The 243,793-nt window shown below is 50.6% G+C and overlaps 3 protein-coding genes and 1 long non-coding RNA gene across 7 annotated transcripts in view; 2 read left to right on the top strand and 2 right to left on the bottom strand.

Moving 5' to 3' along the window:
• LOC140404374 (cholesterol side-chain cleavage enzyme, mitochondrial-like) overlaps positions 1-27,484 on the bottom strand; it is a 45,337-nt gene extending 17,853 nt beyond the window's left edge. For both annotated transcript variants that reach the window (XM_072492812.1, XM_072492810.1), the window contains exons 1-5: positions 27,217-27,484; positions 14,046-14,201; positions 11,289-11,488; positions 7,359-7,562; positions 1,760-1,920 (exon numbers count right to left, since the gene is read on the bottom strand). In XM_072492812.1, coding sequence (XP_072348913.1) covers positions 1,760-1,920; positions 7,359-7,562; positions 11,289-11,488; positions 14,046-14,201; positions 27,217-27,476 — 981 coding nt within the window. In that variant the 5' untranslated portion in view covers positions 27,477-27,484. The remainder of the gene's footprint in view (positions 1-1,759; positions 1,921-7,358; positions 7,563-11,288; positions 11,489-14,045; positions 14,202-27,216) is intronic.
• A 12,242-nt stretch (positions 27,485-39,726) lies between these two features.
• terb2 (telomere repeat binding bouquet formation protein 2) lies at positions 39,727-68,354 on the top strand. Of its 2 annotated transcripts, none has more exons than XM_072492815.1 (8): positions 39,727-39,774; positions 43,410-43,499; positions 53,115-53,196; positions 60,804-60,943; positions 62,052-62,113; positions 63,076-63,176; positions 66,833-66,924; positions 68,061-68,354. In XM_072492815.1, the coding sequence occupies exons 2-8, from the start codon at positions 43,436-43,438 to the stop codon at positions 68,216-68,218; spliced, it is 699 nt and encodes a 232-aa protein (XP_072348916.1). In that variant the 5' UTR covers positions 39,727-39,774; positions 43,410-43,435; the 3' UTR covers positions 68,219-68,354. The 2 variants fall into 2 exon arrangements, with proteins under 2 accessions (XP_072348916.1, XP_072348917.1); XM_072492816.1 differs by having other exon boundaries at positions 66,836-66,924.
• Positions 61,659-93,987, bottom strand: LOC140404377 (uncharacterized). Its single transcript, XR_011938496.1, has 3 exons — positions 93,845-93,987; positions 89,318-89,545; positions 61,659-63,036 (listed from the first exon to the last, which is right to left on the bottom strand). It is a non-coding gene; the product is annotated as an uncharacterized lncRNA (long non-coding RNA).
• Positions 91,449-243,220, top strand: LOC140404375 (sorbitol dehydrogenase-like). 2 transcript variants are annotated; one of them, XM_072492814.1, is made up of 9 exons: positions 91,449-91,602; positions 195,461-195,494; positions 198,982-199,146; positions 203,984-204,143; positions 207,173-207,291; positions 207,435-207,500; positions 214,677-214,852; positions 215,450-215,571; positions 242,913-243,220. In XM_072492814.1, the coding sequence occupies exons 3-9, from the start codon at positions 198,996-198,998 to the stop codon at positions 243,058-243,060; spliced, it is 942 nt and encodes a 313-aa protein (XP_072348915.1). In that variant the 5' UTR covers positions 91,449-91,602; positions 195,461-195,494; positions 198,982-198,995; the 3' UTR covers positions 243,061-243,220. The 2 variants fall into 2 exon arrangements, with proteins under 2 accessions (XP_072348915.1, XP_072348914.1); XM_072492813.1 differs by lacking the exon at positions 91,449-91,602 and adding an exon at positions 184,094-184,169.
• The last annotated feature ends 573 nt before the right edge of the window (positions 243,221-243,793 follow it).

Genomic DNA, 243,793 nt, shown 5'->3' on the forward strand with positions numbered 1-243,793 from the left:
ATTGTGGTATGGGGAGCACACGGCCCACTCTACAGGTGTGGGACAGCAGAAATGGAAAAGTATTTTTTAAAGCAAAACAATGTTTATTCTATGAACTCAAGTTAAGCTTTTTAAAACATACAGTGAACATCTTAGCACCCATCAATTCAAATACAACCCCCAAAGAATACAACACTAAGTAATCCTTTAAGCTTTCCTTTTTAACATGCATACAACTTAAAAACAAAACCTTTAACAGAAGCACATCAGGTTAAAGTCACTGCTGAAAACATTTATAATTCTGAATTCACCAAATGATCAAGAGATAGTCTTTTCATGGCAGAGAGAACAGCAGTACACCTGCTCTGTCTGGCTTCAGCTCCAACACTGAAAACGAAACTAAAACACACCCTGCAGCAAACAGCCAAAAACGAAAGTAAAATGTTGACAGACAGCCCAGCTCCACCCACACTCTGACATCGCTGATGAACACCCATTTCTTAAAGGTACGTTTCTTAAACACCCATTTCTTAAAGGTACTCTCACATGACAAATGTTATACCAGATAAATAAACGCAGGTTGCATTATTGACAAGAAAAAAGAAAATGACAAAATTACTCTGAAGGTCTGGCAACATATGTTGCGCAAGAAAGTTAATATTTCAGGTCAATGACCTTTCACCCTGATGTGACGCTCGGTGTTTTCCATTTTTAATGTCACATGTCCGCCATCCACCATATTCTGCCTTTATGGAACTGATACTTTTTAACAGTTTAAGTGTATTCCCTTCTTTTCTTTTCCAGCTATGTTGGGCAGGTTTCTCCCAGAGAGGGATTTGCAGGCAGGAACAGGAGGAAAATGAGAGAATCTTACAACTGGGCGACTGCCCGAAATGCTCCCACCGATCTTGCCGGAGCCAGGGTCTCATTGGCACTGGCCACCCACCTGGCAGTGGTAAGTAATTAATCAAAATTAATTAAGTGCCCAGTTTGGGGGGGGGGGGCTATTTGGTGACGCAGAGCGGGGTCTTTCCGGTGGCACGTGGACCTCCTTGCTGAGGTCGAAGCCCTGCCTTTGCCTGGAAGTGCCCCCCACCCCCGCCCCTCACCTTGTAATGCGGAGCGGGTGGTGGGGGCTAAAGGTCACAGGCCACAGGTGACCCTGCAGAGGGTCAACAGTAGCCACACCTCCCAGAGAACCTCAACCTCCAGGCTGGTGCAGCTTCTGGGCAATCAAAGCATAGAGAAATCTGATTTGCCCTTCGGCCTGCTCAACCCCATCCCCATCCCTAATTAGACGGGTCTGCTGGATGCATCTTGTTAATTGGTTGCCTCCAGGAAGACCGTGCAAGTGGGTGGGACATAGACACATGGGTGGCGCGGTGTCGCAGTGGTTAGCGCTGCTGTCCCACGGCGCTGAGGACCCGGATTTGATCCCGGCTCTGGGTCACTGTCCGTGTGCAGTTTGCACATTCTCCCCGTGTCTGCGTGGGTTTCCCAAAGGTGTGCAGGGTAGGTGGATTGGCCACGCTGAATTGCCCCTTAATTAGGAAAGAAATGTATATTTAGGACCTCGACACCATTACAGTTCGGCTCCGCTCACTGTTCCTGATGTCAGAACCCCAACACCCACTGGAACATTGAGTCCACAGAGCCTACAGCAAAGATCAGGCCATTCGACCCATCTGGTCTATGTTGGCATTAGTACCCCTCCCATCCCTCCTCACCTCAGCCAATCAGCATTATGCTTCTACCAGGGAATAAAAGACCTTTTTCTTACTGTGTCAACTCCACCTGCCATAAGCTCTGTAATGCTCGCTTTGATGTCATCGAGGGGTAGCATGCCTTGCAACAATAGATCAGCCAGAACTCCGGAATATTCTTTGTCATTTTTGTATCCCAGGTGGAACTGCTTGTATGCTTTTTGTATATAGGTATTTGCTAAAAATGAAGACAGGAAGGATTTATTAAGGCACGACCATTTCACTGCCGCACAGGAATTTTAAAACTAGCGGACTAGCCATCACTCATCATATTTAATACACTTTTCGGTGAATAATTATGCCGCACATTCCATGTGCAGCAGTCTGTACAATCTCCTCTGTGTTTAATTAGCTGCATTGAACGCAATTAAAAAATAAAGCCTTGTATCCTAAAATAAGTGGTTTCAGCATTTATTCGAAGCCCTTCAGTCCCACAGAGACTGATGCCACATAGTCCACTTGGTAAGTTGTTGGGAGTACTGTAGTGATGATAAGATCGGCATTTTTCAAAGGGAGAAACAATCCCCCAGAGCAATTCACCGTAGGCGGCAGGATGGTACGACATCTTGGAGAAAAGGTCCTAAAAAAAAAATCTCATTTTGGCTGAGGTATAGTGTGTAACACATGGAGTCCTCTTGTGTGGTCCCCATCTTAACCCCCTCAAACCCAAGGTTTGCAGATTTGAGAAAACCTGATGCACATTGGTCTAGCTTCCCAACACCACATCCTTGAACGCTTCAAGTTAGAACATAGAACATAGAACAATACAGCGCAGTACAGGCCCTTCGGCCCACGATGTTGCACCGAAACAAAAGCCATCTAACCTACACTATGCCATTATCATCCATATGTTTATCCAATAAACTTTTAAATGCCCTCAATGTTGGCGAGTTCACTACTGTAGCAGGTAGGGCATTCCACGGCCTCACTACTCTTTGCGTAAAGAACCTACCTCTGACCTCTGTCCTATATCTATTACCCCTCAGTTTAAAGATATGTCCCCTCGTGCCAGCCATATCCATCCGCGGGAGAAGGCTCTCACTGTCCACCCTATCCAACCCCCTGATCATTTTGTATGCCTCTATTAAGTCTCCTCTTAACCTTCTTCTCTCCAACGAAAACAACCTCAAGTCCATCAGCCTTTCCTCATAAGATTTTCCCTCCATACCAGGCAATATCCTGGTAAATCTCCTCTGCACCCGCTCCAAAGCCTCCACGTCCTTCCTATAATGCGGTGACCAGAACTGTACGCAATACTCTAAATGCGGCCGTACCAGAGTTCTGTACAGCTGCAACATGACCTCCCGACTCTGGAACTCAATCCCTCTACCAATAAAGGCCAACACTCCATAGGCCTTCTTCACAACCCTATCAACCTGGGTGGCAACTTTCAGGGATCTATGTACATGGACACCTAGATCCCTCTGCTCATCCACACTTTCAAGAACTTTACCATTAGCCAAATATTCCGCATTCCTGTTATTCCTTCCAAAGTGAATCACCTCACACTTCTCTACATTAAACTCCATTTGCCACCTCTCAGCCCAGCTCTGCAGCTTATCTATATCCCTCTGTAACCTGCTACATCCTTCCACACTATCGACAACACCACCGACTTTAGTATCGTCTGCAAATTTACTCACCCACCCTTCTGCGCCTTCCTCTAGGTCATTGATAAAAATGACAAACAGCAACGGCCCCAGAACAGATCCTTGTGGTACTCCACTTGTGACTGTACTCCATTCTGAACATATCCCATCAACCACCACCCTCTGTCTTCTTTCAGCTAGCCAATTTCTGATCCACATCTCTAAATCACCCTCAATCCCCAGCCTCCGTATTTTTTGCAATAGCCTACCGTGGGGAACCTTATCAAATGCTTTGCTGAAATCCATATACACCACATCAACTGCTCTACCCTCGTCTACCTGTTCAGTCACCTTCTCAAAGAACTCAATAAGGTTTGTGAGGCATGACCTACCCTTCACAAAGCCATGCTGACTATCCCTGATCATATTATTCCTATCTAGATGATTATAAATCTTGTCTCTTATAATCCCCTCCAAGACTTTACCCACTACAGACGTGAGGCTCACCGGTCTATAGTTGCCGGGGTTGTCTCTGCTCCCCTTTTTGAACAAAGGGACCACATTTGCTGTCCTCTGGCACTATTCCTGTAGCCAATGATGACATAAAAATCAAAGCCAAAGGTCCAGCAATCTCTTCCCTGGCCTCCCAGAGAATCCTAGGATAAATCCCATCAGGTCCCGGGGACTTATCTATTTTCAGCCTGTCCAGAATTGCCAACACCTCTTCCCTACGTACCTCAATGCCATCTATTCTATTAGCCTGGGGCTCAGCATTCTCCTCCACAACATTATCTTTTTCCTGAGTGAATACTGACGAAAAATATTCATTTAGTATCTCGCCTATCTCTTCAGACTCCACACACAATTTCCCATCCCTGTCCTTGACTGGTCCTACTCTTTCCCTAGTCATTCGCTTATTCCTGACATACCTATAGAAAGCTTTTTGGGTTTTCCTTGATCCTTCCTGCCAAATACTTCTCATGTCCCCTCCTTGCTCGTCTTAGCTCTCTTTTTAGATCCTTCCTCGCTACCTTGTAACTATCCATCGCCCCAACCGAAACTTCACACTTCATCTTCAAATAGGCCTCCTTCTTCCTCTTAACAAGAGATTCCACTTCCTTGGTAAACCACGGTTCCCTCGCTCGACGCCTTCCTCCCTGTCTGACCGGTACATACTTATCAAGAACACGCAGTAGCTGATCCTTGAACAAGCCCCACTTATCCAGTGTGCCCAACACTTGCAGCCTACTTCTCCACCTTATCCCCCCCCAAGTCACGTCTAATGGCATCATAATTGCCCTTCCCCCAGCTATAACTCTTGCCCTGCGGTGTATATTTATCCCTTTCCATCATTAACGTAAACGTCACCGAATTGTGGTCACTGTCCCCAAAGTGCTCTCCTACCTCCAAATCCAACACCTGGCCTGGTTCATTACCCAAAACCAAATCCAACGTGGCCTCGCCTCTTGTTGGCCTGTCAACATATTGTTTCAGGAAACCCTCCTGCACACACTGTACAAAAAACGACCCATCTATTGTACTCGAACTATATCTTTTCCAGTCAATATTTGGAAAGTTAAAGTCTCCCAGAATAACTACCCTGTTACTTTCACTCATATCCAGAATCATCTAAGCCATCCTTTCCTCTACATCCCTAGAACTATTAGGAGGCCTATAAAAAACTCCCAACAGGGTGACCTCTCCTTTCCTGTTTCTAACTTCAGCCCATACTACCTCGGAAGAAGAGTCCCCATCTAGCATCCTCTCCGCCACCGTAATACTGCTCTTGACTAGCAGCGCCACACCTCCCCCTCTTTTGCCTCCTTCTCTGAGCTTACTAAAACACCCAAACCCCGGAACCTGCAACATCCATTCCTGTCCCTGCTCTATCCATGTCTCCGAAATGGCCACAACATCGAAGTCCCAGGTACCAACCCATGCTGCCAGTTCCCCTACCTTGTTTCGTATACTCCTGGCATTGAAGTAGACACACTTCAAACCACCTACCTGAACACTGGCCCCCTCCTGCGACGTCAAATCTGTTGGACCTAATTCCCCTCTATGAATACCACCCACCCACTGCTTCAACATCGTGCTTGAGAGCAAATTTAACCCCAGCATCTTTTCCCCATTACCAACCATCTCCGTAAGCCTTTCTCCACCACCTTCTCCAACCTTAGCTCCGAGAGTGAGGAGCACATGGGCTTATTTGTCGCTACAATTGAGACTATTCTGATAAGCGTCTGTAACTCCCACCCTTGCCCCCGGACCCCCGAGCCAACCTTCTCCATCTGACCAAGTTAACCCCAATGCTGGTCTTCCCCTGAATCTGTATTTCTCTCCCGTTTCTCTGCCTTATGTTGTTCATGAAACCTGCTCCACTGACCCCCATTCTCATCAAATCTTTGGCCATTCGATACGTCTTCGTGGCTCCAACGGATCTATTTTGTCACAATACATGTCCTCTTTTCTTTTGAACCCATCATCATGCCTCCTCTTGCTTCTTCTATCCTTCCAAATGCCTATCCCAACTTCAACCTCCCCATCGTCTCAACTCCATGAACATACTGTCGCCTCTCGTATCCAATTCCTCTGGGACTTCCGGTTTGAATCTTTTCAATTATCTTCTTCGCCCCTGTCCAAAGTGAAAAATGGCAACTTCCTTGACTATAATGTGGGGTCGATATTACATGAGGCGGTACGTTACCGCCCCCCCTCCCCTCCCCCCCCTCCCCCCACAAGCTAAGGGTCAGTTGGCACCACATGAATTCTGGCCCCCAGCAGCGATAACTTATTGGGGTGGCCTTAATTGAATCAGAGTTGGACTTCCACCCCTCAGGGGCAGGAAGTTTCGTCCCAGAGAGTTTTCGGAGCTAATCTAAAAGTTCAACAGCTCTGTAGTCCCTGCAGTGCCAGAAGAGAGGCGTGGCCACTGCTGGGACTACAAGCTATTTTGGCACCTCAACCATTCTGTGAAGGAAGAATGCATTTTCAATGATTTTACATGGGGCGCAGAGTTCAAAGACATGCTGTTGCCCACTTTCATTGAAAGTTGATTTTCCCTCAATGGCCAAGCTTTTTAAAAAAATTATTTCATGGGATGTGGGTGTGACTGGCTAGGCCAGCGCGATTGATGCCCATTCAAGAGTTGCCCTTGAACTGAGTGGCGTTCGGGGCCATTTCAGAGGGCAGTGAAGAGCCAACCACATTGCTGCAGGTCTGGAGTCACATGTAGGCCAGGCCGGGTAAGGACGGCAGATTCCCTTCCCTAAAGGACATTAGTGAACCAGATGGGTTTTCAACGACAATCGACAACGATTTCATGGTCATCTTTGGACTTTTAATTCCAGATTTTTGTTGAAGTCAAAATGCACGATCTGCCCTGGTGGGGATCGAATCGGGGCCCCTCCGGAGCATAACCCGGTCTCTGGATTACTAGTCTTTGAGATCAGTGGGAAAGATAAATGGGGCTGGTTTAGCACACTGGGATAAATAGCTGGCTTTTAAAGCAGACCAAAGTAGGCCAGCAGCACGGTTCAATTCCCGCACCAGCCTCCCCGAACAGGCGCCGGAATGTGGCGACTAGGGGCTTTTCACAGTAACTTCATTTGAAGCCGACTTGTGACAATAAGCGATTTTCATTTTGTCATTTCATACATCATTCAATTGTTAAAATGCGGAGGAGCAGCTCAAGGCCCAATTCTTGGCATTGTCAAACAGGCAAAAACAACGCGCGGAGGACAAACCGGTGGGCCGGAATCTTCCGGCCGGGATTGTCCGGCCCCACCGACGGCCAATCGAGCTGCCGCCGCTGCCGCGGGCGGGGGGGGGGACATCGCACCCACGGCCTGGAGTGGCCCGCTCTCCTTACTGAAAGGGTCGCGCGAACATACCGGAAGGAATAAAACAAAACGAAAAATAGAAATGGCCAGTTTAACCAAGCACAATGGGGAATAGGAATGAATTGAGTCCGCATGTCCCAATCGCTCATTTCCAGATCAATAACAATTCGTCCTGCTTCCCTCACCGTGTGCAAAAATGATATCCCAAGCAGCAACGTGATCCTGCCACACCTTTGCTTTGATTGATTTCAGTAATCCGGGTGGAATGTAAAGCATTGGTGACGTGGATTGGAACATCACTGTGACTGAATCGATGAACTTTTGCGATGCGGGGGTGTGGTGACCCTTCAGCAAGCCCAGGCGCTCTCCATACAGTACATGGCAAACAGCTGTAAACACAAAGGTGGAGACAATGGGGTTTGCTGCATTCTTTCTTGATGAAGCCGCGTAGAAAGCGCTGGCGTTGGATATGTTGGGAGATAAAAGGGGGCTGATCATCTGCCATTACCGACGTAAGGGAAAACGCAATGGGCTCGATTCGGGATGGGCAAGAATGGCTCCCTCTAAAATGTGCAGGTAAAGTGCAAAGAACGGGTGGTCACATCCACGCATTCGGTGCGTACGTGCATCGGAACGCGAGACTCATTAAAATCGAAAATGCTAGAAAAACTCAGCAGGTGCTGCAGCCTCTGGGGAGAGAGAACCACAGGTAGCGATTTGGGTCCAAATGGTTTGCCGAAGGGCCTGTTCCTGTGCTGTATTGTTCTTTAGGGTTTTGGCCAAGGGTGGTATCATGACCGGTACAGGCTTGGAGGGCCAAAGGGCCTGCTCCTGTGCGTATTGTTATTTGACTCTCCTTCACAGTTAACGATAGGTAGAGATGTGATGAGAGGGGGCGGAGCGGGTGCACTGAGCACTGCCATTTACACATTCTGGTCTCATGCCTTAATGCTGCTATCAGCACCTTCTTTAGTCCTTAACACTGCCATTAACACTTCCTTTGTCTTATGCATTAAACATCTTAGTGAAATCTCTCCTAGCTCCCACCAATACTGGCGTACTATTTTGCTCCACCTGGCCTGCCTGCTCTTACTCAGTATCAAATCCATCACATTTCCCCCCCTCTTTGACTTTGGAGAAGAGTCATGGGGACTCGAAACGCAAACTGTTTTCCTCTCCACAGATGCTGCCAGAACTGCTGGGTTTCCCCCCCAGCATTTTCTGTTTTTATTTCAGGTTTCCCGTGCCTGCGGTATTTTGCTTTTATTTCATTTAAATAGAACTGGTGTTCTCCAAATGGGCATTCTTGACAGAGCTCGACAGAGTCACACCAGCGCAACAACGAGTGTTGGCTGTCCGGCAGCACGGTCCTTTGGAGGTTTAGAGAGTGCTGATGTGGTCTCGATTGTGGAGGTTGGGTGAGGCTGCTGGGGGTATGTTTATGTATGGTCTTCGTACCGACAAAAATAGGTTAAGATGTACTTTTCTGTGGCTTCTTCAGCTAGAGGACATATGCAATCCTGTCCCAAAGCAGCCAATGTCATTCTATGCATGTTATAGGAGCTTACTTTGTTTGTTAAACAGGGCCACTGCCTTAAAGAGGCAGCCATTCTGACCAGTCAATAACTGTAAAAAAGGAGGCCGCTCAATAGAATCCCTACAGTGCAGAAAGAGGCCATTTGGCCCGTCGACTCTGCACCGACCCTCTGAAAGAATGCCCACTCTCCCGCCCTAGCCCCATTACCCCACTGAACCAGCCATCTTTGTACACCAAGGGGCAATTTTTGCACGGCCAATCCACCTAACCTGCACATCTTTGGACTGTGGGAGGAAACCGGAGCACCCGGGAGGAAACCCACGCAGACACGGGGAGGACGTGCCGACTCCGCACAGACAGTGACCCAAGGTCGGAATTGAACCCGGGCCCCTGGTGCGGTCAGGCAGCAGTGCTAACCACTGTGCCACCGTGCCGCAATGGGGCTGAATTTGGACATTATGAGGGCACAAATCAGATGGAATCATATTGGCGAATTTTATTACACGCATCCAAAACTAAAGTTGCCATAGTCCCAGATGACCCTAGGCTGCTTTCCCCTTTTGAGGGGAGAGGTGACTGGTGGTGATTTAACCTGGGGGTCACCACATCTCAGGATTCCATCCCTAAACTTCACCTCACTTCCTGTCCCTCCTCGTCTCAGGCGTTCCTTTAAAATCTAGCTCTTTGGCCAGACTTTTAATATCTCCTTTTGTGGCTCAGTATCAAGGTTTGTTCTATAAGTCTGTTCTGCACCGTGGGATTTTTAATTACATTTAACGCTGCTATTATAAAGAAAGTCTTACAACACCAGGTTAAAGTCCAACAGGTTTGTTTCGATGTCACTAGCTTTCGGAGCGCTGCTCCTTCCTCACCTGAGGAAAGAGCAGTGCTCCGAAAGCTAGTGACATCGAAACAAACCTGTTGGACTTTAACCTGGTGTTGTAAGACTTTGTACTGTGCTCACCCCAGTCCAACGCCGGCATCTCCACATCATTAGAAAAAAAAGTGCTGTTGTGGATATTGGGAGCTTGAACAATAGACCTGCATGATAACACTCTGCTATATATAATTTGCACGTGCGAACATTCAGCGGCACTGAACAATGTAGCATTGAGGATTAGATCACAGCAGCAAAGTAGTCAGGATTGTTAATGGGATCCACTTGGTTGGTGAAACGGAAAGGAAGAAATGGAGCTTCTCTTTATTGAGAGAGTTTACTGACTTGTTTTGTCTCCTCCAACATGCCCAGTGGCCCGGCTGTCCCCTATTTATATTCTCTTTTGAATAATACAAATGATCAATGAAACAAACAAATTAATGAGGTGTGACAGTCCTTGGTGGGAAACGAACTAAAACAAAACATCAAAGGAAACTTTTTAAAAATAAATTTAGATGGCCCAATTATTTTTTCCAATTAAGGGGTAATTTAGCGTGGCCAATCCACCTGCTCTGCACATTTTTGGGTTGTGGGGGCGAAACCCACGCAAACACGGGGAGAATGTGCAAACTCCACACGGACAGTGACCCGGGGCCGGGATCGAACCTGGGACCTCAGCGCCGCGAGGCAGCTGTGCTAACCACTGGGCCACCATGCTGCCCACATCAAAGGAAGCTTAACTAACTAAACCAAAGTACCATTCCCTTGGGGTAATGATGCACCGCAGCCCCCCATAGCTCCCACTGGTGACGGAAAGCCAGAATCCCATATTTCTACTCTTTTAAATAAATAAACGATCACTAAGTTAAACACAAATGACAGAGGATGACAGCCCGTGGTGGGGCAAATTCTATTTATGTGTGCTCAATGACGAATAATACCCATCACCTGTTTCTCTTAACTGTAACAATGTAATTCACATGAAATTAACACCAACCAGGGTTGGAACGGGTGCGGAGGCAGATGTTGTAGCCTTCGTCTCGTTGATCGCCCGAAGGCGGATCCTGTTGGGATGGAGAGCAACACCTCCACCCTGTGCCCCTGGCGTGGCGGGGGCACCTGTTGGAATTCTTGACTCTTGAGAAGGTTAAGTTTGAACTGAGGGGAAGGATGGAGGGGTTCTACAATTCATGGGCGTTATTCATTGTGCACTTTCAAGAACTGGATAACATCGAACATTAGTTGGGGGGTGGAGGTGGAGGGGGGGGGGGGGCGATGGGTGTTAATGGCGGCTATGGGTGATTCCTGATTTCTTTTTGTCATTTGTTTATGTGAACATGCGGGCTAATGTTTGAGGGTTTGGCGGGAGGATGGGATCGTTGTTATTGATATGGGGATTGACATTTGTTACTGATTATTGATTATTGTTGGTGGGTGTAAATTTGGGAGAAAATGTAAAAAAGGAGAATAAAACATATTTTTAAAAACCATGAAATTCACAAACCTTTACAATGCCATTGACAAGAGATTAACAAAGGCATCCATTTATCTCTTAGAATTGCTGTTGCCAGGGAAAGCTACGGTTCAGCAATTTAGATCTACATGACTAAAAATTGTTTTAAATTGTTCTGAAGGCTACAACACGCAGATAAGGTGAGGTAATGGCATAACCAAAGTAACGAAGCAATATTGGATCCTTACATTCCAGTGCGAATTTGAAGAGATCGTTTGAGAGATCAACTGTCCAACTCCCTTTCCCAGTCTTCTCAATCTGTTTGTAAACCGTGGACACAAAATCCAGCACCACATCATTGAGAAGCGGCACAAAGTTTTGGATAATTTGAGGTGACATCAGTGCTTTATTTAAAACTAGTCGATCTCTCCTCCATTCTTCCCCACTTCTGTAAGACAGTCACAATACAGGAAAGGTCAATAACAGGGTGTTATGTGGGTGTTACCTAACCTGCACATCTTTGGACTGTGGGAGGAAACCGGAGCACCCGGAGGAAACCCACGCACACACGGGGGAGAACGTGCAGACTCCGCACAGACAGTGACCCAAGCCGGGAATCGAACCTGGGACCCTGGAGCTGTGAAGCACCTGTGCTAACCACTGTGGTACCGTGTTGCCCCGGTATTTTCCCGAAGTGGCACTGTTGGGAGCCTTCGATCTGGTTTGTGCTCTCATAGAACGTGGGTGACGCTAGCAAGGCCAACATTTGTTGCCCTTCAAACTGAGTAGCTTGTTAGTTTCAGAGAACAATTAAGAGTCAACCTCCTTGCTGTGGGTCTGGAGTCACACGGCAGCACAGTGGTTAGCACTGTTGCTTCACAGCACCAGGGTCCCAGGCTCGATTCCCGGCTTGGGTCACTGTCTGTGTGGAGTCTGCACGTTCTCCCCATGTCTGCGTGGGTTTCCTCCGGGTGCTCCGGTTTCCTCCAACAAGTCCCGAAAGACGTGCAGTTAGGTAATTTGGACATTCTGAATTCTCCGTCTGTGCACCCGAACAGGCGCCGGTGTATGGCGACTAGGGGCTTTTCACAGTAACTTCATTGCAGTGTTAATGTGAGCCTACTTGTGACAATAATAAAGATTAATATGATTACACATAGACCAGGTAAGGACCAAATGGGTTTCTTTGATAATCATTTCATGGTCTGATGCAGATTCAGGGTTACTAGCCCAGTAACAATAATAGTCCACCACCACCTCCCCGTGACTAATCCTGTGCAACTGAATCAGAAGGTGACTCTCTCTTCATCTTCCTTGATCTATCTGATGCTTTCAACATCCTTTCCCAATGCCTCTCTCATTGAGCTTCCGAGGTACATGCAATCTCATGGTATCGGCCTAATATTGTGTGAAGACCTTACCATGACAGCAATTTAAGATGGCGGACCGATACTTTCTCAAGACACTTAGGGAAGGGTAATAACAGCAAACTCGGGAAGATTGGATACATTCAGAGACCAATTTAGAAAATAAAATACTCCACCAGTTTCTCATCCCATGCTTACGAGGTTATCACCTATTTGTTTCCCACTCTTCTTCGTCTTCATGCTGCCTTTTGGGTATCATCAGTAAGCAAGGTGCTGACTTTCACTTGTACGCCAAAGACAGCTCGCTATAATTCCCCCCTCTTCTTTTATGATATGAGATGAGGTGTTAAACGGGAGCCCTGACTCTGTTTTCATAAAAGGTTACATTGCGCTATTCGAAGAAGAGCAGGGGAGTTAGAGGCCAATGCCGATTCCTCAACCAACACCTAAAGTAGATTATCTGGTCATTACCTCATTGATGTCTGTTGGAGCTTGCTGTGCATAAATTGGCTGCCCTCATTTCACACGTTGCAACAGTAGCGACGGTTCAAAGATACTTGACTGGCTGCAAAGTTCAATGGGGTGTCCTGAGGTTGTGAAAGGCATTGTATAAATTCCACCTTTTCTTTGACTCTACTGCTTCCCTTGCAGATTCCTCAGTTGTACTCTCTACAAATTGTAACTCTTTGGAAATTCCATTGCCCATGCCTGGGTCTCCCTGGTTGCTGGCTTCCAATCTGTCTGTACATCCAAGTTCAAAATCCTTTTCTTCTTTTGCAGATTGCTTCCTGGACTTGACCAGAAGAACGTGACATAGGAGCAGATGGAGGCCATTCAGCCCACCGAGTCTGCCCCACCATTCAATCAGATCATGACCTATCTGATCATTCTCAACACATTCCCACCTTTTCCCCATACGCTTGAGTCCCTTACTGATTAAAAATCTGTCCATCTCAGCCTTTAAGGAGCCAGCCTTTTCAGCCCTCTGTAGTAAGGGGTTGCACAGATTCACTATACGCTGAAAGAAATTCCTCCACACCTCTGACCTAAATGGGTGACCCTTTACTCTGAGATGATGCCCTCGCATCCTAGACTCTCCCACAAATGGAAACAACTTCTCAGCATCTCCCCTGTCAAGCCCCGAGAATCTTATACGTCTCAATAAAGTTGCCTCTTATTCTCCTTGACGTTTCTACTTCTGCAAACGTATTCAGCCCAGTGTTGCTTGCGATGACTGTGAGAAATTGGTATTGTATTATATGTATCTGTTGCAGTATTGCTTTTAAAAGTCTGGGTCAAGGTGTGTATATATCTGCTGCAGTAAAAAAAATCCTGGTTTAAAAGACAGACAGACATTATGGCTGCAAAAGCTGAAATTAAGGTGTGGTAAACGCGAGATCATAATTCTTCCCAACCATGTATACGTTTACAACAAGAGGCCTAACCCAGGTACCCCCATGCTGGGTTCATGCTGGGTATAAAGCCATGTGTGAGCCACCTGGCGCGATCTGGATCATGCCCTCTCGTGGACTCTAGCTTTTAAAGATGGGACTTAAGAGCAAATTACTGCATTTTAAATTTACAAGATCTCTGCTTTCAAAAACGGACGTGATTAGTTATCCATAAATTCAAACTTACTTCAACAGGATTCCATATTTTTCTTTTCTATGGTCCCTGTAAGCCATCCATGGCTTCACCTTCATCCTCTCTGGAAACAGGCCCTCAGATCTAAACAAGATTGCAGCATCCTCAGGGTTGATGATGTTGACGCTATTGTGGTAACCGATCTTTTCCCTACAAATGAATGGAAAGGGCTTAATGGTTTCTCTTAACTGATTCAAGAAACTGGGTTGAATATAACAAAGTTCTAAACAAATATTCATAATTTGAACTCATTCCAGATGGACAATAACTTTATTTTTGTTATGCAGCACCATTTGTCTCTGTGATCCAACAGGAGTTGGCAACTCATTTTCAATACTCACTTCTCCAGTTCGCGAATGTTCAGTTCAATGTTTGATATGTCATATATTCCACAAACTAGCAATAGGGCTGGTCTGAATGAATCATTCAATGATAGTATCATTGTAGTTATTATGACTAAGTGAATAAATATGTTTTAAATGCTATTGATTCTAAGACTTGGTTGATTAGGAAATCTTAAAGATCCAATTTTCCAAAATTAAAAATATACACTGGAGAAAGAAAGGAAAAACTGAAAATGTTGGATTCTGTACTGTGGGCTTGTTTCCCAGTGATGAGATCTTGAGACCTCTATGTTCAGACATGAAGAGTTTATTGTCTTGAACTATTTGCAGATCCCAGCTTACTGGCATGCAGGGTGGCACTGTCAATTGCTACCAGCTGCCATCAACTGGCACCAGCTGCTTCGAGAATGGTCTCTCTGAGTCTAATACCATGTGACTCTATACACCATACAGTGGGCGGTGCTGTTCTCAGCCTCTCCCCTGTCAAGCGCTGAGAATCTTATACGTCACATGTTAACCCTTGCTTTGCTGAGCACCGTTACATCACAAAGGTATGCAGGCACGCACAGCATCGGAAATGGAATAAAAACAGAAAATTCCGAAAATGTAATTTCTGCCAGTTAGCATCTCAAGTGAGGAATTTAGGCAGTCTGGGTATGAATCCTTTTGCAGGTGAAGTTGCTCTACCTAAAGCGTTAATTTGCCTTTTTAAAATGTTGCTACTGCTGCGCATATCCACCATTTTCTGCTGTCGTTTTGGAAACTAGTGTTTAAAGTAAGTCATCCAATTGTATTTGGCCTTTGGAACCGCACCTACACATAATCCCAGAGATTGTCACTGGAGTTAGATTCTGTGCCTATTCGAATCTGGAATGTAATGAAAGCACATTGGAACACTTTTCAAATTGCAATCGTAAGAGCAGTTCATTATTAATTGCACAACTTCCTTTGCCGTTGGGCTCGGAGTTAATTTTTTGTTTGCAACGTTTCCCGCAGAATTTCCTGTTCCTTTTACTGTAGGTAAAATTTTTTTAAAATAATCTTTATTGTCACAAGTAGGCTTACATTAACACTGCAATGAAGTTGCTGTGAAAAGCCCCAAGTCGCCACATTACGGAACCTGTTCGGGTACACAGAAGGAGATTTCGGGATTATCAGTCGGTACGGGGAATTGACCCTGCGCTGCTGGCCTTGTTCTGCATCACAGACCAGCTGTCTAGCCCACTGAACTAAACCATCCCTGTATAGCACTTTCTCCAATTATGGTATCAAATTATGGCTATTTTCCATTCATGACTTGTTGCTCACTGCAATTTCAGCCACAATGCCTCAGATGTGCGTCCCATTGGGGATATTCGCTATTTGTGGATAATGGAGAAGGAAGGAGAGGATTTTGCGAGGCATGTGTATGAGGTGCATTTGCACATATGGAATCCTGGATGTATTCCCACATTATCCAATTGTCAATGTAGACAGATTGAAGTGCGTAGAACCACGTGTGGCTGAGGAACTACTTTGCCTCCTCCAAGGGCGTAGTGAGGAAGTCACAAAGATGTCATCTCATTAAACAGGCAGGTTCCCAGTAAGGGATGGCACTGTGACTGTCAAGGTGACCAGTGGCCTTATACTTATGCGCAACTGGTTTTCAGAAGCTTGAATCAGGAAACAGGCCATTTCAGAGTGTTTTTGTCTGCACTGGAGTGCTGTTTTGGGCTTCATTAGAGTGTTAAAGTTGGAGTTTGGTGACTGAAGGAGCTCAGTAAAGAGGAAAGGAGGTGATACTTTCATTTTCAACCTTTCCTCAGTCTCCAGTAGCTGGCTCTTACTTTGCTACAGGGGAGAAGCTGATTCATGAGTAACTGGCAAGTTTTTAAAAAAAAAAATATTTTATTGAAAATTTTTGGTCAACCATCACAGTACATTGTGTACCCTTTACACAATAATATAACAGTATAGATAACAATGACCAGATTTATAAACAAAGAATAAATGATATATAACGAAAACGAAAACTAAAACTAAATGGCAACTGCCTTGTCTCAGATAAACACTCTCCAAAAATATGATTTAACAGTCCAATATACAATTATTTATAGCAACGATCTATACATATTATACATATATATTAATAACCCTGAGGCTCCTTCTGGTTCCTCCTCCCCCCCCCCCCCCCCCCCCCGCCCCCGAACTGCTGCTGCTGCCTTCTTCTTTTCCATTCCTTCTATCTTTCTGTGAGGTATTCGACGAACGGTTGCCACCGCCTGGTGAACCCTTGAGCCGATCCCCTTAGGACAAACTTAATCCGTTCCAGCTTTATAAACCCTGCCATGTCATTTATCCAGGTCTCCACCCCCGGGGGCTTGGCTTCCTTGGCTCCAGATTTTGGAAAGGTGCAGAAGTCACAGGGTAGTAGTCATGGGCGACTTTAACTTCCCAAATATTGAGTGGAAACTCTTTCGATCAAATAGTTTGGATGGGGTGGTGTTTGTGCAGTGTGTCCAGGAAGCTTTTCTAACACAGTATGTAGATTGTCCGACCAGAGGAGGGGCAATATTGGATTTAGTACTGGGTAATGAGCCAGGGCAAGTGATAGATTTGTTAGTGGGGGAGCATTTTGGAGATAGTGACCACAATTCTGTGACTTTCACTTTAGTAATGGAGAGGGATAGGTACGTGCAACAGGGCAAGGTTTACAATTGGGGGAAGGGTAAATACGATGTTGTCAGACAAGAATTGAAGTGCATAAGTTGGGAACATAGGCTGGCAGGGAAGGACACAAGTGAAATGTGGAACTTGTTCAAGGAACAGGTGCTACGTGCCCTTGATATGTATGTCCCTGTCAGGCAGGGAAGAGATGGTCGAGTGAGGGAACCATGGTTGACAAGAGAGGTTGAATGTCTTGTTAAGAGGAAAAAGGTGACTTATGTAAGGCTGAGGAAACAAGGTTCAGACAGGGCATTGGAGGGATACAAGATAGCCAGGAGGGAACTGAAGAAAGGGATTAGGAGAGCTAAGAGAGGGCATGAACAATCTTTGGCGGGTAGGATCAAGGAAAACCCCAAGGCCTTTTACACATATGTGAGAAATATGAGAATGACTAGAGCGAGGGTAGGTCCGATCAAGGACAGTAGCGGGAGATTGTGTATTGAGTCTGAAGAGATAGGAGAGGTCTTGAACGAGTACTTTTCTTCTGTATTTACAAATGAGAGGGGCGATATTGTTGGTGAGAACAGTGTGAAACAGATAGGTAAGCTCGAGGAAATACTTGTTAGGAAGATGTGTTGGGCATTTTGAAAAACTTGAGGATAGACAAGTCCCCCGGGCCTGACGGGATATATCCAAGGATTCTATGGGAAGCAAGAGATGAAATTGCAGAGCCGTTGGCAATGATCTTTTCGTCCTCACTGTCAACAGGGGTGGTACCAGGGGATTGGAGAGTGGCGAATGTCGTGCCCCTGTTCAAAAAAGGGACTAGGGATAACCCTGGGAATTACAGGCCAGTTAGCCTTACTTCGGTGGTAGGCAAAGTAATGGAAAGGGTACTGAAGGATAGGATTTCTGAGCATCTGGAAAGACACTGCTTGATTAGGGATAGTCAGCACGGATTTGTGAGGGGTAGGTCTTGCCTTACAAATCTTATTGAATTCTTTGAGGAGGTGACCAAGCATGTGGATGAAGGTAAAGCAGTGGATGTAGTGTACATGGATTTTAGTAAGGCATTTGATAAAGTTCCCCATGGTAGGCTTATGCAGAAAGTAAGGAGGCATGGGACAGCGGGAAATTTGGCCAGTTGGATAACGAACTGGCTAACCGATAGAAGTCAGAGAGTGGTGGTGGATGGCAAATATTCAGCCTGGATCCCAGTTACCAGTGGCGTACCGCAGGGATCAGTTCTGGGTCCTCTGCTGTTTGTGATTTTCATTAATGACTTGGATGAGGGAGTTGAAGGGTGGGTCAGTAAATTTGCAGATGATACGAAGATTGGTGGAGTTGTGGATAGTAAGGAGGGCTGTTGTCGGCTGCAAAGAGACATAGATAGGATGCAGAGCTGGGCTGAGCAGTGGCAGATGGAGTTTAACCCTGAAAAGTGTGAGGTTGTCCATTTTGGAAGGACAAATATGAATGTGGAATACAGGGTTAACGGTAGAGTTCTTGGCAATGTGGAGGAGCAGAGAGATCTTGGGGTCTATGTTCATACATCTTTGAAAGTTGCCACTCAAGTGGATAGAGCTGTGAAGAAGGCCTATGGTGTGCTCGCGTTCATTAACAGAGGGATTGAATTTAAGAGCCGTGAGGTGATGATGCAGCTGTACAAAACTTTGGTAAGGCCACATTTGGAGTACTGTGTACAGTTCTGGTCGCCTCATTTTAGGAAGGATGTGGAAGCTTTGGAAAAGGTGCAAAGAAGATTTACCAGGATGTTGCCTGGAATGGAGAGTAGGTCTTACGAGGAAAGGTTGAGGGTGCTAGGCCTTTTCTCATTAGAACGGAGAAGGATGAGGGGCGACTTGATAGAGGTTTATAAGATGATCAGGGGAATAGATAGAGTAGACAGTCAGAGACTTTTTCCCCGGGTGGAACAAACCATTACAAGGGGACATAAATTTAAGGTGAAAGGTGGAAGATATAGGAGGGATATCAGAGGTAGGTTCTTTACCCAGAGAGTAGTGGGGGCATGGAATGCACTGCCTGTGGAAGTAGTTGAGTCGGAAACATTCGGGACCTTTAAGCAGCTATTGGATAGGTACATGGATTACTGTAAAATGATAGTGTAGATTTATTTGTTCTCAAGGGCAGCACGGTAGCATTGTGGATAGCACAATTGCTTCACAGCTCCAGGGTCCCAGGTTCGATTCCGGCTTGGGTCACTGTCTGTGCGGAGTCTGCACGTCCTCCCCGTGTCTGCGTGGGTTTCCTCCGGGTGCTCCGGTTTCCTCCCACAATCCAAAGATGTGCGGGTTAGGTGAATTGGCCAATGATAAATTGCCCTTAATGTCCAAATTGCCCTTGGTGTTGGGTGGAGGTGTTGAGTTTGGGTAGGGTGCTCTTTCCAAGAGCTGGTGCAGACTCAAAGGGCCGAATGGCCTCTTTCTGCACTGTAAATTCAATGATAATCTATGATTAATCTAGGACAAAGGTTCGGCACAACATCGTGGGCCGAAGGGCCTGTTCTGTGCTGTATTTTCTATGTTCTATGTTCTATGTTCCTTCCACATCAACAGTATCCTGCGCCGGGCTACTAGGGACGCAAAGGCCAAAACATCGGCCTCTCTTGCCTCCTGCACTCCCGGCTCTTGTGCAACCCCAAATATAGCCAACCCCCAGCTTGGTTCGACCTGGACCCCCACTACTTTTGAAAGCACCTTTGTCACCCCCACCCAGAACCCCTGTAGTGCCGGACATGACCAAAACATATGGGTATGATTCGCTGGGCTTCTCGGGCATCTCGCACACCTATCCTCTACCCCAAAAAATTTACTGAGCCGTGCTCCAGTCATATGCGCCCTGTGTAACACCTTAAATTGAATCAGGCTTAGCCTGGCACACGAGGACGGTGAGTTTACCCTACTTAGGGCATCCGCCCACAGCCCCTCCTCAATCTCCTCCCCCAGCTCTTCTTCCCATTTCCCTTTCAGCTCATCTGCCATAAGCTCCCCCTCGTCCCTCATTTCCCTATATATATCTGACACCTTACCGTCCCCCACCCATGTCTTTGAGATTACTCTGTCCTGCACCTCATGCGTCGGGAGCTGCGGGAATTCCCTCACCTGCTGCCTCGCAAAAGCCCTCAGTTGCATATACCGGAATGCATTCCCTTGGGGCAACTCATATTTCTCGGTCAGCGCTCCCAGACTTGCGAACTTCCCATCCACAAACAGATCTTTCAGTTGCGTTACTCCTGCTCTTTGCCATATTCCAAATCCCCCATCCATTCTCCCCGGGGCAAACCTATGGTTATTTCTTATCGGGGACCCCACCAAGGCTCCCGTCTTTCCCCTATGCCGTCTCCACTGTCCCCAATTCTTGGCTATCTGGATCCCCAAGTAACGAAAGTCCCTTGTTACCTTCCTCAACGGTAGGTCCTCTATTTCTCTACTCTGCTCCCCTGGATGCACCACATACAACTCACTTTTCCCCATGTTCAATTTATACCCTGAAAAATCCCCAAACTCCCCAAGTATCCGCATTATTTCTGGCATCCCCTCCGCCGGGTCTGCCACGTATAGTAGCAAATCGTCCGCATCCAAAGATACCCGGTGTTCTTCTCCTCCTCTAAGTACTCCCCTCCACTTCTTGGAACCCCTCAACGCTATCGCCAGGGGCTCAATCGCCAGTGCAAACAATAATGGGGACAGAGGTCATCCCTGCCTTGTCCCTCTATGGAGCCGAAAATATGCAGATCCCCGTCCATTCGTGACCACGCTCGACATCGGGGCCCTATACAACAGCTGCACCCATCTAACATACCCCTCTCCAAAACCAAATCTCCTCAACACCTCCCACAAATAATCCCACTCCACTCTATCAAATGCTTTCTCGGCATCCATCGCCACTACTATCTCCGTTTCCCCCTCTGGTGGGGCCATCATCATTACCCCTAACAGCCTCCGTATATTCGTGTTCAGCTGTCTCCCCTTCACAAACCCAGTTTGGTCCTCGTGGACCACCCCCGGGACACATTCCTCTATTCTCTTTGCCATTACCTTGGCCAGGATCTTGGCATCTACATTTAGGAGGGAAATAGGTCTATAGGACCCGCATTGTAGCGGGTCCTTTTCCTTCTTTAAGAGAAGCGATATCGTTGCTTCAGACAAAGTCGGGGGCAGTTGTTCCCTTTCCTTTCCCTCATGAAAGGTCCTCGTCAATACCGGGGCGAGCAAGTCCACATATTTTCTATAGAATTCGACTGGGAATCCATCTGGTCCCGGGGCCTTTCCCGCCTGCATGCTCCTAATTCCTTTCACCACTTCTTCTACCTCGATCTGTGCTCCCAGTCCCACCCTTTCCTGCTCTTCCACCTTGGGAAATTCCAGCCGATCCAAGAAGCCCATCATTCTCTCCCTCCCATCATATAATTTAGCTTCATATAATTTTTTATAAAATGTCTTGAACACTCCATTCACTCTCTCCGCTCCCCGCTCCATCTCTCCTTCCTCATCCCTCACTCCCCCTATTTCCCTCGCTGCTCCCCTTTTCCTCAATTGGTGTGCCAGCAACCTGCTCGCCTTCTCCCCATATTCGTACTGTACACCCTGTGCCTTCCTCCATTGTGCCTCTGCAGTGCCCGTAGTCAGCAAGTCAAATTCTACATGTAGCCTTTGCCTTTCCCTGTACAGTCCCTCCTCCGGTGCTTCCGCATATTGTCTGTCCACCCTCAAAAGTTCTTGCAGCAACCGCTCCCGTTCCTTACTCTCCTGCTTCCCTTTATGTGCCCTTATTGATATCAGCTCCCCTCTAACCACCGCCTTCAACGCCTCCCAGACCACTCCCACCTGGACCTCCCCATTATCATTGAGTTCCAAGTACTTTTCAATGCACCCCCTCACCCTTAGACACACCCCCTCATCTGCCATTAGTCCCATGTCCATTCTCCAGGGTGGGCGCCCTCCTGTTTCCTCCCCTATCTCCAAGTCTACCCAGTGTGGAGCGTGATCCGAAATGGCTATAGCCGTATACTCCGTTCCCCTCACCTTCGGGATCAACGCCCTTCCCAGCACAAAAAAGTCTATTCGCGAGTAGACTTTATGGACATAGGAGAAAAACGAGAACTCCTTACTCCTAGGTCTGCTAAATCTCCACGGGTCTACACCTCCCATCTGCTCCATAAAATCTTTAAGTACCTTGGCTGCTGCCGGCCTCCTTCCAGTCCTGGACTTCGACCTATCCAGCCCTGGTTCCAACACCGTATTAAAATCTCCCCCCATTATCAGCTTTCCCATCTCTAGGTCATGAATGCGTCCTAGCATCCGCCTCATAAAATTGGCATCATCCCAGTTCGGGGCATATACGTTTACCAAAACCACCGTCTCCCCCTGTAGTTTGCCACTCACCATCACGTATCTGCCCCCGTTATCCGCCACTATAGTCTTTGCCTCGAACATTACTCGCTTCCCCACTAATATAGCCACCCCCCTGTTTTTCGCATCTAGCCCCGAATGGAACACCTGCCCCACCCATCCTTTGCGTAGCCTAACCTGGTCTATCAGTTTCAGGTGCGTTTCCTGTAACATAACCACATCTGCCTTAAGTTTCGTAAGGTGTGCGAGTACCCGTGCCCTCTTTAATCGGCCCGTTCAGCCCTCTCACGTTCCACGTGATCAGCCGGGTTGGGGGGTGTAGCGCACAAAGACTCCGTGAGACGAATAGAGTGAAGTCGATGAGGCTTTATTAAGCGTGTCTGTTCCCCCGCAGCTCGATAGTAGAATGGCCTGCGGGGGAGGACTCCGGCTTCTTATACTCCGCCTTCAGGGCGGAGCTAGAGGTCAACGGCCAACCAGGATCCGGGATCTGTCAGCCAATGACATTAGGGCTTCCAGTCCCACATGACCCCTAATACATACTACCACAGGGGGCTTCCTACCCCCCCCCTTGTCGATTATCCATCCCCTTTTTCCAGCTCCTCACCCGGTTCCCACGCAGCTGTATCTCACCCAGGCGGTGCCCCCCCCGCCCATCCCCTCCCATACCAGCTCCCCCCTCTCCCCAGCAGCAGCAACCCAGTAATTCCCCCCTCCCACCCCCCCCCCCCCCGCTAGATCCCCCGCTAGCGTAATTACTCCCCCCATGTTGCTCCCAGAAGTCAGCAAACTCTGGCCGACCTCGGCTTCCCCCCGTGACCTCGGCTCGCACCGTGCGACGCCCCCTCCTTCCCGCTTCTCTATTCCCGCCATGATTATCATAGCGCGGGAACCAAGCCCGCGCTTCTCCCTTGGCTCCGCCCCCAATGGCCAACGCCCCATCTCCTCCACCTTCCCTCCTCCCCCCATCACCACCTGTGGAAGAGAGAAAAGTTACCACATCGCAGGATTAGTACATAAAACTCCTCTTTCCCCCCTTTTTAACCCCCCTCTTCGCCCCCCACATTCGCCCCACCACTTTGTTCAAACGTTCTTTTTAATAACCCGCTCATTCCAGTTTTTCTTCCACAATAAAAGTCCACGCTTCATCCGCCGTCTCAAAGTAGTGGTGCCTCCCTCGATATGTGACCCACAGTCTTGCCGGTTGCAGCATTCCAAATTTTATCTTCTTTTTATGAAGCACCGCCTTGGCCCGATTAAAGCTCGCCCTCCTTCTCGCCACCTCCGCACTCCAGTCTTGATAAATGCGGATCACCGCGTTCTCCCATTTACTGCTCCGAGTTTTCTTTGCCCATCTAAGGACCATTTCTCTATCCTTAAAACGGAGGAATCTCACCACTATGGCTCTGGGAATTTCTCCTGCTCTCGGTCCTCGCGCCATCACTCAGTATGCTCCCTCCACCTCCAACGGACCCGCCGGGGCCTCCGCTCCCATTAACGAGTGCAGCATCGTGCTCACATATGCCCCGACGTCCGCTCCCTCCGCACCTTCAGGAAGACCAAGAATCCTCAGGTTGTTCCTCCTTGCGTTGTTCTCCAGTGCCTCCAACCTTTCCACACATCGTTTCTGATGTGCCTCGTGCGTCTCCGTCTTCACCACCAGGCCCTGTAAGTCGTCCTCATTCTCGGCTGCCTTTGCCTTCACGACCCGAAGCTCCCGCTCCTGGGTCTTTTGTTCCTCCTTTAGCCCTTCGATCGCCTGTCGTATCGGGGCCAACAGCTCTTTCTTCATTTCCTTTTTGAGCTCTTCCACACAGCATTTCAAGAACTCTTGTTGTTCAGGGCCCCATGTGAAACTGCCACCTTCCGACGCCATCTTGGTTTTTGCTTGCCTTCCTTGCCGCTGTTCTAAAGGATCCACTGCAATCCGGCCACTTTCTCCTCCTTTTTTCATCCGTATCCAGGGGGGATTCCCTTCTGGTTTACCGCACAGTGTTTTTAGCCGTCAAAATTGCTGTTGGGGCTCCTATCAAGAGCCCAAAAGTCCGTTTCATCGGGAGCTGCCGAAACGTGCGACTCAGCAGGTCATCGCCGCACCCGGAAGTCAGGACGCTAGTCTGTTGGCAGAGGGCTTATAGCTTGAGGGGCGCCACTCCACATCAAGCGTGGCTGATCAGGAGTCTCTCCCGCTCTTACCGCCAGCCATTGGCGTGTTTGGAGGGATTTTGCAGGTTGACACATTCAACCTGTTTGGCCGTCAAGTCCTGGGGTGGGACTCGAACCCGGAGCTTCTGGCTCAGAGGCAGGGACTCTACCCACTGCGTCATAAGACGTCCATCTTCAATCATTATAGAGTAGTTAAAATGGGGAGATTAAATTTCCAGAATCAAGACAGGGGTGGGTTTGCAAACATTCCTAAGTTGTGTTCAGGAGAGTTTTCTGCAGCAGCATGTGTCCAGCCCAACAAGAAATGAGGCAATGCTGGACCTGGTTCTTGGAAATGTGGTGAGCCAAGTAGTTCAGGTGTCACGTGGGAACATTTAGGAAACAGTGATCATTGTAATGTAAGCTTTATGATGACAGTAGACAATGGGTAATCCAGAGTGAGAATAATTAATTGGGATGGAGCCGACTTCAATGACTGAACAGACTGGACCAGATAGGTGGGAACCAAAGGGTGGCAGGAAAAACTGTAGCTAAACAATGGGCTACCTTCAAAGAAGAAATGGTTCAAGCCCAGCCAAGGTATATTTCCTCAAAGGGGAAAGGTGGGGCAAACAAATTCAGAGCCGCCTGGATGTAAAAGGAGATATAAATTAAGATAAAGAAGAAAATGTATGCTCGAGAGAGAGGACAGGTGGAAAATACAATTTGAGGACCAGGCTGAGTACAGAAGGTTCAGAAAGGAGGTAAAAACATGTCAGAGGAGGAAAGAGGACTATGAGAAAAGATTGGCAGTCGACATAAAGGGGAATCCCAAAGTCTTTGACAGGCACATAAATAATAAGGCGGTAAAAGAAAGAGGACGGCTGATTAGGGACCAGAAAGAGGATTTGTACATGGAGGCAGGAGGTGTTAAATAAATACTTTACATCTGTCTTCACCAAGGAAGCAGATGCTATCCAGGCCATGCGACAAACTCTGTCACTCATCGATCAACTTTGCTAAGGAGGTGGTATTGGATAAACTATCAGTACTTAAAAGTTGACCAAGCCACCGGAACCAGATGCGATGCATCCAAGGATATTGGAGGAAGTGAGAGTGGAAATTGCAGGAGCACTGGCCATGATCTTTCAGTCTTCCCTAGACTCAGGGGAGGTGCCACAGAACTGGGGAATTGCAAACCTTACACCCTTGTTCAAAAAAGGTCAGGATATGCACTGAAATTACAGACCCATCAGTTTAACTTGGGTGGTAGGGAAGTTTCCAGAGACAGTTGTATCGAGGCAGTCCAGAGAAGGTTGATCCTGGGAATGGAGGGACTATCGTATGGGGAGAGGTTGAGTATGTTGGTCTGTACTCATTGGAGTTTAAAAACATGAGGGGCGACCTTACTGAGACATATCGGATTCTCAGGGGGTTTGACAGGGGAGATGCTGAGAGGTTGTTTCCCCTTGTGGACCAGAGGGCATAATCTCAGAGTAAGGGGGTCACCCATTTAATTTTTAAAAACATTTAGAGTCCCCAATTATTTTTTTTCCAATTATGAGGCAATTTAGCGTGGCAAGTCCACCTACCCTGCACATCTTTGGGTTGGAGGGGTGTGACCCACGCAAACATAGGGCGAATGTGCAACCTCCACATGGAAGGGGTGGACCATTTAAAACAGAGATTAGGAGGAATTTCTTCTCTCAGAGGGTAGCGAATCTGTGGAATTCTTTACCGCAGAGAGCTGTGGGGCCTGTTAAATATGTTCAAGGCTGAGAGAGGCAGATTTGTAACCAGTAAGGGAACCAGTAATTGTTGATTGAATAGCGGAGGGTATTCAATCCAAGGGTTCTGCATACATTGCATACAGTCACCACTCCTGGCAATTTTCAGATCATTGGAAAATTGCACCAAAGGCAAAGATTTGTTGGAAAAAACTTTTGTGCAAAAAAGCTAACCTGAAATAATTATGTATCAACGTTGTACAATCCCCATTCGTACAGTGCAAATATGAGATATTTAACGGTATAATCATACAATCATAGAATTTACAGTGCAGAAGAAGACCATTTGGCCCATCGAGCCTGCACCGGCCCTTGGAAATAGCACCCTACTTAATCCCACACCTCCACCCTATCCCCCTAACCCAGTAGCCCCACCTAGCCTTTTGGACATTAAGGGGCAATTTAGCACGGCCAATCCACCTAACCTGCACATCTTTGAATTGTGGGAGGAAACTGGAGCATCCGGAGGAAACCCACGCAGGCACGGGGAAAATGTGCAGACTCCGCACAGTCACCCGAGGCTGGAATTGAACCCGGGACCCTGAAGCTGTGAGGCAGCAGTGCTAACCGCTATGCCACCGTGCCGCCCCGAGTATAACTTTATGCATAACTTTGCATTTTTTTGTTAATGTTTTTAAAAAAAAATCATTTTTGCTTTAGTTGGCAGGGAGGGTGCGAGAGAGATTGGGGCACTGCAGAAATTAAGGCTCCTTCAGCAAAGCAAGCACTGCTCGAAGTTTTTAGAGATTTTATCCTGTGTGGATTTAGTGCTGGAACAGGCTGGTGCTGAGTTCTGACATTACAGAAACCAACTCAAACCGTTGTACCTGTCCGATTGAATGTCCAGGTGTGTCACTGCAATGCCCCTTACCTGTAAATCGCTCCATACTTGTTGAAGTTCCTCAGCATTTGTTTGTGCATGTTCCTGATGCCACCATTCTTCCAGAAGGTGTACACACTGACCCAGTTGTTCCTCCAATCTCCCGGCAGAGTGTCGTAGGATTTCAGAGTTGGGTCCGGAGGCTTGCCCGGTTCCCCGGCCCCCGGGTGACTCTTGCGAATTTGGGATGGACTCCCGCCCCCCATGGGGGGCAGGGGGATCCTCTGGCCGCAGATGCTGAGCCTGATCATTCTGACACTGGCTTGCAGGGGGGGGGGGGGGGGGGGTCTCTCCAAGTGAGTGCTCCCTCCCTGCCCGACTCCAAAATCCCAAATGTTCACCTCACTGCCCTTTTTATATCCCCGCCCCTGCTTTAACCTCGCTCAACAACCGCGCCAGCCAATGTGTGCATCTTCCCTGTGTTAGGGGGGGGGGGAGACATCATCTCACTGGGTGATAGGTTGCAAGGCTCTCGTTCACATTGCTAACGCTTCGCACTCACAAGTTATTATGAAGGCTGAGCAACAATCATTTTGCATTCTCTGGCCACAGCCAGAGGCAGCGTTTAATTAAGCATCCTCCTCAAGCATCACTTCCACAGAAACAGCTCTCCAGATTCTTTCACGTTCAAATCACCCCCAAAATAGGTTATTCCCAATGCTGAACCTCACAGTGTGATGAAGAGAGGCGCAACGTCTGATCACACAACTTTTGGAGTTAAGAACTTTTGATGCAGTTCCACACCATAAAATCAAAAAACATTATTTGCAACTTTTAAAAAATTCCTTCACAGGATGTGACTAAGACTATAAGAAATATGAACAGGAGTAGGTCGTTCGGCCCCTCTAGCCCTGCTCTGCCATTCAACAAGATCATGGCGGATCTGACGTTCCTCACGTCTACTTTCCTGTCCTTTCCCTCTCACACTTGATTGTCTTACTGATCAACATTCTATCTATCCCAGCCTTAAATATACACAAGCTCTCTGTGGCAAAGTCAGCATTCACTACCCACCCCTAATTGCCCTTGAGAAGGTGGTGGTGAGCCCCCTTCCTGAACCGCTGCAGTCCGCATGGTGTAGGAATGTCCACCGTGCTGTTGGGGAGGGAGTTCCGGGATTTTAACCCAGCGACAGTGCAGGAACGACGATATATTTCCAAGTCAGGGTGGTGTGTGGCTTAGGGGAGAACATGGAAGTGGTGGTGTTCCCCATGCATCTGCTGCTCTTGTCCTTCTAGGTGGCAGAGGCCATGGGTTTGGACAGTGCTGTTGTAGGAGCCTTGGTGAGTTGCTGCCGTGCATCTTGTAGATGGTACACATCCTGGCACTTGATTACTATTATCCCAAACCAATTCTGTCAAATCCCACAGTCATCTTTTATTGCTGTCAGACCAACCTGGACTATCACCGTGCTACAAAATGACTTACAGCTTTTAAATACGAGCCTGCCCACTCCCCTGTTCCATTCTTCCTGTTGTGGGGCATCATTCTCCGACCCCCCCAGCGGGTCGGAGAATGGCCGTTGGCCGCCGTGAATTCCGCCCCCCGCCGCCCGCCGAAGTCTCCGAAGGGAGAAAGGTCGGCGGGGGGTCAACGGCGCCGCACACCCCGGAGAATGGCACGGGTGGGCGCAAGGCAACCGATTTTGGGCCTGCCGATATTCTCCCATCCGGATGGGCCGAAGTCCCGTCGACGTGATGACGGGTCACGTCGGCGTAAATCAAACCTCCTTTTAATCGGCGTCAACCTGTGCTCAAGGTTTACGCCGACCTGCGCGGAGGTGGGTGACGGCCTGGGGGGTTGGCCGCTGGGCAGGCGATGGCGTGGCCGCAGTCTGAATGTGTGGGGAGAGGTGTGTCTAGGGTTTTGTGTGTGTGTGTGCGGTGGGGGGTGGTTAGAGTGGGCTGGGCTCCGGGGGAGTGCCGGGAGGGGGGTTGCGTGCTGGGGAGGGAGGATGGGGGGGTCCGTGCCGGGGAGGAGGATGGGGGGGTCCGTGCCGGGGAGGGAGGATGGGGGTGTCCATGCCGGGGAGGGCCGGGGAGGAGGATGGGGGGGTCCGTGCCGGGGAGGGGGATGGGGGGGTCCGTGCCGGGGAGGAGGATGGGGGGTTCCGTGCCGGGGAGGTGGATGGGGGGACGGGGTCCGTGCCGGGGAGGAGGATGGGGGGGTCCGTGCCGGGGAGGGGGGGTTGCGAGGGCAAGTGAGTTGGTCCACCTGGCCAGGTGCCAGCCTCCAACAATTGGGCCCATGCGGTCCATGCCACCTGGCTGGGGGAGGGGGTATGGGCAATGATGACATGTCGTTGTGTTCCCCCCCCCCCAGGCTGTCATGGATGAGGAGGAGGAGCATGCCAGAGAGGCGGCGCAGGCTGCCGCAGAGGGGCAGGCGGCAGCCGCCCAGGCTGGAGGGACACCTGACCGACAGGACGAGGAGGGGGAGGAGGACGTCGCGGCCCCACGGCAACGGTGGCACCCGAGGGCGCCCCGTGTGTACCGGCCCCGGCAGTCATACCAGGACCTCACGGACCGGGAATGCAGGAGGAGACTCCGGATGAGGCGGGAAACCGTGGCACACATCTGCCACCTGCTGGCACACCTGTCACCGCGTGGCACTGGCGGGGGACACCCTCTCCCCGTGTCCATCAAGGTTACGGTGGCCCTGAACTTTTATGCAACGGGGTCATTCCAGGCACCGAGTGGGGACCTGTCCGGCATATCGCAGACATCGGTGCACCGGTGCATCCGGGCAGTGACAGACGCCCTATATGCCATGGCGCACCGCTACATCCACTTCCCTGTGGACCGGGCCAGCCAAGATGCCCGGGCCGTGGGCTTCTCTGCCGTAGCCGGGTTCCCCATGGTCCAGGGTGCGATTGATGGGATGCACGTCGCCGTGCGGCCACCTGCAGATAACAGGGCCGTGTTCACCAATAGGAATGGGACCTATTCGATGAACATACAGGTGGTCTGCGACCACCGCATGATGATCCTGCACGTCTGCGCCCGTTACCCGGGCAGTGTACACGACTCACACGTGTTGTCGCGATCATCCATCACCGGCATGTACGAGGGACGCCATCCCTGGCTGAGGAGCTGGTTGCTGGGCGACAGGGGCTACCCATTGCGATCGTGGCTGATGACGCCTGTACGGAGGCCACGCAATGAGGCGGAGAACCGCTACAATGATGCCCATGTAGCGACAAGGGGAGTGATAGAGAGGTGCTTTGGCGTGCTGAAGATGCGTTTCAGGTGCCTGGACCTCTCTGGGGGCGCCCTCCAGTATCGGTCAGATAGGGTCGGCCGCATCATTGTGATGTGCTGCGTCCTGCACAACATAGCCCAGCAGAGGGGCGATGTGCCGCAGGCAGAGGAGGGCGGAGTGGAGGAGCAGCAGGAAGAGGCGCAGTCCTCCCCAGATGAGGGGGATGGGGGCAATGGTCAGGGCAGACGGGCTAGACACGGGCGGGTGGCTGTCCACTGTTACCGGCTGGCCCAGCGGGCACGGGACAGGCCGATAGCCGCCCGCATCACTGACTAGATGGGCGTGGGAATCGGGTAGTATGGCCACAGACCGCACACCATGGCAACAGCCGACCACCCACAACCCCCACCCATCCACCCCCCCAGCACCCTCACCCCCCTCCCCAACCCCACCCACCCCACCCGCATGCACACCACCCCCATTGCCTATCCACCTGCGGCACAACGGCCGGGCTCACACAGTTGCGGGTGGACGCGTGTCTATTGCAGGCCATGGAGGATGATGACAACCCACCCTGCGATGAGCTCCTGGCTCCACATTGTTGGACTATGTCTGACCCATGGCCACAGTATCACCATCCACCCGGACCATCCCTGCATGCGGCTATGACACTGCAGCGCACGGTCCCGTCCTCTGCCCGGGGGGATGTTGATGGCGGCCCAGGGGGAAGGGGGCAGACTCACCTGGGGCTGAGGTAAGACCACCCCTCACACACATACTTGCGCTCGACGTACATGACACCCCTGCACGCTTTGGACAGAGCACAAAGGCAGCTTCTGTAGGTGTAACATTGACTTTAATAACGAACGGAGTTCATGCACGTGCCCTAGCCCCTAAAGCTCATCTGTGCCCTGCACCCGTGCCAACTTACTCAGTGTCTAATTGTTTGGCCTTACGGGCCCTTTGACTACGCCTAGGTGGTTCCCCAGACTGTGCAGCAGAACTGGAGGTGGACTCCTGTGATTCCTGCCCTCTGACACGGGATCCCTTTGGCGGCCGTTTACTGGGGCGTCCTGGCCTAGATGGGCCAGGCTGCGGCCCGGGCGACTGGGATGGCGAGCTGCCAGCCTGTCCTGCCCGTTGCCCACCCGATGCACCTGGGACGGAAGGGGGGGGAGTCCGAGATGTCGCGGTGTTCCAGGACCTCCCCTACAGGGGGATCCGGGACGGACCACAGCACCTCCTCCTCCCTCGGGGTGCCCGATGGCCCCCAGGCCTCTACATGGGTGGGGGATGCGAACGGACTGGCCATCCGACGCCCCCCCGACATCTGGCACTGCCAGTCCTGGAGGCCCGTGCTGGTATCGACAGGGGTCTGCAGGTTTGCAGCCATGGAGCTCAGGGGATTGGCAAACCCTGTCTGTGACTGTGCGACGCCGGCTCGCACATGGCCAATGGTGCCGATGCCCTCAGCGATGGCCTGCAGAGACTGGGCCATGGCCTGCTGAGACTGGGCCATGGACTGCAGAGACTGGGCCATGGCCTGCTGAGACTGGGCTATGGCCTGCTGAGACTGGGCCATGGCCTGCTGAGACTGGGCCATGGCCTGCTGAGACTGGGCCATGGACTGCAGAGACTGGGCTATGGCCTGCTGAGACTGGGCCATGGCCTGCTGAGACTGGGCCATGGCGTTGAGCGCCTCTGCCATTTGCCGCTGGCGTAGGCTCATGGCCTCCTGTGAGAGGGCAGCCATGTCCTGGGCCACAGACGCCGCCTGCACGGAAAGCCCCAGGCCTCGCAAACCGTCCCCCATGTCTGACACCGTCGTACCCATTGCCTCCACCGCGGACGCCACCCGTGCAGTGTCGGCCTGGGTGGCACGTATGACCGGCACCACTCCCAGCTCCTGGATGCGGGTGGACTCCTCCACCTGCGACTGCAGCCGCCGCAAGCCGGCCGTCACCCTCTTCGCTCGTCTCCGGGTCGGTGGTTGCATCGGATCTATGTGTGGGTGTGGTAACTGCAGGAACCCGGGATCCATCTGGGCGGCAGATGTTCGCTTGGGCTGGGCTGCCCTCCGACCGCCCGGCCCCTCTGCTGCTCCTACCTCCACCTGCTGTACCGGGACGGCTGTGTTGTACGCACCAGTGAGTGTACCAGACGCCTCATCACTAAAGTGCCCAACCGAGGTGAGTGTTTCTGCGATGGTGGAGGGTGTTGGTGACAGCAGTGGCGTTGTGTCGTGCTCTTCGTCCCACTCTGAGTCCATGGCACTTTGGGGTGGCGGTTCGTCTCCACCCATCCAATCTGTGTCACTGTCCGGTATTTCGTTTTCCTGGGTAGTGCTGTCCCGGGTAGGGGTGTCCTGGGTAGTGGTGTCCTGGGTAGGGGTGTCCTGGGTAGTGGTGTCCTGGCTCGGCTGTGACGGGGGCCTGTGGCTGTCCCTCTCGTCGCTGGGTGGCACACGCCTGCGTCGTCGCACCCGCACGAGACGGGGGCGTCGTCTCCCTGTTCCTCCAGGTCTCTCCGTCTCCAGTGGTCTCCAAGGGACATCCTGCGGGCGTCGCATGCCGGAGGGTCCGGGTCTCTCCGTCCCCAGTGGTCTCCGAGGGGCATCCTGCGGGCGTCGCATGCTGGAGGGTCCGGGTCTCTCTGTCTCCCGTGGCCTCCGAGGGGCATCCTGCGGGCGGTCTGCATCTGCGGGGATGGGTGCCTCGATGTTTGCTCCTGCGATACACAATGAAGCATGCATGGTTAGACACGCAGGCAGTGATCAGGTGATATGGGGGAGGGGGGATATGGAGACGGGCTGTCGGTGGCTCACTTGCTAGTACGCCCCTGACCTCTGCATCAGGAACATCCCGGTCCTCAGGTCCGCCAGCCAGTTCCAGGGCCCTTTCCTCGTGTTCGGTCAGTGGCCTCTCATCAGCGGGGCCTCCTCCAGTCCTCATTGCTCCCTGGTGTTGTGTGCGCGTTTCTCCTGTGAGGGTGGGGTGGGGTGGGGTGGTGGCAGGGGTAAAAGGCAACAGTGTTAGACAGGTATCTGAATGCACTCCATCGGTTGCGCGTGTATTGCAGAGGTTAAGGTTAGGGCTGGATTCACTTGGGGAAATGGGGGAAGGCGGATATGGGGAATATGGGGGTGGGGGGATATGGGGGATATGGGGAGGGGGATATGGGGAGGGGGATATGGGGGAGGGGGGATATGGGGGAGGGGGGATATGGGGGAGGGGGGATATGGGGGAGGGGGGATATGGGGGATATGGGGGAGTGGGGATATGGGGAATATGGGGGAGGGGGGATATGGGGGATATGGGGAGGGGGATATGGGGATGGGGGGATATGGGGATGGGGGATATGGGGAGGGGGGATATGGGGGAGGGGGATATGGGGGAGGGGGATATGGGGGAGGGGGGATATGGGGGAGGGGGATATGGGGGAGGGGGGATATGGGGAGGGGGGATATGGGGGATATGGGGAGGGGGGATATGGGGAGGGGGGATATGGGAGATATGGGGGAGGGGGATATGGGGGAGAGGGGATATGGGGGAGGGGCGATATGGGGGAGGGGGATATGGGGGAGGGGGGATATGGGGAGGGGGGATATGGGGGATATGGGGAGGGGGGATATGGGGGATATGGGGAGGGGGGATATGGGGAGGGGGGATATGGGAGATATGGGGGAGGGGGATATGGGGGAGAGGGGATATGGGGGAGGGGGGGATATGGGGGAGGGGGGGATATGGGGGATATGGATATCGGGCAGGGGGGGAGGCTCACCCTGGCTGCTCTGACGAGGTTGTTCACCTTCTTGTGGCACTGGGTGCCTGTCCGTCGTGTCAGGGCCACAGCGGTGACGGCCTCTGCCACTTCCCTCCACAGACGCCGGCTGTGGCATGGGGCAACTCTGCGGCCGTGTCCGGGATACAGGGCCTCCCTCCTCTGCTCCACTGCGTCCAGGAGCACCTCCACATCCCGTGACTGGAACCTCGGGGCTGAGCGACGGGCGGCCATCCGGTCGGGTGTTCCGGTCGGGTGGGGGGGAGCAGCGCGTCCTGATGAGCCGTCACGCCGTGCGGCGTCATACACGTGAACCACGTGAGCAAGCGCGGATCCCATCACGTCGCTGCTAGCCCATTCCGGGCCGGAGACTTTGCGACGTTTGGAGCGGCGTGATGAAGGTCGGATTTGCGCCGTTTTTGGCGCCGATCGGAGGACTTTGCGGCAATAACGGAGAATTTCGCCCCAGATGTCTCATGCACTCCGAGCTGCGATCCCCAAGCGCCATCCTGACTTCAAGTTATCTACCTTTTTTTATAATATAATCTTTATTGTGACAAGTCGTCTTACATTAACACTGCAATGAAGTTACCGTGAAAAGCCCCTCGTCGCCACACTCCTGCGCCTGTTCGGGTACACAGAGGGAGAATTCAGAATGTCCAAATTACCTAACAGCATGTCTTTCGGGACTTGTGGGAGGAAACCGGAGCACCCGGAGGAAACCCACGCACACACGGGGAGAACGTGCAGACTCCACACAGACAGTGACCCAGGGTGTCGTGACACTTGCAGCTCAATCAGAGATAGGTAAAATGAGTGGCTAACCTCAACTGTGCCAATGAAACATAACAGAAAAGCATTGCAGATACGGGTGATTTCCAAAATAAAGAGCTATATTGGGAGGAAGCAACCCTAAAGCAACTTCTGGAATAGCAAGAGGAAACCATAAATGGGAAAGTGCAAGGTCTTGAGTATCTCAGTTGCATTGAGTGTAAGGTTACATGACACTAAAATGCAACAATTACAAATTATGAAGGTTACTTCAGTTAACAATCTGGCATCTAAAACAAGCTGGTTCAGCAGCAATCTTTCTGTAACAACACTGACGTTAACAGAAGTTACTCAAGAAGGAGATTTATATTTAGTTTGCTTGTTGCACTCTGCAATCATTCAACATCAATGTTCGAAGGCCCTCTGCCTTCACGATACAAATGTCCACATTTTTGTCAGGAGGATAATAAACTTTTTATCAGCAATAATAAACAGTTTCACTGCAGCTCCCCCAGACATCTTGTCTGCACCCTCTGCTGTTCGCACTCAAAGTCCCCTCTTCCTTCTCTTCACAAGGACAACCAATGAAATGAGGCAAGAACTGGTCACCACTTTCATGGTTGACAAAGGTAGCAAAAGGATCAATGAGGAAATTAGTGTGTGTAGCGCACAAAGACTCCGTGAGACGAATAGAGTGAAGTCGATGAGGCTTTATTAAGCGTGTCTGTTCCCCCGCAGCTCGATAGTAGAATGGCCTGCGGGGGAGGACTCCGGCTTCTTATACTCCGCCTTCAGGGCGGAGCTAGAGGTCAACGGCCAACCAGGACCCGGGATCTGTCAGCCAATGACATTAGGGCTTCCAGTCCCACATGACCCCTAATACATACTACCACATTCACCCCTTGTCAAAAATGAACCCGGCGGGGTGATGCTTCGTATGGTGGTAAGGGTTTACAGGGCTGGTCCTGGGAGGAAAACATTCACATGGCAATACAGTATTGTACAATTTTGTCCTGTTTCAATTATTTACAGAAGGTATCGGGAGAAAAGCAAAATGTTCTTGTGAAAAGTCCATATATTGATTTAGATCGACGCCACGAGTCGGTCGGGCGGTCTGGTCGTCCGTGTCGATTGCCTCGGCCCCGGTGGTGGTGGTGGTGCTTGTTCCGGTGTTGTCGTCTCCGGGAGCCTTACGGTTTCAGCTTGGGCTTTATTCTTGGTGGGGCCTGAGGGGAGGGGAACCGATCCTCCTGGGAAGGGGGCGGTCGCCGGGGTGCGGCGGTGGCAGGAAGGGGGGGGGGGGTTGGGTGAATGGTGTCGGGGGGGGGGGGTGTGTTGCCGGCGGGCGCCAGATCCCGCAGGGAGACCGTGTCCTGTCGGCCGTCGGGGTACTCCACGTAAGCGTACTGCGGGTTCGCATGGAGGAGGTGAACCCTTTCGACCAACGGGTCCGCCTTGTGTGCCCGCACATGCTTTCGGAGCAAGATGGGTCCTGGGGCCGCCAGCCAGGTCGGCAGCGACGTTCCAGAGGAGGACCTCCGTGTCAGGGTGGATAAAGCTCTCCGTGCTCCCGGAGTCGACTAGGCATGGTGTCTCGTGGCCGTTTATTAGCACCGTTGTCGTCGTCGTCTGGAGTGTCCGGGGCCGAGCTTGATCGAGCGTAATTGAAGCGAGACGTGGTTGTAGTAGTGGAGTGGGGTCCGTTGTTGCCGTCCAAGATGGCGTCGGGGATGAACAAAATGGCTGCCCCCATACATCGCACATGGCTGGGGGGTCACAAGATGGCGGCGGGGTGGACAAAATGGCCACCCCCACGCGTCGTACAGGTCTGGGGTGGTCCAAGATGGCGGCGCCCTTCCTCCCCTCGTGGTGGCCGGGACCCAAAATGGCGGCGTCTGCGGGTTGCACATGGGGCGCTGGGGGGGGTTGGGGAGCGTTAGGACCGGGCGGGGCTCCCTCATCTCTGGGGACAGCGGTGGTCGGGACCCAAGTTGGTAGCGCCGGCGGGTCAGACGTGGGGCACGGGGGGGGTTTGGGGGCGTTAGAGACGCGCAGAACTCCCTCTTCTCCGGCGAGAGCGGTGGTCGGGACCCAAAGTGGAAGCGCCGGCGGGTCATACGTGGGGACGGGGGGGGGGGGGGGGGGGTTGGGGAGCGTAAGCGGCGTGCAGGGCTCCCTGTTCTCCCGGGACCGCGGTGGTCGGGACCCAGAGCGGCTGCGCCTGCGGGTCGTACATGGGGCGCTGGGGGGGTTGGGGAGCGTAAACGGCTTGCAGGGCTCCCTGTTCTCCCGGGACAGTGGCGACCTCGCGGGACCGGCACACAACCGTGAAATGGCCCTTTTTCCCGCAGCTCTTGCAGATTGCTGCACGGGCCGGGCAGCGCTGCCGGGGGTGTTTCGCCTGGCCGCAGAAATAACAGCGGACGCCCCCGGTGCGACTTGGCGTTTGGACCGCGCAAGCGTGTGGGGTGTCCGGGGGGGGGGTGGGTTTGTCGCGACGGGTACGTACGGGGCCCAATGGCCTGCCGCGCGGTCGGGGCCGTAGGCGCGGGTATTACGCGCGGCCACGTCTAGGGAGGCTGCTAGGGCCCGGGCCTCTGAGAGTCCTAGCGACTCTCTTTCTAGAAGTCTTTGGCGGATTTGGGAGGAATTCATACCTGCCACAAAAGCATCGCGCATTAACATGTCCGTGTATTCATTTGCGTTCACCGAAGGGCAGCTGCAGGCTCGTCCCAAAATCAGCAGCGTGGCGTAGAATTCGTCCATCGATTCTCTGGGACCTTGCCGTCTCGTCGCGAGCTGGTAGCGAGCGTAGATTTGGTTAACTGGGCGAACATAGAGACTTTTCAGTGCTGCGAACGCCTTCTGGAAATCCTCCGCGTCTTCGATGAGGGAGAAAATCTCCATGCTCACCCTCGAGCGCAGGACCTGTAGTTTTTGGTCTTCTGTGACCCGGCTGGTGGCCGTTCTGAGGTAGGCCTCGAAACAAGTCTGCCAGTGCTTGAAGGCTGCTGCCGCGTTCACTGCGTGGGGGCTGATCCTCAGGCATTCCGGGATGATCCTGAGCTCCATAGTCCTTTTTAGGCACGCTTAATAAATTGTAGCGCACAAAGACTCCGTGAGACGAATAGAGTGAAGTCGATGAGGCTTTATTAAGCGTGTCTGTTCCCCCGCAGCTCGATAGTAGAATGGCCTGCGGGGGAGGACTCCGGCTTCTTATACTCCGCCTTCAGGGCGGAGCTAGAGGTCAACGGCCAACCAGGACCCGGGATCTGTCAGCCAATGACATTAGGGCTTCCAGTCCCACATGACCCCTAATACATACTACCACAGTGTGAATATTTTACCCGTAAAATTTTGCTATTTACTTAGTGTCCATTTCTAAATATTGATAAATAAATCATCCTTGGTCAAGCATCTATCTTAAAACTACTGAACCAGACAATATGAGGTACACTCCACCAACTCAGGGGCAAATAATCAAATTTCTGTGGTGTTTGATATTGACCCTCCCACCATTCACCTATCTGTGCTGAATCCCATATACTTCGAACATCCGAATTCAAATCTTAAATCTACACAAGTAAACATTTACTCATTAATACAAGAGGCTTCAACAACTATATAATTTCCACCACAGCTGGATTGTTTCACTTTCTCACGCTGCCCTACTATTCCAACAGCGGAGGTATCTGACTAGAATTCCTTTCCTAAACGCCTCATCCTTGTAACATGAATCCAATTTCAAAAGCTTTCTTGTAAAACACTTACTCACATTTTTGGCTATCTCTATGACCTCTCTGAATTGCTTCTTGTTCGAGTCCTTCCTTTTGATTTCCCTTTGTTCCCATTTTTTATTATTTTTGGTGCCTGGACCCAAAATGAGAATGTGCCTTTAAGCAATGGACCCAGGCTGAAGCAGCCTGCTTGTCAGGACAGCGTGTTCCAGGTTTTGGAGAGGAGAAATCAGACTCGTCAGCTCGGGGCAAATCTTAAGAACAAGCTTTGGAGGAAGTCGGTTCGATTGACTGGCTGGCAACCTGTGGGTTGGCCAGGGACAGTGTTCTGCCTGACAACAGTCAGTGATTGGTTCCTGCATGATGCTTTTGAGAGAGCTGAGCAGAAGTGATTAGACCTTGAAAGGAGAGGCAATTCTCTCTCTCTCTCGCTGCGAAAGTAAAGAATTGCTTTCTTGTGCCAAAGGTGCCTGGCACATCTTCACTATATACTCGAAATGATTTTGAATCTACAAAGAAAGTAGATAGCCTTGCCAGAGAAAACCAGCCCAAGCATAGAAGGAAGAAGTGAAAGCTTGAACTCCTGAGAGACTTTAACAGGAAACCATCCCTACTGAATCAGAGATCCTTTATCCTTTTATTTTATCATTATTTTCTTCCCTCTCCAGGACCATTTCCCTCCATGTTGTCTGTGCATGTGTTTGTCGAGTGGGCGAGTTGGAAGAGGGGGGAGAGGCATTGAAAAGGGGTATTAGGTGGTCAGGCATAGTTTTGTCAAGGAACTGGATGATGAATATAGGCAATGGTCAAGGTGGGGGGGGGGCGGGCCTTGAATTCGCGCGTGCGCGGGCTTTCCGGACCAATTGCTGCTGCACGTGGCGTGGGAATTCGCTTGCGCGCGGGGAATCACGTGGCTCTCGGGAAAGCCAGGGCCATCTGCGCCTGCGCGCGCGGGATCACGTGCGTCTCGAGGCAGCCTGGGGCTCCTGCGCGGGGCCGGGGATAGGCGGGAAGAAGAAAGCTCGCCGTCCGCCATTTTGTTGCAGCAGCGGCAGCGCCGGTAGTCAAAATCCGGTTTGGTTTAAGGCGACGGCGGGGCGGGGGCGGGGGCGGGGGGTTGGTGTGGAAGAAAAACATTGCGAACGTGTAAGGGACGGTTCAGAAGAAAAATAAAGGGGCTGCGCAATTTAAGGCGAGCCTTCTGAGTGTTGAGTGGACAACCTCTGTCTGGCGCGGCCTGTCTCTGCACAGATAGATGATCATCCATCTGATGAATGTTTACAGCATCTTTTTTAAATGTTCCACGTCCAATTAGCAGTTTTTTTTTTTGGGGGGGGGGGAGCGAAGAGGTTGCTGCTCCTGTTATTTATTTATTGATTGCCGCTGTGGTTAGCCACATTATTGCAATCCATAATTTATTTCCATCCATACTTTTGCTTTCTTCCCAAGTGCATTCGTCTTTCGTTTTCTTCTGCAAATCATTCGATTACTTGAAAAAAATATAGATGAGGGTCTTGTGGTGTCTAAAGCATAAATTGGGGGGGGGGGGGGGGGGGGGAGCACATACATTTCTACTGTACCTTTCACAACTGCAGCATATCCCACAGTGGTTACAGCATCGGTTTTGCCAATTGCCTTTCCCGGGACCCACTTTTGCCAACCGGCTGACGGTCGCGGAATACGCAACCTTCGCTTAACTTTTGGGGAGGTATTGGCGTAGTGGTATTGCCACTGGACTAGTAATCCAGGCATTCACAGTACTGCTCTGGGGTCCCAGGTACAAATCCCGCCACTGCAGATGGTGAAATTTGGATTCAATAAAAAAAAACTGGCGATGACCATGAAATCATCGTCGATTTTTGAAAAAACCCATCTTCTTCACTAATGTCCTTTAGGGAAGGAAATCTGCCGTCCTTACCCGGTCTGACCTACATGTGACCGCAGACCCACAGCAATGTGGTTGACTCTTAACTGCCCCCAAGGGCAATTAGGGATGGGCAATAAATGATGGCACAGCCAGCAATGCCCACGTCCCATGAACGAATAAAAACAAATGTGAAAGCAGCCTTCTTGCTCCCCACGATCTCACCTGAATCGGGTTCACGGGAGGAGAGGACAATGCGTATGTCAGGTGCAGACTTCAGCCAGTTCCATCGTGCCGCCTCCACCTTTGTGAAAACAGAAAATCCAACCTCACACATGTAGGCCTTCGTGAAGGGCAATAGCAACAAAATGAGTGTTTTTCTAAGCACTGCGGGATGTTACACCAGAATGCTGACAACCTCATGGGCTTTTGGCATGTTTTTAATGTATCAAAGGTCACTTACAGCACCAGAGTCTTTTAATTTGGAGTCAGCTCTAAGTTAATAACTGACTCTGGGGGCCTCGACCTCAAAAGGACCTTTTCACCCACCACTTCTTTTTTCAAATCTGAAACAGTTCATTTGCCAGTACATCCCTGCATATAACACATGTGGGCTTTGCATCCTTACTTGCACTGGCACAATTCACAAAACCACACCTCAAGAAATCATCTTTATATTGCTTTGTTCTCGAATTAAGCTTCTTCTCTGTAGGCTGTTAACCAGAGGCCCTGGAGCTCTACTGAGCTAGCACTGCTCTGTCCCTCCCTGGACTCTCCTGCGCTGTTCTCTCTGGCAGTTTATGTTGTGAGATCCTGTCATGTAGGTATACTGTCTATTTGAGTCTCTGGCCCTCTCTTAATTTTAAGAAAACCATTCATCTTCATAGTTAATTTGCCTTACTTGCCAGCAGCTGGGAAAATGGAAGCAACACTGCTCCGTGATTTGGTGCAAAAAGCACATACTTGGAGGGTGCTTGAAGTTGTCTGCGTGCAGGGCAGGTGACCTGTTCTCTGCTGCCACCTCTGGCTGGAGGACCACACAACCTCAATTATTTGCATTTAAAAGGCAGCAGTGACTGCCATTCTTAATATAAAAACAGGTAGCAGCTGTTGGGCGCTTTAATGACTCAGGAGGCTGGTGGTAAATGAACATAGATTTATTTACACTATTTGCAAAGCACTGCAAAAGTACAATCTTCGCTGGGATTACCACACAAGATCCTATTTTGGGCCAGTTTTTTATGTAAGTTCAGGTGGTTGGCCCCTACTTGGGAAACTCGTACTCCACGAGTCCCACCGGGAGATCAATGATGGTTTCTCTGTGGTCCTCATGGAGGTTATGACAGGCGCTTCTGCGATCGGGACACCGCGAGAACAGCGTGACCTATCGCCCTGTGACCCTCCCGATACCTTCCTGCAACCCACCCGTAGGTCGCAATCCGCACTTTGAAAAACCCTGTTTTACCACCAATAAAGTACATTTTTGAAGTGTATTTACTGTTGTAATACAGGAAACACAGTAGCCAGTTTGCACACAGCAAGATCCCACAGGCAACAATGTGATAATGACCAGAGATAATTTGTGTTTATCATATTGAATGAGGGATAAATACTGAACAAGACATGGGTTAAGTTCTTTCCTCTTTGAAATTGTGCCATGGGATCATTTACATCCATCTAAGACACCAGCATAGATTGGATTTAACAACAAAAGATTTATCAAAAGATGGCCCCATCAGCGGTGCAGCATTCCCTCAGTACTGCAAGAGACAGCTAAGGCATGAAGGATAAGTCCAGTAGAAATATATGGTGATGCATAGCAACTGGGGCCTTTTAAGGTGAAGAAGCTTTTAAGTTCTAGTTTAGCTAGTTTGATGGCAATTGGGGAGTGAACATCTCTCAACTCTGCCAGAAGAATGACTGGACAGGGCGGGAGCTGCAAAGGGGCAGACTTTCTAAAGTAAATGTTACAGTCCAGATAACTAGGGAGTGCTCTGAGTTAAAGGGACAATTGCAGTAACCAGATTTAAAGTGGGACAGCAGTCTTCAAAGAGAAATCAAATGTCTGATGCCGTTTTAATAATCTGGGGATCGAGAATTAAAGCGACTAAGGAGTTTGCACAGCAGTCAAGACAAAGAAATCCTAAAATGGTTGATGCAAAATCGTGGACTGGATTCACAGTTAAAAGTGAGGCGGAAGCTTTATTTTTTTTAAAGAGTAATTTGTAAAATCTGGACTGGAGTTCAGACTACAACCCACTAAGGGAAAGCATTATTATTAGAGGAGATTTTAAAGCATGTTTTTTGGGAATGGAGTTTGGAAACTCGTGATGATCATCTGGAGGGATTCTGAGGAGAAATCCACAGACATGAGCTTGGGTTCTGAGCAAAGTGCGTGTATTTGACCACATTCATTTTGTGTGTTTAAAAGGGATTACATTTTCCAGTCATATCTGGTTTATCCTTCATTACCTGCAGCTTTGAGGAAGTTCAGTTAATCTGATCGATGGATAAATTCTAAATTAGAATTTATCAAGACCTATTAGTATTGTTGGCTTCATTTGTATACATACTGAATATGAAGATTCATTTATGCCTGGCCCAGAGGGTTTAATAGTATGTACTTAAGTGACATAAGAGAGTAAAGCCTTGAGATCCAATGTGACAATTATTCCACTATACATTACACCAGTTTATGAATTATCTCTGTTTTGTGAATTGGATTGAAGGAGTGAAGAGATTTTAGCTTTTCATCATTGTGCATAATTTTGCAACACTTATGGTTTTTTGCTTTGTAAAATATTGAAAGCTTCCTTTTTCCTTTGTTTCAGTGACAAGTTAGAGCCTTCAAATTAAAATGCACAAGAACAAAAAAGCCTGGTTTTCTAAAAGTGTAAGCAGGGACATCTGTGATTTTTGGGGTATGTATGTAGTGTACTTTTTCTTTGAGATTTATTTTTATTTGATTAGCTTCTGGTATATCTAGATTTGGAACTTTTCTTTCACGTTGGATGATCAGCTTACTACGATCTACTTACCTGAGGATAATTTACCATTTTTGGCTGTAATGCAATTTGGAAAAATTCAAATAAAAGTACGCTTTACAGGTAAATATGTGAGTACCTGTATCACAACAGTAATGAACATAAGTCTCTCATAATGGGCAAATGGTGGGGCAGATTTTGGGATGAACTGTCAGCCGTATTTGGAATATTGTTCACAAACATCATGATTTCGGTAACATGAAATGTAGGATAACAGCAATATGCAAGAATTGATTACATATTTATAATGCATGTAAATACATGTTGAAATATATATTTTTGGGGCAGCACGGTGGCGCACTGGTTAGCACGGCTGCCTCATGGCACCGAGGACCCGGGTTCGATCCCGGCCCCGGGTCACTATCCGTGTGGAGTCTGCACATCCTCCCCGTGTGTGCGTGGGTTTCCTCCCGGTGCTCCGGTTTCCTCCCACAGTCCAAAGATGTGCAGGTTAGGTGGATTGGCCATGATAAATTGCCCTTAGTGTCCAAAATTGCCCTTAGTATTGGGTGGGGTTACTGGGTTATGGGGATAGGGTGGAGGTGTTGACCTTGGGTAGGGTGCTCTTTCCAAGAGCCGGTGCAGACTCGATGGGCCGAATGGCCTCCTTCTGCACTGTAAATTCTATGATAATCTATGATAATTACCCCTTAATATATATATATTTGGCATAAGCTCTCATAAGTTGAGCATAAGCTTTCATTTCTGGCACACTAAGTATGCAGTTACAATGGATATGTCTCTGAACTACAAATTACAAAAACCAGCGACTTCCATGCTGATAGCATTAATATCCACATCTGAGCAAAGAAAGGTTCATTTTATTTTGGATTCAGTATGTAAGTTGCAATATATGTTTATTGTCAGCTGTCAAAAGTGGAAGACTGATCAAATCCATGATGTTAGCAATTCTCTTCCAATTGTAGAAGATCAATAGCTTGGAGTTTTATAACCATTAGTGAGGACAATCTTTTAATGGATGCTTGCCTCTAATTGCTTAGTAGCTTTGGTGAAATACTGGCGAATTGTCCAGTTTCCTCAATTGAAATATTCATCGTATGCTGCATTAGTCGTGATTTTGTTTGTGAAAAGAAACTGGAAAAGCTGTGCTATTTTGCAAGTTACTCTTTTATATTGTTTAAAAGTTATGACAGAATTTTGTTTTGGGAAAGAAGGCACAATACCAAAAAAATAGCTATCACTTCTAATAAACTGCTGGAATTGATGACGTCAACAAATGTAGTCTGAAGGTTGTTTTTTCTTAGTTAATTTAAGTGTACGATGAAGAGGGTGGACATGCTATGTGCACAATTTTTATAAAATCTTAATTACTTTCTTATGTCATATCAGAATTTATTAAACATAATGGAAAATAGCATATCATCTTAGAGCACACCAGAAATCTGTGCAGCTTATCATGCCTGTGCCAGCTCTTTGAAATAAAACCAATGGTTTGGCCCCGACTGGAGTATTGTGCCCAATTCTGGATATCGCCCTTCAGGAAGGATGTGATGGCACGGGAGAGGGTGCGGAAAATATTTACGAGAATGGTTCCAGGGATGAGGGAATTCAGTTACATGGATAGGCTGGAGAAGTGGGCCTGCTCCTGAAGTGATTTGAAAGAAGTGTTTGAAATCCTAAAGGGATTTAGACATAGCCAAGAGAGCCTTCTCTCTAGCTGGACAATGGGTTATGCCAGTGTTGAGCATTGCCTGGTGTGGCTCAGGACATCCACTCTGGCACGGTAATCTCTGCTACTTTTGCAGCAGAGGGAGACAGTGGGCTGAGAAGTTGCATAATTCATTCGTCTCTATTTTCTGTGGCTCTAGCTTCTCAGCCAGCTGCACCTCTTGTTTCTGCTCACCTCTTCCGATGCTCTTCCACACAGTCAGCCTCCAGAGATCACAGCTGTTAGCGAGTGTCTCCCAGGTGTCAGTATCAAATGTATGCCATCTTCATCTTCATAATCTTACTTACATGTGTCCTTGTCATGGAAGCACGGACGTCCAGGAGATTGTGACCCAGTGGCCAATTCACTATACATAAGGGGTGAAATTTTCCCGTAAATCGGCAAAGGCTTATAGCGGGCGGGAAAGATGGCGTTGAAGCCGCTGACAGCAATGGCGTCTTTCCCTGCCATATAGTCCCACATTTGGGAAAAAATAATCGCAAGGGAGCATATATCGTTGGCGGGCCAGCCTCTGATTCGTCCGCCCTACCAGCAGCTTAGTCTCTCGAGGATTGGGCACCCTTTTTTTTTATTTTAAGAAATTTAGAGTACCCAATTTTTTTACAATTAAGGGGCAATTTAGTGGGACCAATCCACCTACCCAGCACATCTTAGGGTTGTGGGGGCGAAACCCACGCAAACACGGGGAGAATGTGTAAACTCCACACGGACAGTGACCCAGAGCCAGGATAGAATCTGGGACCTCGGTGCCGTGAGGCAGCAATGCTAACCATTGTGCCACCGTGCTGCCCCATGGGCACCCTTTTCTAAGGCCGCTCCAACACAAAGGAGTTCACCCTGGAACCCCCACAACCCCCTGAACATTGCCACTGGCGTTGCCCGGGAATGACTCCCTCCCCCCTGAGTGAAGCGCCTACCTGAGTTCCCCTGGCAGGTCTGCTCGCCAAGTGCATGTCTTGGGAGACCATTTGGGTGTCACTGCCGTCACGCCGACATGAATGGATTTTCTGACATGGAGGGATGATTCAGGCGTAGGAGCCTGATAATGATGTGTTAATGAATTCAGATGAAGTTCCTAATGTTCAACGTCGAGAAATGTGGCATTGACGTGGGAGGAGAATCGCATCTCACGTTTACGTTGACACAAAATACGATTTGGCTGTTCTTGCAATATTTTCCGCTCTGTCGCCAGACCTGCCCGATGTGATCGGGAGCGGAAAATACCGGCCATGGTCTTTGGGTATGTGGCCATCGTCCTTCCGATGAAAGTGGCTGAGCCAGTGCAGATGTTGTTGGCTTTAGGCAGAGTACACGGGGAGAAACTGTACCCATAAACTGAAGGGTGGAGAACCAGGAGACACAGAGTTAAGGTAAATGACAAAGGGGAAACATTATCCTACGCAGCGAGTGATTAGGATATGGAAAGTTGGACTCACTGCCTGAAAGTGGCAGGTTCAATTAGAATTGGATAATAAATTGAAAAGGAAAATTGACTTCCGGGTGCGGCGATGACCAGCTAGGTCGCACGTTTCGGCACCTCCCGTTTGAACGGACTTTTGGGCTCTTATTGGGAGCCCCAACGGCAATTTTTGACGGCTAAACCCATTGTGCGGTGAAACAGAAGGGAATCCCCCCGGATGTACATGGAGAAAGGAGATAATAGTGGCCGGATTGCAGAGGATCCTCTGGAGCAGCGGCAAGGAAGGGAAGCACGAAGCAAGATGGCGGCGGAGGGAGGCCGTTTGGTATGGGGCCCAGAACAGCAAGAGTTCCTTCGGAGATGTGTTGAGGAGCTAAAGAAGGAGGTGCTGGCCCCGATGCTGCAAGCGATTGAGGGGCTAAAGGAGGCACAGAAGACCCAAGAATTGGAGCTTTGTGGCGTGAAAGCAAAGGCTGCCGAAAATGAGGACGAAATACAGGGCCTGGTGGTGAAGACAGAGACACACGAGGCACTGCATAAGAGGTGTATGGAGAGGCTGGAAGCCCTGGAAAATAGCTCGAGGAGGAAGAACCTAAGAGTTTTGGGTCTTCCCGAAGGTGCAGAGGGAGAGGACGTCGGGGCATATGTGAGCACGATGCTTCATTCCTTAATGGGACCGGAGGCCCCGACGGGCCCCTTGGAAGTGGAGGGAGCATATCGAGTCCTTGCGAGAAGGCCAAAGGCGGGAGAAATACCTCGAGCTATAGTGGTGAGGTTTCACCGCTATAAAGACAGGGAGATGGTCCTGAGATGGGCGAAAAAGACAGGGAGCTGCAGGTGGGAGAACGCGGTGATCCGCGTGTACCAGGATTGGAGTGCGGAGGTGGCGAGAAGGAGGGCGAGTTTCAATCGGGCCAAGGCGGTGCTCCATAGAAAGAAAGTTAAATTTGGTATGCTGCAGCCGGCGAGACTGTGGGTTACACATCAAGGGAAACACCACTACTTCGAGACGGCAGAAGAGGCGTGGACATTCATTGAAGAGGAGAAGCTGGACTAGACTGGAGAGAGAAAGAACTTTTGTAATAAAGTAGTGGTGTGATTGCGTGGGACTGGGAATTGGAAGGGGGGGGAAAATTTTCTCTTTCCCCTCGATGGGGGGGGGGGGGGGTATGGTGAACTGTGGGCGCCGGTGGGGAAGGAGAGGGGGAAGGAGAGAGGGAGCTGCGCCATTAGGAGCGGGGCCGAGTGGGAAGCGCGGGCTTTGCTCCCGCGCTATGGTAATTGTGGTGGGAAAAGGGGGCGCAGGAAGGAGGGAGCCTTACACAATGGGAGGCTGAGGATAAACGGGGGAAGCCGAGGTCAGCCAGATTTTGCTGACTTCTGGAAGCAACATGGGGGGAGCAATCACGCTAGAGGGAGATCTAGCCGGGGGGGGGGGAGGGGGGGGGTGGTAACTGGGTTGCTGCTGTTAAGGGGAAGGGGGAGCTGCTACGGGATGGGATGGTCGGGACGGGAGGACACCGTTGGGGGGACAAGTGGGTGCGTGGGAACCGGGTGAGGAGCTGGTCTAAAAAAGGGGATGGCTAGTCGACAAGGGGGGGGGGGGGGTAAAGAGCCCCCCAACCCGGTTGATCACGTGGAACGTGAGAGGGCTGAATGGGCCGATTAAGAGGGCAAGGGTACTTGCGCACCTAAAGAAATTAAAGGCAGATGTGGTCATGCTGCAGGAGACGTATCTGAAACTGGCGGATCAGGTCAGATTACGAAAAGGATGGGTGGGACAGGTATTTCACTCGGGCTTGGATGCGAAAAATAGAGGGGTGGCAATATTAGTGGGGAAACGGGTATTGTTTGAGGCGTGGACCATAGTGGCGGACAGTGGGGGTAGATACGTGATGGTGAGTGGCAGATTGGAAGGTGAGGCGGTGGTTCTGGTGAACGTATATGCCCCGAACTGGGATGATGCCAACTTCATGAAGCGTATGCTGGGGCGTATCCCGGACCTGGAGGCGGGAAAGTTGGTAATGGGGGGAGACTTCAACACGGTGCTGGATCCGGGGCTGGACCGGTCCAGGTCTAGGACCGGGAGGAGGCCGGCAGCGGCCAAGGTGCTCAAGGACTACATGGAGCAGATGGGAGGAGTGGATCCCTGGAGATTTACTAGGCCTAAGAGTAAAGAGTTCTCCTTCTTCTCCCATTTCCACAAGGTGTATTCTCGGATAGACTTCTTTGTCCTGGGAAGGGCGCTGATCCCGAAGGTGGCCGGGACGGAGTACTCGGCTATAGCCATTTCGGACCATGCCCCACATTGGGTAGATCTGGAAGTAGGAGAGGAAAAGGAACAGCACCCACTGTGGAGATTAGATATGGGATTGTTGGCGGACGAGGGTGTGTGTGTAAGGGTAAGGAGATGTATCGAAAGGTATCTGGAGATTAATGACGATGGAGAGGTTCAGGTGGGAGTGGTCTGGGAAGCACTGAAGGCGGTGGTCAGAGGGGAACTGATTTCCATAAGGGCCCATAAGGGGAAACAAGAGAGCAAAGAGAGGGAGAGATTGTTGAGAGAAATTTTGAGGGTGGATAGGCAGTATGCGGTGGCCCCGGATGAAGGACTATACAGGGAAAGACGAAGGTTGCACACGGAATTTGATTTGTTGACCACGGGCAAGGCGGAGGCACAATGGAGGAAGGCACAGGGAGTGCAGTATGAGTACGGAGAGAAGGCGAGCCGGTTACTGGCCCAACAACTGAGGAAGAGGGGGGCGGCGAGGGAGATTGGAGGGGTTAGGGACGAGGAGGGTGAGATGGAACGGGGAGCGGAGAGGGTGAACGGGGTGTTTAAGGCATTTTTTGAGAGGCTGTATAAGGCTCAGTCCCCGGAAGGGAAGGAGGGAATGATGCACTTCCTAGACCAGTTGGAATTCCCGAAGGTTGAGGAGCAGGAGAGGACAGGACTGGGAGTACAGATTGAGGTGGAGGAGGTGGTAAAAGGGATTGGGAGCATGCAGGCAGGGAAGGCCCCGGGACCGGATGGGTTCCCGGTGGAATTTTATAGGAAATACGTGGACCTGCTGGCCCCGCTTCTGACAAGAACCTTTAATGAGGCCAAGGAAAGGAGGACGTTGCCCCCGACAATATCGCTGCTCTTGAAAAGGGACAAAGACCCGCTGCAGTGCGGGTCTTACAGGCCTATCTCCCTCCTGAATGTAGATGCCAAGCTTCTGGCCAAGGTGATGGCGACGAGGATGGAGGATTGTGTCCCGGGGGTGGTTCACGAGAATCAAACGGGGTTTGTTAAGGGGAGACAATTGAACACTAACATACGGAGTCTGTTGGGTGTGATGATGATGCCCCCGCCGGAGGGGGAGGCGGAGATAGTGGTGGCGATGGATGCAGAGAAAGCATTTGATAGAGTGGAGTGGGATTACCTGTGGGAAGTGTTGAGGAGATTTGGATTTGGAGAGGGGTTTATTCGATGGGTTCAGCTTCTATACAGGGCTCCGGTGGCAAGTGTGATTACAAATAGGCAGAGATCTGACCACTTCCGTCTATACAGAGGGACAAGACAGGGATGTCCTCTGTCCCCGTTACTGTTTGCGTTGGCAATTGAGCCACTGGCCATAGCGCTGAGGGGCTCTAGGAAGTGGAGGGGAGTACTTAGGGGAGGAGAAGAGCACCGGGTGTCACTATACGCGGATGATTTGTTGTTGTATGTCGCGGACCCAGTGGAGGGGATGCCCGAGATAATGCAGACACTCAGGGAGTTTGGGGAATTTTCAGGATATAAATTGAATATGGGGAAGAGTGAGCTGTTTGTGATGCACCCTGGGGAACAGGGCAGTGGAATAGATGATTTGCCGTTGAGGAGAGTAACAAGGGATTTTCGGTACCTAGGGATCCAGATGGCCAGGAACTGGGGAACCTTGCATAAGCTTAATTTAGTAAGATTGGTGGAGCAGATGGAAGAGGACTTTAGGAGATGGGACATGGTGCCCCTGTCACTGGCGGGTAGGGTGCAGGCGGTTAAAATGGTGGTCCTTCCGCGGTTTCTTTTTGTGTTCCAGTGCCTCCCTGTGATGATTACAAAGGCCTTTTTCAAGAAAGTGGATAAGAGCATTATGAGTTTTGTGTGGGCTGGGAAGACCCCAAGAGTGAAGAGGGGGTTCCTGCAGTGTAGTAGGGATAGGGGGGGGACTGGCACTGCCGAGTTTAACTGACTATTATTGGGCCACCAACATATCAATGGTATGCAAGTGGATGGGGGAAGGGGAGGGAGCGGCGTGGAAAAGACTAGAGATGGTGTCCTGTAGGGGAACCAGCCTAAAAGCATTAGCGACGGCGCCTTTACCGTTCTCCCCGAAGAAATACACCACAAGTCCAGTGGTGGTGGCAACGCTGAAAATTTGGGGGCAGTGGAGACGGCATAAGGGAGTGACGGGTGCCTCGGTGAGGTCCCCGATAAGGAACAACCACAGGTTCGTCCCGGGGAAGATAGATGGGGGATTTAAAGCTTGGCAGAGAGCAGGGATTGTGAAATTGAAGGATTTGTTCCTAGGCGGGACGTTTGCGAGTCTGGGAGCACGGACAGAAAAATATGGGTTGCCACCGGGGAATGCATTTCGATATATACAACTGAGGGCTTTTGTGAGGCAACAGGTGAGGGAATTTCCGCGGCTCCCGGCGCAAGAGATTCAGGACAGAGTGATTTCGGGGGCATGGGTGGGGGATGGTAGGGTGTCAGATATATACAGAGAAATGAGAGACGAGGGGGAGATGATGGTGGAGGAGCTGAAGGGAAAATGGGAAGAGGAGCTAGGGGAAGAGATTGAGGAGGGGCTGTGGGCAGATGCCTTAAGTAGGGTAAACTCTTCATCCTCATGCGCCAGGCTCAGCCTGATACAATTCAAGGTTCTACATAGGGCGCACATGACTGGAGCAAGGTTAAGTAGATTTTTTGGAGTGGAGGATAGGTGCGGGAGATGCGCGGGAAGCCCAGCGAACCACACCCACATGTTTTGGTCATGCCCGGTACTGCATGGGTTCTGGGTGGGGGTGGCGAATGTGCTTTCAAGGGTGGTGGGGGTCCGGGTCGAGCCAGGCTGGGGGTTGGCGATATTTGGGGTTGCGGACGAGCCGGGAGTGCAGGAGGCGAGAGGGGCTGATATTTTAGCCTTTGCGTCCCTAGTAGCCCGGCGAAGGATATTACTTATGTGGAAAGAAGCTAAACCCCCAGGCGTGGAGGCCTGGATAAATGACATGGCGGAGTTTATAAAACTGGAGCGGATAAAATACGCACTAAGAGGTTCGGCTCAAGGGTTCACCAGGCGGTGGCAACCGCTCCTCGACTATCTCGCAGAACGATAAGGGAAATGGGAAAGGTAGCAGCAGCAACCCAGGGGGAGGGGGGGAGGGGGGAGGGGGGGCCCATCCGGGCCCTCAGGGGTTTTGTACAGGTGTTTGTATATGAGTTATTTATATTGGTTTTTGTGACTTTATTATTTTGGATATTGGCTAGTTTTTATTTTTTGTTGCTGGCAGTTGCCGTCTAGTTAATATATTATTTATTCTTTTAAAAAATGGTCATCATTATTATTTATATTGTTTTAAAGTTGCAAAAGGGAAAATTTTGTACTGTCTTTGTTTGACCGAAAAATTTGAATAAAGTATATTTAAAAAAAAAAAAGAAAAGGAAAATTTTGTGCGGGTATGTGGAGCGGGAAGTGGTAATTGGATGAGTTGCTCTTGTAGAAAGTCGATGTGGGCTGAATGGTCTCTTGTGCTGCAGTAGTGGTATAATAAGGAGTCCATCATTTAGAGCTTAGGCGAGGAGAAATGTCTTCACTCGAAGGACTGAATCTTTGAAATTCTCTACTCCAGATGCTCAATCATTGATTATATTCAGGTTTTCTGGGCACTAGGGGAATCAAAGGGTATGGAAATAGAGAAGGAAATTGGAGTTGATGTAGAAGTTCAGCCATGATATTGAAGGTTGGAGCAGGCTCGAGGGCCTGAATGACCTAGTTTTGCTCCGATTTCTTATATTCCTGGACCAGTACAAAGTTTGCTCCGTGGTTTCATGTTTTACTAGTGCAAAATACTGTAATCAGAAATTAGAAATTTACTGTGCAAATTGGGCTATAGTCTTTAAATGGTCAGACTGTTGCTTAAAAAAAACACAAAACTGTAATTTAGTTAATTGGAAAGCCTGTAGTGGTTGAGGCATTTACCTTAATAGCTGTGAGTTTGTATTACACAAATAAGCTTTGAGCACATTTCAAGTGTTGTTGGATGAAGAGTTTGCATTTGCTGCAGTGACTGGAGTAAAATATATTCACATACATTTGTTGTTTTTAATACATGGCTTCTGTATTTGTTCCTGCAGTCACTGAAGGTGGGATGATTACAAACTGGTCTTCAGCTGATTTCTTATTTAGCAATGATGCTGCTCATCCTGATACACAGAGGTACGATACCATAAAAATTGCATATTTTGCATTTTTTTAAATGTTAAATATTGCAGATTATTAGTTACACTGTTAAAAAAAATAATGAAGTATTAGTGAAGGCCTCTAGAAAATAACTAAACAGTAGCAATTCAAGCTGAATTTAGCACAGTAGGCTGGTTTAGCACAATGGGCTAAACAGCCCGTTTGTAATGCAGAACAACGCCAGCAGCGCCGGTTCAATTCCCGTACAGGCCTTCCTGAACTGGCACCGGAATGTGGCGATTAGGGGCTTTTCACAGTAACTTCATTGAAGCCTACTTGTGGCAATAAGCGATTATTATTATTGAAGATGTTGCCACTGAGATCTATTGCAGGAAGGTGCAGCAAGCCCAAGGCTCACACTGGTGGGAGTGGAAACTCGAGAGAGAGAAGGCCAAAAATTGGTTTTATGGTGAAGTAATCAATGGCCAGGCCGCCTTTCCTGCTACGACACATTGGAACATCATTTTTGCATATCATTGTAATGTCTCCTCACCCCCCGCGGTGATCATCCGGGCACGTCAACGTGCAATTAGAAGAACATGTTTCACAATGGTGTGCACCTGGCGACCTGCACTCTGCTCCAAATTTCAATATTGGTTGACCTACCTTGCATCGTGCAGCACTCACAGGAATCAACACCAAGCTTCACAGGCTTTGAGAGAGTTGTCACAGGAAGGTCTGTACATACTAGACCAGCGATAAGGCAGGGCAGGCTTTTCATGTCCAGTACTGCAGGTTATGAGTGGGGAAAGCTGCACTCAAGCACATGACTGGAGAGGCGGGTTGGGTGAGGGGGTGCAGTACATGCGAACAGTGTAAGTGGTCTGAAAATGGGGATGAGTGAGGTCCCCAAGGGGCATGGGCACATCCATTTCAAAATGTTCGGGGCGAGCAGGCGGATATTATGCACCAGAAACATGACGGGACCAAGGAATACAGCGGGTGGATTGAAGAATTCTGTGAGGGTGGGAAACCTAAGCTCCAGAACAATGGGAGGGGCAGTGATAGTTCAGCACCACCATCCTCTAACCTTCTGTGATGGTACGGTACACAAGTTTAAAATGTTAAGAGCTGAACGGGTGGAGTGGAGTGCAGCTGCGTGCACTGGGGTTTGGGTGGGGGTGGGGTGGGGAGGAGGCGGTGGTAGATAAAGTGGAACCCAACTGAACTGAATTCCCAAATGAGAAGCACAATTGAAGCATTTTAGGGACCTTTCAATCACAGTGCAAGGAATGAGGAAAGCGAAGCAATGATGCCCATTCATGCGAGAATAATCCTTCAGAGTGGCTCTAATCAATCTTTTTCTTTTAACCCCTTATTCGCAGAATCGAAATTCCCACGAGTCATAACGAACTACAGAGCAACTAGATGGATGAGTTCCAGAAGCCTGTTAGAAAGCTGGTGCTGGATGGTTCATTGAAGAGAAGTCGCGCCCTCTCCCCCTCCTCAAATAATATCATCTCCTGAATAAACATTTATCCTCATGCTTATTCCCAAACCTATACTGTTAGGATACATTGAATGAGGCTCCCAGTGCCTGTGCTGAATCCAAGTGCCTCTCCAAAGCAATCTCACAGCATTTGGTCATGTTCAGGATAGTGGGGAGGGTGGTGGTGGGGTTGGTAGGGGGCAGGCTTTTAAACACACTCCTCACTGGCCATCATTTCAGGGGTGAGTGCTCTCCCACATGGGTACAAAGTTCTTCAACCTACATTCACTGACGAGTCATTGAGAGAAAGAGACCCTTCAGGGCTAAGACTGACATTTGAATGATTCTCATTGATACTGCAGAGAAGAGACCATCAGGAAGATGGAGCCTGGATTTATCGCTGCCTGTATTGTTGCCTACAGGCAAGAGAGAAAATGATGAAGGTTGCGACGGTGGCGCCTGGATCATCAAAGAGAGGACCAATAGCCTCAAGTCCATGGGCTAGCAGGGCCTCCTCCAGACATGGGATGAGGCTCAAGAGACATGCATAGGTGGCTCCCAAAACCCAGAGTCTACAGAACTCGCATGTCTTCCGCATGTCCAAGAATGTGCTGACTGACATTTGGCACATTCTCCAGGAATTGGTGCCACGGGGACTGGGTGGGCTTTGAAAGCCATCGGTTCTGAAAGTAATGGTCACTCTGAATCTCTGTCAGTGGCGCCTTTCAGAGCTCCACTGGAGATCTCTGCAGGGCGTCCATGCCCAAATGCATTCATGAGGATATAGGTGCCACTTTTGGCAAGGCCCACAATTACTTCAGTTTTGATAGGTCAGTCAAACCAGGGCGCCAGAGCCCAAGGCTTTAATGAGATTACCGGATTCCCACAAGCACAAGGTGCTATCAACGCGTGCCTGTAAAAGCTCACTGGCACCAGGCTCTCCCAATATATAAACTGGAACGGTAACTGCTCACTCAATTTTCACATGGTCTGCAACCAAACGAAATTGATCATGCAGGTTTACGCCAGATAGCCAGAAAAATCAATGACGCATACATCTTTGAGTAGATCATAGATTCCGCATATCATCAAGGGACCACACAGGATCAGGTCTGGGTTCTCGGTGACAAAAGGTACCCGCAAAGGAGTTTGCTGATGACACCCATGCGACGGCCTCAGACCCCTGCAGGGAGAATGTCCAACGAGGCTCATGCTGTTAGCCAAGCATTGGCCAGCAGACCACAGGCATTCCAAAGATTCAATTCTGATGCCCAGGCAGATCTGACTGAGCACTCCAGTACATTCCCCAGAGGATCCCTCAGATCATTGTGGCTTACTGCACGCTGCATAACCTGGAGCTGCAAAGGGGCGAGGACTTGTGATAGATGACGAGATGGCGAAGCCGCATGTCTCCTCCGATGAGAAGGGATACGAGTGATGGGTTCGAGGAAATCATGGGCTGCAGGGGAAGAGGCCATGACATGAATGTTGTCCTGATCCTTTGAAAGATGATGAACCCTCAGCAGCATTTGCCCTTACTGAGGTGAAGTTCCAACTAGAGAATGGCGTCCCGGCATCGGAAACCAGAAGGTGCTGACTCTTCAAAGTGTACCTACAGCATATCAGTCACAAGGGCACCCTACAAAAACTAGGAGCTGTCGATCTATCCTCACTGGTCTCGTAGCTGTGTGCCTTCAATGTGACAAAGCTCCTCAAGGAGATCCATCTCAAGCAAGAGAACTATGTACTCTATGTGACATCAATGGTGAATCAGATAAGCCACGCTTGGGACAAGACAACCAATGACGTTCTGCTCCTCTGATCCATTTAGACATAACTCAGCCGTCTGTGGTCCATTCTTCCAAACCACACTGACATCCGGTATTCTCAGTTAGGGATCCTGGGGCGCATTTATCTTCAGGTTAATGTGACTGAGAATTATCTGCACATGATGATGTAAAACACTTGCCTGCCACATATTAAAATGTCTCTTTAACAGGAACATCGTACCCTCATGGCGAACAGGCAATATTGCTAATAAAGAGCACATTTCAGTTTCAGTACATCCTTGCTCCTATCCCGTTGCTCCCCTCCGCATTGTCTAAAGCAACCATGTGCAATTCCAGAGCATGCTCAAAGCCTCTATTTGCCACCAGAAATTACTATTTCTAACTAGCATCATTGACCTCGGCAGGTCTCAGGTGAGGGGAGGCACAGTGCCTCACCTTGAGTTTGCGACGAGAGCCTTGCATCCACAAGATACATAGCTGCAGTGTGAGAGAGGCTGAAGTTGGATGTGCGCCAGTTCAATAACCTGGCTGAGAGGAGCCGAGCTTCGGCAACTCAAGGTGGCAAGGTGCCCCCACTTATTGGTGAGCTTAACAGATATGCACTCAAAGTGGAAAATGCGATAGGCTGACAGCAGCACACATGAACTCGGAGTATGGGCTCATGGCATGAAAATCCTGCTGAGGGACAGAGAGCATGTGATGTAGCACAATATATCAGACTCCTTCATGCGTGAACACATATCTCCTTGACCACTAAACCTTCACCTTTCAAGAATGCAGACAAGATAAGAGAACACCTCTGCCTCAACCTTACACAGTCAAGAATAAACATGATACGACCCTTCCAAGCATGTGAACGAGGTTCGTTGCACAAGAAGATGTAACGGTAAGGTGGAGGCATCAGTGATATGGAGAATGATCTGGCAAAGGGCCACACACTGGTGATATGTAAGCACACTGTAAACCCATCTGCGGTGAGTGAGGGTAGGGACCAAGGTCTCATAGCAACACAGCTCATAAGAAGGAGGCATACACAACAGGTACAATTCCATTGTACACATGTTATGCCACTGTAATGCTCCTAAATCTTGGATTGGATTTGTTTATTTGTGTACCGAGGTACAGTGAGAAGTATTTTTCTGCGAGCAGCTCAAAGTACATGAAAAGAAAAGGAAATAAAAGAAAATACATAATAGGCAAAACAAGGTACTTGTACCAAGGTACTTGGTAAATCTTTTCAACTTTTCTAATCCTACTTCTACATATTGACATCCAAAGCGGAGGTGGAGGCAGCCTGCTGAATGCTATTCCCTTTGGTTTGCGATAGATTTAGTGCACATCCTCCGGAGGGCCCTGGCCTGCTTTGGGTGTCCTGCTGTGGGGCAGGTGCACTCTCCTTGGCCTGTGGAGTTGGAGGTAATGGGGTCACAGGAAAAGGGATTTTGGATCGGCCAAAGAGTCCTGGAATCACCAAGCTGGATATCCCCGGGGTGACCAGCTGCTGATTCTACCCCTCCTGATGGGTCCCTGAGGACCTTGGCTGATCTGATTCCTCGGAATGAAATGGCAGCTGGAGTGAGATCGACAACTTCCGCCCAATGTGTCCACTGATGGATGCTGCAGCATTGGAGTTCTGATCCTGCAGCAGTGCAAGGCTGATGGCCTGGACCAAAATCTCCATGGTGGCTGCCAACCTGCCAATGTTGACCTTGTTTCCTTGACATGAACATCAGCTCAGGCTGAAGACGGACCAACTCCCCCATCATCTGTTGCAACCTGAGGAATGCAGCTGAAAACTCTTCCAGATGTTCCCTTGATTGTCGCTGCATCTCCAGCAACTGGAGAAGAGTCCCGAGGCTCATCATCTAACTCTGACTTTGGCAGAATCGTGGCCACCAGCAGTCCTCCGACTGCTGGCAACCTCGGATGGCCCACTCTGACTGCTGAGGAACAGATTGTGTACTGTGCACACCATATTGTAAACCCGAGGCTGCTCTAGAACTAGGTCCCACCGAGGTGTGTCTCTCTGTGCTGGTGGATGTTGTGGTTGAGCTCTGTGACATGCCTGTTGTGGTGTCCCCTGGTCCCTCATCTGAGGTGTCATTGGGGCTGGAGCTGAGGGCCTGGCTTATGGATGCCCTCGGGAGCTTTCCAGGGAAAAGAAAGAAAGGGGAGATCATTAGTGCATGGCTGGCCACTCTAAAACAGGATATTACACTCATGCTATGGTTCTCTGATGGATGAGTTGATGTAGGCACTCACCCACCACAGAGTTGGTGCAGGCACAGACAATGTTCCTCTTTGGCATGCTCTACGGCACGGTTTTCAAACTCGATGAGGACCTTGATGTCAGGCACTCCGACCCTAATCTGGCATGTCTCCCTCCTATTGTGAGTTTAAGCAAGATGTGAGTCAGGGCCGATGATAAGGATACCCCACAAATGTGGGTGGTAAGTGGAGTCATAGATGGGATGACGATACAAGCTCCACAGGAGATGGCGGCAGATGGGGATCATAGAATAATTCAGCCCATCCAATATGCATTGACCCTCTGAAAGAACACTCTACCTAGCCCCACTTCCCCCTAAATCCGTAACCCCATCTAACCTTTGAGCACCAAGGGACAATTTACCATGGCCAATCAACCTAACCTGCATATCTTTGAACTGTGGGAGGAAAGCGGAGCACCCGGAGGAAACCCACACAGAAACAGGGAGAAAGTGCAACCTCCACACAAACAGTCAACCAAGGCCGGAATTGAACCCGGGTCCCTGGCGCTGTGAGGCAGCAGTGCTAACCACTGTGCCACCAAGAATTGACCTGAGGAAGGAGCAGCGCTCCGAAAGCTAGTGATTCGAAACAAACCTGTTGGACTTTAACCTGGTGTTGTAAGACTTCTTACTGTGCCCACCAAGAATTGTGAGGGTGTGTGAGTGAGTGGTGACGTCCCTTGAACTGGCAGTGAGTGAGATGCCGGTGAATGTGTGATTTGAGAGCAATGAGATGGTTGACTTACCCCGGCGGAACAGACACTGACCTTGGCACTGACCATCACTTCCACCACTTCCCAAGCCAGATTTGTGAGCTTGCTGGACTGCCTGAAAGCAAAGTAAGGGTACAAGACATCGGCAGCCCTCAACTGTCAACAGGCACTCCAGTGAGGTGCTTCCCTTTGAGAGCCATATCTTCCGTGGAGCAGTCCTGGGCTGCAGACATTGACAAAACTGTGCAGGGGGGGGGGGGGGGTGCTGTTTATGGTACCCGGAGTGAGGAAGCGGTGAGCTGAGTGGGCGATTCAGAGACCAGACACCAGTGACTTGGCATGTTTCGTGTATGCACATAATTTTTTAATAATAACTTTAGAGTACCCAATAATTTTTTTCCAATTAAGGGGCAATTTTGCGTGGCCAATCCACCTATCCTGTACATCTTTGGGTTGTGGGGGTGAAACCCACACAGACATGGGGAGAAGGTGCAAACTCCACACGGACAGTGACCCAGGGTCAGGATTCGAACCCGGGTCCTCAGCACCGCAGTCCCAGTGCTAATCACTGTGCCACATGCCGCCCCTTGTCTGCACATAATTAATGAGGCAGGGAGCAGATGTGACTGCGCGAAAACCAGTCATTGCGGCCAACAGGAAAAAGGTGGATTTTACACTCATTCTTGTACTATGTGCAATGGAGGAGGGAGGGGAGATTTTTTGGATGGGGGGGGGGGGGTAGGATATTTTGGATGGTGGGTTTCTCATCCTGCAAGGGTGGGCGGCCTATCCGAGGCCCCGCCCACCCCAGTATAAAATTGTAGAGAGATCGGGGTGAGCAAGAATCTAGCGGGACGCCCATCCACCTTACTTGACAATCGAGCGCCCCCCCCCCCCTAACCTCCCCCAGTGCGGCCTACCAACCTGACAGCAGGTTGGAGAATAAAATTCAGGCCCATTGTTGGAGACTTACCCAGGCATTTGTACCTCTAATGTAAGGCAATCACAAATGATGTCAAGGTGCAAGAAACTGTCTCCGATTGCTGTGTCTTTAAATTTTGGAGTACGTTCCCCATACTGGCCAGCAATCAAACCTGTCTCGAAATTTCGGAGTACAGAGCCAGGAAATCGTATGCTGGTATCTGGCCAGCTAACGATAATATTATTTATGTTTTGTAGACAATTCTATTAATTTCATTTTTTGAGAGAGAAACTTGCTGGTACCTTATGGATCTTAAAAATTCCGTGAAGCAGTAATAAGAAGTGGATAATGGAATAAGAATATTTAAACAAAATTAGTTACTTCTTTGGGCTAGCTTTAAGTTTCAATGTAATTCGGCTTCAGGGGCTGATTCATATAGTCATTGTTTTATCATTTTAGAATCTTTGAGAGTTTGGACTTTGTGGAGGACAAGGCTACAGTTTTTCATGCTAGCTACCTATCAGCATGTGAGGAGTCTGGGCTCAAGGACAGTGTAGCTATGGGTCACTTTCTGCTTCCTCCATCTTGTCTTCATGAAGGTTAGTGCTCAGCTGATAAGTGAGATCATTAATATTGTAAACATTGATCTCATCTTTAGCGATTGCGAGGAGGCATCAGGGATTTTGAGTTCGGGTTAAACTGGAAGAATCCTTGGGAAATAAACAATAAAACCGTGGTTGGGGCTAAAAGAAGATAATGTGAGACTTGACTGGTTTAGGCAAACGTAATGGACGGGGCACATCTTTAGAATGATGGATTTTTTTCCCTTAGCCCAAATGCAAAGATCAATGGGCTTCAGAAGGCCTGCATTTGTTAAATTCACTGTAACATGGTGAGATGACAGTAGGTAAGTGAAAGTAGAATGTGAACAAAATAACATTGCTGTTGCTGATTAGTGTGTTAAAACGTTAAGAAACAGAGTTAACGGGTGGGATTATCTGCATGCACCCGCAGCGTGTTTCACGGAGGCGAGGGTGACCGCCATTGGCTGCCATTAGGATGTTCCGATCCTGCCGATGCCAACGGGATGTCCCGTTTTATGAACCCCGGGGGTTCGCCGTCGGTGGTACCAGAAGATTCCGCCAACGTTTCAAGCCCACATGTCCCTTCTACAGAACCGAAGAGGGATAGAACTGTAATTTCAGATTTCCGGCCTCTTGCTTTTGTTCAATTAGCAAAGTTCTATGGAAAGTGAAAAAAAACCAATACCATTAAAAATGACAGCGGGGAACAAACAGAGTTATTTTGGGGCTTTTAATTATAAAATATGATTTGTTATATGCTTTTTAAAGTTTTCACTTTCCTATTCGGCAGTATGTATCTGCGACCCTCCAGCACCTCTGCCATTTTGCCTGTGCACAGCAATATTAGAGTAGTTCAGAAAGTTGGACCATGTAGGCATAGCATAGGGAATGGGAGTCATTGCGGCTTGAATAGAGGATGTCTGGTAAATTCAGCATATTTTGTTAATTGCATTCAGGACCGAAGAGTGTTGGTATAGAACTTCCAGGGAATTGGATGGATGATGGAGTCAATTGTAATTGGTCTGTGAAAGAAATGGACTTCTACTTCTCCATCCTTTTGTATATTCATAGCGGAGTTTACATTTGGAATATTTGACATTTATTTCCTTTTAACTATCGTAAGAAATCAGAGCAGCGGTTGGAAATTTCATTTGGGAGCAAGAAAATCCTTTGCAGTCTCAGCAGGTGAGGTGATTTACATCCATTTTGTGCTTCATTCCTCAGCTACTTTGAAAACAAATTGACGTACTGAAGTAGTCTCGCACAGTATTCAAAATGAAATACAATAAAGAGCCTCAGTGTAACCTCTAGAGACTTGTAAGAATACATTCAGTGATTGTAGACCAGTGTGACCTTTGCTTGACAGGAGTGTGGAGTCAAAGATTGATCTACGATACTTTGACAGTAATTTTCTGAATCATATGCTCATTGAATGAGGCTGCATGCTAGATTACTGAATTTAGTCACTGCTGTTCCAGCAGGCCCCATCATTCTGCTTGCTTTCCACATTGCCTTCATATTGAAAACTAAGGTGTACGAGATCCCTTTCAAATTCTCCATGTGCTTGTCCTCTTCCCTTAATTGCTGAACTGTTTCTCAATCTTCCTGCTGACATGCTGGCACCCCCAGCGACTCCACAACCAAAAAACAGGCTATAATTAGCTTCAAACAAATGTATATGTATTGACATACACACATGCTCCATATATATCTGCAGACAGGTAGGCAGCACTTACAGGCAATGAAAATGTTACACATTATGTAGGTCGTTTATGTACAGTTGCTGTAGGACCGTGACAGTTGCTGTAAGATCGTGACTGTTGCTTTCAATTCTAACACAAGAGGGCAGCACTGTAGCACAGTGGGTAGCACTGTTGCTTCACAGCTCCAGGGTCCCAGGTTCGATTCCTGGCTTGGGTCACTGCCTGTGCGGAGTCTGCATGTTCTCCCTGTGTTTGCGTGGGTTTCCTCCGGGTGCTCCGGTTTCCTCCCACAGGTCCTGAAAGACGTGCTTGTTAGGCAGTTTGGATAATCTGAATCCTCCCTCTGTCGGAATGTGGCGACTAGGAGCTTTTCACAGTAACCTCATTTGCAGTGTTAATGTAAGCCTAGTATGACAATAAAAGATTATTATTATTATTATTAAGCCACATAAGAGAGGAGGTATTTCAAAAATGAGGACACCTGGAATCTGCCACAGCCCAGAACTGCGAAGAATGGACCACGGTGCTGCTAACAATGGATACAGGTTTGCCATTTCAATTTCCCACTATCTTCATTAAAGGCACTCTTTCTGTTTAAGACACAAATTTCCTACGTTATTATTCTGTGATATCTCCTTGGCTGTAATGCACTCTAAAATATCCAGTGGTTGTGAAAGGTGCAATTATGGGGAAATCTTCTTTTCCTTTATAATCCAATATTAAAACTCTCCCGATAACTTATCTTCAACAAAATAAAACGTACAAACATGCATGATATATCAATGCCCGCTTTAACTCGATGTTGCCTGCGTTAACAGTTAATAAATATACAGACTCTAAATTTCTGTAATACAGAAGAATATCGCTTCTGTCAAACACATTTTTCCTTAATTTTGAATTCTCCTTTCAGTGTATGCAAGTGATGATTGCTGGAAATTTTGGTTATGCCTAACCTATACGCTTAAGTGCCTAATTACTAGATATCCTCATTTATATTTTCCAATTACATATCTAGGACTTTGAGTTCATCTCTTAATTAAAATTAAGTTATGGATTATAAGGAGTCCATTCTGACTGTTGCTGTGGAAAAATGCCAAAAAGCTATCTTTTAAATCCAGTTTTCTTAAAATAAATTAATTCTCCCTAGCCACACTTGCTTTCAGCACTTAATGGAATCATTGTACAATATCAGAACCCTCTGATTATGCATTTAATTGATAAAATATACATTGTTAGGCTTAAATTTCACACAAATAATTTATTATGACCTAGTACTGGATACATTAGAGTGTTGGTCCATGTTATTTGTTTCAAATGTCATTAAAACCTTGCTGATTCAAAGTAGCATTGTGGGGGTCGGTTAGCTCAATTGGCTGGATGGCTGGTTCGTGACGTGGAGTGATACCAACATTGTGGGTTCAATTCCCATACTGGCTGAGTTTATTCACGATGGCCCCGCCTTCTCAACTTTGCCCCTCGCCTGAGGTGTGGTGGTCCTCAGCTTAAATCACCACTCATCAGCCGTCAAAGGGGAGAGCACCCTGTGGGACTGTGGTGACTTTTACAGTTTTTACATTTGCTGATGGGTAGTCTAGTTCATACATAGAACATACAGTACAGAAGGAGGCCAACTTAAGCCCTCACTTCCACCCTATTCCCATAACCCAATAATCCCTCCCAACCTTTTTGGACACTTGAGGGCAATTTAGCGCGGCCAATCCACCTAACCTGCATGTCTTTGGACTGTGGGAGGAAACCGGAGCACCCAGAGGAAACCCACACAGACACGGGAGAATGTGCAAACTCTGCACTGACAATGACCCAGCGGGGAATTGAACCTGGGACCCTGGTGCTGTGAAGACACTGTGCTACTGTGCTGCCATTTGTTTAGCTGCCAGAATGTTTAGTTGGCCTGCCCCTTAAAGTCAGTGTTAAAGCACTGGCTGCGGGACAGTGATTGGAATAGGTGTTCTCTGAGGTAATTATTGGCTAATTGGTGTGGAATTTCTCCTCGATTGGGAGCTGTGTACTTCTCCTTCAGGAGAGACCAGGTCACCTCAGGATTATGAGGGGTGACATGGTAGCACAGTGGTTAGAACTGTTGCTTCACAGTTCCAGGGTCCCAGGTTCGATTCCCTGCTTGGGTCACTGTCTGTGCGGAGTCTGCACGTTCTCCCCGTGTCTGCGTGGGTTTCCTCCGGGCGCTCCGGTTTCCTCCCATAAGTTCCAAAAGACGTGCTGTTGGGTGAATTGGACATTCTGAATTCTCCCTCCGTGTACCCGAACAGGCGCCGGAATGTGGCAACAAGGGGATTTTCAGTTACTTCATTGCAGTGTCAATGTAAGCCTACTGGTGACACTAATAAAGATTATTATTATTTTTATTTATGTGTAAGTTGTCTTCACATGACAACAACAAAAAACTTCACCTTTACCATAATAGAGTCCAAAAATATGAATACAGTGACACACAAGGTGACATTAGGTCAAATGACCAAATGTTTGTTCAAAGATGTAGGTTTTAAGGATTGTCTTAAAGGAGGGAAGTGAAAGAGAGAGAAGGACGGAGAGGGTTTAGGGAGAGAATTCCAGAGCTTGAGGCTGACGCAACTAAAGGCACCGCTACCGGTGGTGGAGAGATTAAAGTTGTGGATGCTCGTGAGACCAGAATTAGATGAAAATAGAGATCCTGGAGGGTTAAGCGGCTGGAGGAGCTAGGAAGATGTGAGGCACAGGCGGGCAAATGATTGGGGCTTGATGAGGGGGACTGAAAGCAATGACTTCAGTCTTCCCGGTATTGAATCAGAGGAAATTTCTGTTCATCCAGTATTGGAAGTCGGATGGGCAATCTTACAATGTAGCAACATTGGATTAGTCGAGAGAGACGGTTTAAATCTTTTCATGGTATTCATGGCACGTAGTACGTGATATTCTGAAAGTTGCAAAGTGTTAAGGACGATCGCATCAGGGCTGTCAAGGCTTCGAGAGCTGTGGATCACTTACTTTTTGCTAGTTGTCATGATATTCAGGTAAACATCATAGCACAAACATACATACATACTGATGGACAGATCATCGGCCCAATCAACACACACACAACACCACAGCCAATCACAGGCAAGAGCATACACAGTACAAAACAGGGAACACAACACTTCCTGGACATTCCAGTAGGAGACAGCTCAGGGCACAGAGCTCATAGCAAGCCACTCAGACATCCACCATGTGCTGAGTGCCACTACAAGATAGTATTAGGAATAGGTCCACAGATTCTAGGGTTATGATCGAACCTCAGTAACCAGTTTACCACTGTAAATAAATGTTAGTAATAAAACTGAGTTGTACCATTCGCAACCGTGTTGGTTCGTCTGTGTAGCAGAGCACCCAACACATCACTAGTGAGGCACTAAGTTCCCATTAAAGAATAGGTCAGTAGGGGGAAAGGTTCTGTGGAATGCTGGAGAAGAGGAGAGGATGACATTTTCTACAGGGGGGAACACCCAGAATTAAAATTTGCCCCACCCTAAGGAGACTGTTGGTCTGCTTTCCAAATGAACGTTTAGCTAAATCCATAGAATTCTTACAGTGCAGAAGGAGGCTATTCAGCCCATTGAGTCTGCACTGACCCTCTGAAAGAGCACCTTACCTAGGCCTACTTCCCCGCCTATCTCCATAACCCTATCTAACACGCACATCTTTGGACACAAAGTGGCAATATAGCATGGCCAATCCACCTAACCTACACATCTTTGGACTGTGGGAGGAAATCGGAGCCCCCGGAGGAAACCCACACAGACACGGGGAGAACGCCACACAGTCACCCAAGGCTGGAATTGGCCCTGGTCCCTGGCGCTGTGAGGCAGCAGTGCTAACCAATGCACCATCGTCACTAAAGCATCCTGCAAGTATTCATAATGTATTATGGAAAATCCCTTAATTTAAACATTTTCTATGATTTTGTTTAACATCATGTATGGGCTCCCCGTGCTCTCGTTGATGTCTTGCCACATTGGGATTTGCTAAACACATCAGGTGCAATATAGGCAACCAACAACATGGGAAGCTGGCATTAATTCTGTGGGGTGCATCAGCTTCCGTCACTTTATCAATCCTAAATGTCATAACGTATGTTTTTAGTATTTCATGGATGCACAAACATTTGATGATTGTTCTAAAATGTTGCTGCATAACATTTTCAAAGCAGAACTCAGAATTTAGTCATTGAAACACCATCATTTGAAGCTGCAACATGCCATGTTCAACAGATGTACCCTGTGAACAACATGGTTACTGGTAAGAATTAGATTGGATTTATAATTCATCAATGCTGGGAAAGTATATTGATTTTAGTTAGTTTTGTAGTGTAAGTTTGATGATACTTTTTTCCTATGAGTTAGATGGTGTTGGGTTCAAACTGCATTATACTTCTTAATCCATGGTAAAAGTTCAGCATGTTTGGATGTGTCATTCAATTGAAGTCCCATCTCCGTGTTGAGTGGATGCAACAAATCTCATTGCACTGTTCCAAGAAGAGCAGAACAGTTCCTCTTATGTCCCAGTATCCCCCCCCCCCCCACCATCCCCACACACACACACACACCACTCTCGCCATCCATATGGCTGGTCCTCTGATTCTTTTACTCCTTTCAGCTATTAATTCTTCCTCTTATGTTTCACACTATCAAAATGTCTGTTTCTCACCACGGCTTATCTTTGCAGTACCCCCTTTTATTACCATGGTTGGTGAATGGTGCTGTAGGGAAAACTTTGAGAAAGTCTTTGGCTGGGATTTTCCATTCCCAATCAGGGCCAGCACAATGCTGGGCACGAGAGCTAAATCTCATGAGAGGTCCCAAAGCAGGATTTCCGACTACGTAAACAAGGAAGCAATTGCACATTTCACCCATCAATGACGGGCCACACCTCTTGATTTCCTGTTGCCGATTGTCATTAGCACATCACAACACTAAATTACCTGAATCATCCGTCCACGTTGCGCTAAGAGCCCACCATCCTTACCTTTGACTTGCTCAAAACCAGTGCTGATGAAAGAGCTGAAGCATTCGCTCTGTTTCTCACTTCACTGATGCTGCCTGACCTGCTGAGTATTTCCAATAGTTTCTGTTTTTATTACAAAGCTTACTTAATATGGTGTAAAGAAATAGAAATTGGTTTCTTAGATGTTCTAGGATTGTAAATCTTCCAATACTTAAAATGGCTAAAATAAATGTTATATATCGGATGTATCTGAAATTTCATTTTGCATTTAAATCTATCTAAAATTAGGCAATTAAACGTTAATACAATTGCCAGCATCGTTTGCCCAAGGCATACAAGTGTGTAGTGGATTAATGCTATGTCTACAAGGAAAGTGGTGAAGGGGAACAATTTTGTTTCAACTAGTAATTTGTTTTGTTACTTCTGGCCAGGTTTTATCTCCATTGACGAGCTGAAGAAGTACTCAGGAAATTTATACGACTTCATTCCGGGCTGTGCAGGTTATTCAGTGTGTTGCGTTCAGAGAGAAAACATTTTCTCAGTTTTGAAAAGCAAAAACAGGAACCACAGTTTCATTCATACAAATTAAATAGGACTGAAATAATTTCCAGCTGCAAGAATTTACTTAATTATCAGTGAGGGTAATAAACCTTGGTGTAGCCTGTTGTGTTTCACTCACTGCCAGAAGAACAGAGATTAAAGAAAACCTTTGTTTATTACATAAACTGTTTCGCTTCGATTCTGCTATGTTTTCATTAATATATCTAATGTTGCTAAAATACAATACCACATCAGATCAGAAGAATAACCTTCAAATTTTTACATAGAATTACATAAAAATACAGAATTGGAATCCTCTCTGTTAGTGTCTAACCTCTAACTCATAACAGGATCGTACTTGGCGCAGCGGCCTGCTTATCCCTGAGTCACAAGGTTGTGGGTTCAAATCTCACTCCAGAGATTAGGCTGATATTTCAGCGCAGTACTGAATTAACCATTTGGAGAGCAGGGCTGTTCTTTCCTGTAACCTGTCTCAACAGTTACCTCTCAACCAATGTCACTAAAACTGATTATTTGGCTGTTTTGCTGTTGCTGTTTGTGGGACCTTGGAGTGCACAAATTGGCTACTAAAAGTGACGACCTCTAAATACTTGATTGTGGTTGTTTTCGGACATTGTGCAAAGTGCAGGTAAACATATACATAAATATTTCTTTATTCTCTGAGGCGCTATTGATGGTTTGTCAATCTGAGCCCCCAAGTTCAATTTGCCCATTAAAGGCCTGGTAATTTGGTTACCAAAAAATGCCACCTATCATTTACTGACATTGAATTCCACCTGCCACTTTTTGTTTGTTCCACTACCTTATGATATCCCCTGCAGCTAGCATCGATCATTCAAATTATTTGTTATGCCTCTTATTTTACCATTGTCAGCAAAGTTGGACAGAATGCCATCTAGTCCTATGTCAGAATCGTAAAGAAGTACACTGACCAGACGGAGGGCGTGATTCACCCACCGCATTGCGCCCGGTGCAAATCCGGGTGCGCCGGGTGAATAGCGGGAAAGGCCAAAATTGAGATTCACCCGGCCTGCTCCCAATGACGAAATCCGGATTGCACCCAAAAATGTTATTAAGCCTAATTTCATTCATTTCAATCTCTTTATTTAAAAACAGATTATTAAGAAAAGTTTTTCCAATATAACACCTTCACAACCATATTCATACAACAATTGAAATATTTCAACCCACCGCCCCCCCCCAAAAAAATCTGATGGTGACCCTGAAGTAGGACATGAACGGCTGCTACCTTAGGTAGAACCCTTCCGTCGACCCCCTCAAGATATGCTTGACTATTTCTAAATGTAAGAGACCTCCATCCAAACAGAACTCATCTTCGGACCATAAGCGAGGCGATGGCAAGGGCTTCTGCCTTCACCTCCATCTGCAGCTCTGGTAAATCTGAAACCCCAAAGATAGCCACCAAAGGGCAAAATTCCACCTCAACCCCAAATATTCCTGTCGTGGCGCCGAAGAAGGTCATGGTGCTGAAGAAGGTCATGGTGCTGAAGAAGGCCATGGTGCTGGAGAAGGTCATGGTGCTGAAGAAGGTCATGGTGCTGAAGAAGGTCATGGTGCTGGAGAAGGTCATGGTGCTGAAGAAGGTCATGGTGCTGAAGAAGGCCATGGTGCTGAAGAAGGTCATGGTGCTGAAGAAGGCCATGGTGCTGAAGAAGGTCATGGCGCCGAAGAAGGTCATGGTGCTGAAGAAGGCCATGGTGCTGAAGAAGGTCATGGTGCTGAAGAAGGCCATGGTGCTGAAGAAGGCCATGGTGCTGAAGAAGGTCATGGTGCTGAAGACCGAGACCCAAAAGCTCATTAGCTTCGAACAAGACCAGAACATGTGCATCTTATGCGTGGACCCCTAGAACACCGCTCACACCTATCATCTACTTCCGAGAAGAACCCGCTCATCCGTGCTCTGGTCAGATGTCCCTATGAACCACCTTAAACTGAATCAGGCTGCGCCTAGTGCACGAGGAGGTGTAGTTGACTCTGTATGGAGCCTTGCTCCACAACCTCCTCTCAACCACCTGGCCTAGCTCCCCCTCCCACTTCCTCTTGACCTCATCTAGTGGAACCTGCTCCATCGGCACAAGCCGACTATAAATATCCGACATCTTCCCTTCCTCTACATCAACCACCAAACAAATCCTTTCCATGAACGAGGGCACGGGGATGGCAAAGGGAAGGGAAAAAAGGGAAGGGATACAATCACGTACCTGATAATACTGAAAGAGGTCAACTCTCGGAAGCCGGTATTTGCCCAACCACACCTCAAAAATCAGCGAACTTTCCATCAATAAACAACCTCTCTAGCCCTTCTCCCTCCATGTTCCAAATGATGAGTCCAAAGCCGCTGGTAGAAAACGATGATTTTCACAGATTGGGACCAACAATGACATAGCACCCAGCTTAAAATGGTGCTTAAACGGTCTCTATATTCTCAAGGTGGCCACCACCACCGGACTGGAAGGTCATTTTGCCGGGGAGAACGGAAGGTGCTCTCAAACTGGAACTGGAACCTCTACAGGCACTCCTCTCCATCTTTCTCCACACGGACTCCACCCCCCAGTACCACCCTGTCTCCAGCCTCCAGGGGGGGCACTGAGCGGGGCCCGACCCCACATCCAAATCACCAATGTGACCAGAGATCACTATCGCCGAATATCCTGCCCCAACCACCCCCGATAGCAGGGACCTACTTACCACAAAGATATCGATCCTAACTATACCTAATGTACCTGAGGAAAGAAAAAAATCCTTCTTATCCAGGTGTAAAAATCTCCACAATTCTGTTTCCCCCCCTCCCCATCAGCTCCATAAAGGCCAAACGTACCTTTGCCACCCCCGAAAGTCTCACCACCTTAGGCCTCGACTTATCCAATCGAGGATCCAATAAACAGTTAAAGTCCCCTCCCAGAATTAGCTGGTGCCAGTCCAAATCAGGGATCAAAGACAGCAACTTTTTGACAAATGCTGTGTCATCCCAGTTTGGGACATATACACTGACCAGCATTCTCCAAGAACCCACTGACCATTACATACCTCCCATTTGGATCCGATCAAATCTTAGCCGCTGCAAAAGCTACCTTCTTATTAATCAAGGTCACTGCCCCCAGGCCCTACTATCAAATCCTGAATGAAATACATGCTCCGCCCAACCCTTTCGTAACCTTAACTGATCTTTAACTCGCAAATAATAATAATAATAATTTTTATTGTCACAAGTAGGCTTACATTAACACTGCAATGAAGTTACTGTGAAAATCCCCTCGTCGCCACATTCCGGCGCCTGTTCAGGTACACTGAGGGAGAATTCAGAATGTCCAATTCACCTAACAGCACGTCTTTTGAAACTTATGGGAGGAAACCGGAGCACCCGGAGGAAACCCACACAGACACGGGGAGAACATGCAAATTCCACACAGACAGTGACCCAAGCCGGGAATCGAACCTGGGACCCTGGAGCTGTGAAGCAACAGTGCTAACCACTATGCTACCGGCAAGAGCAACACATAGGCCTTCAAACCCCTAAGGTGTGCAAACACCTAATATCTCTTTACCGGACCGATCAACCCACCTCTCGTTCCATGTGACCAGCTGGATGGGGGGGGGGGGGGAGGGGGGTGACTATCCCCTCCCCACCTGTACCAGAGTCAGCCATTCCCACCCTGTTGGACAGTCAAGGAGAGCCGACTCCAGGCCCACCCAAGATGGCCGGCAAATCCCCCAACTCACCTAACAAAGAAAAGTTCCCAGCCGCTGTCAGGAAATGAACCCACCTCCCCCCAACCCTTCCTCCCCATCGACACCACATCCATCCATCCCAGCAAGCAACGACCAGGCAATCAAAAATGCCTCCCCCATCCCCCGGTGAATCCCACCCAACGCAAAAACAAAACCCCTGAGCTCACACTTAAACACCCCCCCCTCACTGTATGAGTTGAAGATATCCCCATCCCTTCACTCCCGTTAACTAACTATTTTTGCTCGTGGTGGCCCCACACAGTATTATATATGGCACCAAAAATTGCGCAACACCAACCAACCCCCCCACCGCAATTCCAACTTTAATAACCCGAGAAGGGAGTTGGAAAAAAACAAAGGAAGAGGCATGAACAACAGATAACCCCAATCCCTCCACCCCCACAATAAAATTCCACATAAAAAACTACAACATTGCCCAATAAACCCATCAAATACCAGAAATCACCCACCCACCTCCATAGAAACGTCACCCAACCAATACAAAACACATTTATCTCACCCCCAGTCCTTTTATTTGCACGAACCCTTCAGCCTCCTCTGCAAGTAATGGTCACTATTTTCTTTTTTTAAAATATATTTTATTCAAGTTTTTTGGCCAAACTTAACAATACGTAGTGTTTCTTTTACACAACAATAAAGCAATATAAATAACCGTGGCCAGTTTTAAACAAATAAATAAGTAATATATAAACAAAAACAAAAAAACAAAACTAAATGGCAACTGCCTTGTCCAAAATAAATACTCTCCAAAAATACAATCCAACAATCCAATATACAATTACATATACCAAATACCTATACATATACAATAACATCCCTGAGAGTCCGTCCGATTCCTCTCCCCCGCCCTTCCCCCCCCTCCCCCCTGGGTTGCTGCTGTTGTCTACTTCTTTTCCATTCCCTCTACCTTTCTGTGAGGTAGTCGACGAACGGTTGCCACCGCCTTGTGAACCCCTGAGCCGAACCCCTTAACACGAACTTAATCCGTTCTAACTTTATAAACCCTGCCATATCGTTTATCCAGGTCTCCACACCCGGGGGTTTGGCTTCCTTCCACATTAACAATATCCTGCGCCGGGCTACAAGGGACGCAAAGGCCAACACGTCAGCCTCTCTCGCCTCCTGCACTCCCGGCTCTTCTGCAACCCCAAATATAGCCAACCCCCAGCTTGGTTCGACCCGGACCCCCACCACCTTCGAAAGCACCTTTGCCACCTCCACCCAGAACCCCTGTAGTGCCGGACATGACCAAAACATGTAGGTGTGATTCGCTGGGCCTCTCGAGCATCTCGCACACCTATCCTCTACCCCAAAAAATTTACTAAGCCGTGCTCCAGTCATATGCGCCCTGTGTAGCACCTTAAATTGTATCAGGCTTAGCCTGGCACACGAGGACGATGAGTTTACCCTACGTAGGGCATCAGCCCACAGCCCCTCCTCAATCTCCTCCCCCAGTTCTTCTTCCCATTTCCCCTTCAGCTCATCTACCATGATCTCCCCCTCGTCCCTCATCTCCCTGTATATGTCCGCCACCTTACCGTCCCCCACCCATGTCTCTGAGATCACTCTATCCTGCACTTCCTGCGTCGGGAGCTGCGGGAATTCCCTCACCTGTTGCCTCGCAAAAGCCCTCAATTGCATATACCGAAATGCATTCCCTTGGGGCAACCCATATTTCTCCGTCAGCGCTCCCAGACTCGCAAACGTCCCATCTACAAATAGATCTCTTAATTGTACTACCCCAGCTCTTTGCCATGCTTCAAATCCCCCATCCATTCTCCCCGGAACGAACCTATGATTGTTTCTTATCGGGGACCGCACCGAAGCTCCCGTCCCTCCCCTATGCCGTCTCCACTGCCCCCAAATTTTCAATGTAGCCACCACCACCGGACTTGTGGTGTATTTCTTTGGTGAGAACGGCAACGGCGCCGTCACCATTGCTTGCAGGCTAGTCCCCCTGCAGGACGCCCTCTCCAATCTCTTCCACGCCGCTCCCTCCCCTTCTCCCATCCACTTACACACCATTGAAACATTGGCGGCCCAGTAGTACTCACTTAGGCTCGGTAGTGCCAGACCCCCCTGTCCCTACTACGCTGCAAGAATCCCCGCCTCACTCTCGGGGTCTTCCCAGCCCACACAAAACTCATAATGCTCTTCTCAATTCTTTTGAAAAAAGCCTTCGTGATCACCACCGGGAGGCACTGGAACACAAAAAGGAATCTCGGGAGGACCACCATTTTAACCGCCTGCACCCTACCTGCCAATGACAGGGACACCATGTCCCATCTCTTGAAATCCTCCTCCATCTGTTCCACCAACTGTGTTAAATTGAGCCTATGTAATGTACCCCAATTCTTGGCTATCTGGATCCCCAGGTACCGGAAGTCCCTTGTTACCTTCCTCAACGGTAAATCCTCTATCTCTCTGCTCTGCTCCCCCGGATGCACCACAAATAACTCACTTTTCCCCGTTCAGTTTATACCCTGAAAAATCCCCAAACTCCCCAAGTATCCGCATTATCTCTGGCATCCCTTCCGCCGGGTCCGCCACATATAGCAACAAATCATCCGTATACAGAGATACCCGGTGTTCTTCTCCCCCCTTAAGTACTCCCCTCCACTTCCTGGAACCCCTCAGTGCTATGGCCAGGGGTTCAATCGCCAATGCAAACAATAACGGGGACAGAGGACATCCCTGCCTCATCCCTCTATGGAGCCGAAAATAGTCAGACCCCCGTCCATTCGTGACCACGCTCGCCATCGGGGCCCTATACAGCAACTGTACCCACCTGATATACCCGTCCCCAAAGCCAAATCTCCTCAACACCTCCCACAAATAATCCCACTCCACTCTATCAAATGCTTTCTCGGCATCCATCGCCACCACTATCTCCGCTTCCCCCTCTGGTGGGGGCATCATCATTACCCCTAGCAGCCTCCGTATATTTGTATTCAGCTGTCTCCCCTTCACAAACCCAGTTTGGTCCTCATGGACCACCCCCGGGACACAATCCTCTATCCTCATTGCCATTACCTTGGCCAGAATCTTAGCATCCACATTCAGGAGGGAAATGGGCCTGTATGACCCGCAGTGCAGCGAGTCTTTTTCCTTCTTTAGGAGGAGCGGTATCGTTGCCTCTGACATAGTCGGGGGCAGCTGCCCCCTTTCCCTCGCCTCATTAAAGGTTCTCATCAGTAGCGGGGCCAGCAAGTCAATATATTTCAACTGGGAATCCGTCTGGTCCCGGGGCCTTCCCCGCCTGTATGCTCCCAATCCCTTTCACTACTTCCTCCGTCTCAATCTGTGCTCCCATCCCCACTCTCTCCTGCTCCTCCACCTTAGGAAATTCCAGCTGATCCAGAAAGCACATCATTCTCTCCTTCCCGTCCGGGGGCTGCGCTTCATATAATCTTTCATAAAATGCCTTGAACACTCCATTCACTCTCTCCGCTCCCCGCTCCATCTCTCCCTCCTCATCTCTCACCCCCCCCTATCTCCCTCGCTGCTCCCCTTTTCCTCAGTTGGTGGGCCAACAACCTACTCGCCTTCTCCCCATATTCGTACTGTACACCCTGTGCCTTCCTCCATTGTGCCTCTGCATTACCCGTAGTCAACAAGTCAAATTCTACATGTAGCCTTTGCCTTTCCCTGTACAGTCCCTCCTCCGGTGCCTCCGCGTATTGTCTGTCCACCCTCAGAAGTTCTTTCAACAACCGCTCCCTTTCCCTACCCTCCTGCTTTCCTTTATGTGCCCTAATAGATATCAGCTCCCCTCTAACCACTGCCTTCAGTGCCTCCCAGACCACTCCCACCTGTACCTCCCCATTATCATTAAGTTCCAAGTACCTTTCAATACACCCCCTCACCCTTAAACACACACCCTCATCTGCCAATAATCCCATGTCCATTCTCCAGGGTGGAAGCTGTTGTTTTTCTTCCCCTATCTCCAGGTCCACCCAGTGTGGAGCATGATCCGAGATGGCTATAGCCGCGTACTCCATCCCCGTCACCTTTGGGATCAGTGCCCTTCCCAAAACAAAAAAATCTATTTGTGAAAATACTTTGTGTACATAGGAGAAAAACGAAAACTCCTTACTCCTAGGTCTACTAAATCTCCAGGGATCTACTCCTCCCATCTGCTCCATAAAATCCTTAAGCACCCTAGCTGCAGCCGGCCTCCTTCCGGTCCTGGACCTCGATCTGTCCAGCCCTGGGTCCAGCACCGTATTAAAGTCTCCACCCATTACCAACTTTCCCACTTCTAGGTCCGGGATTCGTCCTAACATATGCCTCATAAAATTGGCATCATCCCAGTTCGGGGCATACACGTTCACTAATACCACCGCCTCCCCTTGCAGTTTGCCACTCACCATCACGTATCTGCCCCCACTATCTGCCACTATAGTCTTTACCTCAAACATTACCCGCTTCCCCACTAGTATGGCCACCCCCCTGTTTTTTGCATCTAGCCCCGAATGAAACACCTGCCCCACCCATCCTTTGCGAAGTCTAACCTGGTCTGTCAGCTTCAGATGCGTCTCCTGAAGCATAACCACATCTGCCTTAAGTTTTTTTAGGTGTGCGAGTACCCGTGCCCTCTTCATCGGCCCGTTCAGCCCTCTCACATTCCACGTGATCAACCGGGTTGGGGAGCTCTTTACCCACCACCCCCCCCCCCCCCCCCCCCCCCTTGACGACTAGCCATTTCCTTTTTCAATCCAGCTCCTCACCCGGTTCCCACGTAGCTGTATCCCCCCCAGGCGGCGCCCCCCCCGCCCCGACCCCCCCTTCCATACCAGCTCCCCCTTCTCCCCAGCAGCAGCAACCCAGTTAACCCCCCCCGCCCCGCTAGATCCCAAGCTAACGTAATTGCACCCCCCATGTTATACCCAGAAGTCAGCAAACTCTGGCCGACCTCGGCTTCCCCCCATGACCTCGGCTCACACTGTGCGAGGCCCCCTCCTTCCTGCTTCCCTGTTCCCGCCATGATTACCATAGCGCGGGAACAAAGCCCGCGCTTCCCTTTTGGCCCCGCCACCAATGGCCGGCACCCTCAGCTCCTCATCCTCCCTCACCCCCTCCCCCACGACATGGGGAAGAGAGAGAAGTTACAGGGTCGCAGGTTTAACAACTTGGGAAGTCCTCTCTTCCCCCTTTTCCCCCCTTCATCCCACAAATTCAACCCCCCACTTTTGTCCCAAACGTTCTTTTTCTGGCCCGCTCACTCCAGTTTCTCCTCGACAGTAAATGTCCACGGCTCATCTGCCGTTTCGAAGTAGTGGTGTTTCCCTTGATGTGTGACCCACAGTCTTGCCGGTTGCAGCATTCCGAATTTGACCTTCCTTTTATGCAACACCGCCTTGGCCCGATTAAAGCTTGCCCTCCTTCTCGCCACCTCCGCACTCCAATCTTGATATACGCGGATCACCGCATTCTCCCACCTACTGCTCCGAGTTTTCTTTGCCCATCTGAGGACCATCTCTCTGTCCTTATATCGGAGAAATCTCACCACTATTGCTCGAGGAATTTCTCCAGCCCTCGGTCTTCGCTCCATAACCCGATAGGCTCCCTCCACCTCCAGCGGACCCGTCGGGGCCTCCGATCCCATTAACGAGTGCAGCATCGTGCTCACATATGCCCCGACGTCCGCCCCTTCTGCACCTTCAGGAAGACCAAGAATCCTTAGGTTCTTCCTCCTCGCATTATTCTCCAGCACCTCCAGCCTTTCCACACATCTTTTGTGTTGTGCCTCGTGGATCTCCGTTTTCACCACCAGGCCCTGTGTGTCGTCCTCATTCTCAGCAGCCTTTGCCTTCACGACCCGAAGCTCCTGTTCCTGGGTCTTTTGCTCCTCCTTTAGCCCCTCAATCGCTTGTAATATCGGGGCCAACAGCTCCTTCTTCATCTCCTTTTTGAGTTCATCTACGCAACGCCGCAGGAACTCTTGTTGGTCAAGGCCCCATATTAAACTGCCTCCTTCCGACGCCATCTTGTTTTGTGCCTGCCTTCCTGGCCGCTGCTCTAGAGGATCCACCGCAATCCGGCTACTTTCCTCTCTTTTTTCCATCCGTGTCCAGGGGGCTTCCCTTCTGGATTACCGCACAGTGTTATTTGCCGTTAAAATTGCCGATGGGGCTCCTATTAAGAGCCCAAAAGTCCGTTCCACCGGGAGCTGCCGAAACGTACGACTCAGCTGGTCATCGCTGCACCCGGAAGTCCTCGGTCACTATTTTCTTAAGTTACATGGAGGCGCGCGGGGCAAACCATGCCAAATTGTACCTTATTGCGACACAATGCAGCCTCGGCCTTGTAAAATGCTGCACGCCTTTTGGCCAACACCCTGATAGATTCTCACCGCATGGTCCTCCCATCTGCAATCAAGATGATTCTTTACCCACCGTAAAACTCTTTGCCCTGGATACTGGGGAAACGCACGATGATCGCATGTGGCTTCTGCCCCAACCACCTGTGGGCTCGACCCAACCGAGGATGGGAATGCCATTTCCCCCTCCCCCACCATTTTCACAAACAACTGCGACAGGAAACTTGTCGGACTTGGGCCCTCCAGCACCCCAACCGCCCTCAAGTTCTGTATTCTGAACTGATTTTCCAAGTTGCCCACCCCTGGCCCTTAGGATTTTGTTATCAGCCGCCACCCTTGCCATCTCCACCATCAGGGAGGCGATCTGATCATTCTGCTGAGACAGAACTAGCTCCACCTCTTTCAGCTCCCCACTCTGCACCTTCACCACCTCTTCCGCCTTATCCAAGGCCGCTCAAATCGAGGATGTCGCAGCCCCAGTCGCTTTCTCATGGTCCTCTGAGACCTCTCGGGGTAATTTCTGCAGCTCCACCGCTAAGATGCCTGTAAACACCTCAGCAGTTAGCGGAGTGAGCCCTGGTACCACCGAAGCCTCTGCCATTTCTTTTCCACAGAAAACTCTCGAAGCTTCCACAGGGTGGAGAGGTTGATCTCCACCCTAACAGGATCCGCCTTCGGGCGATCAACGAGGCGAAGGCTACAACCTCTGCCTCTGCCCCCATTTCCAACCCCGGCTGCTCCAACACCACGAATATGGCCTCCCGGGGGCCCGGGTCCAAACGCTGTTGGTTTGTTGAACACAATCCTCCTGTCTGAAATTTGGCTGGCTATTCCTAATTATGCTCCCTTCATTTTTATTGATTGATTCCATTTATCAATTTAATCATGTACATTTCTCAATTCAATTTTTATTTAAAGTTTCCAGCATTATTCCTCGGGAAACAGACTAACTGGATTGTAACTCACTGGTTCAAGCACTGTGGCGCATTTTTGGAAAATGGAATAAACAGTGACTGATCTCCAAATCTTTGTCATGGATATACTCTCAACAGAACCTTGCAACGTAAACTCCGATTGGAAACAAGTCCACCCTGTGAGGAGGACCGATTTATACCCTGCCGGAGTTTACAGTCCCTTGCTCTCCAAACTGAGGGATTGTTTATGTTTATCTGAGAGGGCAAGCAGAGCCTTCATTTAGCATCTCATTCAAAAACAGAACATAAGACCATACGACATAGGAGCAGAATTTGGCCACTCGGCTGATATTTTTCACATCCCCATCCTCCTGCCTTCTCCCCATATTGATCAAGAACCTATCTATCTCTGTCTTAAAGACACTCAGTGATTTGTCCTCCACAGCCTTCTGCGGCAAAGAGTTCCACAGATTCACCACCCTCTGGCTGAAGAAATTCCTCCTCATCTCTGTTTTAAAGGATCGTCCCTTTAGTCTGTGGCTGTGCCCTAGGGTTCTAGTTTTTCCTACAAGTGGAAACATCCTCTCCACGCCCACTCTATCCAGGCCTCGCAGTATCCTGTAAGTTTCAATAAGACCCCCCCTCATCAGGACAGCCCCACAGTGTTGCACTGAGGTCTCAGTCCAGGTTTTGTGGGCCCAACAGCATAAAGAAATGAGTGGAACTGCCACACGAGGGCAGTGCGAGAATGGTTTTCTCCGTTAAAAAGCCAAGAGGGAGCTTGCAGTTGGCCAACTCGATGCACTTTATTCCAGTAATTATAGGTGAGCGTAGAAACCTGCCAAGAAAACCATTGTAAGAGATGCAGATAGTGACGGGTATCACACTTAGACACATGCGGTAAAATCTAAAAGCTTATACATACGGAGGTGCACAAAGGCACAACCAGTGACTCAAATGTCGAACCATTGTTGTTCAGTAACTGATAAAATGTGAATATCTAGGAGTCCTTCCAGATTTCGTGCTCAATTTTCAGCAGCAAAGTAACCAAAAGCAGAAAGAAAGAATGTGAAAAATATTGTGCAGAGTTACTGCTGACAATATCAGTAGGTGAGCATTTAACATGTTTGTTTCTTATAGCCCCTACTGGATCTTCTCCACGGTACCTTACCGGCCGATTCAATTTATACATGGCCAGACATTGTTAGATGTCCCCCGCTCCCTTATCGGGGGAGCGCGTATTCTGCAAGGTCCACAGACTACTTCATTATTCCCACCCGGTAAGATTTGTGCGGATTATAACACTGCCATAATCTACAAGACCATTAAGCAGACAAACAGCAATCTGATATTGATCAGATAAGTCTTTGATGTTAGCCGCGACGCCGAGAGGAACTCCCCTGCTCTTCTTCAGATTGTGCCATGGGGCCTCTTCCTTCCGGACACGGCCTCGGCACAACACCTCATCCAAAAGTCACCACTTCAACAATGCAGCACTCCCTCAGTGTTACAATGCCAGCCTGGAGTTTGTGCTCTTACCTTTGGGGGCAGCACTTGAACCAGAAGCCTTCTTTCTCCGAGGCGAAACTGGTGCCTGCAAAGCCATGGCGGATACTACTAACAGGACTGGTTAGTCCCCTGAGGAATCAGGGGCGAAATTCTCCCCCAACGGCGGGATGCCCGCCGACTGGCGCCAAAGCCGGCGCAAATCAGACGGGCATCGCGCCGGCAAAAAGGTGCGGAAGTCTCCGCATCTTTGGCGGCCTAGCCCCAACATTGAGGGGCTAGGCCGACGCCGGAGGGATTTCCGCCCCGCCAGCTGGCGGAAATGGCGTTTGTTGCCCCGCCAGCTGGCGCGGAAATGCGGCGCATGCGCGGGAGCGTCAGCGGCCGCCGAAGGTTTCCCGCGCATGCGCAGTGGGGAGAGTCTCTTCCGCCTCCGCCATGGTGGAGGCCGTAGCGGAGGCGGAAGGGGAAGAGTGCCCCCGCGGCACAGGCCCGCCCGCGGATCGGTGGGCCCCGATCGCGGGCCAGGCCACCGTGGGGGCACCCCCCGGGGTCAGATCGCCCCGCGCCCCCCCCCAGGACCCCGGAGCCCGCCCACGCTGCCTGGTCCCGCCGGTAAATACCAGGTTTGATTTACGCCGGCGGGACAGGCAATTCCTGGGCGGGACTTCGGCCCATCCGGGCCGGAGAATCCAGCGGGGGGTCCCGCCAACCGGCGCGGCTGGATTCCCGCCCCCGCCCAATCTCCGGGAGCGGAGACTTCGGCGGGGGCGGGGGCGGGATTCACGGCGGCCAACGGCCATTCTCCGACCCGGCGGGGGGTCGGAGAATGACGCCCCAGTTTTGAAATTGTCTCTTACTAAATTGAACTGAACTATAGAGGAAGCCTATTCAACCCATCATGTCAATGCTGGCCCTTTACTAGAGCAATCTAAGACAAATTACACTTCCCCTTTCTCCCTCCATAGCCCTGCATCGTTTTTGACTTTAAATATATATTCAATTTTCCCTTAAAAGGTTTGGTGTACTCCATCCAATACCCCATTTGGAGTATTGTTTTTTTTATTAAAAAAAAAATGTTTTAATGAGAAAAAAAAAGGAACCCAACAGTGTTAAGTACAAAACACGGGCGAAATTCTCCCCCAACGGCGGGATGCCCGCCGACTGGCGCCAAAGCCGGCGCCAATCAGACGGGCATCGCGCCGGCCCAAAGGTGCGGAATGCTCCGCATCTTTGGCGGCCTAGCCCCAACATTGAGGGGCTAGGCCGACGCCGGAGGGATTTCCGCCCCGCCAGCTGGCGCGGAAATGCGGCGCATGCGCGGGAGCGTCAGCGGCCGCTGTCAGTTTCCCAGCGCATGCGCGGGAGCGTCAGCAGCCGCTGTCAGTTTCCCGCGCATGCACAGTGGGGAGAGTCTCTTCCGCCTCCGCCATGGTGGAGGCCGTGGCGGAGGCGGAAGGGAAAGAGTGCCCCCACGGCACAGGCCCGCCCGCGAATCGGTGGGCCCCGATCGCGGGCCAGGCCACCGTGGGGGCACCCCCCGGGGTCAGATCGCCCCGCGCCCCCCCCAGGACCCCGGAGCCCGCCCACGCCGCCTGGTCCCGCCGGTAAATACCAGGTTTAATTTACACCGGCGGGACAGGCAATTCCTGGGCGGGACTTCGGCCCATCCGGGCTGGAGAATCCAATGGGGGGTCCCGCCAACCGGCGCGGCCGGATTCCCGCCCCCGCCCAATCTCCGGGAGTGGAGACTTCGGCGGGGGCGGGGGCGGGATTCACGGCGGCCAACGGCCATTCTCCGACCCGGCGGGGGGTCGGAGAATGACGCCCCACAATCTAGAAAAGCAACCCTCCCTACCCCCCTCCCCCCTGTACATAAATAATAAATTAACATTAACACCCCGGCTTAACACAACTGGTATATACATTCCCCTGGACCCTCCAGTGTAAATTACAGAAACAGAAATAAAGTAAAGTAACCCCCACCCCCGAGTTGCTGCTGCCATTGATCAATGTCTACCGTTCTGCCAGGAAGTCTAAGAACGGTTGCCACCGCCTAAAGAACCCTTGTACTGACCCTCTCAAGGCGAATTTCACCCTCTCCAATTTAATGAACCCTGCCATATCGCTGATCCAGGATTCCACGCTTGGGGGCCTCGCATCCTTCCACTGAAGAAGAATCCTTCGCCGGGCTACCAGGGTCGCAAAGGCCAGAACACCGGCCTCTTTCGCCTCCTGCACTCCCGGCTCCTCTGCCACCCCAAATATTGCGAGCCCTCAGCCCGGTTTGACCCTGGATCCTACCACCCTCGACACCATCCTCGCTACGCCCTTCCAAAATTCCTCCAGCGCTGGGCATGCCCAGAACATATGGGTGTGATTTGCTGGGCTCCCTGAGCACCTAACACACCTGTCCTCACCCCCAAAGAACCGGCTCATCCTTGTCCCGGTTATGTGTGCCCTGTGCAGCACCTTAAATTGTATGAGGCTGAACCTCGCGCACGATGAGGAAGAGTTCACCCTCCCCAGGGCATCTGCCCACGTCCCTTCCTCAATTTCCTCTCCCAACTCCTCCTCCCACTTACCTTTACCTCCACCACCGAGGCCTCCTCCTCCTCCTGCATCACCTGGTAAGTTTCCGAGATCTTCCCCACTCCCACCCACCCCCCCGAGCGCACCCTGTCCTGTACTGTGTGTGGCAGTAGCCGCAGGAATTCCACTACCTGCCGTCTGGCAAATGCCCTTACCTGTAAGTACCTGAAGGTGTTCCCCGGGGGGGAGCCCGTACTTCTCATCCAGCTCACCCAGGCTCGCGAACTTCCCGTCCACAAACAGGTCCCCCAACTTTCGTATCCCTGCCCATTGCCACCCCGAAAACCCTCCACCCGTTCTTCCTGGGGCGAACCGGTGGTTCCCCCGTAATAGGGTCCACGCCGAGGCCCCAACTTACCCCCTGTGCCTCCTCCAAATATTGAGGGAAGCCAACACCACCGGGCTCGTGGTATATCTCCTTGGAGGGAGCAGCAGCGGCGCCGTTGCCAGCGCCCCCAGACTCGTACCCACACAATGCGCCGTCTCCAGCCTCTGCCATGCAGCCCCCTCCCCCTCCATCACCCACTTGCGCACCATCGTCGCATTGGCGGCCCAGTAGTACCCACAGAGGTTGGGCAGCGCCAGTCCCCCCCCTATCTCTACTCCGCTCCAGGAACACCCTTCTCACCCTCGGAGTCCCTCGCGCCCACACAAACCCCATTATACTCCTGTTAACCCGCCTGAAAAAAGCCTTCGGGATAAACACGGGGAGGCACTGGAACAGGAACAAAAACCTTGGGAGCACCGTCATTTTGATTGACTGCACCCTACCCGCCAAGGACAGCGGCAACGCGTCCCACCTCTTGAACTCCTCCTCCATTTTCTCCACCAGCCTTGTAAAATTAAGCATATGCAGGAACCCCCAGCTCCTGGCCACCTGGACCCCCAAATACCTGAAGCTCCTCGCCGCCTTTTTAAGTGGGAGCTCGCCAATCCCCCTCTCTTGGTCCCCTGAATTAACTACGAACAGCTCGCTCTTCCCCATGTTGAGCTTGTACCCCGAAAAGTCCCCGAATTCCCTAAGAATCCTCATTACCTCTGGCATTCCTCCCACCGGGTCCGCCACATATAGCAGCAAGTCGTCCGCATAAAGCGACACCCTATGGTCCTCCCCACCCCGCACCAACCCCCTCCAGTTCCTTGACTCCCTCAGTGCCATAGCCAGGCGTTCATCGCCAGTGCGAAGAGCAGGGGGGACAAGGGACACCCCTGTCTCGTCCCTCGGTGCAACCGAAAGTACTCGGACCTCCTCCTGTTTGTGGCCACACTCGCCATCGGGACCTCATACAACAGCCTAACCCACCTGACAAACCCCTCCCCAAACCCGAACCTCTTCAGCACCTCCCACAGGTACCCCCACTCTACCCTATCGAAGGCTTTCTCAGCGTCCATCGCCACCACTATCTCCGCCTCCCCCTCCCTCGCCGGCATCATGATAACGTTCAAAAGCCTCCGCAAATTCGCGTTCAACTGTCTCCCCTTCACAAACCCCGTCTGGTCTTCATGGATGATCTGCGGCACACAATCCTCAACCCTCGTGGCTAAGACCTTCGCCAGCACCTTGGCATCTACATTTAGCAAGGAAATCGGTCTGTAAGACCCACATTGCAGGGGATCCTTGTCCCACTTCAGGATGAAGGAGATCAGTGCCCGGTACATCGTCGGGGACAAGGGAGGGGGTCCCTTGCCTCATTAATGGTCCTGACTTACAGCGGGCCCAACAGGTCCATATATTTTTTATAGAATACGACCGGGAAACCGTCCGGCCCCGGTGCCTTCCCCGCCTGCATGCTTCCTATCCCTTTGATCAGCTCCTCCAGCCCAATCGGGGCCCCCAATCCCGCCACCAGTCCCTCTTCCACCTTTGGAAATCTCAATTGGTCCAGGAAGCGGCCCATCCCTCCCTCCTCCCGTGGGGGCTCGGATCGGTACAATTCCTCGTAAATGTCCCTGAGGACCCCATTGATGCCAACCCCATTCCGCACCACACTCCCTCCCCTGTCCTTGACTCCCTCGATCTCCCTAGCTGCGTCCCGCTTCCGAAGCTGATGCGCCAGCATCCGGCTTGCCTTTTACCCATACTCGTAAATTGCCCCCTAGGCCTTCCTCCACTGCACCTCTGCCTTCCTGGTGGTCAACTGGTCAAATTCGGCCTGGAGGCTACGCCTCATCCTCAACAATCCTTCCTCGGGCTCCTCCGCATACCTCCTGTCTACCCTCACCATCTCCCCCACCAGCCTCTCCCTCTCCCCCCGCTCCCTCCGCTCCTTGTAGGCCCTAATGGAGATCAGCTCTCCCCTCACCACCGCCTTCAGTGCCTCCCATATCATCCCCACTCGGACCTCCCCGTTGTCGTTGGTCTCCAAGTACCTCTCTATACTTCCTCGGACCCTCTCGCTCACCTCCTCGTCCGCCAACAGCCCCACCTCCAAGCGCCACAGCAGGCACTGGTCCCTCTCCTCCCCCATCTCCAAGTCCACCCAATGCGGGGCGTGGTCCGAAATGGCTATTGCCAAATACTCAGTATCTTCTAATCTCGCTATCAGCGCCCTACTCAAAATGAAAAAGTCGATTCGGGAATAAGCCTTATGGACATGTGAGAAGAATGAAAATTCCCTAGCCCCCGGCCTTGCAAATCTCCAAGGGTCCACCCCTCCCATCTGGTCCATAAATCCCCTCAACACTCTAGCCGCTGCCGGCTTCCTATCCGTCCTAGACCTGGAGCGATCCAGTGCCGGATCCAGCACCGTGTTAAAGTCTCCCCCCATTATCAGACCCCCCACTTCCAAGTCTGGGATCCGACCCAACATACGCCGCATAAAACCCGCATCGTCCCAGTTCGGGGCATACACATTGACCAGTACCACCCTCTCTCCCTGCAACTTACCACTTACCATTATGTACCTACCGCCATTATCTGCCACAATGCTCGACGCCTCGAATGACACCTTCTTTCCCACCAAGATCGCCTTGATTTTTGGCATCCAGCCCCGAGTGAAACACCTGACCTACCCACCCTTTCCTCAGTCTTACCTGGTCTGCCACCTTCAGGTGTGTCTCCTGGAGCATAACCACATCTGCCTTGAGCCCCTTCAGGTGCGCGAACACGTGGGCCCGCTTAACCGGCCCATTCAGTCCCCTTACATTCCAGGTTATCAGCCAGATCAGGGGGCTACCCGCCCCACTCCCCCGCCGACTAGCCATAACCCCTCCTCGGCCAGCCACGCGCCCGCACCCCACACCCGGCCCGTTCCCCACAGCGGCATACCCCCGCCTTAACCCCCCCCCCCCACTCGCTCCAGCTCCTTCTTGACCATAGCAGCAGCAACTCGATTCCCCCCACCCCACCTCTTGGGCTAGGACCCATCCTAGCTGATTTACTCCCCCCATTTGCACGTCCGTAAGCCAGCTGACTCCTGCTGACCCCGGCCACTCCCGCCTCTCCTTCGACTACTCCCATTGTGTGGCACACCCTCCTCTCTCGTCCCCATCCATAGGCTCTCCCCCTCCCCCTTCCGTTCTAAGCACGGGAAACAACCCTCGCTTCCCCACCCTGGCCCCTCCCCCTCCAGTCTTCAGCACGGGAAAAAGCCCGCGCTTTCCACCTACCCGGCCCCGCCACCTCTGACGCAGCTCCTTTTACAGGCCCGGTCCCCTCACCCCTGACTCGGGCCTCCCCCTCCCCGCGGGGCCCCATCTTACCGCCGTCCACCCCCCCGTTCCGTTTACCTACCCCCCTCCAAGAGCCCCCCCGACCAACCCAACCAAAACAGTGCCCAACCCGCCCCAGCCACCCTCACCGACCCAAAAGAGAAAAACACAGAAAAAAGACATCCGGAGCAATACAAAGGCCCCCCCTCGAAACAAAAATAAACATAACATATCAACCGCAGTCCCCAATCGCCCATCCCGACCCTCAATCTGTGTCCAACTTCTCGGCCTGAACAAAGGCCCACGCCTCCTCCGGAGACTCAAAATAATGGTGCCGGTCCTTGTAGGTGACCCACAGTCGCGCCGGCTGCAACATGCCAAACTTCACCCCCTTCCTGTGCAGCACCGCCTTCGCTCGATTGTACCCGGCCCTCCTCTTCGCCACCTCCGCACTCCAGTCTTGGTATATTCGAACCTCCGCGTTCTCCCACCTGCTGCTCCTCTCCTTGGCCCACCTGAGCACACACTCCCGATCGACGAACCGATGGAGCCTCACCAGCACCGCCCGCAGAGGCTCGTTAGCCTTGGGCCTCCTCGCCAGCCCTCTATGGGCCCCTTCCAGCTCCAGGGGCCCCTGGAAGGACCCCGCTCCCATCAGCGAGTTTAACATGGTGACCACATAGGCCCCCACGTCCGGCCCCTCCGGGAGGCCCAGAATCCGCAGATTCTTCCGCCTCAACCGATTCTCCATCTCTTCGAACCGCTCCTGCCATTTCTTGTGGAGCGCCTCGTGCGCCTCCATCTTTACCGCCAGGCCTAAGATCTCGTCCTCATTGTCAGAGATCTTTTGTCGAGCCTCGCGGATCGTCACCCCCTGGGCCGTCTGTGTCTCCAGCAGCTTATCAATAGAAGCCTTCATTGGCTCTAGCAGGTCCGTTTTAATCTCTCTGAGGCAGCGCTGGATACCCTCCTGCTGCTCCTCCGCCCACTGCCTCCACGCTGCCTGGTCTCCGCCCGCCGCCATTTTGTCCTTCTTCCCTCGCACCTTCTTCGGGTCCACCACCACCTTTTTTGTCACCCCCGCTCCTAGTTAAAGCCATATGCTGACGGGGAGCTGTTATAGACTCCTTCCCACACTGGGAAACGTCGAAAAAGTGCCGTTAGGGGCCCTGAAAAGAGCCCAAAAGTCCGTTTTTGCAGGAGCCACCGAATGTGCGACTTAGCTCCGCATCGCCGCAACCGGAAGTCCCATTTGGAGTATTGTGAGCAGTTTTGGGCCCCGTATCTAAGGAATGATGTGCTGGCCTTGGAAAGGGTCCAGGGGAGGTTCACAAGAATGATCTCTGGAATGAAGAGCTTGTCGTATGAGGAACGGTTGAGGACTCTGGCTCTGTACTCGTTGGAGTTGAGAAGGAGGAGGGGGGGATCTTATTGAAACTTACTTGATACTGCGAGGCCTGGATAGAGTAGACGTGGAGAGGATGTTTCCACTTGTAGGAAAACCTAGAAGCAGAGGACACAATCTCAGACTGAAGAGACGATCCTTTAAAACAGAGATGAGGAGGAATTTCTTCAGCCAGAGGGTGGTGAATCTGTGGAACTCTTTGTCACAGAAGGCTGTGGAGGCCAAAGCACTGAGTGTCTTTAAGACAGAGATAGATAGGTTCTTGATTAATAAGGGGATCAGGGATCATGGGGAGAGGGCAGGAGAATGGTGATGAGAAACATATCAGCCATGATTGAATGGTGGAGCAGACTCGATGAGCCTAATTCTGCTCCGATGTCGTATGGTCTTATCCACTTCAACCAGATCCGGTGGCGAAGCTCTAAAAACCTTTTGTCGACAGAAATAACTCATAACCTCTCTTGTCACTCATGGTAACTATTTTATCCTGACACTTTATATCATTTAAGTGGTCTCTTATTTCCCCCCCCCCCCCAGTCTGAAATAAAAATCCCTTCACTCTCCTATTCTTTGACCAACCTGCAGTGACCCCTTCAAGACTGAGATTGAAATTATTTTTGCACGAGGGTATCAAGGGATATGGAATAAAGGCAGGAAAATGGAGTGGCGGTGCATTTAAACCTAACTGGGTAGTGGAGCAGGCCCAGGAGGGCTGAATGGCCACATCCATGTGAGCAATGGCTGCTGGATAGACCGCTCGATTCCTGGTTAGCCAGGCATTGGTGTACATCTCGATCACTGGTACCTCACAGAACAGTGTCTTGCAAATTAGACATGGCTCTCATCGGAAACCCCTACTTCACTATCCTGTTTTGTGGCACTTCAGCCAAATGCTGGCAGTCGAAAAGGAGCAAGAACGGGAGACGCGCTGAAATTGTTTTTTTTGGGGTGAGGATTGTTGTCTACCGTGCTCTTCCAGCTAGGTAAAACTCCTCTGAATTGGAGCTGTAGCACTGATGATAGATGGCGCTGGAGATGTCTGTGAATACACTCTTTAAGACCGCTACTAAGATGGCATGGTGACCGTAAAATCAGCACAGACTGCCTCTTCCTCTGTAAAACTTCTCCAAAGAACCACAGATGATTGGCAGCTTCAGAAGGCTGGTTGTCAGAAAGTAGGTGAAAAGGGAAAGTCTGGAAAAGAAAAGACGTTAAAAAGGGGGATAAAAATAAAATGTAGGAGGAAATACTCCCTGCCCCCAAATAATAGTAATAATCTAATAATAATAATCTTTATTATTCTCACAAGTCGGCTTACATTAACACTGCAATGAAGTTACTGCGAAAAGCCCCGTGTTGCCACATTACGGCGCCTGTCCGTGTGCACTGAGGGAGAATTTGGAATGTCCAATTCACCTAACAAGCATGTCTTTCGGGACTTGTGGGAGGAAACCGGAGCACCCGGAGGAAACCCACGTGCACACGGGGAGAATGTACAGACTCCGCACAGACAGGGACCCAAGCCGGGAATCGAACCTGGAATCCTGGCGCTGTGAAGCAACAGTGCTAAAGGCATAATTACACTGAGTGCCACCAGGAAACTGGATGCCAGAATCATTGAATAATTTTGAGAACATACCTGAAGTCCCTCAGTACAAATTTCCAGGGCTGCACCCAGAATTATACAAGCTCTAAGTGGTACATTACACACCTGATAACCCAATGTTTGCACAAGGATGGCAAGAATGGTCATTGTAAAATGAAGTTTTATTAACAGGAAGCTCAATAGGAAAATGTTCTTTGAATTGTTAAAAGGTCTTTGTGATGACATTACCTTTTGGTTTGGTACTGCCACTTTACCATTCATTAAAAGGAATATTTGCAGTTTTACATTGAGCGGCAGGGTGGCACAGTGGTCAGCACTGCTGCCTCACAGCGCCAGGGACCCGGGTTCAATTCCGGTCTTGGTTGACTGTGCGGAGTCTGCACGTTCTCCCCGTGTCTGCGTGGGTTTCCTCCGGGCGCTCCAGTTTCCTCCCACAGTCCAAAGACGTGGGCCGGGGTTCTCCGTGCCCGCACCAGTTCGGAGAACCGGCGGGGGGGGGGGGCGGGGGGGGGGGGGGGGCAGGAATCCCGCCACGCTGGGCCGCCGATTCTCCGACGACTGGAGAATCAGCGCCCATCGCGCCCGCACGGTCACCGCGGCGCTGGGGTCGGGGGCCATTGAAAGCGGCCCCCGCGGCGATTCTCCACGCTCGATGGGCCGAGTGACCGCCGAGTCCCGACGGCGTGGTTTACATATGTTCCGCGGAGTGAGACCTCGGTGTTCTGGCTGCGGGGGCCATCCTGGTGGGGGGGGGGGGGGGGATCCGACTCCTGGGGGACCTTCACAGTGGTCAGGCCCGCGATCGGGAGCTACCGATCGGTGGGCATGCTCATTCCGGGGTGGGGGCCTATGTTCCTCCGTGCCGGGCCCCTGTAGGGCCGGCCTTCGGTGCCGGAGCAGCGCACAGTGCTCCTGTAGGGATTCTGGGGCATAATTGTACAGAATGATATGGAATCTATAGCATTCCACCAAACTGACCCATTGTCACAGACAGAAATTATGCTTATTGTTATTATCTATGATCAATATGTTTTGAATGGTGAGGTATGTGTATTTTCTTTGCTTCAAAGTAATTGTCCCAAGTTAATAATTCCAGCAGCAAACTTTTTGTGAGTTTTAAAATAAGGAAGGTTACTGACACTTCCACACTTGCTTGGAGGTTTAAAAATGCAATGTCTCACACTCTCAAATTTCATCCTCTATTCCTTCCACAAAGATTCAATTCAGATGAAGAAAAAAATGTATAATTACAATTTTAATTGTGTCATGACACCCTGGGTTAGTACACAGTCAGTTCCAGCCCCACTTGACCTGCAGTTGCAAATTAGATGTCATTTTTAAATACCTGAGGCCTTGGCTGAGTCCAATATACTGCAGTCACCAGGGGCGGGATTCCAAACCGGTTCCCAAGGTTCACTCGGCGGGAGACTTCCGCTGTAAGCGGAGGGCGTGCATGAGGCGGCTCCCGCTGGAAGGCTGACCTTTTGCCCTTTTTTTCCGGGCCCCATGGGCCTTTTACTTTTCAAGAACTCTTTGTGCTTTTTAGTGGAATAAAGTTTCCCCTTCTCTGGGAGAGACGAAACCAAAAAGAATTTGAGCCTACATCTGTCGACTGATTCTGAAACTTCTCGGGGATCTTCTGGAGGTAAGAGGTGGATTCTCTCTCTCCGACCACTCCACGGCTGAGACTCTCACGAGCGTTTTGACGAGTGAGCGAAGTAAACACCATCAAGGCGTGACGATGGATCTTAAAAGATTGTTTGAAACTTCCTAGCAGATCTTTTACTCTGCGATTGTTTATTAAACCTGCCTCATTACACATTGCCGGATCCAAAATAGCCTGACCCCTGGTTGGATCCACAATGTATTCTTTGTGCTGGGTGGCACGGTAGCACAGTGGTTAGCACTGTTGCTTCACAGCGCCAGGGACCCGGGTTTGATTCCCGGCTTGGGTCACTGTCAGTGGGGAGTCTGTACGTTCTCCCCCGTGTCTGCGTGGGTTTCCTCCGGGAGCTCCAATTTCCTCCCACAAGTCCCGAAAAACGTGCATGTTAGGTGAATTGGACATTCTGAATTCTCCCTCCGTGTACCCGAACAGGCGCCGGAATGTGGCGACGAGGGGATTTTCACAGTAACTTCATTGCAGTGTTAATGTAAGCCTATCTGTGACACTAATAAAAATTATTATGAGGAAATATCCCCGAGTGCACTCTATGAATTCTTCTTCATGGCTGATGTGTTGGGTGTTCTGGATCACAAGCAGGTCACCAACACTGGAAGTGGTGCAACTCTATTTTATTATAAGGTTAACTATATTAACATACTTGAACTGTGGGTAAATGTAATACCAGCTTTAACTGTTGACCCTTGCCTAGTCCTAACCAGGTGATGCACTCAGCACATGGTGAATGTCTGTGTTGCCGGCTGTGAGCTCTGTGCTCCGAGCTGGCTGCTACTAGAATGAGCGGGAACTCTCCTGTCCCCTGTCTTTATAGTACGTGTGCTCTCACTGGTGATTGGCTGCGGTGTTGTGTATGCTGATTGGTCCCACTGCATGTCCATCAGTGTGTGTGTGTGTGTCTGCACCATAATATACTGGTGCATATTATGACAATGGCTACCTCTGCCAATTTGATTTTCCCCAATCTACATGAAGATTAAATTGCCCCTGATTTAAGTACTGCCTTTTTTTACATGTATTTATTACCTCCTGATTTATTCTCCGTCCGACAGAATAGCTACCTTTCGGGGGGGGGGGGTTATAGGCTACTCACACCAAAGTCTTCCTCTTGTTATTTCTGATCTCCACCCATATGGATTCTACATCTTCCGATTCCAAGATCATTTCTTGCTACTGTACTTATTCTGTCTTATATTAACACAGCTACCCCACGACCGTCTCCTTCCTGCCTGTAACTTATGAAAAGTCACATACCCCTGAACATTTAGTTCTCTGTTTTGATCTCCCTTTAACCGCGTCACGGTAATGGCTGTAAGATCAAACCCATTCACCTCAATTTGTGCCATTAATTTATTTATTTTGTGCTGAATGCTACATTCTTTTAAGTAAAGAGCCATTAATTTCCATTTTTTTCCCCCTTTTGTCCCTTCCTGTCCCTTCCTGTCACACTCCGGGATCATTACCTAAATAGCTGCCTTGTAATGCTGTCATGTCCTTTTGCCTCCCTCTATTTAGTTTAAAACCCTCTCTATTTCCTCTATTGGCTACAGAGAACAGTGTCTATTCCCCTAACTATATTGTCCCTGAAGGTGACTACGTTTCTCTTTTCTCCCCCGACTTGATTGGCTCCTTGTAGCACGATGCTGTGGTCAGTTTGCTCATCCTCCCGACAGTCCTCGCTCTTGTCCACATGGGGAGCAAGAATCTTGAATCTGTTGGACAAGGGGGGGGGGGGGATGCTGGGGCTCCTGCAGTGCTACCCCTTGGATTCCTCCACCTGCCTCACGTGTAGTCACACCCTCCTGTACCCTGACCCCTGAACAGATTCAAGGTAGTTTATCTAAGGGGTGTGTGACTGCCTCCTGAAACACTGCATCCAGATAACTCACCCCTCCCTGATGTGTCTCAATGTCTGAAACTCAAACTCCAGCTCATTAACTCTGAGCCAAAGCTCCTCGAGCAACCAACACTTGCTGCAGATGTGGTCGTCATGACCCGCAATGGGGTCCACCATCTCCCACATTCTGCAGCTACAACACATCACCTAACCCTCCATACCTATTTTATATAATTAGATTTCCAATTTGTTTTTAATTTTACTACTGATCTTTAGTTTTCGCACAAACCTTTTCAACCTAGCCTCCAATTTCAAAGCAAGTACGATCTCTTCTTAGAAGGGAGAAATACTCACCTACCAAACACTTACCTGCGATATTACACCGGCCTGTTCACTCGATGTTTGTAGGATGCTGCAACTTATCTCCCACCTTGTCATCCCCCTGCACCCACTGTAGTAAGGGAAACAAGACAAAGCAATACGTCCCTTCCCCACTTCCCTAAGCTCCAGAGTCTCACTCCCTGCAGCTCGCACTTCTGAGGCTGGTTTTTATAGTCTGCGCCTCTCCAGTTTTGTGGACCAGACTTAGCCTGTTACTAACTGCCCTAATTAACACGGACATAAAAGGAAATTACTGCGGACACTGGAATCTGAAACAAAAACAGGAAATATTGGTCATCTCAGCAGGTCTGGCAGCACCTGTGGAGAATAAGCCAATCAAAGCTTTGACAAAGTCATCCAGACTTGAAACATTAGCTCTCTTCTCTCTCCATAGATGTTGCCAGATCTGCTGAGATTGATCAGTACTTTCTGTTTTTTGTCCCTAATTAACACCCCTGGCTTGCCCCACTTGGAGGCCTTGGGCGGGATTCTCCGGGCTTTGACACCGAAATCGCGTTCGGCGATCGGCCGGAGAATCCACGTTGGCGCCGAAATTGGGGGGGAGATGCTGCTTTTGCGATGCTCCGCCCCCTCCAAAACGGCGTACTCTAGGAGTACGGCGCACGCCGTATGGGCGGCCTCTGGGCGTTACCTGAGGCCCTCCCCCTGATGTCCCGATGGGCCAAGTCCCCGATGTCGTGGGTCACTCGTGCTATTTTTGTTAGGGAACTCGGCGTGGCGGCTGCGGACTGAGTCCAGCACCGCCCCAGTCGGGGGAGAGCCGGTCCGCGGGTAGGGGCTGAGGGCACTGGCAGGGGGCGATGCTGGGGTGGCGAGGGTGGCGAGCCTGGCCAAAGGGGGACACTGTTTGGCAGGCTGGGTCTGCGTGCAGCCGGCGCCATGTTGCACGGCACGACCGCTGCAAGCGGCCGGCATGCGCGGCCACGGACCCGGCAATTCTCCGGCCATATCGGCAGCCAGAGCCGGGTGCTCTAGGCTGCGTGCCTGCTAGCCCCCCACCAGACGGAGGATCATGCTGCCGTTTTGTGCCGTTTTGCCGTCGTGAAACACCAGCGTTCCAACGCTGGCGTCAGGATGTTGTCTCCAAATCGGTGAATCCAGCCTCTTGTTTTTACATTCCTTAGTCCTGAAAAGATGCTTAACTGTCTACCTTTCAATTACCAGCAACTTGTGTTAGATTTTTGTGTTAGAAGTTTTGTTGCTGGACTCGTAATCCAGAGACCCAGGGTAATGCTCTGGGGACCCGGGTTCGAATCCCACCGGGGCTGGTGGTGGCATTTTAACTCAATAAAAAAATCTGGAATTGAAAGTCTGATGATGACCATGAAGCCATTGTCGATTGTCATAAAAGCCCACCTGGTTCATTATGTCCTTTAGGGAAGGACATCTGCCACCCTTACTCGGGATGGCCTACCTGTGACTCCAGACCCACAGCAGTGTGGTTGAATCTTAATAGCCCTCTGAAATGGCCGAGTAAGCCACTCAGTTCAAGGGCAATTAGGGATGAGCAACTAATGTTGCTCCTGCCAGCGCCATTTACACCCCGTGATTGTCCGTCCATGATTTTGTTTTGAAATTGGACAGACGAAAAAGGCCACACTCGTCTGGTCTCCAGTTGTGCGCTACTGAAGAGGCTTGATAACCGAGAAGCTTTTTAAACATATGCACTCTGCCACTTTTAGCGATTTATGTATCTGTCGTCCCTTCGCCTGATTTGGCTCCTTGCCTTCCAACAATGAAATCAATCATCTCATACTTTGCCATATTTAATTTAATTTGCCATCTATCTGCCCACTGAAAATTTGCCTGTGTCTTACTGCATTTTAGTTTAATCCCCCAGCTTCGTTTTTGTACATCGCGAGCAGAGTGATTTTAGCACAGATATCTGGGGTCATCCCTTCCGACTTTCGTCTGGTCCAAGAAACTGCCCACAGTTTCTACTGCCCCTATCCTCTGCATTCTGTTTTGTAGCCATCTATCAATTTATTTTACTTGGCTCTACACTCCACACCCACGACCCTTTGTTTATGTGACATCAGATCAAAGGTCTGTGTGCATCACACCCACTGCATTGGGCTACTCTTTCTGTTACCTCTTCAAAAAATAAATTGTTTGGGTTGTTTAAACGTGACCCTTTTAGCAATTCATGCTGACTTTTTAATACCAGTTTCTCAATCCCCTGATTATTTTGTTGGCCAAGCTACAAATAAAGCCTCAATAAATAGCAGTAAATATAACTCAAAAGCATGAAATGGTTGACATTTTATCATAGAATTTACAGTGCAGAAGGAGGCCATTCGGCCCATCGAGTCTGCACCGGCTCTTGGAAAGAGCACCCTACCCAAGGTCAACACCTCCACCCTATCCCCATAACCCAGTAACCCCACCCAACACTAAGGGCAATTTTGGACACTAAGGGCAATTTATCATGGCCAATCCACCTAACCTGCACATCTTTGGACTGTGGGAGGAAACCGGAGCACCCGGAGGAAACCCACGCACACACGGGGAGAACGTGCAGATTCCGCACAGACAGTGACCCAAGCCTGGAATCGAACCTGGGACCCTGGAGCTGTGAAGCAATTGTGCTATCCACAATGCTACTGTGCTGCCCTTTTCCAGCAGCTTTAAGTTGTCTGACTTTAGCTAACCTCTTCACCCCACCTGCTTTGAGGTTCCTCCCTCAACTTCCGCAACGGGAATTGTGTCTCAGGACTGACACCGACGTTGGAGCGAAAACGAATTGTGCATTTCAAAATTCCAGATCGTGATTTAGAAGACAGAACAGGCAACATCAATACTGGTCTGTTTCTTTCCCAGCTTTGTGTGCGTTGAAGGGAGGGCTGGATGAGCATATCAGGGAGAAGGGAACAGTGGTAGATTTGAACAAGAAAGATGGGAGGGGGCTTGAGTGGTCATAAATGCCAGCATGGACGCGCTGGGCTGAATGGCCTTGTTCAGTGCCACATACACTATGTAATCCCATGTAAAGTAACCCACTCTGTCCATCGGTGAACTGTTCTTTCACAAGCCGGAGTGAAAGTCACTTCTTACTTTGAATACCTCTGGAAAAATGTGGTGGACCGAGTATGTGGGGGAGGTGGAAACGGGGGCTGGATTCTTCTGCCCCGCCCACCTCAAGATCGCCACGGGCGAGACGCGGACAATGGAAAAGTCCATTGACCTCGGGCAGGATTCTCCGGTCGGCGGGCGGACGCGGCCGGAGAATCCCGCCCTTGGTTTTTGGTAGTGCCAAAACAGGCAGCAGTGAATTGGGAGTCCCCTATTCTCAAAATCAGCAAGTTAAGTTTGGCCTGATGATGCTCCTGTAAAATTCCAGTCCAAAGATGTGCGGGTGAGGTGGATTGGCCATGCAAAAATTGCCATTATTCTCCCCAAAAAGGTTAATGGGGCTTACTGGGTTACGGGGATAGAGTAGAGATGTGGGCTTAGGTAGGGTGCTCTTTGTAAGGGCTGGTGCAGACTCGATGGGCCAAATGGCCTCCTTCTGCACTGTAAATTCTATGAAAATGCCTCAGGATATTCTACGTTAAATGTGCCATATAAACACAAGTTGTTGTTTTCACATCCCATCCAATTTTGTTTCCCACTGAGCTCAAATGAAAATGCTGGGGTTGGTGTTGTGGAGCAATGAGTAACATAGGATGCCGATTTTCTATCACCTATTTCCTGCCATCCGGGTGTGTTTGGCACATAGTTGGGGAATGCCTACATTTTAAAAGGTCTGCACCGGAAACCCTGGCTCAACCAAAAGGTTCATTCCCTGCTGAAGTTCCGGACGGAGGGGTTCAAGTCTGACGACCCTGACCGATATAAGAAATCCAGGTACGATGTACGGAAAGCCATCAGGGATGCAAAAAGACAATACCGCGTCAAACTCGAGTCCCAGGCCAATGACACTAACCCACAACGCCTATGGCAGGGCCTACACAAGGTCACAGGCTATAAAGCAAGGCCAGGCGGAATATCTGGGGCTGGAGCATCCTTACCCGATGATCTGAACAAGTTCTATGCCCGCTTTGAGCAGTCAGCCAATGTATCGGTGCCATCCGCCCCAACAGCCCTTGACGCACCCATACCTACTATTATAGGGTATGGGTAGGGCAGCACGGTAGCATGGTGGTTAGCACAATTGCTTCACAGCTCCAGGGTCCCAGGTTCGATTCCCAGCTTGGGTCACTGTCTGTGCGGAGTCTGCACGTTCTCCCCGTGTGTGCGTGGGTTTCCTCCGTGTGCTCCAGTTTCCTCCCACAGTCCAAAGATGTGCGCGTTAGGTGGATTGGCCACGCTAAATTGCCCTTATTGTTCAGAAAGGTTAAGTGGGGGTTACTGGGTTACGGGGACAGAATAGGTACGTGGGCTTGAGTAGGGTGCTCAAATCAAATCAAATCAAATCAAACACATTCAACAATTTGGTCCAATGCCAGTTGGTTCTTGCCAAGTCAGCCATGCAATTTTTTGTTCTTATTTGATAATATTATTTTGTCTTGTAAACACTGCAACAGCTCAGTTGGCTGCTAATCCAGCAAAACTCTTATCTTGTGTTTATTTTGACTGCGACTGGATTAGCGAAACAAGAGCCTCCTTCTTTAAATTCTCATTTCTCCAAGAGAACAAACACTTGGGCTGGCATTTCGCTGGAGTATTTTGGGAGTGCTGCACTGAAGGAGGTTTGCGATCAACATTTTTCCCCTCGATCAACATCACTTACAATAAAGAGTATCTGGCCAATGTAACTCTGGCGTTTATGGGTGCTTGCTGTGTGGAAGTTTCCGGCACGTTTCTGACTTGACAAAGCACTTTGGATGAATCCTGCCCACAGTGGTGTTGACCAAGTGCCAATGCTGGGCAGCGTACACAAGGGTGATAGGCGAATGGTACTTGGTGTAAGACTTGGGAAACTGAGTTTTGGACAACCTCAAGCTTAGGGAGGTTAGAATGGGGAGGGCCAGCCGGAGCTGTGTTAGAACAGTCAAGTCTAGAGACAACAAAGGCATTAACGATGGTTCCAGCGGCAAATGGGCTGAGACGGGGCAACGTTGAGGACCAAATTGTTGAATGTGTTTGATTTGATTTGATTTGATTTGATTTATTGTCACATGTACCGAAGTACGGTGAAAAGTATTTTTCTGCGGCCGAGGGAACGTACACAGTGCGCACGTAGTAGACACAAGAATAATCAACAGAGAACATTGACAAATGGTACATCGACAAACAGTGATTGGTTACAGTGCGGAACAAGGGGCCAAACAAAGCAAATACATGAGCAAGAGCAGCATACGGCTTTGTGAATACTGTTCTTACAGGGAACAGATCAGTCCGAGGGGGAGTCGTTGAGGAGTCTAGTAGCTGTGGGGAAGAAGCTGCATCCCTGATGGCTTTCCGTCCTATCTAATGAGGGGTGCTTAAATAGCGTTGTGACCGCCGGAAAATGCGGAGCTAAATGCGCTCGCTATGGAACTTTGTTCCCATTTAGTTAAATCGCGCCTTTAGTCATTTCTTTGGACCTTGGGGAATTTCTCTCCGGACTATCCCCCACTTAAAAATTATTCCAGCAGTGGGGAGCTGAATTCGCCGGCGAGATTGGCTCCTCAGAGATCGGGCCGCCATTTTGAAAGGATATCCTGATCAAAGTGAGCTTGTGGGTCCCCCACAGGCAATGTCACCCCCCCACACATATGCACATTGCTCCCCCCGCAAAGTGAGGACACCCTGCTCTGGGCTCGCTGAGGCCTCCCCCCCCCCATTTTCAGGCCTCTCCAACCCCCGTTTTGGGCCCCCCCGCCCCATTTCAGGACTCCCACCTGTCACTCCCCCAACATTTAGGAGGCCACTTCATACCCGCCCTTCACCCGCCCAGGTACCACCTTGCCCTGTTCCTGATCACCCATGGGTCTCCAATGGCCCACGCCTGGTCCACGCTTGTGTGGAGCGGTACCAGACAATGCCATTGTCTCCCAGGCACGGGTGTTCATCCCTGGGCCTCGGGAGAATCAGATGGCGACATATTTAGTCATCTTGGGTGGCGATCCGAGCATCCCGAATCCCGCGAGAGCCCTCTTGCGTGATTTCACGGATTTGAGCCGCCGCCGAGCCGGGCGCAACGAGGCCATTCGATCGTGCTCAATATTTCCTTATGTGACCCTGTGTCACACTTGATTTTATAATGCCACTCTTGGGATGTTTTATTATGTTAAAGGTATTGTATAAGCCCAGGGTGTTGCCCCCATGAGACTGTGAGGGTGCTAGAAAAATACGAGCCCTTTTTTTTCACGATTGCAAACGTTGAATTCCAAGAAGTGACTCAAACTTGGTGTGAGCTGTTCAGATCAGTCAGTTCAACGGGATTTGAAATTTCTGCGGGACTATTTGAAGAACAGCAGGAAATTCAATCTGGAAACCTGGCTGACACTTAACTCTCAGCCAAAAACCATCCCCCCTGTCCCTGAAACAAAGGGATAGGTCACCTCGTCACTCCTCGCATTGATGTTTGTTGGATGTGTGGGGATTGAAGGCGGGGGGGGGGGGGGGGAGGGGGTTCCCTGCACTAAGCAAAGTAAGTGCTGTGTTTATCTTCAAACTAAATGTCACTACTGTTCAAAATAGTTCATTGTATGGCAGCCACTTTGAAATGATTCTGTGGACCTGATTGCATGTCTGTGTAAATAGAAGTCTTTCTTTTAGACAGGACTGTGATCTCATTTAATAGGAGACAACTGCTCTATAAATGGTTTTCCAACACAATTGCTCAATGTCATGTTTTGTTTTTGCAATGAAATTATAGATCCTATGCAAATATTCCCTGAAAAAGCCCAGAGTAGTGAAGTAAGCAGGTTTTTCAACGAGTTCCTTGTTCAAACTAATAATTCACTTTGCCCTCCGTGACCCGGGTTAAGTAAGGTATAACTATTGACACTGATTCATCTTCCCCTTGAAAGTAATTACTTTCTTCTGAGGAGTGGGAAGAATAGGCAACAGCCCTGTGCGGTGAGCAGGAGACCCCTCAAGGTCAAGAAGACAGGCGGAAATTCCAGCTTCGGAAACTCCAGTGAATAGGGAGCATTCATTCCCAGGATTATCCAGTGACAACTCCATAAGCACGATAAAGGAGCCAGCCAAATAATTTCTGTTTGCGGACTGCCTAAATTACAGTGACGACTTACTACTTGCAATCGAGCCAGTGCATTATAAAGCTTTGGATGTCCCCAACATCTTAGGTTTGAGATAATGTGGTTGTGCAACTGTCCAGACAAAGGATTCCTTTCATGCATCTTGTCAGCCTGGTTTCAACATGCTTCATCTATCAGCTCCTGGTTAACTCTTTGTTGTACCTTGTTTTTCTGTCTGAACCTCTCACTGCCCACCCCCCACCCCCCCCACACCCCCGGCCCTCCCTACCAACTCACGCTTTCAGTCAGCACGGGTGGTTTGGGGATGAGTTGGCCGCTGAATATTTCTCTGCTGTATTTTAGGAATACTTTAAACACATCAGTGAACGCCCAGGGGTTCACTGTTTTCTTTTCAATTGTGAATTAAATGATTGGAAGAAATCTTCTCACTAGATTTACATTTTTGTACGGCAAGGGTATGGAGGATTAGGGAACCAAGGTCGATGAATGGAGTTAGGACCATGAGAAATAGCAGGAGTAGGGCCGTTTCGAGCCTGCTCCGCCAATCAAAAGGATCATGACTGATCCGACATTTCTCACGTCCATTATCCTGCCCTTTCCCCGTAACCCTTGATTCTCTTACTGATCAAGAATCTATCTGTCAGCCTTAAATATACACAAGGACTATGCCCCCAGATCTCTCTGTGACAAAGAGTTCCAAAGACTCACAACCCTCCGAGACAAGAAATTCCTCCTCACCTCTGTCTTAAATTGGCTCCCCTTTATTCTGAGATTATGCTGTAGCCACGTAAAATGGCTGCTTCCCTATTAATTTGGCCAAAACCCGATTTAAAATGGCTAACCGAAAAGGCTGATGGGAAAAGCAGGCAACAGGACACAAACGGACAGCTGCAGGCAGAATATCATATTCGGCTCTGGGGAAGTCGGCCCAGATCGATACTCAGGACTATTAGCAGCACATCAACCCAGACATCTGCAGTTATATTCAGGACTATTAGCAGCCCATCAACCCAGACATCTGCAGTTTAATCGGCTATCCCCGGGAACAATTGCAACATATTAGCAATTGAATACCGGGCCAGACCTGTCGGCGCCTGCAGTGGCCGAAACAAAGGCAGGTGAACGACCACCCCCCGATCGGGGAATCGCCTCGCAATTGGACGTATCGAACCCAGTGATTGGGAACAAGTCCAATCACTTGGGACTCAGGGTCAAGGGCCGCCCCGAGAGGCGGGAAGCCCCTGGGCCCTATAAAGTGAGGAGCCAAGTTCAGATCTCTCTCTCTCTCCCTTCTTCGCCTGCTTGAGACCTTCGCAAGAACATCAACCAGCAACTGTAAGTTTGACTCCAGCGATCGCTACCCGATAAAGACTCCTAGCCATCGACCTGTATCAGCCTTTTGAATCCCGCGGGCCAGATCCGATTCGATAAGCCATTCGTTTCCCTGACCTGGTGGACTCTTCCTAAAGTTAAGTATTGGCCAGTAGTGATAGGTTTCTATATAGATAGTAGGATTATTGTGTAAGCATTACTTGTTGTATATAATAAATGACCGTTGATTTCAATCTTACTAAGCGGTGTGCTGACTTATTAATCATAACTTGAGTTTGAACCACGTGGCGGTATCAGAAAGATACCTGGTGACTCATGAGCAAAGGTGACGTAATCAGAGCTAATAAACTAAGGCTAATCAGTGCAACAATGCCTTCTGGTCTCAGACTCTCCCATGAATGGAAACATCCTCCCAGCATTTACCCTGTCAAAGCCCCCTAAGAATCCTCTATGGTTCAATGAGATCACCTCTCGTTCTTCTAAATTCCAATGAGTAGAGTCCCAACCTGTTCAACCTTTGTTCATGAGACTCACCCTCCATACCGGGGATCATTCTCATGATCCTTCGCTGAACTGCCTCCTATGAAATAACGGGCGCGATATAATGGAAAGGTTTCTAAGTGTGGTAGTGAGCGGGGTCGGCCCTGTGTTTCCCCACCCCGTGGAACCGCCAACCAGTGCTGCAAGAAGCTAAACGACCTCTCCATGGCCTCATGGATGAGTTGGTATTGGCTCCCCAGCACCGGTCCTGCCTACACCCCGGCTGCCCCCACCGAAGGCTCTACGAGTGGTACCACACCACCACCCCCACCACAAGCACAATACCGTACCCGTGCCCCAGCATACCCTGGCACCCACCTGCACACCCCACCCATGCCCGGTGGTGGTGCCCACGCCTGACTCCCTCCATAGCCACTTCCCCCTCTCTTTGTTCCTGCAGAAGAAGTTTAAAAGCAAATTTAGAACACCCAATTGTTTTTCTAATTAAGGGGCAATTTAGCGTGTCCAATCCACCTACCCTGCTCACCTTTGGGTGGTGGGGGCGAAACCCACGCAGACACGGGGAGAATGTGCAAACTCCACACGGAGAGTGACCCAGGGCCGGGATTCGACCCCGGGTCCTCAGCGCCGCAGTCCCAGTGCTAACCACTGCGTCACCGTGCTGCCCCTCCCGCAGAAGAGGTTGGGCCACAACAGACGGCAAAGGGCCCAGACGGGCTGTGGGGTGCCGGATATCAAAGCTCTCACCCCTTAAGAGAAACGGGCCCTGGCGATTGTGCTCAGTTCGGTCAACGACGTCAAACTTGGCATGCGCCTCAGAGCCGCCACCCAGAAGACCCGTCACCAGCGGCTGCTGATGCCAGACAGAATGATCGTTCCCTCTCACTGACCACATGTCCATTCTCCCGCAGGAACTACATCCAATGGTGCCGGCCAACCTGTGGTTGGTCTACCCCTCGTGTGTGCACCCCCCCCCCCCCCACCCCCCCACAAGTAACGAGAGGGTTTCCCCGTTGTTCGCACCCTCCGCCAGTCGGAGGTCAGCGTTGGCAGGATCGGAAGGCTGGAAATTCTCGCCCAATGTTTCAGGCCTATGGCCTTTCATCAGAACCTTAGCTGGGTTCCGAATCCCAATCTGATATCCTTTAGCAGTGAATGGTACCCTCACAGTGGACACTGGTTTCCAAGCCTTTCAGGAGGTGAGTGCGATAGACCGTATGCTGTAAGCAGCGCACAGAGGAGCTGTGTGGCAAATTGGTGAAAGCTGTTGGGGCTCATTAGAATTTAAAGTTCCGTGTGAGGCTCAAACCTGTTTGTAATATCAGAAGTGAGATGCCTGTCTGGTTCTGGCCATTACCATGCATGGACCCAGGAAGATTAAGAGGCTCCTCTTTTAAACGGTCAGCAGCGATTGTGTTGAGATGACAAAAACACACATTCTGTGTGGGGCCCTTACCAGCCGACAAGCATCGCTTGGATGTCCTAGTTATGGCTGTGCATTCAGCAGATGGAAAGCACGGTGGCCCACACACTATTTGGTACAACTCAACATGCCAATGGCAACAGTGGCCGCAGCAAACCTTCACCTTGATGCACGATCAATTGCACAAAGACTAAAGTTGGGTACAACTGTGGCTTTATTACAGCCAGATGCGTGGCCTCCTGCTGCAGCTGGCGAAATGGCAGGGCACTGGAGGTCATGCATATTTATACAGTTCTCCGTGGGCGGAGCCAGTCGGCAGGGGCTACCGGCGAACCTGTCGTGCAGGCCCTACCTTACATCCCCAAATACAGTGGTTCACCACATTCACCCCCTGTTAAAAATGAGTCTGGCGGGCGTGACGTGAAACTATATACAAGCAGTGCAATTATGGACAGCAGTAAGAAAAGAAAAAAAGTCCATGTTGACGGTCCGGAGTCCGTCAAAGGTTCAGCCGGTCCGGTGCTTTGGTGCTTCGTTGGGAGCGGCGTAACGGTGGCGGTGAGGCCGGTGCTGGCTGTGGTGGAGGTGGCACCGATGGTGGTGGCGCAGTGCTGATGCTGGCCAGTCAGCGGGGAACTCCGGGGGCGTGCAGAAGTCCTCTTCGTCCTCATGTGCGGAAAAGGGGAGGGGGGTCTGGTGGGATCAATATTGGCGGCGCGATGGGAAGGGGGGGGTGCGCATGGGTGGGGGGGGCGGGGCGGTGTTGGGGTGGAACCTGACGGTGCCAGGTCCCTGAGTGAGACAGTGTCTTGGCGGCCGTCGGGGAACTAAACGTAGGCATATTGAGGGTTAGCATGGAGCAGGTGAACCCTGTCCACCAAGGGGTCCGCCTTGTGGAGTCGGACGTGCCTACGGAGAAGGTCCGGTCCTAGAGCTGCAAGCCAAGTCGGGAGCGATACCCCGGATGTGGACTTCCTGGGGAAGGTAAAAACACGTTCATGGGGTGTGTTATTAGTGGCGGTGCACAATAGTGACCAGATGGAGTGTAGAGCGTCAGGGAGGACCCCCTGCCAGCGCGAGGCTGGGAGGTTCCTGGACCGTAGGGCCAGCTGGACAGCCCTTTAAACCGTCCTATTCTCCCGTTCTACTTGCCCATTTCCCCAGGGGTTGTAGCTGGTCGTCCTGCTGGAGGCTACACCCCTGCTGAGCAGGAACTGACGCAGCTCATCGCTCATGAATGAGGATCCCCTGTCACTGTGGATGTAGGTGGGGAAACCGAACAGGGCGAAGATGGTGCTGAGGGCCTTGATGACGGTGGCAGACGTCATATCGGGGCACGGGATGGCGAAGGATAATCTGGAGTACTCATCGACCACACTGAGAATGTACGTGTTATGGTCGGTGGAGAGGAGGGGCCCTTTGAAATCCACGCTGAGGTGTTCAAAGGGGTGGGAAGCCTTCACCAGGCGCGCACGGTCCGGCCGGTAGAAGTGCGGCTTGCACTCCGCACAGACCTGGCAGTCCCTGGTGACTGTCCTTACTCCCTCGATGGAGTAGGGCAGATTGTGAGCTTTGACCAGATGGTACAATCGAGTGACCCCCGGGTGTCAAAGGCTGTCGTGTAGGGCCCAGAGTTGGTCCACTTGTGCGCTGGCACATGTACCTCGGGAGAGCGCGTCTGGGGGCTCGTTGAGTTTACCGGGGCGAAACAAAATCTCGTAATTATAGGTGGAGAGCTCGATTCTCCACCGCAAGATTTTATCATTTTTGATCTTGCCCCGCTGTGTATTATTGAACATGAAGGCTACCGACCGTTGGTCCATGAGGAGAGTGAATCTCTTACCGGCCATTTAATGTCTCCAATGCCGCACAGCTTCAACGATAGCTTGGGCCTCTTTTTCGACGGATGAGTGTCGAATTTCAGAAGCTTGAAGGGTGCGGAAAAAGAATGCCACGGGCCTGGTTTAGAGTGGCGGCAAGGGCGACGTCTGAAGCGTCGCTTTCTACTTGGAAAGGCAGTGACTCGTCCACTGCGCGCATCCCGGCCTTGGCGATGTCTGCTCTGATGCGGGCGAAAGCGTGTTGTGCCTCGGTCGCGAGGGGGAATTGGGTGGACTGAATGAGTGGGCGGGCCTTGTCCGCATAGTTTGGGACCCACTGGGTGTAGTAGGAAAATAACCCCAGGCAGCGTTTGAGGGCCTTGGGGGAGGGGAAGCTCCATGAGGGGGCGCATGCGCTCGGGGTCGGGCCCGAGAAGTCCGTTTTGGACTATATAGCCGAGAATGGCTAACCGGGTCGTGCTGAACACACACTTCTCTTTGTTAAAGGTCAGGTTGAGAAGAGTGGCAGTGCGGAGAAATTTATCGAGGTTGGCATGGTCCTGCTGGTCATGGCCGCAGATGGTGACATTATCTAAGTACGGAAAGGTGGCCCGCAAACCGGGACAAGATCGCGCACGTGGGCGCACGTGGCCGAAGGGGGACCAGATGGCGGCACCCATTGGTCGCACATGGCCCCGGGAGGAGAAGATGGCGGCTCCCATTGTGCTTCTGGCGTGGGGGAGGGGGCGATAGTGGGCGCGATCGCAGCGACTGCGCGGGCCTGGCACACAGCCGCGAAGTGGCCCTTTTTACTGCATGCTTTGCAAACTGCAGTGTGGGCCGGGCAGTTTTGGCGAGGGTGCTTCTGCTGACCGCAGAAGTAGCAGCGGGGACCCCCGGGGTGCGCGGATCGGCGTGCGGCGCAGGCGTATTGGGAAGGCAGGGCCCCGGCTGAGGAGGTCGTCGGCGGGGCCCAGGAGGGGTAGGAAGGGGTAGAAGGATGGGCAGCGTGGCGAGTGGGGTACGATTGCACATTACGGGATGTGTCTGTCATGGAGAGCGCCAAGGTTTTCGTTTCCGCCAGTTCGAACGTGGCCCCTTCCAGTAATCGTTCTCGGATGTGGTCCGAGGCAATCCCCGTCACGAAGGCATCGCGCATGAGGAGATTCGCGTGTTCGACGGCCTGACAGTCACAGTTATACAGTGGTTCACCACACACCTCCCGCCCACTGTTAAGTTATGATTGAAGTTCCCAGCTGATGTTTCCTGTGCATCTTTAAGCAACATTTTGCCAGAAACCACGGGCGGGATTCTCCGTTTCGGAGACTAAGTGTTGATGCCAACGCAGAATCTGTGGACTATTACAGCAGAAAAGCCAACGGTGCACCTGGACCGATTCCGCTACCGTCCAGGGGCTAGCACCTGTGCCACGTGGAACACAATCGATTCCAATGAGAAACGGTGCCGGATTCGCCGCGTCCACGATCGACACTCAGGAGGCTGACAAGCTGCAGCCGCACATACACATTACACTCCCCACACACACACTCACCCAACCAACAAGATGGCACTGGTTGTGCAGGAGTGCGCCCACACAGCTGATGGGCGGGCTGGGGCCAGAGGGTACCCAGGGGATGCCCTGGGGGGTTACCTATGAACGACTCGTGGCCTTATGTTCACAGTGGGCTGTCCGCGGCGTGTGCAGCTGCACGGCTGCCTTTCTGGCTGCGGCGTTCTGGACCCTTCCACCCCAACCCCACAGTTCACCCTCTGGCCACCTCCCACTACTCCCCCCGGTCAGAGGCATAACTGTCAGCGCACTATGGCGATGTTGGACACCTTCCGTACCCACTCTCTGTCCCTCAGCTGCCGCCATGCCGGTTTCACGATTTTTGAAAGCACAAGCGAACCTCGCCGTCGGCAACTCGGCCCATCGCAGGCGGAGAATCGCGGAGGCCCCGGAGAATACCGGGTCGGGCCCACTAATGATATGAAAATGGTCTCTACTGCACATGCGTTGCGGAACGCAGTGACGACGCTGTCGAGGTGCTGGAGCATTGCGATTCGGTGTCAAATTGGCGACCGCCGCGATTTCGGCGACGGAACTGGGGCGTCATTCTCCGACCCCCCGCCGGGTCGGAGAATGGCCGTTGGCCGCCGTGAATCCCGCCCCCGCCCCCGCCGAAGTCTCCGCTCCCGGAGATTGGGCGGGGGCGGGAATCAGGCCGCGCCGGTTGGCGGGACCCCCCGCTGGATTCTCCGGCCCGGATGGGCCGAAGTCCCGCCCAGGAATTGCCTGTCCCGCCGGCGTAAATCAAACCTGGTATTTACCGGCGGGACCAGGCGGCGTGGGCGGGCTCCGGGGTCCTGGGGGGGGCGCGGGGCGATCTGACCCCGGGGGGTGCCCCCACGGTGGCCTGGCCCGCGATCGGGGCCCACCGATCCGCGGGCGGGCCTGTGCCGTGGGGGCACTCTTTCCCTTCCGCCTCCGCCACGGCCTCCACCATGGCGGAGGCGGAAGAGACTCTCCCCACTGCGCATGCGGGGGAAACTGACAGCGGCCGCTGACGCTCCCGCGCATGCGCTGGGAAACTGACAGCGGCCGCTGACGCTCCCGCGCATGCGCCGCATTTCCGCGCCAGCTGGCAGGGCAACAAACGCCATTTCCGCCAGCTGGCGGGGCGGAAATCCCTCCGGCGTTGGCCTAGCCCCTCAATGTTGGGGCTAGGCCGCCAAAGATGCGGAGACTTCCGCACCTTTTTGCCGGCGCGATGCCCGTCTGATTTGCGCCGGCTTTGGCGCCAGTCGGCGGGCATCCCGCCGTTGGGGGAGAATTTCGCTCCTGATTCTCCGCCCAATCGCCTTTCCCGATTTTGCCGTCGGCTGACGGAGAATACCCATCTCTTTTACCTCTACCTTATTGATCATCGTTGAACTTAGCAAAGCTTACTTTTTTCTTGTGTCCCTTGCAGGCAGACGAGGCATAATTTTAATCTAACTGCTCGGGTGAAATGATTGTTTTGTATCCTGTCCAATGTTGGACCCAGTGTCTTCAACGGCGAGGAAAATTGGCAATGGGTGTGAACCAGCTTTCATCCAATTCCACCAATCCCCTAGGGGGTTGTTTGGGGTAAAATTAACCTCAGAGTTTCAAGGACCCCAGGGTTTTGCATCGTTCAGGTGGTATTTGGATGTTGAAGATTGGCAGGGGCAGTGAGTTCCTTGGTGGATGGGTGTTTGGGTTCGATGTGGAGGGTGGGCGTTGGGGGGCAGTGGCCACTGAGAGAGGCTAAGGACACAGATAATTCTGTTACTGACATGGACACAGTGACCAAATGACCGTCCACACTGTGAATTCTGTAATACCACACCTAAATAAGAACAGGAAAAAAAATCGAACGTGTTCCAATTATGGGCGGAATTCTCCGACCCCCCGCCGGGTCGGAGAATTGGCGCAGCACCGCGCGAATCGTGCTACGCCGCCCCGATGCCGGGACCCAATTCTCCGCAATGTGGAGAATCGGCGCCGGCGTGGTTGGCGCAACGCCGGTCGGGGTATGCGCTGACTCTCCGGCCCGGGCTGGCACAGGCCGGCGCTCCGATTCTCCGGGCCAGATGGGCCGAGCGGCCGTCAACAAAAATCCGAGTCCCGCCGGCGCCGGCAACCTCTGAACCGGCAGGACTTCGCCGTTGAAGGGTCCGGGTGCGGCCCGTGGGGGGAGACGGGGGTCCGACCCCGGGGGGTGGGGGGAGCCACCGTATTGGCCTGGCCCGCGATCGGGGTCCGCTGATCGGCGGGCCAGCCTCTCTGCCCCCCGGCCTCCTTTCCTCCGCGCTGGCTCCTGTAGCCCTGCGCCATTTGGCATTGGGGCCGCTGCGGGTAAGAAGGCCACTGCGCATGCGCGGACCCCGCGACGCCGGGATCAGGCCGGGTTCGGCAGCTGGGGTGACGGAGGCCGCTTCAGCGCCGTCCTAGCCCCCTGTGGGCTGCAGAATGGGGTCCTGGAATGGGCACCGACGCTGGAGTAAAATACTCCCAGTTTTACTCTGGCGCCGCCTGTTGGGAGAATCCCGCCCGATGACTTTTTAAAAATTTGTTCATGGGACGTGGGCATCGCTGGCTGTGCCAGCATTTAATGCCCATCCCTAATTGCTCTTGAGGGGGCAGTTAAGAGTCAACCACATTGCGGTGGGTCTGGAGTCACATATAGGCCAGACCGGGTAAGGACGGCAGATTTCCTCCCCTAAAGGACATCAGTGAACCAGATGGGGTTTTACGACAATCGGCGATGGTTTCATGGTCATCGTTAGACTTTTAATTCCAGATTTTTCTTTAATTCAAATATCGCCATCTGCAGTGGCGGGATTTGAACCCGGGTCCCCAGAGCATGACTCTGGGGCTCTGGTTTACTCATCCAGTGACAATACCACTACGCCACCACCTCCCCAGCAACAACCCACCCCCCTGCTTTGTTAAAAACGTAGCTTGATGAGACACTGTACTTCAAAGCCATCCTCATCCATAAAGTAAAGACACACACACTTGCATCCCAAACTCATGGGTTGCAACAGCTCCTCATCTGGTTTGCACTTTTAACCCCCTCACTTCCTTTCCCCTCCTTAGCTGCAGGGAATTTTCATTTTACTTCCTTTACCCAATCCGTTTGATGCGGATTGAGAGCTTGATCCCAGCCAGTGTGACTCACTGGGGTATCATGTCACATATCTACCCACCAACTAATAAAATTATAACTTTATAAAAAAGAAAACAGGTTGTTTGATACTGTATAAACAGATAATTTGATTTCAACCTCCTTATGTGCCATAATTACTCCATGAACTGATTTGCCATCTCCGAAGTGCATTTGCGAGGCTTAGTGATATTGTCACTGGGTGCGATTGATCAGTTAACATAATGTGTGCAATGCAGTTTTTAATTTTTCTCATTCTAACATCAAGGTGCATTTCTTTAACAGAGCGAATGAAAAGTAACCCTACCAGCAGTGATTGGGCTGTGATCGTGAAGAGCCTCAGATAAGAGGCGCTGCTGTGTTATGAGAATTTTTCTTTTGAGACGTAAAGAAGGGAGCCTGTACTTATTTAGGTGTGGTATCATAGGGTTATGGAATTCACAATGTGGACGGTCATTTGGTCACTGTGTCTGTGTCAGTAACAGAATTATCTGTGTCCTTAACCTCTCTCAGTGGCCACTGCCCCCCAACGACCACCCCCCACGTCCAACCCAAACACCCATCCACCAAGGAACTCACTGCCCCTGTCAATCTTCAACATCTAAATACCACCTGAATGATATAAAACCCTGGGGTCCTGGAAGCTACAGAGCAAAACGTAATTCAGGCTAAACAAAAATGTTTACAAAAGGGAAGGTGTAAATCTTGATCAAGATTGAAGGGCTTTAGGTGGGGGCACAAAGGTGTGGTTGGGGAGATTTTGACTGTCAGGGCAAAGAATTGGAGAGCGCAGGACTAACCAGTGAGTTAGTTGCAGGAGGAGACATTGGATTTTTGCCAGACGTCAGCTCGCTGGGATATGGCCTAATTTTGGGTGTGCCAAATCTCAGGTTTACCTCTTGGAAGTGCAAATGTCTGTTTTCTATGTGCATGATAGTTTGTCATCGAACAAACTATTGGAGAAGGAAATTTCGCCAGCAGCTTTCTGTACTTCATGCCTCATCCCTGACTCAGTCAGTGGCGCACCCATCACTGGTAGCCAGAAGGTTATTGTTTAAATCCCTCTGCAGAGACTCGAAGGCTGATGGAGCGCCATCTTTTGGACGAGACGTTAAAGCAAGGCTCTCTCAGATTAACATAAAAGATCCCATGGCATTTGTTTTGAAGACGTGCCTGTGAGTTCTCCTTAGGGGACCTAGTCGATATTTAATTTTGGTTCATCCTGCTTTGCAGTGTTTGAATAGCTCCATCAATTGCATTGGCTCGGAGCCACCTCACTGAAATACAGACAACCTGATCATCCCTTTTCTGCTTGTAGATCTTGCTTTGTGCAAATTGGCTGTTGCATTTCTTGCATTTTCTTCAGTAGTTGGAAGAGCCTATGGTATATCCGAAGGTTGCAAAAGGCGCCATCTTAATGCAAGTCTTTCTTTAGTGAGCTTTATTCAGTTTGTCAATTGTGTCAATGCATTGAGTCTGATGGATCTCTCATATTGGTTCCTCCCACTGATTTAATTGGTGAATCAAATGTGTGACCATTAGACACGCAGAGAAGGAAGGCCCCAAGCTTCACCTCTTGTGGTCTAATTTAGCTCAGGAGATAGTAATATAGCACTGTACATACATATATAATATAGTAATATAGCACTCTTGAGTTAGGAGAGGATATATTGGGTGCGAAGCAGCGGAAATAAATCTAAGTCCACTTTCGGGCACGTTTGGCAGGGTGTTTCTTGGTAGCTCAGCCCACTATTCACCGATAGTTTGTCGATTCTTTGGGCCTTGGGGAGTTCCTCCCCGTCGAGGCCACATTTAGGCTCTTTTCCTAGAGCGGACCAGCTCCTTGCATAACGAGGCACCATTTAAACGGCAGCCCCAAACACTACAACCCCCCCCCCACCCCAAACCCCGTCCTTTCATAGAACATAGAACACAGAACACAGAACATTACAGCGCAGTACAGGCCCTTCGGCCCTCGATGTTGTGCCGACCTGTGAAACCACTCTAAAGCCCATCTACACTATTCCCTTATCATCCATATGTTTATCCAATGACATTTGAATGCCCTTAGTGTTGGCGAGTCCACTACTGTTGCAGGCAGGGCATTCCACGCCCTTACTACTCTCTGAGTAAAGAACCTACCTCTGACATCTGTCTTATATCTATCTCCCCTCAATTTAAAGCTATGTCCCCTCGTGCTAGACATCACAATCCGAGGAAAAAGGCTCTCACTGTCCACCCTGTCTAATCCTCTGATCATCTTGTATGCCTCAATTAAGTCACCTCTTAACCTTCTTTCTAATGAAAACAGCCTCAAGTCCCTCAGCCTTTCCTCATAAGATCGTCCCTCCATACCAGGCAACATTCTGGTAAATCTCCTCTGCACCCTTTCCAATGCTTCCACATCCTTCCTATAATGCGGCGACCAGAATTGCACGCAACACTCCAAATGCGGCCGCACCAGAGTTTTGTACAGCTGCAACATGGCCTCATGGCTCCGAAACTCAATCCCGCCTCCAACCTTTTCCTGGCCCCACGAAACCCCTTCCCCCCCTCACTCCCACTCTCATGGCCAAGGCCCCCCTACCGGGGCTTAACCGCTGGCAGTGCCAACCTGACACCCAGCCTGGAGGTCTGCCACATGGGCTCCCAGAGGGGCACTGCCAGGGTTCCCGGGTGCCAAGGGGAGTGCCAGGGTACTATCCCACTCTGTCCCCAAATATCCTCTAATGGCCTGCGAGATCCCCCGTGGTACCATCACGCCTGGCCCACGTTTGTGGAAACCAGTGCTAAACGGCACCCGGTTGAGGTCTCGCAGACGTAGCCGGTGACTCCCAGGCACCTAATGGTTCATTTAACTATACAGATCTGGATCATGCCCAGCAAACCTGATTTGGGGCTCTCGCAGGAATCACCCGTTAGCCAGGCACAACACAGTGCTGAATCGCAGTCATTAACTGGCATCTCCTGATTGCCAATCAGTGGTCTGTGCTGTAAAGCATGTTCTATTGATATTGAATGCGGACAGCTATGATGTTTCTCGGCTTGTCTAGCTTCCTGACACTCACCATTTAACCATTTTTTCATTTTTCATTTCAACCCAATGTATGAATGATAAAGTTGTGCCATAAGACCTAAAGACATAGGAGCAGAATTAGGCCATTCTGCCCATCGAGCCTGCTCCGCCATTTGATCATGGCTGATATCATAGATTATCATAGAATTTACAGTGCAGAAGGAGGCCATTCGGCCCATCGAGTCTGCACCGCCTCTGGGAAAGAGCACCCTACCCAAGTTCAACACCTCCACCCTAGCCCCACAACCCAGTAACCCCACCCAACACGAAGGGCAATTTTGGACACTAAGGGCAATTTATCGTGGCTAATCCACCTAACCTGCACATCTTTGGACTGTGGGAGGAAACCGGAGCACCCGGAGGAAACCCACGCAGACACGGGGAGGATGTGCAGACTCCGCACAGACAGTGACCCAAGCTGGAATCAAACCTGGGACCTTGGAGCTGTGAAGCAATTGTGCTAACCACAATGCTACCGTGCTGCCCCTCATGTTTCTCATCCCCATTCTCCTGCCTTCTTCCCATAACCCTGATCCTCAAGAACCTATCTATCTCTGTCTTAAAGACACTCAGTGACTTGGACTCCACAACCTTCTGTGGCAATGAGTTCCACAGATTCCCCACCCTCCGGCTGAAAATAATTCATCCTCATCTCAGTTTTACAGGAGCTTCCCTTCAGTCTGAGGCTGTGCCCTCGGGTTCTAGTCGCTGCTACTCGTGCAAACATCCTCACACATCAACCCTATCTAGGCCTCTCAGTATCCTGTAAGTTTCAATGCGATCCTTCCCACTTCCCTCCATATTTCTAAACTCCATTGAATACAGACTCAGAGTCCTCAACCTCTCCTCATATGACAAGCCCTTCATTTTGGAGATTTTTCTTGCGACCCACTCCAAGTGCCAGATGCAACATGTGCCCAGAAAGCCAGACTGAAAATGGATGATCACTTTTAGGAGTGGAAGAAAGAAAGTTATTGCAAAAAATATTGTTGCTCATCTGCTTTACTGAACATTTGAAAGTTCATAGTTTCTCATCAATAAAATATAAATGTTCCCATTGAATGCGAGGGAGTTAAGATAAAGATGTTAGTGAGTCAAATAATATTTGCTTATTCATGCTTCTACATTGTAAAATATAATAATGACAACTGCTGACAACACAAGATTCACAAGGATGATTCATGGGGTGAGAAGCTTCAGTTATGGAGTTAGATTGGAAAGGTTTGGGCTATCTTCCTTTGAGAAGAGAAGGTTGAGAGGAGATTTGATAGAAGTTTTCAAAATCAGGAGGAGTCTGGACAGAGTAGAGAGGGAGAAACTGTCCCCATTCATGAAAGGATTGAAAAGAAGAGGGCACAGCTTTTAAAGTAATTTGCAAATGAAGCTGAAAGATACGAGAAAACAAATTTTACACAGTGAGCGGTTAGGCTGTGGACTTACCTGCCCGAGTGTGTGGTGGAGGGCGGCAGGTTTAGTCGAAGCATTCGAAGGGGAAATTAGACCGTTATGTGAAAAATAATAATGTGCAGGGTCACCGGGGAGAAGGCGGGAGAATGGCACTGAGCTCTCTTTCAGAGAGCTGGTGCAGACGCAACGGGCCGAATGGCCTCCTTCTGCCACTGTGAACGTTCTGTGCTTCCTGGCCCCACGAAAGCCACCACTCAGGGTGACCATTGTCTGTGGATTGGTGAGCGGATCTGGGACCCTGCAGAAACCAGATCAAGAAAGAAAGACCTCAATCAGGGGGCACTGTGGTCAGAACGGCTGCCTCACAGCGCCAGGGACCCGGGTTTGATTCCAGCCTCGGGTTACTGCATGTGTGGAGCTTGCACTTTCTCCCTGCGTCTGTGTGGGTTTCTTCGGGTGCTCCAATTTCCTCCCACACTCCAAAGATGGATCAGCCCTGTTAAATTGCCCCTTCGTGTCCAATGTAAGGTTAAGGGGTTATTGGGATAGGGAAGAGGAGTGGGCTTTGGTGGAGTGCTATTTCAGAGGGTCGGAGGAGACCCGATGTGCCGAATGTCCTTCTGTACTGTAGAGATTCTATAGAGAACTTGGATTTATAGTAAAACTTCTCAAGGTGCTTAACAGGAGTATTATCAAATATATTTGGGCACTGGGCCACCGAAAAAAGTTATTAGGATAAGCAAACAAAACCTTGGTCATACAGCCAATTTTTAAGCAGTCTCTTGAAGGAGGGAGATGGATAGTTGGAAGGAGGGAATTCCAGACCTGAGGGACAGGCAACCGCGCGGATACAAATTGGGGTCAGAATTGGAGGAAATCGAGAGTTAAAGCACCGGAGGCGGTTACAGACAAAGGGCGTGCCACAGAAGGATTTGAAAACAAGGATGGGAATTTTATGATGGTCGGCTGCCCTACTGGAGTAAGTCAAATGATGGTGGGGTGCCCATACCCATTGCTTGGTGGCTTTGGGTGAAGTTTATATCAGCTGGTGCAATTGAGAGACAGCAGCACAAGACAAGGGCAGCACGGTAGCATGGTGGTTAGCACAATTGCTTCATAGCTCCAGGGTCTCAGGTTCGATTCCCAGCTTGGGTCACTGTCTGTGCGGAGTCTGCACATCCTCCCCGTGTGTGCGTGGGTTTCCTCCGGGTGCTCCGGTTTCCCCCCACAGTCCAAAGATGTGCAGATTAGGTGGATTGGGCATGCTAAATTGCCCTTAGTGTCCAAAATTGCCCTTAGTGTTGGGTGGGGTTATGTTGCTAACTTTGCCTTAGTTTAATTGCTCTGTTTTATCACCTTTGCTCTTGAGTCGCCAGGTATCTTTATGATACCGCCACGAGGTTCAAGTCCGAGTAATGATCAATAATCCACTACACCACTTAGTAAGATTTAAATCAAAGCACATTTATTATACACAGTAATCACTACTCATGCATAAATTCTATGTCTAAGCTACTTCTACAGCTAACAGGCCAATACTTAACTTGGAACTGGCCCACCAGGTCAGGGAAAGGAATGGCCTTTCGTTCGGGTTCTGAGCCTGCGGGATTCGAAGTTGGTACAGATTGATAACTAGGAGCGCCTATCTCGTAGCGAGTGTTGAAGTAAGACTTACAGTTTTTGGGCGGCTGTTGAAGAGTTAAGAGAGCTGGAAGCGGTTGAAGAGAGGTGGAAGAGAGGTGGAAGAGAGCGCCTTGAACTTGGGGCTCAATTCTTATAGCCCCCAGGGGCTTCCCGCCTTTCGGGGCGGGCCCTGTACCTGGTCCCAAGTGATTGGACTTTGTCCCAATCACTTGGTTCGATTTTCTCCAATGCTGGAGCGGTTCCCTGATCGATGGGTGGTCTTGAGGTGGTCGTTCACCTCCCTTTGTGTAGGCTTCTGCTGGCGCCGAAGAGTCTGGTTTGGCTTTGTGTGTCTAAATGTTGCTCATTGTTCCCGGAGATTGCTCATTAGTATGCAGATGGCTGGTGTTTTGTTATGCTGATGGTTGCCGGTATCGATCTTGTCTGGCCTTTCCAGAGGTAAATACACAGTCAACCTGCAGCTGCTCGTTTTTGTCCTGTTGGCTGACTTTCCCATCAGCCTTTGCTGTTCGCCATTTTGAATCGGGAGTTGGCCATTTTAAGTGGCTACAGCTACTGGGTTATGGGGATAGGGTGGAGGTGTGGGCTTGGGTAGGGTGCTCTTTCAAAGAGCCGGTGCAGACTCGATGGGCCGAATGGCCTCCTTCTGCACTGTAAATTCTATGAAGACTTTTATCAACAGTGCAAGGATTGGTCATTTTAAACCAATGAAATGTTTTGTTATTTCTCGACTGTGCTGTTCCTTTCTCCCCAGGCCAATTGATTCACCACATGTTCAAAGAGGTCCGAGGTTGGCTACACACATGAAGCAAATATTTTGCATTTAAAATGCCAGTTTCAGATATCCACCTGGAATGCAGAAATCTGGCTCCGGCTACTAAATCTGTTTGCCTCATGGCTATTCTACAGGTGCCAATTTCTATTTCCAGTAAGTCACAAGTAAAGCTTTCTAAAGCTCCCCAGTCTAATCTGGCAAAGCATTTGCATAGCAGTGCAATGTACCGGGAAATATAACGCAGGTACAGTTACCCAGAACTAGGGGGTCGGTTTAGCCCAGTTGGCTAGACTGCTGGTTTGTGGTGCGCAGCGAAGCCACCAGCACGGGTTCAATTCCTGTACTGCCTGAGGTTATTCATGAAGGCCCTGCTTTTTCAACCTTGCCCCTCGCCTGAGGTGTGGTCATCCTCAGGTTAATTCACCACCACGCAGCTCTCCCCCTCAAAGGGGAAAGCAGCCTATGGTCATCTGAGACTATGGTGACTTTACCGTACCTTACTCAAAACCAGCAACCTCTGGACTGAAGCCACGCTGATGGTGATGTGGTGATAATAATAATCTTTATTAGTGTCACAACAAGCAGGCTTACATTATCACTGCAATGAAGTTACTGTGAAAAGCCCCTCGTCCCCACATTCCGGCGCCTGTTCGGGTACACGGAGGGAGAATTCAGAATGCCCAATTCGGCTAACAGCACGTCTTTCGGGACTTGTAGAGGAAACCGGAGCATCCGGAGGAAACCCACGCAGACACGGGGAGAACGTGCAGACTCCGCACAGACAGTGACCCAAGTCAGGAATCGAGCCTGGGACCCTGGCGCTGTGAAGCAACAGTGCCAACCACTGTGCTACCCATATCACCCTGCAATTTGAGATGGAGAAGCTGGAATCAGACATAACGGTTTTACAATTGAATAAAGGCATTAGGGAGGTGCTGGCCAGAGTTGATTGCAAGGGGAGCCTAGCAGGGAAGACAGTGGAGCAGCAATGGCAGGAGTTTTGAGGGATTATTTGGTAGGAGTTTTTGGGGGTTATTCAAGAGGCACAACAGAAATTCATCCCAAGGAAGAGGAAACATGCTAAGGGGAGGACAAAGCAACCTTGGCTGACGAGGAAATCTGGGACAGCATAAAAGCAAAAGAGAAAGAATACAAAGTGGCGAGAGTTAGTGGGAAGCCAAAGGATCGGGAAGCCTTTTAAAGTGAGCAGGGGACAACTAAAAAAGCAATAAGGGAGATGAAGATGAAATATGAGTGTAAGCTAGCTAGTAATATAAAAGAAGATTGCAAGAGTTTATTTTCAATATATAAAAGGTAAGAGAGAGGCAAGAATGGACATTGGACTACTGGAAAATGAGGCCAGAGAAATAGTAACGGGGAGCAAAGAAATGGCAGAGGAGCTTAATAGGTACTTTGCACCAGTCTTCACAGTGGATCATACCACTGGTTTACCAGAACGTCAGGGGCAGAGGTGAGTGTAGTGGAAAAGGTGCTGGGGAAGCTGAAAGATCTGAAGGTGGATAAATCACCTGGACCGGATGGACTACACTCCAGGGTTCTGAAAGAGACAGCTGAGGAGATTGTGGAGGCATTGGTGATGATCTTTCAGGAATCACTGGAGCCAGGGAGGGTCCCAGAGGACTGGAAAATGGCGAATGTAACACCCCTGTTTAGGAAGTGAGGGAGTCAGAAGATGGGAAATTATAGGCTGGTTAGCCTGACTTCGGTCGTCGGTAAGATTTTAGAGTCCATTATTAAGGATGCAACTGCGGAGTACTTGGAAGAGCATGGTAAAATAGGACTGAGTCAGCACGGCATCGTCAAGGGGAGGCCATGCCAGACACACCTGTTAGAGTTCTTTGAGGAGGTAATGAGGAAGTTAGACTGATAGATTACTGATTTATTGATTCATTCATATGTTTGGTGCCTTTAAGGATTGATTGAGGATATAGATAGAGATTAGAAGTATGCAAAAAGATAGCCAATATTTCAGATAAAGAATAAACTATTGAACTTTAGTTCCATGTCTACAGAAATTCAAACATTATTTCATAACTGTTTCATAAATGTTTCATGTATAAGACCATTGTACTCCAGTGCATTGTGTAATGAAAATGTCTCAAATACTTAGCAACAGCAAGGTGAATGGCTAGTCGTGGCCAAGCACCCTCCTCGTAAGATGAGGTGGCGCACGTAGACACTGAAATAACTTTGATGGAGATTAGTAAATCTTAAGTAATGACCGATGATTGATTAACAAATCACCTTTTAAGTGACAGACATTTATTTGAATAAATCAGGTGATCTCAGCAGAGAGTTAGAAACCAATGAGAGTAAATGAGGGATTAGACCATTGATAAGAATTTCCTTAAGAGTCAGACCTTGTGGTTAAGGGATTGTTCCAAATTTATGCTTTCAGGAGTTTTGATTTACTTTTTAAAGTAATTCTCTTTGTACTTTTCTTACGCTTTCTGTTTTATGTTTTTCACTCTGTTCTAAGCAGTTTATGTATTATTTTTTGATCAATGTTTTGATTCAGTGTATAAGGTGAATAATTAGCAAATACAAGTTGTATTTTGGACACCTCTAATCAACCGAACTTTTGACTCTTATTGGAAGATAGAATACGTACTTGGAAGTGCATGGTAAAATAGGACTCAGTAAGTTTGGCTTCGTCAAGGGGAGGTCATGCCTGACAAATCTGTTAGAATTCTTTGAGGAGATAATGAGAAAGTTAGACAAAGGAGAGCCAGTGGATGTGATCAATTTGGCTTTCCAGAAGGCCTTTGACAAGGTGCTGTACAGGAGGCTGCTAAATAAGATAGGAGCCCATGGTGTTCGGGGCAAGGGGGAGCAAGAAGGGGTAGCCAAACCCAGCAGGAAAGAAAGGGGGTAGCAGAGAAGAAGGAGGGGAGGCAGGAGGGGGGGAGGCAGGGTGGGAGGGGGTGGGGTGGGGGTGGGGGGGTGGGAGAGGGAGAACAATAGAGGGGAGCCAGAAGGGAAAAATAATAAGGGAACACAAACGGGACGGAGAACACAGGGGAAGACAACGGCCACGAGAACCACAGCAAGGCGAGAGAAAGTAAGAAAAAATGGGAAGAAGAAATGAACAATGGCCTAGGCTGAGGCAATGTAAATAGCAGGTGCCCCCGCCACCCTGTTTTGTTTTGTGAAAAGAAAAGAGAAGAAAGGGGCAGGAAAGACCCCCTTTCCAGTTGCGTGTTTCCCACTTCCTTTGTGTATTATTTTTCTAAGTATATATCTGTATTTATATCATGTACAAAACCCAATAAAAGCATTCAAAAAAAAAACATTGCAATGAAGTTACTGTGAATATCCCCTAGTCGCCACACTCCGGCGCCTGTTCGGGTACACAGAGGGAGAATTCAGAATGTCCAATTCACCTAACAAGCATGTCTTTCGGGACTTGTGGGAGGAAACCGGAGCACCCGGAGGAAACCCACGCAGACACGGGGAGAACGTGCAGACTCCACACAGACAGTGACCCAAGCTGGGAATCGAACCTGGGACCGCGCCGCTGTGAAGCAACAGTGCTAACCACTGTGCCACCCTTGTACTGCAATATCTCAGCAAGGCTCCTTCCAAAAATCCATGCCCTCTATCGGCTACGATTTGTGGGAACATGGCCACCTGCAAGTTCACTTCCAAGCCACGCACCTTCCTGGCTTGACTCTCTGACAGCACCGCAGGTTAACCTACGCCACACGGACTGCAGTGGTTCAAGAAAGTGGCTCACCACCACTCTTCAAGGGCAGTTAGGGATGATCAGCAAATGCTCACATCCCATGAAAAAATAAAAAATATTGTTTCCATCGGGCAACTACAGGAGCAGTCACTGATAAATTCAACAGGGAGTCGTTGAGGTGAATAGTATGGATGGATTTAATATACGCTTGCGCGGGTGACGTCAGTTATGCGGCGCCGGCCGCGTCATCTATGCGGCGCCGCCTTTACGCGGCGACAAGGCCTGGCGCGTGTAGATTACGCGGCCCCGATCCTAGCCCATTGTCGGGGCCTGAATCGGTCGGGATCGGGGCCGTTTTGCGCCGTCGTGAACCTCGACGACATTCACGACGGCGTGGGCACTTCGGCACGGGAGTGGAGAATCCCGCCCATTTACTCAGCCAAGCTAGAGTGGCTCACCATTATCTTTCAACAACTACTTTGACAAATTAAGCATGACATAAAGCCAATTAATTCAGCCAAACTGACTAGTTTACAAGCTGTCGAAGGCCTCTCCATTCTGCATGAGGGCATAAATTTTTACTTCAATGTTGCTCGAGATATTGGGCATAATCAGAGGCTCCCTTGAAACCCATCGTTTTCACCATGTATTTGACTGTCTTCGAATGTCCCACTTCTAGCCTGCGCCCTCTAAAATATCTTGGGGATTCTTAATCCCCGGGAGCAATTGTTTCAAGCATCCTCACCTTGACAGCATTTCTGAGTCAGGTGTCGCTGAATGAATTTCCAGCCTTTTCTGCTACTATTTTTCAGTGGCCCGGGTAGGGTGAGGCCAAGGAAGCATTTGAAATCGGGGATGAGAATGTATAAACGGTGACATTGCTTAACCAGGAGCCAGCCTACGTCAGCGAGCTCAAGGATGATGATTGAATAAAGTTGTAGTGGGAAATAGAATGTGACCTGACCAAATGCAAAGGAAGAGAAATTTACAATCAGGTTGAATCATAAAACAAATCAGGAACCAATCACTTTTTTTCACGACATTGCGTTTTGCAATACAAACACACACCTATGTTAGCATTCACGTGTGAAATTTCTTTATATTTTGTTTAAAGTTGTCCGTCCGTTTATGATAAATGGTTTAGCACCTTTGTTTAAATACTAGGCAGGTGCTATTATGATCTTGAATGCACTGTCTGATTGGGTGGTGGATGCAAATTGAGTGATGCCTTCCGAAAGGAATTTGCGCAGATGCTTGAAGGGAAGTTAACAGGGTTCTGGGTGGGAAAAGAAAGAGGAGTGGAACTAATTGGATAACGTTATCAAAGAGCCAGTACAGGGATGATGGGCTGAATGGTCTCCTGTGCTGTATACCTTTATCAGGCTAAATACATTTTCTAATAAGAAGTGTAAAGATGGTGGGCGCAATTCTCCCATCGGGAGTCTAAGTGCCGACGTCGGAGTGAAAACCGGAGTGTTTCACTCCGGCGTCGGAGCCAGCTCCCAGACCCCTATTCTACCGCCCTCGGGGGGGGGGCTAGGAGCGGCGTTGCAACATTTACGCGTGCTGGGCCTTGGCGCCACGTAAAAGCGGCGCCGCGTAAATGACGCGGCCGGTGCCACGTATATGACGTCCCCGCGCATGCGCGGGTCCCCGAGGCCGCCCCGCAAGAAGATGTCGGATGGATCTTGCGGGGCGGCGGAAGAAAGGAGGTCCTCCTTCAGAGAGGCCGGCCCGCCGATCGGTGGGCACCGATCGCAGGCCAGACCCCATTTGAGGCCCCCCCCAGTGCAGGAACTCCCCTCCCCCCCCAACAGGCCGCCCCCCCCAGCGTTCCTGCGCTGTTCCCGCCAGCAGCGACCAGGGGTGGACGGCGCCGGTGGGAACCCGTCGTGTTGGGCAGGCTGCTCGGCCCATTCGGGCCGGAGAATCGCCGCTCGCCCGTTGCAAACGGCGAGCGGCGATTCTCCCAGCGGCCAGCCGTGATTCCTGAATAGCAAATGTAGAACCAACGTCTTCTCTCAGAGGGGAGTGAATCTGTGGAATTCTTCACCGAGAGGGTCGTGGAGGCTGGGTCATTAAGCATGTTCAAGACTGAGATCGGCAGACATTTAATCAGTGAGGGAATCAAGAGAATAAGGCGGGAAAGTGGAGTCGAGGATTATCATATCAGATCAGCCATGATCCCATTGAATGACGGAGCAGACTCGATGGGCCGAGTTGCCTACTTCCGCCCCCACGTCTTATGGTCTGACATCACTTCATTTGGTCTGAAGACGACGTATGCATGTTGTCAGCTCTGTATCCATTAGACCAAGAAGAAGCTCTCTGGACGCATTTCATTATTGAGGTCCACAGTGAGTTTTCAGCATCAGTGAAGAAATCATCCGTTTGCCATCCCAACTCATCCATTGCGTAACTCTTTGCCAGTCTTTATCTTGGTTAAGGTTGGCAACCCAAAATGTGTTTTATTCCAAAGTGTGATTAACATTGTCTGTGAATCAAAAACTATCCACATGTTAAGGAAGGAAATAGACACATTAAAATGGCATTCAGATACGATTTGTGCACTTAATTCGAATGTAAAATGATAAGAGTGAGGAATGGAAGTGTTGCTCTTTTATCTTTATTAATAAGAACCACAAGACGCGAGTACGTTCCGTGTATTGGGCAACTGACCACACTATACCTAACAACTTAAATGACCTTTACTTAACTTTCAAGTGACCGGCTCTATGCAGGTTAGATAAGGCCTTTATCTGAATCCTCACATGTGGCGGCTGGAAGCCGTCAGGTACGTCTGGGCTGCGGCCCGTCCTTCAGGTAGCGATCGCGGGTCCTTGAACTCGGCTGGCCGATGTGCTGCAGTTGGTGAGGCAAAGGCCGGTCCCAAAAGAGACAGAATATTTGTTACGGAGTTCTTCTTATCCTCCGATCTTTTGGGCGGTCCCACCTCGGGATACAATGGATCGTTAGGATTTTGGTCACCCTAATCGATTCTGGCCAATGAGGGGCGGGTACCTCGATGGTCGGGAGGGTCCCAGCTGTTATTGTCCAAGGCACATATGCACTCCCAAATAAAGTAAATAGGTGCCCCCGAGTCTGTTACTGCTGCTATGTTTCAATCTGTGTCCCATCGTCCTGGGGAAATCGGTGATTGACGTTTAGCAGGTGCGAGTTTCTGTGTAGGTCTGGTTTCCCTGCACAATACACAGGGGCTGTGTATCGTCTGTGTCCCAACCTGACAACAATTCCCATTATCCTTTGCGGGCGGCTATTTTAGACGGCCACAGACGGTTATGCTGAAAGGCTGAGATGAAGGAAGATGGAAGGGGGCTTGTGTAAGGCACGGATAGTCGCTCAAACCTGTTGGGCCAAATGGCCTGCTTCTGTGCTGTATGTTCTGTGTAATTTTTCAGAAGCTTTGGGATAGGTTTATTTTAACGCAATGGCACTTTTCTACATGATAGTGGACCATTCCTCATGCTGCGGCATTGTCCCGTATTGGGGCTGCAGTCCACAGTGTACGCTTGTCAGGCCAAGAGTAAATGAATCTCCAGGAATATTCCAGACTTTTAGATAGATGGCAATCGGATCTGATGGCAAAACACGTGCTGTCTGGGGTCAGAGATGGGGGAGGCAGTGCTTAACAAAATGCCCAGTCGCTCAGGTTTACTTTAGCGCAGACTCTTGGGTCTGATATTAGCCATTAGCCGAAATTAATCCTGTCAATTTTGGCAGAAGGGTAAATGTAAATTGAGCAAGGTAGGTTGGTCAGACAACCTGGACATTTGTTTCATGACTGTTGCAAGGTGGCTCCTGCTCGCCCTGCATTCTGACGATGGTCACACTCCAAAATACCTGACTGGGTGTAAAGTGCTCTGTGCCACCCTGATGTTGTGAAAGGTGCTATCAAAGTGTAAATGCTTTCTTATCAATAGCTGTGGGTTGTGGGGGGGAAAGCACTTATCTTTTGCTCCTTGCATTCATCCATTGTCCATTTTTGAGCACGTGGAATTTTCACCAATATACCCATGGCACCTGCCAGTATTAAAGTTTCAATATATGGCGGCACGGTAGCACAGTGGTTAGCACTGCTGCTTCACAGCGCCAGGGTCGCTTCCTGGCTTGGGTCACTGTCTGTGCGGAGTCTGCACGTTGTCCCTATGTCTGCGTGGGTTTCCTCCGGGTGCTCCGGTTTCCTCCTGCAAGTCCCGAAAGACGCGCTGTTGGGTGAATTGGGCATTCTGAATTCTCCCTCTGTGTACCCGAACAGGCGCCGGAATGTGGCGACAGCGTGAATTCCAGCTTTGGCAATATCAGCTCTGATCCGGGTGAAGGCCTGTTGGGCCTCTGTCATCAGGGGGAAATGAGTGGACTGTATGAGTGGGCGGGCCTTGTCCGCATAGTTTGGAACCCACTGAGTGTAATACTAGAAGAATCCCAGGCAGCGTTTGAGGGCCTTGGGGTAGTGGGGGAGGGGAAGCTCCATGAGGGGGCGCATGCAGTCGGGATCGGGCCCCAGAACTCCGTTCTGGACCACGTAGCCGAGGATGGCTAGGAGGTTTGTATGGAACACACACTTCTCCTCGTTATACGTGAGGTTGAGGAGAGTGGCGGTGCGGAGAAATTTAGCGAGGTTGGCGTTGTGGTCCTGCTGATCATGGCCGCAGATGGTCACATTATCTTGGTACGGAAACGTGGCCCGCAAGCCATACCGGTCGACCATTCGGTCCAACTACCTTTGGAAGACCGAAACCCCATTGGTGACGCCGAAGTGGACCCTAAGGAAGTGATATAGCCGGCCGTCTGCCTCGAAGGCGGTGTATGGCCGGTCCGATTTACGGATGGGGAGCTGGTGGTAAGCGGATTTCAGGTCCACCGTTGAGAAGATCCGGTACTGTGCAATCTGGTTAACCATGTCAGATATGCGTGGGAGGGGGTACGCGTTGAGCTGCTTGTGCCTGTTGATGGTCTGGCTGTAGTCCACGACCATTCGATTTTTCTCCCCAGACTTAACCACTACCACTTGAGCTCACCAGGGGCTGTTGCTGGCCTGGGTGACTCCCTCCCGAAGCAACCGCTGGACCTCGGACCTGATGAAAGCCTTATCCTGGGTGCTGTACCGTCTGCTCCTGGTAGCGACGGGTTTGCAATCTGGAGTTAGATTGGCAAAGAGGGAAGGAGGATCGAGCTTTAGGGTCGCGAGGCCACACACAGTGAGGGGTGGTAAGGGTCCGCCGACTTTAAGGGTCAGGCTCTGGAGGTTGCACTGAAAATCCAGGCCAAGGATAAAATCAGCGCAGAGGTTAGGGAGGATGTAGAGGCGAAAATCGTGGAACTCTACGCCTTGGACTGTGAGCGCGACCGTGCAGTACCCCCGGATCGCTACGCGATGGGATCCGGAGGCCAGGGAGATATCTTAATTGGTAGGGTGTACCTTAAGGGAGCAGCACCTTATCGTATTTGGTTGTCCAAAGCTCTCGGTGCTCCAGGAGTCCAGTAGTCAGGAGGTCACGTGCCCGTTGACTTTCACGCTGGTGGATGCGTTGGTCAGAGTGTGTGGTCTGGACTGGTCGATTACCATGAATGCGAGTCGTGGTTAGTCGTCAGGTAGTGAGGCGGCTGCTGCGTCGGGATCCTGAAACGCCGTTGGTCTCCATGTGCTGCAGGGTGGACACGATGGCGGCACCCGGAGGTCCTGGGGTCACAAAATGGCGGCGCCCATGGAACCCACGTTGCGGGGGTGGAGCAAGATGGCGGCGCCCATGAAACGCATGTATTGTGCGGGGGAGAAGATCCAGTCACATAAAAGATTTGTAATTTTTCTGCGAGGTCAGATCTCCATCTCCCCTCAGCGTGCACGCACACTGCATTTTAACAACGAATGCTTAACTGATGGGTGTGAACAACTTTGGAAGCTTTCTGAAACCCCAATACCTATGGAATGCAATGTGCACCATACGGAAAGGCTCACCACAAGTGTGCCAATCTGCGTCATTCTTTCAAGGCCGTAGCTACACGTACAGTGGCATGACTGTTTCCTGATATTCAAAACAGCATTAGGCTGTATTGCAAAACAAGAATACATCACTCTTTAACCTCCTTTAACAATGAGTTGATATACACTCGTACGGCACCTGGAATTCCTTGCAAAATCCTAGAATGCACCCGATGGGCCGAGTGGCCTAATTCTGCTCCTATGTCTTATGTCCCATGTCTTATGCAGTAAAGGTTGACGTGATGGGTTTATCGACCAAGCTGGCTCACGCCATTTGGTCCATCACAGATTTTGCCCACAGCAATTAAATTGGAAGCATCCCAGGAAAATAAACTATTTTGTGATCTGGACCTGAACTAAGAAATGCTCATAAAAAGTAGCTGGATTCTCCGTTCCCCGACGCCGAAGTCACGGCAGGCGGCAGTTTGATGCTGGGTTGCGATACTCCATCCACTCCAAATAATTGCGCCGGGCGCAGTTGCAACACCGTTCATATCTAATTACCGGGACCACGCGGGATGCTCCTCCTCTGATGGGCCATGTTCCCGGGGGGCGCGGTCCACATGTGGTCTGAACAGTCGTGAGCCTGCCATGCGTGGTCATGGACCTGGCCATTCTGCGTCAGTATCGGCAGGTAAAGCCGCGGGCTTTACGTGGCGCGCGCCTACTAGCTCCCCACCGGGCAGAGCATTGGGGCTACGCTGACTTTTTGGTCGTAAGACCTGATGGATCTTGAGGACATAGCCGCAGAATGGGAGAATCTAGCCCTTAGTCTCAGAAATGGAGAATCCAGCCCTATACACACGGCTGAACGCGCTCTTTCTGGGACTCTGTTCCCATTTGGTTAGATCAGGCCCTACACTTTCAATTCTGTGCAGACTGTTGATAACCTAAAGTCTATCCGTGTCTGCACTCTAACCCTATTGAGGATGAAGTGACATGCTTTAATATGGCTGCGAATTTCATAGCCATCCTTGTCAAATGTTTTCCAAGATATATGAATATGATTGTTATAACAATAAGAAAACAAGACACACTAAGAAATTCAGGGCCATGTTAAATTAGCCGCTTCACTCACTGGTTGAATTATTCATAGAAAATAGAAGCAGGAGGAGGCCATTCGGCCCTTCAAATCTGCTCCGCCTTCATTATGATCATGGCTGATCATCCAACTTAATAGCCTAATCCCACTTTCCCCTCATATCCTTTGATCCCCTTTGCCCTAAGTGCTATATCTAATTACTGCTTAAAAAGTTTTATCCTCAACTACTTCCTGTGGTATTGAATTCCACAGGCTCACCACTCTGTGGAAGAAATGTCTCCTCATCTCTGTCCTAAAATTAAATGAAAATCGCTTATTGTTACAAGTAGGCTTCAAATGAAGTTACTGTGAAAAGCCCCTAGTCGCTACATTCCGGCGCTTGTTCAGGGAGGCTGGTGAAAAGCCCCTACTCTCCACATTCCGGCACCTGTTCAGGGAGGCTTGTACGGGAATTGAACTGCTGCTGGCTTGCCTTGGTCTGCTTTCAAAGCCAGCGATTTAGTCCTGTGCTAAACAGCCCCAAGCCATTTGCTCAACAGTCCCTAAAGGGCCTACCCTGTATCCTCAGACTGCGAACCCTGGTTCTGCACACACCTACCATCGGGAACATCTTTCCTGCATCCACCCTGTCCAATCCTCTTAGAATTTTATAGGTTTTATAGATTCCCCCTCATTCTTCTGAACTCCATCGAATACAATCCTAACCGACTCAATCTCTCCTCATATGTCAGTTCCACCATCCCAGGAATCAGTCTGGTAAACCTTTGCTGCACTCCCTCTAGAGCAAGAAAATTCTTCCTCGGATAAGGAAACCAAAACTGCCCACAATACTCACCAAGGCCCTGTATAATTGCAGCGAGACAAGCCTGCTCCTGTACTCGAAACCTCTCGCTATGAAGGCCAGCACACCATTAGCCTTCTTTACCACCTGCTGTACCTGAATGCTTACCTTCAGTGACTGATGTACGAGGGCACCTAGGTCTCATTGCACAATCCCATCTCCTAATTTATGACGTTCTTGTTTTTGCTGCTAAATTGTATAACGTCACATTTATCCAAATTATATAGCATCAGCCATTCTTTTTCCCACTCACCCAACTTGTCTAAATCACACTGGAGGATCTCTGCATTCCCCTCACAGCTCACCCTCCCACCCAACTTGGTGTCATCTGCAAATTTGGAGATATTGGGTGGGATTCTCCAATCTCACGTTTCACGCGTTTTACGATGGCGTGAATGGGCCTCTCCCACGTCAAGGGGCCAGCACGGCGCTGGAGCGGTTCGCGCCGCTCCAGCTGCAGATATTGCCGTGAACTGGGCGCCGCGGGATCCGCGTATGCGCAGTTGCGCCGGCGCCAACGAAGACATGCGCAGTGGCGCCAACATGTGCATGCGCAGCGGCCTCCTTCAACGCGCCGGCCCCGACGCAACATGGCGCAGGACTATAGGGGCCGGCGCGTTGGAAAGGAGGCCCCCAGCCCCAGAGGCCGGCCCGCCGATCGGTGGGTCACGATCGCGGGCCAGGCCACATCGGAGGCCCCCTCCCCCCCCCCGGGGGTCAGACCCCCCCTCCCCCCCACAGGCCGCCACACGCCACTTACACGCTGAGGTCCCGCCGGCCCAGCGCAGGTTAGAACGGCGCCGGCGGGACTCGGCTCTTTTCTTACGGCCGCTCGGCCCATCCGGCACGGAGAATCGGCGGGCCAGCTGCGTAGAGCGGCCCGCGACCGGCGCCGCGCCAACCACGCCGGTGCCCATGGCGCCGATTCTCCGCACTGCGGAGAATCGCGTGCCGGCGTCGGGGCGGCGTGGCCCGTTCGTAGGGATTCTCCGGCCCGGCCCAGGGCTGGGAGAATCCCGCCCGTTACATTTTGTTCCCTCGTCAAAATCATTAATATATATTGTGAAAAGCTGGGGTCCTAGCACTGATCCCTGTGGTAACCCACTAGTCACTATCTGTCAATCTGAAAAAGACATGTTAATTCCGACTGTTTCCTGTCTGCCAACCAGTTTTCTATCCATCTCTATACACTACCCTCAATCCCATGCACTTTAATTTCACATGCTCATCTCATTATGCAGGACTTTGTCAAAAGCTTTTGGAAATTCCAAATATACTACATCCACTGGCTCTTCCTCATCAACTCTGCTAGTTACATCCTCGAAGAATTCCAGTAGATTTGTCAAGCATGATTTTCCCTTCATAAATCCATGCTGACTCACCCTGATACCACTGTTTTCTGAGTGCTCTGCTATCAACTCTTTGATACTGGACTCTAGAATTTTCCCCACTCTGATGTCAGGCTTACTGGTCTATAATTCCCTGTTTTCTCTCTACCTCCCTTTTCAAATAGTGGAATTACATTAGTTACCTTCCAATCTGTAGGAATTGTTCCAGAGTCTATATAATCCTGGAATATGACCACCAATGCATCCATTATTTCTAGAGCAACTTCCTTAAGTACTGTGGGATGTAGATGTGCAGGCCCTGGGGATTTATCAGCCTTCAATCCCATCAATTTCCCCAATACCATTTCCCTACTAATATTGACCTCCTTCAGTTCCTCCCTCTTACTAAACCCTGCGCTCCCCAAAATTTCTGGTATCTGATTTCTGTCCTTATAACAGAACTAAAGTGTGTATTTTGTTGCTCAACCATTTATTTGTCCCCTGCTATACATTCCCCTGTGTCTGGCTGTAAGGGACCGACATTTGTCTTCACCAATTATTTTCACTTCGCGTACATATAGAAACCTTTGCAGTCAGTCTTTATGTTCCCTGCAAGCTTACTCTCGTACTCTATTTTACCCTTCGTAATCAATCCCCTGGTCCTTCTCGGCTGAATTCTAAACCGCTCCCAATCCTCAGACCTGTTGCTTTTCTTGGCCACTTTGTATTCTTCCTTGGATCGAATACTATCTCGAATTTCACTTGTAAGCAATGGATTGGCCACCTTTCTCTTTTACTTTTGTGCCAGACAGGAATAAACAATTGTTCCCCCGTACGTTCCTTGAATGTTTGCCACTGCCTATCCACTGCAACCCCTTTAAGTAACTGTCCCTAATCGATCAAAGCCAACTCACGCCTCATATCATCATAGTTCCCTTTATTAAGATTCAAGACCCGAGCCTCAGAATCAACTACTTCACTCTCCGCCTTGATGAAAAGTTGTATCAGCTGGAGCTATTGACCTCACCACATAGGATGCTGGTTGCGTTTGACATAAACAAGGAAATAGTATTGCCTTTTCTTGGAACTTGCTTCAAGCTACGGGGAACAAGCCACCTTTGCACCACCAATAATTAGCCCACAATATATTCCAATGAAAAGGGAGCAGCTAGATTGTGATCTGAGACTTTGCTGCAGGTATTTTTGAGTTAGTCAATAGCTGGGCGTCAAAGTCTTCTGTTTAAATAAAATGCGATATCTCTTGATGTGCAGCACATGGTGGAAAACAATTGCCATTCTCGAGGCAGTTTGGTATGACTAAAACAACTATGCCAGCGACAGTCACGCTTCATATATATATTTATAGGGGCTGTTTAGCACAGGGCTAAATCGCTGGCTTTGCAAAGCAGACCAAGGCAGGCCAGCAGCACGGTTCGATTCCTGTACCAGCCTCCCCGAACAGGTGCCGGAATGTGGCGACTAGGGGCTTTTCACAGTAACTTCATTTGAAGCCTACTTGAGACAAAAAGCTATTTTCATATACAAATATAGTAAAAAACAAGTTTGTGCCACGTGTGAGCTGCACGTGCGTGCTTCAGCATTACACCAAGACTTATCTCGTAGGATTGAAACCCTTGTCATCCGAATCATTCATCTTTATCAAGTATTGTAGGTTTCGAAGGCAAGTGCGATAAAGTTTATTTGATCTTTGGAATGTGCACAGATCTACCAGCCACGCTGCGCCCGAAAAGCAGCCTGCTGCAGCGCAACATGGCCGGTAAATGACGGGCGATCCCGCTCCCGGGATCTACCCGGCTCTCAGGTAAACATGTAATTCAAAGAAGAAGAGCCAGGCGGTTTTCCCCAGGTATGCTGGCTAATATTTATCCCTCAATCAACATCACAATAAATAGATTATCTGGTCATCACATTGCTGTTTGTGGAAGTTTGATGTGCGCAAATGTGGCTGCCACTTTTCATCAATGGAACAGTAATTACATTTTAAAAGGTACTTAATTGGCTGGAAGGTGCTTTGGGATGTCCGATGGTTGTGAAAGGCACAATAGAAATACAAGTCTTTTTTTCCCTTTAATTATCTGACGCACTTCAGTTACGTCACTCCTTATTCTTCGATATTCAAGGGAATACAAGTCCTGTGCATTCGACCTCTCATCTTCATTCAACTATTTTAGCGTGTCACTAATAGGGAATGCTGAGGCAGATCTAACTTGCATCCGTATATTTTCATCCACAGTCAAAGCCCCGGGGTGGGAGGGGGGGGGTCTCTGTTTACGAGCGGATGGACCTCAACGTCATTTTCCCATTTCTTTCCAACCGGTTTTCCGGATGGCTGTGATCATTGCCGGTGTGGCTGGAAGGCATTGGTCGTGGAATGGTCGGACTTGCGGGTGGCGTTCCCCTTTTTTTGAGAACAGATTGGAAGAAGAGAAGAAATGTGGACGTTGAATTGCGGGACATTCTGTGCCAGACGGGTGGCCAGGGAACTTTAAAACAAATATTAAACAGCAATTGTTTTCAGTTTTATGAAAAGGATAAGTTGTACATTTGTTACCCTTGTACCAGCAGAGATCCCTGATCGCATATCCATCGATGCTGGGATAGTGTTGTTTATGCGAGAGAAGTGAGATGATGATGGTCCTATTTGTGACATTTCAGTCAATTTTGATGGTGGCTGGTGCATATCTGGAGTAAAGCTTAAAAGGGTTTGCAGAATGTTTTTCTGCCTGATCTTTAGTGGAGGCACTGACCCACTTATAAGTGGTTGGCAATGTGAATTCTGTGCTGTATATCAGTACATTGATAAAGCAGCTTTGTGGTGCCAAGTAACAACTGTATAAATCATCAAGAAGTGAGGGCCTAGCGCGCTCAGCAAGCGAGAGAGAGAAATACTCCCACTATTGGCATTTTTTTTTTGCTGAAGTTTTTAATTTGTTTTAGTTTATACTGCAGGTGCATTTCGTCTGTTCCGACACTTGCTAGATCATTGCACAATTTTCAATTATTTCACTTGAAAATATGGTATGTGTTGCAAATGCATGCACCAATCTACTGAACATCACTACTTGTCTCCTCAAGTTTCTCTACTTCCCACCTGTGCTCGCTTTTACTATTGGGCAACTTCTGTCTGAACGACGTGGCTATTAGACATTATAGACAGTGAGGCTGGAGTATACTTGCTTGTGTATACCCTGGGCAAGGGCATATCCCCATATCTGCTCGCAGCACAGTCCCTGTATCACCGAAGCAAAAAGCCTGCTGGCGGTGGACTTTCAAATGGGATGAGCAGGAGAAGGAGTGAGAGGGGCCAATACAATTGAGACCAATCATAGAATCATAGAATTTACAGTGCAGAAGGAGGCCATTTGGCCCATTGAGTCTGCACCGGCCCTTAGGAAAGAGCACCCCACTTAAGCCCACGCCTCCACCCTATCCCCGTAACCCTACCTAACCTCTTTGACACTAGGGGCAATTTATCATGGGCAATCCACCTAACCTGCACATCTTTGGACTGTGGGAGGAAACCGGAGCACCCGGAGGAAACCCACGCGCACACGGGGAGAACGTGCAGACTCCGCACAGACAGTGACCCAAGCCGGGAATCGATCCTGGCAACCCTGGAGCTGTGAAGCAATAGTGATAACCACTGTGCTACCGTGCTGCCCTCTGGCATCCTGACCCCTCCCCCCCCCCCCCCCAACCCCCGTCCCGGCCTGGCATCCGCACACTGTCAATGCTCATTGGCCCGCACGCGGTGGAGTTGAAGGGGGCATGTTCGAAGAGGGAGGTTGTTGAGTTTTTAAGACTATGAGTGAGTTCCAGAGAGCTGAGGTGGTGGGAGAATAGAGGGGGGGGGGGTGGGGGCAGGTAGGGAAGGAGGTGCTGTTGATGATCGCAGTGTTCAAATTTTCAGTGTTTGATTGTGCGCGCTTGGTATCTGTTCTCTGTTCACCGCGTGTGATTAATTAAGTCTGGGTGAGGAAAAAAAGAAATGGAACTGGAGACGAGCAGCTGTCGGCAGGAGAGCAGACATTTCAAACCATTCTGAATAAAGCTGTACGTATAGAAGCTGGTGTATCATCTCTGCATATCTCCAAGGCACAAAACACACAGGGATAATGGCACAGGGAGCCATTGGGCTTAATTTGGATGGACAGACAGGCACATTTCTGGAACAGGTGACAAGACATTGGATGGGTTGAGGGGGAAGTGAAGCCACAGTGAAATTTGGAGGTGAGGAAGAGATCCTCAGTGGTCATTTGGGGGGGGGGGGGGGGGGGGGTTGGTGGTGGGGAAATCCCCAAGAAATTCCCAATAAAGAATCAACAGGGGAGGTCATTCCCATCAGTGGGCTCAGCACGATCGTTTGCTCGCAAGCCTTTAGCTTTCCTCTGTTTCCTGTGTTTCCCCTCCCCCCCCCCCCCCCACTTGCTTTGTGCCTCAAACCCTACCTGGTTCCCACCTGCAGCTTTCAAAAGCTTAGTCTGAAAAGAATTTCATTTCAAAAGAAAAGGATCGCTAAGTGACAAGGCCAGTGAAGCAAACTGCATTCCTTTAACAGGGGCGCAGAATCTACTAATCCCGGAGTTTGCATTCTGATGAAAATTCCTTCACCTCACAGTCCTCTCAGATTCCCGCAGCATCTGCAGCAAAACAAACACCGGGGTTTTCATTTCCATCTGGTGCGATTGTTTGAAACAAGTGAGCCGGGGAACATTGCCGCTAATTGCGCTTGAAAGCGATTCTGCGTGGTTCTTAGATTTTTCTGTAGCGACGTTGGTCTCCATCACCTGACAACAGACCGCGAAGGAAGGCCAGGCTTGTCTGACGCTCAGACAAAAAAAACATTTCGCATTTATTTCCCGCCTTGCAGAGTCTCAGAATGTCCCAAAATGCTTTACATGCCCGCGAAGGGGCGGCGCGGTGGCACAGCGCTTACCATCGTGGCTTCACAGCGCGAGGGATCCGGGTTCGATTCCCGGCTTGGCCCACTGTCTGTGCGGAGTCTGCACGGTCTCTCCGTGTCTGCGTGGGTTTCCTCCGGGCGCTCCGGTTTCCTCCCACAAGTCCCGAAAGACGTGCTGTTAGGTGAATTGGACATTCTGAATTCTCCCTCCGTGTACCCGAACAGGCGCCGGAATGTGGCAACAAGGGGATTTTCAGTTACTTCATTGCAGTGTCAATGTAAGCCTACTGGTGACACTAATAAAGATTATTATTATTTTTATTTATGTGTAAGTTGTCTTCACATGACAACAACAAAAAACTTCACCTTTACCATAATAGAGTCCAAAAATATGAATACCGTGACACAAAAGGTGACATTAGGTCAAATGACCAAATGTTTGTTCAAAGATGTAGGTTTTAAGGATTGTCTTAAAGGAGGGAAGTGAAAGAGAGAGAAGGACGGAGAGGGTTTAGGGAGAGAATTCCAGAGCTTGAGGCTGACGCAACTAAAGGCGAACCGAACAGGAGCCGGAATGACGAGGGGCTTTTCACAGTATCTTCATTGCAGTGTTAATGTAAGCCTACTTGTGGCAGTAAAGATTATTATTAAGTACACCTAATAATAATAATCTTTATTATCTGCCATCCTTACCCGGTCTGGCCTACATGTGACTCCAGACCCACAGCAATGGGGTTGACTCTTAACTGCCCCTCAAGGGCAATTAGGGATGGGCAATAAATGCTGGCACAGCCAGCAATGCCCACGTCCCTTGGACAAAAAAAAGAGTGGATAGGCTGCCACCAATCTGCCCACAGTTGGGCTGACCCCCACAATACGCTAAGTGGGCAGGTGCCGGTATCGCCAGCCCACCCACCGTATTGAAATGAATAATTAATGGTCAGTTATGCTCGTCAACAATCCTGTTGACCAGTAGAATATACTGCCCGTGCCACAATGCTGAGCTCTGGCACTCCTGGACTGCCGAGGGATGGAGGTCCCACTCTCAGCTGGTTTATCCCAGCCCCACCTCTGTTGACTAAGTGCTCCCACCAGCAGACACCTGCGACTAGGGACAGCACCCGGGTGCGATTCCCTCTCCCTTTACATGCTAATTTAGGTATGACGGAGAGCTCGCCGGATTCCAATGAAGTCCCATAAGACCATAAGACACAGGAGGAGAATTAGGCCACTCGGCCCATCGAGTCTGCTCCGCCATTCAATCATGGCTGATATTTTCTCATCTCCATTCTCCTGCCTTCTCCCCATAACCCCTGATCCCCTTATTAATCAAGAACCTATCTATCTCTGTCTTAAAGACATTCAGTGATTTGGCCTCCACAGCCTTCTGCGGCAAAGAGTTCCACAGATTCACCACTCTCTGGCTGAAGAAATTCCTCCTCATCCCTGTTTTAAAGGATCGTCCCTTTAGTCTGAGGTGGTGTCCTCTGGTTCTAGTTTTTCCTACAAGTGGAAACATCCTCTCCACGTCCACGCTATCCAGGCCTCGTAGTATCCTGTAAGTTTCAATAAGATCCCCCTCATCCTTCTAAATTCCAACGAGTACAGACCCAGAGTCCTCAATCGGTCCTCATATGACCAGTTCTTCATTCCAGGGATCATTCTTGTGAACCTCCTCTGGACCCTTTCAAGGCCAACACATCCTTCCTTAGATACGGGGCCCAAAACTGCTCACAATACTCCAAATGGGGTCTGACCAGAGCCTTATACAGCCTCAGAAGTACATCCCTGATCTTGTATTCTAGCCCTCTTGACATGAATGCCAACATTGCATTTTCTTTCTTAACTGCCGACTGAACCTGCACATTAACCTTAAGAGAATCGTGAACAAGGACATCCAAGTCTCTTTTAGGACCCTGCGGAGTAATCCATCCAGTCCAGGTGACTTATCCACCTTCAGACCTTTTAGTTTCCCCAGAACCTTCTCCTTAGTAATGGCCACTGCACTCACCGCTGCCTCCTGGTTCTCCTGGAGCTCGGGCATCCCACTGGTGTCTTCCACCGTGAAGACTGATGCAAAGTAACTATTCAGTTCGCCTGCCATTTCTTTGTTTCCTATTATTACTTCTCCAGCCACATTTTCTAGTGGTCCAATGTCTTTTTTTGCCTCCCTCTTACCTCTTATATATTGAAAAAATCTCTTCCTATCTTCCTTTATATTACTAGCTAGCTTGCACCCGTACTTCATCTTCTCCCCCCTTATTGCTTTCTTAGTTGTCCTCTGCTCGCTTTTAAAGGCTTCCCAATCCTCTGGCTTCCCACCAATCCTTGCCATTTTGTATGCTTTTTCTTTAGCCTTTATGCTGTCCTTGACTTCCCTCGTCAGCCATGGATGCTTTGTCCTCCCCTTCGCATGTTTCCTCCTCCTTGGGATGAATTTCTGTTGTGCCTCCCAAAAACTCCTGCCATTGCTGTTCCACCGTCTTCCCTGTTAGGTTCCTTCTCCAATCAACTCTGGCCAGCTCCTCCCTTATGTCTTTGCAGTTACCCTTATTTAATTGTAATACCGTTACATCTGATTGCAGCTTCTCCCTCTCAAACTGCAGGGTAAATTCTATCAGATTGTGGTCACTGCTCCCTCAGGGTTCCTTCACCTTAAGTTCCCTCATCAAGTCTGGCTCATTATACATCACCAAATCTAGAATTGCCTGTTCCCTAGTAGGCTCTGTCACAAGCTGCTCCAAAAACCATCTCTTAGACATTCCACAAATTCCATTTCTTGGGATCCACTACCAACCTGATTTTCCCAGTCCACCTGCATATTGAAGTCCCCCATGATTATTGTAATATTGCCTTTTTTTCATGCCTTTTCTATCTCCTGATTTATTTTCTTCCCCACATCCTGACTACTGCTAGGGGGCCTGTACATAACTCCCATCAGAATCTTGTCATGATATACATCAGCATATCATGGTGCAATCACACACACACTGACACACTGATGGACATACAGTGGGACCAACCAGCATACACAACATCGCAGCCAATCACCAGTGAGAGCACACGCACTATAAAGACAGGGGACACCAGAGTTCCCGCTCATTCTAGCAGCAACCAGCTCAGAGCACAGAGCTCACAGCCTGCATCACAGACATTCACCTTGTGCTGAGTGCCTCACCTAGATAGTGATAGGACAGGGTCCACAGATAAGCTGGTAATGCGCGTACCCAAGCTTACAGTATGTTATTACAGTTGAGTTGTTAATAAAATAGAGTTACACCATCTCCAGCCGTGTTGACCTGTTTGTAGACCAGAACACCCAACACGACAGGTCTTTTTACCTTTGCGATTCCTCAACTCTACCCACAGAGATTCTATGCCTTCTGATCATATATCATTCCTTGCTATCGATTTAACTTCATTCCTTACTAACAATGCAACCCCGCCCCCTTTGCCCATCTGCCTGTCCTTGCGATAGGACACATATCCTTGGATATTTAGATCCCAGCCCTGATCCCCTTGCAGCCACGTCTCTGTGATGCCCACAACATCGTACCGGCCAATTTCAATGTGCACAACAAGCTCATTTACCTTGTTCCGTATACTGCGCACATTTAGGTACAACACCCTCAATCCTGCATTGGCCACCTCCCTTTTCACACTCTCCTCAGTCACTGTACCCTGTGCTGTGGCCCTTTTTAATTTTTGACTATGGCTTCCCTGCCTTACACTTACCCCCTCACTTCTTTTTGTTTCTGGCCCCGTTTTACTTCCTCCGACTTCCTACATCGGTTCCCATCCCCTGCCACATTAGTTTAAACCCTCCCCAACAGCACGAGCAAACCCCTCCCCCCTAGGACATCGGTTCCAGTCCTGCCCAGGTGCAGACCTTCCGGTTTGTACTGGTCCCACCTCCCCCAGAACCGGTTCCAATGCCCCAGGAATTTGAACCCCTCCCTCTTGCACGATCTCTTGAGCCACGCATTCATCCTATCCTGACATTCCTACTCTGACTAGCTCGTGGCATTGCTAACCACTCATGAATCCCAGTACCGGGCCACCATTCTGAGCCCGCGGCCTGATATGAAGGTCCAGTAGCAGGGGCTCCCTCCCCTCCACAACACAAATCCCCCCTGACAAGTGCATGTTATAGCTGCGGGGTGGTCTTCTTTCTGACATGTCAGCTATCGGCTGAATGTTCACCTGGTGGGGTGGTGGGGTGGTGGGGCGGGGGGGGGGGGTGGAGAGGGGGGGCACAGAATGTCAAACAGTCTGCATACGTTTTACAAAGTCAAAACTCGTACCTGGCTGGACACGATTAAGGTAGGTGACAAAACCGATGCTCAGAGATTGGACTAGTAACTTATTAGTGGTGTCATCATTGATCCTCTGAGAGTTGCTCTTTTGCTCCTTCCAAAGATCAAATATTGTATGTGCTTTTCTTTTCCGGAAAAATACCCACCCAGCAGCCGCACCTGTGAGAAGCGTTGGTGCCAACTGCCACAGATGGTGGACTGATTAGAGTGTCAAGGCGGCACAGTGGTTAGCACTGCTGCCGTACAGCGCCAAGGACCTGGGTTCAATTCCAGCCTTGGGTCACTCTCTGTGCGGAGTCTGCACGTTCTCCCCGTGCCTGCCTGGGTTTCCTCCGGGTGCTCCGATTTGCTCCTACAGCCCAAAGATGTGCAGTTTAGGCGGATTGGCCATGCCCAATTGCCCCTATGTGTAGGTTAGGTGGAGAGGTTATTGGGGTAGGGTGGGGGAGTGAGGTTGGGTCGAGGACCCATTCAGAGGGTAGTGCAGACTCGATGGGCCAAATAGTCTCCTTCTGCACTGTAGGGATTCTATGAGCTGAGAGAATAGATCATATTTCATATCAGTGATGGGCAAACTGCAAACCCTGGGACCACATGTGGCCCATCAGGGTTCAACGTGCAACCCACAAGACATTTTATTGACTATTGCCACATTCCGCTGGTTTCCATCCATGTAGCTTTTTCCTTCCGGTGTGACTGAAGTGATTCGCACGTAAAACAAGGGCACGAGAAGTGAGGTGCGCGCTGACTGCTCACAGCATTGCCTCTGCGCTCCCTCTGCTTCCAATCAAGTGTAAATATTTCTATTGGAGGTCGTATATTGGGATGGATAGAGAATTGGCCGATGGGCAGGAAACAGCGAGTGGGGATGAGGCCTTCTTTTTCAGGTTGGAGTCCTGCAATCAGTGGGGTTGCACAGGGGTCAGTGCTGGGACCGTAACTATCTACAATTTATTTGAATGACTTGGAGGAAGAAAGCGAATGTACTGCAGCCAAATTACAGATGACACAAAAATAGCTGGAAAGGCAAGTTGCGAGAGGGCAAAAAGTTGGCAGGCGGAGTTGTGGTAGACACCACTAAGTAGTATTACATGTATTGCGGTAAGACCCGTATAGTAGAGGTACATGGGTAAATCCCTGCGTGCTGGCTCCGCCCAGTAGGCGGAGTATAAATGTGTGTGCTCGCCGGTGCTGCAGCCATTCTGGTTCCAGCTACAGGAGGCACAACATCTTTGCTCAATAAAGTCTCGATCATTCCACTACTCTCGTCTTTGTGGTAATTGATAGTGCATCAGGAGTATAATGTGGGAAAATGTGAAGCTGTTAATTTAATAATCTTTATTATTGTCACAAGTAGGCTTACATCAACACTGCAATGAAGTTACTGTGAAAAGCCCCTAGTCGCCACACTCCGGCACCTGTTCGGGTACACTGAGGGAGAATTCAGAATGTCCAATTCACCTAACAAGCACGTCTTCTGTAACTTGTGGGAGGAAACCGGAGCACCCGGAGGAAACCCACGCAGACACGGGGGGAACGTGGAGACTCAGCACAGACAGTGACCCAGGCCGGGAATCGAACCTGGGACCCTGGTGCTGTGAAGTCCTGGTGACGTTATTATTGGAAAGGGAGAAAAGAACGGAGTGTTAGTTTAATGGTGAACTGCAGAAAGCTGCAACACAAATGGACTTGGGGACTTGTGCACAAAACATAGAAAGCGAGCAGACGGGTGCCTTCCGATCAGGCAGGCTAATGGAATGTTGGCCCTTATTTCAAGGGGGTTGGAGAATAAGAGTTGGAAAGTCTTGTTGCAACTGTGCAACTGGACCACCACATCTGGAGTATTGTGAACAGTTTTGGTATCTTGAGGAAGAATATTATCTTATGAGCAACGATTAAACAGATTGGGACTCTGCTGAATGGAATTTAGAAGATTGAGAAGTGATCTCATTGAGATGGGTGGCATGATGGGACAATGGTTAGCGCTGCTGCATCACAGGACCAGGGACCTGGGTTCAATTCCCGCCTCGGGTGACTGCCTGTGTGGAGTTTGTACATTTTCGCTGTGTCCGCGTGAGATTCCTCCGGGTGCTCCGGTTTCCTCCCACAGTCCAAAGATATGCAGGGTAGGAGGACTGGCCATGCTAAATTGCCCCTTAGTGTCTAAAGGTTAGTTCGGGTTACTGGATTATGGGGATAAAGCAGGAGAGTGGGCCTAGGTAGGCTGCTGCTTCATTTTAAAATGTCGCCCCCATCTCTCCGTGCACTCAGGTGTTCTGACAGGCAGCGCGCTGCAGTGCAGTAAACGGGACTAAGTGTGGCCTCGGCCACGCGTTACCCGCTAAGGCCCCTGATCTACCCCAATGTCCGTTCGATAGAGTGGTGCTTCTCGGCGCTCCGAGCACCAGGAAATATCCGGCGAATCTCTATGGGAATCTGTTCCCATTGAGGTAAATCGTGCCCTTGGTCTTCTACGACTTGAAGTTTATGACAGTTCTAGTAATATATGAATGATTAAACAGTTTCTATAGTTTGTTATTAAATATTTGGCGTGTATTCAATCTTATTAAATGGTCATAGTTAGTGAACAAGCTCGATTTAAGTCTTGTGGCTCATTGAGATGAAGGAGGGCCGTTCACGTGGCCCACTCACTCGCCTGCTTTTCCTGTCACTGCTCTGCGTCACACCGTAGAAAGAATTTAGCTCTGTTTTTAGCTGTTGCTGAAATGCTGATACCCATTTTTGTACGAGCCTACGCCTCAAATCTGATGCAACGGTAGTTGGATAAACAGCTAGCATTATCCAATGGAACTGCACCTGCTTTATACCTTCCCTTGTACGCCCATTTGGAACCGGAACAAGTAGATGAAGGAATTCCTAAATCGTGCATTTACTCTGTTTCGTAACTTTTCAGCACACATTTTGGCCGCCATTTCTTCAGCACATTTCCAAATTATTTATTTTCCAGATATTTTTATGTTGTAAACTCTGTGCAATTTTCAACTTGTGTTCTTGCGAAGTGAGGGATGTTGGCAAGAATATTATGTCCCTTGGCAGACATTATGCAACTAAGTGCTCCCTTCCAAACAAAGCTCAAAATACTCAATCAATCGTGTTGTGTGAAGGAAGGTACAGGGAGATCTTTGCCACAACTTAGAATGAATTCCTGTTGACATCAATACATAACTTGTAAGTGGGGCTTTGCGTGCTGTTTGCTGTTGACTTATGCATGTTGCTCAATGCCAGAGCGGCCTAATTGAACGACCAAACAGATGGTATCATGTTTCAAGTTACGAAACCCCACTGAGAGATCAAGGCCTGCAATGCAGGGCACGGTCAGCTTCGAGAAGGTTGGGAGAGAAAACTGAACAAGAGCTGACAGCGTTGTCTACGAGGATTCGGGGCAGCATTGGGGCACAGTGGTCAGCACTGTTGCCTCACAGCGCCAGGGACCCGGGTTCAATTCCGGCCTTGGGTGACTGTGTGGAGTTTGCACATTCTCCCCGTGCCTGCGTCGGTTTCGTCCCACGGTCCAAAGATGTGCAAGTTAGGTGGATTGGCCGTGCTAAATTGCCCCTTATAGTGTCTAAAGGTTGTGCCGGGTTACGGGCATGGTGTAGGGGAGTGGGCTTAGGTAGGGTTCCCTTTCCGAGGGTCGATGCAGATGCAATGGGCTGAATGGCCGTCTCCCGCACTGCAGATTTTGTAATAAAGATTTTGGTAGGTGTGACATTGGCTAGCTGCCTGGCACTGAGGGGACTGAGGTGGGTGGTGCAGAAGTTGTACTTTTACTAACCATCCAGAATTGGCTTAGGATCTCCAGGCATTAAAGATTAATTGCCAATATTTTCTTGCAGTTGGAATTGGCAACTCAGGTGGGATGTCCTGACTATCCAGACAATCCCCGACCACCCCACACAGTCAGGAACTTGGTCAGCAGCAGGTGAAGAGCGCAGCCAGCTTTCTTAAAGGTGTCTGCAGGATCTGAGGGATCCAGTCAGCGACTCTGAGACACCAGACGGGGCAAAGCCGTCGTGGAGGAAGGAACAATGGGAAAGGCTGGGAATGTTCCCTTCTCTGCGGAGTTTCCTGACACTGTGTAAATATTATATTCCAGCCAACATTAAGCAATTACCTTAAAGCATTCCTGATCGAGCACTGTGCTTCAAGAATATGTAGCTGTTACTTGAACTAATTTCACCACGTCCCTGCATTTGCAACAGATGATAAACCGACTTGCAGTCTAATATAAATTGGCAACTGAGCAATGGAAGTTGGTTGTGCAATAACATTTTAAAATCCAGAGACAAGGGGCGGGATTCTCCGTCGCCCGACGCTGAAATTGGGATCGGAGATCGGGCGGAGGATATATTCCGACGCTGGATCCGGGGCAGGCACCGGTTTGACGCCAGCTTGCAATTCTCCGCCGCCTTCAAACTGGCATCATCAGGACGCGTGCCGGGCGCAGTTGCAAGGCCGTTGGCGCGTCATCGACCGGCCCATCCGCGATGCTCCGCCCCCGATGTGCGGGGCCACGTGTAGTTCCAGCCGGTGTGCCGGCGGCGGACGGTGTCCATCGCCGCCACACAACCACGCCACTGGCCGGGGGGGGGGGGGCTTCTGCTAAGGCTGGGGGACTGGTGGGGGTTGGCCAAGGTTTGGGGTCAGGGTGGGAGGGTTAGGGTTCCAGCATGGCCGGCGGCATCATTTCCGGCGCGACCGGTGGAGGCCATCAGCCCTGCGCATGCGCGGCCCGAGACCCGGCCATTCTCCGGCTGTTTTCCACCCGATCAGCGGAAGGTTCACCCGGCCGGCGCTAGCCCCTCGCTGTACCAGAATCGGTGCGAATTTGCGCCAATTTTCCTGTCGTGAACCACCATTCTCCATCGGTGCCGGCACTGAGCCGCTGGAACGGAGAATTCCGCCGAAGGTTTTTCAGCTCCAATGTGGGCTATAAAACTTTAGGTAGCACTGTAGGTTTGACAATGTAGTCACTGCCATAGGAATTTCACCTAAAGATGTGGTGGTGGTGTCGGGGGATGGCCGGGGGAGGGGGGGGGGGGGGGGGGTGGAAAATCCCAGCCGTTAACTCTTTCATCTCTCATTCGACACCGTCAGAGTATTTCCAGCATTTTCTGTTTTTATGTCTGTTGTGGTGACGTACGTCAAGGGGCAAATTCACGAGGAAGAACTCCCCTGCAAACGTCTCAACTGAAAGATTTTGTTTAGCGCCACATGGGAGGGCAGACAGGGTTTTGGGTTACAGTTCCCCACTGGAGTGTCAGCCCAGATTTTGTGCTTGATAATCTCTGAAATTTTATCTGTAACACTTCAATTTGTTTTCACTTGTTACCGACCCCCTCCCCTCCGCATTGCAGTACTGAAGTATGGAGCCTGACGTGTTGTTTCTCATGTCCAGTCTGTTTTACCATGCTGCCTGAATGTGTATGAGTGAGATTTGTTTAGTACTGGGGAGCACCAAATGGACTGAAGCAATGCCAGACGCCAAGTAAAACGATGACAAAACATTGGGCTGAATTTTCCGCACTTGAAGAGGGTATCCGGTTCAGCAAATACAGGAAGATCGAGTGGGGAAGGAGTGCTCGAGGGAGCCCCTTTGTTCTGTTCATTCATTCAATTGTCGAGAATCAGGTGGAGTCCCTTACGAGCTCCGACCTGGTTATCAGGTCTCTACCTTCCCAGGTAATCCAATACGCCCAGGCCTGCAACAAAGAAAATTTGTTCTCGGGCCTCAGGAATGTGATATAATATTCACTTTGTGCGTTGCAGAATTTGCTAAAGGTACAAAAACCTTGTTTGTTGAATGATGCATGAATGTTTGCCAGAACACGGAGTTGAGCTGCCCTCATCTTGGAGTAGTACCGAAGGATTTTTGTGTCTAGCTAAGAGGGCAGGCAATTGTGCTCAGGATCAGCCGAATCCTGTCTTCGCTGGAAAGTTGCCAACACAGTCCTGGCTGGGCACCATGGGTGACACATGCCTGAGGGGAGCCCGTACCCTGAAGGAAGGGGCGAAAGGGGAAAACATTTGAAAGAGAAAAATGATTCAGAAGAGACAAATGGTTTGTTGGCTTTGCAGTTGAAGAGTGATAGCTTGGAACTGAATAATTGGCCTCGCAGAAACCAACAACGCCGAAAGTCGAAAGAAACATGGGCTAACCTTAGAGGAGGGAGAGGTCAAGGGACATTTGACAGAGGTGTTCAGAATCATTCAGGGTTTTGATAAGAGTAGACGAGGAGAAACCGTTCCCAGCAGCAGGATGGTTGGTAACCAGAGAACACAGATTAGGGAAAGCACCAGAGAGGAGATTAGAAAAGGCAATGGACAGAATTCACCCCAAAGATTTCAAGTGTTTGGGGGAGTTTGGGAGGTTGTTTCTTGCCGGTGTTTTGGGTGAGATCCACAATGCTATTGACCAACACTTACTCATCTTTTTGGGCCTTGGGGAGTTTCTCCCTGGTCAAGCCCATACTTAGAAATGTTTTCATCACTGGGGAGCTGAACTCGCTGGCCTGGCCGGCCCCTCACAGGCCATGCTGCCTGTAGTGTTACCTGCGTGGTCTATAACACGTGTTACTCAATCCTTGGCTGATGGTGAGGTCCTCTGAATCTTGTTGAAGAAGACTCGAACTCGTCCAGTAAAAACAAAGGTTTATTGAGTAACTATAACTATTAATGCGTGAGTTCTTTACCTTAACATGGGAACTAGGAATTGGATAACCAGATTTAACAATTCTAACTAAATGTAACTCCACTAACATGTGATTCGGATGTTTCCCTGTTCACGGCACACCCAAGAGAGACAAAGACCCCGTGTTGCTTCCCTTTTTACCCCTGTTGGTCCAGCCCTCTGGTGATCATGTGGTGCTGCTATCTACCCATTAACCCCTTGTGTGTTTGCACCTACAGAGATCACCACATCTCCCCCTTTTTAATGTGCTACAGGTTTTCTGTATAGTGTAATGAAAACTAAACAAACAGAATGAATTAAGTCAACTGGGAACAGATAAAACAAGTAACGCTGTTACAGAATGGGATGGTATTAATGACTGTACAAAGCCAATCAACGTTTAAATAGTCCAATTCTAACGAAAAACTTTGTGAGTCCAGACTGTGTGCGTTTGATCAGGTGGGTTGATCCTTTTGCCTGTCGTTGAGGTGGCAGTGTTTCTGTCGCCATGTCGTTGTGACCGTCAGTGTTTATGTGTGTCCCTGAGGACATCGTGAGACATCGGAATGGTCGAAGTAAGTTAACGTTAGTAGCGGACTTTCTTTTGTGATTACAGTGTTGACCTTGTATGTCATATTTTTTGCAAGCTGGGTTGGGTTATTCCTGCGGCGCAGACACAAAATCACGAGATCTGTTGTTGTTGCTGTCGTAATATACACCAGTATATCATGGTGCAGACACACACTGATGGACACACAGTGAGACCAATCAACACACACAACACCGCAGCCAATCACCAGTGAGAGCACACGCACTATAAAGACAGGGGGCATCAGAGTTCCCGCTTATTCGAGTAGCAGCTAGCTAGGAGGACAGATCTCACAGCCTGCAGCACAGGCATTCACCATGTGCTGAGTGCATCGACTGGTTAGGACAAGGCAAAGGGCTTTAGTTAAAGCTAGTATCGTGTTAACCCACAGTGAGAGTATGTTAAACAGTTAATGATTCAATAAAATAGTGTTGCACTATTTCAAGTGTTGTGATCTGTATGTGTTCCACGGATCCAGAGCGCCCAACGCAACATGATACCAGGAGTTGAGGGATTTAGCACTTCATAGACCTACCTGCAAGTGATCTGCCTTCCGCCAGCATTCCGTCATCCTGCAACATGGACAACATCTGCCCGCCGCCGCTCCGCATCGCCGGCAACCTAGGGGCCAACTGGAAGATATTCAAACAACGCTTCCAGCTCTTCCTTGAGGCCACAGACAGGGAGGACGCCTCGGATACCAGGAAGATTGCTCTCCTCCTATCCAAGGCCGGGGACCATGCCATCCACATTTTAAATTCCCTCACCTTTGCGGATGATGAAGATAAAACAAAGTTCAAGACGGTCCTCCTCAAGTTTGACACTCACTGCAGCGTAGAGGTGAATGAAAGTTTCGAGCGCTACGTGTTCTAACAGCGTTTGCAGGGTAAGGATGAACCTTTCTAATCCTTTCTCATGCACCTCCGCATCCTTGCGCAGTCCTGTAATTACGGGCCCACCTCCGACTCCATGATACGCGACCAGATCATATTCGGTGTTCAGTCGGACCCCCTACGACAGCAGCTCCTCAAGGTAAAGCAGCTCACCCTAGCAACCGCCATTGAACATAGAACATAGAACATCACAGCGCAGTACAGGCCCTTTGGTCCTTGATGTTGCGCCGACCTGTGAAACCACTCTAAAGCCCTTCTACGCTATTCCCTTATCGTCCATATGTCTATCCAATGACCATTTGAATGTCCTTAGTGTTGGCGAGTCCACTACTGTTGCAGGCAGGGCATTCCACGCCCTTACTACTCTCTGAGTAAAGAACCTACCTCTGACATCTGTCGTATATCTATCTCCCCTCAATTTAAAGCTATGTCCCCTCGTGCTAGACATCACCATCCGAGGAAAAAGGCTCTCACTGTCCACCCTATCCAATCCTCTGATCATCTGGTATGCCTCAATTAAATCACCTCTCAACCTTCTTCTCTCTAACGAAAACAGCCTCAAGTCCCTCAGCCTTTCCTCATAAGATCTTCCCTCCATACCAGGCAACATTCTGGTAAATCTCCTCTGCACCCTTTCCAATGCTTCCACATCCTTCCTATAATGCGGTGACCAGAACTGCACGCAACACTCCAAATGCGGCCGCACCAGAGTTTTGTACAGCTGCAACATGACCTCATGGCTCCGAAACTCAATCCCTCTACCAATAAAAGCTAACACACCGTACGCCTTCTTAACAATCCTCTTGGACTTCCGGTTGCGGCGATGCACTGCTAAGCCGCACGTTTCGGCAGCTCCCGTTCTAACGGACTTTTGGGCTCTTTTTGGGAGCCCCAACAAAAATTTGTTCGGACCAAAACCAGTGCGGGGCGACGAAGTAAGGAGTCCCCCCTAGTGTGTATGGAAAAGATCGGTGGTAGTGGCCAGATTGCGAAGGATCCTCTGGAGCAGCGGCAGAGAAGAGAAGGAAGAAGCAAGATGGCGACGGATGGAGACCAGACGACATCGGGGCCGGATCAGCAGGAATTCCTTAGACGGTGTGTGGAGGAATTAAAGAAGGAGGTGCTGGCGCCGATGTTGTTGGCAATCGAAGGGCTAAAAGAAACGCAAAAGGCCCAGGCGATAGAGCTCCGTGGGGTGAAGGGGAAGGCAGCTGAGAATGAGGATGAGATTCTGGGCCTAGCGGTAAAAATGGAGACGCACGAGACGCTACACAAGAGGTGTATCGAAAGATTCAAAGTCCTGGAGAACAGATCGAGGAGAAAGAACCTCCGGATTCAGGGTCTCCCCGAGGGAGTGGAGGGAGCTGACGTTGGGGCTTATGTGAACACGATGCTCCATTCGCTAATGGGAGCTGAGGCCCCCTCGGGCCCCCTGGAGGTGGAAGGGGCTCACCGGGTCCTTGCAAGGAGTCCCAAGGCTGGAGAACCACAAGGGCGATAGTGGTGAGATTTCACCGCTTCACCGACAGAGAGGCTGTTTTGAGCTGGGCCAAGAAGGTACGGAGTAGCAGGTGGGAGAATGCGGTGAAAAGAGTGTATCAGGACTGGAGCGTGGAGGTGGCGAGAAGGAGAGCGAGTTTTAATCGGGCCAAGGCGGCGCTTCACAAGAAGAAAGTAAAGTTTGGGATGCTGCAGCCGGCGCGATTGTGGGTCACGCACCAAGATAGACACAACTATTTTGAAACGTCGGAAGAGGCATGGACCTTCATCCAGAACTGAGGGACTGATGCTGTGGGGGAGATGACGATGTTGATGTACAGAAATGTAAATTGGGAAATGGGAGGTTCACCGTATCGGGACGATAGGTGGGGAGGGGAAAGGGAAGAGAAAAATCCCTTTTTTCTTTGACGGGGGGACACTGAGAAATGTGGGCGCCGGTGGAAAAAGGGACATAGGTGGGGGATGGGGAATGGGAACGGGGCTGTAGGGGGAGCTGCGCCATAGGGGGCGGGGCTGATCTACGCGCTCGGGAGATGATGGCGGGAAGATAGGCGCAAGGAGGATGGGAGTTCCACACACGGGGGGGGGGGTCAAGGAGAGAGCGGGGGAAGCCGGGGTCAGCTGGAGTCAGCTGACTTTCGGAAGCATTATGGGGGGAGTAACCATGCTAGATGGGGATCTAGCAGGGGGGGGGGAGGGGGATAACTGGGTTGCTGCTGCTGGGATCGAGAGGGAGCTGACAAGCGAAGAGGTGGTCGGGACGCCTGGGGGATTGGTGGGTGCGCGGGACCTGGACGTGGGACTGGCCTAGAGTAGGTGATGGCTAGTCGGGGGGGGCAGCAGCCCCCCAATCCGACTGATCACGTGGAATGTGAGAGGCCTAAATGGGCCGATTAAGAGGGCCCGAGTGTTCGCGCACTTAAAAGGACTGAAGGCAGACGTGGTCATGCTTCAGGAGACGCATCTGAAGGTGGTGGATCAGGTTAGGTTAAGGAAAGGATGGGTGGGACAGGTGTTCCACTCTGGGTTGGACGCGAAAAATAGAGGGGTGGCTATATTGGTGGGGAAACGGGTGTCGTTCGAGGCTAGGAATATAGTAGCGGACAACGGTGGCAGATATGTGATGGTGAGTGGCAGACTGCAGAGAATGGAGGTCGTGCTGGTTAACGTATATGCCCCGAACTGGGATGATGCGGGATTTATGAAGCGGATGCTGGGACGTATCCCGGACCTGGAGGTAGGAAGCCTGGTAATGGGGGGGATTTCAATACTGTGCTGGATCCAGGGTGAGATCGGTCTAGATCCAGGACCGGAAGAAGGCTGGCAGCGGCCAAGATGCTCAGGGGGTTTATGGAGCAAATGGGGGGAGTGGATCCGTGGAGATTTGCTAGGCCGCTGGCCAAAGAGTTTTCCTTTTTCTCCCATGTTCACAAGGTATACTCCCGGATAGATTTCTTTGTTTTGAGTAGGGCACTGATTCCGAGGGTGGAAGGAACGGAGTACTCGGCCATAGCCGTTTCAGATCATGCCCCGCACTGGGTGGATCTGGAACTAGGAGAGGAGAGGGAACAGCGCCCACTGTGGCGGCTGGATGTGGGACTATTGGCGGATGAGGGGGTCTGTGGAAGGGTGCGGGGATGTATTGAAAGGTACCTGGAGGCCAATGATGATGGTGAGGTCCAGGTGGGGGTAGTATGGGAAGCGCTGAAGGCGGTGGTTAGGGGAGAGTTGATCTCCATTAGGGCTTACAAGGAGAAAAAAGAGGGCAAAGAAAGGGAGAGATTAGTGGGGGAGATTTTGAGTGTGGATAAAAGATACACGGAGGCCCCGGACGAAGGACTATATAGGGAGAGGCGAAGACTTCAGACGGTGTTTGACCTGCTGACCACAGGGAAGGCAGAGGCACAGTGGAGGAAGGCACAGGGGATGAGATCCGAATATGGGGAAAAGGCGAGCCGGCTGCTGGCCCACCAGCTTCGTAAGCGGATAGCGGCGAGGGAGATAGGGGGAATTAGGGATGAAACGGGAACTACGGTGCGGAGTGCAGGGAAGGTAAATGAGGTGTTTAAGACCTTTTATGAGAGGCTATATAGGTCCCAACCCCCGGAGGGAAAAGAGGGGATGCAACAGTTTTTGGACCAACTAAGGTTCCCGAAGGTGGAGGAGCAGGAGGTGGCAGGCCTGGGGGCGCCAATCAGGGTGGACGAGGTGACTAAAGGGCTGGGGAACATGCCCTATGTTGCCTCCATTGCCCCCAGATCCTTAAGGTTGCCGCCACCACTGGGTTCGTGGTATACTTGACCTGACGGGTTCCTGGTGCAATTTTATAGGAAGTACGTGGACTTGTTGGCCCCGCTGTTGGCAAGAACCTTTAACGAGGCCAGAGAAGGGGGGACTCTACCCCCGACAATGTCGGAGGCAACGATATCATTAATCCTGAAGCGAGATAAAGATCCGCTGCAATGCTGGTCATGTAGGCCTATCTCGCTCCTGAATGTAGACGCCAAGTTGCTGGCAAAAGTGCTGGCGATGAGGATCGAGGATTGTGTCCCGGGGGTGGTGCACGAAGACCAGACAGGGTTTATAAAGGGGAGACAACTGAATGTTAACGTGCGACGGCTGTTGGGGGTGATAATGATGCCCCCAGCGGAGGGGGAGGCAGAGATAGTGGCAGTGATGGATGCAGAGAAGGCATAGGGTAGAGTGGGAGTATTTATGGGAGGTGCTGAGGAGGTTTGGGTTCAGGGAGGGGTTTGTCAGTTGGGTTAAACTCCTCTATGGGGCCCCAGTGGCAAGTGTAGTCACAAATCGGCAGAGATCGGAGTATTTTCGGTTACACAGGGGAACAAGGCAGGGGTGCCCTCTGTCCCCATTACTGTTCGCGCTGGCAATTGAACCACTGGCCATAGCGTTGAGAGACTCTAGGAAATGGAGGGAGGTGGTTAGAGGGGGAGAGGAACACCGAGTGTCACTCTACGCAGATGACCTACTGCTGTATGTGGCAGATCCTGTGGAGGGGATGACAGAGGTCATGCAGATATTGAGGGAGTTTGGAGATTTTTTGGGATATAGGCTTAATATGGGGAAGAGTGAGCTTTTCGTAGTACACCCCGGGGATCAGGGAAGAGGGATAGACGGCCTGCCGTTAAGGAGAGCGGAAAGGAGCTTCCGATATTTGGGGATTCAGGTAGCCAGGAGCTGGGGAACTTTACACAAACTCAATCTGACGCGGCTGGTGGAGCAGATGGAGGAGGATTTCAAGAGGTGGGATATGCTGCCGCTCTCACTGGCGGGCAGAGTGCAGGCGGTCAAGATGTCCCAAGGTTTCTTTTTGTGTTTCAATGTCTCCCCATTTTGATCACTAAGGCCTTTTTTAAGAAAATAGATAGGAGTGTTGTGAGTTTTGTGTGGGCAGGGAAGACCCCGAGGGTAAGGAGGGGGTTCCTGCAGCGCAGCAGGGACAGAGGGGGACTGGCGTTGCCGAATCTGGACGATTATTACTGGGCCGCCAATGTGGCGATGGTTCGCAAGTGGATGAGGGAGGGAGAGGGGGCGGCGTGGAAGAGGCTGGAGATGGCGTCCTGTAAAGGAACGAGCCTAAAGGCACTGGTGACGGCGCCGCTACCGCTCTCCCCGAAAAAGTATACCACGAACCCAGTGGTGGCGGCAACCTTAAGGATCTGGGGGCAATGGAGGCAACATAGGGGTGTGACGGGTGCCTCGGTGTGGTCCCCGATCAGGGACAACCATAGGTTTGTCCCAGGAAGGATGGACGGAGGGTTCCAGAGCTGGCATCGGGCAGGAATTAGAAGATTGGGAGATTTGTTTATTGACGGGACATTTGCGAGCCTGGGAGCGCTGGAGGAAAAGTATGAGCTGCCCCGGGGAATATCTTTAGATACATGCAAGTGAGGGCATTTATGAGGCAACAGGTGAGGGAATTTCCACTGCTCCCAACGCAGGGGATCCAGGATAGAGTGATTTCGGGGGAATGGGTCGGGGAAGGCAAAGTGTCCGAAATATATCAGGAGATGAGAGAGGAGGGGGAGGCGCTGGTAGAGGAGCTGAAGGGAAAATGGGAAGAAGAGCTGGGGGAGGAGATTGAGGAGGGTCTGTGGGCTGATGCCCTAAGCAGGGTAAATTCCTCTTCCTCGTGTGCCAGGCTTAGCCTGATACAATTCAAGGTTCTACACAGAGCACACATGACGGGAGCGAGGCTGAGCAGTTTCTTCGGGGTGGAGGACAGGTGCGGGAGGTGCTTGGGAAGCCCGGCGAACCACACACATATGTTTTGGTCATGTCCGGCACTGGATGAGTACTGGAGGGGAGTGGCAAGGGTGATTTCAAAGGTGGTGAAGGTCCAGGTCAAGCCAGGCTGGGGGTTAGCTATATTTGGGGTAGCGGATGAGCCGGGAGTGCAGGAGGCGAAAGAGGCCGATATTCTGGCCTTTGTGTCCCTGGTAGCCCGGCGAAGGATCTTACTCATGTGGAAGGAAGCGAAACCCCCCCGGCGTGGAGGCCTGGACAAGTGATATGGCAGGGTTCATAAAACTGGAACGGATGAAGTTTGCGTTGAGAGGATCGGTTCAGGGGTTCTGCGGGCGGTGGCAACCGTTCCTTGACTATCTCGCGGAACGTTAAGGGAAAATAGATTGTCAGCAGCAGCAGCCCAGAGGGGGGGGGGGGGGGGGTGGAGAGGGGGGGGGGCAACCTGTTTTGTTTTGGTTGGAGTGGAGGGGGGGAGCACTATTTTTTGTTACTTTGTTAGATCACTATTTTATTTAAATTATGTTATCTATTAGTTATTGTGTTAGCTTTTTTGTTGATTTGTGAGGTGGAAAAATTGTGTTTGAAAACTTTAATAAAACATATTTTTTTTAAAATAACCCTCTCAACCTGGGTGGCAACTTTCAGGGATCTATGTACATGGTCACCGAGATCTCTCTGCTCATCCACACTGCCAAGAATCTTACCATTAGCCCAGTACTCTCTGTCTTCCTGTTATTCCTTCCAAAATGAATCACCTCACACTTTTCTGCATTAAACTCCATTTGCCACCTCTCAGCCCAGCGCTGCAGTTTATCTATGTCCCTCTGTAACTTGTAACATCCTTCCGCACTGTCCACAACTCCACCGACTTTAGTGTCATCTGCAAATTTACTCACACATCCTTCTACGCCCTCCTCCAGGTCATTTATAAAAATGACAAACAGCAGTGGCCCCAAAACAGATCCTTGTGGTACACCACTTGTCCTGGACTCCAATCTGAACATTTCCCATCAACCACCACCCTTTGCCTTCTTCCAGCTAGCCAATTTCTGATCCAAACTGCTAAATCACCCTGAATCCCCAGCCTCCGTATTTTCTGCAGTAGCCTACCGTGGTGAACCTTATCAAACGCTTTACTGAAATCCATATACACCACATCAACTGCTTTGCCTTCATCCACCTGTTTGGTCACCTTCTCAAAGAACTCAATAAGGTTTGTGAGGCACGACCTACCCTTCACAAAACCGTGTTGACTATCTCTAATTAAATTATTCCTTTCCTGGAAGATATTCAAACAGCGCTTTCAGCTCTTCCTTGAGGTCACAGACAGGGTGGACGCCTCGAATACCAGGAAGGTTGCTCTCCTCCTATCCACGGCCGGGGACCATACCATCCACATTTTCAATTCTCTCACCTTTGCGGATGATGAAGATAAAACCTGTGTCCTACACGAAAACGCCGCGAGTCGATATTCCCACATCCAAGCGGCTGAAACGGCGCGGCAAGGTCCCCACGAGGCGGAACGGGTCCAAGCAATTGAGCAACTCCAGGGCCTCAGCCTGGATGAGGGCGGCCATTTCGCGTGCTTTTCGCAGACTCCCGCGCTTGTGCGCACCAAACGAGGGGACGGCGACATCGAAGAACGTAATGCGCAGATGCGCACCACGCACAGCCGCGCCACGCATGGCGCGGTGGCGCAACGAACGTGCTGACGCTACGACGTGCAGCAACTGTGGCTCCGCCCATTTAAAGTGGCAATGCCCTGCCAAATCTCGACAATGCCGAAGATGTGGCAGACTTGGCCACGAGGCTGCCTTCTGCCGAGCAGCTCAGCCTGACAATTCATATCGCTTCAGCCAGCCTCGCAGGAATGTCCGGGCAATTCAACCCACGGTCACCGAGTCCGATATCGACCTCCCACACAGCAGTGACACCGAGGACCCGAAGGCGCCTTTTCGAGTCGGTATCGTGACAAAAAACAGGGTGTCCCCAAAGCAAAGACACCAGCCGCTGTCGGTATACAGCATCGATCCAGACGATGAGTGGTGTGCCATCCTGACGGTCAACCAGAATTCGTCGCCCACCTCAGAGACTTAATTTGTGAACTTTGTGGGCTTAAGACTTTCTGAATTGTTCTGTTCTTCCGTTTGATCGTTTACATGGTTTGTATATAGTGTTCATCTCGTTATTCTTGTTGCATACTGTTATTCTGCACCAGGCACCTTCCCATGTAAATAGTTTAGTTCTCATGTACATAGTCCTGTAAATATGTCTTTCGCACACATGTAGTCAGGGACATTCTCCCCATACACTATTTATTGCCACACGTGTGCATTCTTTTATAAAAGGGAGGATGTCATAATATACACCAGTATATCATGGTGCAGACACACACTGATGGACACACAGTGGGACCAATCAACATACACAACACCGCAGCCAATCACCAGTGAGAGCACAGGCACTATAAAGACAGAGGGCATCAGAGTTCCCGCTCATTCGAGCTGCAGCTAGCTAGGACAGAGCTCTCAGCCTGCAACACAGCCATTCACCATGTGCTGAGTGCATCGACTGGTTAGGACAAGGCAAAGGTCTTTAGTTAAAGCTAGTATCGTGTTAACCCACAGTGAGTGTATGTTAAACTGTTAATGATTCAATAAAATCGTGTTGCACTATTTCAAATGTTGGTGACCTGGATGTGTTCCACGGATCCAGAGCGCCCAACACAACAGTTGTTGTTGGGGTTTTGTTCACTGCTTTGACCAACAGCGGGTAGACATTTAATGTCTGCTGCTGGCTGCTCATACAAGGCAGGTAGACCGTCATAGTCTTCCTCGTTCACGGCTGTCGCTCCGGAGTCGTCGCCTGTGGCCATTCTGGAGCCTGTCAACGAGCTCGCTATGGAGGCCGGTATCGCTCCCTCAGTGGAGTCAATCTGTGCTCCCTGCGTGGCGTCGCCTTCTGCTAGGATATATGACATGTGGTTGTCATCCATTTTACCGACGAGCTGCCATGTCGTCATGGATTCTCCCACCAGGAGACTGGTATGGGACTTGGCAGCCATGTTGCTGCTGCAATGACCATCAGATCCGGAGAACTGATCCATGGCTGAGTGGCATTCGTCAGCGAGCAAATCATCGCTTCTTGTCTAGGATGTGTCACGGTGCTCTATTTGTCCAATGAGGAACTCATCCCCTGAGTAATCATCGTCAATGAACAAATCTCTTGCTATGGATTTGTCATTGTGCTCGTCTCTTTGGGTGTTGCAAACGGTATGTTTCAGGCTGCGGCAGTGATCGTTAACTGTAAGTGGAGGCTCGAGCTTCATTCTGTCGCTGGGGAAAATAATTTTTTGTTTTGAGACTTTAAACCCCCTTCTTGTTCACTTTCGGGCATTTTGGTTGAGGCGTGGTGATGTAAGGTTCCTCCGTTACTGTAATCGTGTCCACACCGTAGGAGTCATCATAGGCAAGGTCATCGTTTTTGGACAGGTGTTGGTTGGCGGTCCATAGATGCCACGTTCCGAACGCCGCAGGGTCTTAGTTGTTGTCCCGTGGAAGTCATCTGGAGCACAGCTCGGCATTTGAAGGCAGTGGTTGTACTTTCCACACCTCAGGCACTGTTTGCTATAAGCTGGACATTGCCCTTTTAAGTGGGCGTGTCCGCAGTTATGACACGTCATGATGCCGTCCTGGCACGTTCGCGCATGCGCAGTAGCGTTCCCAGCCGGTTCCAGTCTCCGTCCGAACTGCGCTTGTGTGTGGGCCACTTCCAGATTGCCGGGGGAGGAGCGCCTTTGAGAAGCCTGGGCCACCATTTTGACTGCTCCAACCTCGTGGTGGAGGCCTTGGTCCCGGTAAGTAAACTGTTGATATTGTGCTTCAGTGATTTCATGAGCAGAACATAGTTGTGTAGCCATTTCCAGATCAAGATTTTTGTGCTGAAGGAGAGATTTCCTGAGTCCCGCATCAGAAATGCCACTGACAATCGGGTCTCTGATGAGGGAGTCACGGAGGGTCTCATAATTACAGAATTGGGCCAGCAGCTTTAAGTCAGTGAGAAAGCTGCTGAGTGATTCTCCTGGTCTTTGTATACGCCTGGTGAACTTATCATAGATAATCATAGAATTTACAGTGCAGAAGGAGGCCATTCGGCCCATCGAGTCTGCACCGGCTCTTGGAAAGAGCACCCTACCCAAGGTCCACACCTCCACCCTATCCCCATAACCCAGCAACCCCACGCTACACCAACGGCAATTTTGGACACTATGGGCAATTTAGCATGGCCAATCCACCTAACCCGCACATCTTTGGACTGTGGGAGGAAACCGGAGCACCCGGAGGAAACCCACGCACACACGGGGAGGATGTGCAGACTCCGCACAGACAGTGACCCAAGCCGGAATCGAACCTGGGACCCTGGAGCTGTGAAGCATTTGTGCTATCCACAATGCTACCGTGCTGCATTCACCTCTGATTTGCAGTGGGTATCGAATTTTTTTATAATTGTGTCCCACTTATTCTTGTCCTCCCCGTCGGCATAGGTAAATGAGTTATATATCTCCATGGCCGGTTTCCCTGCCGCAGCTAAGAGGTATGCCAATTTTTTTTTAATCTGGCGCAGCGGTCATGTCTATAATTTCCAGAAACAAATTAAATTGTTGCAGAAAAGTCTTCCAATTATACTCGAGATTACCAGAGGTTCTGAGGTGTTCTGGAAGTGATTCCATCTTACCGGTTTGTGCCCGAGAGATCCGAGTGTAGCGATGCCTTCCTTGGCCGAATATCTTATCTGAGTTTTTTCTTTTTTTTTGTTTTCTCTTGTCTGCCGAACCTAAGCTAGCTAGTTTCTATTTTTGTTGTTAAGGCCAACACACTCCGTGGTACCATGTAGTGTTACCTGCGTGGTCGATAACACGTGTTACTCAATCCTTGGCTGATGGTGAGGTCCTCTGAATCTTGTTGAAGAAGACTCGAACTCGTCCAGTAACAACAAAGGTTTATTGAGTAACTATATTGAGTAACCATGAAGAATAAAGGGATTAAGGGTTATGGTGTTCGGGCCGGAAAGTGGAGCTGAGTCCACAAAAGATCAGCTATGATCTCATTGAATGGTGGAGCAGGCTCGAGGGGCCAGATGGCCTACTCCTGCTCCTAGTTCTTATGTTCTTATGTATAACTATTAATGTGTGAGTTCTTTGCCTTAACATGGGAACTAGGAATTGGATAACAAGATTTAACAATTGTAACTAAATGTAACTCCACTAACTATCTATGTGATTCTGATGTTTCCCTGTTCACGGCACACCCGAGAGAGAGAGACCCCGTGTGGCTTCCCTTTTTACCCCTGTTGGTCCAGCCCTCTGGTGATCATGTGGTGCTGCTATCTACCCATTAACCCCTTGTGTGCATGCACCTACAGAGATCACCACACTGCCATTTTGAAAGGGTGCCCCGTTCGCTGAGTGAGCTTGAGGGTCTTCTGCCCCCTCTACCCTACACCGCCCAACTGAGTATACCCTGCTGTGGACCGCCCCCTTTTCAGGCCTCCCCCGCCCTTGTTTCGGGCCTCCCCCTTTCAGGGCCTCCACCCTTAGCCTCCCCAACATTTATGAGTCCCCTTCATATCTGTCCTTCAACCCCTCTTCATAACCTCTCTTGTTCCCCCTTTAATGGGCATGGTCCCCCTCAGGCCTCAACTCTTGGCAGTGCCACCCCAGTGCCTGGGCAGCCGTTTGATGAGACCAGCACTGAAAAGTGTTCGGCCGAGGTCTTCAAGGCGAGGGGGTTAGATACATAGATACATAGAGATAGGAGCAGGAGGAGGCCTTTTGGCCCTTCGAGCCTGCTCCGCCATTCATCACGATCATGGCTGATCATCCAACTCAATAGCCTAATCCTGCTTTCTCCCCATAGCCTTTGATCCCATTCTCCCCAAGTGCTACATCCAGCCGCCGCTTGAATACATTCAAAGTTTTAGCATCAACTACTTCCTGTGGTAATGAATTCCACAGGCTCACCGCTCTTTGGGTGAAGAAGTGTCTCCTTATCTCTGTCCGAAATGGTTTACCCTGAATCCTCAGACTGTGATCCCTGCTTCTGGACACACCCATCATTGGTAACATCTTCCCTGCATCTACCCTGTCTAGTCCTGTTAGATTTTTATAAGTCTGTATGAGATCCCCCCTCATTCTTCTGAACTCCAGCGAGAACAATCCCAGCCTAGTCAATCTCTCCTCGTATGACAGTCCCGCCATCCCTGGAATCAGTCTGGTAAACCTTTGCTGCACTCCCTCGACAGCAAGAACATCCTTCCTCAGAGAAGGAGACCAAAACTGCACACAATACTCCAAGTGTGGCCTCACTTTTGGGGCAGCACGGTAGCATTGTGGATAGCACAATTGCTTCACAGCTCCAGGGTCCCAGGTTCGATTCCCGCTTGGGTCATTGTCTGTGCGGAGTCTGCACATCCTCCCCATGTGTGCATGGGTTTCCTCTGGGTGCTCCGGTTTCCTCCCACAGTCCAAAAATGTGCAGGTTAGGTGGATTGGCCATGATAAATTGCCCTTAGTGTCCAAAATTGCCCTTAGTGTTGGGTGGGGTTACTGGGTTATGGGGATAGGGTGGAGGTGTTGACCTTGGGTAGGGTGCTCTTTCCAAGAGCTGGTGCAGACTCGATGGGCCGAATGGCCTCCTTCTGCACTGCAAATTCTATGATAATCTATGACCAAGGCCCTGTACAATTGCAGCAAAACATCCCTGCTTCTATACTCAAAACCTCTTGCAATGAAGGCCAACATACCATTAGCCTTCTTTACCGCCTGCTGCACCTGCATGCTTACCTTCAGCGACTGGTGCACAAGGACACCCAGGTCCCGCTGCACAATCTGCCTTCCTGTTTCTGCTTCCAAAATGAATAACCTCACACTTATACAAATTATACTGCATCTGCCATTGGTTTGCCCACTCGCCCAACCTGTCCAGGTCTTGCTGTAGGATTCCTGCACCCTCGTCACAATTCACCCTCCCACCTAATTTGGTATCATCTGCAAACTTTGAGATGTTACATTTTGTTCCCTCATCCAAATCATTAACATATATTGTGAATAACTGGGGTCCCACCACCGATCCCTGTGGTACCCCACTGGTTACTGCCTGCCAATTTGAAAAGGACCCATTAATCACTACTCTTGTTTCCTCTCTGCCAACCAGTTTTCTATCCACCTCAATACATTTCCCCCAATCCCATGCGCTTTAATTTTGCACAATAATCTCTTAATGCGGGACTTTGTCAAACGCCTTCTGAAAGTCCAAATATAACTAATATTCCAAATAATAACCCTAACCCTAATTTGGTTATATCCCATGCCTCGGTTAGATCTCGAGAATGAATATCAGAGTGAGTCGAGCTGTCTCACTCTAGTATGCAGACTTGCCAGAAAGTGATCCCGCCCACAATGGGTGGGATTCACATCGCGAGATCGCGTTTGATCTCATGAGGCGTGGCGAGCCAGGTAGATTCCCCGGGATCTCCCGACATCTACCGGCCACGCCGCGCTGCACTTCGGATGCAATGTGGCCGGTAGACCTCACCCTGTATGTATTCAAGAAGGAGGTAGGTATAACTCTTGCGGCTAAAGGGATCAAAGGATACGGGGGGAAAGCGGGGACACTGAGTTGGATGATCAGCCATGATCATATTGAATGGTGGAGCGGGCGCAAAGGGCCGAATGGCCCCGTCCTGCTCCTATTTCAATGTTTCCATGTATCAATGTTTTCTTCATCATTAAGGAATCTAGACAAGAACATGTGGGAGGAGGGAATATGGTCAAAATGCAGACTTTGATGAGGAAAGATGGGACGAGGTTTGATTACGGCAGTGTTCTTCAAACTCGGGGTCGCGGAGCCGTCCTTCGCGGCGCTCCCGATCGCGCAACTCCCCGCGCAGCAGCCGGCTTTTAATAACGGCGGCTGCAAGTGGCCTTTAAAATGGCCGCGAACGTGTAAAATAAATCCGGCCGCACGCGCACGATTATCGGCACGCATGCGCAGAGTGGCCGCTATTTTTTTAAACGGTCGCAGCTTTTTGTTTTACAAGTTCGGATTTTTAAAATTCATTTATTTTATTCATTTAATTTTATTTTACAAGTTCGGGGGGGTTTTATTTAATAAAATTTTACGGAAAAAAATGCAGAACTTTGGACAGATGGAGACTCCATACTTTCCGACACCGGAAGGCTTCACCTTCATCCAACAGGTTCCATTGGAGGAGCGGGTACGAGGGCCAAAGGGACCCAAAACCATTTCCTCCATTTTTATCAGCAACAAACAAGGTAAGAGAAAATGGTGGGTCGCGAAGGTCGGCCGGCGTGGGTCGCGAAGGTCAGCGGCGTGGGTCGCGAAGGTCAGCTGGCGTGGGTCGCGAAGGTCAGCGGCGTGGGTCGCGAAGGTCAGCCGGCGTGGGTCGCGAAGGTCAGCCGGCGTGGGTCGCGAAGGTCAGCGGCGTGGGTCGCGAAGGTCAGCCGGCGTGGGTCGCGAAGGTCAGCGGCGTGGGTCGCGAAGGTCAGCCGGCGTGGGTCGCGAAGGTCAGCCGGCGTGGGTCGCGAAGGTCAGCGGCGTGGGTCGCGAAGGTCGGCTGGGTTGGGTCCCGAAGGTTGGCCGGTTGGTAAAAATGGGTCCCTGGAAAAAATGTTTGAAGAACACTGGATTACAGTAGCACAGTGGTTACTTCACAGCGCCAGGGTCACAGATTCGATTCCTGGCTTGGGTCACTGTCTGTGCGGAGTCTGCACGTTCTCCCCGTGTCTGCGTGGGTTCCCTCCGGGTGCTCCGGTTTCCTCCCACAGATCACGGAAGACGTGCTTGTTAGCTAATTTGGACATTGTGAATTCTCCCTCTGTGTACCCGAACAGGCGCCGGAGTGTGGCGACTAGGGGCTTTTCGCAGTAACTTCATTGCAGTGTTAATGTAAGCCTACCTGTAACAATAAAGATTATTATTATTACTAGCACCAGCATGGATGGGCTGGGCAGAATGGGCTATTTCTTTGCTACATATCCTATGGATAATTAATGCTATGGAGAACTCGGTAATGATGTAATTTATACTCTTCAAATGACACATATAATGAGACCTATAAAGAGACCAGTTAACTTTTGGTCTCTCATTCTAACAGGTTGTGAGCTGTTCTCGAGGTTTGCTTCTTCCGTTCTCCTTCACTGTCTTGAGACTCTTTTTGAGTCAGTCATGGGTTGCAATAACTTTCAGTTGCTTTGACACTCTGAAAAGGGACACTTAATCAAATACTGCTTCGGGCTTTTACAGAAAGCATCATTATAGGAAGCAATATCGAAGTAATTTGAGACATGACATGTGACCATAGAACCATAGAATCCCTACAGTGCAGAAGGAGGCCATTTGGCCCATCGAGTCTGCACCGACCCCCTGAAAGAGCATCCTAACCTAGGCCCAATCCCCCCTCTTGCAACCTCTTATAGGGGCAATCTCGCATATCCAATCCACCTAACCTGCACATCTTTGGACCGTGGGAGGAAACCGGAGCCCCCGGAGGAAACCCACGCAGACACACGGGGAGAACGTGCAAACTCCGCACAGACAGTTGCCCGAGGTCGGAATCGGACCCGGGTCCCTGGCGCTGTGAGGCAGCAGTGCCAACCACTGTGCCACCATGTGATGAGTGTGTAGAAATGGTGGTTTTGGGGCCGTGGCATCCAAAGTTCTCCCCCACAGGAGGCTTTCTTTACTTCGTGACTCGGTCTATTGTCTGCAGCGGCTCAAGAAGCCAACCCATCACCACATTCTCGAAGACAATCGGGGGGTGGGCATCAAATGCTGGTTTAGCCAGTGATACCCGCATTCCATTAACAAATCTGAAACAAAAAGTGTTGATTCATTGATGGAGATTGTTGTGATCGGTCAGCCATTTTATTATTATGCTACGAGGATGGTCTTAATTTGTCCAGCATTATGAAAGCAGTGGAATAACTGGCCCATGAGACATCATTGTTCCTGCTGGGTGGTTCCACTTGTCTCCACTTCATCGGTCAAGAATGTTTGCACATTTCGCACACCTACCCTGTGCTTCATTTGTTAACGTCTCAAGAATCGATACAGCAGTTCTTAAATACATCATTTCAGTTCCAGTTTTCCATTTTGCCTCTTTCTGTCACTAGCACAAACCTAAGGCAATGTCAATGGCCAGCATTCAAAGACCATTTAACATTGCATTGTGGGCAGCATGGTGGCACAGTGGTCAGCCCTGCTGCCTCACGGCGCCGAGGTCCCGGGTTTGATCCCAGCTCTGGGTCACGTCCATGTGGTGTTTGCACATTCTCCCCGTGTTTGTGTGGGTTTCGCTCCCACAACCCAAAGATGTGCAAGATAGATGGATTGGCCACACTAAATTGCCCCTTAATTGGAAAAATTGAATTGGGTACTCTAAAAAAATTTTTTTTTAAAAATGTTGCATTGTTATATGAATCAGGAAAGACTGAACAAACTTAAGGATCTTTTCTATCGAAATGGAAAAAAACCCTGAAGAACCAGTGGTTGTTAACTTTATTCATGAGTGGCATTTGAAATATATTGGTTTGCTTAATTGGAATATAGAGGCAGGTTTAGGAAGTAAATTAAGATTTTTTTTTCTTTTTTACATAAAACTGTTAACTGTAAAGCAGTTTCTTTGTTGCTAATGTGGTTAATTTTGTGATTAAAGTTTGTTTCAACATACAAGATTCCTATTGATTAGTGTTATCCTTCATTAAATATTGTTTCCCTCATTAAATGTTTTTAAGATAAAGATAGATAGTTTTTTGGAGAATAAAGGGATTAAGGGCTATGGTGCTCGGGCCGGAAAGTGGAGCTGAGTCCACAAAAGATCAGCCATGATCCCATTGAATGGTGGAGCAGGCTCGAGGGGCCAGATGGCCTACTCCTGCTCCTAGTTCTTATGTTCTTATGTTATCCCGAGAGGAGGAAGCGGAATATCAACTATGAATGTCGACAAAAACTGCGCCATGGCCTGAGAAACCTCGAAGTGAAGCTGACGGGGCTCTTCAATGAAAAATGTTCAAGTCAAAAAGCAAGATTGAGAGTGACCTCTCCGGTCTCTTCAACGTGGGTAAAATTCCACATCCTGTGACTGCTGAAGCCAATCTAGCATGACTGTTTGAAAACCAGCTGTCCCTACCAGCAAAATAGCTTAATAGCCCCCTACATTGGCCCATGCCACCACTCTATCCCCATAACCCAGTAGTCCCACCTAACCTTTCGACACTAAGGGGCGATTTAGCATGGCCAATCCACCCAACCTGTGGTGTGGTAACATTTCCTCATAGTTTTACAAATTGAAAAGAGATGTGTTCTAATTCAGGATCCGAACACTTGGAACCACTGGAATAATTGAGGTGGAGACCATGTGGCGGGTCCTTACCTCTGGGCCCTTACCTCTGGGCCAGAATCTCCAGGTTCAAATCTGGCCATGGAAGGTGTGTGCATTATGTGGCCAAACCAGTTGATTATCAACCTGTAAATCCTTCCAATACACACGGCACGGTGGGGCAGTGATGCCTCACTGCTGCCTCACAGTGCCAGGGACCCGGGTTCAATTCTGGCCTTGGGTGACTATCTGTGTGGGCACAGTAAGAAGTCTTACAACACCAGGTTAAAGTCCAACAGGCTTAATTGGATCACTAGCTTTCGGAGCACAGCTCCTTCCTCAGGTGAGTGACGTGATGAAGGAGCTACGCTCCGAAAGCTAGTGATTCCAAGTTAACCTGTTGGACTTTAACCTGGTGTTGTAAGACTTATTACTGTGCCCATCGCAGTCCTACGACGTTATCTCCACATCATATCTGTGTGGAGTTTGCACGTTCTCCCCGTGTCTGCGTGGGTCTCCTCCGGGTGCTCCGGTTTCCTCCCACAGTCCAAAGATGCGCAGGTTAGGTGGATTGGCCATGCTAAATCGCCCCTTAGTGTCCACAGGTTAGGTGGGATTACTGGGTTATGGGGATAGAGTGGTGGCATGGGCCTATGTAGGATGCTCTTTCGGAGGGTCGGCGCAGATTCTATATGCCGAATGGCTTCCTTCTGCACTGTAGGGATTCTATGACATCATAGCAGGTGGTCAAGAGCGAGTGTGTTTCCCGGTCAGCCGTACTGCAGAGGGTAGCAGCAAACTGCTACAGTACTTTGCCGAAAGTAATCATGGACTAATCCAATGGAAGTCCATGGTTACCAATGCCCTCTTAGGGCATGGTACCCGCAGGAGGAGGAGGAGTATTTGAGACAAGATGCAGAAGCATTCAAGGGGAAACGCCTCCAATCCAACAACCATAATTTCGGCCTGTTGTTACATATACGAGCACATTTGAAGATCCCCAATTAATGTCCACCACCTGAATTTAATTAAAGGCACAAATTATGTAGAATTATCACCAGTTTCCGTCCTGATATTTTTCATAACCCGCGGGGTGTAAAACCCAGTTGTGGTTCCCCAGCTGACTTGAGACCAACTACCTCAGAACAGAATAAAATCTGGCTCAATGGCCCATTTCACTCTCCACCTTCCACCCCACCTTCTTGTCATTCTCTGTGTTATCCAGTACAGAATGTAATCTTAGCAGCATGATTGAAACCTAGTATTTTCAAAACCTTGGTAAACATTGACCAACGCAATCAGCCTTCTACCAGCTCCCAGCCTCCCACGTGTGCCAACCTGTGACATTAGAAGCCTGCCTTTAGCTGGTCAGAACAATTAAATATGTGTTGTGAAGAACCCCCACAATTAACTCTTTACCCTCGTTTTGCCTGAATAATGCCTGACTATAGTGACAACTCATGCACACTTATTCTTCCCAAGGTAAATTTCCTTTGCATTCGGTGTCAGTGAATAGGAAACCCTGTTCACTCATGTATTTTCAAAAGCTCCCCGTGCGGGCTAACAGACCACTCTGGCATTTCTGAATCCCGCACTTGCTGCAAATTTGGAAGAACAACTTCAAACCAATAGGGAATTCAGGAGAAACTTCTTTATGCCGCGAATGATTAGAACATCGAGCTCGACTTCCGGGTTGCGGCGATGCGGAGCTAAGCCGCGCGATTCGGCAGCTCCCGCGAAAACGGACTTTTGGGCCCGCTAACCGAGCCCCAACGGCACTTTTTAAAAAAAAAAACCCGTGGGGAAGGAAGGAGAAAGGTCCCCTACAAACCTGCATGGATCGGACCCGCAGCGAAACGGCCAAAAAAGCGGCCATGGAGCAGCGGGAGAAGAAAGAAGAAAAAAACAAAATGGCGGCGCCCACGGACAGAGAGGAGATGAAAGAGTTCATCAAGCGCTGCTTCGAGGAGCTGCGTAAGGCGATTGTGGCGCCTATACTGGCAATGGTGGAAAGACTTGGAGCAACCCAGAAAGCCCAAGAGGTGAAGATCCAGGAGATCCAGGAAAAAGTGAGTGAGAACGACGACGAGCTCGTAGGCCTGGCGGAGAGAGTGGAGCGGCACGAGGCGCTGCACAGGACGTGGGCGGGAAGACTCGAAGACCTGGAGAACAGATCAAGGAGAAACAACTTGAGGATCCTGGGTCTCCCAGAAGGAGTGGAGGGAGCCGACGCCGCGGCATATGCGGGCACAATGATCGGGACGCTGATGGGTGCGGAGGCCCCCCCGGGATTGCTGGAGCTGGATGGGGCGCACCGAGTGCTAGCGAGGAAGCCCAAGGTAAAAGAGCCGCCAAGGGCGATGGTGGTGAGATTTCACCGGTTTACGGACAGAGAGAGGGTCCTGAAATGGGCCAAGAAGGAACGGAGCAGCAAGTGGGACAATGCTGAGATTAGAATATACCCGGACTGGAGCACGGAGGTTGCTAAGCGGAGAGCGGGTTTCAACCGGGCCAAAGCGGTGCTCCATCGGAAAGGAGTGAAATTTGGAATGTTGCAGCCAGCGCGACTGTGGGTTACACATAATGGCCAACAACACTACTTCGAAACGCCCGAAGAGGCGTGGACCTTTATACTAGCTGAAAAGTTGGACTCTAATTGAGGGTTTGTGTGGGAGGGGGGTGTTTGAGGGTTGAAGTAGGATGGTTGTTGTACATAGGGGGTCAACCACGCGCAGGAAATGTTATATGGGCTGGGAGAGAGGGACAAGGCCACGACAGGAGCTGCGCCATGGGGGGCGGGGCAGGCTTTGGAAAGCGCGGGGTTGTCTTTCCCGCGCGCGACAAGAAAGGCGGGAAGGGAACAAAGGAATGTACATTGATTGGGAGATTACCACACGGGGGGGGGGGGGTCAAAGGGATGGCGGAGGAAGCCGGGGTCAGCAGGTGTCAGCTGACTTACGGGAGGGATATGGGGGGAGCAAAAAAGCTAGACGGGGATCTAGCGGGGGGGGGGAGGGGAAGGGGGGGAGAGGAGGGAGGGGGAGAAGGGGGGGGGTGGGGAAAAGGGTTGCTGCTGCACTGGCCGAAAGAGAACGGGACACAGAAGAGGTGGCTGGGACGGGGGTCCCCCGGCTGGGGGACTGGAGAGTGAGGGAGACGCGGACAAGGGGGGTGAGAGGGAAGAGGGGAGGGGGATGAGGGTCCCTCCAATCCGGCTGATAACGTGGAACATGAGGGGCCTGAATGGGCCGGTGAAGCGGGCTCGAGTGTTCGCGCACTTGAAGGGACTGAAGGCAGACGTGGCTATGCTCCAAGAGACACACCTGAAGGTGGCGGACCAGGTCAGGTTAAGAAAGGGATGCGTAGGACAGGTATTTCACTCGGGATTGGACGCAAAAAATAGAGGGGTGGCAATTCTGGTGGGAAAGCATGTGTCATTTGAGGCCAAGACTATCGTAGCGGATAATGGAGGGCGATATGTGATGGTGAGTGGTAGGTTGCAAGGGACGTGGGTGGTGTTGGTAAATGTATACGCCCCGAACTGGGATGATGCTGGATTCATGAAGCGCATGTTGGGGCGCATTCCGGACCTGGAGGTAGGAGGACTGATAATGGGAGGGGATTTCAATACGGTGCTGGACCCAGCACTGGATCGCTCCAGATCAAGGACGGTAAGGAGGCCGGCGGCGGCCAAGGTACTTAGGGGGTTTATGGATCAGATGGGGGGAGTGGACCCATGGAGGTTTGCAAGACCGCAGGCCAGGGAATTTTCTTTCTTCTCCCATGTACACAAAGCCTACTCCCGGATAGATTTCTTTGATCTGGGCAGGGCGCTCATCCCAAGAGTGGAGGGGACGGAGTATTTGGCCATAGCCGTTTCGGACCATGCCCCGCACTGGGTGGAACTGGAGCTGGGAGAGGAGAGGGACCAACGCCCGCTGTGGCAGCTGGATGTGGGACTGCTGGCGGACGAGGTGGTGTGTGGGAAGGTGAGGGGGTGTATCGAAAGGTACTTGGAGGCCAACGACAATGGGGAGGTGTGAGTGGGGTGGTATGGGAGGCGCTGAAGGCAGTGATCAGGGGAGAGCTGATCTCCATCAGGGCTCATAGGGAGAAGACAGAGGGAATGGAAAGGGAGAGGTTAGTGGGGGAGATCTTGCGAGTGGACAGGAGATACGCAGAGGCCCCGGAGGAAAGATTACTTGGGGAAAGGCGACGGCTCCAGACGGAGTTTGACCTGCTGACCACGGGCAAGGCAGAGGCACAGTGGAGGAAGGCGCAAGGGGCGACTTACGAGTACGGGGAAAAGGCTAGTCGGATGCTGGCGCACCAGCTCCGTAACAGGGCGGCAGCGAGGGAAATAGGGGGAATCAAAGATGGTGGGGGAGCCACGGTTCGAAGTGCAACGAAAATAAATAAGGTATTCAAGGACTTCTATGAAGAGCTGTACAGATCCCAGCCCCCAGGGGGGGAAGGGGGGATGAGGCGATTCTTGGACCAGCTGGGGTTCCCGAGGGTGGAGGAGCAGGAGGCGGTTGGTTTGGGAGCACCAGTTGGGTTGGAGGAGTTGAGTAAGGATTTGGGGAGCATGCAGGCGGGGAAGGCCCCGGGGCCGGACGGGTTCCCGGTGGAGTTCTATAGAAAATATGTGGACCTGCTGGCCCCGCTACTAGTGAGGACCTTCAACGAGGCAAGAGAGGAGGGAACCCTGCCCCAGACAATGTCGGAGGCGACAATCTCCTTGATTCTAAAGCGAGACAAGGATCCACTGCAATGTGGATCGTACAGGCCGATTTCGCTCCTCAATGTGGATGCTAAGCTATTGGCGAAGGTACTGGCCACGAGGATTGAGGACTGTGTCCCGGGGTGATTCACGAGGACCAAACGGGATTCGTAAAGGGCAGGCAGTTAAATACCAATGTGCGGCGGCTCTTAAACGTGATAATGATGACATCGGAGGAGGGAGAGACGGAGATAGTGGCAGCTATGGACGCGGAAAAAGCCTTTGACCGAGTAGAGTGGGAGTACCTCTGGGAGGTATTGCGCAGGTTTGGGTTCGAGGGAGGGTTTATTAGATAGGTTCAGCTCCTTTACAGCGCCCCGGTGGCGAGTGTAGTGACGAACCGGCGGAGGTCGGAGTACTTTCGGCTGTACCGAGGGACGAGACAGGGGTGCCCCCTGTCCCCCCTGTTGTTTGCATTGGCGATCGAACCCTTGGCCATATCACTTAGGGAGTCTCAGAAATGGAGGGGGATAGTCCGTGGGGGCGAGGAGCATCGGGTATCGCTATATGCGGATGACCTGCTGCTATACGTGGCGGACCCAATGGAGGGGATGGTGGAGGTCATGCAGACTCTGAAGGAGTTTGGAGAGGTCTCGGGCTACAAGCTTAATGTAGAGAAGAGTGAGCTTTTTGTATTTCAGGCGGGGACTAGGAAAGAGGGATAGGGGACCTACCGCTGAGGAGGGCGGAGAGGAGGTTTCGGTATCTGGGGATCCAGATAGCCAGAAGTTGGGGGGCCCTACATAAACTGAATTTGACGAGGGTGGTGGAGCAAATGTAGGAGGATTTTAAAAGATGGGACATGCTCCCGCTCTCATTGGCGGGTAGGGTGCAGTCGGTCAAAATGGTGGTCCTTCCGAGGTCTTAGTTCGTGTTTCAGTGCCTCCCCATCGTGATCACCAAGGGCTTTTTCAAGAGAGTAGGTAGGAGTATTATGGGGTGTGTGTGGGCAAATAAGACCCCGAGGGTTAGGAGAGGGTTCTTGGAACGCAACAGGGACCGAGGAGGGTTGGCTTTGCCAAACCTAGGGAGTTACTACTGGGCAGCAAACATGGCGAAGATCCGCAAGTGGGTCATGGAGAGAGAGGGGGCGGCATGGAAGAGGATGGAGATGGCGTCCTGTAAAGGAACGAGCCTGGGGGCGTTGGTAACGGCACCGCCGCCGCTCTCGCCGACAAAATACACCACAAGCCCGGTGGTGGCGGCAACACTAAGAGTCTGGGGCCAGTGGAGACATCACCGGGGTGCAATGGGAGCATCGGTGTGGTCCCCGATCAGGGGTAACCACCGGTTTGTCCCGGGGAAGATGGACGGGGGGTTCCAAGGCTGGCATCAGACGGGGATAAGAAGAATGGGGGACCTGTTCATTGACGGGACATTTGCGAGCCTAGGGGCACTGGAGGAGAAATTTGAGTTACCCCCGGGAAATGCATTTAGATATATGCAGGTGAGGGCTTTTGTGAGGCGACAGGTCAGGGAATTTCCGTTGCTCCCGGCACAAGAAGTTCAAGATAGGGTGATCTCGGGGGTATGGGTCGGGGAGGGCAAGGTGTCGGAAATATACCAAGAGATGAAAGAAGAGGGGGAAGCGCTAGTAGAAGAATTGAAAGGTAAATGGGAGGAGGAGCTGGGGGAGGAGATTGAGGAAGGGCTATGGGCTGATGCTCTGGGTAGGGTTAATTCCTCCTCCTCGTGTGCCAGGCTCAGCCTGATACAATTTAAGGTGGTCCACAGAGCGCACTTGACGGGGGCGAGGCTGAGTAGGTTCTTTGGGGTAGAGGACAGATGTGGAAGGTGTTCAGGGAGTCCGGCGAACCATGTCCATATGTTTTGGTCATGCCCGGCACTGGAGGGGTTCTGGAGAGGAGTGGCGGGAGCAATATCTCAGGTGGTGAAAGTCCGGGTCAAGCCAGGCTGGGGGCTAGCAATATTCGGAGTAGTGGATGAGCCGGGAGTGCAGGAGGCAAAAGAGGCCGGAATTCTGGCCTTTGCGTCCCTAGTAGCCCGGCGAAGGGTCTTGCTAATGTGGAAGGAGGCGAAGCCCCCTAGCCTGGAGGCCTGGATTAACGACACGGCGGGGTTCATAAAATTGGAGAGAATTAAGTTTGCTTTGAGAGGGTCTGCACAGGGGTTTTACAGGCGGTGGCAACCGTTCCTAGAATATCTCGCGGAGCGTTAGAAGTAGGTCGGTCAGCAGCAGCAGCAACCCAGGGGGGGGGGGGAACGAGAGATTGTTTGAGGGGATAGACGAGCGGGAGATAGCATGGAGGGTGGGGGGAAACGGTACGTGCAGCCAAGAGTCAGTGTATAAAGCTATGTAAATATACCATCTTGCCATGTATATATCTTGCTCAGGGGGATTTTGCGTTATTTTGTTGCGGGAGGTGGGGGGGAGGTTACTGTTTGTAAGGGGAAAAATTGTGTTGTTAAAAAAACCTTAATAAAAAATATTTTTAAAAAAGAACATCGAACTCGTCAGCACGTGAATCAGTCAAGGTGTATTTAGAGAGAAGCTTGAAAAACATATGAGTGGGAATATATTAGAAGTGCATCTCGATAGGGTGAGAGGAAGGGAGGTCGGGAGATGCTCTTGAGGAGCATCAAGGCCAGGATGGAACTATTGGGCAAAATGGCCCATTCTTCTACTGTGCATTCAATACAATGGGGGTAGCACGGTAGCATAGTGGTTAGCACAATTTCTTCACAGCTCCAGGGTCCCAGGTTCGATTCCCGGATTGGGTCACTGTCTGTGCGGAGTCTGCACATCCTCCCCGTGAGTGCGTGGGTTTCCTCCGGGTGCTCCGGTTTCCTCCCACAGTCCAAAGATGTGCAGGTTAGGTGGATTGACCATGTTAAATTGCCTTAGTGTCCAAAATTGCCCTTAGTGTTGGGTAGGGTTACTGGGTTGTGCGGGTGGGGGTGTGGGCTTGGTAGGGTGCACTTTCCAGGAGCCGCTGCGGACTCGATGGGCTGAATGGTCTCCTTCTGCACCGTAAATTCTATGAAATCAATGTTAGACTAGAAGGAAGGTCTTCCATTTATGTACCATTTTCCTAAATTATAACAAAGAATAGACTTCAAGAGTACTTCAATGGTAGTGAAGTACTTTGAGACATCTTGAGGTCACAAAAGCAGCCAAGTTGTTTTGGCTTACAAAAGAGAGACATGTTACCAAACTTTTTGACTTGCACTCATCAGACAAAGAATGGCAAATTTCAAATGATCGCCACTTATCCTGCAGGAAAGCATTGCGCTGATTGGTTGGCAAATCAACTCTGATTGGCCAAGATGTTGCCATGGAGAAAGAAACAGACAACTATAGGCTCCCTAAGCCCCCAGGTAATGCAAAAAAGATGAAAGGCTTGAACATATTTTATTTGTTTGCAGACACTCGAGTCCCTGGGCAGAATTCAACCAAAAGATTTCTACAAGTCATTTTGGATGAATTTGGCGAGGGCGAGATCAAGGTTGCGATGTCTCACGAGGTTCGGTTGAATCTCGCAAGATGTCTCGAGCATCGCAAAACTCACTATCGGCCTCTTGCAGGATTCAAAGACCTCGTTGCAACACCAAGTCGGGCGCAACGAGGCCGGTAAATCATACCCCCTGTGTGTGAACGTATATGGCTTCTAATGGGCCTAAACAAACCACAGTACAAAATCTCAAATAAAAGCAAAATACTGCAGATGCTGGAAATCTGAAATAAAAATAGAAAATATTGGGTAAACTCAGCAGGTCTGGTAGCATCTGTGGTGAGAGAAACAGAGTTAGTGTTTTGAGTTTGTATGGCTCTTCTTCAGAACTGAAGAGAGTAGAAATATAAAGAATTAGATAGTTGGAGAGGCAGGTGGAGGCAGAATAGAAGGACAGGAATAGGCTAGACGCCTCGGCAGTCATTGGGGTTATGGGTGGTTGGTGGGGCAGACGGGCAGGAGCGAGGGTAACCCCCTGAACGAGTACACATGATCCAGGGGTTGGTATTCTGGTGCCATGCCTGGTTGCCCCCCTCCCCCGAGCGCCTCCCCCCTCCCCCTCAACCCCTTCCCATGATGGTCCACTCCTGAGGAGGGTGCCCACCCCAGCTTAGGGCCCCCCACAACCCCGCTGAGCACTGGGGTGGTAAACCCGAGCCCCCGGGCTCTTTCCCTGTGACCAAAGGTGGCTACTCACCCCCTCGACTCCCCACAGAAGCCCTTCCGCCAGGTTCACATTTTTGAAAAGGAGTACTAATCGGCGCCAGCGTGAGCACTTGCTGGGGAGGCCACTGAAAAGTGGGAGGCCGTTGGATATGGGCGGCTCCCATTAATTGTCTGGCAATAGGGCTCGTGGTGGCAACTGGTTTCTCACCCTGCTAGGACGGGATCCCGATTTCGCCTACGGGAGCGGGCTGGTTGCATCCTGAACTCTGTGGCGCCTGGCGCCGTTCTTGTTTTCGGCCTCTCCCGCTATTCACCGGCCTCGATTCGCTTGAGCGCGAGGGCAACGAGGCCGGAGAATCCGGCCCCGGGTTTCAGGAGGGAATTCCAGTTTAGAACCTAGCCAGTTGAAGGCACATCCACAAGTGCTGTGGCAAAGAAATTAAGTCGACCACAGACGGTCAACAGTTTGAGTTAATATTGCAGTCAAAGGACCGCACCTTCAACAATGCAGCTCTCTTTACACCTGGATGCTGAAATGGACCTGGAGTGGACCTTAGGTCTAAAACTTTCTGGGTTAAAGGTGACCCATTGAGTTAAGCTAGCAGTGGAAGATTAAGATGGAATGATTAGACGTCCATAGTCCACATCCCTTCAAAGGCTCTGGGGGTGCAAGGACGAGGAAGGTGTCACAGTGCGCATTTATGATCATTTTGTTTTTAGAAAAACTGTCTTAAAGGTGACATTTTGAAACTTTGGACTGATTAAGACAGTCTCAAAACGGCTCCAAGCTTCCCAGGCAGGAATGTGGATTTCAGACTGGGTCCCCCACACATCTGAGAAACAAAAGACGATCATTTATTCAATTGTGATTCATTCCAGGAGATTTAAAAAATGTTTGGTTGATGCCTGATTGTAAGAATGTTAATTGTGCCTTGGCCAGGGCATCAGGTAAGAAATCGCAGGTGGGAGAAGTGGGTGTTTGATATGTCGATACTTTATTTGGGAGATGACTTGGCATTTTGCCCAGGTCACATGAGAACACAGGCCATTTAAGCTCACCTGCTAAGAATAATACAAAAAGGCTGCCTTATAAAAACAGATCCATGTTGTGAACATCTTGAAGAGGCTTCAGTACATTAAAGAATAATGCATGAAACAGAGAGAGAGACAGACAAAGGGAGATAGCCAGAAACAAACAACCTTTCGTATTCAAAACAGGCCTGCATAAAATAACTGAATAGACACCACTGATGTTTCTAAGAACTGTTTCATCTTCATCTGTAACTAATGTTCGTGTATGTGCGTATGTGTGTGTAGTAACGTCACCTTTTCTTAAGTAACTTCTGTGGTGAATGTATAATTACTGATAATTCACCAGTGCACTGTGTTATGTTATTAACCCTGTGGGCTCCACCTATGGGCCATTGTGTGGCTTCACCCACAGGGGATATGTTGGGGCATGTACGGGCTCCGCCCATGGCTCCACCCCCTTTACAGGAAGTATAAGAGCTGCTGACCTGCGGGGCCGCCTTCAGTGTTGTACCGGTCGCAGGCAGGCTCAGTTCTAAGCTGATTAAAACCACGGTTTACTTCTCCACGTGTCTTCGAGTGAATTGATGGTTGCATCAACATCCAGGGCGCTTGAGCTCATAAACTAAACTCTTTTCAAGTAACAAGGCTTTGCTGCTGGGTTATTTTAAATTGAATCTCTTCCTCGAAGAGCGAAATAATAATAATCTCTATTAGTGTCGCAAGGTGGCTTACATTAACACTCCAATGAAGTTGGGCGGCACGGTGGCACAGTGATTAGCACTGCTGCCTATGACGCTGAGGACCTGGGTTCAATCCCGGCCCTGGGTCACTGTCCGTGTGGAGTTTGCACATTCTCCCCGTGTCAGCGTGGGTCTCACCCCCACAACCCAAAGATGTGCAGGTAGATGGTTTGGCCACGCTAAATTGTCCCTTAATTGGACAAAACAAAGAATTGGGAACTCTAAATTGAGAAAAAAAATACTGCAATGAAGTTACTGTGGAAAGCCCCGAGTCGCCACATTCCGGCGCCTGTTCGGGTACACGGAGGGAGAATTCAAAACGTCCAATTCACCTAACAAGCACGTCTTTCGGGACTTGTGGGAGGAAACCGAAGCACCCGGAGGAATCCCACGCAGACACGGGGCGAACGTGCAGACTCCGCACAGACAGTGACCCAGCGGGGGATCGAACCTGGGTCCCTGGCACCGTGAAGCAACAGTGCTAACTACTGTGCGACTGTGCCGCCCTTAAGCACTTCCATGCAAATATGGCCGACTTTGGAAGAAGCATCTTTTAAAAAGCATCCGTGGTGCCTTGAGATACCTTTTAGTCTTTCCTTTCTCTTGATGCCCAAGTTCCGGCACGGTAGCACAGTGGTTAGAACTGTTGTTTTAGAGCGCCAGGGTCCCAGGTTCGATTCCCGGCTTGGGTCACTGTCTGTGCGGAGTCTGCACGTTCTCTCCGTGTCTGCGTGGGTTTCCTCCGGGTGCTCCAGTTTCCTCCCACAAGTCCCGAAAGACGTGCTTGTTAGGTGAATTGGACATTCTGAATTCTCCCTCTGTGTACCCGAACAGGCGCCGGAATGTGGCGACTCGGGGCTTTTCACAGCAACTTCATTGCAGTGTTAATGTAAGCCTACTTGTGGCAATAAAGATTATTATTAAATTCCATTATCCATTCTGGGAACTCGCATTAAGGAATTGGGCTCCCAATGCCACGGGGATGCTGGAAAAACTGGGGCGGGATTCTCCCGAAATTGGCGGGATGGCCTGATGCCGGCACCAAAAATAGCGCAAACCACTTCGGTGTCGGGCCAACCGGAAGTTGCGGAATCCTTCACACTTCCGGGGGCTAGGCCCACGGCGGAGGGGTTGGCGCCGCGCCAACCAGCGCTGAAGGATTCCGTGGTTCCGCGCATGCGCAGTCCGGCCGGCGTGTTTCCTGCGCGTGCGCAGTGGGGGTTCTTCACCATGCTGGCCATGGCGGAGCCTTACAGAGGCCGGCACGGAAAGAAGGAGTGCCCTCACGGTATAGGCCCACCCGCAGATCGGTGGGCCCCAATTGCGGGCCAGGCCACCCCCCCCCCCCCCGGGGCCGGATCCCCCCGCGCTCCCCCGAGGACTTCAGTAGCCGGCCTACAAGCCAGGTCCCGTTGTAATGGACCATGTCCATTTCACTACGGTGGGACTGGCTGCTCGGCCCATCGGGGCCCAGAGAATTGCCGGGGAGGCTGCTGCCAATGGCCCCCGACCGGCACAGCGTGATCCCTGCCCGAAAACTGGTGCCAGAGAACACGGCAGCTGGCGTCGGAGTGGCAGGGTGGGATTCACGCCGCCCCCCGGCGGGCGGGGGGGGGGGTGGGTCGGAGAATCCCGCGCCTGGTTTCTGAGCTAGCCCAATTTCCAGTCTGTTCATTGAAACTATATGTCGCTCGTTCTTGTCCCATTTTCTTTGAACTCATCCCTTGTGTCAAAATGCGAAGGATGATAGTAATCTGAGGAAACTTTGTAAGGTTTTTTCCCTTCCATTGGAACTCGCACTCCCATGACCTGAACACCTGCCCGCCAACCAGCAGGTGTACATTCCAGTATGAAGCAAACGAAGAAGCAGATGAGTCCAAGGGGAACTCTCTACCAAAAGGCATTGCACCATAATCAGCATTATCAGAAACATTGTCCCCCTCCATCAATGGACGGACACATTGAACACCGAGAACATCATTTGCATTCCTCAACATATCAATATCAAGTCCCTACGCTTGAATCAAACCCCAATCCCACAGCTAGAAAATCCATTCACGTCATGAATCCCGACTGGCCTCCCAAGCCGTGTGAGCAGATCTCCCAGGGGGCTCAGGCGAGCAAAGCGCTTGAGGGGGAAGCTCATGCCCTGGTAGTGCTTGGGGGCAGGGGTGGCTTCCAGGGCGCACTGCTTTGCGCCGGGGCAGCCTTTAAAAATTGAGGTCCGATCCTCGAGAGATTAAGTCGGCACGTGAATCAGAGGGGCTGCTTCGCCAACGATACGTTGAGGGTCCTACCCTTTGATTTTACATTTTTATACGCTGGACTGTAAGGCGAAGGCTGCCATTGCTGTCGGCGGCTTCAACACCGCTGTCCCTGCCCGCAACTGGCCTTTTCCGATTTTTGGGAAAATCCTGCCCTTTGTTTTTGCTGTTCAACCACTGGGTAGCCATTTCAGAAGCAAGTGAGAGCATAGTGTGAGCAAGTGCCTGAAGGGCAGCACGGTAGCACAGTGGTTAGCACTTCACAGCCAGGGTCCCAGGTTCGATTCCCGGCTTGGGTCGCTGTCTGTGCGGAGTCTGCACGTTCTCCCCGTGTCTGCGTGGGTTTCCTCCGGGTGCTCCGGTTTCCCCCCACAGTCCAAAGATGTGCAGATTAGGTGGATTGGCCGTGATAAATTGCCCTTAGTGTCCATAAAATGTTAAATGGGGGTTACTGGGTTAGGGGGGATAGGGTGGAAGTGAGGGCTTAAGTGGGTTGGTGCAGACTCGATGGGCCGAATGGCCTCCTTCTGCACTGTATGTTCCACGTTATGTTCTATGATCCCACGGGGATGAATTGAGGAGAAAAGTGAGATTGCCATTGCCCGCGCAATCGTGACGCACTGTCAGAGATACCATTGTTCAGACGAGATGTTGTTAAACCGAGGCACCAGCTCCCCTCTCGGGTGAACGTAAAAGATCCAACAGCATGATTATGAAAAAGAGCATGAGTTCCTGACCAATCCCGAAACCAACATCTTTAAAAACCGAAGAACCAGTCATTCGTGCTGTGGGATCCTGCTGTGCACAAATTGGGCACCACATTTCTAACTTTACACCAGTGTCTGCACATCCAGAGTACTTAATTGACTCTAAATCGCATTGGGACATACCAAACTCGTGAAAAGAGCTACACAATGCAAGTGTTACCTCTTGTGACCGCTGATTGAAATCCAGAGACCTGCAGACGCAGACTCACCTCCCCCTCAATCCACATTGCATCAAATTCAAGCGGGCCTGCATGGCCTTTGACAATACAGACCAGGGGGCGGCACGGTGGCGCAGTGGTTAGCACTTCTGCCTCACGGCGCACCGAGGTCCCAGGTTCCATCCCGGCTCTGGGTCACTGTCCGTGTGGAATCCGCACATTCTCCCCCCCGTCAGCTTGAGTTTCATCCCCGCAACCCCATGATGTGCAGAGCAGGTCGATTGGCCACCCTAAATTGCCCCTTAATTGGAAAAAGATTAATTGGGTTGTGGTATCATCAGGTATTGCGGTACCTAAGCGGCTGATGACCATTGGTTAAACCTAGGAGTTTACCATTGGCTGTTGATACGTGGCTCCGCCCTGACAGGCGGAGGAGTATAAGAACCGGTGCTGTCCCAGCAGCCTTCACTTTCTGTACCGAAGCTGCTCGGGAACAAGTTCTCGTCGATTAAAGCGTTCAGTTATGAAATCACTTCGTCTTGAGTGTAATTTATCGTGCATCAATTTAATCGACTAGACTTAAACTGGAAGGATGGATCTCCGAATCAAACCGGAGTGCCTACAACCCAGCCCCCACGCGCAGAACTCGGCTGCAATATTTAAACACTGGCTGGCGTGCTTTAAAGGCTTCCTCGAGACGGCCAGAGGCACCCCCTCAGAAGGACAGAAAATGCATCTCCCGCGCTCAAGGGTCAGCCCTGAGATCTACACCCTTATCGAGGAGGCGGAGGACTATGATGCCGCGATCGAACTGTTAAAAGAACATTATATCCACCCTGTAAATCAGGTCTATGCAGGTCACCTGCTTGCAACTAGAAGGCAAAGCTCCGGGGAATCGTTGGAGGATTTCTACCGGCGCGACTGGTGCTGGGCCGAAACGGTGGCTGCCGCAAGTTTCGGGGAGCGAGCACACGTAACTTTTAATCAGGGATGCCTTCATAGCAGGTATGAGCTCCTCAGTGATCCGCCAAAGACTCCTAGAAAAGGACACCCTGGGACTTAGAGAGGCACGGGCCCTGGCAGGGTCCATGGACGTAGCCTCCCAAAACACGCAGTCCTATGCGCCCGACCGCGCGGCGGCCCCCTGGGCTGCGTGGCATCCCGCAGCGGCAGCTCCACAGACCTTCCCCCTGACCCCGCAGGCCTGCGCGGCGAGACGGCCCACTAACGCCGCCGGGCCCCGCTGTTCCATCTGTGGGCAGGCGAATCATCCCCGCCCGCGCTGCCCGGCCCGCACCGCCACCTGCAAAGGGTGCGGCAAGAAAGGCCACTTTGTGGGGGTCTGCCAGGCCCGCGCCGTGGCAGCGGTCTCCAGCGACTCCGGACCGCCGCGGCAACCCCCCCTTCAGGCCCCGACCGGCCAGCGCTCACCGCCACCCCCCTATCCTAGGGCCACGTGCGACCCATGGGCACGGCCACCTTGCCCCCCGGACACCACGCTGGACGGATGGGCGCCGCCATTTTGTCCATCCCCGCCGCCATCTTGTCCATCCCCGGCCACCATGTGCGACCCATGGGAACCGCCATCTTGGATGGGGCCCCAGGCCCCCAGCACGGCCGGCTACACGCTGCCCAATCAGAACTCGCAACTGCTTCATCTGGCCTCGGTGACACTGGACCAAAGTCGACCTCGGACTGTCGCAACAGGAACAACGACAGTCTTCATCAACGGCCACGAGACGTCGTGCCTGATTGACTCTGGGAGCATGGAAAGCTTTGTTCCCCTCGACACGGTAAGGCGCTGTTCTCTTGTAACCCACCCTGTAAACCAAAGGATCTCCCTGGCCTCCGGGTCACACTCGGTGGAGATAAAGGGGTTCTGCCTAACGAACTTCACTGTCCAAGGCAGGAGATTCGACAATTTCCGCCTTTATGTCCTGCCGCACCTCTGCGCGGCTACCCTCCTGGGGTTGGACTTCCAACGTAACTTGCAAAGCCTGACCTTTAAATTCAGCGGCCCTATACCCCCCCTTACTGTCTGCGGCCTTGCGACCCTTAAGGTCGACCCACCTTACCTGTTTGCGAACCTCACCCCGGATTGCAAACCCGCCGCCACCAAGAGCAGGCGGTACAGTGCCCAGGACCGGACCTTCATCAGGTCCGAGGTCCAAAGGCTGCTGAAGGAAGGGGTCATCGAAGCGAGCAACAGTCCCTGGAGAACTCAAGTAGTGGTGGTAAAGACCGGGGAGAAACATAGGATGGTCATTGACTACAGTCAGACCATCAACAGGTTTACGCAGCTGGATGCGTACCCTCCCCCCGTATAGCCGACCTGGTAAACAGGATCACGCAATACAAGGTCTTCTCCACGGTGGATCTCAAGTCCGCCTACCACCAGCTATCCCTCCGTAATAGTGACCGCAAGTATACTGCCTTCGAAGCAGATGGGCGGCTCTATCAATTTTTAAGAGTTCCCTTTCGTGTCACTAATGGGGTCTCGGTCTTCCAGCGAGAGATGGGCCGAATAGTTGACCGATACGGCTTACGCGCAATGTTCCCGTATCTGGATAACATCACCATCTGCGGCCATGACCAGCAGGACCACGACCCCAACCTCCGCAAATTTCTCCAGACCGCGAAAATCCTTAACTTAACGTACAATAAGGATAAATGCGTATTTAGCACCGACCGTCTAGCCATTCTAGGCTACATAGTGTGAAATGGAGTTATAGGCCCCGACCTTGAGCGCATGCGCCCCCTTATGGATTTCCCCCTCCCTCACTGCCCCAAGGCCCTGAAGCGCTGCCTCGGGTTTTTCAGTTATTACGCACAGTAGGTCCCCAACTATGCAGACAAAGCCCGACCCCTAATCCAGTCCACAGCCTTCCCCCTGTCGACGGAGGCCCGCCAGGCCTTCAGCCGCATCAAAGCAGACATTGCAAAGGCCACGATGCGTGCCATCGATGAGTCCCTCCCCTTCCAGGTCGAGAGCGATGCGTCCAACGTAACTCTGGCGGCCACCCTCAACCAAGCGGGCAGGCCCGTGGCCTTCTTCTCCCGTACCCTCCATGCCTCCGAAATTCGCCATTCCTCGGTCGGAAAAGAGGCACAAGTCATAGTTGAAGCTGTGAGACATTGGAGGCATTACCTGGCCGGCAGGAGATTCACTCTCTTCACGGACCAACTGACAAGTTGTGCCAACTTGTGCCAACGCACAAGTGGACCGCCTCCGAGCCCTCCACGAGGACCTCTGCCACCCGGGGGTCACTCGTTTCTTCCACTTCATCAAGACCCGCAACCTGCCCTACTCCATCGAGGAGGTCAGGACAGTCACCAGGGACTGCCAAATCTGCGTGGAGTGCAAACCGCACTTCTACCGGCCAGAGAGGGTGCACCTGATAAAGGCTTCCCGTCCCTTTGAACACCTCAGCATGGATTTCAAAGGCCCCCTCCCCTCCACCGACCGCAACACGTATTTCCTGAACGTGATTGACGAGTACTCCCGGTTCCCATTCGCCATCCCCTGCCCCGACATGACCACAACCACCGTCATCAAGGCCCTCCAGGGTATCTTTACACTGTTCGGTTTCCCCGCGTACATACACAGTGATAGGGGCCCTCCTTCATGAGCGACGAACTGCGTCAATTCCTGCTCAGCAGGGGCATTGCCTCAAACAGGACGACCAGTTACAACCCCCGGGGAAACGGACAGGTGGAGAGGGAGAACGGAACGGTCTGGAAGACCGTTCTACTGGCCCTACGGTCTAGGAAACTCCCGGTCTCCCGCTGGCAAGAGGCTCTCCCGATGGCCCTCCGCGCCATCCGGTCGCTGCCCTGTACAACCACAAATCAGACGCCTCATGAACGTCTCCTTGTTTTCCCCAGGAAGTCCACCTCCGGGACCTCGCTCCCAACCTGGCTAGCGACACCCGGACCCATCCTGCTTCGGAAGCATGTGCGGGCGCACAAGTCGGACCCGTTGATCGAGAGGGTCCACCTGCTGCCCCCAGTACGCCTACGTGGCGTTCCCTGACGGCCGGCAAGATACGGTCTCTCTACGTGACCTGGCGCCCGCTGGAACCCCACGTGCACCTGAACCATTACCCCCCACCGCCCCACAGCACCTCACTGGAGGATCAGTACTCCCGCCGCTCCTGCCTAGGCCCGCCCACCCACCGACGCCCCCTACAGGCGCCCCCCCCCCCCCGTGTCAACCGTTTGCCCCAACAGCGCCGCCTTGGGGTGACGAAGCTGCCAGGGAGGCCGAAACCACGCTCCTGGAGTCGCAACCACCTGGACCCCCACCAGAATCACCACCGAAGCCCAGACGATCCAGAAGGACGACCCAACACCTGATCGACTGATTGCTTCGCTGTGACTTTACCGTGAACGAACACTTTGTAAATATTCTCGACAGCCCTGTAAGGAGGTATCACGGTACCTCCATATCTGATCATACCACGTTAAAGGCGACTGTTACCACTGGCCACCACCCCCGCCGGACTCTTTTTTTACAGGGGGTGAATGTGGTATTATCAGGTATTGCGATACCTAAGAGGCTGATGACCATTGGTTAAACCTAGGAGTTTACTATTGGCTGTTGATACGTAGCTCCGCCCTGACAGGCGGAGTATAAGAACAGGTGCCGTCCCAGCAGCCTTCACTTTCTGTACCGAAGCTGCTCGGGAACAGGTTCTAGTCGATTAAAGCCTTCAGTTATGAAATCACTTTGTCTTGAGTGTAATTGATCGCGCATCATGGGTACTCTAAATTCATGCAAAAAAAAAAATCCAAGGGTTGATCCCAAACCAGCACATATTTGGGTTCAAATGTGGAAATAAAACAAATTTGCAGAACTGATTTCACAGAACAACCTCTGTTTGTCCAATGATAGACAAAGGGGGAGGGATTTGTGGAGCAGAGTTCGCTACTCAGCTTTATTTGAAGGACAACGGAGAGCTAAAAAGGGCCTTTGAACTCAGTTGAGATTGAATAAAAAGTTAATTTCAGTGGTTCGCATATGCTTTCAGCTGAGATGGCAATGCAAGAGAACCTATCAGTTGTGGTCCACTCTCCTGGAGATCTGCGCCTGGTAATATCAGTGGTTTTTCTGATTTTGTTCCATGTATTAGGAGTAAAAATCATGCATAAAATCTTATTTTTTTAAACTCTTATTGATGAGTGATCATTTGCAAGCCTACCTCACACTTGTGCTTTGCAATAATGGGAACCCTTTCAAATCGTCGCCTTGCCAGTTGAGTGCAAGGAAGGCTATTCCGCTTCACAGAGGGGAGCAGGAATTGGAATGCACTCGAACGCAGGGAGCTGGCCATCCACTGTAAACAAGGGTAAATGTCGCCACAGTCCCAGCTAAGCTCACTGACCCCCCCCCCACCCATCATGTTAGTGTTGTACAGCTGTAAAGCCAGTGCCGCCTGTGGTATTATTGGCCCTGCGACTGTTTGACGGGGGTATGGGGTAGAAGGCGACTGACCCTCGATTGAGGACGCCTCAGGTGGCAGCTAAGGGCAGTGTTTCTCCAACCCTCTGATATGGTTCAATGAGTATAATGCTAATATTGTGTGGGAGCTGTGGGGAAGTGAGGGATGCGATAATGGTAAAATGTGGGAAGTGCAAAATGCGTGTTTGCATATGTGTTAAAATGATAATAGCGACCACATGCACATCATGGTCCCTTGATTTGCGCACACGAGGCACCTCAGAGAAGATATGGACACCATTAATGTGAATGGGGCATGGTACCATTCCCCCCCCCCCACCCCCACCCTCCACCCATTTACTTTAAGAAGGTGGCTTCAAAACTGCTCTCAGGACTCACTTAACAGGAGTAGTTTCAGCAGCAACCATGGGCGTCATTCTCCGACCCCCCAGCGGGTCGGAGAATGGCCGTTGGCCGCCGTGAATCCCGCCCCCGCCTGTTGCCGAAGTCTCCGAAGGGAGAAAAGTCGGCGGGGCGTTAATGGCGCCGCAGACGTCGGAGAATGGCACGGGTGTGCGCAAGGCAGCCGATTTTGGGCCAGCCGATATTCTCCCGTCCGGATGGGCCGAAGTCCCGTCGACGTGATGACCGGTCACGTCGACGTAAATCAAACCTCCTTTTAATCGGCATCAACCTGTACTCCAGGTTCACGCCGACCAGCGTGGAGGTGAGTGACGGCCTGGGGGGTTGGCTCTGGGCAGGCGATGGCGTGGCCGCAGTCTGAATGTGTGAGGAGAGGTGTGTCTCGGGTTGTGTGTGTGTGTGTGTGCGGCGGGGGGGGGGGGGGGGCGGTGGGTAGAGTGGGCTGGGCTCCGGGGGAGTGCCGGGAGGGGGGTCCGTGCCGGGGAGGAGGATGGGGGATCCGTGCCGGGGAGGGGGATGGGGGGGGGGCCGTGCCGGGGAGGAGGATGGGGGGTCCGTGCCGGGGAGGGGGATGGGGGGTCCGTGCCGGGGAGGGGGATGGGGGGCCCGTGCCGGGGAAGAGGGTGGGGTCCGTGCCGGGGAGGAGGATGGGAGGTCCATGCCGGGGAGGGGGATGGGGGGCCCGTGCCGGGGAGGAGGATGGGGTCCGTGCCGGGCAGGTGGATGGGGGGTCCGTGCCGGGGAGGGGGTGGGGGGCCCGTGCCGGGGAAGAGGGTGGGGTCCGTGCCGGGGAGGAGGATGGGAGGTCCGTGCCGGGGAGGGGGATGGGGGGCCCGTGCCGGGGAGGAGGATGGGGTCCGTGCTGGGGAGGAGGATGGGGTCCGTGCCGGGGAGGAGGATGGGGGGTCCGTGCCGGGGAGGAGGATGGGGTCCGTGCCGGGGAGGAGGATGGGGTCCGTGCCGGGGAGGAGGATGGGGGGTCCGTGCCGGGGAGGAGGATGGGGTCCGTGCCGGGGAGGAGGATGGGGTCCGTGCCGGGGAGGAGGATGGGGGGTCCGTGCCGGGGAGGAGGATGGGGTCCGTGCCGGGGAGGAGGATGGGGGGTCCGTGCCGGGGAGGGGGATGGGGGGACGTGCCGGGGAGGCGGATGGGGGGGCCCCTGCCGGGGAGGAGGATGGGGTCCGTGCCGGGGAGGAGGATGGGGGGTCCGTGCCAGGGAGGGGGGTGGGGGGTCCATGCCGGGGAGGGGGATGGGGGGGCCCATGCCGGGGGGGGGTGGGGGGTCTGTGCCGGGGAGGGGGATGGGGGGCCCGTGTCGGGGGAGGAGGGTGGGGTCCGTGCCGGGGAGGAGGATGGGGGGTCCGTGCCGGGGAGGGGGATGGGGGGACGTGCCGGGGAGGGGGATGGGGGGCCCCTGCCGGGGAGGAGGATGGGGTCCGTGCCGGGGAGGAGGATGGGGGGTCCGTGCCAGGGAGGGGGGTGGGGGGTCCATGCCGGGGAGGGGGATGGGGGGCCCGTGCCGGGGGGGGGGTGGGGGGTCTGTGCCGGGGAGGGGGATGGGGGGGCCCGTGTCGGGGAGGAGGGTGGGGTCCGTGCCGGGGAGGAGGATGGGGGTCCGTGCCGGGGAGGGGGATGGGAGGGCAAGTGAGTTGGTCCACCTGGCCAGGTGCCAGCCTCCAACAGTTGGACCCATGCGGTCCATGCCACCTGGCTGGGTGGAGGCGGGGATATGGGCAATGATGACATGCCGTCGTTCCCACCACCCCCCCCCCCCCCCCACCAGGCCGTCATGTTTTCCGATCACCAGCGATGTTGGCCGCCGTGGTGGCAGCCGCTCATGTCTATGTTGCCCTGGATGAGGAGGAGGAGGAGCAGGAGGAGCGTGCCAGAGAGGCGGCGCAGGCTGCCGCAGAGGGGCAGGTGGCAGCCGACCAGGCTGGAGGGACACCTGACCGACACACAAGGAGGGGGAGGAGGACGTCGCGGCCCCACGGCAACGGAGGCACCCGAGGGCGCCCCGTGTGTACCGGCCCCGGCAGTCATACCAGGACCTCACAGACCAGGAATGCAGGAGGAGACTCCGGATGAGGCGGGAAACCGTGGCACACATCTGCCAACTGCTGGCACACCTGTCACCGCGTGGCACTGGCGGGGGACACCCTCTCCCCATGTCCGTCAAGGTTACGGTGGCCCTGAACTTTTATGCAACGGGGTCATTCCAGGCACCGAGTGGGGACCTGTCCGGCATATCGCAGACTTCGGTGCATCGGTGCATCCGGGCAGTGGCAGATGCCCTATATGCCATGGCGCACCGCTACATCCGCTTCCCTGTGGACCGGGCCAGCCAAGATGCCCGGGCCGTGGGCTTCTCTGCCGTGGCCGGGTTCCCCATGGTCCAGGGCGCGATCGATGGGATGCACGTCGCCGTGCGGCCACCTGCAGATAACAGGGCCGTGTTCACCAATAGGAAGGGGACCTATTCGATGAACAGACAGGTGGTCTGCGACCACCGCATGATGATCCTGCACGTCTGCGCCCGTTACCCGGACAGTGTACACGACTCATACGTGTTGTCGCGGTCATCCATCCCCGGCATGTACGAGGGACGCCATCCCCGGCTGAGGGGCTGGTTGCTGGGCGACAGGGGCTATCCATTGCGATCGTGGCTGATGACGCCTGTACGGAGGCCACGCAATGAGGCGGAGAACCGCGACAATGATGCCCATGTAGCGACAAGGGGAGTGATAGAGAGGTGCTTTGGCGTGCTGAAGATGCGTTTCAGGTGCCTGGACCTCTCTGGGGGCGCCCTCCAGTATCGGTCAGATAGGGTCGGCCGCATCATTGTGGTGTGCTGTGTCCTGCATAACATAGCCCAGCAGAGGGGCGATGTGCCGCAGGCAGAGGAGGGCGGAGTGGAGGAGTAGCAGGAAGAGGCGCAGTCCTTCCAGATGAGGGGGATGGGGGCAATGGTCAGGGCAGACGGGCTAGACACAGGCGGGTGGCTGCCCACCGTTACCGGCTGGCCCAGCGGGCACGGGACAGGCTGATAGCCGCCCGCTTCACTGACTAGATGGGCATGGGAATCGGGTAGTACGGCCACAAACCGCACACCATGGCAACAGCCGACCACCCACACCCCCCACCCATCCACCCACCCAGCACCCTCACCCCCCTCCCCAACCCCACCCACCCCCACCCGCATGCACACCACCACCCCCATTGCCGATCCACCTGCGGCACAACGGGCCGGGCTCACACAGTTGTGGGTGGACGCGTGTCTATTGCAGGCCATGGAGGATGATGACAACCCGCCCTGCGATGAGCTCCTGGCTCCACATCGTTGGACTATGTCTGACCCATGGCCACAGTACCACCATCCACCCGGACCATCCCTGCATGCGGCTGTGACACTGCAGCGCACGGTCCCGTCCTCTGCCCGGGGGGATGTTGATGGCAGCCCAGGGGGAAGGGGCAGACTCACCTGGGGCTGAGGTAAGACCACCCCTCACACACACACTTGCGCTCAACGTACATGACACCCCCGCACACTTTGGACAGAGCACAAAGGCAGCTTCGGTAGGTGTAACATTGACTTTAATAACCAAAGGAGTTCATGCACGTGCCCTAGCCCCTAAAACTCATCTGTGCCCTGCACCCGTGCCAACTTACTCAGTGTCTAATTGTTTGGCCTTACGGGCCCTTTGACTACGTCTACGTGGTTCCCCAGACGGTACAGCAGAACTGGAGGTGGACTCCTGTGATTCCTGCCCTCTGACACGGGATCCCTTTGGCAGCCGTTTCCTGGGGCGTCCTGGCCTAGATGGGCCAGGCTGCGGCCCGGGCGACTGGGATGGCGAGCTGCCAGCCTGTCCTGCCCGTTGCCCACCCGATGCACCTGGGACGGAAGGGGGGAGTCCGAGGTGTCGCGGTGTTCCAGGACCTCCCCTACAGGGGGACCCGGGACGGACCACACCACCTCCTCCTCCCTCGGGGTGCCCGATGGCCCCAGGCCTCTACATGGGTGGGGGATGCGAACGGACTGGCCATCCGACCCCCCCCCCCCCCGACATCTGGCGCTGCCAGTCCTGGAGGCCCGTGCTGGTATCGACAGGGGTCTGCAGGTTTGCAGCCATGGAGCCCAGGGGATTGGCAAACCCTGTCTGTGACTGTGCGACGCCGGCTCGCACATGGCCAATGGCGCCGATGCCCTCAGCGATGGCCTGCTGAGACTGGGCCATGGACTGCTGAGACTGGGCCATGGCCTGCAGAGACTGGGCCATGGCCTGCAGAGACTGGGCCATGGCGTTGAGCGCCTCTGCCATCTGGCGCTGGCACTGGCTCATGGCCTCCTGTGAGAGGGCAGCCTGGGCCACAGACGCCGCCTGCACGGAAAGCCCCAGGCCTCACAAACCGTCCCCCATGTCTGACACCGTTGCACCCATTGCCTCCACCGCGGACGCCACCCGTGCGGTGTCAGCCTGGGTGGCACGCATGACCGGCACCACTCCCAGCTCCTGGACGCGGGTGGACTCCTCCACCTGCGACTGCAGCCGCCGCAAGCCGGCCGTCACCCTCTTCGCTCGTCTCCGGGTCGGTGGTTGCATCGGATCTATGAGTGGGTGTGGTAACTCCAGGAACCCGGGATCCATCTGGGCGGCAGGTGTTTGCTAGGTCTGGGCTGCCCACCGACCGGCCGGCCCCTCTGCTGTTCCTGCCTCCACCTGCTGTACCGGGACGGCTGTGTTGTGCGCACCAGTGAGTGTACCAGACGCCTCATCACTAAAGTGCCCAACCGAGGTGAGTGTTTCTGCGATGGTGGAGGGTGTTGGTGACAGCAGTGGCGTTGTGTTGTGCTCTTCGTCCCACTCTGAGTCCATGGCACTTTGGGGTGGGGGTTCGTCTCCACCCATCCACTCTGTGTCACTGTCCGGTATTTCGTCTTCCTGGGTAGTGCTGTCCCGGGTAGGGGTGTCCCGGGTAGGGGTGTCCTGGGTAGTGGTGTCCTGGGTAGTGGTGTCCTGGGTAGTGGTGTCCTGGCTCGGCTGTGACGGGGGCCTGTGGCTGCCCCTCTCGTCGCTGGGTGGCACACGCCTGTGCCGTCGCACCCGCACGTGACGGGGGCGTCGTCTCCCTGTTGCTCCAGGTCTCTCCGTCTCCCGTGGTCTCCAAGGGGCATCCTGCGGGTGTCGCATGCCGGAGGGTCCGGGTCTATCCGTCTCCCGGGGTGTGCGAGGGGCATCCTGCGGGCGTCGCATGCCGGAGGGTTCGGGTCTCTCTGTCTCCCGTGGCCTGCGAGGGGCATCCTGCGGGCGTCGCATGCCAGAGGGTCCGGGTCTCTCCGTCTCCCGTGGCCTCCGAGGGGCATCCTGCGGACGGTCTGCATCTGCGGAGATGGGTGCCTGGACGTTTGGTCCTGCGATACACAATGAAGCATGCATGGTTAGACACGCAGGCAGTGATCAGGTGATATGGGGGAGGGGGATATAGGGGAGGGGAGATATGGGGACGGGCTGTCGGTGGCTCACTTGCTAGTACGCCCCCGACCTCTGCATCAGCAACCTCCCGGTCCTCAGGTCCGCCAGCCAGTTCCAGGGCCCTTTCCTCGTGTTCGGTCAGGGGCCTCTCATCAGCGGGGCCTCCTCCAGTCCTCACATGCTCCCTGGTGTTGTGTGCGCGTTTCCCCTGTGGCAGGGGGGGGGGGTTGGTGGCAGGGGTAAAAGGCAACAGTGTTAGACGGGTATATGAATGCACGCCATCGGTTGCGCGTGTATTGCAGAGGTTAAGGTTAGGGCTGGATTCACTTGGGGAAATGGGAGATATGGGGGATATAGGGGGGGATATGGGGGAGGGGGGATATGGGGGAGGGGGATACGGGGGATATGGGGAGGGGGGATATGGGGGATATGGGGAGGGGGGATATGGGGAGGGGGGATATGGGGGATATGGGGGAGGGGGGGATATGGGGGAGGGGGGATATGGGGAGGGGGATATGGGGGATATGGGGGAGGGGGGATATGGGGGAGGGGGTATATGGGGGATATGGGGAGGGGGGATATGGGGATATGGGAGAGGGGGATATGGGGGTTATGGGGGAGGGGGGATATGGGGGACATGGGGGAGGGGGGATATGGGGGATATGGGGAGGGGGGATATGGGGGAAGGGGGATATGGGGATATGGGGGAGGGGGATATGGGGGATATGGGGAGGGGGATATGGGGGAGGGGGGATATGGATATCGGGCAGGGGGGGAGGCTCACCCTGCCTGCTCTGACAAGGTCGTTCACCTTCTTGTGGCACTGGGTGCCTGTCCGTGGTGTCAGGGCCGCAGCGGTGACGGCCTCTGCCACCTCCCTCCACAGATGCCGGCTGTGGCGTGGGGCAACTCTGCGGCCGTGCCCGGGACACAGGACCTCCCTCCTCTGCTCCACCGCGTTCAGGAGCGCCTCCACATCGCGTGACTGGAACCTCGGGGCTGAGCGGCGGCCAGCCAACCGGTCGGGTGTTCCGGTCAGGTGTTCCGGTCGGGTGGGGGGGGGAGCAGCGCGCCGTTATGAGCCGTCACGCGGTGCGGCTTGTATGACGCTGCACGGCGTGAACCACGTGAGCAAGTGCGGATCCCGTCACGTCGCTGCTAGCCCATTTCGGGCCGGAGACTTCGCGACGATTTTTGCGACGTTGCGCAATTCGGATTTTTTTTTTGCGCCGATCGGCGGACTTTGCGCCGATAACGGAGAATTTTCGCCCCATGTTTCTAATAATAATAATAATCTTTATTGTCACAAGTAGGCTTACACGGGGCTTTGCATTGCAGTATTAATGTAAGCCTATTTGTGACAATAAAGATTATTATTATTATTAACACTGCAATGAAGTTACTGTGAAAAGCCCCTAGTTGCCACACTCCGGCGCCTGTTCGGGTACACAGAGGGAAAATTCAGAATGTCCAATTCATCCAACAAGCATGTCTTTGGGGGCTTGTGGGAGGAAACCACAGCACCCGGAGGAAACCCTCGCAGACACGGGGAGAACGTGCAGACTCCGCACAGACAGTGACCCAAGCCGGGAATCGAACCCGGGACCCTGACGCTGTGAAGAGTGCTAACCACTGTGCTACTATTCAATATGTGTGATTTGAGGTGTGATGGCAGGTTATTCTCCGTGCCTTATCAATCACTGCCTTTGTAAACAAACTGTGTCAATTTGAGGTCTGACCAAAGCAGCTACAAGGAAATAACACTAGCTAAAGGGTTTTAGGTTTATTTAGTCCACTTTGTCGCTTGCAGGTATTCAATGGATTTGTTTGCAGTGTTACTCCCAACAGGGCTGCTTTCAGTACATCAAACAATCAGAGATATGTTACCCGGTAAAGGACGGGCTTTTTCAGCTTTGTATTGTTAAGAGTTGAAGGAAAGTTACGTTGCCAAGTGGAGTTTCAGGGAGTTCGTATTTTCAACAGCTATGACATTGAATGACGCCAGTTCCAAAGTTTACCCTCCTGGGGGTTGATATCTGGGCAGAATTCCTGCAGTGGGTCCCCAATTTTCTGCCATAACTTTGTGGAAGACAATACCTGTGCATTTATATAGTGCCTTTAACGCAGTAAAGCAACTCCAAGGTCCTTCGCAGAAGGGTTGTGAAACAAGATTTGTCACCGAGTGACCACAGCAGCTCGTGGAGTTTAAACTCAATTAGTAAATCTGGAATATAGGGCAACACGGTGGACCATTGGTTAGCGCTGCTGCCTCATGGCACCAAGGACGCGGGTTCAATCCTGGACCCCGGTCACTGTCCGTGTGGAGTTTGCACATTCTCCCCGTGTCTGCGTGGGTCTCACCCCCTCAAATCCACAGATGTGCAGGGTAGGTGGATTAGCCATGATAAATTTCCCCTTAATTGGGAGAAAATTGAAAAGAAATTAAAATAAATCTGGAATATAAAGTTGGTTTCAGTAACTGTGACTGTGAAATGAGCATCAACTGTTGTAAAAACCCATCTGGTTTGCTAATGTTCCTGGGCAGCACGGTAGCACAGTGGTTAGCACTGTTGCTTCACAGCTCCAGGGTCCCAGGTTTGATTTCCGCCTGGGTCACTGTCTGTGCGGAGTCTGCACGTTCTCCCTGTGAATGGGTGGGTTTCCCCCGGTTTTCTTCCACAAGTCCCGAAAGACATACTTGTTAGGTGAAACGGACATTCTGAATTCTCCCTCTGTGTACCCGAACAGGCGCCGGAGTGTGGCAACTGGGGGATTTTCACAGTCACTTATTGCAGTGTTAATGTAAGCCAAGTTGTGACAATAATAAAGATTATCATTAGGGAAGGAAATCTGCCACCCTTACCCGGCCTGGCCTACATGTGACTCCAGACCCATAGCAATGTGTCCGACCCCTGAAACGGGGATGAGCAACAAATGCTGGCTTTGCCGTTGACGCCCATATTCCACGAAAGAGTGCAGAAAAGAAATAGGCAGCTGACTAAGATCTCGGCTTTGAGTTGGGGTCGTAAAGGTGGAGAAGTTCCAGGAGAAAATTCCAGAGGCTTAGGACCTAGGCGGCTGAAGGCAGGATCATCAGTGTTGGAGCAATTAAAATCGGTGATGTGGAATTGTCCAAAATTGGAGGAGTGCAGAGATCTCGGAAGGTTGGCGGAGGAGGTTTGTGATCAAGGGAGCAGAGGAGGTTTGAAAGCAAGAATGGGAATTGTTAAATTGAAGTGTGCCCACATTGGGAGCCAGTGGTCGGTCAGTGAAGGACAGTGAACACAGAGGTAATGCGCGACTGACGTTAATGGTGATTGGCACTTTTTTGGGAATTTCAACTGAAGTCACAGCGATTGGCTGATGCCCGTCGCAAACACACCACCTAATCAGAGGGACTAGTGGGAGGTTGACTCACTGTCAGCCACTCACATGTAGTTCCAAGTCTCTTGCTCACAAGAATTGGCAGAGATCTGGGGATAGTTCGCCCTGTAGCCATTTGCCCACTGAATCTGTGCCACAATATTCCAAGCCACTTGCCACACTTGCACAGGCGGCAGTTCCAGCTGCCCACTGATTACTCTGACTGTCACCCACAGCAAATCCACATTGCTGCGCCTTTGATACAAAGGGCGGGATTCTCCAAGCCTCCACCCCAAAATCGCGATCGGTGCGGGGGCGGAGAATGGCCACCGCCGCCGGAATCCGGTGCGATGCCGCTCCCACGGAGAATCGCCGCGAATCGCGTGCCCGCAGTCTGCGCGGCGCGGGGTAGGGGGCCATTGACAGAGGCCCACCCGCGATTCACCGAGTGCAGCTGGCCGAGCTCCCGACGGTGTGGTTCTCTCACGGTCCCATCCATCAGGAACCCAGCGCGGCGGCTGCAGACTCAGTCCATGGCCGCCCTGGTGGGGGGGCGGCGGGGATCCTTCACCGGGGGTTGGGGGGGCCTCATAGACGGCCAGGCTATCGATTGGGTGCCACCGATCCACGGGCGCGTGCGTTCTCAGGGGGGGGGGGGGGGGTGCTATCGTTTTGGTGCCGGTCCGCAGTATGGGTCCGACATGTCGCGCGGGGTGGCCGACGCAGGCCGTGTGCGTGCACGGACCCCTGACCGGAGGTGCAGGGCCCAGTATCGGCAGGCGGAGCTGCGAGAACTATTCCGGAGCCCTGCTAGCCCCCTCCAGGTAGGAGAATCACCCTGGACTTTCTTCAGGAAAGTCCAGAGTGATTCGCCTGCATTTTCACACTGGAGTGGGGACATAGCCCCATTATCGGAGAATCCCTCCCAAGGAACTCCACCCCGTTTACCAGTGCGTGATGGATTTTGATGCTCAGTGCATCATACCATTGCATGCCAGATGCTGAACCAGCCTGTGATGTTTGGAGGATCGCAGTGATTGGGATATATTAAGACGGTTTTCGGGGGGGGGGGGGGGGGGGGGGTAGATCACTAGAGACAAGATATGGTAATGATTAGAGAGATAGAGAGGGGGTGGGGCAATGGAGGGGTTTGAAAGCAAGGCTGAGAATTTTAAAACCAAGGCGTTGTTTGACGGAAAGCCGATGATTTCGGAGGCGGAAGACCAGAGAGCCAGTAGCAAATATTGAAGAGTCCATGCCATTTTGGGAGGAAGGCTGGGATTTTCCAGTCTGGCCTACTGGTTAGGCTTGAAATTCCCGCCATAGGTCAATGGGCTTTTGACTGCCTCTCCAAGTTTCCGACTCACTTCGTGGCATTTCCAGGTTTTCTTACATTATGGGGCAGACAGTAAGACCCTCATCTATTCCAGCAACAGGATGTCGCAAGGGGTTTCACGGCCAACAAACGTGGTCACAGTGGTAATGTTGAAAAGACGACAATGTGATAATGGCCAGGTCACGTGATGTTGGTTGAGGGACAAATGTTGTTTACCCCCCCCCCCCCCCCCCCCTCCTCTTGGTGGAAGTAGGCGCCACGGGATCTTAAGAATTTTAACGGTGTGGATTTGGTTGCCGCGATGAAGGATTATACTGTTCTCAAGTACATTTCTCCCCCTCTGTTAGGAAAAGCGCCCAATCCCGGAACCAGGTCAAAATGGTGAGTGTTCTTAACCTTTTCTACCCACTGTTCTGTTACTTTAAACAATAAATTCTACATTACAGGTACAACACGGTTAAACTTTATGTAAATAAATAATTTAGACATTGAGAGAAGAACACAGAACATAGAAAAATACAGCACAGAACAGGCCCACGATGTTGTGCCGAACTTTTGTCCTAGATTAAGAACAAATTAATCTGCACCCCATCATTCTACCGTAATCCATGTACCTATCCAATAGCCCCTTGAAGGTCCCTAATGTTTCCGACTCAACTACTTCCACAGGCAGTGCATTCCGTGGGCAGCACGGGAGCATAGTGGTTAGCACTGTTGCTTCACAGCTCCAGGGTCCCAGGTTCGATTCCCGGCTTGGGTCACTGTCTGTGCGGAGTCTGCACATCCTCCCCGTGTCTGCGTGGGTTTCCTCCGGGTGCTCCGGTTTCCTCCCACAGTCCAAAGGTGTGCAGGTTAGGTGGATTGGCCGTGCTAAATTGCCCTTAGTGTCCAAAATTGCCCTTAGTGTTGGGTGGGGTTGCTGGGTTATGGGGATAGTGTTGGGTAGGGTGCTCTTTCCAAGAGCCGGTGCAGACTCGATGGGCTGAATGGCCTCCTTCTGCACTGTAAATTCTATGAAAATGCCCCCACTACTAAGGGGCATAGAAGCAGGCCTCCGCAGATGGCAGCCAGCAGATTCATTGTGTGGTCACCCGTCCCAACTCATGTTTCAGCCTGCGCTCCTCCCACCCCGACCGAAAAGCCCAGCTGAGGGTGAATGTTTTTAAAGATCGGATTACCGAGCCAGGCAATCTCCCGACTTGGAAAACTCAATCTGAGTCCGGAAACCTGGGCCTTCCTCTCACCTGTATTCCTTTGGCCAATTTCCTGAAACCCTTTGGCTAATGACTCTCGAATTTCTCCTTTTATATTCTTACAAAACTCGTCACATTTAAATGTAAGATAGGGTTGTGGTTCTGGAGTGTTAACAATGGAAACTGATGATACATAGTAAAATTGGTAATTTTCTTTGCTAATACTTGGAAGAATGGAATGCAGTGTTGTAACACTCCTGTTATTGTAACTCAGAATTGGGTAATATTTCCTGAAGCTAGGGTCGGAGACTTGGAGAATCGAACTATAATGTCCCTGGAAACTCGAAGAAGTGGAAACTTTAGAAAGCACAGGCAGGCCGTGACTCCTTCCTTGTTTAATCCAGCATTCTTGCAAATTGTTGAATGATCAAAGCAACTCATGTTAAGAATCCCACTGATGTTAAACGCGAGGGTATCTCAAATCCCGGAAGAGATACTTAGAACGCCGGTTCTTAGCTGTTTATTTTGTGATTTGGTATAATGTGAGGAAAGAGGTGCAAACAAGTGAGGGAATTTTCAGTCTTGTGATCATTCAAATAAAAAAAGTTTATTAAACTGTAAACCAGTGTTTTTCAAACTTTTTTTCCGGGGACCCATTTTTACCAACCGTCCAACCTTCGCGACCCAACCCGGCCGACCTTTGCGGCCCACGCCGGCCGACCTGCGCAAGCCACCATTTTCTCTTTACTTGTTTGTTGCTGACAAAAATAGAAGAAATGGTTTTGGGTCCCTTTGACCCCCTGAACTTGAAAAAAAGGCTGCGAATATATAAAGAAAAATGTGGCCGCACAGCGCATGCATGCCCGATCATCGGTGCGCATGCACATAGCTTTGCACATACGCACCAATGATCGGGCACGCATGCACAGCGCGGCCACATTTTAAAAATCTGTTCCTGGCCATTTTGAAGGTCGCTTGCAGCCGGCGTTACTAAAAGCTGGCTGCTGCGATTTGCGCGATCGGGAGCGCCGTGACGGACGGCTCCGCGACCCTCCAGACACCCACCCGCGACCCACCCGCGGGTCATGCCCCTAAGTTTGACAATGCCTGCTGTAAACCACACACCAGGAAAAGCAACAGTATAGAACAAAAATTGTGCTTAACTACAATAATAGCACACACACACACACACACACACACACACACAGTATAATTAAATTAACGCCATTCCAAATCTATCTACTTTCCTAAACCTCTAGAATATACCTTCCCCAAAACAACAGCCCATAGATTTCAACACTGTGTGCCAAATCCAACAATAATTCCTGTACACAACCTGTATCTTTCTTTTGTGAAATTTAGAGTAGCCCACCTAGGGGTTAAATCAGCAGTCTTCAGACTGCAGCTTGTTTTGGGGGAGCTCAGCTTCCAGCTGAGCATGGCTGTGATCTTAGTCCCTAGTCAGCTCTTTTCCTCCACTCCAGGACTAACTCTGCCACTGATATGCAGCTTTTCCAACTGATGTCAGCTTATCTGAACAACTTGACTTCGGGGTCCCTCTTTTAGCATGTAAGTGCGACAGCTCTTCTTATTTCTCCCTTTGAACTCCCGCCCTCTTTATCTTTAGCTCCAGATACTCTATGCCCTATTGTTCTCCACTTCACTTAGGTAACTATCTGTTCACCCTGTTACTAGCATAATCCGCGTCTGAAAAGCCCACAATGCAGCTGAATCCTAATTCATTTCCTTTTATCCAATTCTTTAATCTTCATTTAATCCCAGTTACTTGACGCACATAACTTCTGGTAGAACACACATGGCATTCTAGCTGTCCATAAGACATAGGAATAGAATTAGGCCATTCGGCCCATCGAGTCTGCTCCACGATTCAATCATGGTGGATATGTTACTCAACCCCATTCTCCTGCCTTCTCCACAAACCCTTATTAATCAAGAATCTATCTATCTCTGTTTTAAAGACACTCAATGACTAGGACTCAACAACCTTCTGTGGCAAAGAGTACCACAGATTCACCACCCTATGTTTTGCTATATTAAAGGCACTGTGTATATCCAAATGTTTGACGTTGGAATAAAATCATTGTAATGGGTAATCTAAATGGATTAATATTATAGAATCCCTCCAGTGCAGCAGGAGGTTATTCGGTCCATCGAGTTTCCCCTGACCCTCTGAAAGAGCCCACTCCCCCGCCATATCCCTGCAGCCCCATTTAAACATTAAGGGGCAATTTAGCATGGCCAATCTACCTAACCTGCACATCGTTGGATAGTGGGAGGAAACCGGAGCACCCGGAGGAAACCCACACAGACACGGGGAGAACGTGCAGACTCCACACAGACAGTGACCCAAGGTTGGAATTGAACCAGGGTCTCTGGCGTTGCAAGGCAGCAGTGCTAACCACTGTGCCATTGTGTTACAAGTTGGAAAGTCACCAGAACTAAGAGACATGTTCGGCTCAATAGCTATATCCGTTACTATTCTTGTTGTGCTCCAGAGGTTTTCCGATCAAAGTAATCTGTGATGGCAGGAGTACCAAATAAATCAAACATTGGAGGAAGCTGATATTCACGGACACATTCAAAGTATCACTCAGTGTTCTTTCCAAAGATATAATTTGCTAGTGCCTAATTTTTCTTCCCTGTTGTGCTTGCAGAGGTGCTTCTGCAGATGAACGCTGTTGGGATCTGCGGCTCAGATGTCCATTACTGGCAACATGGAAAATTAGGCGACTTCCTCATGAGGAAGCCAATGGTGCTGGGACATGAAGGCTCAGGGACTGTGGTTAAAGTGGGAGCAGGCGTGCAACATCTCAAAGCAGGTCAGCGGATCTATAACTGGGAGAAAAGTGCCAAGGTTTATCGAAGCATTGTTTTAGGTAGAAATGGCCACGGGAGGGCAGCACGGTGGGGCAGTGGTAGCACTGCAGTCTCACGGCGCCGAGGTCCCAGGTTCGATCCCGGCCCCGGGTCACTGTCTGTGTGGAGTTTGCACATTCTCCCTGTGTTTGCGTGGGTTTCGCCCCCACAACCCAAAGATGTACAAGGTAGGTGGATTGAACACGCTAAATTGCCCCTTAATTGGAAAAAATGAATTGGGTACTCTAAATTTATTTAAAATGAAAGAAATGGCCACGGCCCTTATCCAAACTTATAGGGGGTGATTCGCCGAGCCCCGCGCCGAGCCAAAGAATCGGAGGAACCGTGCCGCGACCCCCCGACGCCGGCACGCAATTCTCTGAGGTGCGGCGAATCGGCGCCATTTGCGGCAGCACATTTGGGCCGCTGGAATCGGCGGGGCCGCCGATTCTCCGGCCCGGATGGGCCGAGCGGCCACCCCGACACGACAGAGTCCCGCCGGCGCCGTTCACCCCTGGTCGCTGCCGGTGGGAACGGTCGGGGGGGGGGGGGACCGACCTCCGAAGGGGTGGGGCCCACCGATCGGCGGGCCGGCCTCTCTGTCGGCGGGCATCCTTTCCTCCGTCGGCAATGTTATAGCCCTGCGCCATTGTTGTGCGGGGCGGCCTGGGGGAGGACGGCCATTGCGCCTGCGCTAGTTGGCGCCTGCCCAGCTGCGCATGCGCGGGACCCAAGGTGTCGCGTCTTTTACGCGCCGCTGGTTCTCCGACGCTGCGCCGAGGCCCCGCCCCCGCAAATCACGCCACGCCCCTGCCAGCGCCACGGAGACCCCAGACTAGGGGTCTGGGAACGGGCGCCGATGCTGGAGTGAAACACTCCGGTTTTTACTCCGGCGTCGGCACTTAGACTCCCGTTGGGAGAATCCCGCCCATAATTTTCTCAATACGTATGGGGATGTGGGGCGGTGAGGGTAATGAATAAAGGTCACCCAAGTTACTGGAATTTTTGTTGAACTGAATGCAGCAAAGCTAATTCCTTTAATTGCGGGAATCCTGAAAAAGGTGACACAGTCATAAAATGGGAGCAAATCCCTTTTAAGTTGCCATTGTCCACACAGGTATTAAAGGTAGAGCAAGGATAGAGGTTCTGCTGATGGAATTTGAGCAGCTTGGGGCCAAATTAAAAGGCAGATCCATAAACGTAATAATTTCCAGATTGCTACCTGAGCCACGGGCTAATTGGCACAGGGCCAATAAGATTAAGGCGGTAGCTGCGTGGCTGAAAGGTCGGTGTGGGACAAATGGGTTTGAATTCATGGGTCATTGGCACCAGGACTGGGGTAGGAGGGAGCTGTTCTGATGGGATGCTCTTCACTTGAATCATGCTGGGTCCAGACTCCTGGTGAATCGCATAACTAGGGCTGTAGATAGGGCTTGAAACTAAATAGTGCAGTCATATGGAAAATTGGAAAATCAAAGTTGAAGGAAAAGGCAGGAATGCAGGTTAGTGATGAGGCTGATTGTTATCAGAAAATAAAAGGGAGGGTCAGATGTGTAAATATCCTATTGCAACAAGGAATCAGGCATGTTTTGTGTCTGAATGTACAAAGCGTTCAGGACAAAATTAGTGAGTTAACAGCACAAATAGAGACAGCGGGCTATGATTTGGTGGTGATTACTGACACATGGTTACAAGGAGACCAGGTCTGGGAGTTGAATATCCAGTATTTCGGAAGGATAGACAGAAAGGAATAAGGGGTGGTGTAGCTTTCCTGGTAAAGGAAGGTATCAGTGCTGTAGTGAGAAATGTTATAGGCATTGAAGATCAAGTCAGGGACCAGCCTGGTTAGAAACAAAGAATAGCAAAGGAAAGAAGTCCCTAGTGGGAGCAATCTGTAGGTCCTCAAACTGTAGTTCCGCAGTGCGGCACAGTATCAACAAGGAAATATTGGAGGCTTGTAAGAAAGGTACAATAATAAACATGGGTGCTTTTAATATGCATATAGACTGGATTAATCAAATTAGTAAGGGTAGCTTTGAGGGAGAGTTCATTGAATGTATTAGAGATTGTGTCTCGGAGCAGTATGTTGTGGAACTAACCAGGGAGCAGGCTATTCTGGATTTGGTTTCATGTAATGAAGAGGGATTAATTAAGGATCCTCTAGGAAGCGTGATCACAGCATGATAGAATTGCAAATTCAGTTTGAGGGCAAGAAACGAGTCCCACACTGGCGTTCTGGAGTTCAACAAAGGTACTTACATAGACACGATAACAGATTTGGCCCCAATGAACTGGGCAGGAAGACTAAAAACCAAGACAATCATAGATTAACATAGAACATACAGTGCAGAAGGAGGCCATTCGGCCCATCGAGTCTGCACCGACACACTTAAGCGCTCATTTCCACCCTATCTCCGTAACCCAATTACCCCTCCTAACCTTTTTGGACACTAAGGGCAATTTAGCATGGCCAATCCAGCTAACCTGCACGTCTTTGGACTGTGGGAGGAAACCGGAGCACCCGGAGGAAACCCACGCAGACACGGGGAGAACGTGCAGACTCCGCACAGACAGTGACCCAGCGGGGAATCGAACCTGGGACCCTGGTGCTGTGAAGCCACAGTGCTATCCATTTGTGCTACTGTGCTGCCCATGAGCAGTGGCAGTTGTTTAAGTAGATATTCAATCTCTCCCAACTAAAATACATTACAGAGGGGAAGAAAGATTGTAAGAAGGGGAAATCATCCATGGCTGAGCAAAGAAGTTAAAGAATACATAAAGACAAAAAGTAAGGCATACCCATATTGCAAAGGACAGTGGCAGGCTGGAAGATTAGCAAACCTTTAAAGATCAACAAAGGGTTACTAAAAAAGTAACAAAAAGAGCAAAGGTAAATTATGAAAGGAAACTAGCGCAAAATATGAAAAAGGTTATCAAAATCTTGTATAAGTATATAAAAGGGAAGAGAGTAGCTAAACTGAATGTTGGTCCATTGAAGGATGGGACCAGGGAGTTAATCATGAGGGAAACAGAAATGGCAGACACTAAACCAATATTTTGTCTGAGTTTTCACAGTGGGGGCACTAGTACCATCCCAATAGTACCAGGTAACATAGAGGTAATAGAAAGGGAGGAAAGTAGAACAATCATCATTTATAGGGAAAAAGTACAAGGTTATAATATTCCAAAATTCCCTCGACGCTTGAAAGGTTCCAGTGGATTAGAAAATGCCGTTTTGCGTGCATAAGTGTGAGGTTATCCATTTTGGTCGGAAAAATGAAAAGGCAACTTATTATCTGAATGGGGAGAGACTTCAGGGTGCTTTGGTACAGAGGGATCTGGGTGTCCTCCTGCATGAATCGCAGGAAACTAGCATGCAGCTACAGCAGGTAATCAAGGAGGCAAATGTAATTTTGGCCTTTATAGCGAAAGGAATAGAGTATAAAAGTAGGAAGTGTTGCTGCAACTCTACAAGGCATTGGTGATGCCGCACCTGGAGCACTGTGTATAGTTTGGGTCCCCTTTTTTGAGGAGGGATGTAGTTGCATTGGAGGCAATTCAGAGGAGGTTCACCAGATTGATTCCAGAGATGAGGGGCTTGTCGTACGAAGAGAGGTTGAGCAGTTTAGGCCGATACTCTCTTGAGTTCTGAAGAATGAGAGGGGATCTAATTGAAGTGTATAAGATGATAAAAAGGCATTGACAGAGCAGACGTAGAGCAGATGCTTCCTCTTGTGGGGCAATCATAGAATCCCTACAGTGCAGAAGGAGGCCATTTGGCCCATCAAGTCTCCACTGACCCTCTGAAAGAGCACCCTAGCTAGGCCCACGCCCCTGCCCTAGCCCCATAACCCGACCTAACCTGCACAACTTTTGGACTTTGGGGGGAATATGGAGCACACGGGGGAAACTCATGCAGACAGGGGGAGAACGTGCAAACTCCGCACAAGTCAGAATTGAACCCAGGTCCCTGGCAATGTGAAGCAGCAGTGCTAACCACTGCGCCAACGTGCTTGTAGAATGAGAAGTCGTAGGTTTAGGATAAGGGGTGGCAGATTTAAAACAGAGATGAGGAGAAATTACTTCTCTCAAAGGGTCGTGAATCTGTGGAATTGGCTACCCAAAATGCGATGGATGCTGGGACATCGAGTAAATTTAAGAAGCTGGACAGATTTTTAATTGGTAATGGGTTGAAGGGTGATGGAGAACGAGAAGGAAAGTGGAGTTGGGTCAAGAGGAGATCAGCCATGGTAGAGCGGGTTCGAGGGGCTGAATGGCCTAAAGCTGCTCCTAGTTCCAATGTTCATTCAGGAGTGAATTCAAGAAGCACCTTTTCCACACAAAGGGTGATGGAAACCTGGAATTCTACTGTGGCATCTGGGTGACAGTATTGGAGCTTTCAAGAAAGAGATGGACGTTCAAGGGATACCCTTCACGCATCTCCCCCCCCCCCCCCCCCCCCCCACCCCTCCCCCCCACCCCACTTCCCTCCTGCTGTTTATCCTCACAACAATGCCTTTATTAATGAACCGGGGATGGTTTAGCTCACTTGGCTAGACTTGTTCATGATGCAGAGTGGGGGTTCAATTCCCGTACCAGCTGAGGTTATTCACGAAGGCCCTCGTCTTCTCAATCTTGTCCCTCACCTGAGGTATGGTGATCCTCAATTTAAATCACCACCGGTCAACTCTCCCCACCCCCTCAAAGGGAAAAGCAGCCTAAGGTCATCTGGTACTGTGGCGCCTTTACCGTACCTTATCTTACCCATTCAAGAACTGTAAACTACCTCCTTTCTTGCAGGTGACAGGGTTGCCATTGAACCCGCCTACCCTCTACATAACGATGACTTCTGTAAATCAGGACGTTACAACCTGTCTCCAAGAATGTTCTGCTGTGCAACCCCACCATATGATGGGCACCTGTGCCGGTACTATGCCCACAATGCCAACTACTGTTTCAAGTGAGTTTGTGAGTCTCCTGTTTTGATGATAGCTGACCACCGTAGGAAAGTTCTCCTCTCGAGAGGCTCAGACAAACCTAGCTTCAGTTCACCAATACTGCAGCAACTAACTCCTACTGCATCCTAATGCCCTCGCCCACCTCAGACTTGAAAACGTCTCCACGTGTGACGGGGCATTTTAACATGCTAACCTTCAGTTGGGCATTGTCCTTCATCTTTGTTTCCACAGCTTCCACTGTGGTCTGAGTACGCTGTGCTCAAGATTCACAACTTAAACATGTCTGTTGTTGAGAGGGTCCCAACTCTTGTAAATAAGTATGCCTACCTGAAAGCATTTTGCCCATGAGCGAGCTGACTAATTCCTCTTGGAGTCTCAGCGGGACATTTGCCCCATTAAGGAGCAAGACAACATTATCTGGAATGTGAAAGTACTTTGTGTGGATGTGAAGTTTCAGTGTGCACGGTTTCCGTCTTTGTCACGGTTGATTTTTTTCTTGGGTTTTGCAATCCCGCTAACGCTAAGTAGATGACATGATAGCTAAATGACGCCCGTGTCTCAAATCTATTGAAAGAATTTTCGATCCTTTCATCCTGTAAACCTGTTGGTGCCACATTTACATAGATATAGAATTTACATAGAGTTTACAGTGCAGAAGGAGGGCATTCGGCCCATCGAGTCTGCACCGGCTCTTGGAAAGAGCACCCCACCCAAGGTCAACACCTCCACCCTATCCCCATAACCCAGTAACCCCACCCAACACTAAGGGCACTTTTGGACACTAAGGGCAATTTAGCACGGCCAATCCACCTAACCTGCACATCTTTGGACTGTGGGAGGAAACCGGAGCACCCGGAGGAAACCCACGCACACACGGGGAGGATGTGCAGACTCCGCACAGACAGTGACCCAAGCCGGGAATCGAACCTGGGACCCTGGAGCTGTCAAGCAATTGTGCTAACCACTGTGCTATCGTTGCAGTACACATGTGGCAGCCGTTGATTTTAGACACTTTAAGCAGCATTTTGCCCTTGTTCCTGAAGTTGGTACATTACGTGGCATTGCAGTTGTCTCGTTTGGGCCAGCAGTGCGCCAACTGCAGTCTTCACAATCATTTGAGAAGAATGGTGGGATTCCCCGGTCGCCAGCCGCATGTTTCTCGGCGGCGCCCCATTCGCTGGTGGCGGGATTCTCTACTCTGGCCGTTTGTCAATGGGATTTCCCATTGAAGCCCGCCCACATCGCCGGGAACCCGCGGACGGAGGTGCGCTGCCGACGGGAAAGGTGGATCGCAACGGCCGGGGAATACCGGCTGTGGTTGCTCCATCGCGGATGCCCATTGTGTTCAGACTGTATCTATTGGCTTGCCAAAGATTCGGCTACATGATAACTTCCATTCTGCCACCCAGAGCATCTTCCTGTGTTACAAGCTATCCCAGCCACAAGTCAGAGAATGTGGAACTCGCTGCATTGCCTATACTTAAATTATTGGCGTGATCATAGAATCCCTACAATGCAGAAGGAGGCCATTTGGCCCGTTGAGTCTGGGCCAACCCTCCGAAACAGCACTGTACCGAGACCCATTCCCCGCCCTATCCCCATGACCCCACCTAACTTTGGACACTAAGGGGCAATTTAGCATGGCCAACCCACCTAACCCAACCATTTTTGAAGCGTGGGAGGAAACCGGAGCACCCGGAAGAAACCCACGCACACACACGGGGAGAAATTGGAAACTCCACACCTGAGGCTGGAATCGAACCCGGGTCCCCGGTGCTGTGAGGCAGCAGTGCTAACCACCGTGCCGCAACTGCTTCAATCCTTCAACTCCAGCAATGTCTGTGCTTCAACCCTTTAACTCCAGCAATGCATTACACCACCTCAACGAAACATAACAGGTGAGCACAGACTAAGGACTGACTAAACTTGCCAAAATAGCTGCTGCTGTAATATGCTCTAGTGAGCCCTTTTGTAATCAACTTTGATGGTTTTTACTCATTCTTAGCAATGCCAGTCCCCAGTTATCCATGAGAAGGTGGTGAACAGCTGATGACAATGCAGTGTAGATACACAATGCTTTTTTCCCTTCGATTTGATACAAATGAATGGCTTGCAGAGGGCAGTTAAGCATCAACCACATTGCTGTGAGGTTGGAGTTAAATGTAGATCAGCTTTGTGTCCCTGAAGGACATTCGTTAAACCAGATGTTTTTTTTAATGACAATCTGGTACTTTCAGAATTGCTATTAATGAGGCTAGCGTTTTATTCCTGATTTAGTAAATCATTGAATTTAATTTCCCCCCAGCTGCTGTGGTGGGACTCGGGTTTATGAATCCAGAGCATTAATCCGGGCCACTGGATTACGAGTCCAGTAATGTCACCGTTGTGCTAGTATCCCCATTTTTCCAGCATGAGAAATAATCATCTTTATTATCATCACAAGTAGGCTTACATTAACACTGCGATGAAGTTACTGTGACAAGCCCCTAGTCGCCACATTCCGGCGCCTGTTCGGGTACACAGAGCGAGAATTCAGAATGTCCAATTCACCTAATAACACGTCTTTCGGGGCTTGTGGGAGGAAACCAGAGCACCCGGAGGAAACCCACGCAGACACGGGGAGAACGTGCAGACTCCGCACAGGCAGTGACCCACCCGGGAATCGAACCCGGGTCCCTGGCCTTTCAAGCCTGCTCCAGGATTCAGTCAGATCGCGGCTGATCGTCACCTGAACTCCACCCCACCCCCCTATCCTTAACTTCCTTGATTACCTTAAGGCCCAAAAGTCTTCAGTATACTGAAAGACTAGCTCTCCGGGGTAGGAAATTCCAAAGAGATACAATTCTCTGAGTGAAGGCATTTCTCCCGATCTCATCCCTTACCCGTGACTATGACGTCCCAGCCAGGGAAATAGGCCCAATATGAGCCTCGGCTCGTGGTAATTGCAAGCGGTAAGTCGAGGGGATGATACTAACATTTGTTTACTGAAGGAACAGTGATGCATGTGACCAAAGTTGTTCCTTTCTTTAAGACTGCCTGAGTGTGTGAGCTCTGAAGAAGGTGCTTTCATTGAACCTCTTTCAGTCGCGATTCATGCCTGTCGTAGAGGACGGGTGAAACTGGGCAGCAAAGTCTTGATCTGTGGAGCAGGTAAGGATCTGGGTCAGTTATTCCAGATGTCATCAGCCATCGAATAGGTTTGATGATGACATATTCTGTGCACAATAACTATTTAAGTTACTCATAGCCAGCACAAAAACAATGTCGCCTTCCATCCTTATTTAATTATCCAGGGCCAATTGGACTTCTGAATCTGCTGGTTGCCAAGGCAACGGGGGCGGCTCAAGTTGTGATCTGTGGTAAGTTGTGTTTTTTTGGTCTTGCTCGATTCTCTTTGAGTGGAAGCTTCCCGTGTGTCTTCTTTTTGTTCAGACCCTGGTAAAGCAGCCTCACTGCCCCGGGGCTGGGCATTGACCTCCTCCCCTTGATGAAAATGGTGAGGAGGTCCTAACTTAGAAGAAAAAGTTCACTTACTGACAAATTTAGGGAGTTGGGAGTCAAATACCCAACTCCATTCACCTGTTGACTTTTCTGATCTTTACCTGAACCTGATTTCTACTCATTGTAAAAGCCGGCATGGGGAATTGAACCCGCGCTGTTGGCCTCGCTCCGCATCACAAGCCAACTGTACATACAACTGAGCTAAACTGGCCACCATTGTACCCCATCGAACCAGTACTCATGGTATCATGCTGGTTATGGAAGATTTATTTTTCACCATGTTGAAAATGTTTTAATGATTTTCCATCTTCTAGCATCTTACGGTGTGTGATGACCCCTTCGTAAAGGAGGTCTTCCGATGTAGTGGGTAGTGTCCCTGCCTCTGAGTTAAAGGCTCCAGGTTCAAGTCCCAACCCAGGACCTGATGGGCAAGGAAGGCGGCCAAACTGGTTGATTGTCGATTTGTAAATCCTTCCGCACGTGCCGATGGCAGGCAGTAAGAACTGGAGAGGTTCCTGGCCAGCCATGTGACGGAGCAAGCGTGGATCAGGTTGGTGGTAACAGCACAGGGGTTTGATCCCCTTTCCGGCTGGGTTGGATTCTGCACCTGCCTCCTTGCCCCCCCCCCCCCCCCCTCCCCCCCCCCCCCCCCCCCCCCCCCCCCGGTGGTAGATGGCATGACGCTGTGGGTCAGACCTGCCTTGGGGCAGAGAACTGAAGGGGGACCCACTTTATGCCAAACAAGCACAAAGGAAAATGCCCTATGGGTGAGTCCGTAATTCAACCCGTAGTCCTTTCCAGATTAAGACACAAAATGACTAATCAAAATATGATAGCGAGGCACAAAAATAGCTCTTCATTGCAACAATTGCCAACTTCTCCTTAATGTTGTGATTTTGAACTTCCTGCATTGCCCAGCGATGCACGTAACCGAGATACAAGCAAAACACATGAGCCAGTAAATACTGAGCCATGAAGTGTGAATGAGCCACGTATGGAATTACAATGCTCCAAAGTCCCCATTGTCTTTTACAAGTGTTATTGAGTGCTCCGTCTGAAAATAGCCCTACTCAAAATCGTCGCCCTGTCTTGAAGTTACAGAGCTGCGTGCCTGAGCTTCCTGAAATTGGCCTTCCTCGTGTCAATTGTATAACTTTAAGTTAAGTTCGTTTTGTTTCCTTTGAGATCGCTTCTGAGCCTTTTGGCTGGGATCGGGCGTTGGATTGGGCCCAGGATGGGGTGTGGTGCCTTTTCTTGTCAGCTTGGATCTTGTGTGACTCTCTTCAGGCAGCACGGTAGCACTGTGGCTTCACAGTGCCAGGGTCCCAGGTTCAATTCCCCGCTGGGTCACTGTCTGTGCGGAGTCTGCACGTTCTCCCCGTGTGTGCGTGGGTTTCCTCCGGGTGCTCCGGTTTCCTCCCACAGTCCAAAGATGTGCAGGTTAGGTGGCTTGGCCATGATAAATTGCCCCTTAGTGTCCAAAAGGGTTGGGAGAGGTTATTGGGTTACGGGGATAGGGTGGAAGTGAGGGCTTAAGCGGGTCGGTGCAAACTCAATGGGCCGAATGGCCTCCTTCTGCACTTTATGTTCTTGTGGCGACCATGGGCTGTATTGTCCAATTTTGGGGCTATGTCCGGAGGATCCGTGGCGTTTTACGTGGGAAGAATCGGCACGGCCCCAGCACAAATCCTCTGACCGGTGAGGGGCGAGCAGCCGCGCCATGTAAAACGCACGGCCTTCCCGATATAAACGCGTGGAGAATTGCCAGGTGCATGCGCACGGCGACAACCTGCAGCGATCGCGCCATACAATATAGCACTGGCTGTGCGGACCGGCCAGACCAGTGCCCCCCTGGACCACGCCCACCAGCCCCCCTGGGCCACGCCCACCAGCCCCCCCAGCCCTCGCCGAAGCCCCCCCCCCCCCCCCCCCCGGCCAGCAGCACTGCTCCCGGCTGACTGTTGGCGACCCTGGAGACAGTCTGCCGTCGCCACGCCGGGTTCATGATCGCTGAGACCATGAGTCAACCATGTGGTCGGGAACTTGGCCCATCGGGGGCGGAGCATCGGGGGGGGGAGGCCCTTCAGGCAACGTCCTGAGGCCATCCCAATGACGTGCAGCGTACTCCTCGATGACGCCATTTTGGAGGGGGTGGAGCATCCGAAAACAGGCGCCGCCCATTGTTAAAAAGGGATTCTCCGCCCGATCACCGATTATGGGGCGGGATTCTCCGCCGGCGTGATTCTCCGTTATGCCGGCGCCTGGGGGTTTCCCGACAGCGTGGGGCTGCCCCACAATGGGAAACCCCGTTGACCGGCCGGCTTAACGGAGAATCCCGCTGGCCGGTCGGGGCAGAAATGTGGCGCAGCGGGCGGAGAATCCCGTCCATGAAATCGGTGTTGGGGAACGGAGAATTCCTATCAATTGGCTTCAATTTGAGTTTGGATTGCTTTTTGGAGTGGGTGGTGAAATGCGTTGGGATTTGCCCTGTCCACTCTGCGCATTGGCTTTGTGGCTTTAGTGGAGGTTATTTTTTTAGATACAATGCTCCACCCCTCTCATTTTTGTTCAATTTATTGATTATTTGTTCAATAAAAAGAGTATAAAGAGGAGGGGCGAAATTCTCCCGAAACGGCGCGATGTCCGCCGACTGGCGCCCAAAACGGCGCCAATCAGACGGGCATCGCGCCGCCCCAAAGGTGCGGAATGCTCCGCATCTTTGGGGGCCGAGCCCCAACATTGAGGGGCTAGGCTGGCGCCGGAGGAATTTCCGCCCCGCCAGCTGGCGGAAACGGCCTTTGTTGCCCCGCCAGCTGGCGCGGAAATGACATCCCCGGGCGGCGCATGCGCGGGAGCGTCAGCGGCCGCTGACAGTTTCCCACACATGCGCAGTGGAGGGAGTCTCTTCCGCCTCCGCCATGGTGGAGACCGTGGCAGAGGCGGAAGGGAAAGAGTGCCCCCACGACACAGGCCCGCCCGCGGATCAGTGGGCCCCGATCGCGGGCCAGGCCACCGTGGGGGCACCCTCCGGGGCCAGATCGCCCCTCGCCCACCCCCAGGACCCCGGAGCCCGCCCACGCCGCCTTGTCCCGCCGTTCAAAAGGTGGTTTAATCCACGCCGGCGGGACAGGCAATCTATCGGCGGGACTTCGGCCCATCCGGGCCGGAGAATCGAGCGGGGGGGGGGGGGCCGCCAACCGGCGCGGCGAGATTCCCGCCCCCGCCAAATCTCCGGTGCCGGAGACTTCGGCAACCGGCGGGGGCGGGATTCACGCCAGCCCCCGGCGATTCTCCAACCCGGCGGGGGGTCAGAGAATGACGCCCGAGATCACCCCGGAGAATGATTTTTTTGGTTTAATTAGCTGAGTTTTCCAATATATTTTAGTTGCAGTGCCCCAATCAGAAACTTTCATCCCTGTCATTTTCGGTTATTTTATTGATTATTGTTTTTCTTGTATAAAGTATAGAGACCCTTATTGACACTAGTGGTGAGCTTTAGAGTTTGGAGCCCGTACATTGATAGTGTTTCATTTTGTGACTAGATCTAAGATGAACTTCTGTTCTCCTCCTTGACTAACTGGTTATCAGGAGATTAACACCTCAGAGGCCAACTTCACATTATAACCAGACCAGCCATTGGAGGGAAAGAAGGACGATTTCTGGTGATTGGTTGCAATTTTTTGGAATCTTTTTTAATCCTGGGACCTAAAGTGCATTTACTTTCCCTTTTATGCATTTTTACAGCGCCAGTCTGGTATGTTAAAAAATTGAAAAGCTTGCCAGATTTTTCTTTAACATGCTGGATCTAATATGCATGAATGACAGCTGAATTTGTTGAAATGTTAATTTTCGTTTCGAGGTAAATTCGATGCTTTCATTGGATCCCGATTATTTTCCAGCGATTGACTCCCATTTTACAGTTGGACAAATTCTATTGAGACCCACAGGAAATTTGACTGTAACTTGACAATGGCAGAATGAATGAAATTTCAGAACTAACTTTTTGGCTGCGATCATAGAACATAGAACATTACAGCGCAGTACAGGCCCTTGGAGGAGATTTATTTAGGTCTTGCTGTTTTGACTCTTAAGACTATAAGGCCATAAGACATAGGAGCAGAATTAGGCCACTCGGCCCATCGAGTCTGCTCCGCCATTCAATCACGGCTGATATTCTTCTCATCCCCATTCTCCTGCCTTCTCCCCATAACCCCTGATCCCCTCATTAATCAAGAACCTATCTATCTCTGTCTTAACGACACTCAGTGATTTGGCCTCCACAGCCTCCAGCGGCAAAGAGTTCCACAGATTCACCAGCCTCTGGCTGAAGAAATTCCTCCTCATCTCTGTTTTAAAGAATCATCCTTTTAGTTTGAAATTGTGTCCTCTGGTTCTAGTTTTTCCCACAAGTGGAAACATCCTCTTCACGTCCACTCTATCCAGGCCTCGCAGTATCCTGTAAGTTTCAATAAGATCCCCCCTCATCCTTCTAAACTACAACGAGTACAGACCCAGAATCCTCAACCGTTCCTCATACGACAAGCTCTTCATTCCAGGGATCATTCTTGTTATTCGCCTCTGGACCCTTTCCAAGGCCAGTACATCCTTCCTTAGATACGGGGCCCAAAACTGCTCACAATACTCCAAATGGGATCTGATCAGAGCCTTACACAGCCTCAGAGGTACATCCCAGCTCTTGTATTTTAGCCCTCTCGACATGAATGCTAATGTTGCATTTGCCTTCCTAACTGCTGACTGAACCTGCAGTTAACCTTAAGAGAATCTTGAACATGGTCTCCCAAGTCCCTTTGTACTTCTGATTCCCGAACCTTTCCCCTTTTAGAAAATAGTCTATGCCTCCAGTCCTCTTTCCAAAATGCATAACCTCACACTTTTCCACATTGTATTCCACCTGCCACTTCTTTGCCCGCTCTTCTAGCCTGTCCAAGTCCTTCTGCAGCCCCCTTGCTTCCTCAAAACTACCTGTCCCTCTACAGATCTTTGTATCATCTGCAAACTTAGCAACAGTGGCTTCCAGATCATTAAAGCAAGGACATGGCCCTACAAAAATAATAAGTGGACAGACTTCTACATCTGTGACAGCATCTACCTCATTCCCTCCCCCCTCCTCAAGACTTACCCTTTCAGTTTACCACCCTCACTCTATTTCTCTCTCTCTGCCTGCCTCCCTCTCGTCTTTCCTTCTTTCTTGCTGTCTCTCTCTTTCTTCCTCTCTGCCTCACTCTCCCCTCTTTTGTCTCTCTCTTTCTCTTGCTGCTTTTCTCTCTCGGCACACGTTTTCTTTCCTCCGTCGCACTGAACCAGCCTGAATGGAATTCTCTGGCTGACCTCGCTCTCTGTCTTGCACCCTGGGAAGAAAATCATGGCCTCGGACCCCACAACTACAACAAGACACCTTCGATGCACCAAAATACTCCAAGGTGCCCCAACGTCTTGAGGCCCGGGGGTAGAGGCATACAAATACTGAGCAGGAATTAGACAAGTTGTTAGTCATATTGCCAAAGGCATTGCAATGACAGATTTCCTACCTCAATGCAAAGCAATAATCTTGGTCATTGAAACCTATGTAGGTCCGTACTGGTTCAATAAAGCATTCATTGATCCAGGTTTTTACCCAGACAGAGATACAGATGAGGAGGGCAAGTTAACAGGCACCTGGGAACATCAGCACCTCTAACTTCCTCTCCCAAGTCAATTTCCCAGTTTGCAAATATTTTGGGCGTTGCTTTGTCATCGCTGGGTCAAAATCCTGCGCAGGGCTCGTCCTGACCCTCACCTCCCCACCCAGCCCCTCCTCCTATTTGCGTTTGAACTCCTCCACCGGAGTGCCCTCCCCCTCCATTAGCTCTCCATAAATGTCTGATTCTCTCCCCTCCCCACTGTCATCCTCGGACAACAGCTTGTCTCGCAACACCGGAGGCAGCAGCCCCAGGAAGGACGGTGCCTCTCTCCTCACATAGTCCCACATCTGCAGGTAACTGAGCCCATTCTACTTAGACAACTGGTATGTTTCCTCCAGCTCTTCCAGGCTTGAAAACTTGTCGCCTACAAAAAAGTCGCTGAAGTATCTATACCCGCCTGCCACCATCCCCGGATCTCACATCAGACCCGCCAGTCCAAACCTGCGATTATCGCATATCGGCACTCACAGACACATGCCTTCCAACCCAAAATGTTGCCTGCACTGGTTCCAAACTTACAACGCTGAGACCACCACTGGGCTCGCGGAATACCTGACGAGCGAGAGTGGAAGGGGCGCCAACAACAGTGCCCTCAGACTTGTCCCCCTCCATGCCGCTGCCTCCATCCGCTGCCACATCGACCCCCTCCTCCACTGCCCATTTCCTAACCATCGCGATGTTCGCAGCCCAGTAATAGTTCGTGAAGCTCGGCAACGCCAGCCCCCCGCCCCTCCTCCTCTCCAAAAACACCCTCCTCACCTTGCGGGGTCTTTCCCGCCCACATGAACCCCAAAATTATCCTATTCGCCTTCCTAAATAAAGACTTGGGAACAAAGATGGGGAGGTTTTCGGACACGAACAAGAGCTTAGGCAGCATCGCCATTACAACCGTCTGCGCATACCCAGCCAGTGACAGTGGCAACACATCCCACCTCTTCCAGTCCTCCTTCATTCCCTCCACTAATCGTGCCAAATTCAATTTAAGCAGCTGTGCCCAGCTCCGCGTCACATGTACCCCGAGAGTCCACCACCCAGAACGACAGCTCCCCTCGCCTCCACTCCTGCCCTCCAGCATTAACCGGGAACAGCTCGCTTTTCCCCATGTTCAATTTATACCCCGAAAAACAGCCAAATTCCCCCAGGATCTCCGCGATCCTATCAAAACTGCCGACCGGGTCCGAAATGTATGACAGAAGATTGTCCGCATACAACGAGGCCCCGTGTTCGACCCCATCCCACTCAGTCCCTTCTCCCACCCCTCAACGCTCTGAACACCACCCGGATGAAACTTTGGGATTTTCTGGTGAATTGGAAATGGGTTTGCTTTCCTAGATTTATCAAGCAGCCGACTGGAGAAGGCAAAGGAGGTGGGGGCTGATTTTACGATATTGGTGACGAAGGAGACGCCGCAGGAACTTGCCCAGGAAGTGGAGAAAGTTCTCGGCTGCATGCCAGACTCAACTATCGAATGCACTGGCGCAGAGTTCTGCGTCCACACTGGCATCTATGTAAGTACTGAATTAGATGGAGTTAATATCCATTTGACATCGCCAAGGCCATAGCCCAGCTGTGCAGCATGAGAAGTAAGTTTCCTCTGGGCGAGGTCAATCCTGTGACGGAGATAACGAGGCTTGCATTCACACTGCAACAAAGTTACTGTGAAAGGCCCCTCGTCGCCACACTCCGCCGCCTGTTCGGGTACACTGAGGGAGAATTCGGAATGTCCGATTCACCTCACGAGCACGTCTTTCGGGACTTGTGGGAGGAAACCGGAGCACCCGGAGGAAACCCACGCAGACACGGGGAGAACGTGCAGGCTCCGCACAGACAGTGACCCAAGCCGGGAATCGAACCCGGGTCCCTGGCACTATGAAGTGACAGCGCTAACCACTGTGCTACCGTGCCGCCATAATATATAATAAATATACATGAAATGGGGTAAATGTAACTGGCATGAAAATTCACAAGGGACTAAATTGAGCATAGATAAGACACGTCACTTTCGAGGTGCTTTATCGATCAGTAGTTCTGTGTCTTTATTGTTCAGAATTGAGCTACGTTGCTTTTCCCTCCATCTTAGCTGATGCATGTGATATTTCTCTTAGTCTACGCTCTCAGGAGGGACTGTACTGCTGGTTGGTCACGGCCCAACTTTGGTGAGCGTGCCCCTGCTAAACGCAGCGATCCGAGAGGTGGATATCCGGGGAATGTTCAGATATTGTAACACGTACGTACTGACACATTTCTCATTCCAGCAACAGGTTGATTTCTCCAATCCTAGCCTTTAATGCTAACTTATGGGAAGATGATGACGTAGCGGGTAGTGTCACTGGGCTAGGTCACTGGGCTAGGTCACTAGGAGTCCTAGTTCAAGATTCTCTTAACGTGCAGGTTCAGTCGGCAGTTAGGAAGGAAAATGCAAAGTTAGCATTCATGTCGAGAGGGCTAGAATACAAGGGCTGGGCTGTACCTCTGAGGCTGTATAAGGCTCTGGTCAGACCCTGTTTGGAGTATTGTGAGCAGTTTTGGGCCCCGTATCTCAGGAAGGATGTGCTGGCCTTGGAAAGGGTCCAGGGGAGGTTCACAAGAATGATCCCTGGAATGAAGAGCTTGTCGTGTGAGGAACGGTTGAGGACTCTGGGTCTGTACTCGGAGTTTAGAAGGATGAGAGGGGATCTTACTGAAAGGTACAAGATACTGCGAGGCCTGGATAGAGTGGACGTGGAGAGGATGTTTCCACTTGTAGGAGAAACTGGAACCAGAGGACACCATCTCAGACTAAAGGGACGATGCTTTAAAACAGAGATGAGGAGGAATTTCTTCAGCCAGAGGGTGGTGAATCTGTGGAACTCTTTGCCGCAGAAGGCTGTGGAGGCCAAACCACTGAGAGTCTTTCTGACAGATTTAGATAGGTTCTTGATTAATAAGGGGATCAGGGGTTATGGGGAGAAGGCAGGAGAATGGGGATGAGAAAAATATCAGCCATGATTGAATGGCGGAGCAGACTCGATGGGCCGAGTGGCCTAATTCTGCTCCTGTATCTTATGGTCTTATGCTATTATGGCAGAAGGATTGAGAGCGAGAGGTGATTGGCAAAAGAAGCAATGGCATCATAAGGATAAATCACTTTGCAGCGAGTGGGTAGCATCTATAATAGCTGCCTGAGAGTGTCGGAGATAGATTCAACTGCAATTTTCAAAAAGTGGATTGGATAATCAGCTGGAGATTTTTTTAAATGCAGAGGTATGGGGAAAAGGAGAGGGGGAGTGGGACGAGGAGAGTTGCCCTCGCAGAGACTCTCTTCATTGCCCGATTGGATTCTTATCGGCTGTCGGTCAAAGTCTTTCATTTCCCCAAATTCGCAATCGTTTACAAAAGCCAAATACTACGGATGCTGGAAATCTGAAACTTGAGCAGAAAACGCTGGATGGACTCAGCAGGTCCGTCAACTGGCTGCCGGAGGAGGTGGTGGAAGCAGGGACGATAGTGACGTTTAAGGGGCATCTTAACAAATACATGAACAGGATGGGAATAGAGGGATACGGACCCTGGAGGCGTAGAAGATTTTAGTTTAGACGGGCAGCATGGTCGGCACAGGCTTGGAGGGCCGAAGGGCCTGTTCCTGTGCTGTGCTTTTCTTTGTTCTTTGTTCCTTGTCAGGGCCTGCGGATTGAGAAACAGAGTTAGCGTTTCGAGTCCGTACGAATTATCCTCAGAATCTTTTGGAACTGGCAAAGAAAACTGTTTAATTATTTTTTTTTAAACTTGCAATTTTTTTAAGGCCCCTATGATTCTTCTCCCAGATTACTCTCAGCGTTGTCCTGACAATTAATCTTTAATTCCTGGAGGTTCCAGGGCAATCCTAGAGGATTGGCACACTCCGCAATCAGAGCAATCGGAGTGGATAACTGAGAGACATTCATCATCTGTCGAGCTCTTAAATCCTGTTGGCCTGATTTTAGAATAACTATCTTCAAGAGATTAAATACGGCACCTTGGCACATATCAGTGCCATGCTCCACAAGACACAAAGATTTGTGGAAAACAAACTTGAAAAATAGCTGGCTGCATAGATTGTCTTCTTTTGCTCCTCAAATTGAGACCGGCCCGTTGGCACCGTGGTCAGAGCTGCTGCCTCACAGCGCCAGGGACCGGGGTCCGATTCCTGTCTGTGTGGAGTTTGCACGTTCTCCCCGTGTCTGTGTGGGCTTCCCTCGGGTGCTCTGGTTTCCTCCCACAGTCTAAAGATGTGGCAGTTCAGTGGACTGGCCATGATCGATGAGCAGAGTTACGGGGATGAGGCGGGGGAGTGGGCCTAGGTAGAGTGCTCTTTCGGAAGGCCGGTGCAGACTCAATGGGCCGAATGGCTTCCTGCAATGTAGGGATTCTCTCCTATGGATTCTATGAAGGGCATTTTTATCTATATCAGCGAGCATCCAGTTTCACCTCAGCCTCTGTTGCCCTAATGGCCTTGGGGTCAGCAGAACTCAGCTATGCTACTGCTTCTGCTGTCAGCTATGTGGTGCATTAATTGCCACACTCTCCAAGAACTTTGCACAGAATTGATCCCAAAATGAGCATGATCCTATCACCAAGTGCACCGTCCTCTCTCTCTCTTTCTGTCTGTACATTCCGAAGGCATTGTTCCCTCTCTGCTTCATCTCCTCCCCCACCTCCTACTTCCAATTGGCCTTCTTCTGACACCTTCACGTACAAACATAGGATATGAGATACTTGCCCTTTACTTACACCCGGAGATTTATACTGGGCCTCCAACACCCACTTTTTCAGCGTGAGATAGCGGTTTTCACATATTTCCTCGATTGGGTAAACTGTTCAAGGTCCAGCCTCTTCTGCATCGGTACAAGCAAATGCATATTTTGCTCTTCATTCAACACTTTGCTGAGTTCCACCCTTTCTGCAAGAGCTACCTTTGTCTCAGCATTTTAACTCTCCCACCCATTTACCCTCTGACCTGTCTCTCCCATTGAGCTTGCATGTGATTCTAAAGTACTCTGCACAAACTGCAAGGCAACAGGAAACCTCCGAACGCCATCTTTAGGTTTCTTTTCCAAAGCAATATCTGCAAATTCTGCTCGAGGCCCAGATTTCCCATCTGTCCTTGTTTTCTTGAATGTCCGCCATCCTCTCGCACTCCCTCAACTTTTTTTTAGATACGTGGGTGGGATTTTCAACGGTGTTGCACGCTGAAAATCACGGAACCAGAGATCATCTCGGAAACCCGACACACCTGACATTTAGCGGTTTTCGAAGTGGGGGTGGGGTGAGTGAATGTAGAACCCGCTCACTGGCCATTAACAGCCCACTAAGTTCCTGAAGCAATTTGTTAAGGGGTCTGTCTGGTTCAGAATTTAATAAGTTTTATTTTGGCGAACCCGTCTGGGGTAAGCTAGTTCGTGCGCAAGTTGTTGGATTCATCATGAGGCCTGCTAACGACGATCTGATTTCTACCTGTTTTTTCCCCCCCGGGGCCTCTTTGTGCTGGTGTGAGCGCTGGACTTTCTCATGGCCCCTTACAGTCCCATTGACGTTCTTTAGCAAGGCAGCAGCCCCCCAACATAGCTGCCACCTGCCTTTGCTGCTAGGGGCAAGCAGGCAGCTCATCCCACCTGGAGGCACTCGGCGGCCTCTTAGGATATTTGAATTTGAGCTGATGAGGCGCGGGGTCCTGAAACTCGTCTGGGTGCCTGGTTCCCCGCCCCACTTTGAAAATCAGTCCCCTTCTGATTGTTTAAAGCGGCAATCCATTCCTTGACAAGGGTAATCCTCTCTCCGGGTTTACGTGATCAGCAGAGGGCTGTGAGGTTGTGGAATATACAGAAGGAAGTTAGCGATTAAAAGAATGTGGCCATTTATGAATAGGTGGTTGCCAGAGAAGGGATTAAAAGGGACAATGAGACTAGGGTAGGGACCCAAGGAAGGTAAACAGCCTATTCCCGTGTTGTAGATTCTGCGCAAACTTTATTGTCTTGAAGTTCTTCACAATGAATTACCTCTTCGTGAGGAATTTAGGTCTGAGTAACCTGTAGAGAAAGTTCCAACCAACGTTTTCCTCATTGTGCTCATTTGCACCACTGAAGTCATCATTGTAAGTTTTGTGGAAAGTAGATTTCGGTAGTTGAGTTACACAGAAGCTCTTGTGCCTCCTTTTGGTAAGATAAGAGCCTATCACAGCCTCAGGACTTCACAAAACACTTTAGAGCCAATGATGTGATGCTTGAGAAGTGTAGTCACTGTTGTAATCCCGAGAACTAGATATAACACTGGGAGAGAATGGGATCAAAGGCTCTGGGGAGAAAGCAGGATTAGACTTCACAGCACCTCTGCTGATTACGTAAACCCGGAGAGAGGATTACCTTCGTCAAGGAACAATCAAACAAAATCAAAAGGGGACTGATTTTCAAAGTGGGGTCGGGAACCAGGCACCCAGATGAATTCCGGGTTCTGACCCCGCGCCTCAGGTGGGATGAGTTGGATGATCAGCCGTGATCGTGATATGGCGGAGCAGGCTTGAAGGACCAAAAGGCCTCCTTCTGTTCCTGTCTTCTATGTATCTATGTATGCAACTTGTTATGGGCCAGGGTTTAGAGAACCCCAAAGTGTATCATGGAGTTCACCTGACCCACAACTTTTACTAGATTGTGGTATGGGGAGCACACGGCCCACTCTACAGGTGTGGGACAGCAGAAATGGAAAAGTAATTTTTAAAGCAAAACAATGTTTATTCTATGAACTCAAGTTAACCTTTTTGAAACATACAGTGAACATCTTAGCAACCGTCAATTCAAACACAACCCCCAAAGAATACAACACTAAGTAATCCTTAATAACGTCCCAAACAACATCCAGAAGACAGAAGAGACACCTTTTAACAGAAGCACATCAGGTTTACATTCACTACAGAAAACATTTATAATTCTGAATTCACCAAATGATCAAGAGATAGTCTTTTCATGGCAGAGAGAACAGCAGTACACCTGCTCTGTCTGGCTTCAGCTCCAACCAGCCTCCCCGAACAGGCGCCGGAATGTGGCCACTAGGGGCTTTTCACAGTAATTTCATTGAAGCCTACTCGTGACAATAAACGGTTTTCATTTTCAACACTGAAAACAAAACTAAAACACACCCTGCAGCAAACAGCCTAAAACAAAAGTAAAAAGCTGACAGACAGCCCAGCTCCACCCACACTCTGACATCACTGATAAACACCCATTTCTTAAAGGTACATTTCTTAAACACCCATTTCTTAAAGGTACTCTCACATGACAAACTCAGCAACCCAATTGTGCCTAGAAGCACTTACAAGCAGCACTGTGATGTTAATCAGATAATCTGTCCTTTTTTTTAAATGACGGTTATTGAAATGTAAATATTGATCAAAGCGCTGTGGATAACTCCCCTGCTCTTTTGAAAATAGCACTGGAGGGAAGGAGGGTTGGAAGGGGGTGAGGTTGGCGAGAGACAGCTGCCCACAGAGCAATAGTTGACACTGTAAATGACTATTTTAGCTGATGTAAAGTTTTGGAAAATCAGACAGATGACCGGTCACAACCCCTTACTCATTCCCCTAAGATTACCTGAGTGAAGGGAGCCCAGAGCTGGGCTTGAGCGCAGGGGAGATGCTTCGGAAATCACAAAGGGACTTGGGAGTCCTTGTCCACGATTCTCTTAAGGTTAACGTGCAGGTTCAGTCGGCAGTTAGGAAGGCAATTGCAATGTTAACATTCATGTCAAGAGGGCTAGAATACCAGAGTAGGGGTGTACTGCTGAGGCTGTATAAGGCTCTGGTCAGACCCCATTTGGAGTATTGTGAGCAGTTTTGGGCCCCGTATCTAAGGAAGGATGTGCCGGCCTTGGAAAGGGTCCAGGGGAGGTTCACAAGAATGATCCCTGGAATGAAGAGCTTGTCGTGTGAGGAACGGTTGAGGACTCTGGGTCTGTACTCGTTGGAGTTTAGGAGGATCAGGGGGGATCTTATTGAAACTTACAGGATACTGCGAGGCCTGGATAGAGTGGACATGGAGAAGATGTTTACATTTGTAGGAAAAACTAAAAGCAGAGGACACGATCTCAGACTGAAGAGACGATCCTTTAAAACAGAGATGAGGAGGAATTTCTTCAGCCAGAGGGTGGTGAATCTGTGGAACTCCTTGCTGCAGAAGGCTGTGGAGGCCAAATCACTGAGTGTCTGTAAGACAGAGATAGATAGGTTCTTAATCAATAAGGGGATCAGGGGTTACATAAGAACATAAGAACTAGGAGCAGGAGAAGGCCACCTGGCCCTTCGAGCCTGCTCCGCTATTCAATGAGATCACGGTTGATCTTTGGTGGACTCAGCTCCACTTTCCTGCCCGAACACCATAACCCATTATTCCTTTATTCTTCAAAAAACTATCTATCTTTATCTTGAAGTTGGATTATGCGGAGAAGGCAGGAGAATGGGGCCGAGAAAAATATCAGCCATGATTGAATAGCGGAGCAGACTCGATGGGCCGAGTGGCCTAATTCTGCTCCTATGTCTTATGGTCTCGATAGTCTTATAGTCGCAGGCCCAATTCATGTCCCTCCAGAGAAGGCGGCGGTGTCCTTCGAGGGAGAGTGCTCGCCTACCGAGGCCCCAAGGGATATGTACATGATCTCAGACAGGAAACCTCAGCATTAGGTAAGAGCAGTGGACATTGTTGGGATAAGATGGGATTTATTGGCCCTTGTCTCTGCATTGGAAGCAGATTCCGAAAATTATGAGAAGCAGATTCCTAAAATATGCCCAACCCACCTACTTACATTATGCTTTATGACACCCCGACATGTGATAATAATAAAATGCACACGAGTTAATGTTTTAATGGAAAGGACACTATGTGCCTCACACAATTCATTTATATCTTGAAATTATTTCCATGAGTAACGCTGTTGCTATTTTATCAATAAATCTCTGACATTTTTCTCTATCCATTATTTCATTACAGTCAGCCAAGAACTTTCTTGGGAAAGTTCCATCTGTTTGTAAAGAGCTGACTGTATGGGGAAATTTCTTAAAAAGTTATTGTGGCGTAATTTGGTGTTTAGAGCCCAGGTTTTGGCCACCTTCCTATTCGCTGTTTCTGTCCTTCCTGTTTAATCTCCATGCAAGTCAAATGCATTGAGTCACTGTGAGAAATCCGAGTGCAGAAAATCCCAAACATTTATCGCCCTGTGCATGAGTATGGGCGTGTGTGGAGGGTGGAATATTCTAGAAGGTTTCCCTTGAATAGTTGTGCCACTCCTTTGTGTTCAAACTTCTTTTGTGTTCTGGAGAATCATGAGTTGCCTGAGCTCAGTATCGTCGGGTAGCGTTTCTTGCTTCTTGTTGTTCTAGTCAGGATTTCTCGTCGAGTGTCGGCTGTGGGGGTGGCACTCTTATCTCTGAGCCTGGAGGTTGCGGCTTCAAGTTCCACTATAGGGCCTCGAGTCCGAATTCCAGGCGGAAATTACGAGTGCAGTGCCGAGGGAGTGCTGCGCTGTCGGAGGCGCTGGGCTGGGTTCTTCGTTTCTGTGGCTAAGCGCCAGTTCGAACGGAGAATCTGCGGGAGGTTTATGTGATAATATTCGATGTGAACTCCTTACCAGTGAGGAGCTGGCACTGGTGCTGACCGAAACTCCCGCCTCCCATGCCGAAAACGGGCGGAGAATGACCGGGTCCCGGGCCGCGCATGCGCACGGCTGACGACCTGCAGCGGTCACGTCGTACAACCCAACCCACCATTCGCGACCCCACAGTCTACCCCTGGCCACCCCCCACCGATCCCCCCAGCCCTCGCAGCATCCACCACCCCCCCCCCCCCCCAAGGCCAGCGGCACGGATCCCAGCTGAGTGTGGTGATGCTCGACCCGCCACACCGGGTTCACGATTTGTGTGAGCACACGTGCCCCGTGCCACCGGGAACTCGGCCCGTCGGGGGCGGACTATCGCGAGTGGGCTGGCCGATGAGGGGCCAACGACACCGCGACTGCGTACGGCGCGCGTCACGGTGAAGCCGGTTTGGAGGGGGAGGAGACTCGCAAACGGGCGTCAAACCGGCGCTGGCCCCAATCCCAGCATCAGAATCGATTCTCCGCCCGATCGCTGATTACAATTTTGCCGTCAGGCAACGTAGAATCCCGCCCACTGTCTTTCATTTAAACCTGTAACAATATTAAACGGAGACTTTTAGTTGCCCTGCCAGGTGGATCTAAATTTTACGGATGGTTCCAAAGCTGCAAAGGGAGCGTTAGGGTAGTGTAGCACCATCGATCACACACGAGGCGAGACGTAAAGAACTTCAACCGAGGCTTTATTGAGCAGACTTGTTCAGACTCGTTCCCCAGCAGCTCAGTCACAGAATGCAGCTGCGGGGATTACCCAGGTTCTTATATCCCTCCTATCTGGGTGGAGCCCAGTAGGTGGAGGATCCAATCGGGATCCAGCATCTGTCCTCCAATAGCTGCTCGGCATTCCTGGTGTACCGTATTACCCCTAATACATACCACCACATTCTCCCCTTGTTAAAAAAGAACCCGGCAGGGTGGTGGGTGGTGGGTGGTAGGGGTTTACAGGGTCGGTACCTTAACCATTGAACTATATACAATCATGCCGCTTTTACTGGGCCACTGAATTATTCACATTTTACCCGATTTGCTGCATTAACTATTTACAACAATGCCGCTTTACTGGGCCACTGAATTATATACATTCGATGAGTCGAGATGGTGCTCTGGTCGCCCTTTCCGATCGTCTCAGCCCGGGTGGTGGTGGTGGTGTTGGCTCGGGTCCGGTCGACTCTGGGAGCATCGCGCTGTCCCTCTCTGTTTCCTTACTCCTGGACGGGCCTGGGAGGAGGACCGATCCCCCCGGGTAGGGGGTGGCTGTGGGGTGCACCGGCGGGAGTGAGGGGGATGTGATTTGTGTTGGGGGGGGGGAGCTCTGGGGGGGGCGCCAGGTCCCGCAGAGAGACCGTGTCCTGTCGGCTGTCTGGGTACGCCACGTAGGCGTACTGCGGGTTTGCGTGGAGTAGATGTACCTTTTCCACCAGCGGGTCTGATTTGTGCGCCCGCACATGTTTCCGGAGCAGGATGGGTCCCGGGGCCGCCAGCCAGTTCGGCAGCGACGTTCCGGAGGAGGACTTCCTGGGGAAGACAAGGAGGCGCTCGTGAGGCGTTTGGTTAGTGGTGGTACACAGCAGGGACCGGATAGAATGAAGTGCATCCGGGAGGACTTCCTGCCAGCGGGAAGTTGGGAGACTCCTAGACCGTAGGGCCAGTAGGACGGTCATCCAGACCGTTCCTTTCTCCCTCTCTACCTGCCCGTTCCCCCGGGGGTTGTAGCTGGTCGTCCTGCTCGAGGCTATGCCCTTGCTGAGCAGGAATTGACGCAGCTCGTCACTCATGAAGGAGGACCCCCTGTCGCTATGGATGTAGGCGGGGAAACCGAACAGGGTAAAGATGGTGCCGAGGGCTTTAATGATCGTGGCCGCGGTCATGTCGGGGCAGGGGATGGCGAAGGGGAAGCGGGAGTATTCGTCAACGACGTTAAGAAAGTACGTGTTGCGATCAGTGGAGGGGAGGGGGCCTTTGAAATCCAAACTGAGGCGTTCAAAGGGACGGGAAGCCTTTATCAGGTGCGCTCTATCTGGCCTGAAAAAATGCGGTTTGCATTCTGCGCAGATTTGGCAGTTCCTGGTGACTGTTCGGACGTCCTCGACGGAGTGAAGGAGGTTGCGAGCCTTTATGAAGTGGTAGAAACGAGTGACCCCCGGGTGGCAGAGGTCCTCGTGGAGGGCTTGGAGACGGTCCACTTGTGCGTTGGCACAAGTGCCGCGAGATAGGGCATCGGAACGCTCGTTCAGCTTTCCGGGACGGTACAAGATCTCGTAGTTGTAGGTGGAGAGTTCGATCCTCCACCGCAAGATCTTGTCGTTGTCGTCTGGAGCGTCCGGGGCCGCGACTGGTCGAGGGTCACCGATGCCAAACGTCAGACCGTTGTCTTCAGGCAGTGTGGAGCCGGCCACACCGGGGTCCTTGCCTGTCAGCCAAGATGGCGGCGTCCATGGATCACACGCGGTTGGGGTGAACAAAATGGCCACTCCCATGAGTCGCACGCGGCCGGGGGTGGACAAAATGGCCGCTCCCAATTACCGCACGCGGCCTGTGGATAGGAAGATGGCGGCGCCCGTCCCCCCCTCGTGGTGTCCGGGGTCCAAAATGGCGGCGCCCGTTGGCCGCCCGTGGGTCGCTGGGAGAGTTGAGTCCGTGGTCCCATTTGTTCCCCGGAGATAGCGGCGACCCCACGGGACTGGCACACCGCTGCGTAGTGCCCCTTTTTACCGCAGCTTTTGCAGGTGGCCGAGCGGGCCGGGCAGCGCTGGCGGGGGTGTTTTGACTGCCCGCAAAAGTAGCAGCGGGGGCCCCCCGGGTGGTCTGGGATTCTGGCTGCGCACGCTTGCGGAGGGGTTGGGGTTGCCGGGGGGTCGGTCGCGGCGGGGGTCCACGGAGCCCAAGGGGCTGCAGCACGGTCGGGGGCATAGGCGCGGGCGTTTTGGGAGGCCACGTCGAGGGAGGCTGCGAGGGTCCGTACCTCTGTGAGTCCAAGAGAGTCTTTCTCTAAAAGTCTCTGGCGAATTTGCGACGATGCCAAACCTGCTACGTAAGCGTCTCTGATCAGGAGGTCCGTATGTTCATTCGCCGTAACCGCTGGGCAGTTGCAGTTTCGTCCCAGGATCATTAGAGCGTTGAAGAAATCGTCTAGCGATTCCCCGGGGATTTGTCGTCTCGTCGCGAGTTGGTAGCGTGCGTAGACCTGGTTGACGGGCTTAATGTAGATCTCCTTCAGCAAGTTGATCGCCTCTGGGAATTCTTCCGCGCCCTCGATGAGTGAGTAGATTTCGGGACTCACCCTGGAATGCAGGACCTGCATCTTCTGGTCTTCCGTTGGTCTGCCGGGGGCCGTTCGGAGGTATCCCTCAAAGCACGCCAGCCAGTGCTTAAACGTGGATGTTGCGTTTGCTGCGTGGGGGCTGATTCGCTGGCACTCCGGGGTGATCCGGAGCTCCATATTCCTTTTTAAGTCTGCTCAATAAATTGTAGCACCATCGATCACACACGAGGCGAGACGTAAAGAACTTCAATCGAGGCTTTATTGAGCAGACTTGTTCAGACACGTTCCCCGGCAGCTCAGTCACAGAATGCAGCTGCGGGGATTACCCAGGTTCTTATATCCCTCCTATCTGGGTGGAGCCCAGTAGGTGGAGGATCCAATCGGGATCCAGCATCTGTCCTCCAATAGCTGCTCGGCATTCCTGGTGTACCGTATTACCCCTAATACATACCACCACAGGTAGTTCTGGCCTTTATTTCCATTGACCTTCAATGGGATAACATGTTTAATCGGGCGCTGAGGTGATATTGCAACGTTGCACTGTTATCCCACACATACCCACAGAGGTGTGCACAAATTGAATGGCGAAGCATTTCCTCACCCCTTCAGCATGCCCTCCTCAAACAAACACACCAATCTCTTTCCCCAACGTTTACAGGTCCAGTTAGTACCAATGAGGGTGTTGTATCTCCATTAATAACCACTCAGCTGCCCCAATAAGAATAATGGTTTAGCACAGGGCTAAATTGCTGGCTTTGAAAGCAGACCAAGGCAGGCCAGCAGCACGGTTCAATTCCCATACCAGCCTCCCCGAACAGGCGCCGGAATGTGGCGACTAGGGACTTTTCACAGGAACTTCATTTGAAGCCTACTTGTGACAATAAGCGATTTTCATTTCATTTCATTTCAATAATCTTTATTAGTGTCACAAGTAGGCTTGCGTTAACACTGCAATGAAGTTACTGTGAAAATCCCCTAGTTGCCACACGCCGGCGCCTGTTCGGGTACACTGAGGGAGAATTCAGAATGTCCAAATCGGGACTTGTGGGAGGAATCCGGAGCGTCCGGAGGACACCCACGCAGGCACGGGGAGAACGTGCAGACCCCGCACAGACAGTGAACCAAGCCGGGAAGCGAACCCGGGCCCCTGGCGCTGTGAAGCAACAGTGCTAACACTGTGCTACCGTGCCGCCCACAACCACCCCCTATTCTACCAGCACGGTAACTTTTCCTGTTTTATTCTGCCGATGATGTCTTTGGCAGCTGTTCAACGAAAGCTATTTTTTAAAAGAAGACTGGAATACAGAATGTTAAAAGTTCTAAGATTTTGAAATTTACAAGGTGAAAATTCACATGGGAAAATAATCTGTGTGATCTGAAAGCTTATGCTATAGCGTCCATTGCTTAATAAGCATTGCTCTGCTCTACCACATAATCTACATCCTTACTTTAAGATACCCCCAGTGATTGGTCGTGACCTCCTCTCCATACTCTACTCTGTCACATCATCTATTTATCCACAATGGGATCAATACTGGACTAACAAATGGCGGATCGTAATAGGGTGACTATTACGATCTAGGACCACATCCCAACAATTGGACAGAAACCCCAATATTTTGTCTAATTTGTAAAGCTCTAGGAGTGATTCCACGGCCAAATAGCGATATGGTATATTAAAACAAACTTTGGTACTAACTTTAATATCATAAAGACACCAGCTTACAATTACCAGTTAAACAATGCTTAACAATACATTGAAACAATAATTTCTAACTACTGTTTTTATCTCCACTCGAACAACATCCATCTCAGGTCAAAATCCACTTTTAATTGCAGTTGGCAGATCCAGGAATACTTATCTTGGATACCCTGCTTTGAGAAAGAGATATCCTTCAGGAACCAACTTGCAGATTCTTGCCCGTCTTAAACTACTGTTTAACCTGCCAGCCTTTGAGAAACCACTCCTGCCCTGTTCGCAGGAAAATCTTTAACTCACTGTTTTCAGAGAAGCTGCTTGTCTGTCCATATCCCAATCTAAAATTGAATTTCAAAACTAAAAACTCAACACCTGGCTGCTTCAGATCCTGGCTCCTTCAATTCACTGCATCGTATGATTAAGCTAAACACTGTGGGCATGATCGTATGGCCTCGTCGCGCCCGAATCAGTGACGCGACAAGATCTTGTGAGTCGTCCCGGCCTGTCATCCTGGCACTGCCAGGGTTCCAGGCTGGCAGTGCCAAGGTGCCCGGATGGCTGGTTGGCCGTGCCAGGGATTGGGCCCAGGGGTGCCCTGCCATTATGATATGGGGTGAGAGGGATGTGAGGACACTCTAACAAGTAAGTTGGGGCATGGGGGGTCCAGAGGCCGCAGTGGAGGTCGAGAGATTGGGGCGGCATTTAAAAATGGAATCCCGATCTCTTTCTGTGCTGATGAGCTGAGCTCAGCAGTGCAGGAAATGAAGGTAAGTGCGACCTCCTCGCCAAGGCCAGAAAAAAACCTGAGTCCAGTTTGATAACAGGGTTGTTCATTGGCGCACCCCGCTATATGGGTCCAGAACTGTACTCTTTTTTTTTCCCGTTAAATCACGCCCAATGTCTCTTATTAACTACTCTCAGGGAATCTCCTTTATATAAATAAAATTCCATTTGTCCAACTTTTTTGATGTTTTAATTGCACCCCAGTCTCCAAAAGGTCTGTTGCCTTTCAAACCAGGATTTTTAAAAACGTGACTGCAGCAGTCGCACACTAACCCAGGCTTTTAACCCTTACTGCACCAACTACATCTAATACAATGGCCAGAATTCTCTGTTTGGGAGACTATGTTCTCCTTCCCAAGATGAATCACCTCTGATGTGCACGCGCTCGGCTTGGTGGGGATTGCGACAGATTCCCTCTGTAATGGGGTGTATCTAGGCAAGAGTCTCTGTAATTGGGGTGGTCTCTGGTGAGGGTCTCTCTTATGAGGGGGTTCCGGGTGAGGGCTTCTCTGGAGTATCCCCATATCCCTTGATACCCTTAGTTCACAAACGTTTCTTGATCTCTGCCATAAATATGCTCAAAGACAGATGTTTTCTTAATTCTTCCATGGGATGCAGGCATCGCTGGCAAGGCTAGCATTTATTGCCCACCCTTAACTTCCCTTCAACTGAGTGTCTTGCTAAGGCCATTTCAGAGGGGCAACTAAGAGTCAACCCCATTGCTGTGGGTCTGGAGTCACATGTAGGCCAGACCAGGTAAGGACGGCAGATTTCCTTCCCTCACGGAAATTAGTAAACCAGATGGGTTTTCAACGATAATCCATGATGATTCCGAGGTCATTCAATTCATGATTTCATCAACTGGATTTAAATTCCACCCGCTTCAATGGTGGGATTTTGAACCCACGTCCCCAGAGAATTATCCTGGGCCTCTGGGTTACCAGTCCAGTGACATTGCTGCTCTGCCTGAGTCCTCTGGGGTAGAAAATTCCAAAGATTCCTAACCCTCTGAGTGAAGACATTTCTCTCCATTTCAGCCCTAAATGGCCCCTTATACTGAAACTGTGACACCAGCTGTTCCAATAGTGATCAGCTTCACCCCGATGGTTTCTGTGGTCCGTCCAACATTGAGCTTGCAGGCCTCGGACATTCAAACAAAAGGTAGAGCTTCATTTCAGAGATGTTAACACTGCAGGTTGCAATGTAAGGTCACTCAATCGTTCTCTTAAAGCGCCCCTGTTCAGCGTCAAGGCTGCTTGTGAGGAAACACTACACAACCTTTCTTCCCCCTTTAAATCAAAGGTCCTTGGCACAATAATCAGCGTGAAATTAACAATCAATTAGCTACAACAGTCAATATGTCAGACGCTCTGAAGGTCGTCGTCCTCTGTGTGGTTGTCGGCCAAAAGCGTCTGCTTTATAGTGCTGCAACCTCTGGGCCGGGGTTCTCTCCGACCCGCCACCGGGTCAGAGAGCGCCCTGCCGCCGGGTCGGAAAGTGCCCCGGCTCGGAGAGCGCCCCGCCCCCGGCTCGGAGAGCGCCCCGCCATTTCGAGTGAGCATCGACTAGAATGAGAAACATGCGCCCTTCAAACGGTCCGGTGTAATCAACACGTGCCCATTGCCAGTCGTCTGGCCGGTCCCATGGCTGCCACGGGGCTAATGGCGGCAAGTTCTGCACTTTTGCCAAGATAAACACATTTCCGCCTTCTTCTCAACTTCGGTATCTAGCCCCGGCCACCAAAAATAGCTGCTGGCTACCTCCTTCATCCTTACAATATCACGGTGGGCTTCGTGTCATTGGTTGAAGATACATTTTCTTAAGAATGGTGGAATGACTCTCATTCCCCAGAGGAGTCAGCCTTCCTCTACGGATAATTCAAGTCTTCGGGTGGAAGGTGGCTTTAACTCCGGGTTTGCTCTTGCAGCCTTTTCCTCAGTCCATAATCTCTGACAGTATTGGATCACTTCTGGTAGGCGTCTTCACCTGCCCTGCGGTTACAGGAGTGTTATCCACTTGCTCGAAGTAGAAAACGATTCCACACAAATTGCTTATCGATGAACTATTTGATAAGGGTAGTCGGGAGAGTCCACCTGCGTTCCCATGAAGAAGGTTTGACTGACGACACTTGATCGTGTGTGTTTGTGCTGATGAACAATCATAGAATTTACAGAGCAGAAGGAGGCCATTCGGCCCATCGGGTCTGCACCGGTCCTTGGAAGGAGCACCCTACCTAAGCCCACACCTCCACCCCATCCCCGTAACCCAGCAACCCCACCTAACCTTTTTGGACACAAAGAGCAATTTATCATGGTCAATCCACCTAACCTGCACATCTTTGGACTGTGGGAGGAAACCGGAGCACCCGGAGGAAACCCACGCATACGGGGAGGATGTGCAGACTCCGCACAGACAGTTACCCAGCGGGACATCGAACCTGGGGCCCTGGAGCTGTGAAGCAACTGTGCCTTAGTGTCCAAAATTGCCTTTAGTGTTGGGTGCGGTTACTGGGTTAGGGTGGAGATGTGGGCTTGGGTAGGGTGCTCTTTCCAAGAGCCAGTGCAGACTCGATGGGCCGAATGGCCTCCTTCTGCACTGTAAATTCTGAGTATGAGCACACCACCCCAAACCCATAAGGTCCTGTGTCACATGCCAGTTGCAGGGGTAAATTTGGATCAAAATGTGTCAAGGCTTCAGACTTGAGTAGCGTCTCTATGGCTTTCACGTTGATCAGGCCATTTCCACTTTTTATTTTAACACAGTATATTGTGTGAGGGTTTTAGAATAGTCACCAGATTGGGGGCAAACCTTCTGTAATAATTTAATAAGCCGAAGGAAGATTGAAGTTGGTTGACATTTTGAGGAGTGGCTGCCTCAGTAATGGCTTTGACTTTCGAAGACGACTCAGGCAGTCTCTTGGCGTTGAAGACATGACCCAGATATTCAATTGAAGATTGGAAAAATTCAAATTTGTCTTTTCGGACTCTTCATCCATAATCTTCTGATCTCTGGAGTGTAGCGTCTAGGTTGTGGAGATGTTCTACCTCATTCTTCCCAGTAACAGGCAGCCACAGATGCGGGCAGGTTGTTTCCACTGGCGGGTGAAAGCAGAACTAGGGGGTATAGCCTCAAAATAAGGGGAAGTAGATTTAGGACTGAGTTTAGGAGTAACTTCTTCACCCAAAGGGTTGTGAATCTATGGAATTCCTTGCCCAGTGAAGCAGTTGAGGCTCTTTCATTAAATGTTTTTAAGATAAAGATAGATAGTTCTTTGAAGAATAAAGGGATTAAGGGTTATGGTGTTCGGGCTGGAAAGTGGAGCTGAGTCCACAAAAGATCAGCCATGATCAGCCTTTTCATTGGTATATTTATTTATTTTTTCGGGTTTTTTTTGGAAATAGAACATAGAACATTACAGCGCAGTACAGGCCCTTCGACCCTCGATGTTGCGCCGACCTGTGAAACCACTCTAAAGCCCATCTACGCTATTCCCTTATCGTCCATATGTCTATCCAATGACCATTTGAATGCCCTTAGTGTTGGCGAGTCCACTACTGTTGCAGGCAGGGCATTCCACGCCCTTACTACTCTCTGAGTAAAGAACCTACCTCTGACATCTGTCCTATATCTATCTCCCCTCAATTTAAAGCAATGTCCCCTCGTGCTAGACATCACCATCCGAGGAAAAAGGCTCTCACCGTCCACCCTATCCAATCCTCTGATCATCTCGTATGCCTCAATTAAGTCACCTCTTAACCTTCTTCTCTCTAACGAAAACAGCCTCACGTCCCTCAGCCTTTCCTCATAAGATCGTCCCTCCATACCAGGCAACATTCTATTGTAGTTGTTGAAGTTAACCGAAGGTTTAAGACATGGCACGAGATCTCAGACCCGTGTCATGCTCCTCGTGTGCGATGTGGGAGCTCAGGGACACGTCCACTGTCCCAGGCTCCTTCACGTGCAAGAAGTGTGTCCAGTTGCAGCTCCTGTTAGACCGCTTGACGGCTCTGGAGCTGCGGATGGACTCACTTTGGAGCGTCCACGATGCTGAGGACGTCGTGGATAGCATGTTTAGCGAGTTGGTCACACCGCAGGTGAAAGGTACTGAGGGAGATAGAAAATGGGTGACCAAAAGACAGAGCAAGAGTAGGAAGGCAGTGCAGGTGTCCCCTGCGGTCTTCTCCCTGCAAAACAGATATACCGCTTTGGATACTGTTGAGGGAGATGACTCACCAGGGGAAGGCAGCAGCAGCCATGTTCATGGCACCGTGGCTGGCTCTGCTGTGCAGCTGGGCAGGAAGAGGAATGGCAAGGCTATAGCGATAGGGGACTCAATCGTAAGGAGAATAGACAGGCGGTTCTGTGGACGCAATCGAGACTCCAGGATGGTATGTTGCCTCCCTGGTGCAAGGGTCAAGGATGTCTCGGAGTGGCTGCAGGACATTTTGGGGGGGGGGGGGGGGGGGAGGGTGAACAGCCAGCTGTCGTGGTGCACATAGGCACGAACGATATAGGTAAAAAACGGGACGAGGTCCTACAAGCTGAATTCAGGGAGTTAGGAGTTAAACTAAAAAGTAGGACCTCAAAGGTAGCAATCTCAGGATTGCTACCAGTGCCACGAGTCCGGGCAATAGTAAGGGATGACATCGGTGCTATGGAAGATAAGGTTGAATCCACTTGGGTGGAAATCAGGAATAGTAAGGTGAAAAAGTCACTGATAGGAGTAGTCTATAGGCCACCAAATAGTAACATTATGGTGGGGCAGGCAATAAACAAAGAAATAACTGATGCATATAGAAATGGTACAGCAGTTATCATGGGGAATTTTAATCGACATGTCGATTGGTTTAACCAGGTCGGCCAAAGCAGCCTTGAGGAGGAGTTTATAGAATGTATCCGCGATAGTTTCCTCGAACAGTATGTAATGGAACCTACGAGGGAACAAGCGGTCCTAGATCTGGTCCTGTGTAATGAGACAGGATTGATTCAGGATCTCATAGTTAGGGATCCTCTCGGAAGGAGCAATCACAATATGGTGGAATTTAAAATACAGATGGAGGGTGAGAAGGTAAAATCAAACACTAGTGTTTTGTGCTTAAACAAAGGAGATTACAATGGGATGAGAGAAGAACTAGCTAAGGTAGACTGGGAGCAAAGACTTTATGGTGAAACAGTTGAGGAACAATGGAGAACCTTCCAAGCGATTTTTCACAGTGCTCAGCAAAGGTTTATACCAACAAAAAGGAAGGACAGTAGAAAGAGGGAAAATCGACCGCGGACATCTAAGGAAATAAGAGAGAGTATCAAATTGAAGGAAAAAGCATACAAAGTAGCAAAGATTAGTGGGAGACTAGAGGACTGGGAAATCTTTAGGGGGCAACAGAAAGCTACTAAAAAAGCTATAAAGAAGAGTAAGATAGATTACGAGAGTAAACTTGCTCAGAGTATAAAAACAGATAGTAAAAGTTTCTACAAATATATAAAACAGAAAAGAGTGGCTGAGGTAAATATTGGTCCTTTAGAGGATGAGAAGGGAGAATTGATAATGGGAGATGAGGAAATGGCTGAGGAACTGAACAGGGTTTTTGGGCCGATCTTCACAATGGAAGACACAAATAACATGCCAGTGACTGATGGAAATGAGGCAGTGTGGACAGGTGTGGACCTTGAGAGGATTATTATCACTAAGGAGGTAGTGATGGGCAAGCTAATGGGGCTAAAGGTAGACAAGTCTCCTGGCCCTGATGGAATGCATCCCAGAGTGCTAAAAGAGATGGCTAGGGAAATTGCAAATGCACTAGTGATAATTTACCAAAATTCACTAGACTCTGGGGTGGTCCCGGCGGATTGGAAATTAGCAAATGTGACACCATTGTTTAAAAAAGGAGGTAGGCAGAAAGCGGGTAATTACAGGCCAGTGAGCTTAACTTTGGTAGTAGGGAAGATGCTGGTATCTATCATCAAGGAAGAAATAGCGAGGCATCTGGATGTAAATTGTCCCATTGGGCAGACGCAGCATGGGTTCATAAAGGTCAGGTCGTGCCTAACTAATTTAGTGGAATTTTATGAGGACATTACCAGTGCGGTAGATAACGGGGAGCCAATGGATGTGGTATATCTGGATTTCCAGAAAGCCTTTGACAAGGTACCACACAAAAGGTTGCTGCATAAGATAAAGATGCATGGCATTAAGGGGAAAGTAGTAGCATGGATAGAGGATTGGTTAATTAATAGAAAGCAAAGAGTGGGGATTAATGGGTGTTTCTCTGGTTGGCAATCAGTAGCTAGTGGTGTCCCTCAGGGATCAGTGTTGGGCCCACAACTGTTCACAATTTACATAGATGATTTGGAGTTGGGGACCAAGGGCAATGTGTCCAAGTTTGCAGACGACACTAAGATGAGTGGTAAAGCAAAAAGTGCAGAGGATACTGGAAGTCTGCAGAGGGATTTGGATAGGCTAAGTGAATGGGCTAGGGTCTGGCAGATGGAATACAATGTTGACAAATGTGAGGTTATCCATTTTGGTAGGAATACCAGCAAAAGGGATTATTATTTAAATGATAAAATCTTAAAACATGCTGCTGTGCAGAGAGACCTAGGCGTGCTAGTGCATGAGTCGCAAAAAGTTGGTTTACAGGTGCAACAGGTGATTAAGAAGGCAAATGGAATTTTGTCCTTCATTGCTCGAGGGATGGAGTTTAAGATTAGGGAGGTTATGCTGCAATTGTATAAGGTGTTAGTGAGGCCACACCTGGAGTATTGTGTTCAGTTTTGGTCACCTTACATGAGAAAGGACGCACTGGCACTGGAGGGTGTGCAGAGGAGATTCACTAGGTTAATCCCAGAGCTGAAGGGATTGGATTACGAGGAGAGGTTGAGTAGACTGGGACTGTGCTCATTGGAATTTAGAAGGATGAGGGGGGAATCTTATAGAAACATATAAAATTATGAAGGGAATAGTTAGGATAGATGCAGGCAGGTTGTTTCCACTGGCGGGTGAAAGCAGAATTAGGGGGCATAGCCTCAAAATAAGGGGAAATAGATTTAGGACTGAGTTTAGGAGGAACTTCTTCACCCAAAGGGTTATGAATCTATGGAATTCCTTGCCCAGTGAAGCAGTAGAGGCTCCTTCATTAAATGTTTTTAAGATAACGATAGATAGTTTTTTGAAGAATAAAGGGATTAAGGGTTATGGTGTTCGGGCCGGAAAGTGGAGCTGAGTCCACAAAAGATCAGCCATGATCTCATTGAATGGTGGAGCAGGCTCGAGGGGCCAGAAGGCCTATTCCTGCTCCTAGTTCTTATGTTCTTACATTCTTATGATCTCATTGAATGGCAGAGCAGGTTCGAGGGGACAGATGGCCTACTCCTGCTCCTAGTTCTTATGTTCTTATAGTGACTACTGCTGGTTCAGCCATGGAGAAGAAGATGAAATGGCTTGATTTTCAATCCGGGCTCCCATTTCCTCTTCCCGACAGGGGTTGACAGGGTTATCGCAGGATGCGGAAAAAACCCAGAAAGAAACATCCGCAGCTCTGGCAGAATCTGTGGATCGAGGAACAGAGTTAACGTTTCAAGTCAACTACTTTTTGCTTTTATGTTGTGAAATGGAAAGCCACTCATTTGGCCGGGGCTGAGGTCCGTGCCCAGTTAACGGCGCTGGGTGCTGCGTGCAGGCGGGAAACATCTCAATGATCAACGGCAAAGGTCTTTCAGAAGAGAACCAGGCAGGGGATGAGAGCACCCACTGAGCATGCATGCAGCCAAGTGATCAGTTGGAAGGTAATTAACCTGCTCTGTTTAAATTACCCTATTTTCCATTACGTTTATTCATCAGCCACGTCATTGGGTGAATAGCTTTCTGAATTGAACCGAATAACTGAACCCTTAATTCGGTTCCCATTGTCCACCTTGAAAATTACCTTGTGGCCTTCCCCAGCCCATTAACAAACCCCTCAAGGGTCTGCGCCACCTCCCCGTCACATCCATCCTCCCTGTGAAAGTAGCAGAGGCATGGGGAGACTGGCACAGAGAGCGCTGTTTTCAACTTGTGCCTGTACTGGATCTCATCCCCCACAGGATTTTTTCAAGTCAAACCATTTGAATTTGAGAAAACAGCTCAGCAACCAGCACATGGAATGTGGAGGACAAGTGTTGTGTTCCAGGGAATATGAAACATGTTTTTGCATTGTGTTGGGCAATACTTGTAAATACCGTTTAGTGGGGATGATGCAACTCAGCCAGTCTACTATTCAACATTACTTTCTTCAAACATTTTTCTTCCCATGGTTATATTTGCTCAGTCATTAAACGGTGGAGATTCTAGACAGAGTATATCGTTGATTTGATGCAGATGACTTGTTTCATGTGTAGGACAAGAACACTTAATATACTTAGATTGTGTGACTTTGATTACAATTCTCTAAATTGGATAACAGTTAAAGTATTGAATCAAAGTAATTAAACTTGATGACATTGCACTGTGCGGTTTTGTCAAGGTCAACCACATGAATAGGACATTGAAAAGTGCGCCAAGTGCTTCAAGAAAGTTTCGTACTAAAAAAAGGAACGCTTTCTTTGCAAATATCGCTCGTCAACCTTTGTCCGGTTCAGTAGTTCGGAAAGAACAAAACTGAAGCAATGCTGAGGGACGTTCCTGGTCCTAGAGGCTGGTTTAGCACCGTGGGCTAAATCGCTGGCTTGTAATGCAGAACATAGCCAGCAGCGCGGGTTCAATTCCCGTACCGGCCTCCCCGAACAGGCGCCGGAATGTGGCTTTTCACAGTAACTTCATTGAAGCCTACTGTTGACAATAAGTTATTATTATTGCTGGACTGTTTCTGTGTCTGTTTGTCTCACCTAAATTCACCCCTTCCCCCGCCCCCCCCCCCCTTCTCCCCCAACTACCACCACCAATGGACAAGTTATGTGAGGAATTCAAGGTCGGATATCTTGTTATTAATGTCATGGCTCAGTGCTTCACACAGGAGGAGTAGTCAAGGTATCACAGCCCTCATGACGCATTGGCCTTTTTGTGCTGTCCAGAGGGCTTTTCAACGTGAGAGAAGGAAAACTTGGCCTGCGTCCAGTATCGTGTAAAAACAGGCGATAGCCCGTCTGCAGCCCATTTTACACTGCACCCAATAGCTTCAGCTGGCCACGCAGCAGGATTGGCAGCCGTTTCTCTACAGTCTGTTCCTGGAATAGTGCAAATCCCATTGCCATAGAGTGCACCATGATAGGTTTAGTCAGATCTTCAGACAGTAATCGGCGATGGTGTCTCGTGCTAATGTCACTGGACTAGCGATCCGGAGGCGAATGCCCCCATGGCAGCGGGTGGTATTCAAATTCCGTTCACAAATCTGGAATTAAAATGCTAGTCTTGGGATTGTCGTAAAAACCCACCTGATTCACTCATGCCCTTTAGGGAAAGAAATCTGACACCCTTGCCTGGTCTGGCCTGCAAGTGACTCCAGATCCACAGCAATGTGGTTGAATCTTAGCGTCTCTTTAATGGCCTGGCAACTCACTCAGTTGTATCAAACGACTACAAAGTCTTCAAAAAAAGGAATGAAGCCTGATGGATCATCTGGCTTTGACCCAGGTGTTGCCCATTCGGCTCGGAGATGCCAATAATGTTGCTTTTTTTAACTGGATACTAATATGACAGTTATTAATGATGATATTGCTTTTCAGAGTCGGCAGGTATCAAATTATACCACCACAAGGTTTAGCCGGATATCGATCAAAGACCCAACAACCAGTTAGTTAGTTCAAGTTCAATGATAGTTTATTTAACGCAAGAATTACTTCGACATGCAACATAAAACACTACAAGCTAAAATACACCTAACACTACAACAACCTGTACTTAACTTCAGGCACCCGGCTTTATGCAGAGGAACAAGGCCTTTGCTCGGATCTGGCATGGCTGGGTCTGAAGAAGTGACTTCTTTCTGCTGGGCTCATCCGTCTGGGAGCGATCGTTGGACTTGAACTTGCTCCTGGTCGTTGTGCTGCAATTGGTATCAGGCGTAGGGCGGGCCAAGAGAGTGCCGGTGCGCCGGGGCCAAAAGAGACTGAACACATGGCAGTGTCTCTCTTTATCCTTCGGGGGTTTCGCGTTCTTTTGGGCGGTCCTTAGCTTTGGACCCAATAATTCGGCAGGCTTCGATTACTGCCTTCGATTTTAGCCAATAAAGGGCGGGTGCCTTGGTGGTTGGCCATGTCCTGAGCGATCATTGACCTTGGATTTTTGGGCTCCCTGAGCAAAGGGAGTGGCGCCGATGAGTCTGTTTCTGTATCTGTTACCTGAGTACAGGTCTTTTGTTCTGGGGAAATGGGCCATTAGAATGCAAATCGGCTGGGGGTTTTGATCGTGTCTGGTTATCTAGTGGCCAATATACACATAAGCTCTGAGTTTGTCTGAATCCTGCATTGGCCATATTTTCCGTGATTCTTTGCAAGTGGCCATATTTCCCTTTGTAAGTGGCCATCCCAGATGCCTACACAGGTACCGGAAACAACAACAGCAAATTCAGCCCTGTTGACCCTGCAACGTCCTCCTTACTAACGTCTGAGGGCTACTGCCAAAATTGGGAGAGCTGACCCACGAAATGATACCTTACGGATGATGTCCTTGACACCACTATCGCCATTGCTGGGTAGTTCTGTCCCCCCACCGACAGTACAGGTCTACCAGAGATGGCAGCACAGTGGTATACAATCGGGAGAAAGTTGCCCTGGGAGTTCTCACGATCAACTCAAGACCCCATGAGTTCCCACGGCATCTCGTGGAAAAGAAACCTCCTGCTGATTACCACCTACTGCGCCCACTCCTCCCCCATCTGCTAATGAATCAGTACTCCTCCATGTTGAAAACCACTTTAGGAAGCACTGAAGGCAGCAAGGGCAAGGACTGTTCTCTGTGTGAGTTCAAATGTCCGTCACAAGTAGTCATTTGGTAGCATGCCGACTGATTGAGCTAGACTGGCTCTGTGGCAGGTGGTAAGGGAACCAACAAGAGGGGAAAACCTACTTGACCTCATGCTCACCAATCTACCTGCTGTTGGTGCATCTGTCCATGTCAGTATTGGTAGGAATGAGCACTGCACAGTCCATATGCAGGCAAAGTTGCACCTTCATGTTGAGGATACGCTTCATTGTGCTAAGTGGCACTCCGACTGTGTTAAATTTGATCAATTTTGAAAAGATCTAGCAACTCAAAACTGGGCACCCTTGATGCGCTGGGGGCCATTTGCACCAGCAGAAATGGAAACAACCTTGGTTCAATGAAGAGTGCAGGGGGCAAGGCCAGAAGCAGCATCAGGCATACGTCACCTAGTGAAGCTACAACACACTTGCATGCCAAACAGCAAATACAACATGCCATAGAAAAAAGCTTGGTGACCCCGCAACCAATGGATTAGATCTAAGGTCTGCAGTCCTACCATATCCAGCTATAAATGGTGATGGACAGTTAAGCAACTAACTAGAGGAGGGGCTTCTACAAACATTCCCATCCTTAATGCTGGGGGAGCCCAGGGCATCGGTGCAAAAGACAAGGTTGGAGCATTTGCAACAGGAATGCCGAGTGGATATGATAGAATCCCTACAGTGCAGAAGGAGGCCATTCGGCCCATAGAGTCTGCACTAACCCTTTGAATAACCACACTATCTCAGCCCAATCTGCCGCCCTATTCCTGCAGCGCCACGCTAAGGGCTAATTTAGCGTGGCCAATCCACCTAACCTGCACATCTTTAGACTGTGGGACGAACCCAGAGCACCCGGGGGGAAACCCACGCAGACACGGGGAGAACGTGCAAACTCCACACAGTCGGAATCGTACCCGGGTCCCAGGCGCTTTGAAGCAGCAGTGCTAAGCATGGTGCCACCGTGCCACCCCCATCTCTGTCCCCTCCTGAGATTGTCAGTATCACAAATGACAGTCTTCAGCAATTCGATTCACTTCACTTGATATCAAAAAACTGCTGAAGGCACTGGGTACTGCAAAGACCAACCATCCTGACAACATTACGGTAACAGTACTGAAGACTTGTGCCCCAGAGCTAGCTGCTGACTTAGCCAAACTGTATCAGTACAGCTACAACACTGGCATCTACCGGACTGATCAACCATACAAATACTGTGGCTACAAGAGCAGGCCATAGGCTGGAATTCCGCGGAGAGTAACTCGCCTCCTGACTCCCAAAACCTATCCACTTCCATGATCTACAATTCACAAGTCATGGTGAACTATTCTCCACCTGCTTGGATAGGTGTAGCCTCAACAAAATTTAAGGAGCATCTCTGCTTGATTGGCACCCCATCCACTACCTTCAACACACCCATTCCTCACACTGCTACAAAATTAAAATTAAATATTGGGATTACTGTCTAGCATCCTAGCCATTGTTGCGGTCTGGTCTGGGATTGTAATAATTCTGAGAGGGCTTGACAGGGTAGATGCTGACGGATTGTCTAAGACTAGGGGACACACCTTAAAAGTTAAGGGGCGGGATTCTCTCACCGCGGGGCCAGGCCGGAGAATCGCCGGGCGTGGCGAGGATCGCGCCACGCCGCCCCGACGCCGGTCCGCTGTGGCCTGGCCCACGAGGCGGGCCGGCCTCTCGGGCTGGGGGCCTCTTTTGTTCCGCGCCGGCCCCTGTACGCATACTGCATCCGGGCTGGCACGGAGAAGGGAGCCACCACGCATGAGCGGCAATCGCGCCGGTCCCACTGCGCATGCGCAGACCCGCGGCACCCATTTGACGCCGGGGATCAGCAGTTGGAGCGGCTGTGAGTCACTCCAGTGCCGTGCTGGCCCCCTGTAGGGGTCAAAATTGCTGCTCCTGAGGCCGTGTTGACGCCGTCGAGAAACGTGACGGCATTTACGACGGCGTCAACACTTAGCCTCAGGATCAGAGAATCCCGCCCAGGGTCTCCCATTTGAGACTGGGATGAGGAGAACTTTCTTTCTCTCAAGACGCTGGTCAGTCTGAGGAGGCGAGTGGGTCTAAACGTGGCAGATGGTGTATAACATGGATAAGTGCGAGGTCATGCATTTTGGTCGAAAAAATGGAAAGGCAACTTATTATCGAATTGGGAGGAGACTTCGGGGTGTTCCAATACAGCGGGATCTGGGTGTCCTTGTGCATGAGTCACAGGAAACGAGCAGGTGCAGCAGATAGTAAGGAAAGCAAATAGAATGTTGGCATTTATAGCAAAAGGAATTGAGTATAACGATAAGGAAATGTTGTTGCAGCTGTACAAGGCATTGGTAAGACCGCACCTGGAGAAATGTGCACAGTTTTGGTCGCCTTATTTGAGGAAAGATGTAGTGGCATTGGAGGCAGTTCAGAGGAGGTTCACTAGGTTGATTCCAGAGACGAGGGGTTTGTCGTACGAGAGAGATTGAACAGTTTAGGCCGAGACTCCCTGGAGTTTAGAAGAATGAGGGGAGATCTAATTGAGGTATGCAAGATGCTAAAAGGTCTGGATAGAGTAGACGTGGAGCGGCTGCTTCCTCGTGTGGGGCATTCTAGAACGAGAGGTCATAATCTTAGAATAAGAGGTAGCAAACTTAAAACAGATTTGAGGAAAAAACTACTTCTCCCAAAGGGTTGTGAATCTGGAATTCGCTACCCCAGAGTGCGGTGGTTGCTGGGACAGTGAGTAAATTTAAGGAGGAGTTAGACAGATTATTAATTGGTAATGGGTTGAAGGGTTATGGAGAACGGGCAGGACGGGGGAGTTGAGGTCAGGATGGGATCAGCCATGATCCAATTGAGGGTGTTAGGCTCGGGAGGCTAAATTGCCGACTCCCACTCCTAGGTCATGTATTCTAGGGAGGAGATGCTCTGGCTGATTTTGCAATCCAGCTCTTGGTTTGTAACATTGTAGGGAGCAGACGAGGGACATATCAGCCAGGATAGAATGGCGGAGCGGATCGATGGGCCGAATGGCCTAATTCTGCTCCCATATCTTATGAATGTATGAACCAGAGAGCAGTGGAGGTTGTGTCATTGAATATATTCAACGCGGGGTTCGGAAGAGTTTTGATCAACAAGGGAGTCAAGGATTATGGGGGGGGGGGGGCAGACAGGAATGGTGGGCCGGATGACCAACCCTTTGTTACTAATTCTTGTGCTCCCTCTGCATGCTCCAAACCAGGTATCCCATGGCAATTGCAATGTTGGCTTCAAAGAAGGTGGATGTGAAACCGCTGATCACGCATCGCTTCCCACTGGACCAGGCAGTCGAGGCATTTGAAACCACCAAGAAAAGACTGGGAATTAAAGTGATGCTGAAATGTGACTGAGCGAGAGACTCCTTGAGAAGCTTCTTACTGTGCGAGCCTTGGGAAGCTTACTTTCCAGGAGCAGCCTGGGAGACTGGAGCAACCCGTTGACAATTGAAAGTGGCTTTCCTGGTTAATGATGGAAGTTTATCATTATTAAAAAGATTTTGTTTGATTAAAACTGTTTTGCTTTTCATCTCGAACTGGTACCCATTTAAATTGTCAAATGTAAAGTTGGGCTTTTCTCTTTTGCTTCACTGAGCCTTAGAAATGCTCTGAGACAACGCTAAAGCCATTGAGAATTGTACTTCCCCGACAAGTTGGCCAAGCGCCTGTTTACAGCGGCTTTCCTGACCAGCCCAGGTCATTCCATAGTGCTTTCCCACCAATGGGGTCCCGGGTTCGATTCCCGGCTTGGGTCACTGTCTGTGCGGACTCTGCACGTTCTCCCCGTGTCTGCGTGGGTTTCCTCCGGGCGCTCCGGTTTCCTCCCACAAGTCCCGAAAGACGTGCTTGTTGGGTGAATTGGCCATTCTGAATTCTCCCTCAGTGTGCCCGAACAGGAGCCGGAGTGTGGTGACTAGGGGCTTTTCACAGTAACCTCATTGCAGGGTTAATGTAAGCTGACTTTTTTTTTGAAATTTTTTATTTAAAACAAATTTGTAACATTTACGGAGAGGAAAAAAGGCTCTGTGCAAAGAACCTTAACATAGTGAAAACGAACAGTGGGAAAGAATAAACATGTTAATAAGGC

This window comes from Scyliorhinus torazame, chromosome 30, assembly GCF_047496885.1.
Source record: "Scyliorhinus torazame isolate Kashiwa2021f chromosome 30, sScyTor2.1, whole genome shotgun sequence".
NCBI classification, from domain to species: Eukaryota; Metazoa; Chordata; class Chondrichthyes; order Carcharhiniformes; family Scyliorhinidae; genus Scyliorhinus; species Scyliorhinus torazame.

Coding starts and splice junctions, on each gene's coding strand:
- terb2 (XM_072492815.1), top strand. CDS start 43,436: ATGCACAAGAACAAAAAAGCCTGGTTTTCTAAAAGTGTAAGCAGGGAC. Junction 43,500..53,114: donor GGACATCTGTGATTTTTGGG/GTATGTATGTAG, acceptor TTGTTCCTGCAG/TCACTGAAGGTGGGATGATT. Junction 60,944..62,051: donor TCCATCTTGTCTTCATGAAG/GTTAGTGCTCAG, acceptor AACTATCGTAAG/AAATCAGAGCAGCGGTTGGA.
- LOC140404375 (XM_072492813.1), top strand. CDS start 184,098: ATGCTTTCAGCTGAGATGGCAATGCAAGAGAACCTATCAGTTGTGGTC. Junction 204,144..207,172: donor AATGCCAACTACTGTTTCAA/GTGAGTTTGTGA, acceptor CCTTTCTTTAAG/ACTGCCTGAGTGTGTGAGCT. Junction 215,572..242,912: donor ATGTTCAGATATTGTAACAC/GTACGTACTGAC, acceptor GCTCCAAACCAG/GTATCCCATGGCAATTGCAA.